This window comes from Bos mutus, chromosome 23 (assembly GCF_027580195.1).
Source record: "Bos mutus isolate GX-2022 chromosome 23, NWIPB_WYAK_1.1, whole genome shotgun sequence".
Lineage (NCBI taxonomy): Eukaryota > Metazoa > Chordata > Mammalia > Artiodactyla > Bovidae > Bos > Bos mutus.
In genome coordinates this window covers 42265762-42513067 of record NC_091639.1, presented here as the reverse complement: position 1 = coordinate 42513067, position 247306 = coordinate 42265762, and the positions used below count along the sequence as shown (strand labels likewise).

Below are 247306 nucleotides of genomic sequence, written 5' to 3'. Positions count from 1 at the left end.
CTGGCTGCCTTTCTCTCCTACTTCAGGCATCCTGGGGGGAGACGCCCCCGGGATGTGAAGGCGACAGGAAGGTAGGCATCTCTCCCGGGGTTTCGAAGGAGAGAAACCGATGGGGAGGAGTCGAGGGAGTACCGAGTTGGGAGCCGAAGAAGAAGAATCTGGAATGAAGCCGGCTTGTTTTTGCTTCCAGGGGCTGCGTGCAGCGACCGCCCCCCCGCCCCCCCAGCCAGCCCGCCCGCCAGCCTGCTCCCCGCCCTCTTGCTTCGCCCTGGAGCTGCAGCGGCCGCCCGGTCCCTTCCCTCCTCGGGCCCCAGGCCCCACCGCCCCACCCTCGCCCTCTGCCTCTCCCGCTCCGCTCACCCGCCCTGCCCTCCTCCGCCCCCGAGCCGCTCAACTTCACAGGCCTGCCTTCTCTGTGATGACTCCATGTGAGTGCCGGGCAGAGCTGTCGCCCCAGGGACATCTTCCTTGCCCACAACAAAGAAAAAGTGACTCCCAGCCCTGATCCCACGCCTCTCTTCCCCAGTGTGGGTGGAAGAGGGTGCAGGAGGTGCCAGTTCTGTCCCTTCCACCCCCTGGGTTAGTGCCCCAAGTCCTTCGGCCTCTGCCAGTTTGACCCGCACCTGTGGGTGAGGCGGAGTGAGCACCAAGTATACAAAAGGAAGCTTGACTTTCGTTAAACGAGAAGATACAAAGGAAAGGAGGCGAATAACAGATTGTGGTGCAGATCCCTGACGGCTGCTTACAAACCATGCAACCTTGCTTCAGAAAGGGCCTTGTGAGGCGGGACCCGCATGTGTACAAGGCGGGACCCTCCTTGTCCAGTCTGATGTGCACGGGGTGTGTGTTGGGGGATGCAGAACCCCTGTGGTAGATTGCTCTGGTCCTTAGAGGATGAATGACAAGTGGTCCCTGCAGGAGGGGTCCCAGACGTGGTGCAGAGTGATTAAGAAGAGCTGGAAACTTCAGGGTGGTTAAGGAGAGCTTCACAGAGAAGGTGCCTCCAGGGAGGGGACCTGGGGGGAACGGAGGAGCGAGGGGAGCCTCTCTCTCCCCTCTTCTTCCTCTCATTTTATCGTTTCCAGGCTTCTTGGTCCCCAGACCATAGCAGATTATGTATCTACGTGCAGAAGCTGAGCCCCCGAGCCCAGGGCTGCAGGAGACCCCTGCCCAGCTGAGGCCTAACCCTGAGGCCTCTGTTGTTGCCTGGCTGCCGCCCAAACCCTGGCAAACTCCTCACAGGAACCCGGGGCTCCTCGGGACAAGGCAGGAGTCACTGAGGCCCTCGGCCACCCACTTGGCGGGGGGCGGGGCTCAGCCTGCCTGTACCACCTCTGTCCCTCTGCCCACCCCCACAAGCAGCTGCTCTCACCTTCACCCCCCTCCTGGGGGCCCAGGCAGAGGAGGAGGAGGCAGGACAGACACCCGGCCCCCCATCTGCTGTCACCCCCCAGCTAACCCTGCCCCACCACGAGGCCCTGTCCAGCCTGGCCTGCGGACCTCCTCTTCGCTTGCCCCAGCCCTCCCAGCACTGCCTGGCGCATGTGAGTGAGCGGCCCTTTCCCTGCCCCTCCCACAGGAGACAGGCCCTACCGCTCGCTCGGCCTCCACGGCTGTGGCTTCGCTCCAAATACCCTTCTGCCTTGGCGACCATCCACGCCCAGTGGGAGGGACAGAGGAGGGCCCTGGGGACAGACCCCCCCAACAGAGTGAGAGCGACTGCCTCCTCATGGGGGGCATGATGCAGCACGCTCCCCACTGCACCCCATTCTGGCCAGAGCCGCCACATCAGGCAACTGACTTGGAACTGCAGCGGCCCGGTCCACCTCACTTCTAGTTCACAATCTAATCCCCTGGGAAAAGTTTTTCTTAGGAAGGAATCTGTACTTTCAATCTCTTGTTCTCCATCTGAGAAGTTTAACCAGGCTGCCTGGGACCTGCTGTCATCTCGGATGGATTCGATTCCCTGTGATTTTTTTTGAAAGCATAACTTTATAGAGACAACTGAATCCCCAGAGATCTCCATGACAACACCCACCATCAAAATCCTTGTCGCCAAAAAAATCCCAACCAGCCCCATCACTCCCCTCAGAGGCTGCTGGGTGCTTCTTGCCCCCAGAGCTAAAGCTCCACCCAGCACCCCATCGGACGAGGCCATCTTCCTGTGCCCGCTCCTGGCCCCACAGGCCATGTCAGGGTTTTTTCTATGAGCTTCACCACACTTCTTGCTAAGAATAAAGCCCAGACAAAGGCTGCTCTTTCCAGCAGCACCGGGGGCTCAGGCACATATCCAGGGAGGCAGCAGGGAAATGGAGGAGATGGAGACCAGAGGAGGAAGGAGCCAAGGGAGGTTGGAGGACAAAGTGGGAGGTTCTGGATGTGGAAAAAGTAGAACAGGGCTGTGTAGAAGACAGGCAAGAGACCCCTGGCCAACGCAAGCACTTCCTGGCGTTTGTACTTCTTCCACAAGACTACTCGCTTACTGTCTTGTTCATGTGCTAGGAAACTGGTTTTGAACAAGAATCAGCAGGGAGTCCCAGGAGCATCCCTCAAGATGGGCACCCTTGGGCCCAGCCTAGCCCTGCGAAGGGCACCATCATCACTAACTTTTTTTTTTTTTTAAGATTTATTTATTTATGTTTGGCTGCGCTGGGTCTTCGTTGCTGCGCTTGGGTTTTCTCTAGTTGCGGCGATCTAGGGCTACTCCAGCGGCAGTGCACACTGAGCTGACTTCTCGTTTCCAGGCACAGGCTCTAGGCTCCAGGGCGTCAGTAGCTGTGGCTTCAGTAGTCGAGGCTCTAAAGCACTGGATCAGTAGTTGTGGCACATGGGCTTAGTTACTCCGAGGCATGTGGGATCTTCTTGGACCAGGGATTGAACCTGTGTCCCCTGAATTAGCAGGTGGACTCTTAACCACTCGACCACCCGGGAAGCTGTGTCATCACTGACCCTTGTAAAAGTTTCTGCTGGGGGAGTTACCCCTTGGGCAGCACCTTCAATAAATGTATTCTTACTGTTCATGTTCTAGGATAAGGTAGACCTTCATTCTTGTATTAACTTCCTCTTTACAAAGAATACTCTTTAGAACTTGGCAGATTTCTCCCAGTGATGTATCAGAGAAGCTGGTTATTGCCACACATAAGAAGGGATTACAGCTTCCTGGTGGTCTAGTGGCTAGGATTCTGCGCTTTCACCGCCATGGCCCGGGTTCGATTCCTGGTCAGGGAAAACTTTCTTGGAGAAGGAAATGGCAACCCACTCCAGTACTTTTGCCTGGAAAATCCCATGGACGGAGGAGCCTGGTATGCTACAGTCTATGGGGTCACAAAGAGTCAGACACGACTGAGCGACTTCACATCACTTCAAGAAGAGATTAAAAAACCTTAGCAGTGAAAGGATCACTTGAGAGGCTGCTGGTCAGTTTCACCATTTCAGGAATTATGTGTTGAGTCCACCACATGTCACAACCTGGGTACCACAGACAGGTGTGTGATGTGGCCCCTGCCTTCAAAGAATTTGATCTCAGGGGTTCATACTGTCTCAGTATTGAATCTAGGATCAAGTCCTATCGGGGGTAGCCATTATAATATCTCTCAAGTCTGTTCACTCTTCTCCATCCCTCCACCTCCCTGATCCATCCGCCACCTGGACAGTCTGGCTCTTCTTTGAATCACGGAGATCGCTGGAGAGGCTGGGAAAGGCCTTCAATAAACAAGCAGAGGGCTGTGTGAGACAGACCTTTCTGAAATGCAAATCTGATGGTTTGGGGCACCTTGCTGAAGCACAGTCAATGGTTTTCCACTGACCTTAGGTTAAAGACCCAAGTCGTTAACCTGGCCGCTAAGGCTCTGGGAGGTCTGCCCCGCTGGCCTCCGCTCAACCCGCCTTCACTCAGCGCTTCACTGCCGCGTCCTCCTTTCTCCCGCTGCCTGGACCCTCTGCCTGAAAGTCTCCTTCCATTTCTCTTCTAAGTTAGCTCCTGTTCATTCTTAAGTCTCCGCTCCTTTACCTTTACCATAACCTCAGGGAAGGTACCCAGACCCTCCTTTCGGGTTAAATTCCCCTCTTCAGAGCGCCCAAGCCGAGGCGCGCTCCTCCTCCAAGGCGCTGGGCGAGGTCGCAGGTCTACATTTTGGGGGGATTATTTGACTGGAGTCTGGCTCCCCTGGAACGTAAGCTCCCTGAGGGCAGGAGCCGTGACTGCGCCTGCTCCTTCTCAGCATTCCTGGGACCCGGAACTGGACACTGTGAATACTGAGTTGAAATGCCGGTTGGAAGGGTGCATGCACGCCTGAATCTGGGGCAGGGGCTTGCGTATTTCAGGATCTTAGAATGGACTGAGGCAGTGATTGTCCAGCAGCTGCAGCCCAGAAGTCTCATTTCCCCAACACCGTTCCTTCCTGCATGTTTCCTGGCATCATCCATCTCCACCCTAGGGTCCCCGTTCCAGCCTTCTCCACCTTGCCCGTGAGATCCCTTCCTCCTTTAACTTAAAAAAAAATAATAATAATAATTATTGGAATATGATTGCTTTAGCGTTGTGTTAGTTTCTGCTGTGCAACAAAGTGAATCAGCTGTGTTTGTGTGTGTGTATGCTTACTCAGTCGTAGCCGCTCTGCAATCCCATGGGCTGTATGTATACATATATCCACGCCCTCTTCAGCCTCTCTCCCACCCCACCACCGCTTTGACTTTCTAATGCTCCTTCCTGGTTTTGCCTGGTTGGCTTCAGTATAATGTGGCAACAGGAGAGGATTCAGAACCAGAAATCTGGATTCAATAACTGGGTAAAAGTATTAGTGATGTGACCTTCAGCTGACTTTTAAACCACTTTGAACCCTAGCTTTCTTATCTGTAAAATGGGAACATCAGAATCAAGCAAGATGGAGAAACTGGAAAATCTGAAAGCACCATCACCTAGAAATACTAGATTAAAAGTAAAAAAAAAAAAAAAATTAAATGTATGACTGAGTTCTCAAAGGGAAAGTAAAATCCTTGGTCCAAAAACAAAGAGGAAACTCAAAACCAGTGAGCTGCCTGTAGCTACAGTTCCAAGGAGGGGGCAGGGAAGGAACTGGTTCTGTTAACTAAGGGCTGTTCATCAGCCCCCCAGGGACAGATGAGATCTTGATCCTGAAGAGGTAGGCAAATTAGATAAAAGGCAGCCAAAGTTGACCCAAGAAGAAATAGAAAGCCTAACAGATCTATAAATCCTAATAAATTGAATGGGAAATTTTATGTATGCGTACACACACACACACACACACTACCCAAATGGTTTGTGTAAGTATTATTCTGCTAACTCTTGAAGGAACTGTGTATTTATTTACATAGACTGTCTTAGATAATGGAAAAAGAGGACCAACTGAACTTATAGGAGTGAAAATCCTATAAAATAAATAAAATATTGCTAAATAAAATATTAGCACACCGAGTCCAGCGGAGTTTATGCAAGTACATGTATATATGCATGTGTGTCTATGTGACTAAGCAGTGTTTATTCCAGGAGTACAAGGATGGTCTGCTTAAAAATCTGTTAATGATATTTACAATATTGACTTATTAAAAGGAAAAAATATGGTTATCTCAATAGGTACAGAGAATGCACAGGAAAATGTTTAATACTATTGATTTTAAAAACAAATCTAGCTAACTAGGAATAGAAAATAACTTCCAACATTAATACACAGATCCTAGTTTTTACTGTTCTTACTCAACTTGTGCTGGCGAGATGCGGGGTCTGAACTGACACAATAAAAAAAAAAAGAAAGCCATCACTGTACACAGATGATTGCCTATTTACAAAGAAAACTTATGAGAACCCTCAAACAAAAACTAGCACATGGCTTTCTGGAGGCAAGATTAATAGTCAAACACCAATATGCCTATACAACAGCAATAAACAGAAGATTGTGTTTTAAGAAAATATCATTAGTAATAGCAATAAAATTTATGATACTTAGGAATAAATATAACAAGATATGTGCATGATCTTTATGAACAAAATTATAAAACTCTTTTGGAGAACATGAAAATAAGACCCCCCAGAAAAGAAAAGTACACCATGCTCATGAAGAGGAAACTTCAATATAAAATTGATCATTTTCCTCAGGTCTGTAAATCTAGTACAGTTCTATTTGTACTAGATAGATATTTTATTTAACAAGCTGTTCTTAAAATTTTTGTAGAAGGGTAAATGGCCAAAAAAGAGTCAAAACAAGTTTGAAGTGGAAGAATACTTGAGTGTTTGCCTCACCGTATATCACAGCTTTAAAACTAGAGTGATTTTTGTTAATATATTTGTTTATTTATTTGACTGCACTGGGTCTTAGTTGTGGGATGCAGGAACTTTTAGTTGTGGGATGTGGGATCTATTTCCTGACCAGGAATTGAACCTGGTTCGATCCTGTGTTGGGTGCATAGTGTCTTAGCCCCTGGATCACTAGGGAAGTCCCATAACTCTGGTGTGATTTAAAGTAGTGTCGTCCTGGCATATGGACAAATTAGACCTTCAAAGATATGAGGACTTAGTACAGACAAAACTGACGTGTGGAAAAGGACGGACTATTTCTTAACTTGTCTGGGGTTAATTGTCTATCCCAATAAAAAACAAAATAGGTTCCTGCATTACAACACATCCAAAAATAAATATCAGATAACTTAACAATATGTGAAAAATAAAACTTGAAATTCTTTGAAGAAAATACAAGAGAATATATTGACAATATCAGCATAGGGCAGGATTTCTTAAATAAGACCAAAATGCAAAGATGGATACATAAGCTACTTTAAAAAATTTTTAAACTTCGATGAGACAAGAAACAGCATAACAAATAAAAAGACAAGCCACAGACTTAGAGACTATTTACAATCTATATGACCAGCGAAGGATGAGTATTCAGGATTTATAAAGAACTCTTGCAGGGAATTCCCTAACAGTCCAGCAGCAAGGAACCTCCACTTTATCTGCCATGGGCCTGGATTCGACCCCTGATTGGGGAACTAAGATCCTTGCAAGCCACACGATGTGGTAAAAAATAAAGCTGAAAGAATTCCTTCATACCAAGCAAAATCAATGAAAGGGGAATTAAAAAGAAAAAGAAAAAACCCTTGTCGATCAACAAGAAAAGAACAAGACAGGGAGAAATGAGCAAAAGCTGTGACTAGGCAGATCACCAAAGAGGAAGACCAGATGGCCAATAAACATCAAAAGACACTCAACATCCTTAACCCAAATTGTCTACTTCACTGTAGCAATAACATTAAAATAACTCTGATAACAACAATTGTTGACAAAAATGTGGGATAATAGGAACTCAGCCATTTTGGATCGAAGCGTGAACAACTATAACAGATTTGAAGGGAGATTTGGCAACACTTCAGGCTGTAAATACACATACCCTAAAACCCAGCGACCTGGCTTCTAGATGTATTCCTTAGGAAAACATTTCTCCATATGCACAAGGAAGCAAGGGCAAGAATGGGCATGGCAGTATCATTTGTTTGTCCAGAAAATGTGGAAACAATCTAATCTATCCTTAAGATAAAGGAATGCATAAATAAAGTACAGTTGATTCTTACAATGCACTGCTACACAACAGTTAAAATAAGTGAATTATAGCTATGTTTACCAATATTTGAGTAAAGGAAAGTTGCAAAAGTGGATGTTACAATTTATTTTAGAATAAGGTGGATGCTGTATGACATTTATGAGTTTAAAAATACACACACAGGGACTTCTCTGTTGGTCCAGCGGCTAAGACTCCATGCTTCCACTGTAGGGGCCCGGGTTCGATCCCTGGTTAGGGAACTAGGTCCCACATGCTGCAACCAAGCATTCGCATAGCACAGCTAAAGACCCCAAGTGCTGCAGCTAAGGCCCAGCACAGCCAAATAAACAACATATACCAACAATGATACATGTTTTAAAAAGCATATTTTTAATATTTTATTTATTTACTTATCGGTGAGTTCTAAACTTGATTTACTCAGGGGACATTTTTGAGCTCCCTTCCAGATTCAAAAAAAAAAAAATTTTTTTTACCATTTTAACTTTTTATTTTATTGGAGTATAGCTGTTTAACAATGTGATAGTTTCAGGTGGACAGTGAAGGGACACTGCATATACATGTATCCATTCTCCCCCAAACTTGCAACAAACATATTTGTTAAAGTACAAAATATGCATGGGAATAATTTCTAATGACTTCAGAATGATAATTACCACCCAGGAACAAGAGAAATGGGATGCATTTTGGCTGTAACTATAATGCTTTTAAAAATTATTTTGAAAGAATAAGATAGAGAGGAACAGAGGCAATGGGAAAATGAGGGTTTGCTTAATTGGGTTGCTGATTGAATTCTCCCCACCCTCCAGAAGTGTGTGCTTCGGAATCTAGCAGAGGCTCAACCTCAGCCTTTTACAGGCTTCAATTGTAGTCATCTTTTGTTTCCAGGATATAGAGCAAGAGATTGCAGAAGCATTTCCCTGGGGCCAGAAGAGTGTTAATTATGAGCAGATGTTCGGGGTTTCAGGGTGTGCTGTGCCAGAACTGAGGGCCAGATCCCAAGTGACAGAGGTGCCCAGGTTTGTCTCATAAATGCTGTATGTGATAGAGGAGGTCCTCTGAAGTCTGTGGACCAGGGCAGGACATCTGTGGTCCAGATCTGAGGATGACAGTTTGTGATCATATTCATATTCACTTCAAATTCACTTTCACATATTCACTTTTGAATATGCTAAGTTTCTGGGCCTTTGAGACATGCACGGAGGGATGTCAGGTAGGAAATCAGATCCACAAGTCTGGAGACCAGAGGAAAGACATACATTTGAGAGTGATCAGCTGATAGCAACTGAAACCAAGGATCAGTCGTGATGGATCCCCTGGAGGGAGAATGTAGCATGAGAAGAGGAGGGGTCCAGGGCACACGAAGGCTGGCCAGGATGGCCAGATAGAGCAGGATGAGGACACAAAGGTGCAAGGAGCAGCCAGGGGGAGAGGAGAATCACAGGAGAGCCCTCAGTCCTGAACACCAAGGGAAGACCAGACTGTGCTTCAATAAAGAAATGGCCCAAAGTGTTGAATACTGGTGAGAGGTCAAGTAGAAGACAACTGAAAAATGGATTTAATGACATGAGGTTCACAGAAAATGCACTTGCCTGACTTGGGAGGGCAGACACCAGCCAAAGTGTGTTAAGGAAAGAGTGGGCATGAGGCACTAGAGAGAGAATTCCCCCCCAGCTTTTCATTAAAAATTTTAAACATGTTCAGTTCAGTCGCTCAGTCGTGTCTGACTCTGCGACTCCATGGACTGCAGCACGCCAGGCCTCCCTGTCCATCACCAGCTCCCGGAGCTTGCTCAAACTCATGTCCGTTGAGTCGGTGATGGATACATGTATATGCAGTGTCCCTTCACTGTCCACCTGAAACTATCACATCGCACCATCTCATCCTCTGCTGTCCCCTTCTCCTGCCTTTAGTCTTTCCTGGCCTCAGAGTCTTTTCCAATTAAACATGTGGAAATGTTGAAACTATAGTACAATGATCAGTTGTGAATTCGCCACTGCACTTAATGTAACAACTGTTATCATTTATACATACATGTGTGTGCGTGCTCATTTGCTTTAGTCGTGTCCGACCCTTTGCAACCCTATGGACTGTAGCCCACCAGGCTCCTCTGTCCATGGGATTCTCCAGGCAAGAATACTGGAGTGGGTTGCCATGCCCTCCTCCAGGGGATCTTCCTGACCCAGGGGCTGAACCTGAGTCTCCGGTGTCTCCTTCAATGTAGGCAGATTCTTTACTGAATATTCTTTACAGAATATACTTAGAATATACTTAATATTCTTTACAGAATATACTTTAAAGAATATACTAAAAAAAAAAACCCAACCCAAATTTATTTTATATATGTCTTTTTCAAGTCAGGATCTGATCAAGGTATACACGCTATAAGTGTGAGGCTGAATGATGTACCAGGAACAGTCAGAGGAGGAGGAGATGAGGTGGAGGAGGGTTTGGCTTTGGGGGTTTTACTTTGGGAGGAAGAGGTTGAAGATTCAGGAGGGAGAGTGGGGTTAATCAGGAAGATGAGAGGCAGTCACAGGGAGAGACCGGCTTTGAGCAAGAGGAGGCCAATGCCTCTGCTCCTGGGATTCTCAAAGTGGGGTCCCCAGCCAGTAGCATTGAGCATCACCTGGAAACTAGTCACAAATGAAAATTCTAGCCCCACCCACCCAACACTGAATAGGAAACATGGTTTTTTTCCCTTCTTTTTTCTTTTCTAAATTATGAAAGTATGATAACACATTTACAGGAGACTTGGAAAATACAGAACAGAGTTACATATGGTTCCAATATATATTACAATTATTTTTTAGGTAGATAAATTAAGAATTTCTAGTTGGCGTTTCAATATTAAACTCTCAAAAATGAATAGAATGAATAGACAGAGAAGTAGAAGGATACAGTAGACCTGAAAAGCACTATGAACCAATTGAACATACTTAAGATGTATATGATTTTCACACAACAGCAGGATACATATTCTATTCAAGTTTCCATAGACTATAAAACAAGAGACACTGGAACATGTCCAGGGACATAAAATAAGGTACAAAATTTCGTGATCTAAAGATATTGAAATCATACAGTCTGTTCTCTTAACACTGTGGAATTACGTTAGAAATCAATATCAAAAGATATTTGAAAGTAACCCACATATTTTCAGTCCAAGAGAGATCTTTGACATAGCCATCAAAAGACTAAATAAAGTTAAAAGAAAAACACAGACGGTGACTACAGAGAAGAAATCATTTAAATGAAAAATGAATGTCAAAATGAGAAATTAATATCAAAGATACTTTAAACATCCTATATATTTGGAAATTAAATGTTTACTTTTAAGTGATGGATGTATCTAAGAAGCCGTAATGGGGAAAATTAGAAAATATTCATAACAGAATAAAAATGAGAACAGAATTTCACAGAATTTGCTGCATGCTGTTGAAGCTGCTCAGTGCAATTAATACAATGTGGAATCTTGACTAGGGCATGAAAACAAATTACGGACACCACTGTAAAATTTTGTGAAATTTGAGCAAAATCTGTACTGTACTTATGCTGTATCACACATTCATTTCCTGTTTGTTTGTTTTTTTTTAAATTTTAAACAACATCATTGTCGTTGTTCAGTTGCTCAGTCGTGTCTGACTCTTCGTGACCCCATGGACTGCAGCACGCCAGGTTTCCCTGTCCTTCACCATCTCCTGGAGTTTACTCAAATTCACGTCCATTGAATCAGTGATGCTATCTAACCATCACGGCTTCTGCCACCCTCCTCCTTTTGCCTTCAATCTTCCCCAGCATCAGGGTCTTTTCCAATGAGTTGGCTCTTTGCATCAGGTGGCCGAAGTATTGGAGCTTCTCAATTAATCCTTCGAATGAATATTCAGGGTTGATTTCCTTTAGGATTGACTAGTTTGATCTCCTTGCTGTCCAAGGGACTCTCGGGAGTCTTCTCCAGCACTACAATTCAAAAGCATCAATTCTTCAGTGCTCAGCCTTCTTTATGGTCCAACTCTCACATCTGTATATGACTACTGGAAAAACCACAGCTTTGACTATATGGACTTTTGTTGGCAAAGAAATGTCTCTGCCTTTTAATATGCTGTCCGGGTGTATCATAGCTTTTTTTCCAAGGAGCAAGCCTCCTTTAATTTCACAGTGGCATTCCCATCCACAGTGATTTTGGAGCCCAAGAAAATAAAATCTGTAACTGCTTCCACTTTTTCCACTTCTATTTGCCATGAAGTGATGGGGCCGGATGCCATGATCTTAGTTGTTCCCACATTGAGTTTTAAGTCAGCTTTTTCACTCTCCTCTTTCACTGTCATCTCTTGACTTTTTAGTTCCTCTTCACTTTCTGCCATTACAGTGGTATCATGAGGTTGTTAATATTTCTCTCCCAGCAATCTTGATTCTGGTTTGTGCTTCATCCAGCCGGGCATTTCACATGATGTACTCTGGATATAAGTTAAATAAACAGAGTGACGATATACAGCCTTGTCTTTTTCCTTTCCCAATTTTGAACTAGTCAGTTGTTCCATGTAAGGTTCTAATTATTGTTTCTTGAACTGCATACAGGTTTTTCAGGAGACATGTAAGGTGATCTGATATTCCCATCTCTTTAAGAATTTTCCATAGTTTGTTGTGATCCACACAGTCAAGGGTTTAGTGTAGTCAATAAAACAGAAGTAGATGTCTTTCTGGAATTCCCTTGCTTCCTCTCTGATCCAACAAATGTTGACAATTTGATCTCTGGTTCCTTTGCCTTTTCTCAAACCTGCTTGTAAGTTCTCTGTTCATATATTGCTAAAGCCTAGCTTGAAGAATTTTGAGCATAAACTTGCTCGTATGCAAAATGAGTGCAATTGTATGGTAGCTTGAACATTCTTTGGTATTGCCCTTCTTTGGAATTTGAGTGAAAACTGACCTTCTCCAGTCCTGTGGGCACTGCTGAGTTTTCCAAATTTGCTGACATATTTAGTGCAGCACTTAAACAGCATCATCCTTTAGGATTTTAAAAAGCTCAACTGGAATTCCATCACCTTCACTAGCTTTGTTTGTAGTGATGCTTCCTAAGGCCCACTTGACTTCACACTTCAGGATGACTGGCTATAGGTGAGTGATCACACCATCGTGATTATCTTGGTCATGAAGATATTTTTTGTACAGTTCTTCTGTGTATTCTTGCCACCTCTTCTTAATATCGTCTGCTTCTGTTAGGTCCTTACCATTTCTGTCCTTTATTGTGCCCATCTTTGCATGAAATGTTCCCTTGGTATATTTAATTTTTTTGAAGAGATCTCTAGTCTTTCCCATTCTATTGTTTTTCTCTATTTCTATGCATTGTTCATTTAAGAAAGCCTTCTTATCTCTCCTTGCTATTCTTTAGAACTCTGCATTCAAATGGGTATATCTTTCCTTTTCTCCTTTGCTTTTCACTTCTCTTCTTTTCACAGCTATTTGTAAGGCCGCCTCAGACAGCCATTTTGCTTTTTTGCATTTCTTTTCTTGGAGGTGGTCTTGCTCCCTGTCTCCTGTACAATGTCACAAACCTCCGTCCATAGTTCATTAGGCACTCTTGTCTATCATATCTAGGCCCTTAAATCTATTTCTCACTTCCACTGTATAATCATAAGGGATTTGATTTAGGTCATAGCTGAATGATCTAGTGGTTTTCCCCACTTTCTCCAATTTAAGTCTGAATTTGGCAATAAGGAGTTCATGATCTGAGCCACAGTCAGCTCCCAGTCTGGTTTTTGCTGACTGTATAGAGCTTCTCCATCTTTGGCTGCAAAGAATATAATCAATCTGATTTTGGTGTTGGCCATCTGGTGATGTCCATGTGTAGAATTTTCTCTTGTGTTGTTGGAAGAGGGTGTTTGCTATGACCAGTGTGTTCTCTTGGCAAAACTCTATTAGCCTTTGCCCTACCTCATTCTGTACTCCAAGGCCAAATTTGGCTGTTACTCCAGGTGTTTCTTGACTTCCTACCTTTGCATTCCAGTCCCCTATAACGAAAAAGACATCTTTTTTGGGTGTTAGTTCTAAAAGGTCTTGTAGGTCTTCATAGAACCGTCCAACTTCAGCTTCTTCAGCGTTACTGGTTGGGGCATAGGCTTGGATTACTGTGATATTGAATGGTTTGCCTTGGAAACGAACAGAGATCATTCTGTCATTTTTGAGATTGCATCCAAGTACTGCATTTCGGACTCTTTTGTTGACCATGATGGTTACTCCATTTCTTCTAATGGATTCCTGCCCACAGTAGTAGATATAATGATCATCTGAGTTAAATTCAACCATTCCAGTCCATTTTAGTTCGCTGATTCCTAGAATGTCGACATTCACACTTGCTATCCCCTGTTTGACCACTTCCAATTTGCCTTGATTCATGGACCTATCTTTCCAGGTTCCTATGCAATATTGCTCTTTACAGCATCGGATCTTGCTTCTATCACCAGTCACATCCACAACTGGGTGTTGTTTTTGCTTTGGCTCCATCCCTTCATTCTTTCTGGAGTTATTTCTCCACTGATCTCCAGTAGCATATTGGGCACCTACCGACCTGGGGAGTTCATCTTTCAGTATCCTATCTTTTTGCTTTTTCATACTGTTCATGGGGTTCTCAAGGCAAGAATACTGAAGTGGTTTGCCATTCCCGTCTCCAGTGGACCACATTCTGTCAGACTTCTCCACCATGACCCGCCCGTTTTGGGTGGCCCCACGGGCATGGCTTAGTTTCATTGAGTTAAACAAGGCTGTGGCCCATATTATTATAATGATAAAAGATGCTGATCAGTTTTCACAATCAATAGCCAGACCAAAAAAAAAAAAAAATGATAGTTATAACTATCAGGTTGTAACTTGTAACTATCAAGTTGATAGTTGTAACTAGTTGATATTTATAACTATCAAGTTAATGGGAACATGATTAACCTAACAATATAAAATAATTATGTACAGTTTGGGAGATTAAGTAACGTGTTAAGTAGAAGTGCATACATGCACATGTTTTCATCCAGTCTGTGTCTTTGGTTGGTGCATTTAATCCATTTACATTTAAGGTAGTTATTGATGTGTATGATTCTATTATCATTTTCCTAATTGTTTTGGGTTTATTTTTTTTGGTCTTTTTCTTCTCTTGTACTTCCTGCCTAGAGAAATTCCTTTAGCATTTGTTGGAAAGCTGGTTTGGTGATGTTGAATTCTCTGAACTTTTTCTTGTCTGTGAAGCTTTTGATTTCTCTGCCAAATCTGAACAAGAGTCTTGCTGGGTAGAGTATTCTTGGTTGTAGATTCTTCTTTTTCATCACTTTAAATATATCATGTCATTGACTTCTGGCTGGTAGAGTTTCTGTTGAGAAATCAGCTGATAACCTTAAAGGAGTTCCCGTGTATGTTATTTGTGATTTTCCCTTGTTGCTTTTAATATTTTACCTGAGTCTTTAATTTTTGTCAGTTTGATTCCTGTCTGTCCCAGTGTATTCCTCCTTGGGTTTATCCTGCCTGGGACTCTCTGCTTTCTGGACTTGGTTAACTATTTCCTTTCCCATGTTAGGGAAGTTTTCAGCTATTATCTCTTTAAATATTTTCTCAGGTCCTTTCTCTCTCTCTTCTCCTTCTGGGACCCCTACAGTGGGAATGTTGGTGCATTTCATGTTGTCTCAGTGGTCTCTTAAGCTGTTTTCATTTTTTTTTCATTCTCTTTTCTATATTCTGTTTTGCAGCAGTGATTTCTACCATTCTGTCTTCCAGGTCACTTATCCATTCTTCTGCTTTAGTTATTCTGTGACTGATTCCTTCTAGTGTATTGTTCATCTCTGTTTCTTTGCTCTTTAGTTCTTCTGGGGCTTTGAAAAGTGAAAGTGAAAGTTGCTCAGTGAGTATCTGACTCTTTGTGACCCCATGGACTATAAAGTCCCTGGAATTCTCCAGGCCAGAATACTGGAGTGGGTAGCCTTTCCCTTCTCCAGGGGATCTTCCCAATCCAGGGATCGAATCCAGGTCTCCCTCATTGCAGGAAGATTCTTTACCAGCTGAGCCACAAGGGAAGCCCAAGAATACTGGAGTGGTAGCCTATCCCTTCTCTAGCAGATCTTCCCCACCCAGGAATCGAACCAGGGTCTCTTGCATTGCAGGCAGATTCTTTATCAACTGAGCCATCAGGGAATCCCATTTCTGGGTCTTTGGTAAACGTTCATTGCATTTTCTCCATTCTTTTTCCAAGATCCTGAATCACCTTCACTATCATTATTCTGAATTCTTTTCCTGGAAGGTTGCTTATCTCCACTTCATTTAGTTATTTTTCTTGGATTTTATCTTACCCCTTCATAATCCTCTACCTTTTCATTTTGATTAACTTTCTGTGGTTGTGGTTTTCATTTTGGCTGCTGCAGGATTGTAATTCTTGCTTCTTCTGTCTGCCCTCTGGTGGAGGAGGCTAAGAGGCTTGTGTAAGCTTCCTGAGGGGAGGAACTGCAGTGGGAAAAACTGGATCTTGCTCTGGCAGGCAGCGCTGTGCTCAGTAAAACTTAAAAATTTTACTCAGTAAAATAAAATCTGATTTTCTGCTAATGGGTGGGGCTGTACTCACTCCCTCGTTATTTGCTGGGCCTGAGGTAACCCAGCCCTGGAGCCTACAGGCTCTACAGTAGGGCTAATGGTGGCCTCCAAGAGGGCTCATGCCAAAGGACACCCCCTAGGACTGCTACTGCCAGTGCCCCCGTCCCTGCAGCAGGCCACTTCTGGCCTACGTTCAACACAGGCAGGTAGGCCAGCTCCCGTCTCCTGTGGGGTCACTGCTCTTTTCCCCTGGGTCCTGGTGCACAGGAGACTGTGTCTGTGCCCTTCAAGAGCAGAGTCTCTGTTTCCTCCTGTGGAAGTCCTGCAGTTAAACCCCTCTGGCCTTCAAAGTCAGATTTCCTGGGGATTCCTAATCCCTTTGCTGGATCCCTAGGCTGGGAAGCCTGACATGGGGCTCAGAACCTTCACATCAGTGGGAGAAATTCTTTGGTATTATCGTTCTCCAGTTTGTGGGTCACCCGACCCAGCAGGTATGGGATTTGATTTCATCGTGATTGTGCCCCTCCTACCATCTCCTTGTGGCTTTGCCTCTATCTTTGGGTGTGGGGGTATCTTTTTAAGTGGGTTCCAGGGTCCTCCTGTTGATAGTTGTTCAACAGCTAGTTGCAATTCTGGTGCTCTCACAAGAGGTAATGAGTACACGTCCCTCTACTCCACCACCTTGAACCAATCTCAAAACATGTTTTTTTTTAATACTTATTAATTTTTTAAATATCTATATGAATGCATCTTTAAATCTGCAAACAGTCCATATCTATTAAAAATCCTCTGACTTTTAAAGGTCAGAAGCCCAGAATCTGCGTTTTAATGATATTTTCTAAAGGGATTGTTATCATTTTCTGTTGCCATAATTTTATTATTATCTTGGTGGTGGTGGGAGGGTGGTGGGCAGGTCGTGGGCGGGTGGTGGGCGGGTCGTGGGCGGGTCGTGGGAGGGTCGTGGGTGGGTCGTGGGAGGGTAGTGGGGTCGTGGGCACGTGGTGGGAGGATCGTGGGTGGGTCATGGGCGGGTCATGGGAGGATGGTGGGAGGGTGGTGGGCAGGTCGTGGGCGGGTGGTGGGAGGATCGTGGGCGGGTTGTGGGCGGGTGGTGGGAGGGTCGTGGGCGGGTCGTGGGAGGATGGTGGGAGGGTCGTGGGCGGGTTGTGGGAGGATGGTGGGAGGGCAGCACAGCTCTGTAGTATTAGCATCTGGCCGACCACCACTGGGATTCCCACCTGGCCCGGTGGAGGTGGTGTTTTTGGAAGAGGGAGGAGGGGATTTGAACCTGGGGGCCCATAAACACATCCCTTCGTGGCCTGTATCTGTTTCCCCATTCCTAGCAGCCCCTTCTCTGGAGCCGAGTTCATGGCTTGAGGGCTGAGGATGGTGGACACACCAAGAGGCGTGCCTCCTCCTGCTTCCGCTGATTCTCCTCCTCAGCCTTGATCACCTCCTGTCTCTTCATATCCTGGCCCTGCTCAAACCTGCTGGTCAGGTCCCTGGGCGGTTTGATGGCGTACTTCTTAGGGGGTGCCTTTTCCTCCTCCTTGACACTCTGTCACAAGACAAGAGAAAAATGATCGGCAGCCACTCACACTCTTGCTCCTGGAGTCTGCAGGCTCTCTGACCCCCAAACACAGAAAGAGCCTCAGCTTCAGACCTGTGACTGTGGGCATGTCCTCCCATTTCCCTAACCGCAGCATCTTCTGCAAAATTCAGTGAGAACCGTTTCCCCAGACTTGATCTGCCAAATGCAGACAGGCCAATGCCTGTATGAGTTGCCCATCTAGGCCGGAGCTCAGGAGGTGTGACTTCTGTTCTTCATACCCCATGGCCTAGACTAGCTACGATGTGGATCTGATTTAGAAAATGGGGCAAATTGTCGGGAATCAGATTTTCCGGATTTTACCACTGCAGGGCTTCACATGTTGACTTGAAGTGAGAGTTTCCTGGGCTCGGAAAAAGAACAAAGCCTGTGTGTGTGTGTGTGTGTGTGTGTGTGCGCGCGCGCGCGCGCGGGCATGTGTGCATGAGCGTGTGTACACAAATGTGTGCTAGGTGGCCAGAAAAATGTCCAGGAAAAGAAACCACAGAAGCTGCAGAATGGGGAGAATATCCTGGGTTTGCTTCTCCTGGGTTTGAATCTCCTGGGTTGCTTCCAGCCGCAACCCGTCAACAACCACGAGATTCTCCCCTCAACGCGAGATGAGGCCGTTTTCCAGAGCAGTGTCTCGAGAGAAACCCCACGTTCCCTCTTGAAATGCAAAAGGGTACTTGACACCCTTGATGCAACTCAGGAAGGTCCCCGAGATACCCGTCCCCACTAGAGATGAACCCCGAGTCTCACACCACAACTCAAGAAGAGCCCCGTTTTCCCCCTCCTCTAATCGAGATGAGGGTCGATTCCCCTGCTTTGTCGGGAAAGGAATCCCCACGTTGCCGTCGGCCCTCAGGAGGAGGCCAGTCTCCCCTTGAAACTCGAGCGCATTCCCAGGAGTCGTGCCTCAGTTCGAAAAGACCCCGATTTCCCCATCCACTCCAGATAAGCCTGATTCCCCTGCATGGACTTGACTGGAACCCAGAAGATAAACTCAAAACACGAAGGGAGGGGTGACAGCCCCATGGAACCTCGAGAAAAAGCCCCAGCACCCTGTGTCCACTCGACAGGAAGCCTGACACCTCTTTTACACATCGAGAGGGAAGCTGAATTCCATGTCTCCACACAAGACGAAGCCTGACTCCCCTGTTGAAACTCCATAGGAACCCCGAGATCCACGTCAGAACTGAAGAGGAACCCTGAGGCTCCGGCCTCAACTCGAGGTGAGGCCCTATGCCCCTGCACCGACTGCAGAGGAATCCCGAGAGGCCCCTCGCAACTCAAATGGAGACTTGACTATCCTGAGGCAATATGAGTGGGTTTGAGGTCCCCGTCGCAACTCGAGAGGAACCCCAAGTTTCCTGCCGTGACTGGAGAAACCCCAGGAGATTCTCCCCTCAACGCGAGATGAGGCCCCTTTCTGCTGCAGCGTCTCAAGAGAAATCCCACCTTTCGTCTTGAGCCTCGGAAGGGTACTTGACACCCTTTAGGCAACTCAAGAAGTTCCCCGACATACCCGTCTCCACTCGAGAGGAACACCGAGTTTCCCACCACAACTCAAGAAATAATAATATTATTATAAGTATAATTATAATAATAATTATTATATAATTATAATTATTATAAATAATAAAAATTATTGTTATTTATTATCTGCTTGCTAATCATTTTGTTCTGTTCATCGGACCAGGAATTCCATGTGTTCTCTCATTTTTTCATTTTCATTCATTCTCTCATATTTTCCAGCATTTGAAGTGGTGTCTCTTGAACCACGTCCTTGATTGGATGGCCATGTTCCTCCTCAGGGATCCTGAAATTCCCTCATGTAATGGTTAGCACTCTGGATTCCGAATCCAGGAAATATGTTTCAACATGCCCTCCAGGCAATTTTGATGCACCAGGTTGGAGCACCGTCACTTTTTTCTGAAGGAAGAGGGAAAGATGAGCACAGGTCCTTGTGAATTTGGTGACAGGTGGTCGAAGGAGTCCACCTCTAACGGCTTCAGCTTTCTCTGTGGTGTAAAAGCAAGATCACCACATGAATATGAGGTGAGAGACAGAGAGGCACCTCATAGGCTCCAGGTTCAGGGAGTTTAAAGTGGTCAGTGACCAGCCTGGTGTGGCTGGGTCACTAGGCAATGCCTCGTAGGGACCACGAATGAGGAGTGGTGACCATTTCCTGGCTGGAGACTTCCTCCATTTCTTGACTTGCAGAGTAAAATCTTGGAGAAAAGAGATCATTAGGCTCACCCAGGGTTGAGATTTTTGCCTGAGACGTATGAAGGATGAAAATATACTAGTGCGAGGGAGTTCAGGATACTGGCAAGAGAGTTGATGAAATGAAGAAGCACAGACGTGAAGCTGCATAAGGCAGGGCTGATGCAAGAAGGAATGCTCCGTTGACCTGGAGGTCCTAGGGGACTGAAAAATGGTCATGAGAGGAGCAGAGACGGATGGGAGGAAGGCTAGATGGGAGCTGAGTGATTCTGGAAGAGCTGCTTCAGATGACAAGGACCAGGGCGTGACAGTGTGAAGCGGTGGCTGAGCTGAAGTGGAGACGGTCCAGGTCATGAAGTCACCAACGTGCTGAGGAGCTAGGTGGGGAATGGGTCCTCTCCTTGGATGATGAGATGGAAAGAGGCAGTCTGCTGAGTGCCAGTGGCCCCCTGAGTGAGGCAGTGAGGCAGACAGTAGCCAAAAGGAAGGAAAACGGCAATTTAGCCCAACAGTTGGGCCTCAGAGGCCGTGAGTTATTTTATACTAGAAACTGGGGGTGGAGGATGAGGGTCTGGAGGCAGCCATCTGAGGGGGAAGAAAGGACCCTCATGTATGAGAAAACAAACATCTCTCATTTTAGAAGCCTGCAGAGGAGGTGGTACCCTCCAGGGAGAGTTCAATTTCAGTGGAAGTCAGGAAGTAAGGGAGCACTCCAAGGAGAAGTGAGGGGTAGGAGGAGGCTCCCAGCTTATTAGAGCGCGTGTCAGGGGGGCAGGGGGTGGGTCGGAGCCAAAAAGCACAGTCTTGTGGAAACAGTAATGCCGTAGAGTAGGTGGGCCAGGGAATGTACAGGCAGGCTGGATATCATCTCATTAGTCTCTGGGAAACTGTGAGAAGTGGTGGTTCAGGATGCGGAGCAGACCTCCTAATTCAAATCCCAGCCTTGCCGTGCAAGACTTTGGTCAAGGGCTCTGGACCCTCATTTTCACATCTGTAAAATGGGGATAACAATAGTTCTATCCTCACAGAGTTGCTGTGAGCCAACCTGTGATTCAATGACTTAGTGTGTTAAACACTGAGAACAGTGTCTGAACAGTTGCCTCAGATAACTTGGTCGTGCTCCCAAGCCTGGTGGAGCAGGCTCTTGGCTCTCCTGGCCCCTGCCCTGTGCTAGGTAGGATAGCGACCCTTGGATGGAAACAAGGAGTTCGATGAGCAGCTGCAAATGCAAAAATGACTTGAAGATCAAAGACATCCAAGAGGATTCCGGTAGAAAAAATGGACTCTCTGGGGCCAGCAGCCTGGGGACACTGCCCACACAGGGTCTGGATGGAAGGCTTGGTTCCTCAAGACCACAGAAGGTTTCACTGCTACATATCAGGCCAATTATGGCTTTTCTAACGATATCGTGTCTAGCTCTACTGCAAAAATACAAGACCTCAATGCTGGAGATGCAGAGGAACTTCCGCAAAAAAAAAAAACCTCAAACCCACTGATCCCCAAAAGAGGGGAGATAAAGAATCGAGATGGTTTCATGTTGATAAAGATAGAAATACAAATGTATGATATATCTGACTTGCCTCCAGACACTATAGTGTGTGAAGTTACACAGCTGACATCCAAATTTTGCATTATTTTGAGAGATCCTCAGAAGAATTTAAAGTCAAGTTTTGTGTTTGTTTTTTTTTTTGTTTGTTTTGTTTTTTACAAAGATAACCAAAGAAATCTTAAAGGAGACAGGCTATGCTGTTATTTGAAGAAGGGATCTTTGGATCTTGCATTAAAGCTCTTTGATGAAGATAAAATTAGAAGCTACAGGCAGGGACAGACTGGGAGCTTGGGGTTAGTAGACGCAAACTGGTATATATAGAATGTATAAACAACAAGGTCCTACTGTGTAGCACAGGAAACAACATTCAATATCCTGTGATAAACCACGATGGAAAAGAATATGAAAAAGAATGTGTATGTATGCGTGTAACTGAATACTTTGCTGCACACACCATGGTAAACCAACTATACTATCTCAATAAAAATCACAAAGTGGCAAAGTTTCAGCTGAAGCTATAAGTTACAAAGTGGCAAAGTTCCAGCTGGTGCTTCAAAAAAGAAGTACAAAATCTACAAGTAGAAACTGTCTCTGCAACAGAAGCAATTGGACTGGAGACCTGAAAGGCGATGGGCCAGCCGGAATGTACCAGGAGTGAGTTGTCATCATCAAAAATATATGTCATCCAATGGATCTGGAGGGTGTTCCACTGGCGCTGAAGGAGATCAGAGAACACCTCTGAATAGAGTGTACAAAGGTCGGACAAGGTAGGAAGCTCGTTTTCTTTAATAGGCACGCAGCTGGTATGGACTTCCTGTCCTTGAGGAATGCAGAGGAAGCTGGCTGTTATATTCAAACCCTTGATGGAAGGGGGTCAGATGGCCATCAAAGCACTACAGCAGGTGGGATTACAGACTATCAGGTTGAGGAGACCTCAGGAGAGAGGGGGAGTTGAGGGTAAAGGGAACTCTCCACAGACTGTGTGTGTTTATGTAACTGAAAGTGGTTCATTCCCCTGTGTGTGGTGATATACCAAGCCAGGCGGAGTGGGAGGGGGCTGCACCACGGGGAGGAATGTTTTGTTACCATCGTTGTATTATTGCTGGTGTGTGGTAACCATAAACGTTGATTTTAGTTTTATTTAAAAATTTTTTACAGACAACTGCCTTGGAAGAAATACTGAATTTCACCGTGATGTCGGTGGAAATAAAATACACTCTTCCCCATCCTCATTCACAGATTCTTCGGGATGCTGGCTAAGAGCCTTATCTTAGAGCCAGGAATAGAGAGGAAAGGAATCAGGTCAGGAGAGCATATTGCCTCCTGCCCACCAGCCTTCTAACCCTTGGTCCCTAAATCCTGGAACTGTCATGGCTTCGGTCCTTCCCAAATCCTGCCTGTTCAGCTTTCCTCTGAAAGGTCCTTCAATCATTTCTTCTTACTTCTTAGAGTTCGGGCTTCCCTGATAGCTCAGTTGGTAAAGAATCTGCCTGTGGGAGACCTGGGTTAGGATCCTTGGGTTAGGAAGATCTCCTGGAGAAGGGAACGGCTACCCACTCCAGTACTCTTGGGCTTCCCTGATAGCTCAGCTGGTAAAGAATCTGCCTGCAATGCAGGAGACCTGGGTTTGATCCCTGTGTTGGGAAGATCCCCTGGAGAAGGGAACAGTCACCCATTCCAGTATTCTGGCCTGGAGAATTCCATGGACTCTATAGTCCTTGGGGTCGCAAAGAGTCAGACACAACTGAGTGACTTTCACTCACACTTAGAGTTAATGTGGTATTTCTCTCCTGACAGCTGCTTCTTCAACTCCAGGACTGTCAGCCTGGAGTCATGGCACAAGAAGGAATTGGCTGTGTGTGTTGGGTTCATTACTTAGTGTAGCACAGAACACAGGAAGAACACTTCCGGGGGCAGGGGTGTGAATTCAGTGAGACGACACATCTGCTCTGTGATTTCAGGGACCTTGACTCACTGTTGGCTGAATCCACGGTAGCTATCAGAGAACACAGGGAGCAAGATGAATGGATAAAGAAGATACGGTACCTATGCTGCTGCTGCTGCTAAGTCACTTCTGTCACGTCCGACTCTGTGTGACCCCATAGACGGCAGCCCACCAGGCTCCCCCATCCCTGGGACTCTCCAGGCAAGAACACTGGAGTGGGTTGCCATTTCCTTCTCCAATGCATGAAAGGGAAAAGTGAAAGTGAAGTCGCTCAGTCGTGTCCGACCCTCAGCGACCCCATGGACTGCAGCCTTCCAGGCTCCTCCGTCCATGGGATTTTCCAGGCAGGAGTACTGGAGTGGGGTGCCATTGCCTTCTCAGCCATTAAAAGCAACAAAATTGAGTAATTCGTAAAGATGTGGATGGACCTAGAGACTGTCATACAGAATGAAGTAAGTCAGAAAGAGAAAAACAAATTGTGTGTATTAATGCAAAACTAAGATCAAGGCATCCAGTCCCATCACTTCATGGGAAATAGATGGGGAAACAGTGGAAACAGTGTCAGACTTTATTTTTCTGGGCTCCAAAATCACTGCAGATTGTGATTGCAGCCATGAAATTAAAAGACGCTTACTCCTTGAAAGGAAAGTTATGACCAATCTAGATAGCATATTCAAAAGCAGAGACATTACTTTGCCAACAAAGGTTCATCTAGTCAAGGCTATGGTTTTTCCTGTGGTCATGTATGGATGTGAGAGTTGGACTGTGAAGAAGGCTGAGCGCTGAAGAATTGATGCTTTTGAACTGTGGTGTTGGAGAAGACTCTTGAGAGTCCCTTGAACTGCAAGGAGATCCAACCAGTCCATTCTGAAGGAGATCAGCCCTGGGATTTCTTTGGAAGGAATGATGCTAAAGCTGAAACTCCAGTACTTTGGCCGCCTCATGAGTTGACTCATTGGAAAAGACCCTGATGCTGGGAGGGATCGGGGGCAGGAGGAGAAGGGGACGACAGAGGATGAGATGGCTGGATGGCATCACCGACTCAATGGACGTGAATTTGGGTGAACTCCGGGAGTTGGTGATGGACAAGGAGGCCTGGCGTGCTGTGATTCATGGGGTAGTAAAGAGTCGGACACGACTGAGCAACTGAACTGAACTGAACTGATGCCTTGGTTTAATGAATACTGTTTCCAAAACTCCCTGCAAACTGAAATGCAGCATGAATTGCTGTATCCATTTTCTCCAGGGTGGAGAGAGCTGATTTCAAAGTTGTCTCAATCTTGCTTTCTCCTTCTTTCCTTGGATCTTTACCCTAAATCTGTGTTGGAACCCAGGGAATTTGCCTGCTCCCCTCATGCCTGATTTCCTAATGTCAGAAAAACCACCTTTCTTAAATGCAAGGTGGGTGGGTCCATAACTTCGTTCCTTTTGTCCTCAGGGTACACGTCCATTCAGTAGCTCTGGAATTGATGCTGAGATGGCACTTTCGTTTTGTGCAGAGACAGAGTTGTTGAACACAGAATGTTTCCCAGAGAGTCCAGTTGAAAAAAAACTCAGGGACTTCCCCAGTGGTTCAATGGTTATGAATCCACCTCCCAATGCAGGGGACATGGGTTCGATCTCTGGTCTGGGAAGATTCCACATGCCGAGGGGCAACTAAGTCCATGAGCCACAACCACTGAGCCCGAGCCCTCCAGCCCTCGCTCAGCAACAAGGGAAGTCACTGCATCGAGAAGCCCACTCGAAGCAAGAGACCCAGTGCAGCCAAAAGTAAATCAGTAAACAACTCAGGACAAGCTGAGGACACAGAGGTGAGGACACAGAGGTGTAAAAATAGAAGGAAATGATATTTCTTTAAAGGACAGAGATCCTTTAATAGCACTGGGGGGCTGTTACAAGCCATAGGGACATCTCCAAGTCCTTCCTATAGACACTAGGTAAGGACAGGGACCAGTGTGCCAGATGCAGGTGTGAGTCTCACAGATGAGCAAAGGGAAGGAGGATATTGACACAGTCCTGTCCGAGGTGGTGATCCCTGATGCTTCTGGGTCTGTGAGTCCAGTGGGTCCGTTATTAGCAAAAGAGAAAAGTGAGGGAGTTTAAGGAGCGGTGGCTCTAGCCAGAAGTTATGCGTTTCAGCTTGGGGATCACAAGGACCCACCTACGCCACAGGGACTGCGTGTCTTTGGACTGAAAGAAAAGCCCCTCAGCTGTTTCAGCCTGGACGGCGGCGAGCGGGGGAGGCCTGACTGCCTTCCAGAGCAGGCGCGGCCTCCCAGACCGCCGACGGGCGGAGTGGCCGAGCTCCAGTCCCTGGTCGATGCTGCCCCCTGGAGGTCAACGTGGGGACTCCAAGAGGTCTCCCGCTCTCGGTCTTCATACCGTCCTGAGAAGGCATGGCTCAGAGGGCTGCTATAGATTCCAGGGTCTGTTCGACGTCCCCGGAAACTGTGTGCTTCAATATAACCATAATGCTTCCCGGCCCCAGTATGTAAGCCCTCTCAGATTCCAGCAATGCCCCTCGGGGAGGCCTGCAGAAAAACATGCTTCTCTGTCCAGCGTGTGTATTTGGGTTTGGGGAGGGACAGGACAAGGGAAATTCAGAATTTCGAAAACCAAGGTACCAGCATGCATGGCCCTTCTCCCGCTGGCGCCTTAGCTGGCCTTCGACGAAGACACCTGTGTCGGCAATCTCCCTCGCGGGCTATCCAGAGATGCCCCCGCACCCCGACCCCCTTCTCTGGGAAACTGCTCTGTCAAAGCAACCTACGTCTCCCTAGTCCCAAAGCCTGGGCCCTTCTCGTCCTCCTCGAGCTGGGGCAGGGGTCAGGTCAGCGTGAGGACATCTGGGTCCCTGTGGAGTGCTGGGGGCCGAGGAACAGGAAAGGAAGGTGGGGGACGGAAGGTTCCCGGGGTGCGGGTGCCCAGGAGCCAGCTCGCGGTGCCCCCGTCTGGAGCGCCACCGCCCAGCACCGGGTGGGCCTCAGGGAAGGTCTGCGGGGGAGTCAGAGCGGGCAAAGCCTCGAGGATGCCGAGAGGAGGCGAGGGTGGCGGGGACATGGGGTGCGGTCATTAAGGCCTCTTCCCTGAACCCTCGCCATCTCCCCGGGCTCCTCAGACCATCCGAGGCCGAAGCTCCGAGGTGCAGGTCCCGAGGTTGGTCAGCGTGCCGCTCTGAGAGCTGGGGTGGCACCCCGAAAAGAGGCGAGTGGGAGAGGCGGCTGGCACGTCTGCCCATTCGCCGCGCTCTCTGACCTTAATCCCAGGAAGCACGAAGCGCGGGGCTTGACCCCAGCCCCGGTGCTCGGAGCAGACGGGGCGCCGCTTTGCACCGATTCTCCCCGCCTCCGCGTGCGGGCTGGGCCAGCATCCAGAGGGCCCAAGCAGCCACTCGGGGGAATGAGTAGGTCGAGGGGTGCGGGGACGTCCCCGAGTTACCATTTCCCCCTGACGGCACTGGCCCCTCCCCCTTCGCATTTCCAGGCGCCCCCATGTCTCCTCGTGGCTCAGAAGGTAAAGCGTCTGTCTACAATGCGGGAGACCTGGGTTTGATCCCTGGGTCGGGAAGATCCCCTGGAGAAGGAAATGGCAACCCACTCCAGTACTATTGCCTGGAAAATCCCATGGACAGAGGAGCCTGGTAGGCTACAGTCCATGGGGTCGCAAAGAGTTGGACAGGACTGAGCGACTTCACTTTCACTTTCATGTCTCCTCTGTCTACAGTCTGAGTTCAAATGGGATCCTAAGGCGGCAGCAGCAGAAAGGGGCCGAGACACAGAGAGGGACGAGATGGCCACACTGCAGGCCTGGCCTGCTCAGGGCCCAGTGCAATGGGAACTGCAGCCCCCTAGCAAGGGCTGCGATGGTCACACCGGAGGAGCTAGGGAGCTGACCCTCAAGGAGAGAAGGCAATCCCGGCGTCAACCTGGGGTGGCCAGAGGGAAGGAGAGCTGGTGTCTGCCTTAGGGGAGCCGAGGCTGCTCTAGTGCCCCATGCGGCCAGCATCTGCCATTTTCACCAGGGTCACTTCCTCCGCCAGGTTGGTTACTCCAGAAACAGTTCTCGCCCTAAAACCAACGCAGCCACTTTGGCCTGAAGGAGCTGAAGGTTAGAGGTAACCGCGAGCCCCGAGTTTCTGGACACCCACCAGAAAGGGATGCAGGCCCAGGAGGCAGTCAGAGCGCAAAGGTGATCCTGGAGCAAAGACGGGGTTACTTGAAGGCCCCAGGAGGAAGGAGAAAAGAAATGGGAAAAGAGTGTTATATCATATTAAGTATTTATTGTTTTCTGCAGACTGACCTTGATGTAACTCTCAAGCCAGGAGGGGATTGATTAGTGTTCAGGCTGCTGAGATCTTAGGTCAAAAAGCTACAGAAAATAAATCACTGAGTAGAAGAAAAAAAAAAAAAAGCCAACCATTATGAGACAGTCTTCCCTTAACACACCAATTCCAAGAGTTGAGGCTTCACACCTCATGACATGCTGACAAGAGCTGAGTGAACCAGAAGGTTTTACTGGGAGAAGAAAAAAGCCTTGGGGGTGGGCAGTGGGAGTAAAGAGGGGAATGACAACACTGGAAAGATAACTGAGGTTATTTTGGAAGCCCAGGAGGTCCTGGGAAACTTGAAGACACGAGAGATTCCCAAAGCCAAGGGGATCCGGCTTATCCTGATGAAGCAAGGTCCCGGGAATGAAGGCAGAGTGAGGCATGTGAGAGCCTAGGAGGCAAGGGGGGAACTGGCAGGGAGTCCCAGGTGAAAAAGGGGATGGGATGGGGCACAGAAGTCCGTGGATAGGGCTGGCGGCCCCCAGGGCTCGGCGCATCAGAAGTTGGGCTTGTGCTTCTTGAGTTCCACCATGAGGTGGTGGATGTTGATGAGCTCGGCCCGGGCAGGGAGGGCTCGCAGCTGCGGCTGAGACAGCACTCGGTGGAAGCGATGATAGAGCTGGATCAGCTGGGTCAGAGCTCCCTGCTCAGAGAAAGTCACGGAGGGATGAGATGCAGGGTGATGCTAAGGATGACGATAGCCGTCAGCTTAGGGCTCAGCCAGAACTTTGGGCATGGCTGGTAGTTGAAGATCAAGCCAGAAGGGGACTGATTAGTGTTCAAGCTGCCGATTTCTTAGGTCAAGATTCCGAGCCCCGAGAAAAGAGGAGGGCAAACCAGTGATGGGGCGGGGTGGGAGTGGGGACCGGGAGTCGCAGGTTACCTGGATGATGCTGGTTCCATTTCTGAAGTTGGTGAAGCTCCGCATCACATCCTGACTCAGAGACTCCACCGACGATTTCCAGGAACTGCCGAAGCCACGAATCAGCTGAGTAACCCGGGCTGAGAGAAGGAGGAAAAAGATCACAGCTAAGTGATGTCTGATCCCGCTAGGTCCTCCCCAAGGTACAGCCGTCCTCACCCTGAAACCCCTCTTTTCTGGTGTTCTCCCGACCCCCTCTTTCATGCCTGACACCCTCCCCATGTAATCTGCATCCCTGAATTTTTCTTTTCCATTCACCTTTCCCCTCACCCCACCATATCCACCCCATCCTCAGACCTTCTTCCCCTCGAAGTCGTTCCGCTTGTCCACGCTCAATCAAAGCTTCAGCTTCCTTTACAAATGCCACCAGCCCCCCAAAGGGGGGCGATAGCAACTCTTCAATGAATTCCTGTAGGAACGCACACACATACAGAGTTGAGTTTCCTGGGATGGGCAGATTTTTCCCAGTTCTGGCATCATGACCAACTTGGTCCTTAGAATACTCCCATAACAACAGCGAACCTCTAGAAAAGTCATGTACTTTAAGACATGGTTGGTCTCACAAGAGGTAGGGGAAATCTCCTCCCTTCTCAAAACAAATAAATAAATAAACCACAAAACCTTTGTTTAGTTAAATTTTAAAAAATTGAGCTGGGAGCAGAGGGCCAGAACCAGAGAAGTGGGCCCTGAGCGCCTGGGAGAGGCGGGGCTTCAGAAAAGTAAACGGTCACAGCAGCTCTGCTATCAGGAAGCTGAGCTGATGCGGCCTTGAGCGGAGATGCTGAGCGTGGTCTCAGGAGAGCCTCTCAGAGGTGCCAGTGCAGACCCAGCTGGATGGCATCTTTCAGCTATTGCAAAAGCAGAGGCAAGTCTTCTCTGAAATCTCCCTGATCCCCATTTAGGCCCCGATGACTGCCCCTGATTGAGACCGAGAAAAGAGCCCAAAGATACCCAGTCACAGAAGCAAGCTAGCTACCACGAGTCAGAAGAGGCAACAAGCAGTGGACTCAGACCTCCGAAGACCGCCAGTGTTAAAACTGTCACATACAGAGCAGTTGTACATTCTGTATGAAATGTTCAAAGAAGTTAAAGACACAGACACAAACGTGACGTATTACCAAGATCAGAAACAGACAGACTTGAAACAAATGGGATTTTAAAGAAATGATTTAGAAAAAAACTTTTTTTTTTTTAATTTAAAAAATGTCAGCTGGCTAAACAGCAGATTGGATATACCTGGAAAAATGACTGAGCAAACTGGAATTTATAATTGAAGAAATGACTCAAAATGCAGACAGATAAGGAGATGGAAATTTTTGAGACATTGAGAGACATAGAAATCTAATGGTCTAAGCGGTGATCACCGATGGCCACTGGCCAAAAGAAAGCCAAGAAGACACTAATGCCCTGAGAGAAGTACACACCACCACCTCTCAAACAGCCTTGTAAAAAAGTCTAATTGGAATCCGCTCAAGCCTTTCCACTGAATCACAAAGAGGAACAGCTTAGGCATGCTATGCAAGGCAGTCAGCAAAATCCAGACTGTACGTCATTCTACGTGACAAATGACTCCATTTCTTCCACAAATAAATTGCATGGAGGAGATAGGGAAGAGATGGAAGGGAAATCTACAGATTAAAGAGAGACATACAGGGACTGCCCTGGTGGTCCAGTGGTTAAGACTCCACACTCCCAACGCAGGGGGCCCAGGTTCGATCCCTGGTTAGGGAACTAGATCCCACATGCCGCAACTAAGACCTGGCACAGCCAGATAAACTAAAAAAGAGAGAGAGGCATGTATGGACTGTATATGGATGCTGACTTGAACCACTGTTTATAAGTGGGGTACGTGAATACTAGCTACTTTGAGAGTGATTCTTTTTTTTTCCAGGCCACCTCAAGTGAAAGCCCCAAGTCCTATCTTTTTTTAAAAGTGTGATAAAGTATTGTGGTTTAAAAAAACATATCCTGACGCAGATGAAGTGATGATAGTGATGTACAGAATTTAATTCAAAATCACTGAGGGTTGGGGGACGGATGGGAGGATGAACAACGGGTTTTGATACAGATGAAACAACTGTCCTGTTATTGGCTGAAGATCTGTGATGGCCCCTGGGGGCTCACCATGCTATCCTCTATCTAGCACGTACATTTGAAATTTCCCTAAACACAAAGTTAAAATGAAAAGGCAAACAAACAAATAAAAAACAGTGCAAGGGAGGGACTTCCCTGGTGGTCCAGTGGTTAAGAATCTACCTTGCAATGCAGGGGACACAGGTTCGAACCCTGGATAGGGAACTAAGATCCCACATGCTGCAGAGGAAGCAACAACTGAGCCCTCTCACTCCAAAGCCCATGCGCCACACAATGAGAGTCTGTGCGCAGCAACAGAAGATTCTGTGCGAAGCAACTAGACCTGATGCAGCCAAATAAATAAAAAAAAAAATTTTTAATGGAAGGGTGGAATTTAAGTAGGAAAAAAAAAAAAGAAGAAGAAAGAAAAGAAAAACCCAACCCAAATAGTAAGATCTGGTAAGGTGAAAGCAGAACTTTTATTTCACTTAAAAATAAACTACTTATATTTAAAAATAAAATCCTTTGTGGAATCTAAAATATGGCACAAAAATGAATCTATCTACAAAACAGGAATAGACTCACACACATAGAGTACAGACTTGTGGTTGCCGAGGGAGAGGGAGCTGGAGGAGGGATGGATTAGGAGTTCACAAACTATTATATAGGATGGACACGCAACAAGGTCCTATCGCAGAGCACAGGGGGTTCCAGCCAATACCCTGGGACAAACCATAATGGAGAGGAATATTAAAAAGAATGTACACATATGTATAACTGAGTCACTTTTCTGTACATCAGAAATTAACACAACATTGGAAATCAACTATATATCAATAATGTGCTCAGTTGCTTAGTCGTGGCTGACTCTTTGAGACTCTGTGGACTGCAGCCCGCCATGGAATTTTCCAGGCAAGAATACTGGAGTGGGTTGCCATTTCCTTCTCCAGATATATCAGTAATAAATAAAAATAAAATCTTTTCCATTCTTCCCACAAAACATCCACCTATATCCACTGGAGGCTGTGAGATAACTAACATGAGATGAAGAAGACATTCCCAAGAACACATCTTTCCATAATTAAGGAATCTTTATTTGTGATGTGATTTGGGACAGAGATCATAACAAATTCAACCTGTTATAGTTGCCTAAATGCAATAAACCCACAACACTCTTAAACAGTAGGGGGCAAAGCAGGTGGATGCAGAGCTAAGCTCAACTAACAGAGATGACCTGTCCTAACACAGTCACCATGAATCACATGTAACAACTGGTCACTTGAAACAAGGCTGCTGCTGCTGCTGCTAAGTCGCTTCAGTCGTGTCTGACTGACTCTGTGCGACCCCATAGACAGTAGCCCACCAGGCTCCCCCGTCCCTGGGATTCTCCAGGCAAGAACACTGGAGTGGGTTGCCATTTCCTTCTCCAATGCATGAAAGTGAGAAGTGAAAGTGAAGTCGCTCAGTCGTGTCCGACTCTTATCGACCCCTCGGACTGCAGCCCACCAGGCTCCTCCATCCATGGGATTTTCCAGGCAAGAGTACTGGAGTGGGGTGCCATTGCCTTCTCCGTGAAACAAGGCTATTGAAACTGAAATGTGCTGTGAACATACACACCAGGCTAAGAGACTTCACATAGGAAAACTTTTCAGATGAATCATTACTCATCTATTTGTAGATAAATAATGTTGAAATGATAGTATCTTGGACACAGTGTTTTCAGTAAAACATATTAAATTTGTTTCACCTATTTCTTTTTTGTCTATAAAACTTAGACACTAGAAAACTTGAGGCACGTACTATATTTCCATGGGGCAGCAGTGGTCTAGACTTGGATGGACTTTCTTTAAGCTCTCTATCCAGCCAAAGAGAGTGGGTTTTTGTTTGATTGTTTGTTTTGACCTTGCAGCCCAGCTTGTGGGATCTGTTTTCCCACCAGGGATCGAACCTGTGGCCTCTGCAGTGGAGGCACAGAGTCCTAACTTCTGGACCTCCAGGACAGGACCTCCAGGAGAGAGTGTTCTGACCGCAGAGGAGTGACCAGAGGAAAGAGCACGCTGGGTTTCAGCTCGTAATCTCTCCCACACAGTACTGAGCAGCAGCCCACCCAAAGGCACAGGACCATCCCCACCCTGGCAGATCCCACAGGGCCTCAGGGCTCTCAGCAGAGTCCTCACTGAGCACATCTCTGGGGTCAGAGGGTCTAGAGAATTGCGATTCTGAAGGCAGAGCCAACATTCCCTCTGGTCACCTAACCGTGCAGGTGAGGACAGCAGGTTCTTTTCTCATCGAACTAAACGTTTATTTTATGAAACAGAGAAAACAGACTGGGAAAGTTTAACCTATAACTGACCAGATCCCAGGAAAGAAAGATAGGAGGAAAGCAACGTTTAAAAAAATACTGGCTGCGGGAGAAGGGGCAAGACAGGGAAAGGGGATGAAGAGGTACAAACTATTACGTACAAAATAAATAATACAGCACAGGGAATACAGAGAATATTTCACATTTAAAGGAATACAGGGACTTCCCTGGCTATCCAGTGGTGAGGATTCTGTGCTTTCACTGCAGAGGATGTGCGTTCAATCCCTGGTGGGGAAACTAAGATCCCACAAGCCGTGTGGTTCAGCCAAGAGAAAAGTAAAGTAAATAACATAAAGGCATTTAAAAAACAAAAGTAGGACAGAAAAAAACACTGGTCAATAATTAGCAGGGAAAACAGAAGGGGAGGGACGACTGAAGCATTAAAACATTTAAAATGTTTAAAAGTCCATGTATTACTTGAGATAGGTGTTAAATATTAAGTTTAGATGTTAAGCTAAATTAACATTAGCTTGTTAATTTAAAATTTAAAGGACAAATTCCAAAAGAATGGAGTACAAAATCCAAACAATCAGAGATGGACAAAAAGTTGTAAGAAAAACAAAGGCAAGAAGGAAAAAAGACACAAGACAAAGAGAAAACTAAAGATGGATGAAAACAGTAGAAATGTCACATTAATCACAATAAACATAAATGAAAAAAAAGACAAATTAAAGGGCAGAGATAATTCAATTGGATTTTTTAAATTCCAGCTATTTCTATTTTTAAAAGACTTAAAATGTGAAAATATGAAAAGGAAAGTAAAAAGAAAGTAAAGGAAAAAAGCGGAAATTTTTTAAAAAGTGGAAATAAATTAAAAAGCAAATATTAACTAAAATAAAGCTGGAAGAGCTATGTTAACATAAAATAGAATAGGCTTTAAGAGAAAACTGTTAGGGCTAACATGGGTCATGATACAGTGACAAATGCTTCAAGTCACAAGGAAGATCATATGATTCTAAACTTTTGAGAATTTAGATAAAATAAGTTGAAACTATATAAAACAAGATCTGACAAAACTGCAGTGAAAAAGTGATAAACTTATGAATTTCAAAACATCTCTCTCAACTACTGACCAAAAAAAAAATCAGTAAAGATATAGGTGATGTAAATAACAATTAAAGAGCTTGATTTCCACACCTGACAATCAAAGAACACACAACCTTCTCAAACATACGTGGATCGTTTTCAAAAGTTGATCATGTCCTATGCTATGCTATGCTATGCTAAGTCACTTCAGTCGTATCCGACTCTGTGCAACCCCATAGACAGCAGCCCACCAGGCTCCCCCGTCCCTGGGATTCTCCAGGCAAGAACACTGGAGTGGGTTGCCATTTCCTTCTCCAATGCATGAAAGGGAAAAGTGAAAGTGAAGTCGCTCAGTCGTGTCCGACTCTTAGCGACCCCATGGATTGCAGCCTAACAGGCTCCTCCGTCCATGGGATTTTCCAGGCAGGAGTACTGGAGTGGGGTGCCATTGCCTTCTCCGTGATCATGTCCTAGGCTGAAGCAAATCTAAAAAGATTTCAAATTTCAGATTTTCAATACCAAAAGGCCACATTCTCCATTCACAATGCAACTGTTAAACATTAATAACAAAAAGACTTTTGGAAATGTTAAAGCACTTCTAAAAAACCTCATGGATTAAAGAATAATTGAAATATAAAAGTTCTTTGAACTGAATAAGAAAAATGCTACACTTTCAAACCCACAGAAGTCAATACAAGCAGTATTTAGAGGGAATTTCATAGTTTTAAATCTTCCCTAGATGTTTGCGCTGGCAAGTTCTAAGATATTTTATAGGAAGAGATCATTTCAAACCCAAAATCTTTAAGAATAAAAAGAATGAGGAAATCCTTCCTTCCCACCTGCCTCTACAAATCCAGTATGACTTTGGTGCCAAAACCACATAAGGGCAGGACAAGAAAGGAATAGCACAAGCCTATCTCATTTCTGCACAGAGAAGCAAAAACTCTATATGCATCAGACCAAATCCAGAATGGCTTAACATTCCAAAATCTACAAATGTAGGATACCACATGATAGACTTTTTTAAAAAATGAAGTATAGTTGATTTACAATGTTGTGAGTACATGTGTATTGAATGAATATACATGTATACATATATATGTATTTTACAGATTCTTATCTTTTATAGATTATTATGAGGTATTAAATATATTTCTCTGCAGTATACAGTAGATCCTTGTTGTTTATCTATTTCATATATAGTTCTGTGTATCCGTTAATCCCAAAGTCCTAATTTTTTAAAATTAAATATATGATTACCTCAACAATTGCAGAAAAAGCACACATCCCTGATTAAAAATTCAATACCCATTCATGATTTAAAAACAATAATAACTCCTGGAATACTAGGGATTGAAAGGAATTTTCTTTACCTGATAAAGGATATCTATTTCAAAAAAAAAAAAAAACCCTACAATAACAGTACTCTTAAAGGGGAAATGATGAAAGCATTTGTTTTAAAGTGAGGAAGGGACTTCCGTGGTGGTCCAGTGGCTAAGGGGGACCTGGGTTCCATCCTTGGTCAAAGAACTAGACCCCACATGCCACAACTAAGAAGAAAAAAATAATCCCGCATGCCACAACTAAGACACGGCACAGCCAAATAAATAAATAAATATTCTTTTAAAGTTAAGAAAAGGTAAGCGTTCTCACTATCACCCCTCTATTCAACCATTCAACTTTAAACAAGGTACTAGCCCCTGTAGTAAGAGAATAAAGACATAGGAATAAAATAGGAAGAACTGAAACTGTCACAATTCAGAGATGACGAATGCCTACATAGGAACACACATCTCCAGAAGTATTATTAGAAATAACTTAGGAAGTGGCTGGCTATATAATCCATATACAAAAATCAATAGCACTTCATATACCAGTTCAAACAAGTAAATTTCCTCTTGAAAAGATAGTATTTAACAGTCTATTTAAAGGACAAATTCTAAAAGAATAAAGTCCAAACAATTAGGAAAAAAAAAATGAGATCATTATTTCTAGTAATTTCAAGTATTATTCTTGGTAATTACTCCTAAATAAACAGTAGATCCCTAGTTCCGGAAGATCCCACGTATCTCGGGACGACTAAGCCGGAGAGCCGTAACTACTGAGCGCACCCGCCCTGGAGCCCGTGCTCCGCAACAAGAGAGAAGCCCCGTTTGCCACAACTAGACAAAGCCCGCGCACAGCAACAAAGACCAACACAGCCAACAATTAATAGAAGTAACTAAACTAATTGACTTTAAAAAGAATGAGCTACAGCCTCATGTCATAACAGGACAATACTAGAAAAATTATGCGTCAAATAATCCTGCAATCCTGTTACTACGGCACTCAGAACCAAAACTGAATAGTTACTGTTTCGGCATACAATTTTTTTTCTTTCCTTTTTGGTTGTGTGCTGCACAGCATGTAGGATCTTAGCTTCCCATATCCCCTGCAGTAGAAGCCAAGAGTCCCAACTACGGGACTGCCAGGGAATTCCCTATAGCTCTATTATTGCCCATAGCCAGGGCATGATAAACACAACATTTAGGTCAATAAGCGCCTCTATGTGAGAGACAGAGAGAGGGGCCGAGGAAGAACTCAGACTTTGATGTTAGTTATTGCCAAGGTGTGTGATAGCTTTGTGGATGTCTGTATCATTAAAAAAAAAGAAAAAACAGAAATAACAACAGCATGTTGTGAATCAAGAGTTGTATCACAATTTCAATTCTGCGTACCTGGAGCCCGCTGCCACTGTAAGCGTGCATGCGCACACACACACACAGACCTAAACAGCACACACGTGACTTCCCTGGTGGTCTAGTGGTTAAGAATCCGCCCTCCAATGCAGGGGACGTGGGTTCAACCCCTGGCTGGGGTACTAAGGCTATACATGCAATGGGGCAACTAAGCCCTCGAGCCGCAAGTACCGAGCCCTGTGCTCTAGGGCCCGTGTGCGGCAGCAAGAGAAGCCGGAGCGCCGCGACAGAGAGCCAGTGCAGCCAAAGTCACCAGCAAAACACAGCACAGGACTGTCCCTGCCCTCACCCCACACCCCTACCTGTGTCCGCGCGTTGAGCAGCTGCTGGAAACTTTCAACCTCTTTGCTGTCATCCGCCGCCCGCTCCTGAGGAAAGACAGAGGGGAGTCTCAAGTTTGGGGAGAAGCTGCCCTTCATGCTGGCATATCCCCATCCTTCCACATTCACCATATGGAGCCGGACACCACGTCAGACTCCAAGAAGAAAACGCTTGACAAGGCCAACGTGATCTCTGCACTCGTGGAGGAAAGGGGGCAGAGCGGGCGCCCGGGGTCTCGGGGGAGGGTGACGGGGCAGGGGCCTCCGGTACCATCAGCACACCCAGGAAAGGGGGCAGAGCGGGCGCCCGGGGTCTCGGGGGTGACGGGCAGGGGCCTCGGTACCATCAGCACACCCAGGAAGGGGCAGAGCGGGCGCCCGGGTCTCGGGGGTGACGGGCAGGGGCCTCGGTACCATCAGCACACCCAGGAAAGGGGGGCAGAGCGGCGCCCGGGTCTCGGGGGTGACGGGGCAGGGGCCTCGGTACCATCAGCACGCCCAGGAAAGGGGGCAGAGCGGGCGCCCGGGGTCTCGGGGGAGGGTGACAGGGCAGGGGCAGTACCATCAGTACCACCAGGAAAGGGGGCAGCGGGCGCCCGGGTCCGGGGTGACAGGGCAGGGGCCTCGGTACCATCAGGCCAGGAAAGGGGGCAGAGCGGGCGCCCGGGGTCTCGGGGTGACAGGGCAGGGGCCTCGGTACCATCAGCACACCCAGGAAAGGGGGCAGAGCGGGCACCCGGGGTCTCGGGGGTGACAGGGCAGGGGCCTCGGTACCATCAGCACGCCCAGGAAAGGGGGCAGAGCGGGCGCCGGGGTCGGGGGGTGACAGGGCAGGGGCCTCGGTACCATCAGCACGCCCAGGAAAGGGGGGCAGAGCAGGGCCCGGGGTCTCGGGGGTGACAGGGCAGGGGCCTCGGTACCATCAGCACACCCAGGAAAGGGGGCAGAGCGGGCACCCGGGGTCTCGGGGGAGGGTGACAGGGCAGGGGCCTCCGGTACCATCAGCACGCCCAGGAAAGGGGGCAGAGCGGGCGCCCGGGGTCTCGGGGGGGGTGACAGGGCAGGGGCCTCGGTACCATCAGCACACCCAGGAAAGGGGGCAGAGCGGGCGCCTGGGGTCTCGGGGGGGGTGACGGGGCAGGGGCCTCGGTACCATCAGCACGCCCAGGAAAGGGGGCAGAGCGGGAACCTGGGGTCTCGGGGGGGGGTGACGGGGCAGGGGCCTCGGTACCATCAGCACGCCCAGGAAAGGGGGCAGAGCGGGCACCCGGGGTCTCGGGGGGGTGACAGGGCAGGGGCCTCGGTACCATCAGCACACCCAGGAAAGGGGGCAGAGCGGGCACCCGGGGTCTCGGGGGGGTGACAGGGCAGGGGCCTCGGTACCATCAGCACACCCAGCATCATGTCATAGTTGTTGATCAGAAACACAAGCTGCTCCTTCCTCGAGGAGAACTCAGCTGCCACCCGGAGGACAAAATTCTCCACCTCCACCTGAAAAAAAGACCGAAAGGAGGGAGTGACAGGAGCAGGCAAGGCTCCCCACTTCAGCCCCAGGGGCAGGGGACCCCTCCCGCACCCCGCACCTGGAGCTGGCCCAGCAGCTGCATGGTCCGTTCGTTGGGAATCGTCTGATTGATGCTGACAAGAGCCGAGGAGAATTCTGCGTATCGGCGCGTGATCTGGAGTAAGAAGGAGGGACAAAAACTCACGCCAATCCCCCCGGCTCAACCGACAAAACCCCTGACTCTCTCGAAGCTGGCCAACCAGCCTCTGGGCGATCCCCACCTCCAGGCCCTCCCACACAGTGCCCAGCCCACACTCCCAGGGTGCCCCCACACAGCGTGGCTACATGTCCAGTCAGGCCCAGAGACACAGCCCCGAGGCCGAGTGACCACACAGTGGGACTGCCAGCCCTGCCTTTCAGCAGACCCCGCCACCCCTGCCCATGCTCACATAGTGAGGCCGAGTGTCCAGCCCTCCGAGGCGCTGAGGGTCAGTGCTGCGGACACTTTGGACGTTCATCTCCAGGATCAGTTCAAACCGTGGCCACAACAAGGCAAGCACCTGTTCCCAGTACCTGTGGGCTTGATCAGAATCAGAGATCTGGCAAGGAATGTCACGGGTGGGGTGGGGAGGCTGAAACCTGATCGAGGGGTGACCATCAGTGGAGGCAGGAGTGGGTGTGAGAGGTGAGTGTGGAGGCATCAATACTGCCTCCAGGCAGACAAATGGGACCAGTGACCTGTCCAGGGCAGGAACGTCCCTCTTGGCTGTGATGTTGCGGAACCGGAGGACGATGTGGATGCAGAGGAAAACAGCGATGGCATCGTAACAGTCAACGAGGTAAGACTCCAGGTGTTTCTGTGGTTGAGGATTTAGAAACAGGCAGAGGACTGGAAGTGTCTCTTCCTGTCATTCCCAGTGACCATGGACGGATGCAGTGCTCCTTGGGGGACATGACACTTGCGGGTACAGGGAGAGATCTAAATGGAAAATGCACCTCCTTTCCTGTCCACCAGCCACTCACGTGGTCCTGTGGCCTTGCTCACCTAATCTATGATCACAAGCCCATCACAGCAGAATTCAGGGCCGGGAACCAAGGTCTAGGAGCCTCTAAGTGTTGGGTGCTATCGCCTGGGTGTGAATCAGAAGGAGGGGCGCCTCAGGGACCCCCAAGCTTTGATGGATTTGTGGGGAGTCACACACAGTGAGAATGAGGCGCATGCATTCTAAAATGAGAGGATCCTGCCTTCAGTGCCCCAGGGCCGTGGCCTCACTGCAGTGCTGATGAGGACTGGGGACAGGGTTGAGGAGCCCAGGAGCCAGCGAGCTCACCTGGGTCATGCTGAGGGTGCGGCCCATGACAGCATGGAACAGGTCATGGGCAGCCGGGCCGGACACCATGAAGAACTCGCAGATGAAGAGGTATTCACGGCAGGAGTTGTCGAGGAGGGCGTAGTGCTGGCTGCGGAAGAGGGCCTCGAAAGGATACTAGGATGGGTGGGAGAGGCAGGAAGAGACACAGACGGGTGGACCCCAGTCCTGGCTCTCTGTGGACATGGCTGGAACATCAGCTCAACTGGGTACCAGTAGCTCAGAAGACCCTCCCCATCTAACCCTCGTTCAGGCTGCAAAAGGGCTTCCTGAACAGGTACTGAAGGGCAGGGGCGGGGTGGGGGGAGGGCTACACGAAAAGAGCCCACCCCCACCTGCTGTTGCTGCTCCTGCATTTACCGCCACACCTGCCTAATGACCTATCACCCTCTGTAACACCCTGAGTCAATGGTCCAACCCTCCTCTCATTGCAGAGTGCAGGGGCAACTGGAGATTGGGACTCCCCCGGGCCCTGCAGCCGGGAAGCTCTGCCCTGAGCTCTGTGCTCAGAGCCCCACCCCGAGGCTGAGGCTGGCTCTCCCTCCTACCCTCTGTTCCCCGCGCTGGGCAGTGTGGGGCACAAGGATGGGGGCTTCCAGTTCAGCGGGGGAGATGACAGAGCCCCGGGTCCCCAGGGTGAAGATGGTGTTCCTGCTGCGGAGGGATGGCTTTGAGAAGAATCGTGAAAGGCCAGAGTCAAGGGAAACAGATCACAACTGTGATGGAAGATCAAAGACCCAGGACCTCCAGGGGCCCCCAGCAGTCAGACATGGCCTCGGGGTCCCTCCTCCCCAGTCTTGGGGCCCCACTTCACCTGACATCTGTGAATGGGCTCCAGGGAGCCTCTACGCTCCCTGACATCATACACAAAACTCAGTGTAAGGGTGATCTGTGCATTTTTCTGGGGAGGGAGGTCCCCGCCTTGATCTCATTTGCAAAGTTTTGGTCCCACAGAAAAAGGTAAGCAGCAGGGCCTTGGAGGCTGGAGCCAGAGGCCCTTCCCTCTCCAGGCCCAGCTGAGTGCCCCTCAGCTCCAAGATATCTTTCTTGGCTGTATCTTCCACGCCCATTAGGTCATCCTTCTCAGCGACTTCCTCATACTAGAGAAGAGAGGATAGAGAACTGGAACATTGCTTCCCAATGTACAAGAAAAAAAGACGTCTCTTTACACAGTCACTCCTCTCAACTCAGGCGCCCAGAACACCTCTCCTTCCACGGGCTTACCTGCACCTTCATGAGCCGCCCCAGGTAGGAGCGGTAGTAAGACAGGTATATCTTGCTCAGCGTCTCCACGTACTCGTCCCTGATTTCCTTCGCAGTGGCGCGTTCGTTGCCCAGCAGGAACTGATAGAAGAACCTGGAGGAGCCAGGAACCAGTCAGTCTCCCAGCCAGCCCCTCAGGGACACCCGCCCACTCTCTGGGTGGCGACCTGTATTTCAGCAAGGCTGTCTGTGGGATCTGATAGTTGGTCATTGGCTTTCTGAAAGAATAAATCTTCTGAAGGATGAACTCTCGGATCTTCGTCACAGCCTAGATGTGGGGGACCAAACACAAGGCATGAAGCTGTAGCCTTCTCACTGCCTGGGAAGCACCGAGGGAAGGAATGAGCGTTGACTGTTGGACGAGCAAGAGTAGAGAACACCTCTTTGATATCTGTTAAGACTTTCAGAGGAACCCAGAGATGTGAGGATGAGCCCTGCCACATAAAGGCAAGGAGAAGTTCTTGGGGGTGGGCTACAGCGAGCTTTGCCAGGGCAATCCAGGGTAGAGGTCTAAGGGAGGCTGGTTCGAGTTGTATGTCCACCCCCACTTCCCACCTTGACTCGGAGGCGGTCGAGCACGCCCCGGACATCTGCACAGGCCGCTGTGCCCCTAGCCTCCTGTTCTCGGACTGCAGCTGCCTTAGCATCCAGCTCCTGCAGCTGCTCCAAGAACCGGGGCTCTGTGACTGGTGCCTCCAAAATTGCCCTGGGGAGCAGGGAGGGGTGGGATGGGTGAGGAGGGAGACCCAGACACCTCGAGACTCTAAACCATACCCCTGGCATCCAGCGTGTGTCTCCTCTCCCTTTGTACACTGCATTATAGTGTCAGAACACGTGCACAAAGTATTCTGTTCCTGGACACACATACCTCCATCACCCACATCAACCTTAAACCCTTTCTCGATGCCCAACCCCAGATGATTCCTATTCCTTAAAGCCTGAGTCAGGGTAAAAAAGAGCTGTCAACTGCTCATCATTTTCTGGAAAGTGTGTGATAACCTGAAGCCAGGAGACCCACGTGGTTAAGTAGGGTAGGTCACGCCCGCCCATCTACTTTCTATGACATTGTTGTCCTTTGTTATTCAGTCACTCAGCCGTGTCCAACTCTTTGCAACCCCATGGACTGCACCATGCCAGGCCTCCCTGTCCCTCACTATCTCCTGGAGTTTGCCCAAGCTCATATCCATTGAATCTGTGACACCATCCAACCATCTCATCCTCTGTCTTCTGCCTTCAACCTTTCCCAGCAGCAGGATCTTTTCCAATGAGTTAGCTATGACATTAGGACCGTTCAAACTAGTGACTCACGTGACCAGAGCAGAGGGCACCACGAGACCATCAACAAGCTCCCCGAGTTTCCCCCGGACAGCCTGCCGGTTCCGCAGTCGAATGTTCATGGCTCCAGACTGTTCCTGCAGTGTCCGGATCTCAGAGCTGATGGAGCTGAGATCACTCTGAAAAGCTCCCAACATCTGCTCCATGCGCTGGGAGAAGGCAGAAGCGCTGCTGATTAGCCATAGGATTGGTAGGGGACAAGTTTCTAGGTAAAGTCTCTAGTACCTATCCAACTATGAGAGTAGTGGGTGATGAGGAAAAAGGTACAACAAAGGCAAATAACAACGTTAGTCACGGCAGCAACAACAAAAGCGGCTGCTGAGATCATCCTGAAAGTGACTCTAACTGTCCCTGCCTGAGGCAGATGGCCTAAAGAATCATCCTGAAGACCATGACCATGATCTGCGCTCTGGGATATGAGGGGTCCCAGGGCATGGTTACTAACCTCAAGGACAGCATCGCAGGCTGTGATCTGATTGTGCAAAGATGCTATGTTCTCACTCTCTTGGATATCTGACTCACAACAAGTCAAGGGGCCTCACTGTGGACATGGCGATTCTCAGACCTCCGCAGGACCTCTCCAATTTCTCCCTGAGGTGACAGAAACCTCAGAGAGAAGACGGTGGCCCCGGGTGGGCTGTCAGCACCATACCCCTACAAAATGCCCGTTTTAATAACAGCACCCCTCTCCTCTGCTGGAGGATACAATCCCGAATGGACTTCTGCTCAATCTGCTGTAGCTCCAGCTCAACCTGCTTTGAATAGTGACGAAGATCCACACCCTGGGAGAACAGAAATGTGAGAGGGTCAGGAGGAAGTCAGTGAAGGGACACTGGAACAGAGTCAGCAAAGGACTAGAGAAAAAGACCAGGGTGATAGTAGGAGCGCAAAAGACTTTTTTCTTTCCTTTAAGGGGAGGGTTCAGGAAGGGGCAGATTAGTATAGTGGAAAGCCTCACCGTTTTAAGAGCTTCCTTTACTAACTCATCCTCCAGATTTGCCTGAATGTGAACTGCAAATAGAAGTTCATCATAAGGGTTCAGCTAATTCTACAGCTCTGTCTCCACACTGAACATCCACACACCAGTCCCAGCCTTAGTACTTGCAGAGCCCAGCCTCTCAGGTTACAGGACCACATACCCCCCACCCTCTGCCATCACTTACCATCCACTTCATCCAGGATGAATTCATCAGAGGTGATGTCCAACTCTCCAATCTGCAATGGCTCCCGAAGACCTGGACCACTCCCCTGGAGAGGAACAGGTTAATGGGAAAGAGAGAAGTGGAACAAAATATAATGGAGTAGTCACCAATCCTTGAAGCGGAGAAGAGGGACTTTCACTGGGGAATCACAGGTAAATACTGAGTTCACAAAATGTCAAAAGTTCCATATTGTCTCAGTCTACTAATCGGGGCTGATGGATAGGAACGGGACAAGGAGACAGGCAAACCACGAAGCGTGAAGGTAACCAAATCAGAAAAATTAGAAGATGCAGAAGGCAGAACAGAACTTGCAGGTGAATTTAGGATCTCTAGACTGCTGCTAAGAGTCAGACATGACTGAGCCATTTCACTTTCACTTTTCCTTTCATGCATTGGAGAAGGAAACGGCAACCCACTCCAGTGTTCTTGCCTGGAGAATCCCAGGGATGGGGGAGCCTGGTGGGCTGCCGTCTATGGGGTCGCACAGAGTCGGACACGACTGAAGCGACTTAGCAGCAGCAGCAGCAGCAGCAGACTGCTGCTACCTTAAATGTTCTATCACCATCCCTCGGGGGCGCGCCAACCTATTTAAAACTACCAGCTAATACATAGTGTTTACCTACCTGCCAGGTGCCATCTTACATATATTCATTCACCCAGTCCTAACCCACAACATAGATAGTAGGTCTTAGTTTTTTCACCTTATAGGTGTGGAAGTAAGGGCATAGAGAGGCAAGTTAAACTTGCCCGAAGACACACAGAGTATACGTGGCAGAGCCTGAATTAAAGCCCAAGCAATCTGGTTCCAGAAGCCATGTTCCTAGACTTGCTTCTCTATTCTGCCCAAACATCTGGAAGTTAACTGAAATTGTGGCCCCAGAGCCAAAGTCTCGGCCATGCTGACCCCAGCTCAGGTTCAGGTCGGATCCCACGGAGGCGTATGGAGAACCAAGCCGGGTAGCATCATTGGCAGCTGCGAGTTCCACCCTTGTGCCTACACCCAGCCCAGGCTTTCCTGACGTGAGGAGACTGGACAAGACTCTGAAGGAGAAACAGCCCTGCTTCTCACCAGCGGGCCCTCCTCCTCCTCCATATCTGAGGCCCCGGCCCGCAACACCAGCTCACGAGCAGCTGCCGCCATGGTCGCAGCGGCGGCCATTCCGCGCAGCCTCACTTCCGGCAGCTGTCAGTCAGGCGAATCTGTTCCCCGGAATGGAACTACAGGTCCTGGAGTGTCTTGCACGGCGCGAAATCGCTCCCAGATATTTGTTTGCCTCCAGTCTCCCTCTTTCAGCTGTAACCGCTTCACCCAAGTGAAAACAAGTGGAATTCTTAAGCACAATCTCAATCCGGAACCTTTGTTGCTCGCACACACAAGACCTGTACGAACAGTAAAGAAAACCCGGACCGGAAGTCATGCCGCCCGATTCAGAGTCTTGCATAGTTTCCGGAAGCTCCTTGCTCAGATAGCTCCGCCCGTTCCGCCTGGTAGCAATATAAGGCTGTTACGTCACTTCCGTTTTCTCTTCCACTGGAGGCCTACACGCCGCCGCTAGGGCCGCCAGCCATGGTAAGAGTACAATCCTTGCGGGGATCTAGCGACATCGGGACCGGGGCAGGGAAGGTCTTGCTGTCAGAGGGTTGAAAATGTCCTGTCTTGGGGGCCTCCAACTTTCTGGGTGGAGCCTCGGATACCGCTTCTGGAAAAGGACAACTAAAGACATCCAGTCTGGGGACTGGGGCCGGAGGAACTCCCACCCCGGGCACTAGAACGGTTTGGGCGTGAGGGGGGACCTCAGTCTCCGCCACTCAGAGTGTACTTGGGGCACGGGTAGGAGACACACTTCTTCCCCGAGGTTGCGTTTTCCCAAGCCTGAACACTTCATGTTCCTGCTGTCTGCAGGATTCAGGAGTTTGTTGTGTCGTGAAGACCTGACGGGGGTTTCCTGCTCCCTGTGTGACAAGCTTAGCGTTCGTGTTTGAGGTTACGGTTTGATAGTAGTTCACTCTAATTTCTCCCTCAATCTCTATCAGTCTCTAGTAATCCCTGAGAAGTTCCAGCACATCTTGCGAGTACTCAACACCAACATCGATGGGCGGCGGAAAATTGCCTTTGCCATCACTGCAATTAAGGTAAAGTAGGGTAAGGACTGATGGCTTCCTTGGTGGCTCAGACGGTAAAGAATCTGCCTGCAATACGGGAGACCAGGGTTTGATCCTTGGGGTTGGGAAGATCCCCTGGAGAATCTCCTCCAGTATTCTTGCCAGTTCCACGGACAGAGGAGCCTGGTGGGGCAACAGTCCATGGAGTCTTAAAGAATCAGACACGACTGAGCGACTCACACACACGCAGGGTAAGGACTAGAGACTATAGATGAAACTTGAGTTGTTAACACCTGAGCTGAAAGTGAGGCAAAGTGAGGGGAGTCCCAACCAGATGGTCTTGTCTGCTAGGTAAAAAGGACGATTAAGAGAGCAATTAGTTCTCTTAACCGCTCGCCCCCTTTGTCCCAAAAGGTAAGTGAGAAAAGCCAGAGAGTCCTCTCAGGTCAAACCAAGAGATTTCACCTAGGGAATGGGGAAGTTGGATAATTGTACCATTTGAAGGGTAAATAGAAATGCCAAGAGATTCCAAGTATGAAGAAACCTATAGTTATTATGTCAGTGAATGCAAGCTTGGATATCTCCCTTAACCTAATGAACTCCCAGCCTTCCAGATGGGGATGTTATCCTTAAAAAGATTTTTTAATTGTGGAAATGACTGAATGTTTTCTGCCAGTATGTTTACACTTCTTGGAGCCAAGGTTGCTTAGAATCCCCAGAAGACACTATGATAAGTATTTTATAGATTGTTTAAAACGGCAAATCAGCATCAGCTTTTCTTGGTGAGATTTGTCACGTTTACTTTTTCACTCTAATTCAAGGAGCACGGCTTTCATTCTTAAATAGTACGTTTCATCTTCTGTGAAACTAGTAAGTCAGTGAAAAATACAGTGTTCAGTGCAGGCTCACCTCATTTTGTGGAGCTTTGCAGATACTGTGTTTTTTTGTGGTAGCTCTTAAGACAGTTCTTCAACATTTGCACACATGGTGTGTCTGTCACATTTTGATGAAATACTTTAAAAGTTTTCAGTGGTGTATTTGTTATGCTTATCTGTGATCAGTGACCTTTGTTACTATTGCAAAAAGATTTAGACTTGCTTAAAGTTCACATGATGGTTAGTACTTCATAGTAATAAAGTGTCTTGATTAAGGTATGTATAGGCAGTTGCTCACTTAATAGATTATGTAACTACATGTGCTGAGAAACCAAAATACCATGTAGCTCTCTTTATTTCAGTGTTGTTGGGTGTGGTCTGGAACTGAACCTGCTGTATCTCTGAGGTTGCTTCTGTTTTTAAAGATTGCTAGAATGCTTAGGTCAGATAGTGAAAATAAAAGATGAGCGTGGTTGATAGGATGCTTCTATTAAATCCTTTCTCCCTGCTGCTTTGAAATTAACTAGTTTGGTATTTGTTACCTTAAGTATATGTGATGACCTTAAAACAGATTTTGTAAGCAGTTTCCAGTACTTAATGAGTATGTTGATAAGACTCTCTTAGGGAATCTCATGCCCTGCTTACCACTGGGAAAGATTATTCTAGAGATACACAGGTACTTGGGGTTTTGCTAACTGTGTTTCAGCTTTTGCTGGCTCTTCTCTGGTGAGACAGCCAAAGCTTAGAGGTACCTGGTCTTTTGTTAATGATTTGGAATGTGGGGTTGAGTAATACTTATAAATTGGAAGGGAGTTGCTGGGGCTGGAGGCTAAGTAAGAGGAGGGATTCCTCAGAAAATTAAAGGAGCAAAGTTAATTGGGAAAGGTGAGGTATCAAAGGTGACATAAGCAGAAAAGGGTATTTACTAAGTGGTAACACACCTGCAAGATTTTTTTATGCCACAATCCCTTCTTTTCTTTCCATTTGTGCACTTCTGCTATGAATAGTCCTTAAGGTTGGACTGCCCTTCCTCTAAATCAGGATGATACCTGGTCATCTGGATTGTTTGGAAACATGGTTGGAACTAGTCACAATGACTGGATGATACCCATTGGTTCTCATAATTGGCAAGCCAGTATCTGAACAGGGCTTTCAAAAAGCTTGACAGCAACTTAAAAAAAAGAAAAGCTGTTTATCAAAAATCATAAACGCTAAAAAGTAGGAGAGAGAGAATTATTGGCCCCCTATTGAGGCATCCAAGGGACTCCTGAAAATCCCTTGGACAGCAGGGAGATCAAACCAGTCAATCTTAAGGGAGGTCAACCCTGAATATTCACTGGAAGGACTGATGTTGACGCTCTAGTATTTTGGTCATCTGATGCTGGGAAAGATTGAGGACAGAAGAAGAGGGCATCAGAGGTGAGATGGCTGGACAGCATCACCGATGCAGTGAACATGAAGTTGGGCAAATTCTGGGAGGTGGTAGGGGGCAGGGAGGCCTGGTGTGCTACCGCCCACAGGGTAGCAAAGAGTTGGACACTACTGGGTGACTGAACAACGGTCGATGTATCATCTAGTTAAAAATTAGAATCTTGTTTTATCTTTACCTTTCTCTACCCACTTGTATTTTAAAGCAAGTCTCAGACATACCACCTGTAAATATTTAAATTTGAGAGACACTTAGATCTTAGTCTCCTCTCAATCAATTTGGTAATTTGACCTCCAGGTCACTTTCTTACAGAGAGGAAATCCAGTTTCCTGGGACCTTTGTGACACAGATTTGTTGACTTAAAACAACCGAAACTTAATCTCTCAGTTCCGTGCCAAACATCCTTGGTTTCCTTGTCTTGGCAGCTGCATCACTCTAGTGTCTCACCTTATCACATGGCCTTCTTGCCTGTCTGTGTCCTCTCCTTTTATAAGAATACCAGTCATTGGATTTAACTATTTCTAACCAAAGCCATGTTTTGAGGCTCCCGATGAACAGAAAGTTGGTGGAACACTACTCAACCCAGCACACGGTCGTTCACTTTGCAAATCTGTTTGGCTCGTGAGCTCAGGTGGCAAGGAGCACCAGTGTTGGTGGTGACAGGATGCCACTGGTCTCAGTGTTTATTTTGATCACAGGGATTTAGTGACCTGCCCAAAGGATCATGGCCTATGGCCCTTTGACATCACGAGCAACTGACAATGCTGTCCCTCAACCGTTAATTCAGAGAACCTTGATCTTGTTGCTTTGGTGCTCCATTGACTGAGAAGCATCAATTTCGTCTCCACTGTGTAGAAATCAGAAGGTGCCACTCGGGTGCTACAGCTTTCAGGGGATATCAAAACCTTTTTTTCCCTTTAATGATTAGGCTTTGTATCTGGAAGAGTATGTTATTTTGGACCCTACTTTTGTGTGCTTTTTGAATCATGAGCAACCCAAAAGGTCAGACTCACACAACTCTAAAACCTCTCCTCAGGGTGTGGGGCGAAGATATGCTCATGTGGTGTTGAGGAAAGCAGACATCGACCTCACCAAGAGGGCCGGGGAGCTCACCGAGGATGAGGTGAGGACAGGGATCGGGGCTGGGGCTGGGCCTGGGCCTGCCTGGAGATGGGGGCTGTCTGGACCTGACCCTTGTCCTGCCTGCCAGGTGGAACGTGTGATCACCATTATGCAGAATCCACGCCAATACAAGATCCCAGACTGGTTCTTAAACAGACAGAAGGACGTGAAGGACGGGAAATACAGCCAGGTGTGTGTGGAGAGGGGAGAGCAGAAAGAAAAGCAGGCTGTCCAGTTGGGACTGGACCTAGGAGACCAGGGCGGAGAACAGCCATCCCTCACTGTCCCCCGTCTGTGCAGGTCCTGGCCAACGGTCTAGACAACAAACTCCGTGAAGACCTGGAGCGCCTGAAGAAGATTCGGGCCCACAGGGGGCTGCGCCACTTCTGGGGGTGAGTGGGGGCCCGTTTGTCTGTCCTTAGACTCCCAGGGGACTCTCATGCCCCGTCTTTTCCCAGATTTGCTTGATATGGTGAGTAACCTTTGTCTTTTCTCCCTGCAGACTCCGTGTCCGAGGCCAGCACACCAAGACCACAGGCCGCCGTGGTCGCACTGTGGGTGTGTCCAAGAAGAAATAATGTGTGGGCTTTGTGTTAATAAATAGTTTATACAGTTAACGGCTTCCGTCTTGTGGTTCTTTGCGTTTTTCTGGAGACTCTGATAGGGAATATGCTTTCACACCGGGCCCTGTTGGTCATTTTTCACACTCGATTGATGTCCCCACTCAGCTGCCCAGACATTGTCTTGGTCTTTGTGTCCTCGCTGCGCTCGGCTTCTCTTTAGTTGTGAGCATGGCTGCTCATTGCAGAGCACAGGCTCCGCGGCACGGTAGTGTGTAGGCACCGAAGTGGTGGTCCCTGGGCTCAGTTGCCCTAGGGCATGCGGCATTCCGGGACCTGGGGTGGGGTCTGTGTCCCCTGCGTTGACAGGTATATTCTAGAGAGCTCCCAACACTCTTGGTCTTGATTAAAGCTATGCTGTTGCCACACCCCCTTACCAGAAGCAACCTTTTACCTATTGGTGCCACTCTCCAGGTGGGTAGAGGGAGGAGCTGCACATTCACCCTCGAGGGGGCGCTCTCGGACATTCCAAGGCCCGGCTTCCCCTTGCTGGCTGGCGGGGTGTTGGGGCTTGCGCAGGTAGCTGAGCCTAGCCAGCGGTCGGTTAGGTGAGTATCTGCGTATTGACCGCCGTACGTCTCCGAAGGCTGGAGATGCTGGTGTTGGTGACCTGGAAACGTTGAGCCCCGCCGCGCGGGGGTGGGTGTGGGGAGGCGCCGGCCGCACGGCGTCCGGCCGATGTGGCCGAGGCCCGCGGATCCAAACCCGCTTCCCGTTTTGGGCAAAGACCCCCCTTGCGCACCCCCCGCTCCCTCCAGTCTGTGTTCCGCCAAGCGCGCAGCCGCGGAGCTTCCGGCGGGGGCTGCGCACGCCACGCCTTCCGGCGGGGAGGGGCGGCGAGCGGAGACGGCCGGCCATGGAGCCGGGCCTTGTCGGCCGCGCCGACCAGGTAACGTCCCCGCGGGCCCCGCCGCGAGGGCAGCTTAGGGCGTCGGCACCGGCCGCCGCCCCGTCCCGGGGGTGGCTCGCTGCAGGCCGCTGTCTGAGAGCCGCGCTCCGCGGCCTCTAACCACGCCCGGTCTCTCCCCCCAGGTGCCCTCTGGCCGCGCCGCACCATGCGCCCCGGCTTGTCCCGGCGCCTGCTCCTGGCCGCCCTGCTGCTCCTGCTCGTCTGGACCCTCTTTGGGCCCTCCGGCCTCGGGGAGGAGCTGTTGAGCCTCTCCCTGGCCTCCTTGCTCCCCGGCCCGGCCTCGCCCGGGCCGCCCCTGGCCCTGCCCCGCCTCCTGATCCCCAACGAGGCGGCGTGCGGCGCGCCCGGCCCCCCTCCCTTCCTCCTGATCCTGGTCTGCACCGCCCCGGACAACCTGAACCAGAGAAACGCCATCCGGGCCTCCTGGGGCCGCCTGCGCGAGGTCCGCGGGCTCAGGGTGCAGACTGTTTTCCTGCTGGGAGAGCCCGGCTGGGGGTCGCGCGGGAGCGACCTGGTGTGGGAGTCGGCGGCCCACGGGGACATCATGCAGGCAGCCTTCCAGGACTCCTACCGCAACCTCACCCTCAAGACCCTCAGCGGGCTGAGCTGGGCCGACAGACACTGCCCCACGGCCCGCTACATCCTCAAGACCGACGATGATGTGTTCGTCAACGTCCCCGAACTGGTGTCGGAGCTGGTCAGGCGGGGAGGCCGCTGGGAGCAATGGGAGACGGGCGTGGGGCCCCCGAGAAAGGCGAAGGCTGGAGATGAGAAGTGGGACGGAAGCCCCACCTTGGGGAGCCAGCCAGTGCCTCTCTTGTACTTGGGTCGCGTGCATTGGCGGGTGCAGCCCTCTCGGTCACCGGGAGGCAAGCACCAGGTATCGGAGGAGCAGTGGCCTCCCTCCTGGGGCCCCTTTCCCCCCTACGCCTCAGGCACGGGCTATGTGCTATCAGCTTCTGCTGTGCAGCTTATCCTGAAGGTGGCCAGCCGGGCACCCCTTCTGCCCCTGGAGGATGTTTTTGTGGGGTTAAGTGCCCGCCGAGGAGGCCTTGCCCCAACCCACTGTGTCAAGCTGGCTGGTGCCACCCACTACCCCCTGGATCGGTGCTGCTATGGGAAATTCCTTCTGACATCGCACAAGTTGGACCCCTGGGAGATGCAGGAAGCCTGGAAGCTAGTGGGTGGCTCTGATGGGGAAAGAACTGTACCTTTCTGCTCCTGGCTCCAGGGGCTCCTGGGCATCCTGCGATGCCGGTTAATAGCTTGGCTTCACAGCTGAGAGGGCCTGAGCGCCCAGGAGAGGGGTGTGGAATGGAGGGTCCAGCCAGCACCCCCCCCCCCACTTTCTTTCTCCCAGGCCCAAAGCAGGAGCGCTAGTTGGCTGCAGCTGAGCAAGCTGCTCCACACAGGTGCTCGGGCTGTCACTGAAGACTGAGGGTCACAGGAGGGACCTAGGGGGCTGCCTGGCCTGCCAGCCCCAGAGATGGTCTTCAGGAAGAACCACACACGCTGGCTTGTTCTCTCCAGCCATGGCAGGGGAGGGGCATAGGCCCCTCAATAAACTTGTCTTTTTTCTTCTTTGAGTGTGTGGTCCAGGACTCTCAGAACACAATCCTGGGAAACCCAGAGGCTACCAGAGCCTGCTGGTGGGGAAGGCCATCTCCAGGGACTTGGAGCACACCTCTCCCTGGAGGAAGGCCTTAGGGAGCTGGAGGAGGCCACAGCGCCCACAAGATGGGTGGGGCCAGAGGGGAGACACAGCCCCTCACGTCCAAGAGTAGCCCCAGGGTGCACGCAGGCAGGGGACAGGTTCACGGGATGATTGAGACACGGTATCCAAAAGTCCACGTTCCTTTTTAATACCGACCACCCCCCACCCCAGGAACCAGCTGTCCTCCCCAGGAGGAAGGGGGCTCCCTGCTCCCTCCTCATTCCAGGGACGGGTAATTCCCCACAGGTGGGCGTGGGGAGAGAATGTTTCTCCTGGGTCCGGGAGCCTGACTCAGCGCACGAATCTGTCCAGGGCCGACGGCCGGGCCCCCGTGGACTTGGCCTTCTCTTGCTTCTGCAGTTGCTGCTCCAGGCTCTGGCGGATTTTGTCCTGGGTAGGGAGAGACAGGTGAGAAGTGGCAGGTGGATGAGGCCAGCGGGGCCAGCAGGAGGGCGTTCCCCTTGGGATGCCCAGCCCGCCCCCGGTGCCCGCTCACCCTGTGCTCCTGGTCCATGACCTTCCTCTTCCTCTTTACCAGACTCGCGGTCGAGCTGCGACCTTTCTGCTTTGGCTTTGGCTGGAAGGGAGTCCTGGCATCGGGATCGTAGCCCTGAGGAAGGGGAGGGAGGTGAAAGCTGCAGCAGCCTCTGAGGCAGGGAGCTGTGCTTCTGAGGATGCAGTGGGGATGGGACGTGGTGGGAAGGGGCACCCAGGCCCTCGGAGCCCCGCTCCGTACCAGCCTCTCTGCCCGTTCCTTCTTTGCCTGCTCCAAAGAGATGACATCGACCTCTGCCAGGGCTCGTGGATCCAGACAGATGAGCTCGGCGGGCACCTGGATGCAACACAGAGGGACGGACGGGTAAGGATCCACAGGAAGGTGACACCAAAGAGGGACAGAAAGCAGAGGCACTGCTGAAATCCTTTCTTCCTAAGACCCCCCGCCCCAGCCCGCGGGGGCGCAGGCGCATCCTCACCTTCTCTAGCAGCGCCTTCACCTCCCACTCCTGCCGCTGCTTCCGGCTCCTGTATGGGTTACTCTCCAGGCCGTCAAAGTTGGGTTCGGCAGCCCCTGGAGGGAGAGGGGGCACGTGGAACTATAACAGGAACCTGCTCCAGCCTGACAGGAGCCCCCTGCTGTCTCAGGGTCCGGCCCACAAAAGCCTCCATTTCGAGGTCATCGCTTGGAGCCCCAGCCCTGCCTGCTCACCAGGGACCAGCATGCTGGTGATGCCCCCGCTGTGCCCCACTCCCAGCACATCCTCATAGGGGCAGAACTGAAGGCCGTGCACGTGGCCCGAGAGCCGGTGCGTGAGGTAGGGCTGCTCCAGGGAAGGAGGGCTGGCCTTGCCCTGTCCTGCCCAAATGTTGACCACATCGCCCATTCCCGCTGCCAGCAGTCCCCGCTGGGAGAACGCCAGGTGCCCTGCTCCTTGGGGCAGGGTCCGAGCGCTCAGAGGCTGGAACGTCCCTCGCAGGTCGAAGACCTTCAGCTGGTGGTCCAGGCCAGAGGTGGCCATGTGCCTGGGAGTGAGAGAGGGAAGTTAATCACAGCATGAAGCATCAGGTCTGCTGGGAGAGAAGATGACTGATAAGGACGGAACCACTACCACCACCCACCTCTTTTCATTTCCCTTTTACAGAGAGGAAACTGAAGTATTGGGGTGAGTGGTGGAGCTAGAATTCAAGTCAGAGCTGTGTCTTTACTGTCTTTTCTCACCACATGTGAATGAAAGGGAGGATGCATGTGACAATCTACACTCAGGTGTGAGGTCACATCACACAGACAGGCAGCCCAGCAGTCAGCAGAGGGAAAGGCTGATGGCAATGGTCAGGGAGGGCTTTGTGGGACTTGAGCCATTCTAGGTAATAATCAAGAAAGCACAAGAGGATTGCTTCTCAGCCTTTTGGCTAAGATCAAGTGAGGAAAGCACAAGAGGGCTTCCCTGGTGGCTCAGTGCTGGAGAATCTCCCTGCCGATGCAGGAGACAAGGGTTCAGTCCCTGATTTGAGAAGATCCCACATGCCGCGGAGCAGCTGGGCCTGTGCTCTAGAACCTGGGAGTTGAGCCCACATGCCCCAATTACTGAGACCCTCGTGCCCTGAAGCCCATGGTCCGCAAGAGAAACCACCGAATGAGAAGCCTGCTCACCGCAACTAGAGAAAAGCCCACGCAGCAGTGAAGACCCAGCACGGGCAAGGATAAAAATAGAAAGCACAAGGAGCAATTTAAAGATTGTAGCTGAAAACTGAAAAGGTTTAAATGAAACTCACTTTAAAAAAGCGTAAGAAACAGAGACACACAGCAGGTTTAAATAAATGAACATCAGACTGTGGACACAGGAAGATGGAAATGAGTTTGTTTTCCCGGCTGGTGGAATATGGCCAGGCGGGGACAAACTGCAGAGGCTCCTGAAGGTCAGATGGGAGACCGACAGTCCCCAAAGTGGCTCTCTGGCAGTGACAGGCCAAAAGGTGGAGGCTGCATGGACCCGAGAAAACCTTAGAAAGCAAGGAAGTGATGCGCTAGAAGGCCCCTTTCGCTAGAAGGAGGAAGGGCAAGGTTGGTGACCAGATCCTCTGGAGAAAGGGACTTGCCTGGTGGCCCAGTGGTTAAGAATCAGCTTTGTAATGCAGAGGACACAGATTCGATCCTTGGTCTGGGAACTAAGATCCCACATGCCATGGAGCAACCAAGCCTGCTCAGTACAACTAGAAAGGTCCTATGTGATACAGCTAAGACCCTATATAGTTAAATTAAAAAAGAATTGTCAAAAGTCCTCTTAAGGATGTGTGTACCGCATAAGACATTTACTTTCAGAGACTGGAGTTTCTATGGATATTCAAGTTGCTCAGAGATGCTGAAGGGTGGCCAGCCAGGTCAGGGCATGTCTGTTTGGCAGACGCTGAAGACTCACATTTTAACCTTGACTGTGAGCCCAGGAAGAAAACACTAAGGCGCTCCTCTGAGCAGAGACTTGGCCTGTGATGGGACTGATGCAAGACCCAGCTGGATACCTGTCCTGACAAGACAGACAGGGCCCAGCTCCACCCGAGGGAGAGGTCATGAGCACAAACCAGGACTTGCTGAGGGCTCCTGGGACACAGGTCACAGCCTTCACTGGGCCAACAACTCAAGGGCACCCGCTGGCTCCTGCCCCCCACACCCACCTCTGGAAGCCTCTGTGCAGACACCCACCTGGTAGCCAGATGGGCATCCAGACCATGCCACCATCCTACTGAACTTGCAAGAAACAGATCAACTCTGAGGGTCCAGTCCAATCCTAATGCAAGCTTCCAGGAAGCCTGCTGAGGATGACAGCCCGCGGCATCTCTGGAGCCCCTGTGGCCGGTCTGAGGCAGCCCTGAGGAGGACCAGAGCTACACGAGTGGGCCCAAAGTCAAGAACCAGAGCTGTTTGGCATTGGGCTGTTGGCCAAACCTCTGTGAACAACTGACGGAGCCTTGAGCAGAAGCAGCTGACCTAGGCAGCCCAGGGAAGGCCAAGTCCAGCTTGGGTCCAGGGGCCCATAGAAGGCAGAAGGCCCTGGAAGAGGCCCCCACTCTCCTAGATCCAGACTGGCACAGACCTGGAGTAAAGGGGAAGAACCAAACCACCAATCCACAAAGACACAACCAGAGGGCCCCGGGGGCCTGAGCAGTCAGCAGGCTTTCCACAGCCACTGGGCTTCTGCATTCTGACTTCCTGAGCGGTGGTATACGAGGAAGAAAGCCATGTGGGAAGACGTATTCCGATAGGACACCCTAAAAGAAGGAAGAACCAGAGGCTGGAACTCTGAGGTGGCAAGGACTGGAAGCAGCAGACCCTGGAGGGGAAAAGCAGCAAGGGCTTCACAGGTCGTGAGCAGTAACGGGGCGATGCAGCCAAAGCCACCAGCAGGGCCTGGGCTCCCGAGGAGCGCTCAGCCAACAGTGATTCTGCGTCTGCCATGACTGATGGCTGAAGAACACGAAGCTATGGGGACAGCTAGCAAGAAGTCGTGTTCTGGGTGAGGGCAATGTGGCAGAAAGGGAGCAGGCCGGGAGAAGCTGTGGGCGGGGGTGCAGCATCCAGCGACGGACACGGTAACGGTGGGGAGATGGGAGACGACTGAGCAGAGCCTGAGGGTTTCGCCCGGCCCACCAACTCCTCAGCTGTGGTTGTAAATAAAGTGTAACTGGAACACCCCATCAGGGCAGATTCATCCTTCTACCCCCAGAACCCAGCCTACAGCTGGCACCCAATGAATGCCTGATGGATCAAAGAATTTGAGAAAAACACGTGGGAACTTGTGGGAAAGTCTGCAAGATCCAGACATACATACAATACAAACCAGACAAAACAGCTATGGAAACGCAAATAGTCTCTCAGGAAGGGTGGAAATTCAAAGCAGACTGGCCACCCAAAGCCCCCACAGCACCAGCCAGACCTAAAGAGAACAGTCGTCTTTACGACGATGATGAAACAGCGCTCCCCACCTACCAGGCACCGTGTGCGCCTCTGAATACCTTGACTGGTGTTCACATCTACAACAGCTTCCTAACTGAAGGCCAAGCTTGGCAAACTACGGCCCATGAGTCAACAAAACCAGCCCACCACTTTCTGTAGAGCCTACAAGCTCTACAGAATGGTTTTCACATTTTTAAGTGGTTGGGAAAAACATCAGAAGAAATATATTTCAAGACGTGAAAATTATTTGAAAACTCCAGTGTCAGTGTTCATAAATAAAGTCATGCTGGGACACAGCAATAGAGAGTTCCAGAAAAACATCTCCTTCTGCTTTATTGACTATGCCAAAGCCTTTGAATGTGTGGACCACAACAAACTCTGGAAAATTCTTCAAGAGATGGGAATACCAGACCACCTGACCTGCCTCTTGAGAAATGTGTATCAGGTCAGGAAGCAACAGTTAGAACTGGACATGGAACAACAGACTGGTTCCAAAGAGGAAAAGGAGTTCATCAAGGCTATATATTGTCACCCTGCTTATTTAACTTACGTGCAGAGTACATCATAAGAAATGCTAGGCTGGATGAAGCACAAGCCGGAATCAAGATTGCCAGGAGAAATATCAATAACCTCAGATATGCAGCTATCACCACCCTTATGGCAGAAAGCAAAGAAGAACTAAAGAGCCTCTTGATGAGAGTGAAAAAGTTGGCTTAAAGCTCAACATTCAGAAAACGAAGATCATGCATCTGGTCCCATCATTTCATGGCAAATAGATGGGGAAACAGTGAGAGACTATTTTCCTGGGCTCCAAAATCACTGCAGATGGTGATTGCAGCCATGAAATTAAAAGACACTTGCTCCTTGGAAGAAAAGTTATGACTAACCTAGACAGCATATTGAAAAGCAGAGACATGACTTTGCCAACAAAGGTCCATCTAGTCAAGGCTATGGTTTTTCCAGTGGTCATGTATGGATGTGAGAGTTGGACTATAAAGAAAGCTGAGTGCTGAAGAATTGATGCTTTTGAAATCTGGTGTTGGAGAAGACCCTTGAGAGTCCCTTGGACTGCAAGGAGATCACACCAGTCCATCCTAAAGGAAATCAGTCCTGAGTATTCACTGGAAGGACTGATGCTGAAGCTGAAATGCCAATACTTTGGCCACCTGCTGCGAAGAAGTGACTCATTGGAAAAGACCCTGATGCTGAGAAAGATTGAAGGCAGGAGGAGAAGGGGACGACAGAGGATGAGATGGTTGGATGACATCACCGACTCAATGGACATGAGTTTTGAGTAAACTCCGGGAGTTGGTGATGGACAGGGAGGCCTGGCCTGCTGCAATCCATGGGGTCGCAAAGAGTCAGACACGAGTGAGCAAATGAACTGAACTGGGACACAGCTACACTCATTTGGTTACTTGTTCTGTGGCTGCTTTTTGTGCTAAGGTAGCACAGTATTGTGGTCAAGCAGACACCACATCTTATCTCTCTGCACTGCTGCCCAGAACACTATAATCTCAGTGACACACATCACTTCAGAGCATTTCAAGCACCATCCGTCTTATCATCTATCTGTGTGAAAAGATGTCTGCAAAGATAAAATACTCAAAAGTCAAAGTGTTAGTCACTCAGTTGTATCTGACTCTTTGTGACCTCATGGACTGCAGCCTATTGGGCTCCTCTGTCCATGGAATTCGCCAAGCGAGAATACTAGAGTGGGTAACTATTCTGTTCTCCAAGCGATCTTCCTGACCAAGGGATCAAACCCGGGTCTCCTGCATTGCAGGCAGATTCTTTACCGTCAGAGCCACCAGGGAAGCCCAAAATACCCAAAACCTCTTCACAAATTGGCAGCTGTAGATCAACATTTGCAGTTGAGTTGGATGATTTGGAACACTAACTTTGAACCTCAACTAAACTAAGTGCTATGCTCAAAAACAGGAATTCATGGATTTCCCTGGCAGTACAGGGGTGAGGACTCTATAATTCCAATGCAAGGGGGGGCAGGTTCCATCCCTGGTTGGAAAACTGAAGATCCTGCATGCCACATGGCATGGCAGAAAAACAAACAAAAACAGGAGTCCAATTATTTCCAAGAGTAGACCTATATTACACAAATATTGCATTCAATTCTTTTTCTCATTAATAATTTGGCATCCATTGTTTCTTCTCTTGTTATTTAAGAACCTACATAAAGCACTCAGTTGTGCTCCGTTACCAACAAAGCCTAAAATATTTACTATCGGGCCCCTTAAAGTCTTCTGGCCCTTGAGCAAGATACTCATATCCCCAGTCTCAGGGTGAAGACCATGTACACCGAGGTCACCTAACATGCCTGCCAACATGGTTGGTAAGGGGTAACACCAGGATTTAAGGCCAGCTTGGGTGCAGAGTCTGTGCTCCCAAAGGCGCACTACCTTTGAGGACTTTCTCTCAAGCTGAGACACCACCCCACCGCCCCCGCCCCCAGCCCCAGCACCTCAGGCCCAAACAACTGACTTACATGCCTGTAGAATCTACTGCCACAGCCCGGACTCCACCTCGGTGACAGAGAATCTTTACCAGTGGCTCCTTCATGGCTGGGCTCCATAAAGACACAGTCCCTGTGCACCAGAGAAGAGCAGAAGTTACTAATAGGGTGCTGAGGCAATTAAACCTGCAAAAGAGGGGGATTCGGGGCCAAGAGGTAAGAAAAGAGGGGAACAGAGGGGCAACCTGAAGGGACTCGTTAAGTACAAATACAGACGAAAAGCTGGGGCATTCCCTGATGATCCAGGGGGTGGGACTCAGCTTTCACTGCTGTGGGCCAAGGTTCAATCCCTGGTCAGGGAACCAAGATCATACAAGCCACATGACATGGCCAAAAAGAAAAGCAAGACAGGATGGTGAGGGTTAAAGTTCTGCCAGGCACCAACCATTACTGTGTCCGAGATGGATGACGGCATTGTAAGGGTTCTGAGTCATGACGCTGAGCCGTCCAGCCCGAGCATTCAGAGCTGCCACGATCTTTCCCACTGACACGTCCAGGTAGGTCAGAAACCCTGTCTCTGACTGTGAGAGAGAGAGGGAAGGAGACCGGATTGCCCTCTGTCCTCCCCCTACTGGGGCCCCAGGGGAGGGACGGTCTTCTCAGGGCTGCCATCTGGTCCCTGCACTCTGCAGTCACTCACAGCTGTGGCCAGGAGGAAGTGGAAAGGCAGGAACTCAAGTCGGGTGACCCGGTCACAGCGGCGGACGCAATGGAGCTCTATGCCCTGGTTGTCGTAAATGTGAAGCCAGCGGTTCTGGGCAACAGCGAGCAGTGCCTCAGAATGCAGAAACCTGAGAGGGGCGGAGGAGCGGAGCAATGTGAAAGGGAGTCACCAGCTGTCGATTGATCAGTGACGGGCTGTCTCATCCCCACCGGCCGCTGACCAAGGCCACTGACCGGATGTCCCGCACTGCCTCCATGACGTTGATCTCACACATAAGCTTCTTTGTTACCCAGTCGAGGGCAGCCACATGACCCCGGCGTCCTCCAAAAGCCAGGTGTCTGTTGAAGGTGGAGGACAGGCAGGGTGTCAGTTCAAGGCGTGTGTGTAGGGCAGGCGCCCGGACTCAAGGGTCTGTCCCACGCCAGCTCCTCCTCTCCAGGTGAGAGGAGAGATGTTACCACACACGCTTATCACACATGCAAGCAAATAACAAGACCCTCCCCACGTCAACAACCCAGATGTACACTGCTATGGCTGAGATGGACTAGGCTAAAGTCAATGGAATTCAACCTTACCTCCCAGTTCTAGAGTAATTTAGCCTGTAGGGTCCAAACTGCCTCAAGTTCAAGTCAAAATGCTGGAGAAGGGAATAGTGAAAAAAAGAAAAAAGAGAGTTGGTTCCTTTCAGGAATTTTCTAGTCCCCACTCCCGTCTTATTCTGCACCATCAGTCGACCCGCTGGGCCCTTTGCCATTCTCAGGCTCACTTTGGCTGCACTTGCAATGTCCACAGCCTCCACGATGTCAGCCTGGCGAATCTTCGCCGTGTCCTCCCCATCCTCTCCTTCCAGAAACCTGCAAGTGAGTGTGAGCGTTGCATTAAAGCTTCCTAATAAGAAGTGGGTGTCCCAGCATCACAATCAGAAATGAGAGCCCCATAAAGCAGGGGTTGGGGAGGCCCACATCAGGGTCCACTCACCCAGGTTCTTCAGTAAGCAGAAGCTCAGATCGAGCAGCTCTGACACTTGTTTCCTCTTCTTGGGCTTCAGCCACACAAGTCGGCTTCGCGTCTTGGTCTTCGGATGTGGTAGCTACAACATCGGTGGTGCGGATGGAGTGAGAGAAGGACAAAGGGATGTGGGGGTCACAGGAGAGCCCCGCCTCCATTCAACTCACCCAGACACTCCCTCCTGCAACCGCTCCCCACTCTCCGACTAGTCCTCACCTCCTTGGATTTGTCAATGCGACAGTACTTCTGAACCACCTCCACACTGACGGGGGCGGGACCTGCAAATGGGTCCTGGGCCTGCGGCAGGGAGGAGGCAATTGAGAAACAGGCTCGAGCTGACCCCAACCCCCCGACCCTGAAAGCACAAGACGACTTGCCTCGGCACCCCGGGAGGTCCCAGGCTCACCCCAGATAAGCTCCGCTGAGGCCTCGGACTCTTCAGTTCTCGGGGCTTCTTCGACATCCGAAACTTCTTTGAGGTGTCATTTTTCTTTGGCTTCTGGGGGCGGAGCTCTCGATTCCTCTTCCGCTTACGAGGGGGACCTGGAGAAGCTCCGGCAGCTGTCCCAGTGGTCTCTTGCTCCCAGTATCGCCGTGGTTTCTACCAGCAGAGCAGGATCCCTCGTATTCCGCGGCCCTTCGCCCCGCCCCTCGAACCCCGCAACTAAAAACTTCCCTTCCACCCCAAGGAGATCCCTACCTTCTTCTTGGTCTGCAGTCTGTCCTTCTTGGGTGGGACATTACTGCCCGGCTCGGGGACTGTCTCCATCTAGCCCACTAGAACCACGATCCACGTGCAAACTCCTCTCCACAGTTCCACAGTCGGATGGAAAACTCCCGGAAGTCCTCCGAGACTCATCCAATCAGCGCCGTTCCAGGTCGAAGCCTCCCAGGCGCCATCTTTAATGAGGGCGCGCTCCCCACTGAGGGGCGGGACCAAGGACCCCAGTGAGGCAACTTATGCCCAAGTGATGAAAGACGGGCACTCCGAGGTCAAGACCCAAGCAACCGTGCAGTTTCTTTTCCCATCTAGGTTTCTCCATCTTGCCTTAAATCCTTCCGCGTCTGGTCTTTTTAGCAGAACACCACACATTGACCATGTTAGAACTACATTTCCCGGCGTGCGTCAGATGACAGCTTCCGGTGCCGTCTTTCCCCAGCATTCTCTATTTACTTCCGGGTTCATCAATACTGAAGTGAGAGCTTGAGTCGGGGAGCGGTTCGGTTGAAGAGTTCGGGGTTCTGCCACTCCCTGAGGCCGGGGGTGAGTCGATATCCCGGACGAGGAGAGACTGCAGTGGGTGCCCCGAGGGGCTGCCTCTCAAGAGGGCTGTCACCTCCGCAGGCCAGAAAGGGGAGCCCGGGTACCTTCCAGAGCGAGACCCAGCGCCCCTCTCCTGCTACCCGCAGGCTTTCGTCCCCGCCATGGCTGAGCTAATCCAGAAGAAGCTGCAGGGAGAAGTGGAGAAATATCAACAGCTGCAGAAGGGTAAGGGAGCAGGGTAGGGGTGACCTCGCGGCAATTCCCTCACAACCCAAGTCTACACCCGAATAATGCATTCTGTCCCACCCCCGGCCCCAGCCTGCGGCTCCTTCCCCTTCTCTGTATTCTTCCCATTCCCTGTCCCGCCTGCCCATCCTTGGCTGCTTCCTCAGCTGTACGTTCTCACCAGGATTGTGGTGATCGGGTGGCACATGAGATGTCTCTAAACAAACCTTTTCATCCGCCAGACTTGAGTAAATCCATGTCAGGGAGGCAGAAACTAGAGGCACAACTAACAGAAAATAATATCGTGAAGGAGGTGAGAGACTGAGATTTGTGGGGCGGGGAGGGACCTGTTCTGGAAGTGATTCTGATCATGTTTTTCCCACTCCTCCATCAGGAACTGGCCTTGCTGGATGGATCCAACGTGGTGTTTAAACTTCTGGGGCCCGTGTTGGTCAAACAGGAGCTTGGGGAAGCTCGGGCCACAGTGGGGAAAAGGCTGGACTACATCACAGCTGAGATGTGAGTCTTCCTTCCACCCCACTGTGATGTACCTGATCCGTTGGGATAAAGGTGTTGAGAAACCTTTGTAGAGTCATTCTCCAGAGTAGCCCCCATTTGAGCAGGTCTTTCAACTCCATCCCTTTTCTTCATACTCCCCTTAGAGCTCAAGTTTCTGACCAATCTCCTTGTCTTCAGCACCCTCAAGAGTAAGTCTCACTAACTTCTCCTTATTTGCTTTTTTGCCTTTCCTCAGTAAGCGATATGAATCCCAGCTCCGAGACCTAGAGCAGCAGTCAGAACAACAGAGGGAGACCCTTGCTCAGCTGCAGCAGGAGTTTCAGCGGGCGCAGGCGGCAAAGGCAGGAGCTCCTGGGAAAGCCTGACCCTGTCCTGGGGGGTGGGGGAGGGGAAGGAATGAGGCAGCTCTAGGGTCTATACTGTAGCTAATAAAATGTGAAAATACCTGGCGTGTTCTGACCAGCCACTTCTGTTGTATTGTCTCCATCCTTTCCTCTGGTCCCTTCCCCCTCACCCCTACATTGCCTGCATTACTCTCTCAGATCCAAATTCTTGCACTGGAATTTCTGTGTGGCAGAGTAACCCTTCTTTCTTGAGACTAAAATCCGAAATGTCTCAAACCTAATTCTTGCCTGTATATGCAAGCCTTAACTCTCTCTTCTCTTGATTGGAAGCAACCAAGAAAAGGGCATTGACAGTGAGACAATTTGGGGAAAAGTTAAATTGAAAAACTCACAATTCTCTAACCTGCAACCCCAGAATGGAACATGGTAATCCTCTTTTGATGATTTCTTGTCATCTTCAAAATAGCCCTGGCATCTTAGTTCTTTTTAGTCTCTTTTCTTCCTAGACTTTGTTTAAATGTAGCTTAAATGGATTTCAGACCCCAGCACATAATGCATTGTGATATTCTAAGACCTCCAAGTTTGTACGTTGTCCATGAAGGGGTTCTTTCACTTTTTTGTCCTAAAATTGTCTTAGGAATTCAGAGCCAAGCGTGTTTTTCACACTGATCGCTTTAATTGGATACTTGACTTGGGTGTGTAACAACTGAGGAGAAAATGTAAGAGCCAATAAAGGGACCGGGGTGGAGAGGTTGCTGGAGAGGAATAAACCATTCTGAGGAAACTGTTCCCACCAAGCCCCTGCATCCAGCTTTCATGGATAGATTCGGTTGGGCCCCTTTCCCATGGGGTCTGCCTTCAGCCAGCTCCGCACCCCCAGCAGCTAGTGCACAGACTGAGGACAGGAGTCAATCAGGTAGTGTCTGGTTTATTAGTGTTGTCACAGCGACAGGAACCTCCAGAGTAGGAAGAGGAGGCTCCTGCGAGAAACTTTCTCTTGCCATTCCCTTCCCCTGGGACTCAGAGCCTCTAGGCTTTTCCTCTCCTCCTCCTTCCAGGCCTTTCCTTGGCCCTTGGCATGCTAGGATGTGGCCAGGAATCAAAAACAGATCTTTTCCCCAGCACTAGCTGTGTGCTGCATTCATGGCACGTGAGAAGCTATACACAGGTATCCAGCTTAGGCACCAAGATTACCAGTTTCACAGGGCTGAGTCTTGGCTGTCTGGTAAACCAGTGGTGTTTCACTGCCCCAGGGTGGCTGGCCACCCTTCTGGATATTTTCCCTATGTGGCAACTGCCACCACTCAGGATGGCTCCCCACGTTTGGAATGGCCACCATGAATTCTATGAACCAACAAGGCTTCCTCCTCAGAAGAGTGCCCGGGCAATCTTTCTCCCTGTGGCCTTGATCCTGGGAAAGGAACCCCCTCCTCCCTCGCTTGGGGGAGTTCCCGAGGCAGAAGGGCCACTGGTGAGGCCCACTGTAGCACTGGAGGGCCGCCGCCGCCGCTGCCGCAGGAGGAAATCGTGTGAGGCTCCGTCCATAGCGTAGAAGACGTTAGCTGAGGCGGGGATGGTCAGCTCTGAAGGTTCAGAAAAAGGTGTCAAGCACAGTCATTCCCGCACAACCCCTGGGTGTGGCAGCATTCCCACCAGCGGGCGCCACTCTCCTCCCGAGTCTGCCTTCCCTCCCAGCCCCTGACCTCGCTCCCCTGGGAGCAGCTGCACTAGCTCGTACTCCGAAGCTACCGCAGAATCACGATTATTTTTCTTAAGGACACGACTGATGACACTTGGAGCCTTGTCCTGACTTGTCACCTGGCAGGACAGCAGACCAAAAGAGCAGTTAATTGCAATGATGACCTTGGCCTTGCATCATTCCAACCCTAGCCAGTGAGCCCACCCAGAGAAAGCTGCTGCTGCTGCTCAGTTGCCAAGTCGTGTCCAACTCTTTGCGACCCCGTGGACTGTACCCTGTTAGGCTCCTCTGTCCATGGGATTCTCCAGGCAAGAATACTGGACGGGGTTGCCATGGCCTTCACAGAGAAGGCTGCCCTTGTCCACACTTTAGAGTTACCAGGGAAACCCAACATGGCGGCCCCCTGTACCCCACGGGCCAGCCCACATGGCTGCCGGGCTGTTCCCTCCGGGGAAACCACCGTTGGTTCTGAGAATCTCAGAGGACACCCGAAGTTCAAGTGCAGCAGCTAATACAAAGTAACTTTGAAAATAAAACATGGCTGCTAAAACCAAAGGTCAATTAAAACTAAAATCATCCTCCCCTTTGGCTGTTGACACCTAAGACATCATCTCCACCCCCAACCTCCTGACCCACAGCTCTCACCAAGATGCTCTTATAGACACTGCCGTCTTCCCCCAGCTCCATCTGGACTCGGATGATTCGGCAATCAGAGGTCCCTGGCCCAGGCGCCCCTCCCCCACATCCAGGCCCCTTGGAGGCCCCTTCTGCACCCCCACTGAGCGGGGAACCACAGGAGGCTGAGCGGCGGTGACCTCGAGAAGGCCGAGGGGAGGAAGCTGGGGGAGAGAGGTGGCTGGGGTCAGCTGGACTCTGCAGGGCTGGGGTGCTTTCCAGGGCGGAGTCCAGAGATGAGACAGACGGCCACTTCATGTGCTGGGGACCAACCAGACAGAACTGGCATGAAGGCAGGAAAGCCAAGGGAGAAAGACGCACAAAGTCAGGGTCTGTGCAGAGACCAGAGGCTCAGGAGTGGAGCTCACCTGGGCCAGCCGGGTCAGCAGTGGGGCGGGGGTTCCAGGCACCTCCTCTGCTCCCACACTGGGCCGATCCCAGGAGACGAGGGGGGTGGGACCCCCAACAGAACCCAGCACCCTGGAATGGCAGGAGATTGGGAGGATCAGAAGAAGAAGGACAAGTCCCCAAGAGACTGCCCTCCAACCACTGACTCCCTCACTCTGTCCACTGCGAGATGACCAGTGTTGGCCGAAGCACCCGCGGGGCAGGTGGGTCACTGCTCCCAGGCGTCTCCACCTCACACGACACGCGATGGCTGGGGAGGGGGCAATGGGCAGAAGTCAGGACATGACACACTGACCCCCACATTCAGCCTGTGCCCTGGAGTCCCAACCGCACCCAGCCAGTCACCTCTGCGCCTCTGTCAGTGGCCGGAGCCCCTGTAGCCACCGCTGGATATCGGGGTCAGGTCGGAGGTCATAGCCACGACATTCGTTCTGGAGCCGCCGCAGCTCAGAAAGGACAGCAAACTCCTAGGAAGGAGCCCACAGACTGCAGGAGGCCCAATCCAGGGAGCTCTGACTTCGCCCTCCTCTCCCTTTCCTGGGATGGGGCTACAGATGGCTGGCATATGGCCAAGCACTCTCCTCACCTTCCTCCGCTTGTCAAAATTGATGTATCCATTCTGCAAGGAGAAGGGGGTGGGGTGAGGGTCCCAACCCTGCCACAGAGAGCATATCCCCTCTCCCCACACTGGCCTCTGTGACTCCTCTGGCCCCCCGCTTCTCCCCCTCTTACCCATCACACCCTCAGCCCACTACCTTGCCCTTTACATTGAACATCACAGGTAGAAACTGTGGCCAATTTACAGAGAAGAAAACTAGAGATCAGAAAAGGAACTTGCCCAAGATCCCAGCTTTGGTTTATTTATCAAACGTTGTGTACGTATGCTTGCACCTCAGGCGTGCTCTGAGCACTCGCCAACATTAATTCATCCAACCCTCATAAGAAAGGCTTGATGTAGATGCTGTCACTAGTCTCCCACTTACAGCTCACTGAGGCACAAGAAGGTTAAGCACATTTGCCAAAATAACAGAGTCCTGGCCCTTACTGCTTCTGCCTTGCAGCCCCCTCTGGAAAAAGGTGGCCTGTCAGACCCTGAGGTCTCTTCATTCCATCACCATAATACACACACACACACACACACACTACTGACCTCCAGCTCATCCTTAGAGGCTGCGTCCAACATTACGAGGTCTTTTAAGAAGGTGCCAAGGTATGGGACCACACCCTGAGGTCAGAAGTCAGAGGGTCAGTCACCCCTGCCACTAATCCCAGGGATCCCCCTCCCTCTGCACTTTCCTAACCCATTGCCCCAGAACAAGTTTAATTCTCCTCCCCCTGCTGTGCCCCCTTCCCAACCCTAGCGCTTCCACCCCCAGTGGTCACTCACCCCACCCCGGGAGGCAGACCTCGGGGACTTCTTGGAATTTGGCTCCAGAGAGGGCTGCAGCTTCACCTCCTGACGGTGACAGAACAAGGTGACATGGGGGATGGGGGTGGGGGGAGATGGCAGGAATGCCAGGGAATGGGGCCTCACCTGCAGGAGGAGCTCCCGGCTCTGGGAATAGTTATCCTCCTCAGAGAAAATCTGGCAGAGGCTGGAGAAGACTCTGAGGCTGTCCCTGGGGGGTGGGGGGCAGCGGCCTTGAGGAGGGGCCTAGCTCAGCTCCCGACTCCGAGCCCTGACTCCCCTCCAGGGCCCTGTCCTCCCCACCTGGTTGCTTCCCCCCAGGCTGCCCGAAGCCTGTGGATGGGGCTGGATTGCAGGGCTGATACCACAGCATACACTGAAGAGAAATTTCGGAGCAGACGGCACTCCTGTAGGGTCACAGACAGAGATCACAGCTTTCGGACGGACCTCTTTCCACACCTTGATCCCCAACAGGGCCAAGTCTCTCTCGTACCTCTGCCACGCGGATCCACTTCTCCAAGAGCCGGGCCCTCTGGGGAGGACGAAGTGGCCGTACGGTCACATCTCCAAGCCCTTCTCCAGTTGAGGTAGCCCCCAGGACAGAGCTGACCACTGCCCCTGCCACCTTGTTGAACTGTGTGACAGTCGCCCGGACAGATGGGCAGAGGTGAGAATGTCCTGGCCGGTCTCTGTGACCCCACAGGCCCCCCAGGCACTGAGAGGGGACCAGATTGAGAAACAGCTCCTGCAGGGCAGAGGTAAGAGGTTAAAGTTCATAGTCAAGTGAGGTCAACCTTCCAATGTCAGGGGTGTGAGGATCTCATGTGGCCAAGGAACCAGAGGGGCATAGGGTTTGAAGGGCAACAATCAAGGGGAAATGGGGAAAGGTCAAAACTGGGTGGACAGAGGAGGCTGGGAGCTGGACCAGGAAGGACTGGAAGCCAGGTAAGGATGTGGAGTTAGGGACAGGTTAGTAAGGGGGCAGGGGTCATGGGGTCAGAGGTCAGGGTCTCACCGCATCTAGCAGGGTCAGCTGTTCGGCCAAGTGGTCAGCGAGGTACACCAGGACATCCGTGGGGTCAGCAGGGGGATCGCCGGGGAGGGCCAAGGGCTTAGGAAGTTCGGGGGTCTGGGGGTCCACCAGGGACCGGAGGTTGCGGATGAGGTCAGCGCCGCCCCCCACAATACCCTCCCCTGCTGCATACCCTGTCCGAAGAAAGAAGCTCTCAAGCCGGTCAAGCTGACCCTTGACCTCAGAGCCAAAATCCTCAGGGTGAGAGGCCAGCCAGGTTGACAGTACAGAGATGGCTACCCTGGGAGAAGGGGAATTCACCGGGGATTAGGTGTCAGGCGGCTGCTTGGCCGGAGAAAACTGTGAAGTCAGACTCAGGGGTCACTTACCCTTTTGTCCTCTCTAGCTCATCAGCAGGATGAGATTCAAGAGCTTCCAGCCTGGGGAAGGGAAGAGATTCTATGTGTCCATGTTTTCCAAAACCCTAGCGGTTTTGACTATTTGGGTGGGATGTCTGGCTTTAGAAAGTCAAGACATGTCAATGACCCTTGGTCCTTTAGTAGCCTGACCTGTCAACCATAAGCCCTAGCAGGGCAGGCGTGGAGGTGAAGGCCCGGTGAGTGGCCAAGAAGGCTGCTGTGAAGGTCATGTCAGCCCCTGATGTACGGGCGTCCAGCAGGTGTCTGACCAGGGCCTCCAGGGTGCCAGCTCGGAGTTTCCGGGAGGAACGCAGAGGAGGCCTTGGGGCCTGGGGGAGACAGAGCACCAGCCACTGACCCTTTTTTCAACTCTCCCTCGCTAGATCTCTGGGAGAAATCCCAGACCTAGGAGATGATTCAGCCTCATTGTATTAGGATTCAGAGAGAGCAAATGACTCGAACTAAGTCACACAGCTGAGTCCAGTCTCCAAACCTCCAACCTAGTATTCTGGCCAGAAAGTCAGTGGGAGGCAGGGGAACTGGGAGGTGGTAGGTCAGAGGTGAGACATCAAAGTTATAATCTCACCAAGGAATCAAGAGGCTGATACTGGCGACTTGTGACTGTAAAGGTAGCACCATCCTCCTCCTCCTCCCAGACAGACACAGGGGCCTGGAGGAGCAAGAAGGGGAGGTCAGATGGTTCCACACCCCACCCCACTGCCCAAGCCTCACCCCCAAGCCCTGCTCCTCCCTCTGTGCCCCTCACCTGTTGCGGAGGGGGACAGTACCAGCGAGTACGAGGGGTTGGGGGCTGGTGACCCCAGGTCTTCCCCACTGGGGCCCAGACAGCCCCCCCCAAGCCGCCTCAGGGCCCGGTGGAGTCTAAAGGGTTGCAGTGGGGAGTTGGATGGAATGCAGGAACCCTGAGCCTGGTGACCGCTGCAGCCCCTTCCCCCCAGAGCTGAACCCTTGAACAGCCAAGAATCCAGGTGCAAAGGTAGGAGGAGGGGGAAGCAAGAGAGGCAGAAAGCCTGAGGCAGCGATCTAGAGAAGCTGAAACCTCAGTCACAGGCACAACCGCATGCTCCGCCCTCCCCCGCAGGAACTAGCCAAGCCCAAAGAGTAAGTCCCCTTAGCCCCCTTTCTCCGGGTCCCTCCTCAGCTCTGGAGACCCCCCTCAGGGCGGCGGCGCCGCCGATCCCAATACAGGAAGGAGAAGGGGAAGTGGGGATGGTGTGTGTGTGTGTGTGTGTGTGTGTGTGTGTGTGGGGGGCGGTGGTTTAGACTCACAGAGTCATGTGACCCCGGCCGCTCCCCCAACCGATCCCGAAAAACCAGCCCTGCTAGTCACCCAGTCAGTCCTCACCCAGACTCTGGATAAGAGTGTCCAAAACCTCGGGGCCCCAAATCCAACTTTCGGCCCTTCTTAAGGCCCGAATCCTACTCCTGCCACTAGCCCCGGAGAGAAGCAGGTGACCACCAGCCACTCGGCCCGGGACCGCCCTCAACGGTCCGAGAGCCTCGGCTCCCCACCTCCGCCCAGCCCCAGGCGGCGGAGCGGAGCGGGGAGGGGTCACGAAATAGAAGGGTTCCCTCCCCAATCCCGAAGTCGGAGGAGCGGGTTACTGTGGAAACAAACCCCTCCCCGCCAAACAGACACCCGGAGGGAGACAGGGACCTAGACTCCACGCCCGGAGGGACGGGCCACTCGGGCACGGGCGGAGAGGGCTAGGGACCCGCAGGCCAGCCAGCCACACGCGCCGTGCGCGAACGGGGCAGGCTCCTGAGTGTCTGTGCCGCACAGAACCTCGGAAACGCCGGGGCTCCCCGCTGGGGGACACGGGCCGACTCCAGCGAGAGGCGCAGCAAGGGCTGAGGCAGGAAGAGACGCAGGGACACAGACTCGCAGCGGGGAGAGTCTCCGGGACACATGCCGCCCGCGCCTCACCTCGTCGTCGTCGTCGTCGTCTTCCTCCTCCTGCCCCCCGCCCCCGCCCCGGCCACTGGGGCCCCCACCCTCTTCGGGGTCTCGACTCCGGAAGCTGCTCAGCACGACTCCCCCAGGGGGGCTCGTGTCCCACAGCAGCCGCAGGGGCCGCGGGAGCATGGCCGGCTGAAGGAGTCAGCGGGGTCGGGCCATGGGGGCGCCTGAGGAGAGACAGGAGCGGGGAGGCGGGGGTCAGGGGTGCGCGGGGCCCCAGAAGGTGGGCTCCAGGTAGTCGCCGGGAAGCCCCGCGGGGAGGTGGGGCGGGGGGCAACGCTGCAGGGGCACACAGGGCCTGGCGTTGTGTGGACCGGGGGTCAGGAGCACGGGCTCGGGCGGGGTTACGGGGGGCTCCGGCTCTGACCTGCTCAGGACGGGTGGGGGCAGCGCGGCTCCCGAGTTGCCGTTCCCGTCGGTCTCCGGCCCCGGATCACGTCCCCGGACCGAGCCCGTCCCCGGCTTTTCCGCACCCCCTTGTACGCCCCCCCCAACCCCCCGCCCCGCCAGACTCCCGGGCCCTCCCGCCCTTTCCGCTCCCCCCCGACGTCCTCCCGCCCCGAGAGCAGGAGCCAAAAGGGAAGGAAGTGAGGACAGGAGCCACGGCCGCGGACTTAGAGGAGCGCCGGACGCTTGGGGGCTGGGACCCAGGAGCCCGGGTCTCCAGCCCGACTGTGCTCGGGGAGCCTGGAGCCCACGTTGCTCTGCGCTGAGTGGGGACAGGGATTCCCGTTTCCAGCCCCCGGGGAAGGGCGAGAGCCGAATCTAACATCCCGCTCCTCGCACACCGCGAGGCTAAAAGTCCCGCGGGGAGCGTCTCAGGGGGAACGGGCCCAGTTTCTCCGGGCCACCGGGGCTCCACTCCGCCCCAACCCACGCGTGTAGCGGGCCAAAATCCGCTCCGGGTTTTCGGGGGAGCCCGGGGCTCCTCTCTTGCTCGGGAGTGGGCGGGGCAGGAAGCCGCCACTTCCGGTCCCAGAGAGGGCGCCGGGGGTTGTTTCCGGCGCCGAGGCCGGCCCCTCCGCTGCCCTGGTCCCCCGCGAGTGCCCGCGGCATGAGGGCACGCTGTCGGCCGTGGGTGGCGCCCGGCTTCAGTCCCTTCCAAAGGGGCGTCGGGTGCCGCCAAGGCGTTAGAGGCAGGCCGTGGGAAGGAACCATGGGGGAGTGGAAGTGTCACAGCGCCTGGAAAGAGGGTCCCTGAGGTAGAACTGAGAGGTTCCTTTTGAAAAACACTGCAACGAGTTTATTGCCACACGATTAGACCCGCACCCTGCGTCCGTCGGGCCGACCGACCTGGCCCTCGAAGGGGACCCCCCTCAGCCGAGCCGCTGCTTCCTTCTTCCAGTAGTTTATTTGATTCAACACATTTTTTTAATCTTTCGGACGAAAAAAAGGCCAACTTCTTAAATTGAGCGCCCTCCAGCGGGCCCTGTGCAGGCGCGGGAGACACCGCAGGGAAAGGACAGGGTCGTCCCAGCCTTCGAGGAGCCAACAGTCCGGGCAGGGAGGCAGGCTTTTAACAACGACTCGCACAATCACTTAAATACAACCGTGGTGAACCGCACCAGAGGGACACGCGGCGGTCTGAGGGGGCGAGGCTGACCTGGTCCGTAGCCCAGGCAGAGACAACAACGCTCTGGGACCCAGAGGGAGTGGGAGGCCATGGAGAAAAGGATCAGCTTTAGGTGTAATGAGCATCGGGAGGAGGGCGGGAGAGCGCTGAGCGGAGCAGTGGCTGGAGGGCAGGGATGCACTGAGTCAGGGCCGGAAAGAATGGATTTGGCTTCTAGAGCACCGGTTCCTGTCCCAGATGTCCCTGAGACTATTTCAAGGGCTACGTGAGGTTTAGACTATTTTCATAGCAATCCTAAACTGTTACTTGCCTTTTCACTCTCGGTCACTAAAGAACCTACACTGGCGTTTTCCTGAAGCTACATGACATGTACTGACATCGTCCCCACAGCTAATGGAACGTGTGCTTGTGTCTTCCTGTGTATTAAATTGTTCTCAGTTTTGAGAACAGTACAGTAAATATCTGTGGCTTATAATCTACATAAGTGAAAGCTTTATAGAGTCCTTAATAATTTTTAAGAGATCCTGAGACCAAAAATTTTGAGAACCGCTGCTCTAGAGTCCTAAGGAGGTGAATGCCTTGTGTCTTTTCAGGAAGCATTCCAGTGGCTCAGTGGAGAGAGACTGGAGGGAGCAGGAACAGAGGGCATACAATTTGGGGAGTTATTACAGTAGCTTAGACCGGAGAGGATGGTGGCTTCCCCAGGATGGTGCTGAGTTGGTTTCACTCTGTTTTCTGGAAGAGAAATAAAAAGGTGAGGGATTCAGGGTATTAGAAAGCAGGGTTAAATGCTCATGGTCAGTCCAGAGACAGTGAACGTCATGGGCACAGAGGTGGCAGCAGAAAGAGGCTAACGCTTTCTGTGTATTTTAAGCCTGGCAGATGCAGCACCAAGTGCTTCTGCTCCTGCATCTTTCAAAGGAGATGCCATATCTCCTTAAATCCTTCCAGCAGCCCTCTGAGGCTCTGCTGACCGGTACAGTAGCCACCATTCACTCGTGTCTGTTGAGCATTTGAAATGTGGCTAGTCCATACTGAGGTTTAAAATAAACCACTGTTTTTGAAGACTCAGGATGGAGAAAACACTATAATTTCTTATACTGATGACATGTTGCCATGCCAACATTTTGGATATATTAGATATATTTTACCTTTTTAATGCAGTCCCTAGACTATGCATTTAAATTTACATATGTGCCTTGTGTTATATTTCTATAGGATATCACTGCCTAAGTCATTTTCCCCCCCTTACACCCAAGGAAACAGGTGCAGCCTGTTTGAGGTGGCGGGATTTAATGCAGGTCTGTGTGAATTCCAAGGCTGGATTCTGCCCACCAGGCCAGCAGCCGCCCTCTTGGGTGAGGAGTTGGGGAAAGGGGATAAAATGAGAAGGGAAAAATAAAGGAAAGTGGAGTGTTGTTACCTTTTCCATTGAATTCTGTGTGGTCAGGTAGGCAGCTGTGGAGAGAGATTGAGAAGAGATGGGATGGGGGAGCAGTAGGGCAAAGGGATGAGTGTCAGACTTCTTTGGGAGGAGGCAGATAATGTCTTGCCTCTCAAGGGTCCCAGTTTGGGTGGGGCTCACACTCACCGGCCCAGCCCAGTGCCTTGAGGAGCCCAAGGAGGAGAAAGGCAGACAGGAAGAGACCAATGCCGTCCTCCAGAGAGGGCCCAGAGAGACCTGGCAGGCAGAAGGGGCAAGAGAGTGAGTCTGAAATTCCCAGGCACACCCCCCAGCGCCACCCCATTTCTCCGTCCTCCAGACTCTTACCAGCCACCTGCAGGGTGACCTCAGCGCTGCGCCCCAGGGCGGACAGGCTGGGGTGGTGGACTCGGCAGGCATAGCGGGCCCCATGCTGCTCACTGGTGACCGGGGGCAGCTGCAGGTGTGCGGAGAGGCTCAAAGAGCCATCTGAGTGATGTCTCAGGGCCGAGAGCCACCTCTGGCCCTCAGCCTTCTGAAGGCGACCCTCTGGGCCACCCCGAAGCTCCCATTCCACCTCCAGCCCATGGGAGGGGTAGAAGTGGGACACGAGGCAGAGCAGCTCTGGGGGTGCCTCCCCAGGAGCAGCCCATACAAGAGGCGCTGGTGTCAGGGCCACCTTGGGGGGTTCTGGGGAGAGAGGAAGAAAGGAGCATGGGGAATTGATCTACACAGCCCTGCCTCAGAGGCCCTCTGTGTGCCCTCTGGCTCCCCATACTGAGAGGGTTTAGGGGTTTCCTCCCAGGTTGGGGAGCCCACCATCTCCCCATTGGTGTTTCGCAGGAATCTTCATGCCGTGTCCCCAGCCTCAAGGACCCCTTCTTCAGATTTGGGAACCTCCATCCCAAAGCCCTTTAGATCCCTAGGAATCCTTTACCCATTGCCCCTCTGACTCCCAGGGACCCCAGTATATCTCCCCGTATTCACCCAGCACCCTTTTCTCCACTATCCTCCCATCATGGAGTCCCTACAATCCTAGTGACCATCGTCTACCCATAAGAATCGCCATATCCTCACTCACTCAGTACAGCAAGCTCCAGGGTGATCTGCCCTTGCAGGTATGGCAGGTGAACAGTAGCCAGATAGGTACCCTCCTGGGAGGGCCGAACTGCAGGCAGCCAGAAGGTCCCATTTCCGGTCCATGGCCCCCAGGGCTCATCGTCATCCCAAGCAGCAAATGCCACTGCCCCCTCTCGGGCAGCTGGCACCTGCCCATTCAGTCCAGGAGTCACAGCTAGCAGCAGGTGCCCCTTACCCAGGTGCTGGCGTCGCCACTCCAGCCCAAAGGGAGGGGGACCTGGGGTCAGAGAAGGAGCCTTGGGGGTGAGGGGCACGTAGGCAAAGCTCAAGTCCAGCAAGGCATCTTGTCCCATTGGGATGCGAGGGGTAGGGGTGTGAGTGAAGACAGTTAGGACAGCTGGGGACGGTGGGGAGAGAAGGGTCGGGAGGGGAAGAGAAAGAGAAAAAATAGAGAATTGGGTTATGGGGAGGAGTTAACTCTTACCCACCCCTCCAAGGACACTTCCTTGGACACTCACCATCTCCCAGCCCTCCCTGCAAACCCCCTTTGTCCTGGGACTGTGGGACCCACTGTAACTCAGAGTGAGCAGAGGGGTCTTGAGGTGAATAAGGGCGGCCTTTAAAGGCTGCTCGGAACACACAGCCCATTCTGCACCAGCCCTGGGGACAGAGGGATCTGAGGGTCCTTTTGACACAGCCTGAACCAGCCCACCAGTCTCCACACCCACACTTGAAGAGCCAGGCCTTTCTTGGTTTGCTGGTGAAGACAGTGATGACTCATGACTGTCAATCCCCTGGTGCTACACAGAGTATTTACTGACCCTGGAAGGTTCTGGCTCTAGACTAAAGCTGAACACAGACCTCTGGGCTCTGCTTAGGCAAGTATAGGCTGGTTAAATGCCTGGAGCCTGATTGCCCTGATCAGTCCCAACTCAGCAGCTGTTATATAGCCTTGGGCCGTTAGTTTACTCTTCAGTGTCCCGTTCTCCTAAATAAGGATGATGATGATGCTAGCACTCATCCCAAGGAGTTGGAGCAGTGAAGGTTCAGTCAATTCATATCTGCTACTGATCTGGACAACAAAGACACCTATATATTAAAGCTGCTTAGAATAGTGCCTGGAACACAGTACATCTACAAAAGTGTTTGCTGTGATTACAGCCAGTCATCTGCCAGACAAACATAACATGTCCCAGCTGAACAGCATCTCTAGAACATCCCCTGGCCCAGCTCCAGTGCCGGTCTTCCCTGCCTTAAATGATCACCACCAGCCCCTAGGCACTAAAGGAAAACATTTGCAATCCCTAAGATTCCTTCTAATTCATTCATTTGACTAATATTGATTGAGCACCTAGGATGTTCAAAGTTGATGAGAGTGGTGAACAGGACAGGCAGCCCCCTGCCCTCCAACTGTGCAGTCTGATAAGAAAGACAGATTGCCAAACATAACACGCTATGTGCCATCCCCACCAGGCCCTAATTCTGTCTCCCAGATAGATGTTACATTTGTTTCCGACTCAAGTGCTCATCCAGAGAAGGCAATGGCAACCCACTCCAGTGTTTTTGCCTAGAGAATCCCAGGGACGGGGGAGCCTGGTGGGCTGCCGTCTGTGGGGTCACACAGAGTCAGACACGACTGAAGCGACTTAGCAGCAGCAGCAAGTGCTGCTACTGCTACATTTGGGCAGTTACAGCAGCCTCCTCTCAGATCTCGCTCTCCTTCATTTCATCCTCACACTATAACCAAATAACATGGCTGCAAGTCTGACCCAGGCACTTGCCTGTTTAAAAATCCCAGTTACCTAGGAACCTAGCAACTAAAAGCAGAGGCTGGCGCTAGAGGGCCCAGGTTCAATCCCTAGCCTTGCTTCTTACAAGTTGTGTGTCCCTGGACAAGTTACCTAACTGCTCTGTCTCATATTTCTTCATCTGTGACATGGGTATAACATCAGTACTTAGTTCTTACGGTTGTTCAGAGGAATAAATAAGATTATGCCTATAAAGTGCTTAGAACAGGAGCTGGTGTATAGAAAATGCTTAGCTGTTACTACTTTCATTACTGTCATCATCATGGTGAAGGATTTGCAGGGTATCTTGGAAAAATGACTTTATCTCTATTTTCCCATTAGTCCAATGACTGATCCTTGCCTACCTTTTGTAGGAATCATGTAAAATAACAGGCTTTTGGAAAAATGGCACCCACATACCTACACATACACACAAAACTTCTGATGATTCACTATCACTTATAAACCCCAGCTTTCAAGGAACTGGGTAATCTAGCCTTTCCGGACTTCTCTTGCACCCGAAGAACCAGCCACGGAGAAGCCCTTTCTATGACCAGTAGAAAATCTGTTGTCATTGGGCTTTTCTTAGCTTTGTTCAACTGCCAGAAATGTCTGGGTCTTCCAAGTGGAAGTAATTTTTTTTTCCTCTTGTGATTATTTTTGTTTTTTGGCTGTGCCATTTGGCTTGCAGAATCTTAGTTCTACAACCAGAGATGGAACCAGAGCCCTTGGCAGTGAAAGCGTAGCAGAGTTCTAACCACTAGACCACCAGGGAATTCCCTACTTTTATGTAACTTTTAATCCTAGCTTCTAAGGCCCACAAAGTTAAACTTCTCTGAACCTCACAGGACTATTTTTGTTCAAGAGAGTAAAAAAAGTAAGCAATTTCATTTAGTTTATTTAAATCCAGAAACACACTTTTGAATTGTATGAATCAATCTGTAGAATTAATAAGCAAATCTTAACCTAAGAGTGCTCTTTAATATGGGTAATTGAAGCAATTTTAGACCTACATTCCACAACCTGGACTCTGTAAAAATACACATGTAAACATAACAGGGCCAGAACCTGTTGGTAAGGAAATTTCTACTGTTTCACAGTTTGTATTATATAGGTCTATGCTTTTCTGTTAAAAGTGAATGATAACAACTATTATAGGGTATTACTGAAAAAAATTAAACCCAAATCTAATCAAACCTCTAGCTCTATCAATGTATAGGAAACATGGAGGGAAAAGGAACACAGAAAATGACAGGATGAGCAAACAACTGGTCAAATATAGAATAAGGGAACATCTACAGAACAAATGACAAGCCAATAGCATTTAAAGGGATAGGGCAATTACAATAAGACAGACTCAAGAGATAAAACTGCTATGGACTGGATGTTTGCGGCTCTGCCTTCCCCAACCCCCAATTCATACGTTGAAGCCCTAACCTGCAATGTGACTGGAGACAGGGAGTTGGACGAGGTGATACAAGTCAATGAGGTCATAGGTAAGCCCTAATCTGATGGAGCTGGTGCCCTTATAAGAAGAGGAAGAAATGGCAAAGCTCTCTCCCTCTTCCCTCCCTGAGAGGACACAGCCAGAAGGCAGCTGTCTGTGAGCACAAGGGGAGAGTTCTCAGCAGACATCAGCCATGTTAGCACACTGATCTTGAACTTCTAGCCTCCAGAACTGTGAGAAAATAAATTCCTATTGTTTAAGCCCCCCAGTCTACGATATTTTGTGATGGTAGCCCAAGCAGATTCAACAACCAAAGAGAAAATATAGACATCTTTTTGATCCTGATTCAAACAAATCAAATGTAAAATAGCATCACTGAGACAATTGGGAAAAATTTAGTATGGGCCAGAAATTAAATCATATTAAGGAATTATTATTTGTTTTGTTAGGTATAATGCTATTGTGTGTAGGGGGGATGTTAAAGTCCTTAGGTAATAGAGATGTTTACTGAAGTACTTATGAGTAAAATAATATGATGAGACATACTTAAAAACACTTCCAAAAAAGAATAGAAGATTGGAGGAAGATAGGTATAACAATTTGGTAGGGCTTCTCTGGGGATCCAGTGGTTAAGAATCCTCTTTACAATGCAGGGAGCACAGGTTCAATCCCTGGTCCAGGAAAATCCCACATGCCCTGGAGTAACTAAAGCCATGCGCCATAACTACTATTGAGTCTGCACTGTAGAGCCTGTGCTCCGCGACAAGAGAAATGGCCACAATGAGAAGCCCTCACACTGCAGCTGAAGAAAGCCCACGCACAGCAACGAAGACCCAGCACAGCCAAAACTAATAGATAAGATGTTATTCCCATTAAAAAATTCGGTAAATGTAATAACTGTACAACTAGGTATACAGTGTATGGCGGGTTCATTTTCCTCTCCTAGTGTATCACTGAAACTTTCTATAATAATTTTAAAAGAATGATGAGAAATACTATACACACAAAGTATATTAAGAAAGTATATTTGTCAACAAACATTTTAGAGTATTTAACAACTTACTTGGTAAGAAATAAAGTATAAATAAATCCATACTAGCAAAACTATTGATCTGTGACCCTGGAAAGAGTCTATTTTTAATTTTACATTAAAAAAAAAAAAAAACCTTTCATTTTCTTAAATCCCTAATCAAGCAAGAATGTTTGAAAAGGAAGACTGAGCACAGCAACTAGTTTTCACCCCCGGTGGTGGGTGAGCTGCAATAACGTTCTCACCTGGCCATGCCCTTGGCTCCCTATCCACACTTCTTTTAGGGCTCAAGTCACTTTCTACTCTAAAACTATCCCATGGCAAATCTGATGAGAACGTTTCTGAGAGTAGACTCTACATCTAATCACCTCTGTGACCCTTAAAAGTGTTCAAGGCCACCCCAGAGATTCTGATTTAATTTACCTGGAGTGAAATTTTTAAGGATTCTTATTTGTAGACCGAACTGAGAACTACAGGGCCCTAATTTATTCTTGGTGATAATAAACATTTATTAAGTCAGTGAATAAATTAACAAAGTGTCTCCCTTGATTGTCACAACAACAGGAAGGCAGATGGGAAATACCATCCACATTTTACAGCTAGAAAAGCAGATTCAGAGAAAAAGGGACATTCTTACCCTACCTCGTGAAACCAACAGCCTTGGAAATATTCCTGTCCACTAGAGACAACTGCCGTCCCCACAAGGAACAGTTTGCCTCTGTCCCTGCCCTGGGCAATGTCTGGGGACAAAGAATGGAGGTGGAAGCAGAGGTGAGGATTGTGTAGTGGGTGCTGAGTCCCATGGGTGATTCTTGAATATCAGGGAGAAGGTACTGGGGAAGGCAGGGTGTAGGGCTCAGTAGGGGTTGACTGGCAGGTCAGGCTGTATGCTTTCCATAAAATCACACAATGTTTAAGAATTGCCAAGGACTCTGTTCCCATCACCCTCCAGAGAAGAGCTCCAAGAAACCCAAATCCAGGTTGCATCTTCCCCACTTTTGCTTTATCCACCCACTCCCAAGACCAAGACCCGAAAACTGCCCAACCCCTGGGCCTCGAACCGGGTTACACAATGCGGCAAGTGGTCCGTCCTTGCAGCCGGAACCACCAGATCCCCCGCCGCTTCCCTTCCATGCACTCAAGCCCACCATTCAGTGACCACAGAGTCAACGCATCATCACGAGCCATAAGAGGAGGCTGTCAGGGGAGATTAACGCGTTTAAGCGCAAGAGCCTGTGCTTTGCTGATTGTTGCAGCGCCGGATGTGGGAACGGGTGGGGCGTGAAGGCAGTTTTTTTTTTTTTTTTTAAACAGGGTGAACAGCAAAGGTGGGAGCGCCTAGCAAGATCTCAGAGGAAAGGAGCAAAAGTTCCTGCTTCTGAGACCCTCCCAAGCCCCTCGCCTAGCGAGTTGCTTAAGGTCTGCTGCTGCTGCTAAGTCGCTTCAGTCGTGTCCGACTCTCTGCGACACCATAGACGGCAGCCCACCAGGCTCCTCTGTTCACAGGATTCTCTAGGCAAGAATACTGGAGTGGGTTGCCATTTCTTTCTCCATTCTTGAGGTCAGGTGTCCGGAACCCCCCGCCTCTCCAAAACCCCGCCCCAAACCGCATTTTATTTTAGATTAGGTTGAGACTAGATGAAGCGGTAAAGACATTTTAACTTTAACTGAACTGCCTTGATTTACAAATAAAGAAACGGAGACCCGACTGGGGAAGTGACTCGCTCAAGTCCGCAGAGCGAATTAACGACTGATCTGGACTCTTACAATCTACCCAGTAATCTCCCATTCCCCTCTGTAGCTACCTGTTGCCATGGTGATGAGAGCAGGCTCCGGCTGAGGCTCCGACTGTGGTCGAAGGAGGCTGGAGAGGCTGAGGAACGGGCTAGACATGCTGACCATGAGCCAAGTCCCGTCCAGGGCCCGCGGACAACTCTGCTCCGGGGTCAAGCCGCTGAGCCATTTGGCCGAGGCTGGGAGCGGGACGTAGAGGCTCATCTCGCAGCGTGGCGCTGGGGCGTCCCGGGGATACTGCCTGAAGGCGGCCTGAAGGGCGCCCGCGGGGTCTGTGAACGCAGAGAGAAGAGCTGCAGGCGTAGAGTCTCCGCCAGGAAAGAAGAGGGGAGGGCAGCGTCCAGGGACTTACAAAGGTGCAGACTAGCCGGTCGTGAGAGACTGACAGGGCGGATCGTTTCACTTTACAGCTGGGGGAAGCTGAGGCCCGAGGTCACTGAGACCCAAAGGGCTGGGGGGGCGGGGGGGGGGTGTTCGGAGGAGGCAACAGAGTTGGAAGCGAGTCCGGGATGACTCACCGTGAATTTTGAGGTAGCGCTCTGGCGCGAGGTCCGGTCGAAGAGGTGGGCTCTCCGCGCCCTGGCGCAGCAGCAGGGCAGCGGGTTTCTTGGCCAACTTGCCCCCGCCCGCATCCTCCACGAACCAGCACTCAATCACCGCGGGTCTGGCCGAGACAGCGGTCGCCAAGCCTGGGGAGAGGCGCGCGAGTGAAGGCACGGCCCCAACTTCAGGTGACCCGACCTCCCCCATCCCCGGACGTGGCGGGGCTCACCTCCCACCGTTCCCTGTGCCGGGAGTCACGGGGGTCGCTCACCCAAAGCCACAGCGAGGAGCAGGGACAGGCGCTTCATGGCGTTCGGATTTCTCAGCTCGGAAGCAGCCTCTTCCTCCTTTCACTTTCACTTTCCTCCAAAGGCCAGCAGGTGGGGCGGAGGAAATCCCCTCTCAGGCTAAGGGAAAGTTCGTGGGAGGCAGGTTCTCTCCCCGCCTTCCCCCTTCCCCTGCGCCGGGCAGGGGTTCCGGAACATCCTCTCCAGTTGGGGAGTTCCGGTCTGGGGACCTCAGCCCCGCCCAGGCCTCCTGGATCACCCAGCGCTGCAGAGTCCGGGAGTCTTCCCACACCCGAGGCGCTCCCGCTTGTCCCCCCCAACCCCAAATCCACTTCCCTGAGAACCATTACTCCACCTTTCCCCACCTGTGCCCGGTCCCAAGCAGACACATCGGGGTTGTCGGGAAGCCAAATGAAATGACCAATAAATATTTTAATCACTGTTTAGAAAAAATAAGATTTAAAATAAAAACCTGTACTCCTACGACTTAGTCCCTCGTCTCCATCCCCCGCTCTCCCCAGTGAGAATTGAGTTGGGGACCCCCAAAGTGGGGGAGGAGAGATTAGGGTAGAAATAAAGGGCACATCCTTTTGGGGGGCAGGCTATATTCTAGGACAAGGGTGGGGCTCTAAGGCCTGGTCCCTACAACTACACAAACACAGACTTCAGGTACAGACTACAACCACCTGACCCTTGACCCAGTGACTCCTGGATGCTCAACAAGCCCCCTCACCCCACCCCCACCCCCACCCCACATGCGCCCTACTCGGGAGCTGGGGCTTCTGTGCACCCATCTGCAGGGAAGGAAGGGCTGAGTTACAGGGATACTTTGGGGAGGAGGGGCTGAGGAGTGGAATAGGGTAGCCCATGATGCGACGCGGTTCCCCTTCCAGGATATATATACACAAGTCCATAGAGACAGGAAGACAGTGTGTTGGGAGATCACGTAGGGTCCACAGTGCCCCAGATTCGTGACCCCTAATCTCTCTTCCCGGAAAGCTACCCCGGTGGGCCGCCCCTTCAGTTTGCTCCGCCGCCCCCACTGAAGCCCATTTCCACCTTGTGGACACTGAGCGGGGACCAGACGCATCGGCTGGACGGGGGCGTGGCCCCACTCGCCTCATCGCCGCTGCCCCCGCCGCCGCCGGGGGACTCTCTCTTGGGCTGCAAGGCCGGTCCGCTGGGCCCGCCCCCGGGGCCCGGTCCACCCCCGCCCCCGCCGCCTAAGTGGTGCCTGCGCTCACAGTGTCCCCGGTGGCGCATGAAGCTGTCTCGCCACATGAACTTCTTGGCGCAGACACTGCACTCGTAGGGCTTGAGACCCGTGTGCGTCTTCATGTGCTCCGTCAGGTGATGCTTCATCTTGAACTTTTTGTTGCACACGGGGCAGTCAAAGGGCCGCAGGTTGAGGTGCATGTTCACATGACGATCTCGCATGCTCTTGTGGGAGAAGGCTTTCCCGCAGTGGCACAGAAAGATCTTATTTCCATCCCCACTGCCTGTCCCTCCAGGGGTCCCGCCAGTACCACCTGGCCCGCCCAGGGCCCCTGCCGGTGTGCCCCCCAGGGTCACCGCCCCGTGTTCAGCTTGGTTCCCTGGTGGCTGTGAGGAGGAGGAGGAGGATGAAGAGGATGGGAAGACTAGGATCTGGTTGCCCTGCATGTCCAGTGGGAGCAGGGGCCTTGGAGGGTGGGCTGGAGCATAGGATGAAGGGGTTGGTCCCCCTGAATCATCAAGCCCTGCCCCAGGACCCCCACCTTCATAGGGACCAAAGTCATTAGAGGACTCACAGAAATTAACCTGCTCCTCTCCCTTGTCCGGAGGCTCAGACAGGGTCCGGACATCACTTATGCTAAGGGTAGCCTCAGGTCCTCCCCCTGCTGGAACCCCGGAGCCACCCCCCAGCTCTTCATCTTCGTCATCCTCACAGGTCAACACCAAGTCTTCCTCCTCCTCCTCCTCTTCCAGGTCTGGGTCTTGCGGAGCCAGGGGTGCTGATGCTGGGCAGTTTCCACCCCGCTTCACATATACCCAGTGTTTCTGTGGCACAATGCTGGGGGGTGTATAGGTGGGCCGGCGGAGCCCAGCCCCAGGGACCACCGCACCCCTCCCATCCCCACCGTCATCACACAGCTCATCTGCCTCCAGCAGCAGCTTGCCAGAGGTAGCACCCCCACTGCCAACCACAGGGGCAGGGAATACAGGGCCACCCGTGCGGCGCTCCCCACTGCCCACTGCAGAAGCTGCAAAGGCCTCCTGGGAGGAAGATGAGAAATCAGTGGACTCCCGGGGGCTGAAGTAGTTGCTGCTGCTGGGGGATTGATTCTCACTGGCCCGGCTGGAGGCATGGGAGCGCACGGAGCTCACAGTGGCAGGGGCCACCGTGCCCCCACCCCCTGAAGGGACCCCAGCACCAGGGACAGTGACCGACGTGGCTGCAGCAGTGGTGACGGTGGTGGCGCTGGCTGAGGCCCGGCCCTCTCGGAGGAGTTCAGTGCACTTATCCACGATGTGCCACATTTGGAGCACAGACCCCACTGTGAGGAAGTTAACAATGTCAGCAGCAGCCATGCTGAGGCGGCCAGTGTAAGCTGAAGCCAAGACAGTCTCAAAGGCTCCTGGGTCCATGACGCTGGGCAGCGAGATGGAAGTCATGCCCTTGAGTAGGACCTGGTCGTGGAAGTAAGGGGAAGAAGCAGCCAGGACAGCACGATGAGCCCGGAACTCCCGTCCCTGCACCCGGATGGACACATCACAGAGCTGGCCCTGCAGCCGCTGCTGATTGAGAGACTCCAGGAGGGCACTGGTCACCTCTGGGAAGGACACATGTACCACCGCCGCTGCAGGCAAGGGCAGTGGTGGCGGGGCCAGTGATAGAGGCAGGGGGAGTGCTGCCCCGCTGGGAGACAGAGGAGATGGCTCCATGGTGTGGAGGGAAGGGGTACCCCCCCAGCCACAGGAACAAGGGAAGGAGGAGGGCGGCCGGGGGGGTCTCTGGAAAGAAAAAGAGAGACGAATGATAACATCTCATAGTGACACAGCCCTTTACAGTTTAAAAACACATTCACATTTATTATCTGGGTAACCCCCTACAAGGACACTATAAGGTAGGCACTCCTCTCAACCCCATTTGACAGATAAGGAAACTGAGGCTCAGAAAGATTAAGAGATTATCCAAGGTCACACCATTAAGTGGCAGCACCCACAAACGCAGGAGTCCTAACTCCAAATCCAGTGCTTTCTTTGGAGGTTAGAGAAATAAGGTACTCCTGGGGACTGGGGTGCCTCCCCTCAGAAATTCCCATTTGCCTGAGAGCCCAACTTAATAAAATTTACCTTACTGGGGTTTTGTACACTTTTCTTGGGTGGGGGGACAGTTCGGTTCTGGCATCGAAAACCATTTCCCTTTAGGCCATGCCCCTGGCTAGCCACGCCCCTTGCCCCCAGTTATCCCTAATCGCCCAGCTCAAGACCCGCCCCGTGGCCTTTTGGCTCCGCCCCTGAGTACCCCCGCCCACATAGGACCCCGCCCCCCTCTGCTCCGCCCCAAGCGGTACTTCGACCTCCTCTCCCACCCGGAAGGCGCCCCCCAACCCCGCGCGTCCCCGCTTACCGGGCCGCGCGCCCCCGGGCCCCCCCCACCCCTCACTCGGCGGCCAGAGCCACAGCCTGGGCCCCTCCCGCCGCCATCTTGCGCCGACTCCCTCCGCCCTCCGCCTCCGCTCCGCCTCCCGCCCCTCAGGCTTTAAAGGCACAGGCAGGCACCCCCGCCCGAGCCGCTGGGCAATACTCGGCCGACTCGGCCACTTCTCCTTTAAAAAACGGCTGCTTCATTCCACCTTAAAGGTACCACGTCTCGTACGCCGCTAAGGACTCCGGACTCGGGTCAGCCGAAGCTCTCATTTCCCTTTAATTTAGTAAGCCTGCCTCTTCCTATTGGCGATGGGTCTAGGCCTTCGCTGCTTGGGCTCCGCCCCTGAGCTGTGGCCATTAGCGCGTTTACGATGTCTAACCGCCCCGGTCGCCCAGATTCTGACAGTCCTCCTGAAGCTCCGCCCCCCACCTCTGGTCTTGGATTGGCTAGATAACCTTGAGTCGGCCGCTGATTGGCTTTTTTACTGCTGCCGCTAGAAGTGGGAAAGAAAAGCACATTCAGGAGGCTGAAGCACATTTTAGTGCCTTGCAGAGGGCAAGGAGCCCTGAGGATGAGAAAAACTCCAACAGAGGCGTGAAGGCAGCTGGACAGGGCAGATCCAGGGCTGTCCCGGGGGAACGGCTAACCCTGAGCCAGAGCACAGCTGGTGCCAATCACCAGCTGGTGAGGGCGGGACAAGGAAAAGACAGGGATACAATAAGAAAAGAACTTTATTGTTTATTAATGTTTCTATGTAAAACTTAAGCTTTGTTGTTGTTGTTGTTTTTAAAAAGAAACCACCAACAGGCAATTAGCTCAGTCCATCCCTTCCTCAGTCATGTGCTTCCTACCATCCTCCAAATACGATCCCAAACATTTTGGGGTCAGGGAGGAGGGGGAGGCAGTTAATCAGAGTCTGAGAGCACGATGATCTCCTCGGGATCACACTGTGTCGCCACACTCATCTACAGGGGAATGAGAGACAAAGAGTCAGAAAGGTCTGGAACACAGTGAAGCCAGGGAAGGACTTTATCAGAGATCAAAACTTAGGGTGGGAAAAAAGAGAGAGGGAGGAGGTAATGGGTATAACATTCAGAGAACCCCAAATGAATGATGAAAGAGAATGAAGTTAGGAAACACAGCCACCCCCTCTTACCTTATAAGTACCAGGCCTGGAGGGTTGTGACTGGGGAGTGTGGGACAACCGGGTTGGAAGTGGGCTACAGAGGGAGCTGGTCACCAAGCCATGGCTAGGAGAGTCCACCCTTGTTGAGGAATCAGCAACTGGAGCCATAGAAGCCAAGGGGGAAGGCGGGCTGGGCAGGGTATGTGTCTTCTGCCCGTTCTTCTGTACTGCCCTTTGCATTTCCACATGGCTAGAGACAGAAACATACATGGGAGGAGGGTTGTGTGTGGAGCCTGAGGCTGGAGGGGGAGCGTGCAGTTTTTCCCCAGACTCCTTTCTACAATATTTCTCTCAGAAAGCCCCTTCAGTCCCTCCATGGCTTCCCTCTTTCTCCTTGTTGCTGTTACCTCTTTCCTAATGGCCCAGCTTCTGTTTGCTTCTCTTTCCGAGATTTCTTGCGGGGGGGACTGGAATCCCCCCAAGTGTGAGGAGAGACGCCTCCATTGAAGGAAGTGGAGGTGACCATGGCGGCCCCATTCTCCAACACAGTGGTGAGGAGGTCCTCTGATTTCTTGGAAGAGGAAACGTCCCTCTCCTCAGGGGAAGGGGTCGTATCCAGGGGCAAGGCTTCAATCTCTAGCTCAAAGAGCTGAGACATAGGGCTCTCTTCCTCCAGGGGCAGCTCCTCGAGGTGCTCTTCCCTGCTTTCAGCAACTACACTGGAGGGGGCCGGGGGCTCTTCTGCCAGTGAAGATGGTGACTCTGTGAGTCTTTTGTTTTGCTGCTCCTCTGAAGACCCATTTTTCCCTTTATGAGGTTCCAGGTTCTTTTCAGTGGAGATCGGTAGTGGGGACACGGGGCTCTTATCTCCATCCTTCTCTGGAAAAAAAAAAAAAGAAAAAAGAGCAGATTGGTAGCAAAAGAACTGGGGGAAAGAGTAAGAGAAAGAAGGAAAGGATCTCAAAGAGGGGGCTCGTGCCCAACAGAGTAGAGAGAATTGACACAAGAGAAGACTGTTTCCTTGACATACCTGCTTTCTCCTCCTCCTCTTCATCGTCCCCCTGACCTTCCTTCATCTGTTCCAGATCCTCCTCTTCTTCGGAATCTGTGGCCTCATCTTCTTCCTCCTCATCTTCCTCGTCTTCCTCCTCGTCTTCCTCCTCGTCTTCCTCCTCTTCCTCTTCCTCCTCCTCTTCACTTTCCTCATCTTCTTCATCATCCATCTCAGCCTTGGAAGTGGTAGGACACTCCTGGGATGCCATCCCACTAGGGCCCTGCAGAGAACAAAGGAGTTTCCTGAAGGAATCTGTTGCCCCATTCTCAAAGGAATGCTTCTTGAATTCCTTCTGCACATGCCACGATCAGTTACCCCAGACTCCCTCCTGGCCAGTGCAGGGGAAGGACAAGGTCTCTCCTTTCATACCTCACCAGAATCCAACGAGGATTTGGGGGTATCTTCAGAGTGGGAAGAGGTGGCCTGGGGGAGCCGGGCTCTTCTCTTCTGTCTCTCACTCTCCTCATTCCTGTCTTGCATCATCGCATACTTGGAGATGACCTCATCCAGCCGGCTCATAGCCAAGCTTCGGTTCTCCCGCAGGCGCCGGGCCAGGACAGGATCTGACAGTGCGGGATCAATGCCTGTGTGGGAAGATATAAAGTCAGTGTAGTCACCCAGAACTCTAGAAGTAGGGACTAAAGAGATGCCCCCTCCACCACACACACCTGACAAATGAGGGTTACCAAGGAGTATCTCACTAATGCCTACCTGGCCTATAGTCATCTGTGAGGTGACAGCCAAAGTTGTAGATGAGATCCAGGTGGCGACGCTCCTGTAACCTGATGCCCACATCTCGGAAGGCATCCTGAGCCATGAGCTGGAGCTGCTGTCGGGGGAGGCCAAGGCTGTGCCGAGCAGCTGCCTTCTCTACGGCGCGCAGTACATCTCCATAGTCAGGGAAGGTATCAGGCCCTGGCTTGTTGATGAGCCGCTCAATGCGCCTATTGACCTCTGGGTAGCGGGTACCACGGTAGGGGATGCGCTGCTCTATGACCCGGCCTGTCAGTGAAGAGCAGTCTTTCAGCTCACACAGCCGTCCAAAGAGACGGATCAGCTTACGCTTCAACCTTGCTTCCTGCAGGTAAGTGGAGTCTGGGTCATCCATTTCTGAGAGATCCAACTCCTTTTCTTGAAGCCGCCGGATCTCTGCCACATACAGTGCCAGCAGCTGCTCCAAGCGCTGGATCTGCCGCCGGGAACCATGGGTCCTTGGGGCCTCAGAGGCAGTGGTCTCAGCATTTGGGTCCGAGGAGGGGTCTGTGGGAGGGTTATTCCCAGAGGGCTCACTAGAGGTGGTGGCAGCAGGGGCCAGGTTCAGCTTCTTCTTGGCTGAGTGGGCCTTGAGAACCGTGCAGAGCTCATTAATGTAGACATAGAGCTTAGCTGGCCGGTTCTGGGCCCGAGAGAGGACCCGAGAGAGGATGTTGCAGAACTCCGCCGAGGCCAAAAACAGAGGGTGGGCCCGCTGCTGCCGGTTATAGAGGAACGGGACCACCTCAGGGTGATCCGCCGTCTGCGTCTTACACAGTGCAAGGAACTGGAAGGTTCACGGGGGAAAAGGGAGGGGAAAAAGATAAAGGATAGGGTTGAGAGAAAGGTGAGGTGGGGTTAGTGGGGGAGAAAGGACAGGAGAGCCAATCAGCCATCCCCCTCCCTGGGGCACGACAGTCTTCTCCCCTAAAGCTCACCTCTTCAAACAGCTTCTCATTCTCCAACTTGTAGCATTTCTTGCCGCCAGAACTACTGCTTCCTCCAGCCCCATGGGGCTGAGAGGAGCCAGGGGCTTCTGCCTTGGGTGAGGCCGGATTAGGGGGTGGGTGGGAGGGCCTGGCTGAGCAGCTGCTTCATCTTCTTCATCATCATCCAGCACGATGATGCTGTTAGCGGTGGCCATAGAGGATCAAATCCCCCGGAGGGAGGAAGTGTTGGGGATTTCGTAATTCCTGCTGGAAGGGGATGGGGCCTCAGACAGAGCCCCTCCAGCATCGCCCCATCCCTTCAGCTCACACGTTTTCCAGTCTTCTTGGGTTTCAAAAGCACCCAGCCATGCCCAACAGTGTCCTTATTGCCTAGCTTCAGCAAGCAGTAGTACCATATGTTTTTCTGGCCCTTTACTGTGGGAGTTCCAAACCTTCTGAAAACCTGAAGTCCCACCCCCAGCTCTACCCCCCACGCCTATATCCGGTCTTTCAGTATCGTTTTCCCACTATTTCTCAGAGTTGGCAAGTTGAGTCTTCCTCTCAACCCCTGGACGACCTCTCACGCTGCACTCCAGGTTCCCTTGACATCCTCTCGAACAGACACCACAACCCCGCTGGCACCACCGTCTTCCCTGTTCGCTCTCTCTCACACATATCAAATCTAAACCCTCACCCCATTCTGAAAGATAACCCCAACTCGGAGACCCTCTGAGAAGGAGGTTCCCTCCCAAAAATCCATTCCCTTTTCTACTTAAATTATCTCTATATTCCACCCTCTGGTGGGTCTCCTCAAACCGAAGCGCTAGGTTGAAGATATTTCACCTCAAGTCCCCTCCTTCTCACCCCACCCTAATTTTCCCCATTCTCTTTTAGTGACCTGTAACCGATCGTGAGCTCCACGCTGGGCTCTCCCGATTCCTCTCAGATTTCAGCCCTGAATCCAGTCCTTCCCCTAAATGAGCTTCCCGCCAAGTCCCCCTCCCCCAGTTCAGCCCCTGGCCGCCCCACTCCCCTTCAGGGATAGGAAGGAAGATCCCACAGCCTGCCCCTCAGACTCAGCGCCCGGGACTCCCCAGTACCTCTCCCTCGACATTCCTGCCCCCGCCTTCGCTCCCCACACCGTCCGGCCCCCACCTCAGAAACGGTCTCTCGAGGCGACCCTCTCCGCTGATCTCAGAACCTCGCATGGTTCCCTCCGTCTTCCTTCCCCCTCCCACCGCAGGCCCTACTCCATACCGGAAGCCGCGGAGTTTCCGCCCACACGCGCTGGGCGCGGCCATATTGTCGCACGGAATCCAGTGCCCCCGTCAGGCAGGAAGGAAGGTAGGGCCGCCCCTCCTAGAGCCTCCAGTGCCGCCCACAGAGTCTGCGGCTCCTTTCACCCTGGCCTGCAGGGGGCGGATTCGTCGCCTCCGGGCGTCTTAAATACCCGAGGGCCGCCATTTTGCCGTACGGCTCTGGCTGCGCCGGGACCGGGGCCCGCCGTCTGTGGAGCTCTTTTCACCCGGTGCTTCCGCGACTCCGCCAATCAGAAACTTCCCGCATCCCGGCCCAACCACCGCTAGTCGCGTGCGGGGAGGACTGATCCACCTTTCTACGTTGGGGAGGGGGGGAGGAAATAACGGAACAGCGCGGGGTGAGGAATTGGGCCCTCCAAGGCTGAACAGGGATGCATGGAAAGGAGGAGTCTCTTAAAAGGGAAATAAAACCTTTTCTATCCGCTGGGCTTTGACAAGCCTTGTGGCGCTACTTTCCTACCTGCCAGGTCCCAGTTTCCGCGGCTCAATCGACTGTACCTGTCATTCCTTTCTATGGTCTGCGCGCTCCCTTGCAGCTGCCCAGAAGCTACTTCTACATCCAGGTGCCTACATCTCCCAATCATGAAGTCATAACACATGCATACAAACGAGCACAACACGCTATACAAATGTGTTGTTATTATTATTGCGATTGTTGGCGTGCTTTCCAAGTTCCACCACAGAACTAATGACCAACCAAGTAGGTGGGACCTAGTTGGTTCTCCGTCGTTTTCTGGAGGGGGTTCCCGAGGCGCAGGCGCTGAAGACAAGGAGGCTGTGCTTTGTCCAGGAGCTCTAGGGCCTGAGGACAGGCGATGTGGGGAGGGGGCTCTGAGCAGAATCTGTAAGAGCTGTGAGAAGAAACGAGGCTCGAGGCTCGTAAAATACCTTGAGTCTCGTCTCCTCCTCTTCCTCTGGGATAGCTGATGAAGGAAGAGAGAAGAAACCAACATTGGCGCCCGCCTCGCCCACACCCTCACCCTAAACCAACTTTAGGGAAACTGGAGGGGCTCGAAGAGGCAAAGCTGGGCCCAAAGGTGAACTTCTGAGGAAACCGGAAAGGTTAACATGGTTCCAATCGCTGAGTTTCCCACATCCTTGAGAATTCCACAGAGGGGGAGCATCTTGCCACTTTCTAGGACCACAGTCGCTTACATCCCCAATCCCTCGGAGTTACAGAACCTCAAACCCTCACTCCCATTAAAGAATCCCACACCACTTTTCTCCAGTCGTCTAAGCCTGTAGTCTTCAAATTGGGGGACATGAAGACTCGCCTAAGGGTACTCGGATTTGGGACATATAAAGGATTAATTTCCAGATTCTCAGTTTTCCCAAAATTTGTTTTCCTGAATAAATGCTTGCACTAGAGCTTCTCCTTCTTTTTCTCTTTTACAATAGACTTTCTCCCCCTCTATTTAAAAAGGAAAAAAAAAAAAAGGTATAGTTCTTAACCATGAAATCTAAGGATAACTTTACCTTGTTTTACCTTGGTTGTTTTTTGTTTGTTTGTTTTGGGACACACGCCCTGAATCTTGCAGGGATCTTAGTTCCCCAACCAGGGATGGAACTGGCCCCCAGCGACAGCAATGAAAGCACCAAGTCCTAACTGATGGACCATCAGGGATTTCATTACCTTGTCTTAAATAAAGAGACATGTAACAATATTGTAATATAATTATCCTCTAATTAAAAAAAAAGACATGTAGCCTATTTCTTTCAAGGCACCATAAACACCATCCTGTCTATCTCATTTTAAATGTACTTTTAATATTAAGTTCATCACTTCATGGGAAATAGATGGGAAACAGTGGAAACAGTATCAGACTTTATTTTTGGGGGCTCCAAAATCACTGCAGATGGTGACTGCAGCCATGAAATTAAAAGACACTTGCTCCTTGGAAGGAAAGTTATGATCAACCTAGATAGCATATTCAAAAGCAGAGACATTACTTTGCCAACAAAGGTCCGTCTAGTCAAGGCTACGGTTTTTCCTGTGGTCATGTATGGATGTGAGAGTTGGACTGTGAAGAAGGCTGAGCGCTAAAGAATTGATGCTTTTGAACTGTGGTGTTGGAGAAGACTCTGGAGAGTCCCTTGAACTGCAAGGAGATCCAACCAGTCCATTCTGAAGGAGATCAGCCCTGGGATTTCTTTGGAAGGAATGATGCTAAAGCTGAAACTCCAGTACTTTTGGCCACCTCATGCGAAAGAGTTGACTCATTGGAAAAGACTCTGATGCTTGGAGGGACTGGGGGCAGGAGGAGAAGGGGACGACAGAGGATGAGATGGCTGGATGGCATCACTGACTCGACGGATCTGAGTCTGAGTGAACTCCGGGAGTTGGTGATGGACAGGGAGGCCTGGCGTGCTGTGATTCATGGGGTCGCAAAGAGTCAGACACGACTGAGCGACTGAACTGAACTGAATATTAAGTTATGAAAATGTGTACAATCTTTATGCTATTTTATCACTTCTGCTCTCATAATAATTGTAATGATAACCCAGAAGAAATATTTCTAAAAACCTAGAGTTTTATGGTCACAAGAAAGAAAAATATTTTTCATCTCAATTATAATATATATATATAAGAAAGTGTGATAGGGGACTTCCCTGGTCATCCAGTGGTTAAGACTCTATGCTTCCATTGCAGGGGGCTGGCCTTAGATCCCTGGTAGAGGAATTAACATTCCCCCATAGGTGCAACCAAAGAAAAAAAATATTTTAAAATGTGATAAACTGGTCAATAAAAGACTTTCAAGTATAAAAGCATAAAATTGTGGGGAAGTCGAATGGTAATAGGAGTTTTAGGAGAATAGAGAATGATGGATTAAGAAAAGGAAAGAGTCCCAATTATATTTTTTAATGAGGGCTAGTGGATACCGTCACTCTGATATTTCAATTCCCCTGGACACACAAAAGATTGATTTATTTTAAAATATTTTGTATATCCCAGGAATTACATCGTTGAAACAATGTTAACTTATGATGATAAAGTTTAGATGCTTACTTAGAAGTGCTTGAGAAGAACAAACTTTTTCAAAATTATTTCCTTAAGTATAGGTGCAGAAATTTTAAGACAGTTGCTCTCAGCTATCCAACTGTCCCTCCAAAGCCCCCAACAGTGCCATTCCCCTCCACCCTGTCTCCCCTCTCACCTCTGTGGCAGGGCAAGTGGAGGTTTAGGAAAGATGGTCACAATTCCAGCTCCTCCTCCTTCTCAGGCGTTCTCAGGAGCCAGTCCTCAAACTTTGCCCAAGGTAGCAGCCATAGCAGCTTACAAACAGCCTCCAGCATCAGCAGTGTCGCGATGAGGACCAGGAAGATAAAGAAGGCTTTGTCCATGGCCCGCCGCAGGGGACCCCTGGGAGGAGTGGGATGTCGGGCAAATGCCAGGAACACATCCTCCTCATCCACATCGCCCTCCTCCTCGGCCATTCTAACCCACAGTCTGACCGCTGGCTTGAGCGAGGAGGCTGGGATGGAAGCCCTTAGTCAGCCTTGCCAGGATTAAGGGGAACGATGTCGGCAAGTCCTGCACCTGCCCAGCTTGACCCTAATTCCCCCAACCAAGAGGAAAAAAGGAGAGGAAGGCCTCTGAGTCTTTGAACGATCAATATAATGTGAATAATCTGGAATAAATAGTTCCTAAACTCTGTCCAGTTTTTGGGCTTCCCAGATGGTTCAGTGATAAAAGAATCCGCCTGCCAATGCAGGAGACACCGGTTGGATCCATGGGTCCGGAGGATCCCCTGGAGGAGGAAATGGCAACCCACTCCAGTATTCTTGCCTGGAGCCAGAACAGAGGAGGCTGCCTATAATCCAGAGTTGCAAAGAGTCAGACACCACTGAGCCACTGAGGACGCACACACCCACGTCCAGCTTTTTAACTTGTGTTTCGGAAACTGAAGTCCCAACAGAAACATGCCAGCTGCAGCTGCCCAAGTCATTCTAGGTCTCTAAGATTAAGGTTCAAGGCATTGGGCCTCTACAGCCCAGGACCTAGTAGCTACTGTGAGCCGGGGTCACTCAAGCACTTCAACACTGCGTGGGGTTGGGGGGATGGGGAGGAACGATCTAACCTAGGCGCGGTTGGGCGGCAGTGCGGGGCGCCGGCGGGGGCGGGGGGCCGCTGTGGGGAGGGGGGGGGTCGTGTGTGCGGGCCGCAGGGGCCGGACAGGGGGCAGCAGCAGCTGAGGCGGCTCCAGTCTGCGTAGGCGTAGTTTTTCTCCAGGTTCGGGGTCGCTGAGCTTGCTGCGCCGAAACCCGGCATGCTCTCTTTGTGACTTCCAGTAGGATTATAACTGGACTGCGGGTGCCCAATCGGAGGTTTATAAAAAGAGAAAGACCGTGGATGGCCAGCGGAGCGACGGTTAACGATAGGGACTTAACTATTGAGGCAATAATAAGGAAGGGTGAGCTGTGCTTGAGGGGCCCTGGTCTGAGAATTGCTGGTGGGAAATGTCAACGAGGACATTGGGACTAGGATTGAAGGCCTTTTCTTAACTCTCTTCCCCAGGCACTGGCCTGAAGCTTCGTGAGGGAAATCAAAGTCTATATGGAGACCTGCCCATAAATTGTGGTTGGTGGGTGGAGTGCAGAGGGAGGAAACAGCCCAAGAGGTAATAGACCTCCAGTGGGTTCTTGCCTGGAGAATCCCAGGGACAGCGGAGCCTGGTGGGCTGCCGTCTATGGGGTCGCACAGAGTCCGACACGACTGAAACAACTTAGCAGCAGCAGCAGCAGGGCCCCTTAGCTAAACTCCACTTTGACCTTGATAAAAGAAAACATTGTTTTGTTGGGAAGACCTTGTTTACCCCAAAGTAGTACAACGGATGTCACAGTTTTGCTTAGAATCAACTCATATTATCGTTTGCTGCCACCACAGGAAACCACATTACCAGTCGAAAGAAAGAAAGAAACTAGATGGGAATCTGAACTAATTATTTATATTTTTAAATCAGTCACAGCTTTATTTTTTAAAAAATTTTATTTATGGCTGTTCTGGCTCTTTGTGGCTGTGTGGGCATTTTTTCCTAGTTGGGGCAAGCGGGGGCGACTCTCTAGTCGCCTATGCATGGACTTGTTATCGCAGTGGCCTCTCGTCTTGCCGAGCGAGTACTGTAGGTGCGCACAGGCTTCAGTAGTTGTAGCACTTGAGCTCAGTAGTTGCTGCTCCCTCAGCTCTAGAGCACAGGCTCAGTAGTTGTGGAAGTGGGCTTAATTGCTCCTCAACATGTGGGATGTTTTCCCCATTGGGGATTGACCCCAGAACCTGTCCCCTGCGTTGGCGGTCGGATTCTTTACCACTGAGCCACCAGGGAAACCCCATACTAATCGTTTATGAGTTGTGTTAATTAAACAAGGAGAACTTTAGACTGAGGTGACTCTGATGCCCTGGTGGTCTACTTAAGCCAAAATCTAAACCTACAAATGCCTCAAGAGAAGCTAGAGGAGGGACTTCCCCGGAGTGGTTAAGAATCTGCACTTTCCACTGCAGGTCCCACCGAGGTGGGTGAACTAAGGTCCCCAACGCTGGATGCGCAGGCCCAAACCCGCTCCCCCCACTCGCCAAAAAAAAGAAACACTGGAAGATAGTCACACACAGCCAAATCGACTAAGCTATAGCCAATCAAATAATTTCCTTTCTTTGCTTCCACGTTTTCTCCATTAAAGTCTTTCCTCTGGGTCAGGTCTGAGGATGTTCAAACTACCCGTGCAGTTGTGCTCCTTTCACATGCTAGCAAGGTAATGCTGAAAATCCTTCAAGCTAGGCTGAACCTACTTCAAGCCGGTACAAGAACCATGTACTTCCAGATATACACGCTGGATTTAGAAAAGGTGGAGGAACCAGACATCAAATTGCCAACATCCATTGGATCACAGGAAAAGCAAGAGGATTCTAGAAAAACATCTACTTCTGCTTCATTGATTACACTAAAGCTTTTGGCTGTGGGTTACAACAAACTGTGGAAAGTCTTCAAGAGACGGGAATACCAGACCACCTTACCTGCTTCCTGAGAAACCTGTATGCAGGTCAAGAAGCAACAGATAGAACCAGACATGGAAAAGCAATTCAGTTCAGTTGCTCAGTCGTGTCTGACTCTGTGACCCCATGGACAGCAGCATGCCATGCTTCCCTGTCCATCACCAACTCCTGGAGCTTCCTCAAATTCATGTCCATCCAGCCATCCAGCCATCAGTATTGGAGTCAGTGATGCCATCCAGCCATCTCATCCTCTATCATCCCTTTCTCCTCCTGCCTTCAATCTTTCCCAGCATCAGGGTCTTTTCCAATGAGTCAGTTCTTTGCATCAGGTGGCCAAAGTATTGGGAGCTTCAGCTTCAGCATCAGTCCTTCCAATGAATATTTAGGACTGTTTTCTTTTAGGATTGACTGGTTGGATCTCGTTGCAGTCCAAGGAATTCTCAAGAGTCTTCTCCAACACCACAGTTTGAAAGCATGAGTTCTTCTGTGCTTAGCTTTCTTTACGGTCCAACTCTCACATCCATACATGACCACTGGAAAAACCGTATCTTTGACTAGACAGACTTTTGTTGGCAAATTAATGTCTCTCTTTTTAATATGCTGTCTAGGTTTGTCACGGGCTTCCCTGATAGCTCAGTTGATAAAAAATCTGCCTGCAGTGTGCGAGACCTGGGTTCGATCCCTGGGTTGGGAAGATCCCCTGGAGAAGGGAAAGGCTACCCACTCCAGTATTCTGGCCTGGAGAATTCCATGGACTGTATAGTCCATGGGATCGCAAAGAGTCGGACACAACTGAGCAATTTTCACTTCATTTCACTAGGCTTGTCATAGCTTTTCTTCCAAGGAGCAAGCAAGTGTCTTTTACTTTCATGGCTTCAGTCACCATCTGCAGTGATTTTGGAGCCCAGAAAAATAAAGTTCTTCATTGTTTCCATTGTTTCCCCATCTATTTGCCATCAAGTGATGGGACCAGATGCCATGATCTTTGTTTTCTGAATACTGAGTTTTAAGCCAGCCTTTTCACTCTCCTCTTTCACTTTCATCAAGAAGCTCTTTAATTCCTCTTCGATTTCTGCCATAAGGGTGGTGTCATCTGCATATTTGAGGTTATTGATATTTCTCCTTGCAATCTTGATTCCAACTTGTGCTTCATACAGCTCGGCATTTGGCATGATGTACTCTACATATAAGTTAAATAAACATGGTGACAATATATAGCCTTGTCTGAATCCTTTCTCAATTGGGAACCAGTTTGTTGTTCCATGTTCGGTTCTAACTGTTGCGTCTTGACCTGCATACAGATGTCTCAGGAGGCAGGTAAGGTAGTATGGTATTCCCATCTCTTGAAGAACTTTCCACAGTTTGTTGTGAGCCACACAGTCAAAAGCTTTAATGTATTCAATGAAGTAGAAGTAGATGTTTTTCTGGAATCCTCTTGCTTTTCCTGTGATCCAATGGATGTTGGCAATTTGATCTCTGGTTCTTCTGTCTTTTCTAAATCCAGCTTGATCATCTGGAATTTCTTGGTTCACGTGCTGTTGAAGCCTCGCTTGGAGAATTTTGAGCATTGCTTTGCTAGCATGTGAGATGAGTGCAAGGCACATTCTCAAAGAATGTTTGAACATTCTTTGGCCTTGCCTTTCTTTGGGATTGGGATGAAAACTGACCTTTTCCAGTCCAGGGGCCACTGCTGAGTTTTCCACATTTATCGGCATATGGAGTGCAGCATTTTCACAGCATCATCTTTTAAGATTTGAAATAGCTCAACTGGAATGCCATCACCTCCACTAGCTTTGTTCCTAGTGATGCTTCCTAAGCCCCACTTGACTTCGCATTCCAGGATGTCTGGTTCTAGGTGAGTGATCACACTGTTGTGGTTATCTGGGTCATTAAGACTTTTGTATAGTTCTGTGTGTTCTTGTCACCTTTTCTTAATATCTTCTGCTTCTGTTAGGTCCATATCATTTCTGTCCTTTGTTGTGCCCATCTTTGTATGAAATGTTCCCTTGGTATCTCTAATTTTCTTGAAGAGATCTCTGGTGTTTTCCATTCTGTTGTTTTCCTCTATTTCTTTGCATTGATCACTGAGGAAGTCTTTCTTATCTCTCCTTGCTATTCTTTGGAACTCTGCATTCAGATGGATGTATCTTTCCTTTTCTCCATTGCCTTTTGTTTCTCTTTTCTTTTCAGCTATTTGTAAGCCTTTTTTGGACTTTTTGGATTTTGCTTTTTCACATTTCTTTTTCTTGGGGATGGTCTTGGTCACTGCCTCCTGTACAGTGTTACAAACCTCTGTCCATAGTTCTTCAGGCACTTTATCAGATCTAATCCCTTGAATCTATTTGTCACATTCACTGTGCAATCATAAGGGATTTGATTTAGGTCATACCTGAATGGTCTAGTGGTTTTCCCTGCTGCTGTTGCTGCTGCTAAGTCGCTTCAGTTGTGTCCAACTCTGTGTAACTCCATAGTCGGAAGTCCACCAGGCTCCCCTGTCCCTGGGATTCTCCAGGCAAGAACACTGGAGTGGGTTCCCATTTCCTTCTCCAAAGCATGAAAGTGAAAAGTGAAAGTGAAGTCGCTCAGTTGTTTCTGACTCCTAGCAACCCCATGGACTGCAGCCTACCAGGATCCTCAGTCCATGGGATTTTCCAGGCAATAGTACTGGAGTGGCTTGCCATTGCCTTCTCCTAGTGGTTTTCCAACTTTCTTCAATTTAAGTCTGAATTTTGCAATCAGGAGTCCATGATCTGAGCCACAGTCAGCTCCCAGACTTGTTTTTGCTGACTGTATAGAGCTTCTCCATCTTTGGCCGCAGAGAACATAATCAATCTGATTTCGGTATTGACCATCTGGTGACCTCCATATGTAGTCTTCTCTTGTGTTGTTGGAAGAGGGTGTTTGCTATAATCAGTGTGTTCTCTTGGCAAAGCTCTGTTATCCTTTGCCCTGCTTCATTTTGTACTCCAAGGCCAAACTTGCTTGTTACTCCAGGTATCTCTTGACTTCCTGCTGTTGCATTCCAGTCCCCTATGATGAAAAGGACATCTCTTTTGTGCGTTAGTTCTAGACAGTCAGGTGGGTCATCATAGAACCATTCAACTTTAGCTTCTTCGCCATTACTGGTCAGGGAATAGATTTGGCTTACTGTGATATTGAATGGTTTGCTTTGGTAATGAACAGAGATCATTCTGTCATTTTTGAGATTGCACCCAAGTACTGCATTTCAGACTCTTTTGTTGACTATAAGGGCTACTCCATATTTTTGAAGGGATTCTTGCCCACAGTAGTAAATATAATGGTCATCTGAATTAAATTCACCCATTCCGGTCCATTTTAGTTCACTGATTCCTAAAATGTAAATGTTGACTCTTGCCATCTCCTGTTTCACCACTTCCAATTTACCTTGCTTCATGGACCTAACACCCCAGGTTGTTCTTTACAGCATCGGACTTTACTTCCATTACCAGTCACATCCACAACTGGGTGTTGTTTCACTTTGGCTCTGTCTCTTCATTTTTCTGGAGTTATTTCTCCACTCTTCTCCAGTAGCATATTGGGCACCTACCAACCTGGGTAGTTCATATTTCAGTGTTATATCTTTTTGCCTTTTCATAGTGTTCACAGACTGATTGAAAATTGAGAAAGGAGTCAGACAAGGCTGTATATTGTCATGCTGCTTATTTAACTTCTGTGCAGAGTACATCATGTGTAATGCTGGGCGGAATCACAAGCTAGAATCAAGATTGCCGGGATAAATATCAACAAACTCAAATATGCAGATGATACCACGCTGATGGCAGAAAGCAAAGAGGAACTAAAGACCTTCTTGATCAAGGTGAAAGAGGAGAGTGAAAAAGCTAGTTTAAAACTCAACATGAAAAAAACTAAGATCATGGCATCTGATCCCATCACTTGATGGCAAATAGATGGGGAAAAAATGGAAACAGTGGCAGATTTTATTTTCTTGGGCTCCAAAATCACTGCAGACAGTGGCCGCAGTCATGAAATTAAAAGACACTTGCTCCTTGGAAAAAGAGCTATGACAAACCTAGACAGCATATTAAAAAGCAGAGACAACACTTTGCTGAAAAAGGTTCGTCTAGTCAAAGCTACGTTTTTTTCAATAGTTCTGTATGGATTTGAGAGTTGGACCATAAAGAAAGCTGAGCGCTGAAGAATAGATGCTTTCGAACTGTGGTGCTGGAGAAGACTTTTGAGAGTTCCTTGAACAGCAAGGAGATCTAACCAGTCCCTGAATATTCATTGAAAGAACTGATGCTGAAGCTGAAGCTCCAGTATTTTAGCCACCTGATGCAAAGAGCCGACTTATTGGGAAAGACCCTGATGCTGGAAAGATTGAGGGCAGGAGAAGGGGGCAACAGAAGATGAAATGATTGGATGGTATCACCAACTCAATGGACATGAGTTTGAGCAAACTCTGGGAGATAGGGAAGTATAGAGGAAGCCTGGTGTGCTGCAGTCCATGAGGTCGAAAAGAGCTGGACACAACTTAGTGACTGAACAACAATACCAACAGGTCTGAAGAGTGTTCATAACCACTTCTGGTTTGATGCAGTACCATTCCATGCATTTTGGCTCAAATAAACTTAAAAATTTTAACATGCTTCAGTTTAACATTAACAGTTATGTGAGCAGGATCTTGGACAAGTCACCTGATGTCATGAAGGACAAATGAAATAAGATTTTCTTTTGGGTAAATCATGAAATGCTGTGTAAATATAATGTATTAATTTCTGATACCCTCACTATGTCTCAGATAAGTTTGCAATAATGCCACCCAAACACCTTCATCATCTCCTTATAGTTCCTTCCCCATGGTAAGTTCAAAACTAGGATCTTGTGTAATACATAAACCCAGCACTTTATTGAATTAAAAAATTTTTGGAAGCAATTTAGAACTTACAGAAAACATTTAATAACAGTACCAGGGACTCTGGTGTCCTTTCCCCCCAATTCCCCATTTGTCAACATTTGGCTCTGTTTGCTTATTTCTCTCAACCCCAATGTAACTGTCTGTTATGAGCTGAATTGTGTTTCTCCAAAATTCAAATATTGAAACTTTAACTCCCAGTACCTCCAAATATGATCTTATTTGGAAATAGGGTTGTTGTAGATGTAATTGGTTAAATTAAATTGAAATCATACTACAGTAAGTGGACCCTTAATTCAATATGACTGATGTTCTTATAAAGGGAAATTTAGACACAGACCTGCATATCATGAGAATATCATATGAACATGAAGGCAGAGATAGTGTTTCTGTTACTGCGAGTCAAGGAATGCCAAAGATTGCCAACAAACCGTGAAAAGTTATGGGAGAGGCATGGTATAGACTTTTCTGTCATAGCCCTGAGAGAACCAATCCTGTTGACACTTAGTTTTCTGACTTCTAGCCTTCAGAATTGTAAGATGATCAATTTCTGCTGTTTAAGCACCCTGTTTGCAGTACTTTGTTGTGGCAGCCCTAGGAAAGTTATATACCATCCTATTCAGGAAATCAATACGAGTATCCAATTCATAGGTACAATTCAGGTTTTATCAGCTGTCCCATTAATGGCTCTGTCTTTTCTGGTCTAGAATCACATATCGCATTTGGTTGTCACATACCTGCAGTCTCCTTCAGCGTGAGCAGTCAGTTCTGTTCAGTTCAGTCGCTCAGTCGTGTCCGACTCTGCGACCCGATGAACCACAGCACACCAGGCCTCCCTGTCCATCACCAACTCCTGGAGTCCACCCAAACCCATGTCCATTGAGTTGGTGATGTCATCCAACCATCTCATCCTCTGTCGTCCCCTTCTCCTCCTGCCCTCAATCTTTCTCAGCATCAGGGTCTTTTCAAAAGAGTCAGCTCTTCGCATCAGGTGGCCAAAGTATTGGAGTTTCAGCTTCAACATCAGTCCTTCCAATGAACATCCAGGACCGATCTCCTTTAGGATGGACTGGTTGGATCTCCTTGCAGTCCAAGGGACTCTCAGGAGTCTTCTCCAACACCACAGTTCAAAAGCATCAATTCTTCGGTGCTCAGCTTTCTTCACAGTCCAACTCACATCCATACATGACCACTGGAAAAACCATAGCCTTGACTAGATGGACCTTTGTTGGCAAAGTAATATCTCTGCTTTTGAATATGCTGTCTAGGTTGGTCACAATTTTCCTTCCAAGGAGTAAGCGTCTTTTAATTTCATGGGTGTAGTCACCATCTGCAGTGATTTTGGAACCCCCAAAAATAAAGGCAGCCGCTGTTTGCCATGAAGTGATGGGACCAGATGCCATGATCTTCGTTTTCTGAATGTTGAGCTTTAAGCCAACTTTTACACTCTCCTCTTTCACTTTCATCAAGAGGCTTTTGAGTTCCTCTTCACTTTCTGCCATAAGGGTGGTGTCATTTGCATATCTGAGGTTATTGATATTTCTCGCAGCAATCTTGATTCCAGCTTGTGCTTCTTCCAGCCCAGTGTTTCTCATGATGTACTCCGCATATGTTAAATAAGCAGGGTGATAATATACGGCCTTGACGTACTCCTTTCCCTATTTGGAACCAGTCTGTTGTTCCATGTCCAGTTCTAACTGTTGCTTCCTGACCTGCATACAGATTTCTCAAGAGGCAGGTCAGGTGCTCTGGTATTCCCATCTCTTTCAGAATTTTCCACAGTACTTGTGAGCAGTACTTCTGTATTTCTCTGGTCTTCCATGAATCACTTTTAAAGAGTACAAGCTTTTCATTTCTGTAAGATGTCTCTTACAGAGACAAACCTCAGTGCATGTAAGGGGAAGAGAGAAATAATGTGCTCCTCTCCTTGCATCACATCAGAAGTTACAGGAGATGAAACCATCTCACTCTTGATGCTGCCAAACCAGTCTGGCAAGTTTCTCTACCATAAAGCCATGACTGTCCCTTTGTAATTCCTAAGTATCTGGCACTTCATCTAGTCTCCATCTTTCTGCTTTATCATCGTTTACTAATGACTCTCATCAGAATAAGCATGATGATGTTTATTAAATGGTAATTTTTTTTATTCCATCATTTTTTCTTCAGTTTTCAGTAAGCAGTCTACTATGAAGAGAAATTTCTTTCTCCTTTCTTTATTTATATCATATGAACTCATGGATTCCTATTTTATTCAATGAATTGTAATCCATTATTATCATATGTATTTATATTATCTGGGCCCATACATTTCTATTTTGTTTCATTAATTGTAACCAGTTACTATTCTCATCATTAATTTCATGCACAAGTTATCCCAAATTTGGGCATCTCCAGGTTCCAAGATTCATGCTCACCAGCCCCTATCACTCCCACAGGAGAGAATGGGAAGCCCATGGGCCTGCTGGTGCAAGTGAAGTTCACAGGCATCTGAGCTGCTCCAGCAGCAGTGCCCCATGGGTTCCTAGCTGGTGCAGGGAGAGAGAAGCGGGAAGCATTTCCCTGATAGTGGCTTGGACCCCTCTACTTGTCATCAGGCACCACTGAGGAGCTCCTGTGCAAGCTGGGCAAGTAGTGAGACATCCTGGTGCTGATAGGGGTGAAGATGAAGAATGTGAAGGGCAGCATCCTCACCTTGTCTCAAGAGCTCGGCGAGAAGGATCACCTGCTGGCCATTGGCTGTGTGTGTGCGCTCAGTCATGTCCGACTCTTTGTGACCCTTTGGACTGTAACTTGCCAGGCTCCTCTGTCTATGGGATTTTTCAGGCAAGAATATTGGAGCAGATTGCCTTTTCCTACTCTAGGGGATCTTCCTGACCCAGAGACTGAACCCAAATCTCCTGCGTCTCTTGCACTGCAAGTGGATTCTTTACTACTGAGCCATCGTGGAAGTCTTGCTGCCCACGGCTGTCATTTGCAAAACGTGACAGAATGTGAACAAGTTCCCTTTTGGCCTTTGCGACTCCCAGACCCCTGTCGGCTTGGAAGAGACCTCGGGCCACTGCTGTTGAACTCCCTTATACCTCTGGGGCACTGTTTGACAGTACTGAGGCTTAGGCAGTTGAACTCTTTTGCTGGTGACTTGGCACCCTCTCTTGTTGCCTCCTGAAGCCAGGTCCTGAAGTCTGGGACCTCAGACTCTGCACTGGTAACACCAGCAATTATGACTTTATCTACCTTTCCCCACTTTCACCCCACACCCCAAGTTTATATTGCACATTCTGGAAAAGCAGAAGCTTCAGAACTGCTTAACTTGAAACTTATCCCCTACGGATGCAGACAGGATGCCCACGACTAGAGATCTGGGAAGACAACACTTTGAGTTTGGCCAGCAATCAGAGACAGCTCTTCTGAGTGTGGTGATCAGAGATCCAAGTAACGTAAGTTCTCCTACTTTTTGTGCCTCCCCCACCACCTCGCCCCCACCCCGAAGCAGTTTCTTGGGAAACTGGCAGATCTCTGCTTCTTCCTCCTAGGACGTCCCTCTCAGAAGGCCATTTATAGGGGGATCTTGGTGATTTGTTGATGAGGATCCAGCTTGCCAGGGACTTAGGTGTATCCTGTTATGTTTGCTACAGATTCTATTTTCTGTACAGTTAGTTAGATTAAAGTTCTCACTGTGTGTGTTTGGCAAAATGAATTAAACAGAAAGTAAGGTTAAAAAAAAAATTATCCTAATTTGGCAAATGGGAAAGTCCTTCAAGCTAGCTTCTGTGTCCTTCTGCAATATGCTCAATATTATTTGATCGTTTCCTTACTTTCTTTTTTCTTAAATTTTATTATTTTTTTAACCCCAAAAACATTTTGTATTGAGATACAGCCAATCAACAATGTTGTGATAGTTTCAGGTGAACAGTGAAGGGACTCAGCCATACACATACATATATCCATTCTCCCCCAAACCCCTCTCCCATCCAGGCTGGCCCATAACATTGAGCAGAGTTCCATGTGCTATACAATAGGTCTTTGTTGGTTACCCATTTTAAAGGTAGCAGTGTATACCTGACTTTCCCAAAGTCCCAACTATCCCTTTTCCCCCGGCAACCGTGTTTGTTTTCTAAGTCTGTGATTCTCTTTCTGCTTTGTAAATAAGTGCATTTCTGTTATTTCCTTTTAGATTCCACATATAAGGGATGTCATATATTTCTCCTTCTCTCTCTGATTTACTTCACTCAGTATGACGCTCTCTAGGTCCATCCATGTTGCTGGTCTTATCTCACTCTTTTTAATGGCTGAGTAATATTCCACTGTATATATATACACCACATCTTCTTTGTCCATTCCTCTGTCAATGGACACTGGGGTTGCTTCCATGTCTTGGCTATTGTAAACAGTGCTGCAATGAATGTTAGGGTGCATGGATCTTTTGGGGCCATGTTTTTCTCTGGATATATGCCCAGGAGTGAGGTTGTAGGTAGCTCTATTTCTAGTTTTTTAAGGAAACTCCATACTCCATTTTTAGTTTTTTAAGTTCTCCATAGTGGTTATACCAATTTACATTCCCATCAGCAGTGCAGGAGAGTTCCCTTCTCTCCACACCCTCTCTAGCATTTGTTGGTTTTGGATTTTTTAATGATAGCCGTTCTGACCAGCGTGTGGTGATACCTCACTGTAGTTTTGACTTGCATTTCTCTCATAACTAGTGATGCTGAACATCTTTTCATGTACCTAATTACCATCTGTATATCCTCTTTGGAGAAATGTCTATTCAGGCCTTCTGCCCATATTTTTAGTGGGTTGTTTGTTTTGATGTTAGTAAGTGTTATAAGTTGTTTGTAAATTTTGGAGACTAATTCCTTATTGGTCACATTTACAAATATTTTCTCCCAATCTGTGGATTGTCTTTATTGTTTCCACTTTGCTCTACAAAAGCTTTTACATTTCAGTAGGCCCCATTTGTTTAGTTTTGCTTTTATTTCCATTATTCTGAGAGATGGATCAAAAAAGATGTTGCTGTGATTTATGTCAGAGAGTGTTCTGCCTATGTTTTCCTCTAGGAGTTTTATAGTGTCTGGTCTCACATTTAGGTCTTTAATCCATTTTGAGGTTATTTTTGCATATAGAGTTAAGGGATGATCTAATTTCATTTTTTAAAATTTATTTATCTATTTGACTGCACCAGATTTTAGTAGCGGCATATGATTTCTTAGTTGGGGCACGTGGAACCTAGTTCTCTGACCAGGGATTGGACCCAGGCCCCCTGCAGTGGGAGTGAGGAGTCTTAGCCACTGGACCACCAGGAAGTCCGTTTCATTTTTTCACACGTGGTTGTCTAGTTTTCCCAGCACCATTTGTTGAAGAGGCTGTCTTTCCAACATTGTGTTGTCTTGCTTCCTTTGTCACAGATTAATTGACTATAAGGGCATGGGCTTATTTCTCAGTTTTCTATCCTGTTCCATTGGTCTATATTTCTTTTTGTGCCAATACCATACTGTTTTGATGACTTTAGCTTTGTAGTATAGTCTGAAATCAGGGTGCCTGATTGCTCCAGGTCCTTTTTTCTTTTTCAAGATTGCTTTGCTATTCAGGGTCTTTTGTTTCTCTATAAAATTTTTGAGATTTTTTTGTTCTAGTTCTGTGAAAAATGCCATTGGTAATTTGATAGGGATTGTATTGAATCTGTAGGTTGCCTTGGGTAGTATAGTCGTTTTGACAAAATTGATTCTTCCACTCCATGAACATGGTATATTTTCCCATATGTTTATGTCTTCTTGGATTTCTTTCATCAGCATCTTATGGTTTTTGTAGTACAGGTCTTTTGTCTCCTTAGGTAGGTTTATACCTAGGTATTTTATTCTTTAGATGCTGTAGTAAATAGAATTGCTTCTTGAATTTCTCTTTTTTGATCTTTCATTGTTAGTGTATAGAAATGCAGCAGACTTCTGTGTATTAATTTTGTAAACTGCAACCTTACCAGATTCATTGATGAGTTCTAGTAGTTTTCTGGTAGCATCTTCAGGATCTTTTATGTACAGTATCATGTACATAAACAGTGACAGTTTAACTTCTTTTCCAATTTGGACTCTTTTTACTTCTTTTTCTTCTCTGATTGCTGCATTTAGGACTTCCAAAACTATGTTGACTAAAAGTGGTGAGAGTGGACATCCTTGTCTTGTTCCTGATGTTAGGGTTCCTGGAATGCTTTCAGCTTTTCACCACTGAGTATGATGCTATCTGTAGGTTTGTCATATATGGCCTTTATTATGTTGAGAGGTATGTAGCCTCTATGCTCACTTTCTGGAGAGTTTTTATCATAAATGGGTGCTGAATTTTGTCAAAAGATTTTCTGCATCTTTTGAGAGGATCATATGGTTTTTATTCTTCAATTTGTTGATATGGTGTATCACATTGATTTATTTGCAGATGTTAAAAAATCCTTGCATTCCTGGGATGAATCCCACTTGATCATGGTATATGGTCTTTTTAATGTATTGCTGGATATGGATTGCTAGTATTTTGTTGAGGATTATTGTATCTATGTTCGTCAGTGATATTGGCCTGTAAGTTTCTTTTTTTGTGTGGTATCTTTGTCTGATTTTGGTATTAGGGTGATGGTAGCCTTGTAAAATGAGTTGGGAAGTTTTCCTTCCTCTGTGACTTTTTGGAATAGATTCAGAAGGATAGGTGTTAACTCTTTTCTAAATATTTGACAAAATTCAGCTGTGAAGCCGTTGGGTCCTGGACTTTTGTTTGTTGGGAGGTTTTTAATCATTTTTTCAATTTCAGTGCTTGTGATTGGTCTGTTCATATTTACCATGTCTTCCTGGTTCAGTCTAGGGAGACTGTACCTTTCTAAGAATTTGTCCATTTCTTCTAGGTTGTCCATTTTCCTGGCATACAGCTGTTCACAGTTGTCTCTTATGATCCTTGGTATTTCTTTGGAGTCAGTTGTAGCTTCTCCTTTTTCATTTCTAATTTTACTGATTTGAGTCCTCTCTCTTTTTTTCTTGATGAGTCTGGCTAAAGGTTTATCAATTTTGCTTATCATCTCAAATAACCAGCTTTCAGTTTCATTGATCTTTGTGATTGTTTTCTTTGTCTCTATTTCATTCATTTCTGCTCTGATCGTTATGATTTTCTTCCTCATACCAACTTTAGATTGGGCTTGTTCTTCTTTTTCTAGTTGTTTTAGGTATAAGGTTAGGTTGTTTATTTGAAATTTTTCTAGTTTCTTGAGGTAAGATTATACTGCTATAAAATTCCGTCTTAGAGCAGTTTCTGCTGCTTGCCTAAGTTTTGGACCGTTATGCTTTCAGTTTCATGTGTCTCTAGGTATTTTTTTAATTTATTCTTTGATTTCTTCAGTGATCCAGTGGTTGTGTAGTAGCATATTGTTTAGCCATCACGCGTTTGTGTTTCTTAGAGTTTTTTTCTCATAGTTTATTTCTAATCTCACAGTGTTGTGATCAGAAAAGATGCTTGGTATGATTTCAGTTTCTTAAATTTACCAAGGCTCACCTTGTGGCCAAGTATATGGTCAATCCTGGAGAATGTTCTGTGTGCACTTGAGAAAAAGAGGTACTCTGCTGCTTTGGGATGGAATGCTCTATAAATATCAATTAAGTCCAACTGGTCCAAAGTGTCATTTACGGCCTGATTTTCTGTCTGGATGATCTCTCCATTGATGAATGTGGGGTATTAAAGTACTAAATATTTAAAGTATTTTTAAAGTATTTAAAATATTTTAAAGTATTTAAAACAAATACTTTAAAATATTTTAAAGTATTAAAGTCCCCCACTTTGTGTTACTGTCAATTTTTCCCTTTATGTTTGTTAATATTTGCCTTACATATTGAGGTGCTCCTATGTTGGATGCATATATATTATAATTGTTATAACTTCTTCTTGGATTGAACACTTGATCATTATATAGTCTACTTCTTTGTCTCTTATAGCAGTCTTTGTTTTAAAGTCTATTTTTCTGATATGAGTATTGCTACCCCAGCTTTCTTATGATTTCCATTTGCATGAAATACCATCTCCCATCCCCTTACTTTCAGCCTGTAAGTGTCTGAGGTGGGTATCTTGTAGACAACATATATATGGGACTTGTTTTTGTATCCACCCAGCCAGTCTATGTCTTTTGGTTGGTGCATTTAATCCATTTATACTTAATTATCAATATGTATGATTCTATTACCATTTTGTTCATTGTTTTTTTTTTTTTTTTTTATATCTTTTCCTTCTGTTGTGTTTCTTGCCTTGAAAAGTTCCTTTAGCATTTATTGTAAAACTGGTTTGCTGCTGCTAAGTCACTTCAGTCGTATCCAACTCTGTGCGACCCCATAGACGGCAGCCCACCAGGCTCTGCCGTCCCTGGGATTCTCCAGGCAAGAACACTGGAGTGGGTTGCCATTTCCTTCTCCAAAACTGGTTTAGTGGTGCTGAATTCTCTTAACTATTTGTGAAGAAAGCTTTTGATTTCTCTATCAAATCTGAATGAGAGTCTTGCTGGGTATTCTTGGTTGTAGGTTCTTCCCTTTCGTCACTTGGAATATGTCATGCCATTCTCTTCTGGCTTGTAGAGTTTCTGTTGAGAAATTGGCTGATAACCTTATAGGATTTCCCTTGTATGTTATTTGTTTTTTTCCCCTTGTTTCTTTTAATAATGTATCTTTGTCTTTAATTTTTGTCAGTTTGATTTTTGTGTGTCTCGGTGTGTTCCTCCTTGGGTTTATTCTGCCTGGGACTCACTGTGCTTCCTGGACTTCATTGACTATTTTCTTTCCCATGTTGGGGAAGTTTTCAGCTAATTATCTCTTTAAATATTTTCTCAGGTCCTTTCTCTCTCCTCCTTCTGGGACCCCTATAATGTGAATATTAGGCCATTTAATGTTGTCCCAGAGGGCTCTTAGGCTGTCTTCACTTCTTTTCATTCTTTTTTCTATATTCTGTTTTGCAGCAATGATTTCCACCATTCTGTCTTGCAGGTCACTAATCAGTTCTTCTGCCTCAGTTATTCTGCTATTGATTCCTTCTAATGTATTGTTCATCTCTTTTTGTTTGTTCTTTAGTTCTTCTGGGTCTTTGGTAAACATTTCTTGCATCTTCTCCATTCTTTTCCCAAGATCTGGGTTATCTTCATTATCATTCTTCTGAATTCTTCTATAGGAGGTTGCCTATCTCCACTACATTTAGTTGTTTTTCTGGGGATTTATCTTGTTCTTTCATCTGGAACATATTCCTATTTCTTTTCATTTTGGTTAGTTTTCTGTGATTGTGGTCTTAGTTCTGGAGGCTGCTGGTTTGTAGTTCTTATTTTTTCTGTCTGCCCTCTAGTGGATAAGGATAAGAGGCTTGCATCAAGCTTCTTGATGGGAAGGACTGGTTGTGGGAAAAAATGGATCTTGCTCTGGTGGACAGGGCCTTGCTCAGTAAAACTTTATCCAATTGTCTGCTGATGGCTGGGGCTGCACACCCTCCCTGTTGGTTGTTTGGCCTGAGGTGGCCCAGTCTTGGAGTCTACAGGCTCTATGGTAGGGCTATTGGAAAAGACCTCCAAGGGGACTTACACTGAGATGCATCTCCCAGTGATGCCAAGCAGAGCCCTGTGGGACTCCAGGGCACAGAGGCCTTTTTGTTCCCCATTCCTTGTAGGCAGGACTCTGGCCTGCCTGAACTGGAACTCTGGCCAGAACTCTGGCCTGGAACTCATGACCTCTGAGTTCCAAAGGGCAGAACAGTTGCTAATCAAAGGGGAAGAAGAAACAAAACCACTTGAGGCAAAGGTTCATCAGGATTAAGAGATGGACCACCTAGGACCCTCAGTTCAGTTCAGTTCAGTTCGGTTGCTCAGTTGTGTCCGACTCTTTGCGACCCCATGAATCGCAGCACGCTAGGCCTCCCTGTCCATCACCAACACTCGGAGTTCACTCAGACTCACGTCCATAGAGTCAGTGATGCCATCCAGCCATCTCATCCTCTGTCGTCCCCTTCTCCTCCTGCCCCCAATCCCTCCCAGCATCAGACTCTTTTCCAATGAGTCAACTCTTCATATGAGGTGGCCAAAGTACTGGAGTTTCAGCTTTAGCATCACTCCTTCCAAAGAAATCCTAGGGCTGATCTCCTTCAGAATGGACTGGTTGGATCTCCTTGCAGTCCAAGGGACGCTCAAGAGTCTTCTCCAACACCACAGTTCAAAAGCATCAATTCTTTGGTGCTCAGCTTTCTTCACAGTCCAACTCTCACATCCATACATGACCACTGGAAAAACCATAGCTTTGACTAAATGGACCTTTGTTGGCAAAGTAATGTCTCTGCTTTTGAATATGCTATCTAGGTTGGTCATAACTTTGCTTCCATGGAGTAAATGTCTTTTAATTTCATGGCTGCAGTCACCATCTGCAGTGATTTTGGAGCCCCCCAAAATAAAGTCTGACACTGTTTTCACTGTTTCCCCATCTATTTGCCATGAAGTGATGGGACCAGATGCCATGATCTTCATTTTCTGAATGTTGAGCTTTAAGCCAACATTTTCACTCTCCTCTTTCACTTTCATCAAGAGGCTTTTTAATTCCTCTTCACTTTCTGCCATAAGGGTGGTGTCACCTGCATATCTGAGGTTATTGATATTTCTTGCAGCAATTTTGATTCCAGCTTGTGCTTCTTCCAGCCCAGCGTTTCTCATGATGTACTCTGCATATAAGTTAAATAAGCAGAGTGACAATATACAGCCTTGATGTAGTGATATAGCCTTTTCCTATTTGGAACCAGTCTATTTCCTATTTGTTCCATGTCCAGTTCTAACTGTTGCTTCCTGACCTGCATATAGGTTTCTCAAGAGGCAGGTCAGGTGCTCTTGTATTCCCATCTCTTTCAGAATTGTTCACAGTTTATTGTGATCCACACAGTCAAAGGCTTTGGCATAGTCAATAAAGCAGAAATAGATGTTTTTCTGGAACTCTCTCGCTTTTTGCATGATCCAGTGGATGTTGGCAATTTGATCTCTGGTTCCTCTGCCTTTTCTAAAACCAGCTTGAACATCTGGAAGTTCACAGTTCACGTATTGCTGAAGCCTGGCTTGGAGAATTTTGAACATTACTTTACTAGCGTGTGAGATGAGTGCAATTGTGTGGTAGTTTGAGCATTCTTTGGCATTGCCTTTGGGATTAGAATGAAAACTGACCTTTTCCAGTCCTGTGGCCACTGCTGAGTTTTCCAAATTTGCTGGCATATTGAGTGCAGCACTTTCACAGCAGCATCTTTCAGGATTTGGAATAGCTCAACTGGAATTCCATCACCTCCACTAGCTTTGTTCGTAGTGATGCTTTCTAAGGCCCACTTGACTTCACATTCCAGGATGTCTGGCTCTAGGTCAGTGATCACACCATCGTGATTATCTGGGTCATGAAGATCTTTTTTGTACAGTTCTTCTGTGTATTCTTGCCACCTCTTCTTAATATCTTCTGCTTCTGTTAGGTCCATACCATTTCTGTCCTTTATTGAGCCCATCTTTGCATGAAATGTTCCCTTTTTCCTCTGTTTTTTTTTGCATTGATCGCTGAGGAAGGCCTTCTTATCTCTTCTTGCTATTCTTTGGAACTCTGCATTCAGATGTTTATATCTTTCCTTTTCTCCTTTGCTTTTCGCTTCTCTTCTTTAGACCCTGCACACACCCTAATCTTGTCAGCAACCCCACCTTTGGAAACTGCAGAAAAAAGAAGAATACAAGACTGTTACTGCCTTGATCCTTATCACATACTCCTGCCTGACTATATAACCTTCGTCTGTCTAAAATATGGGAGACCCAGGTTCGAGCCCTGGGTTGGGAAGATCCCCTGGAGAAGGAAATGTCAATCCACTCCAGTACTATTGCCTGGAAAATCCCATGGACGGAGGAGCCTGGTAGGCTATAGTCCATGGGGTCGCAGAGTTGGACACGACTGAGCGACTTCACTTTCACTTTACTCACCAGGGAAGGGAAACCCGTTCTTGAGACACTAGCTTACTGTGTTCACCCTTTGCCTGGCAAAGTAATAGACCTGCTCTTTCTTTCTCCTCCATAACTCTGTCTGCATTTGTTTGGCCTTGGTCCACAAAGAACCAAGATTTTGGCAACACCAAGACTGCTGCTGCCAGTGCCCCTCCCACTATGGCAGGCCACTGCTGACCCAGTCCTCTGCAGGAGATCCTCACACACTCACAGGTAAGTCTGGCTCAGTCTTCTGCGGGGGTCACTGTTCCTTTCCCCTTGGCCCTGGTGCACACAGGTTTTGCTTGTGCCCTCCAAGAGTGGAGTCTGTTTCTCCTAGTCCTGTGGAGCTCCTATAATCAAGTCCCACTGGCCTTCAAAGTCAGATTCCCTTGGGATTCCCAATACCTTGGCTGGATCCCCCATCTGGGGAGCCTGATGTGGGGTCTAGAACCTTCACAACAGTGTGAGAATTTCTTTGGTTTTATTGTTCTCCGGTTTGTGGGTCACCCACTCAGTGGGTATAGTGTTATAGCCACGCGTTCCGGGAAACAAACTCACTCAGAAGGACAATGCAGATAGTGGAGTGCAGTTTACTACACCGGCGCACCCAAAGCAGAGTCTCCTCTTAGCCAAGGACCCCGACCAGCATTTGTGAAAATCTTTTATACCCCATGTGTACGTGTCCAAACCCACCACCCCGAATTCCTTGAGACTTACATAAACAAAGAAAGGGTAAATACAATCACAATAACCCCATCATTCATGTGTTATGTGTTCAAACAGTTAATCATCAATAAGCCCACGGTTACATTCCAAACAGTTAATGATCAATAAGCCCTCGGTTACATTCCAACCAGTTAGTAATTGATAAGCCTGTGGTTACATTCCAATCAGTTCAGTTCAGTTGCTCAGTCATGTCTGACTCTGTGATCCCATGAATTGCAGCACGCCAGGCCTCCCTGTCCATCACAAACTCCCGGAGTTCACTCACTCACGTCCATTGAGTCAGTGATGCCATCCAGCCATCTCATCCTCTGTCGTCCCCTTCTCCTCCTGCCCCCAGTCCCTCCCAGCATCAGAGTCTTTTCCAATGAGTCAACTCTTCGCATGAGGTGGCCAAAGTACTGGAGTTTCAGCTTTAGCATCATTCCTTCCAAAGAAATCCCAGGGCTGATCTCCTTCAGAATGGACTGGTTGGATCTCCTTGCAGTCCAAGGGACTCTCAAGAGACTTCTCCAACACCACAGTTCAAAAGCATCAATTCTTTGGTGCTCAGCTTTCTTCACAGTCCAACTCTCACATCCATACATGACCACAGGAAAAACCATAGCCTTGACTAGACAGAACTTTGTTGGCAAAGTATTGTCTCTGCTTTTGAATATGCTATCTAGGTTGGTCATAACTTTCCTTCCAAGGAGTAAGCGTCTTTTAATTTCATGGCTGCAGTCATCATCTGCAGTGATTTTGGAGCCCAAAAAAATAAAGTCTGACACTGTTTCCACTGTTTCCCCATCTATTTCCCATGAAGAGATGGGACAAGACGCCATGATCTTCGTTTTCTGAATGTTGAGCTTTAAGCCAACTTCTTCACTCTCCACTTTCACTTTCTACATTCCAATAGATGCAGAAAAAATTTATGACCTGTCCGGAGGCAGGGGTGATTAGAGTATGTTTTCTCTTAGTCGATGAGTAACCTGGATGTGATCTTCAAGATTCCCCTGTCTGGAGAGGGTCTTACCCTTCTGTTGTAGTTTCCATAGGCACTAAGCACAGAGTTCAGAGTCTGTTGGAGAGGTGGCTGAGCATGATCAGCACGAACAGGCCTCAGATGGGGTCCAGGCCCTGTGAATTCCTTCTTCAATAGGATTTTATTTTATTGTGATTGTGCCACTCCTACCATTTCGTTGTGGCTTCTTCTTTGTCCTTGGATATGGAGTATCTTTTTTGGGTAGCTTCCAGTGTCTTCCTGTTGATGGTTGTTCAAAAGCTAGTTGTGATTTTGGTGCTCTGGCAGAAAAAGACGAGTGCACATCCTTCTACTCTGTCATCTTGGACCAGTCTCTTTCCTTACTTTCTGGAACAAAAGGCAATCTAGGCTCAATTTGTTCTTTTCCTGACTTAGCCCAACAATCAACCATTTCTTCAAGTGGCTCTGGCTTCTTTTAACAAAAGATAGTATTTGAAAGGGGCTTCCCAGGTAGCTCAGATGGTAAAGAATCCATCTGCAATGCAGGAGACCCCAGTTTGATTACTGGTTTGGAAAGATTCCCCTGGAGAAGGGATAGGCTACCCACTCCAGTATTCTTGGGTTTCCCTGGTGGTTCAGTCAGTAAAAAAATCTGCCTGCAACATGAGAGACCTGGGTTTGATTCTTGGGTTGGGAAGATCCCCTGGAGGAGGGCATGGCGACTCACTCCAATATTCTTGCCTGGAGAATTCCCATGGACAGAGGAGCCTGTGGGCTATAGTTGATGAAGTCACAAAGAATTGGACATGACTGAGTGACTAAGCACAGCACAGCGCAGTATTTGGAAACCAGGATCTAGGTGCCAGATGTTCTCGTTGCTACTATGATGCCATTGTTTCTAGGCCTTCTCAGCAGATAAAACTAAGAAATACATGAATTTACTATGTATGTACACACACACGCACACATGCACGCATACACTACTCCAATTACTTTTGCCACCTAACATACCACCACCAAAATTGATACAGAATACTGTATGAGAAAGGACATGGTGAGGGTGGCTTGTCTTTGCTCAGTGATGTCTTAGTCCTTATCTGAGGACACTTACAGGCTGAGGGTGACTTAAATGATAAGAGCTGGGATCATCTGAAACAACTTTCTTTTACACATCTGGCAGTTGATGCTGGCTGTCAGCTGGTTCTCTGCTACGGCTGTTGGCTAGAACACCTACATGTGTCCTCTCCAAGCAGCCTGTGTTTCTTCATGGCATGGAAACCTTGAGATAAAATTCTTACATGGCACTCATGGCTCCAAAGGCATGTTGCAGTGAATAAGGCAGAAGTTATATCATCTTTTATAAGCTAGCCTCAGAAATGATACAGCATGACTTCTGTTTCATTCTATTGGTTACAAGACACTTACAAACCTGTTTAGATTCATGGAGGGGAGGTATGGACCTCACAAACCCACCTCTTTTTTAATTAATTAATTAATTAGGCTGCATGGGGTCCTACTTGCAGCATGCAAGATCATTAGTCACAGCATGTAGGATCTAGTCCCCTGACCAGGGATCCAACCCAGGCTCCCTCCGTTGGGAGCGTGAAGTCAGCCACTGGACCACCAAGGGAATTCCCAATCCACTTCTTTTTTAGAAAAATTTATTGAAATATATCTGATTTACTACATTGTGTTAATTTCTGCTGTAGAACAGAGTGATTCAGTTATACATACATATATTCTCTTTCATATTCTTTTCCATTATAGTTTGTCACAGAATATTGAATATAGCTCCCAGTGCTATACAGTAAGACCGTGTTGTTTATCCATCTTATATATAATAGTTTGCATGTGCTAATTCCAAACTCCCATTCTTCCCTCCTCCAGTCCCCCAATCTTTAGCAACCACAAGTCTGTTCTGTATGTCTGTGAGTCTATAAACCCATCTCTTAATGAAAGAAATGGAGAGAATTAAAGACAAAATAGTAGATGAGGAAGAGAACAAGAGTACAACCAATCCTTTCAAATAATTTTACCATAAAGGGAAGGAAAGAAATGTTGCATAGTGTAGAAAGAGATGCAGGCTCAAGGGGAAGGATTTTTAAAATAAGAATATCTCAGTATTTTCACATACTGATAGGAATGAGAAAGTACAGAGGGACAGGGACCAGAGAGTGCAGTGGTAGGAGTGATGCCCTTGGCTGAGAAGGACTGAGATTCAGTGCACAAGTGGAGAGAGTGGCCTTAGATAGACACTTAAACTTGTGGTGCCTGGAAGGAGACAGAGTCTAAGAGCAAAAATGCAGGAGAAGGTGGGAAGTGGAGAAAGAAGTTCTTTTCTGTTGCCCCTTTTTTTCCACGAACTAGGAAGTAATGTCATCAGTTGGGCACAAGTGAGTTGATGTGAAGAGAGAAAAGAAGGTGCCCCAGAGCTAGAGTAAAAATGGAGGCTTATATATAATAAGTCTAAATTTTTAAAGTTAATCAGCAAACTAATAAACTGTTAGATATGTTCTTTACTCTTACCTTTGATAAGTCTACCTTCATAACAACAAAATAAGACAATACAACTGAGACAATATCAAAATGACCTCATTTAATTACTATCACATGTACCTAGGTATTCTTTTGGTGGACCAGATAAGGCTGGACAAGTAACCAAATAAAGATGTGCTTTATTAGAGAAAGGATAGTCTCATCAATCAATGGTGTTGGGAAAACTGGACAACCACATGCAAATAAAAAAAAAAGAGAGAGAGAGAGACTAGACTACTACCTCATACCATTCACAAAGAATCAACTCAAAATGTCAAAATGGATTAAAGACTTGAATGTAAGACCTGAAATCATAAAACTCTTAGACAAAAACTATACGGTATTCTCTTTCACGTGGATTGGAGCATTATCTTTCTGGATATGTCACCGCAGGCAAGGGAAACAAAAGCAAAAATAAATCAAACTGTATCAAACTAAAAAGCTTTTGCATAGCAAAGGAAACCATCAACAGAAATGAAAAGACAACCTACGAAATGGGAGAAGATATATAAAAATTGTATATCTGATAAGGGCTTGATATTCAAAGTATATAAAGAACTCATACAACTCAACATTGAAAAAACACAACTCAATTTTTTTTTTTTTAATGGGCAGAGGTGCTGAATAGACGTTTTTCCAAAGAAGACACTCAGATGGCCAACAGGCACATGAAAAAGATGTTCAGCATCACTAATTATTAGGAAAATACAAATCAGAATCACAAGATATCACCGTGCCTGTCAGAATGGCTATTATCAGAAAGGCAAGAAATAACAAATGTTGATGAGGATGCAGAGAAAAGGGAATCTGTGTATACTTTTGGGGGAATGTAAATTGGTACAGCCATTATTGAGAACAGTATGGAGATTCCTCAAAAAATTAAGACTAGAATTACCATATAATCCAGCTATTCTGCTTTTGGGTATTTATCCCGCAAATATGAAAACACCAACTTAAGAGATATATGCATCTCACATGTTTATCACAGTATCATTTACAATAGCCAAGCTGTGGAAATAGCCTCCGTGCCCATTGGTGGATGAAAGGATAACTAAGATGTGGCACATGCATGTTCAGTGGAATACCGCCAGCCATACAAAGATGAAATCTTGCAATCGGAGACAATACGGATCTTAAGGATATTACACTAAGTGAAATAAGTCAGATGGAGAAGGACAAATAAACTGTATGATTTTTGCTCATATGGGGAATATAAAGAACAAACAAAAAACCGAAATAAATGAACAAGCCAGACTAAATAAAAAGAAACACATAAATACAGAGAACAAAGCAGGGGCAGAGAGGAATAGATGGGAGGAAGGTGAGGTGGGGGAAGGGTAGCGACTCCAAGGTGATAGATGGAAACGAAACTTCTGGTGATGAGCCCACTGTAGGGTATACAGAAATAGGAACGTAATGTTGTTCGCATGAAACGTGGCCAATATTGATTCAATTTTAAAAAGACATGTATTATTTACAAACTAGTAAATACATATTTCAAGCTGTTTATATTTTCTTCATTTTTGCAAAGTCACTATTTATAGTGTTCACTGAGATTTTCACATAGCCTATGTTCTAGTAATGGTAATGGGCTAAAGAATTTAAAAGGTAAATGCAACTAATTTCAAACTTTGTGAAATATATTGAATATATTTTCATAAACACATAAAATGAAGTTAAAGTAAAATTTAAATTATTTTCATGCTTTCAAATGTTATTTTTCTAATATTTGAATTGTCTACTAAAATTAAAGCGTAGGGGCTTCCCTGCTAGTCCTGTGGTTAAGAATCCACCGGCCAATGCTGGGGACACGGGTTTGATCCGTGATCTGGGAAGATCCCACAGGCTGTGGAGCAACTAATCCGGCGCAACTACTGAGCCCTCACACCACATCTACTGAAGCTCACGTGCCTACAACCTGTGCCCCGCAACAAGAGAAGCCATTGTGATGAGAAGCCCGAGCGCCGAAGTGAAGAGGAGCCATTGTGCGCCACAGCTAGAGAAAGCCTACTCACAGCAACGAAGACCCGGCACCGCCAAAAACAAATAAATAGATAGATAAATAAGACATCTGTGGTGATTAATTTAAAAAATTAAAGTGTTAATTGCAAATTATACTGAATAAACAAAAATTGCTTATAGAACGCTGACATGAAAATTTAACTTTCTGAAATTTTAATTAAATGTTATGAAATATTTTTTATAAAATTAAAACAACGTGTAATTCAAGTGTTAGATGTCTGTTTAGTTGCCAGTGTAGTTTCATGTGCCATGTTTGTTATGTGTATATATATATACAACCTGAATAGTAATATTAATTATTTAGTACAAGGAAAATATCCCTCAGCCACCATGTACAACTGTAGCCCTCTGAGAAAGGATACATCATAATGTAAGAAAGGATTGCATTCCTCCTGACTGAGAGAGAAGGTTTGACAAGTTAGTTAATTTGTCTTTCCTCTTACTTAATCCCTATCATTGCTAAATTTTTCTTGCATCCCAAACAAGTATCCATCTGTAGGGTCACAATCCATGAATCTTCACAGCATTTGGTCACTATCACCTTTTGCTTCAATGACAGAGGACAAGAGGTCTGAAAACACATTCCTTGTGACTTGAATAGTGTTAATTATAAAGGCAGATGTTTAGACTTGGTCATGCTGTGTGTAGTAGGCAACCTTCTTAAGTGGCCCCGAGTGGTCTCTACCTTCTGACAGCCATGCCCATATGTAACCCCTTTCCCTTGAGTGTGGGCTGAATCTAGTGACTTGCTCGTAATGAATAGAATATGGCAGAGTGATGGGGTGTCAATTCTGAGGTTAAACGTCAAGATTTTTGTCTTGTAGGCACTCTTTCCACAGCTGGTTTTGATGAAGCAAATTGTTATTTTGGAGAGGCCCACATGGCAAGACGCTGAGGGTGGCCTCTGGGCAGTAGTCAACAAGAAACTGATAACTTCAGTCCAGCAACCTTTAAGGAACTGAATCCTGCCAACAACTTGGGGAAAGGCTTAGAAGCAGGTCTTTTCCCAACTGAGCCTTCAGATGAGATCACCGGCAACACTTTGATTGCAACTTTGTGAGACACTGAAGCAGAGGATCCAGCTAAGCTTCTCGCAGGTTTCTGACCCACAGACATCATGAAATAATGTGTGCTGTTTTGAGCCGCTAGTTTTGGGGGTACTTTTTTATATAGCTAATACACTGCGCCAGAATTGTGTCAGTCCTTAGTAACACAGATACCTTATGTCCCTTCAAAAGTTTTTGTGTGTATTGACATGTCGTGTCCTCTTAAATATAGGGCTCAGTCTTCAATTTTTTTGTTTGCATGTTCCCTAAAAGCCTTTTACTTCATATCTAATTTCTTTCCTTGTAAATTTAAATAACTACAAACAATGTAAAATATTTAATATCACAAATATTGACATTTAAAAATAAAACTTTATAATACTCTTTTAAATGTGATCAATAGAACCTAAATGCCATAACTTTTTTTTTTTTGGCTGTGCAGTGCTCCATGCTGGATCTTAGTTTTTTAGCCAGGAACCAAACCTGTGTGCCCTGCAGGGGAAGCTCTGAGTCTTAACCACTGGACTGCCAAGGGTGTCCCAATGCCATAGCTTTTTGATATTCAACATCATCCTTTAAAAATCATGAATAGACTCTTTTTCAACAATTGGACATTGTACATTATTTACTTCTTCCTTGAACTCATATTTCATTCATTTCCACTACATAATTTTATCTTAATGTATATCTGAAAGCCTTGTATTGATCTTTATTTCTCTGTAACAAAATATACTTTCAAAAAGTTAGTTCTTTTTAATTTCTTTTAATCATAATACTCTAAATGTTTAAACTTTTGGATTGAACTATTAGCAACAAAGCAAATTGATTGAAATCACATGTATTACACAGATGTATTATACAGCTTGATAGATTTATTAAATATAAATATAAAATGTTATTCACAATGCATCTTTTAAAGGGTTTTTAGCTAGTTCTGTAATAGGGAAGAACAGATGTGACTCCATACTAGATCTGTTCCTTTTAACTTTAGTGCTCTGTTGCCTAGGCTCAGTCATGCTGGCTCTGCACCTTTTGTAAAAGAATGTTGCCTATAGCTTCCAGTATACAGGATACCCCTACCCTGACCTGACCAGGATAACTATTCTAGTATCAGTTTTGTTTGAGGTTTGGAGGAACATCATGACCTGACTGTGACCTGATCTACGTGGACAGCTGTAGAACAAGGCATTCCACACCAAGAAGTTTGCAACAACTAACCACACCCCTTCCTCATCTTCCCTTTCAAAGGGCTTTGCTGGGCCTTCCCTGGCAGTCCAGTGATTGAAATTCCCCACTGCACGGGGCACGGATTGGATCCCTCGCCAGTGAACTAAGATCCTACATGCCAAGTTCAGTTCAGTTCAGTCGCTCAGTCGTGTCCGACTCTTTGCAACCCCATGAACCGCAGCACGCCAAGGCCCCCCTGTCCATCACCAACTCTCGGGGTTTACCCAAACTCATGTCCATTGAGTCGGTGATACCATCCAACCATCTTCGTTCTCTGTCATCCCCTTCTCTTCCTGCCCTTAGTCTTTCCCAGCATCAGGGTCTTTTCAAAAGAGTCACCTCTTGCATCAGGTGGCCAAAGTATTGGAGTTTCAGCTTCAACATCAGTCCTTCCAATGAACACCCAGGACTGATCTCCTTTAGGATGGACTGGTTGGATCTCCTTGCAGTCCAGGGGACTCTCAAGAGTGTTCTCCAACACCACAGTTCAAAAGCATCAATTCTTCTGCACTCAGCGTTCTTTATAGTCCAACTCTCACATTCATACATGACTACTAAAAAAACCATAGCCTTGCCAAGAGGGGCAGCCAAAAAGAAAAAAACAAAGCTCTGCTTGAAAGCCTGGGGAGTTCTGGTTTGCCAGGCCCTGCAATAAACCTTAGGGCTTCCCAGGTGGTAAAGAATCTGCCTGCTAATGCAGGAGACACAGGAGACCCAGATTTGATCCTTGGGTTGGGAAGGTCCCTTGAAGTAGGAAATGGCAACCCACTCCAGTATTCTTGCCTGGAAGATTCCATGGACAGAGGAGCCCGCCTGGCTACAGTCCATGAAGTTGCAAAGAGACGGGACACTACTAAGCACGCACATACAGGCGGTAAACTTCTCTCTGCTCCAGACTCTTAACTTTTCAGTATTGTTTGACTGCACTGTGCCTCAGGCACACAGAGTGGCTTTAGGTAACAGTTCATGTATCCCTGAATCATAAATCACATTGATGGAATGAGTCAGCTTTCAGTAACATTCTCTATTTTTTTTTCCATAAAAATAAAAGCTGAGAGTTCTTGTTCACATAAATAAGAAAATGGGAATTGCAATGTAAATTTATCATAGCAATGACACTCACTTCTCATTTATTTATTTGGCTGTGCCAGCTCTTATTTGCAGCATGTGGGATCATCAATCATTGTTGCGACATGCAGGATCTTTAGTTGCAGCTTGGGCATTCGAACTCTTATTTGTGGCATGTGGGAATCTAGATTCCTGACCAGGGATTGAACTTGGGCACTCTGCCTTGAGAACTTGGAGGCTTAGCAACAGGGACAACCAGGGAAGACCCAACACTCACTTCTTTGAACTCCTTCTGAACTATATGTGAAAAATCACATCATAAGCCATCATAAATGTATTGCAAAATACATTAAAATTTAATGTATCAAACTAAAAACTCAATTAGATTCTCTTTTAATTTTGTTGAAAACAAAGAATTGAAAACAACCTCACTTGCTAAAGGATTCATTACTCAATCATTAGAGTCGTTTACTTTCCAAAACAATATTTCAAATTATACTTTTGTTTAGCAACCCAGATGTTTTTACATTTCTCCACCTTGGGAGAATGGCAAATGGGAAATGGTAAAAAAGGAGGAGAGAAAATATGCACAAAAGTTCTGAGGTAAATTAGTTTTAGGAGAAGGATATACAAAAATAGAGAACGTGAACATGAATACCTTCATAACCGGTCATGTCCTCATGTCCCTTGTGAGGACTTTGGGTATTCCTTGGAGTCTGCACACTTCAAGGTGAAGACCACTGGATTAGGGACATGTAGCATGGTTGTCAGCCAGTATGAAGTCTACTTAAGACTTAACATAAATTCAAAGTGAGAAATTCAAAGCCAGCATGGTTGTGTAGTTTTCTTTCCCTTGAGATATGCTCAGGCACGTGAAAGCAATGGCAGAGAGGCAGAGTTAGGACCTTTTGCCAGGAGTGCTGGGAAAGGATGAAGGGATAAAGGAGTCAAGGTTGTATGCAAAAATAACTTCAGGATTATTGGTGCAATCCAGACAGGAAGGCTAGTGCTAAAATTTCCAGTTCTTAAGGAGGAGCTTTCCAAAGGTAGCAAAGTGAGAAGAGAAGAGGGCTCAAGACCAAGCTTTGGACAGCTGCAACATTTAATGTCAGGATGAGAAAGGCAGTGGAGATCAAGTGATTACAGAGGTGGATATCAGTAAGTGTTAGGTCTTGGAGGCCAAGGAAAGTGTCCCAAGAAAGTGGAAGTGTACCAGTCACCGGCTGCTGGGGAAATTAGTAACAGGAGGTCTGGAAAGTCCACTGTATTTCAGTTCAGTTCAGTTCAATTCAGGTGCTCAGTAGTGTCTGACTCTGTGATCCCATGAATTGCAGCACACCAGCCTCCCTGTCCATCTCCCGGAGTTCACCCAAACTCACGTCCATCAAGTTGATGATGCCATCCAGCCATCTCATCCTCTGTCGTCCCCTTCTCCTCCTGCCCCCAATCCCTCCCAGAATCAGACTCTTTTCCAATGAGTCAACTCTTTACATGCAGTGGTCAAAGTATTGGACTTTCAGCTTTAGCATCAGTCCTTCCAAAGAACATGCAGGACTGATCTCCTTTAGAATGGACTGGTTGGATCTCCTTGCAGTCCAAGGGACTCTCAACAGACTTCTCCAACACCACAGTTCAAAAGCATCAATTCTTCGGTGCTCAGCTTTCTTCACAGTCCAACTTTCACATCCATACATGACCACTGGAAAAACCATAGCCTTGACTAGACGGATCTTTGTTGGCAAAGTAATGTCTCTGCTTTTCAATATGCTATCTAGGTTGGTCATAACTTTGCTTCCAAAGAGTAAGCATCTTTTAATTTCACGGCTGCAATCACCATCTGCAGTAATTTTGGAGCCCCAAAATTAAAGTCTGACACTGTTTCCACTGTTTCCCCATCTATTTCCCATGAAGTGATGGGACCAGATGCCATGATCTTCGTTTTCTGAATGTTGAGCTTTAAGCCAACTTTTTCACTCTCCTCTTTCACTTTCATCAAGAGGCTTTTGAGTTCCTCTTCACTTTCTGCCATAAGGGTGGTGTCATCTGCATATCTGAAGTTATTGATATTTCTCCCAGCAATCTTGATTCCAGCTTGTGCTTCTTCCAGCCCAGTGTTTCTCATGATGTACTCCGCATATAAGTTAAATAAGCAGGGTGATAATATACGGCCTTGACGTACTCCTTTTCCTATTTGGAACCAGTCTGTTGTTCCATGTCCAGTTCTAACTGTTGCTTCCTGACCTGCATATAGGTTTCTCAAGAGGCAGGTCAGGGCTTAGCAACATTCAAAGTTTTACATGGCAAAACCAGCATCATTAACTTGAAACCAAGCGTGCAACTTGGTCACAGATTGATGATGATATCAGTTTGCATCCATCCTGGGATTATAAGTGGGAACCCTAAACGGCAATCTTTGAAGGCTCACCCATGGAGGGGGACACGCTGCCTGGGACCCTTTCCCAATTGGGACTCCAGATGTGCTGTGACACAGGACTGTTTAAATCTGGATGTTGGTCAGAACTCAATTTGGTTATATAGTCTCTGCTCTTTCTAGTTCTCTTTTCTTTTAATGTTAGTATGTTGAAAGTAAGTTAGATAATTCTCTAATAAATATCTGTATTATTTATCTGTATAAAATGAGTGGCTTATTTTGTTAACAAATCCTTTGAGCCCAAGATGAAAGTGCAAACTTTCTGCAAAACAGGGCCAAACCACAGAAATCTGGCCTTGGGGACCTCAAACCCAATGGAGAGCAGAGGAGGCTCCATACTGAATACAGAGACTTTTATTGATGGGAGGCCTATATCCCAAGCAGTGAACCCGCAGCCTCCTTTCCCCAGCTGGGTCCCAGAAGACCGGCAATCCACTTTCAATCACCCAGGAGTCTGACGCTTGGAGGCAACTGCCTCCCTCAAGGAAAAATACCCACAGATACAGACGTTTGAATGTGATTCAAATAAAAATCTTTTAAAAGTTTTTACTGAATATGTTACTATATTGTTTCTGTTTTACGTTTTGGTTTTTTGGCCACAACGCAGGTAGAATCTTAGCACCTCGGATCCCCCCTCCACCCTGCATCAGAAGGTAGTCTTTACTGGACAGCCAAGGAAGCCCCTGATTCAAAACTTTTAAAGTCTGGGTTGTCTCTCAATAACTCACAGTAAGGCTACTAGTTCCCACCTGGATACCACAGTGGCCCACCAGCTTGCGGGTGGCTTGCTTTTAAGCAGGAGTTTTCAGGTCAAGATCACTAGACATTTAAGGGAGATTTTCGACAGGAACAAAAAAATTAAAATAAAAAGCAACAAGGAGGAGAGCCGGCGGAGCTGGTGGGAGCGCGCCTGTTGCAAGATGGCGGCGGCCACGCGGTCCCCGCCGGTCGCGGGGCCGCTACCGGCAGCGGCTGCGCTGCCTCCGGTCAGACGGATCTCCATCTCACCGACGGTCCCTGGCTCAAGCGGGCCCAGCAACGATCCGGCCTTTCTGGTCAAGCCGTGGACCCTCCTGAGCGACCCCTGACAGACACGTGGAGCTGTGTCCACGTGCTCGACCAGGCTGGCTGGCTGCCTGAGTCCCCGAGCAAGGCGCGGCCAGCCTCGTGCGGCTGCTCGACCCCTGTGGCTTCCGGAAGGTGGTCCTCATCGAGACCGGCAGCCGGGTCAGGCCAGAGTCGATGACCCCGAGTGCCAGCACCGCGCTTCCTGCGCGGCCAGGAGTAGCTTCTGGAGAACAATCAGGAGGGAAGTGACCGTGCGTCCACCGAGGAGTGAGGACATAAAGCTTCGCCAGGACAGTATCACCAGGCTGCTGACCGCCTTTCCGTGGATGAAGGGGAAGCAGGAGAGCACGGACCCCAACCCGCCCCGCATGAGGCAGAGGACGAGGCCCCGTGGCGGGACGTGGCGGCCTGCAGCAGAAGCAAGCCAGGCTGCAGAAGGCGGTCGACAGGCTCGTCCACGTTCTCATCCAGTTGGCGCGTCCAGCCGGATCCTGCAGGTGATGAGAACGATCCCGGTGATGCTGAAGACGGCGGCTCGGCACATCCCAAGCCCCAGAATGGCTGGCAACACTTCCTGGAGCAGGTCCACTACAGCCCCTATGAGGCTCCCGCCTGGCCTACAGCGGCCCCAGCCTCTCCTCCCCAGATGCTGTTGCCAGCTCTCGACCCATCATCTGTGACATCACTGAGCTGCCCCCAGCAGCCCCTTGGCAAAGAGAGTCCCCTGTCCAGCAGGCCCTTGGTTGAAATCAAGAAGGAGCCCTCCCCATCCCCCAGGCCACCTCAGAGCCCCTGGGCCAAGGATTCCAGTCCTCTGTGATGGGGACTCCCTTGTCTCCAGTTCAGTTCAGTCACTCATTCGTGTCCAACTGCAGCATGCCAGGCCTCCCTGTCCATCACCACCTCCCAGAGCCTACTCAAACTCATGTCCATCGCCTCCCTGATGCTATCCAACCATCTCATCCTCTGTCGTCCCCTTCTCTTCCCACCTTCAATCATTCCCTGCATCAGGGTCTTTTCCAATGAGTCTGTTCTTCGCATCAGGTGGCCAAAGTATTGGAGTTTCAGCTTCAGCACCAGGCCTTCCAATGAATATTCAGGATGATTTCCTTTAGGATGGATTGGTTGAATCTCCCTGCGGTCCAAGGAACTCTCAAGAGTCTTCTCCAACACCACAGTTTGAAAGCATCAAATCTTCGGTGCTCAGCTTTCTTTATAGTCCAACTCTCACATCCATACACGACTACTGGAAAAGCCATAGGTTTGACTAGACAGACCTTTGTTGGTAATGTCTCTGCTTTTTAATGTGCTGTCCAGGTTGGTCACATTCTTCCAAGGAGCAAGCGTCTTTTAATTTCACAGCTGAAATTGGTCACATTCTTCCAAGGAGCAAGCGTCTTTCAATTTCACGGCTGAGTCACCAGCTGCAGTGATTTTGGACACCATTCTGTGGGAGAATCTGAGCCTGCCGCCCAGGCCACATCAACCACACCCTTTACAGATGGGGGGTTGGGGGGAGCGCCCTCCCCACAGTCCCTGCCCCTCCCAGCCCCGCCCCCGTCCCCCATCAGGTGCCTCAGCCTAAACAACCTGGACAGTTTGGCTCCCTCCCCGCAGAGGCCTGGGGGCGCCCGTCTCTTCCCCAGCCCCTCCTGCTATCTGCATTACCGAGTCCAGTCAGGGACCGAGCTCAAGGACCACTTGGATCCACAGACTCCAACCTGGATGACCTGAAGACCAGGCAGACTAGGCACGGCTTCCACGTGGACACCAGCACCCTCCTGGATCTGTTCTGCCCCTCGGTGACAGTGCCCGACAGGAGCCTGCCTGACCCGGGCAGCAGCCTGGCCCGCAAGCCCCCAGGCCTCTGGAGCCAGAGAACAGTAGCCCTGACTCCGGGAAGCAGCTCCTGCAGGCCCCAGGCTCTGTGACGGCCAGCAACCTTCCAGTGCACTTCGAAATAAAGGAGGGCTCCTGCTTCTCCCAGGGGGAAGACCACGGAGGGGATCCCACCATCTCCCTGCTAACTGGGAGGAGGGCCGGCCTGTGCCCTTCCCCACCCCTCCCAATGCAGGGCTGGTCTCAGGAGCCTGGTAACTGGTCTGCCATGGCCCCCAGTCAGCACCAAGGGCCACTCCTGTGTGCCATCTCTTGCTTGGCACTTCACAGCCACACTCGGACTGACCACTTCAGGTAGAACTGTATTTTGGACTTTTTGCATGAGAGATACCCCCCCGCCACACACACACCTTTTGCCTTTCTCCTTCCATTGAGATGTTGTCTTTACTCACTCAGTCGTGTCCAACTCTTTGTGACCTCATGGACTGTAGCCCACCAGGCTCCTCTGTCCTTGGGATTTCCCAGGCAAGAATACTGGAGTGGGTTGCCATATCCTTCTCCAGGGGATCTTCCCAACCCAGGGATCAAACTTGGGTCTCCCACACTGTGGACAGATTCTTTACCACCTGAGCCACCAGAGATATACAGATACGTGTGTGGATGGACACACGAGACAGGCAGAGATCTATGAAAGTCTGGGCTCTGTCTGTGGCTGGGAAAAAAAACAACACGGAGGAAACAGAGAAGAGGGAAACGCCTCATAAATTATAATAAACTTCCTCATAGATAAGCTAGAGTATCTATGAAAGAAAAACAGGATGCTGTAAAAAAAAAAATTAGCAAGAAGGTACAGTAAGATGATCAATAGTTTATATGAGAAATAAAACCTTAAGTCCAATTTTAAGATCTAGATTTTATTACTTCTTATGATGGAAAGAAGCTACTGGCATTTAAAAAACAATTGTCATTATCCTTAGCTCAAGCAACCAACAAAAGTATGTACCTTCTTTTTTGTAAAAAAAACAATAGTCATTATCCTTAGCTCAACCAGCCAACAAAGGTATGTACCTTCTTTTTTGTCTTGAAAATGACTGAAATCTCTAAAGAAAGAAATGTACCTTTCTCCAAGAAATTCTTTCTCTGAGAAATTCTTGTGAGTACCTAGTTAACTGGAGAAATTGAATCTCGCCCTAAGTATTGAGGAGGCTCTTTAAGGCATATGCAGTTAAAAATTAAAAGCTGTCTTGTTAAACCTTAAGCACGGCCTTCTAGGGGGAAGGTGACTTCTCTGTGTCTCTGAGATATAAATGTCCCACACGGTCTTACTAGGTTGCTCTATTGTGTGTGTGTTTGTTTATATTAGGCCTAGAAGAGGTCTTATCCTGTTCTTACTTGGTGGCCAAATGATGGATCCTTTTAAAATTAGAGAAACTAATAAATTATTAAATATAGAGCTTTCTCATTGTAAACAACTGTTGTGTTGGTACCTATAAAACACCAGGGTTTCCTTGGTGGCTCAGATGGTAAAGAATCTGCCTGCAATACAGGAGACCTGGATTAAATCCCTGGGTCGGGAAGATCCCCTGGAGAAGGGAATGGCAACCAACTCCAGTATTCTTGCCTGGAGAATCCCATGGACAGAGGAGCCTGGGGGGCTACAGTCCATGGAGTATAGCAAAGAGTTGGACACGACTGAGCAACTACACTGAGAAATTATTATCTGTTTTAATTATTTAGGAATTGTATTGATTTGACACTGCAAATATTTACAAAAGAACTCTTCCTATTGAATACAGAGCATATGTGCAAAATCCCAAAGGAGGAAAGGCACATCCCCTGTTTTGTTTTGTTTTGTTTTGTTTTGTTTTTTTCTGTTCTGTACCAGTTCACCTCTCAGGAGCCAAAATCTTTTACTGGTTTCTTTTGCATCTTCCCAGATGAAAGTGAAAGTGAAAGTGAAAGTTGCTCAGTCCTGTCTGACTCTTTACAACCCCATGGGATTCTCCAGGCCAGAATACTGGAGTGGGTAGCCTTTCCCTTCTCCAGGGGATCTTTCCTACCCAGGAATCAAACTGGGGTCTCCTCCATTGCAGGCAGATTCTTTACCAACTGAGCTGTCAGGGAAGCCCTCTTTCTGAATACAGGCAATTTATTGGAAACAGTAACAAACTTTATTTTTCTGGGCTCCAAAATTATTGGAGATGGTAACTGCAGCCATAAAATTAAGAGACACTTGCTCCTTGGAAGAAAAGCTATGACCAACCCAGACAGCATATTAAAAAGCAGAGACATTACTTTGCCAAGAATGGTTTGTCTAGTCAAACCTATGGTTTTTCCAGTAGTCATGCATGGATGTGACAGTTAGACCATAAAGAAGGCCGAGCACTGAAGACTTGATCTTTTCAAACTGTGGTGTTGGAGAAGACTCCTGAGAGTCCCTTGGACTGCAAGAAGATCAAGCCAGTCCATCCTAAAGGAAATCAGTCCTGGATATTCATTGAAAGAACTGATGCTGAAGCTGAAGCTCCAATACTTTGGCCACCTGATGTGACGAGCTGATTCATTGGAAAAGACCCTGATGCTGGGAATGATTGAAGGTGGGAGGAGAAGGGGACGACAGAGGACGAGATGGTTGGATGGCATCACCAACTTGATGGACATGAGTTTGAGCAAGCTCTGGAAGTTGGTGATGGACAGGGAAGCCTGGTGTGCTGCAGGTGTGCAGTCCATGGGATCGCAAAGAGTTGGACACGACTGAGCAACTGAACTGAACTGAACTGACTGTGAAGCTAATTATGTTTCGGCATCAGAGTCCCTTCCTGGGCTTCCCTGGTGGTTCAGTGGTAAAGAATCCACCTGCAATGCAGGAGACCGGGGTTCTCCAGTCTCCAGGAGACTGGAGAAGGGAATGGCAACCCACTCCAGTATTCTTGCCTGGAGAATTCCAAGGACAGAGGAGCCTGGCGGGTTTCAGTCCACGGGGCTGCAGAGAGTTGCACACATCTGAGCGACTAACACACCAGGGTCTCTTGCTTGCTTGGGCCCTTCCTGGGCATTGTACCTAATTTTATATTTGTACTTTTGGCATTCTTTTTCTTAGAAAGGGCCACCAGAATTGTACAATTTCAGAGCCCCCAGACCTGGGTCTGTCAGCTTCCTGGGTCTGTCTGCCTTCTCATACAACTGTGGATTTACATATATTCTGTATAAATACATAAATACTAGTATATCATGCTCAGTGTTCTTTGCCTTCGTTTTTTACATTTCGTATCTTGAAATCAATATTTACAGAGTTGTCTCATTTTTAACCATTGTGCTACATTCTATTGTAGGGATAAGGGTCCTTTTATTTAACAGTTCATCTATTGAGACATAATTGAGTTATTTCTAGTATTTTACCAACACACACGGTGCTGCAATGAAGGTCCTTGTGTGTAATTCATGGTCAGGGTGACTGTACCTGCAGATATCTGGGGTAGTTCTTGCTTGTAATAGCACTCCCTTTGAGTGTCAAAAAGTCCAGCGTAGATGTATATTCTTTGAAGCAGAATTGCTTGGTCAAAGAATATGTGAGTGAAGTCATTCAGCCATGTCCGACTCTTTGCGACCCCATGGACTGTAGCCTATCAGGCTCCTTGGTCCATGGAATTCTCCAGGCAAGAATACTGAAGTGGGTTGCCATTTCCTTCTCCAGGGGATCTTCCCGACCCAGGGATTGAACCCAGGTCTCCTGCATTGTAGGCAGACGCTTTACCATCTGAGCTACCAGGATATTTAATTTCATATTAAATAACGGATATTTTAAGATTGCCATCTATAGAGGTTGCATTGTACCCTTCCATCAACAATAGGTGGACAGGAAATTCCAGTAGTTAAGAGGGCCAGTAAAGACTCTTTGCTTTCATTGCCGGCTGGAATGGACAAGGAAAAAAAACCAACAATGTGTGGACAGTATGAATGGTACTAATTTCCTTCCCTGGCTCCTGCCAACTGAGCTTGTTATCAAGCTTCTTTACCTGTGTCTATCCGATGGCAAAAAAGTGTGTCATTGTTATTTTAATTTACATTTTAAAAGTTAGGAGTAGAGACTTCCCTTGTGGTTCCTACAAGGGTGGTTAAGAGTCCACCTGCCAGTGCAGGGGATGTGGGTTCTATCCCTAGTCCGGGAAGATCCCATGTGCCCCGGGGCAACTAAGCCCGTGTGTCACAACCGCTAAAGCTTGTGCACACCCAGAACCCATCGTCTGCAGCAAGAGAAGCCGCTGCGACGGGAAGCCTGCATACCACAACAAAGAGTAGCCCTGCTCGCTGCAGCCAGAGACAGCCCGGGCGCAGCAACAAGACCTAGTGCAGCCGAAATAAATTAAATAGATCAACGGTTATTTTTAAAGTTAGGAGTGAAATTAACTATTTTAATTTCAATCAAATTAAAAACCATTTGAATTTCCTTTCCCATAAATAATCTATATCCTTTGCCCGTTTTTCTGTTGGTTGTCAATATTTTTCTTATTGATTTGAAAGAGATGTTTATGTTTTGGGGAGTGCTGCCTGTAATTTAGAAATAACTTTGGGAAAGTGAAGGCTAGAGGTCACAGTGTACAGATAAAGGTTATTTTAAGCCCGTGCTTCTCAAACTGGTTTACACACACACCAGGAAATGCTTCTCAGTGTGACAGGGAACAGAGTAGATGATGTTTAATAGCATCAGCTCTGGAGCCAGACTGCCTAGGTTCATATTCTAGCTCTACATCTTGCTAAGTAACTTTGGACTCATCTTTTAAGTTTCATGGACTCAATTAGCTATTCATAAAGTAGATAATAATCTCTACTTCACAAGATGGGAGTCAAAGAGCCTATGCCAAGAAAAGTTGGCTTGGAAAACCAAAATAAACAATAATTCTCATCCTGTTATTTGGATTTTTTTAAGAAAAGAATCATAAGGAGCTTTCCTAGTGGTCCAGTGGTTAAGAATCCGCCTTGCAATGCAGGGGACTCTGCTTTGATCCCTGGTCCTGGAAGATTCCACTTGCTGTGGAGGAACTGAGCCCGTGTGCCGAAGTACTGGGCCCACCCTCTGGAGCCTGCATGCTGTAACTGCTGAGCCCACATGTCACAGCTAATGAAGCCCGTGCACCCCAACAAGAGAGGCCGTTGCAATGCACTGCACTGCATGCATTGCCCACGCACTGCAGCTAAAGAGCAGCCCCCACTTGCCACAATTAGAGAAAGCCCAAGTGCAGCGACGAAGACTCAGCACAGCCATAAATAAATAAAGTTTAAAAAGAAAGACTCAAAAGGACACACACACACAAATTAAAGCAAGATAAGAGTATGCCATGCAAATTTTTAACTAGAATCCACCTGGCACAGATAACTTCTTAACAGACTGTATCAGTTAGCTAATTGCTGTTTTCAAAAAAAAAAAAACAAAAAACCCCAAGCCTCAAATGGAGTCACTTATGCTAAGTCCTGGACCTCCCTGGTTGCTCAGCTGGTGAAGAATCCGCCTGCAAGGCAGGAGACCCTGGTTCGTTTCCTGGGTTGGGAAGATCCCCTGGAGAAGGGATAGGCTACCCACTCCAGTATTCATAGGCTTCCCTGGTGGCTCAGACAGTAAAGAATTCGCCTGCAATGCAGGAGACCTGGGTTTGATCCCTGGGTGGGGAAGATCCCCTGGAGGAGGGCATGGTGACCCACTCCAGTATTCTTGCCTGGAGAATTCCCATGGACAGAGGATCCTGGCGGGCTACAGTCCATGGGGTTGCAAAGAGTCGGACACGACTAAGTCGGACACGACTTAGCACAGTGAATGCTAAGTCCCACCAAGACTTAGTATTGGGATGGCTAAAAACTTTGTTCAGATTTTTCCATGAGATGATATAGCAGTTTCAGCTTCTCCCTAGAGTGGACTTTTAAACCAATTACTCTGAAATTACCTGAGCAACCCTTGTGAAGCAATCAGCTTGATAAGACCCACTGCCTTCCCATAAGGCAAGGGGATCATCCCTGGAAAATTCACTTTTAACTTCCTTGTCTCACCCTCCTTCTGCCTCCTTCTGCCTGTAAAATCTTTCCATCTTGTGCATCTCCTCAGAGCACACTTCTCTTTGTTTTGTTTGTTTGTTTGGGGTGGGCATGCTGTGGGACTTGTGGGATCTTAGTTTCCCGACCAGGGGTCAAACCGGGGCCCATGGCAGTGAAAGTGCAGGGTCTTACTCCAGGGAATCTTCCTGACCCAGGGATCAAACTCAGGACTCTCGTGTTTCCTGCATTTTTTTGGCAGGCAGATTCTTTACCACTAGCACCACCAGGGAAGCCCCCTTAACCCCTGGACCACCAGGGAATTCCCTGAGCACACTCCTCTTTGTTAGACAGGGTGCTGTCCATTTCATGAATCATTGAATAACGCCAATTAGATCTTCAAATTTTCTCAGTCCACTTTGTTTTATTTAACACTGTGTATCTAACTACCCCAAAATTTAGTGTTTTGAAACAACCATACAGTTAGGTCACCCTTCTGTGAGTCAGCAGTATGAGCTGGGCTCCTGTATGAAATTCTTGTAATCTCAGCGAAGCTCACTCCTGGACAGCTCTGCTTCTGAAGGTTGCCTGGGCGTGGATGCACTGATAAGAGGTGCCGGGGCCACAGGGCCAGTGATCCAGAAGACTAGCCTGAGTGTGTTTTAGGATTGACAGCAGAAGTGTACAGAGCTTTCTGAGGCCTTGGCTCAGAGCTGGCATAAGGTTGCTTCCACCTCGTTTTATTGACCAAAGCGAGTTATAAGGCCAATCCAGATTGCAGGAGTGTGGCAAGAAAGCTCCACCTTTTGATGGAGTAGCTGCCAAGAGCATGTTGCAAAGGGCCCAGAAAATAGGAAGTGAGGAGAATTGCAGCCAATTCAACACCTATGTAAATTCAAAGCTTGGGATATAGAGTGTAGGTAGGAGGTAGCTAGCAATCACGGGGCTATACAAACCCACAAACATCCCACAGAGCAAAAGTCAATCCAAACATCTGCCACAGCCAGAGGAAACCAAAACCACTGCTGGTCTGAGCTGGTTATTAAGTAAAGCATTTCCTCCCCTTTCCTCCCTGCCTCTGGCTTTGATGGGTACGGTGGGATGCTGAGTGAGGCTGGAAAGAAACACACAAAGACGCCAGCTGCGCTGTCTTTGTTCCTCAGCACAATTTTCCAAGTCAAGCTTATCTGGGAGAGAGAGCAGTGAGCAGTTCTGAAGAGACATCTCAGTTCCCTGCCCAGGAATTGGGTTATTCTTGCTGTTGTTCAGTCGCTAAGTCATGTCTGACTCTTTGCAACCTCATGGACTACAGCACACTAGGCTCCTCTGTCCTCCACTATCTCTTGAAGTTTGCTCAAATTCATGTCCATTGAGTCAGTGATGCTATCCAACCATCTCATCCTCTGCTGCCCCCTTCTCCTTTTGCCTTCAATCTTTCCCAGCATCAGGGTCAATGAGACAGCTCTTCACATCAGGCAGCCAAAGTACTGGAGCTTCAGCTTCAGCATCCGTCCTTCCAATGAATATTCAGTGTTGATTTCCTTTAGGATGGACTGGTTGGATCTCCTTACAGTCCAAGGGACTCTCAAGAGTCTTCTCCAGCACCACAGTTCAAAAGCATCAATTCTTCAGTGGGTTGCCATTTCTTCCTCCAGAGGATCTTCCTGACCCAGGGATCAAACCAGTGTCTCTTATGTCTCCTGCATTGGCAGGCAAATTCTTTACCTATGAGCCAGCTGGGAAGCCCGGGTAGCCTGGATGAAAACCAAGAATCCTAGCCACTGGACCACCAGGGCTTGAGGATAGGAGCAAAGTCATCCTGGCTTCCTCCTTAGGCTCCCCCACCCCACCCCTACCCCTGCCTCCTTTTGAAAGTAAGAATGTTTCAAGGAGGCAAAAACTGTGAAAACAGGGAAAAGTTTATTATTAGAAACTAAGTTTATTATTAGAGAGACAGCATAATAACATGTGGGAAAGCACAGAGAGAAACTGTTTGTTTATTTAAGACAGAAGCAAGGCAGAAATACACACCCAGAGAGGAGTGGAGGTGTCCTGAATGAGGAGCACAGCAAAGAGGTAATTTAAATCTCTTATGCAGGGCAGTCTTTCCAGGTCTTTGCGAGCATGCGTTGCACGGCTGCTCAGTCATGTCTGACTCTTGGCGACTCTATGGACTGTAGCCCACCAGGCTCCTCTGTCCATGGCATTTTCCAGGCAAGAGTACTGGAGAGGGTTGCTATGCCCTCCTCCAGGGGATCTTCCCCACCCCGGGATTGAACCCCCGTCTCTTTTGTCTCCTGCATCTGCAGGCAAATTCTTTACCACTGAGCCCCTGGGAAGCTGTGGTCTTTGTTCATGTGTGGCCAATTTTACATGTTTCTGTTTTCACAACTGACTGGTCCTTGGACCCTCCGCAAGAGGGGCGTGCAATTTTCCGCTAAGATGGATTCTACCACAGCGGCATGTGGGTGCATGTCCACACCTATTATGGAGTTGGGCCCCCCCTTTTTGACTCGCAAGAAGCCTTCCTGTCCGTGTGCAGACAGGGTTTTCCTTGACCTCAAGGGAGGGCACCTAATCTCGTTACTTCTGCAGAGCTCAGCTTCTGCCACTAGCTTTGTCCTCGGAGTGTCTGGGTGAGAACAAAGCTTGAATTTTACTCTACTTGACAAACACCAGCTGTCCAGCCCAGGGGTCCACGTATCGCCTGTCTCAAAGCCAGTGATAGCTGGCCTAGAGATGAAATGTAATTTAAGATGAAGTGTAAAGGGCTTTTTATAGAGATAGTGGGTAGATATGTTCTGTGGCCTTCCTGAGTTGTTCAGAGGCAGAGAAAGGAGTAGCTCCACAGGGCAGGTTCTCGGGAACAGTGGTGGCAAAGGATAAAGCTGTTATCTGATTACAACCTCTAAGCCCACAGACTCAGTGTACTGCTGTAGAAATAATAAGCATAGATTTTAGTAAATGATATAAAGGAAATAAAGAGCATGAGAGAATTATTGCTTCAGAGGGCGGGGAGGCATTGGGTTTCGTGACAGCGTGGCCTGGAAAAGGCTCCCTGAGGTGACTTGAAGTTGGAGAACGAACTATCTCAGTGATTCAGGCAGAGGGACCGACTCGTGTCAAGTCCCAGGATAGGGAGGACCTTGGCACATTCTCAGACAATGACTTGCTTTTTCTAACTCCAATTTTATCGGATAAAAAGCATTTTCTTACTGCAATCCAGAACACACATGCATCCAAAGCAAAAATTTCATGAAATTCTCCTTCTACATAAAATACTAAAACGCACTCTTGTATTTTCTTTTACTTCAGGTTCACTGAGATATGATTTACATACAGTAAAATCACCCTTGTTATGTGTACAGTTCCAGGTATCTTGATAAATGTGTACAATCACAGAACCACCACGACCAACACGTGGCACATCTCCAGACCCCTCAGAACTGCCTCCCGCTCCTTTGCACTCAGTCCCCTCCCCTAACGTGAAGCCAGGGGCCAGCACTGATTTGATTTCTGCTCCTACAGATTTTTAAACATAGTTTTTCTTGATGTGTCTATTTATAGGTTTATATGATTTTAATGGTCTTTTCAAATAAATTGCTTTTGGTATCACTGATTTTTCTCATTTGTTGTTTCTGTTCTCAGTTTTATTGATTTCCTCTCCAATCTTCCTTATTTCCTACTTGTTCAGTTCACTTTGAATTTAATTTGCTCTCTTTTTTTTTTTTTTGGCCTCTTAAGGGACATAGATTAATAATTTGAAACTTTTCTTATTTTCTAGTTTAATATTTAAATTTCCATTTAGGCACCACTTTGGCTATACCCCACACATTTTGATATATTGTGTTTCTATTTTTATTCAATTCAAAATATTTTCTACTTTCCCTTGTGACTTCCTCTTTGACACATGGGTTAATATTTAGAAGTGTGTTGTTTAACTTACAAATATTTGAAAGATTTTCCAGATATTGTTCTAATTTAATTCAGTTGTGGTCAGAGAACATACTTTTTATGATTTTAGTTGTTTAAAATTTGTTGAGGCTGTTTTATGGCCCAGACTATGATTGATCTTGCTGAACCCTTCATGTGCTCTTGGAAAGAATGTTGTTTTTCTGTTTGGTGGAAAGTTCTATAAATGTCAATTAGGTCAAGTTTGTTTAGGGTGTTCAGGTCTTTTTATCTTTGCTGAGTTTTGGTCTACTTGTTTCATTGATTCCTGAGACAGGAGTGTTGAAACCTCCAGCTATAATTGTGGGTTTGTCTATTTTGATTTTCAGTTCTGTAAGTTTTACTATTCATATTCTGGAGCTGTGTTCAATGCATGAATATTTAGGACTGTTATGTTCTTCATGAGTTGATTTCTCTTTATCCCAGGTAACATTCCTTACTGTGAACTCTATTTGTCACATATTAATGTAGCCCCTATGCTTTCTTTTGATTAGAGTTTCATAGTGTATCTTTTTGCATCCTTAACCTAAATATAGCTTTGTATTTGATGTGTTTCTTGTACAAAACATATAATTTTGGTCTTGTTTTTATTTGTGTAACATAGTTAAAAGTAAATTAGGTAACTCATAAAGTAACAGAAAATATTCACAATACATCTTGACAACAATAGACCAATATAAAAATAGGTGTAAAAATAAAAAACAAGTTGTATATTTATGACTTGTACACTTTGGGTAGGCATGTTATACTTCAATAAAAAATTTCAGGGACATCCCTGGCGGTCCAGTGGTTAAGACTCCATGGTTCCACTGCAAAGGGTGCAGGTTTGATCCCTGGTCAGGGAACCAGAATCCAACATGCTGGGTGGCACAGCCAAAAATAAATAATTTTTAAAAAATTTCAGTGAAGAAACTGAAAAACAATGTCATATAATTTTATGAGACTTTTTAAAAAAATCAGTAGACTGCTGATCCCTACTGGTACCTCATTTTCGGTTTAGAAGTCCCAATCTTATTTCGCTTAGCTGTTTATTTTGGTATTAATTTCATACTTTTATATTTTTAATCAACATTGTCATTTTTAATCAATTATTCATGTACTTAGTCTAAGATTCAAATGGTTAGGATTCAAACGCTTACTCCCACCCATCTATCCACTTCTCCAGTGCAACATAGCTCATTTTAAAAAACTATTTATTGAATTATAATTGACATACAATATATTATATTGGTTTCAGGCATAGAACATAGTGATTTGATATTTTTTATATTACGAAATGATTACCATAAGTCTAATTACCACTTGTCATCACACAGAGTTAGTACTATATAGTTCATTTTACTTAAATGGATATTCATCATTAACATATTATGAGTGCACAAGTGTTCAGTTCAGTTCAGTTCAGTCGCTCAGTCGTGTCCAACTCTTTGCGAACCCCATGAATTGCAGCACGCCAGGCCTCCCTGTCCACCACCAACTCCCGGAGTTCACTCAGACTCACGTCCATCGAGTCAGTGATGCCATCCAGCCATCTCATCCTCTGTCGTCCCCTTCTCCTCCTGCCCCCAATCCCTCCCAGCATCAGACTCTTTTCCAATGAGTCAACTCTTCGTATGAGGTGGCCAAAGTACTGGAGTTTCAACTTTAGCATCATTCCTTCCAAAGAAATCCCAGGGCTGATCTCCTTCAGAATGGACTGGTTGGATCTCCTTGCAGTCCAAGGGACTCTCAAGAGTCTTCTCCAACACCACAGTTCAAAAGCATCAATTCTTCGGCGCTCAGCCTTCTTCACAGTCCAACTCTCACATCCATACATGACCACAGGAAAAACCATAGCTTTGACTAAATGGACCTTTGTTGGCAAAGTAATGTCTCAGCTTTTGAACATGCTATCTAGGTTGGACATAACTTTCCTTCCAAGGAGTAAACGTCTTTTAATTTCATGGCTGCAGTCACCATCTGCAGTGATTTTGGAGCCCCCAAAAATAAAGTCTGACACTGTTTCCCCATTTATTTCCCATGAAGTGAAAGAGATGGGAATACCAGACCACCTGACCTGCCTCTTGAGAAATCTGTGTGCAGGTCAGGAAACAACAGTTAGAACTGGACATGGAACAACAGACTGGTTCCAAATAGGAAAAGGAGTACGTCAAGGCTGTATATTGTCACCCTGCTTATTTAACTTCTATGCAGTGTACATCATGAGAAACGCTGGACTGGAAGAAACACAAGCTGGAATCAAGATTGCCGGGAGAAATATCAATAACCTCAGATATGTAGATGACACCACCCTTATGGCAGAAAGTAAAGAGGAACTCAGAAGCCTCTTGATGAAAGTGAAAGTGGAGAGTGAAAAAGTTGGCTTAAAGCTCAACATTCAGAAAACGAAGATCATGGCATCCGGTTACTCACTAAATAAACTCTCCTTCCCCTCGACCTAAGAATTGCCTTTGTGTGTATTGTTTCTATATTCTTACCATTAATTCAACTTCCAAATATCTCCTAGTATGTACTTCTCTTCCATTTGTTCAAACACATCAAGTCATCTATCACATTTTCTGAGTGAAATTTCCTCTTGAAGCCTCTGACCGTCTCCTATGGGAACTGGCTGCCCTCCAGGCCTGCTGAACAGCTGTGGTCTTTGGAGTCTCCGTTCACTGTCTTTCTGGGAATCCTCTTCGTCTTCTCTTGTGTTCCATCTCCTGCTTCACGCATATCAAGAATTCTTTTTTGTTTGTCTCCTAGTTGTGGTAGAGCACATCCTGTAAGTTTCCAGAGCAGAGATACGTGAGAAGCAAATGCTTTGAGACTTTGTACATCTGGAAGTGTACTTATCCTCCTCATGAACCAATTAATAGTTTGGTTTGGTATTGAATCTTAGATAGGAAAAAATTTCCTAGAAAATTTGGAGGCGTTGTTCCGCTGTGTTTTTTATTTCAATGGATGGAATTCTTGCTCTTGATGCTTTGTGTAAAACCTGTTTTAGGGAACTTGCCTGGCGGTCCAGTGGTTGAGACCTTGTGTTCCCACTGCAGATGCAGGTTTGATCCCTGGTAGGGATGGCACCCCACTCCAGTACTCTTGCCTGGAAAATCCCTTGGACAGAGGAGCCTGGTGGGCTGCAGTCCATGGGGTCCCTAAGAGTCAGACACGGCTGAGCGACTTCACTTTCACTTTTCACTTTCATGCATTGGAGAAGGAAATGGCAACCCACTCCAGTGTTCTTGCCTGAGACTCCCAGGGACAGGGGAGCCTGGTGGGCTGCCGTCTATGGGGTTGCACAGAGTCGGACACGACTGAAGCGACTTAGCAGCAGCAGGGAAACTAGAGAAGGCAATGGCACCCCACTCCAGTACTCTTGCCTGGAAAATCCCATGGACAGGGGAGCCTGGTAGGCTGCCGTCTACGGGGTCACACAGAGTTGGACATGACTGAAGCAACTTAGCAGCAGCAGCAGGGAAACTAGAATCCCGCATGCTGAGTGGCGCAGCCAAAAAAAAACAAAAAACAAAACTGTTTTAGCCTCTCTAGAAGTTGATAAGGTCTCTTTTTTCACAGTGGTGAATTCAAAATGATCTAGCTCTGCATGCATGCTAAGTAGCTTCAGTCATGTCCAGCTGTTTGCAACCTCATGGACTGTAGCCCACCAGGCTCCCCTGTCCCTGGGATTCTCCAGGCAAGAATACTGGAGTGGGTCGCTATCCCCTCCTTCAAGGGATCTTCCCAACCCAGGGATTGCACCCACTTTTCTTATGTCTTCTGCATTGGCAACAGGTACTTCACCACTAGCACCACCTGGGAAGCCCAATATAACTCTAGAACTAATTTTGTTTAATGTACTGGGCCTCGTCTTTCTAGAAACTCATCCACCAGTTCTGGAAATTTTCTTAAATTATTTCTTTGGTTATATCCTTCCAAATGTTTTCTTTTCTTTTTAAAAAATTATTTACTTTTATCAGCTCTAGAACTGAGTCACTGGAAAAGACCCTGATGCTGGGAAAGATTAAAGGCAGAAGGAGAAGGGGACGACAGAGGATGAGATGGTTGGATGGCATCACCAACTCGATGGACATGAGTTTGAGCAAGCTCTGGGAGTTGGTGATGGACAGGGAAGCTCGGTGTGCAGCAGTCCATGGGGCTCGCAAAGAGCCGGACACGACTGAGTGACTGGACTGAACTGAAGGTCTTCATTGCTGCACGAGAGCTTTCTTTAGCTGCGGTGAGCAAGGGCTGCTCTCTAGTTGAGATGTGCAGGCTTCTCATTGTGGTCGAGTCTCTTGTTGAGGAGCATGGGCTCTAGAGTGTGCGGGTTTTAGTAGTTGGGGACACACGGGCCTTGTTGCCTGGTGACATGTGAGATCTTCCTGGACCGGGGACCAAATCCATGTCCCCTCCATTGGCAGGCAGATTCTCAACCACTGGATCACCTGGGAAGCCACAGCTGTTTTCTTTATTTTCTCTTTATATAACTCCCAGAAGCAGATACTGGACTTCTTGGACTGATTTCCTAAATATTTTAAGTCCTTTCTCCCACTCCTCATTTTTCATACTGTTTTTCTTTTCTCTACTTTCTGAGAGACTTCAGCAACTCCAAGTCTCTGTGTTTTTCATTTCTACTATCATATATTTTATTTTCAAGAGCTCTGCTGTGTTCTTTGAGTATTATTTTTTATAGTATTCTGTGATTGTTTCATAAATTTATAATTTCTTGACTCTCTTGAAGAAATTCATAATAGATACTTTGGCAAGTTTTCTTCCCCCTTTTTAGTCTCTGTTTCCTCTGAGGTAGGGGCTTCCCAGGTGGCTCAGTGTTAAAGAATCTGCCCACCAATGCAGGTGACACAGGAGACATGGTTCCACCCCTGGGTCAGGAAGATGCCTTGGAGGAGGAAATGGCAACCCACTCCAGAATTCTTGCCTGGAAAATCCCATGGACAGAGGAACCTGGCAGTCTACAGTCCATAGGGCCACAAAGAGGTGGACATGCCAGAGCAAGTGAGCATGAACGCGCGCCTCTGAGGCAGTCTCTTATTCTTGTTTTGACTAATCTCTGTATTTCAAGTTAGAGATTTTTCTTGAAACTTCCGATGATCCTTGGCTATCTGCCTATATTTAAGAATGGGACACTAAAACCTGATTAGGCAATCTCTTCTCTTTGAGTGGGGCTTTTCAAATTTAACATGAATGTCTTGGTTTCAGTTCTCCCAAAAGAGACCCTAAAACCAAGTATTCAAGTGGAAGTACTCACTGGAAGCATAGAGGAGTAGAAAAGTGAGACAGGGAAGAGAAAACAGCTGTAAGGCTAACTGTAACTGAGGCTTAATGCTATGGAAAACCTTTGGGAAAATGAAAAACACACATCTTGGAACTCTCCTATAGAGCAGAAAAGGAAGTTGGGACAGCTATAAAAAACAGAGAATCTATGACTTTTCATTGACCGACGCCTTGCCAGGAAGGAAGAGGAGTCTTTCTTCTTCCTGGTAGACTGCTATTGTCAGAGAAGGCGATGGCACCCCACTCCAGTACTCTTGCCTGGAAAATCCCATGGACGGAGGAGCCTGGCGGGCTGCAGTCCATGGGGTCGCTAGGAGTCGGACACGACTGAGCGACTTCACTTTCACTTTTCACTCTCATGCATATTGGAGAAGGAAATGGCAACCCACTCCAGTGTTCTTGCCTGGAGAATCCCAGGGAAGGGGGAGCCTGGCGGGCCGCCGGATATGAGGTTGCACAGAGTCGGACACGACTGAAGCGACTTAGCAGCAGCAGCAGCATTGTTGCAGCATGTGAGAGCTCCCCCTGCTGGTCTCCTGACTATTGAGGTTTCTACTCCAGTACTCTTGCCTGGAAAATCCCATGGATGGGGGAGCCTGGTAGGCTACAGTCCATGGAGTCACAAAGAGCGACTTCACTTTCACTTTCTATTTATTAAATTTTTTTTTTTTTTTTTTTTTTTTACCATTTCTCCCTTTTGATCAAGGTCATTCTCTGAAAGCACTGCTGATCAAGGAACAGATTTTCTAACTTCAACAGCTTTTTGTCCCTCAATATCAGAAAGTACCTTTCCTGGGTGTAGTGTCTTAGGTGAGAGGGAAAATGCACAGATTGAAAGCTTATCAAGATCACATTCAAGCAATGAGGAGGGTCAGGAGAGAGAAATGTACCTTTTATCACAAGTCCATATGTTATCAAGATCGTAGACACTGGAAATCTTCTGAGGTATTACGTCATCAAAAAGGTTTGGTGAAAAGTTTTCAACAGGCCTCGTCCAGATATTTTGGGAAAACCGTTTCGTTGGATCTCATCTGCGTTAGTTCAGGTCGCCAAGTGACGGGCAGGCCCGGTCAGGGCTCAGTACTTTCTTTACGTATTCCAGGTAAATCCAAAGGCCTATTCCTCAGAGTCTTGCAGGACAAAGTTTGGTTAGAAAAACCTGATAAAAGCCTTTCCAGCAACGTTGAAGAGCCTTCCTCTGAAGGCTGTCTTTTTCAAGAGAGAAAATCTCCAGATTGCAAGGTGTGATGCATAAGGTTTTCCTCTTTTGAAAACAAACTGTGGAAAGATTGCTCTACCAAAGCACAGTTATTTTTAATAGAAGCAGTTAGGCCTTTGCAATCCTGGAATGCCTCTCCTTTGATCAGTTGTGGGTCAAAAGAAGCAGAAGCCAAGTGCATTGGGCATCCTGAAACTGTCTCAAAGGGTGAGCACTTATGAGTTCCGAAAGTGGTGGATCTGAGGCTTGGAAGGACCAGTGACGATGCTTTGGAGGGTCTTTCCAAGGTATTTGGAGGGACTCTACAAATTTTGCCAGTTGAATCTTAATGATGCCATTAACGCATCTGACTAAACCAGAGAATTGAGGGTGGTAACCACAGTGAAATTGCTGTAGAACTGGCCAAAGTGCAGGCGAGTTGTTGAAGTATCTGGCCAATAAAGTGGGTTCCTTGATCACTAATGAAGTTTGAGAGGAGGCCCTAAGTAGGGATAATCTTTTCCAAAAAGACTTCAGCCACAAAAGAGGCAGTAGCCCATCTGCAAGGCAAGGCCTTGGTCCAACATGAAAACATACAGACCATGACCGAAACATATATCCAGAAGATGGAGGAAATTGTATGAAATCCATTTGCCAGAATTTGAACGGTCCATTAGGCAGTTCAAATGTAGGAATAGTTGAATAGACTTCTCTGGGTTATACTTCTGACAAATGGGGTAAGTGAGGTGGGCACTTTCTGTGGTGTTGTTAACGCTTCATCACCAATATTGAGTCATGAATGCTATCATTTTGTCAGTAAATCAATGGGTTAATCCATGTATTGTAGTGAGGAGTGGGAATTTCAGAATCAAATCAACAATTTTTGAATTCCAAATCTTGTTTTTCCTTATCTGAGGCCAGTTGGTTGGACTTCTCTAGCCAGTGTTTCTAAGTTATCATTTGGGAGAAATACCCCTTTGGCTTGTGACACAAGTTTAGTAGCTGGTAGTCCCTTTAAGGGCGGTATTTCTTGTGGAAATATCAGTAAGGTGATTTCCCTTAACTTCCAAAGGGTCAAGTTCAGAATACCCTAGAATCTCACCAATAGCTAAAGCAGCAGGTAAAAGTACTGGACCTAATAATTTCTGAACATAGAAGCCATTTAAAAATTTATTTCCTCTGAAGTAAGGAAGCCACATTGCTTCCACAGCATTCTAAAATCATGAACTACTCTGAAAACATATCAACTATCCATATAAATATTGTCCTTGTGTGAAGAACAAGCCCATGTAAAACTATATAATTCAGCCTGTTGGCCATAGGTAAACATGCTGCCTCAACATCAAAAGGAACTGTGAGAGCAGCCCAGCATAATATTTATGGTTGTCACCTTTTGAACAAAAACCATCAGTAAACCATAAGAAATTAGTGTTACCCAGAGGAATTTCAAGATCACCAAGAGGAATCAGGAGGTGATCCATCAGCATTAAGCAATCACGAGGGATTCTGTCGGTGACAGGGTTAAGATGACTATACCAAAAACGGGTTACATGAGATGAGGTAGCAGAAGGACTTCATAGGAGGTGAGGTGTCTGGCCGAGAAAAGTTCAGTGTAATGAGAATTCAGGAGGGTTTCTATTGCATGAGGTTAAAGGAGATTCATAATCATTTTCTCAGTGGCTTTGACTAAAAGGGCATTGACCATAATGGCTCTAGGGCAAGGTGGTCAGTTGCTGGCTGTAATACCCTCTGGGTCAACAGTGGTCCCCCTGTTTTGGGGTGAATACTCCAAGGGCATTCCTTAGTTTTCATATACAAAAAGGAGAAAGAGAATCCGATAATTGGGATGCCTAATGGCGTGTGGGTTCATCAGACTCCCTTTTAAAGTCTTAAATCTATGTCCTCCAGTTGTTTCCATAAAATTGGGTTGGGGTCATTATTGTTGAGTAAAACTTACAGAGGTTTGGCCATAAGAGAAATTTAAATCCAATTTTGACAATAACCAGCTATCCAGAGAAAAACAGTAGGCACTTAGTTTTGGGTTTGGGGAAACTTAGGAGACCATGAAGTCTATTTGGATCTAGCTGTAGTCCTGGTTCTAAGAGCAGACGCCCAGATATTGAATCCAGATTTGGGCAAACTGCACTTTTTCTTTGGTAACTTTCTATTCTTTTAGGGCTGAGTGCTTTAGCAAACTGGATGCTGTCTTCCTGTGAGGAGCCTTGAGAAAGAGCGCAAAGAAACAAATCATCCATGTATGCAACAAAGTAGAAGCTTTAGGGAACTTTATGTCACCCAGATCAGCCTTCAAGATTTATGATAAATAGAAGGACTCTCAGTAAAACCCCGAGGCACTACTGTTCAAGTGAATTATTTTTCTTCCCAAGTGAAGGGAGAAAGGCATTGGCTAGTTCATCAACCAGAATTCTAAAGAATGCATTGCATAAATCAATTATAGTAGAGACTTTACTTCCAGTGGGAATGGATGTTAGTATGATATGAGGACCAGAAAACAAAACTTCCTTGAGTGGCTTTGAGAACTGTGGGCAGAGATGCAGAATGGAAGAGGAAGAACACAGTAGGTACTTCATGGTGGCCACAGCTGATGTTTATGGACACGAATGAGGCCTCTTGTGGGCTCATCCGGAGATGTCAGGGGAAGACTGGTCTGCAGGACTGGCTGATGCGGGTGGAGGCCTGCGACATCAGTGACCCCCAGTGGACGCCTCCCAGCATTCACGACCTCACGATGGCCCCTCTCCTCGATTTCACAGAGCACAGTGCTGGCCTGTGCTGGTCCTGCCACCTGATTTAATAGAGCACCGTGGCCTTGGCTGTGTGCCAGTTCTGAGCCTAAGCCTTAAGAAACCCAGCAGTTACTATTTTTCCTCTTCTGGGAACGTTGCTATTTATTTATTTGGCTGCGTCAGGAGTCAGTTGCAGCACATGGGATCTAGTTTTCTGAGCAAGCTTCAAACCTGGGCCCCCTGCATTGGGAGCACAGAGTCTTAGCCATTGAAACATCAGGGAAGTCCCTGTTCTGGGAGCTTTGGGTCTCCAGGTAAAAAGCGACTGTTGGAGCGACTGCATGATGAGGTCACAACAAGGCGCTGAGGACTGAGGCCTCAGAGGTGTGACCACAGGCGGGCGGTTCCAGTCACCCCCGGCCACTGAAGCCCTCGAGCTGAGACACTGAGCGCAGGAGGGAGATGCCCTGATGGACCTTCCAGCCCCGTGGACACCACAGGGATGGCAGGGGACCTGTGACCCGCCAGAACTCCTGACCCACTGAATTGTGAGAAGCAATCAAATGGTCACTGTTTTAAGGCATCATGTTTTGGGACAGTTTGGTATCTATCAACAGAAAACCAAAACTGAACCAAAAGAGGAACTTTGAGTTCTTGATGTTTGAGAGACTTCCTCTCCAGACCAGTAAGGTCTGACAGCATTGAGACTGCACTTGAAAAGAGCGAAACCTACAAGGCAGTTAAAATCATGTGCTGGTCTGGAGGAAACATACATGTTAGAGTTTTTAAAAATCTGTAATAAGGACTGTTTTCTTTACTGATATGCTTCGAAAACCTAAGTTTGAAGAGAAGAATAGGAAATGCTCCCCAAAGTACCTCCAGGCTGGGTGACTTTTGGACCCATCCTAGTATGAGCTCCTTCTAACAAACGGCAAGGGAGCTGGGGCCTCATTTTTTTTTTCCAGGAGCTGAAATCTGATCCCTTTAGTTTACAACCAGATTAAATAAACTCACTTTTATGCTTGTTTGAAAAATAAAGTTTTGGACTTCTCTGGTGGTCCAGTGGTTGAGAATGTGCCTGCCAATGCAGGGGACACAGGTTCCATCCCTGGTCCAGGAGGATTCCACATGCCACAAGGCAACGAAGCCCGTGGGTCAAAACTACTGAGCCCGAGCTCTAGAACCCACGTGCCTCAGCTGCCGAAGCCTGTGCACCCTGGAGCTCACGCTCTGCAACGAGAAGCCCGAGCCCCACAACAAAAGAGTAGCCCACACGCAGCAACGAGGACCCAGCACGGCCATAAAAAATAAATGAAAGTAAAATTTAAAAGAAGTTCTGCAAGGAAGAAATTACTCATCTCTATGGAGTTCTCCCCATGTGGTGTCAGCCCATTCTCTGAAGAGGCACCCTAATGTAGGGAAAGAATGGTGAGGTCTGTCGTCACAGAGGATAGGGTTTGAATCCCCACTTCCTTCCCCACCTCAAAGCTGTGATACTCTGGAGAAGTTATTCAACATCTTTCAGGCTGAGCACAGGCTCCCTCATCATTAAAAAGTAAGACTAGTAATATCTACTGAAACCAAGCAGGACCCTGGAGGGCCTTCCTGGGGATATACCACCCCCTACCTCTCCCTGTGTCCCTTGCCTCTTGGGGCTGATGCACTGGGACGACCCAGAGGGATGGTATGGGGAGGGAGGAGGAGGAGGGAGGAGGGTTCAGGATGGGGAACATGTGTATACCTGTGGCGGATTCATTTTGATATATGGCAAAACCAATACAATATTGTAAAGTTAAAATAAAATATAATAAAATATTAAAAAATAAATAAATGGGGAAAAAAAAAAAAAGGCTTAACCTCCTAGTTCAGTTCAGTGCAGTTCAGTCGCTCAGTTGTGTTTGACTCTTTGCGACCCCATGAACCACAGCACACCAGGCCTCATTGTTCATCCTGCTGCTGCTGCTGCTAAGTCGCTTCAGTTGTGTCCAACTCTGTGCGACCCATAGACGGCAACCCACCAGGCTCCCCCATCCCTGGGATTCTCCAGGCAAGAACACTGGAGTGGGTTGCCATTTCCTTCTCCAATGCATGAAAATGAAAAGTGAAAGTGAAAGTGAAGTCGTGTCCTAGACCTTCCCCAAATCTCAGACAGCAGATTTCATCAGAGAAATTAAAAAAAAAAAAAAGCAGAAACAAAGGAAAGCAGTAGAGCAAGACAAGGTAATAAAAACTTTATCCATAATACAACAGCAAGGACATTTAGTTCCTCTTCAGGAGCTATAAATCCTATCCTGAGCCATACTCTTGAGTTGTTTTGCAGATACTAAAGCCCCACCAGGCAGAAGTTAACTGTTCACTGACCACCAGCGCATAGATCCCAGAACAGTTGGAACCAGAAGGTTGATGTTTGAGATTCTTGAAAGTTGACCCTGTTACCTTACCACTGACCAGTCAGAGGACTGTACACAAGCTGATCATGCACCCCACAACCCTCTTCCTCCCCTTGCCTTTAAAAGCCCTTCCTTGAAAGCCAAGGGAAAGTCTGGTTTTTTTGAGCATGAGCTGTCCATACTCCTTGCTTGGAGTCTTGCAACAAATGCTGTCCTTTCCTTCATCACAACCCCGAGTTGGTAGATTGACTTTGCTGTGCTTTGGGCAAATGGACCTAAGTTTGGTTTGGTAACTGTACCTTGAAGGATTGATTCAAGGAAAAAATGAGGTAAGGTACATGAAAGTACATAAAACATTTCCAGGCATATGGCTGAGACTCAAAAATGTCTTGGCTGCATTTTGCTGCATTCAGAGGTCACTGAAGCCCAGGTGATGGCTCAAAGAAGATGAAGGAGAAAACAGCAGGATGCACAGCTTGTGGGAGCTGGGTTGGGTCACCACCACTGTTCTCTTTTCCAAGCCTCTTGCCATTGACTTAAATCCCGGAGACGGAAGATTTTAAATACATGACCCTATTGTCATATTTTCTGTTATGTGTATCCCTACTCCCATCACAAAAACAAAGGTCCTGCCTTTAGTATCTCAGGAAAGGAAATAGAGTAGAATGCAGATTATCATTTATTTAGTTTTTGACTTTGGGGTTTAAAAGCCAAAGTCTCAAAAAAAAAAAAGTTTTAGAAGAATAATTAGAGAATTCATTTTTCTCAGTGTTGCCCCACACATGATACACACTCACATACATACACACATATTGATACACGTGTACGTGCAGAAAATCAAAGGATTATATAAAAATTCACTAGACTCTGCAGATGGGAAGTCAGATGGAAACGGGGAGCTGGGATGAGGACTGTGTGAAGAAACCATTCATGTGCTCTTCTCTTTGCCCTCAGCAACTAAGTGGCCTCCTCCTTCTTTGGTTGTGGCATTATCCTGCTTGTGAGAAGATTAAGATTGTTTCAGAAAGAACAGAAAGAGGAGAAAAGAGCTAATGTGTTGAAATTCAAAATAGGATTTTGCAGCAAGACAATAGACTTGCAATTGCACGCACAGAGAAATCATTTTCTGTATTCATTTAGCTCCTATTTAACATAATCAAGATCGAGCTCTAGGTCCAAGTTTCTACAAAAGGGAGAGGTAATTTAATCTCTCGTTTCTGATTTCGTCACCTGTTCACGATGACAATCATAACATCTACCTCAAAGGATGGCTTCCAAAAGGGGCTCCTGTCTTCTGAAGTGGCAACCAGAGCCAGGAAATCAAGGGTATGATATGAAAGGAATGCAAGAGAAGCCACCCCTTCTAGTCTTGGGGATTGAAGAAGAAAGCCAGGAGGTGACAGTGAGATAGACATCAAAGAGGCTGACCGTGGGAGTGGGGAAATGGCTTCAAAACAGCCAGAAAATAGAAGAAGTCATTGAAGTCGGTACAAACTGGTGTCCAGTGTAGATACATGGGCAAATCAAGGTGAACCAGGAGGGAGACAGAGAGTAGTTTGCACTTTTAGTTTTTTCCTAGGTGGGTATTGAGTTGAGAGCCATGGGCCTGCCATGGGCGTGGAGTGCAAGCAAGATGGTGAATGGGTGACAGAGGTGTAACATTCAGACAGCTTGGGTCGGGGGCTAGGTGGGGGATATAGTAGATATTCAGGGAGTCCACTGGGTTCTCCAGAGCCACAGAGAGGTTGCAATAGCCAGGGAGTATGAGTGAGATCAGATCCAGCCATAAGAGTTGTTGTTCAGTTGCTAAGTTGTATCGGACTCTATGCCATCAAATGGACTGCAGCACACCAGGCTTCCCTGTCCTTCACTATCTCCTGAAGCTTGCTCAAACTCATGTCTGTTGAGTTGGTGATGCCATCCAACCCTCTCATCCTCTGCTTCTCCCTTCTCTTCTTGCCCTCAATCTTTCCCAGCATCAGGGTCTTTTCTAATGAGTCGGTTCTTCACATCAGGTGGCCAAAATATTGGAGCTTCAGTTTAAGCATCAGTCCTTCCAATGAATATTCAGAGTTGATTTTAGGATTGACTGATTTGATCTCCTTGCAGTCTAAGGGACTCTCAAGAGTCTTCTCTAACACCACAGTTCAAAAGCATCAGTTCTTTGGCGCTTAGCCTTCATGGTCCAACTCTCACATCTGTACATTACTACTGAAAAACCATAACTTTGACTAGACAGACCTTTGTTGGTAAAATGATGTCTCTGCTTTTTAATATGCTGTCCAGATTTGTCATAGCTTTCCTTCCAAGGAGCAAACATCTTTTAATTTCAAGGCTGCAGTCACTGTCCACAGTGATTTTGGAGCCCAGGAAAATAAAGTCTGTCACGGTTTCCATTTTTTCCATCTATTTGCCATGAAGTGATGGGACTGGATGTGATGATTTTAGTTTTTTGAATGTTGAGTATTAAGCCAGCTTTTTCACTCTCCTCTTTCACCTTCATCAAGAGGCTCTTTAGTTCCTCTTCAATTTCTGCCGTTAGGGTGGTGTCATCTGCATATCTGAGGTTATTGATATTTCTCCTGGCAATCTTGATTCCAACTTGTGCTTCATCCAGCCCGGCATTTCACATGATGTACTCTGCACAAAAGTTAAATAAGCAGGGTGACAATATACAGCCTTGTCTTACTCCTTTCCCAATTTTGAACAAGTCCATTGTTTCATGTCCGGTTCTAACTGTTGCTTTTTTACCTGCATACAGGTTTCTCAGGAGGTAGAAAAGGTGGTCTGGTATTTCCATCTCTTGAAGAACTTTTCAGTTTGTTGTGATCCACACAGTCAAAGGCGTTGGTGTAGTCAGTAAAGCAGAAGTACATGTTTTTCTGGAACTCTCTAGCTTTTTCTGTGATCCAACGGATGTTGGCAATTTGATCTCTGGTTCCTCTGCCTTTTCTAAATCCAGCTTGAACATCTGGAAGTTCTCAGTTCATGTACTGGTGAAGTCTAGCTTGAAGGATTTTGAGCATTACCTTGATAGCATGTACCTTGATAGCATATGAAATGCGCAATCGTGCGGTAGTTTGAACATTCTTTGACATTGCCCCTCTTGGGGATTGAAATGGAAACTGACCTTTTCCAGTCCTGTGGCCACTGCTGAGTTTTCCAAATTTGCTGGCATATTGAGTGCAGCGCTTTAGCAGCATTATCTTTTAGGATTTGAAATAGCTCAACTGCAATTCCATCACCTCCACTAGCTTTGTTCATAGTGATGCTTCCTAAGGCCCACTTGACTTCACACTCCAGGATGTCTGGCTTAGGTGAGTGACCACACCTTCATGGTAATCTGCCTGCTTATCTTTGTGTACCTTTTGGAATACTTGTGAATATATTACTATTCCAAAAATTAAATGAATAATCAAAAGCATATTATAATAGACACCATATATAGGCATATAACCAAGAAAGAATTACAGTCTAGAATGTATGAAGAACAACAAACCAGTATGAAAAAGACAGTCAACCAAAGAGAACAATGAAGACAGGATGAAGACAATTTCTCAAAGAAGAAAGAGAAAATGGAATTTAAAGTAACAGTGAGGGGAAGAACCCCAGTGTACATGGGTGGTCCTCTTGGCAGCTGGGGCTCTGAGCTTTGGATGCTCTAGCTGTGCTGGCAAGCCGAGGCCCTCGGCAAAGGTTTGGGCTGGCTTCTCTAAAGGGGAGCTGAGGCGACTACTGCAGACTAAAGGTAGGTTCCATGAAAATGCAAAATAAAATGGAAGCTGCATTACTGAACTTCCAGAGGGATATTAAGAATTCAGCTATCAAGTGTAACTGAAAGATCCATTTGAACCACAGCAGTGTCTCCTTGTGAAAAAAGTCAATGATAACTTCATCGAGAAAAAGCCCTTCAAGAGCAATACCTTGGACTTTAAGATGAACCAACTTCATTGCCTCTAGAGCAGCTGCTTTCTCCACGAAAGCAAAGATTTAATATTCAAAGACTGTGTTCATCTGCCCACTACCTTTTTCCCCCCACTGCGCTTTGAAGAAATACAATTTTAACATTTTGTTTGTGTTATATGTCTAACCTAGAAATATAATGAATAAACTATTGAAAAATAAAATAACAGGAAAGAATTCCCTGGCAGTCCAGTGATTAGACTCTGCACCCTCACTGCAGGGAGCATGGGTTCGATCCCTGGTCTGGGAAATAAGATCCCATAAGTCACATAGCACAGCCAAAATATACTCCCACCCACCGCCCACAAAAACAACGACAGTGATATAACATTTCCCATCCATCATATTGGCAAAGATAAGCCTGGTAATATCAAGCCTTTCTGAGGTTATGGGGCAATAGGGACCCTCTTACATTGTATGAGAGTGTAACCTGGAAAAACCACTGTGGAAATCATTTGGCAATATCTAGTAGAGTTGACGGGGTCGCTGAGGGTCGGACACGACTGAGCGACTTCACTTTGACTTTTCACTTTTCACTTTCATGCATTGGAGAAGGAAATGGCAACCCACTCCAGTGTTCTTGCCTGGAGAATCCCAGGGACGGGGGAGCCTGGGAGGCTGCTGTCTATGGGGTCACACAGAATCGGACACGACTGAAGTGACTTAGCCTAGCCTAGCCTAGTAGAGTTGACAGTATAACTCCACTTATAAACTTATATCCAAATTCTCCCATATTTGCATAAGAAGGCATAGAAAAGTATGTTCATTGCAGCATTTTCTTATATAGAAATAAGTTGGGGTCAGCTCTCCCTCGAACCAGCCTCGTCTTCTAACAGTGTCTGTCAACTCTAATAAACTTTATTTCCCTCTCATTCTGTCTCATGTCTGGATATTCTTTCCAACCCGAACACGGACTATGACATAATTGTCCCAAAATAACTAGTCAGATATCTCAATGTAAATGTAAAAAAAAAAAAAGGAAGAAGTTGGAAATAACATCCGTAAATGAAAGAAGGGAAAAATGATTCATGGTCTATTTATGTAATTGCAGGTTACAGAGCTGTGCTGTCCAATATGGTGACCACTAGCCACATGTGTCTTTTTTAATATCATTTTTATTTATTCAGTCCTTTTGGCTGTGCTGGTCTTCGCTGCTGTGCGGGAGCTTTCTCGAGTTGCCGCGAGCAAGGGCTACTCTTTGTTTCCGTGTTTCGATTTCTCATTTCAGTGAATTCTCTTGTTTCAGAGCACAGGCTCTCGGGCACTTGTGCTTCGGGGTTGTGGTGCATGGGCTTAGTGCTTTCAGCTCTCAGGCTGCGAGCGTGGGCTCAGTAGCTGTGGTGAGGGCCTTAGTTGCTCCGCAGCATGTGGGAGCTTCCCAGACCAGGGATCAAACCCATGAGCCCCACACTGCAGGGTGGGTTCAACCAGTGGACCACCAGGGAAGCCCCAAATGTGCCTATTTAAATTTAAATTTATTAAAATTAATTCTAGGGGAAAAATTAATTCTAGAGGAAAATTTTTAAAATAAAATTAATTTTAGGGGAATTCCCTAGCCATCCAGTGGTTAGAACTCCATGCTTCCAGTGCAGGGGACACAGGTTAGTTCCTGGTCAGGGAACTAAGACCCCACACGCTGCAAGGCGTTGCCCCCTACCCCCCAAAATTAATTAATTCTATGTTTTAAATTTTAAATTAAGTTCCTCTATCAAATTTAGCCCCATTTCAAATGTTCAGTAGCCACATGTGGCTGTTGGGTACTATAGTATTGGACAGTGCAGATAGAGAACATTCCAAAACTGCAGAAAGTTCCACTGGACAGCACTGCTATAGAGCAGATAAAAGGAGCTATCTCATTTTCAAAGTGTTTCAAAATATAGAAGTCTCAAAAATATAAGTTTGATTGGAGAAACCAAGCAAGTTGCCGAAGAACACCTAGAGTATCGTCCCGTTTAAATAGTTTGGAAGAGATTGATTGCACTGCCTTTAGAGACAGGAAGCACGTGGTGAGGGATGAAGTGGCTGAAAGACTTCACAGATGCTCTTTTGCATCTTTTCAGTTTCGAAACAGGCTATTGTGTTCAAATACCATAAAGTTAATTCTCCTGGCCTCAATCAATTCAAGTAAAAGACCCAATGCAGATGAAGTTTGTTTGGACTTCACAAAATCATACTTCTTGGTTATCTATTGAAACCTGCCTACCAGATTATCTTTTTTAAAAAGTAACCTTGTGTTTCCTCTCTATGGTATTTTACAGATTCTGCAGAATGCAAAATTTGACTGTTTGTACTGAAACTTCTACAGCAAGATCTTGCTCACTTCTCTGATTTTGTTTCATGTGGGAACGAAAGTCTTTTGAGGGAACTGAGCTCCTGTAAGCTGTGTAGCATGGCAGAAAAAGAGAAAGCCTTTAAGTGTGAGCAAAAAGTTCTGAGATAACTTATAAAGGAAAAGGCAACAGAGAAACATAGTGTGAACTTGAAACTAAACTGCAATTCGTTGTCTAATAAGTCCAGTTTGAACCGATTAAAATTTCCAATGTTTTCACAGATATGTAGACACAGTACGAAAACATTCATGGGCATGATAATCATTGTATTGAAGCTAGAGGTTCCCTCTGCGGGAAGAGGAAGGGGATCAGGAAGGCATATGCAGGGTATTCCACCGAGTCTTTAACGTTTCACTCATTAAAAAATAGAGCGGATGAATAGTGCTGAAGAAGGTGGTGGTAATTCTGTGAGGTTCATTATGACTATGCTCTGCAGTTTTGTACTTATTTCATCACTTTGAAAAAGAAGGAAAGAGAAGGGAGAACACTGTTGGAAGCTTTAAATATGAAGACCGAGATGTGAGAGAGAATGTGACGTTTGAGTGAGGAATTAAAAAAAGCTTCTGGGAATTCCCGGTGGTCCAGCGGGTAGGACTCAGTGCTACCATTGCAAAGGGCCCAGGTTCAATCCATGGCTGGGGAACTAAGATCCTGCATGGATCTGGAGTGGCCAAAAAATCTACGTGGTGGGATTCTACAGTGAGGGTGGGTTTGCCCTGGAGAAGTCTGTCCAGGTGGGCATTATGAGCCGGTGCACTGGACGAGTTAAGCCATGTTGAAAGCAAAAAATACGCAGGGTCTTTTTAAAGAAAATGTAAGATCAGATATATGGATTTTTCTTTGAAGAATGGAAGTCATTTTTAACCAGAAAAGGGTTCACTAACTAGATTTGGAAACCTTTGGAAAGCTAAGTACAGTTCTCAAAGTGAATGCATCTTGACTTTGCACGTAAATTGCTCTCAATATTCTGGCATCAAAGGGAAGAAAATAGGAATTCTCTTAGGGCCAGTAAATTTGTGAAGAGCTTTTATTATGTGATTAGTTGTTCCAAATTCTTACAACACATTGTTTAGACAAATTACAATTTTCACTGTGAAATTTAATGATGGTTCAAAATTCATAACAGTTGAGATAAATAGGGCATCTGTGAGCTTACGAAACTTTTCCCAAAGGGGCAGTTTATTCAACAATAAAAATACCAATTTGTGATTATGGTATTAAAAGATTTATCCCATAACATGTTAAATCAAGTGGATTCTTAAAGTTCCCTCCCCATACTCAAACACAGAACAATGCTGTTGCTTTGACTTTCTTTTTCAAAAATTTGTATTTATTTATTTTTGGCTGTGCTGAGTGTTTGCTGCTGCGTGTGGGCTTTCTCTAGTTGTGGCCTGCAGGCTTCTCATTGGGTGGCTTCTCTTGTTGCAGAGCATGTAGAATCTTCCCTAACCAGGAATACAACCCATGTCCCCTGCACTGGCAGGCAGATTCTTAACCACTGGACCACCAGAGATATCCTGACTTTTTCATGTCATTATTGAGGAGTTTGCACTTCATTTTATTTTTAAATTGATTTTTATTGTCGTTTTGGTTTTGTTCTGCCATACTGTGCAGCATATGGGATCTTAGTTCCCTGATGAAGGATGGAACCCTTGCCCCCTGCTTTGGGAGTTTGTAGCCTTAACCACTGGGCCACCGGGGAAGTCCTGGTATTTGCACTTTTGAAAGATCACACTGGCTGCCAAGTGAAAAGTCAGCAGGAAAAAGGAGAGGATGGGAGAGGCAGCTGGATGCGGTTGTAGTCATCCCGGTGAGAGGTGAGAGGTCGAAGGTGAGGAAGGATGAGCAGCAGGTAGAATCTGCAGGACAGGGAGGTGGAAGAGATGGGAGGCAGGCAGCAGTGGTGGGGAGAGGGTGGTTGGAGGGAGAATGTTAGATTTCTGGCAAGGCTGATGGAGGTGGGAGACAGGGGCAAAATGAGTAGCAGGTGCTGGGGAGGTGGTTAAGCTGCGGTTGGACATATCAAGGCAGGGTCATGCCTAAGGTGTGAGGGCAAAATCTATAAACAAATTGACTTCTAAAACTGCTATGAAATACATGGCTTCCCAGGTGGCTCAGTGGTAAAGACTCTCCCCCGGCCCTGCCCCCAGCCCAGCAAATGCAGGAGATGCAAGAGACTCAGGTTCGATCCCTGCGTGGGGAAAATCCCCTGGAGGAGAAATGGCAACCCACTCCAGTATTCTTGCCTGGAAAATCCCATGCACAGAGTAGCCTGGAGGGCTGCAGTCCATGGGGTCGCAAAGAGTCAACATGACTGAGAGATTGAGCGTACATCCACAAAATACCTAAGCCCAAGTGAAGCATAGTGACATACTGATGAGAATTTATATTAATGGGTAAAAAAAATGTACTTATGTATTTTTTTTAACTGTCCAACCTGTACAGGTGAAGATTTCTCTTGTGGTTTCCAGGCATCATCTCTTCCCATTCCGTCCAGGAATCGTTGTTTCTTGGTTTGCATTGTCCAATGTGCTCTTCCTAGATAAGTTTTTTGCCCACCCTACACAGCATGTGGGATCTTAGTTCCCGGACCAAGGATCAAAACCCCCTTCATCCCTGCCTTGGAAGCACTGAGTCTTAACCACTGGATCACCAGGGAAACCGAGGCTCCTGGATAATTTTATACTTCCCACCACTGCAAGGAAATACAGTCATGGCTCTTTGGGATGTGTTTGATTTGGAACAACATAGATCTCTTTTCTTTCAGATCCCCTGTACTGAAAGCTGGTACATCGTTACTCAGGGTGCAGTGTCATGTTTGAATCCTGGCTTCTGATGACTCTCTGAAGAGTGATACAGAGCTTCACAGATGACAACCACAAATGAAGCCTTACTCAGAATATACAGGAAAAGTAAAGGGTCATTTGTTTTCTGGTCATGTTACGTTGATCACTTGAAATTTGATAATGTGCACATACATCAACCCATGTTTCAGTCATATATTCTCTTGGGCTGTCTAGGACATAATCACTGCCTTCTTGGAATGTGATCTTTTTTTTTCCCAAGGCTATGGCACCCTTGCTTTTTACACACAGTCACCAGCAGGAGGCAGCGAGAATACGAGGTCTGTCCATCCTTTGAGTAACTTCCCTGTAGCTTATATGCTCAAGAATCTGCTTGCATTGCACCATACCTGGGTTAGCTCCCTCCGTTGGGAAGATCCTCTGGAGAAGTGAATGGCAACCCACTACAATATTCTTGCCTGGGGAATCCCATGAACAGAGGAGCCTGGTGGGCTACAGCCCGTGTGCTCTTGGTCGGACACGACTGAGCGACTAAGCACAAGTCCATCCTTTGAGCTGCGTGTGTGACTAGAGGCTAACCTGGGAGGCGGCCACATCAGCTGAAGAGAAGGGCTGGCTGGCCTGCAGAGCTGAGGTCTTGAAAGTCTGAGGAGGAGGCAGGCAGAGCCACCCCAGGGGACAACCTGGCATAAAACGCAGACCGTAAGGCAGGTGGGTGACTTTCCTCGGTGCCAGTAGGGCCCATGGAGCAATGCCAACAGCCAGGGACATGCAGGGTGAAGGCCTCCTGCCACCCTTTCCAGCCTCATCTCCCCAGACTGTTCTCTGCTCCAGCCCTTTTCAGTCCCAGGCACTTGAAGAGCCTGGCTGTGGCCTTCCCTGCCTGGAGTGATGCAGTAACTCATACTGCTGTACATGCTGTGCTAAGGAGCTCACATTCATCTTTTAGTTTTATCATTGCCTCTCTGTCTGCTCATCTGTCTGTAACAGTAAGTCCGCGACATACGAACCTTCAAGTTGTGAACTTTCAAAGACACCGACGTGTCCCTGTATGCCAGCTGTTGTACTGTACTACCCATGCCTTTTAAGGTACTGTACTTTAAGATTAAAAATGCTTGATTCTTTATGCATATTTGTTTTTATGTATTATTTGTGTGAAAAGTATCATAAACCTATTACAGCAGAGTGCTACATAGCAGACTGTCTTAGTTGGGTACCTAGGCTAACTTTGTCGGACTTAACAAACAAATTGGACTTATCAACGTGCCCTTGGAACAGAGCTCGTTTGTATGTAGGGGACTTACTGTGCTTCTCACTGGGGAAGAACTTCAGAAAAGGCAGGGACCTTGTCTGTCCCATTCACTGCTGTATTCTCAGCACCCAGCAGTGTGGCATGCTGCAGGAGCCCCGGGCTCCATGCTACTGGCCATGATAAGCTTTTTTTACACTGAATCTGCATCTTGCAAAAAAAAAAAAAAAAAAATGAAGCAATGAACTGATTTTTCTTTTGTATTATAATTCAGTTTTTTTAGGAGCATTAGACCCAACAAAGGAAGATGGCTCCCTGCTGCTAAGCTGCTAAGTCACCTCAGTTGTGTCCGACTCTGTGCGACCCCATAGACGGCAGCCCACTAGGCTCCTCTGTCCCTGGGATTCTCCAGGCAAGAATACTGGGGTGGGTTGCCATTTCCTTCTCCAATGCATGAAAGTGAAAAGTGAAAGTGAAGTCCCTCAGTCGTGCACGACTCTTAGCAACCCCATGGACTGCAGCCTACCAGGCTCCTCTGTCCATGGGATTTTCCAGGCAAGAGTACTGGAGTGGGTTGCCACTGCCTTCTCCCTGCACATACTTTAAAGGGCATGTTTTCCCTAGACTTTCAACTTTTGGGAAGGTCCTGGTGCGGGGAGCTGCCCGTGAGAATGGGGTCCTCTGTCCGAAGGACACTAGCTCTGGGAGCTGCCTCAGTCCTTGAGGGTTTGCTTGCAAACAAAACTCTCTGTCCCGCCACCCCAGAGATTAGGCGCTTATTTACTGCAGACACCTGGAGTTCTGTGCAAACTTCTCACGCACAGAGAAATGTTATCTGGTGTAAGAAATAATAACAGGGTGCCATTCCCATACTCTCAAGATTTCTTGTGACTGTTTGTAAGATGTATAGGTCAACCAAGAAAAAATGTCAACTGTCTTGTCTTTCTCACGATTTTCTGTATAAATATAAGATGCTGAATAAAGTTGGTGTCAGACTGCGTCCCTTCGTGGAGACGTGTCTGAACCTCTCGACCCCATCTTTGTTGTAGTCTCTTGCTTTAGTTTCTTTTCTCAGTCCCGCCGTGCACGTTCTCGGGACCTGATCGAACTTTGCCGGCTGGCACCGGCATCCTGGGAGGCCGGTCCACAAAGATGGAGGATGTGGTGGTGGTGAATGAGGCCTCCTTGGCAACTGGGTCTGCAGACCAGAGGCGGTTGTCTTCCTCTCCAGAATATATCACAAGGCCCACTGTTCTCCTTAACTATCTGTAGGGGGAGACGGCTTCCCCATCATAGGACTAGTATCTACCTATGACTTGGTTATCTGGGAGAGACAAAAATCTGGGGGCGGGAGGAAGTGGGGTCAACCACCTCTGGCTGAGTCCTTTCAGACCCAAAAAGCTTCCTCTCTGGCTCATACAGCTAGACCTGCCTTGGGGACCTCAGCCCCTGATCTGTACCCACATCTCCTCTCCTGCAAAATGGAAGCTGCTTTTCCCCTTTACTCTTACTTATCTTGCTGCTCCCACCTGAGATGAGGACTTCCCCTGGAAATCTTTACCTCCTCACTTCTGAGCAAGGTGATCTGATTCCAGCACCTGTCTTTCTTCTACCATATGGTAGGTAACATTTTATTGTCTGTGTCTCCCTCACTCCCAAACTGGAAGCTCTGGGAGGAAAGAAATGATATTTATTTCCTTCATCAGTGTTGCCCAAGAGCCTAGCACAATGTATGACAAAGTGGGCACTTAAGAAATGATGAACTGGGGACTTCCTGGTGGTCCAGTGCCTCAGATTCCGTGCTCCCAATGCAGGGGACCAGGGTTTAATCCCTGATCAGGAAACTAGACACCACATGCTGCAACTAAAGATCCCACCAGTGACCAGTGAAAGTCACTCAGTTGTGTCCGACTCTTTGTGACCCCATGGGCTATACAATCCATAGAATTCTCCAAACCAGAATACTAGAGTGGGTAGCCATTCCCTTCTCCAGGGAATCTTCCCAACCCAGGGATCGAACCCAGGTCTCCTGCGATATAATTGCAGGCGGATTCTTAACCAGCTGAGCCACAAGGGAAGCCCATGTTGCAACAAAGACTGAAGATCTCAAGTGCTGCAGTGAAGATCTAGTGCAGCCAAACAAGCATAGAAAGAAATATTAAAAAAAAAAAAAAAAGAAATGATGAACTGTACTTGAAAACTGAGTGGCCCTCTTATAGCAATTTTGAGAAATAAAATTCATCCTTTTAAAATGTATAATTCATTGGTTTCTAGTATTAATATATTCACAGAGCTGGTCAACCATCACCATTATATGATTTTGGAACAACTTTCATCATCACAAAAAGAAACCCATTAGCCAACCACCATTCCTCCTCCCTGGGTCTCTGGAGCCAGTGATCTACTTTCTGTCTCTATGGATTTTCCTCTTGTGGACATTTCATATAAATGGAATCATTCAATATGCAGCCTTTTGTGTCTGCTCCTGCTCCTTTCATTCTGCATGTTTTCACGGTTCATCCACGTTGTAGCATGTATGAGTACTTTATTTCTTTTTATGGCTGAAGGACAGCCCATTTTATAGATATACTACATTTTATCTGAAGAGTCTTCAGCATTGTTTGGTTTGCTTCTCTGTTTTGTTCTTATCTTTGGGATTTCAACTAGGCAACAACACATACGGAAAAAAGGCTGCAAGGCAGTACACAGTGGCTTCCGTGGCTAGAAGAATGATTTCTTTTCCTCTAAATTTTCTTTTCTTTCCTTTTTTAAGTATCAGATCAGATCAGATCAGTCGCTCAGTATAGTTGATTTAAAATGTTTTGTTAGTTACTGTTGTCGAGCAAAGTGATTCAGTTATTACATATATATTGTTTTTTTGTGTATTATTTTCCATTATGGCTTATCATAGCTTATTGAATATGGTTCCCTATACAGTAGGACCTTGTTGTTTATCTACTTTATATATAATAGAGTGGATATGTTGTTTATCTACTTGAGATAGAGTGGATATGTTGCTCCCAAATTCCTAACTTATTCTCCCCACCTTTCGCCTTTGGTAACCATAAGGTAACTTCACTGCACACCTTGCCATCTGCAAAGAGGTCTGCAAAGCATTGGGCAGGTGGAAAGAAATCCCTCGGAGGAGCAAGGAAAAGAAGCAGGGGGAGGAGGGGATGTGGAGTTCAGGAATGTGATTTCCAAAACAAGAAATCCTCCTCAGCTTGCAAGAAGGATCTCTGAGGAGGGGGAAAGGACCACCAAGGGCTGTCCCACTCAGCCTGCTCCTGCGGTACTCAGATGCGACAGGCTCTAGCAGCACCAGGCATCACAGGCTTCATCATCCCCCTTAGCCCAACACCAAGGCCTTGGAGAGAACTGACATCTTTATAATATCAAGTCTTTCTCTGTAAGTACACTGTGTATCTTTTCATTAATTTAGAACATCTTCCAATAGGTTTTACCATTTTCTCCACAAAGGGTTTGCATTCCTATTGTTAAATTTATTCCTAAGTTCTTTGTATTTTTGTTCCTATTGCAAATGGTATATTTTTAATTAAAATTTTTATTGCAGTATAACATAAAATGCAAAGTCAAGTGCAGAGCTTGACTTTTATATATGTATATAGTCATGTAACCAAACAGTGTGTTTTAAAAGTTACACTTTATAACTGATGGTTGCTGATGAGAAATGCAAAAATTTTATGTATATATTTTTTCTGTATTTTTTTTGAATTAGAAATCTTACTAAACTCACTTGCCAATTCTACATGAAATTTCTTTTGGGGTTGTTACACACAAAAAATTTCATCTGTAAATACTGATGTTCTTGTTCCTTTCCAATCCCTATATATTTGCTGTCACTGTTCATTGGACTAGCTAAAACTTTCATTATTATATTGACTAGCATTATTGAGAGCAGTTTTATTTGCCTTTTTTCTCATCTTAAAAGGAAGGCTTTCAATATTTTATTATTATCGTGATGTGTGCTGTTGGATTTTTGAAGATTTTTATCAAGTTATGGTCTTTTCTTCAATATCAATGGATGTTGAATATTTTGAGCAGTCTTTCTCCATCAATTAAGATAAGTAAACTTTTTCCTCTTTAATGTCCATATCTCTCCCACTCTAACATTTTGTTTTTTAACTTTGATAAATGCCTTTTGATACAAATATCTTCCCAGTTTTCCCTTCTCAGTCCTCTTTCAGTTCAGTTCAGTCGCTCAGTCATGTCCAACTCTTTGCAACCCCATGGACCACAGCACGACAGGCCTCCCTGTCCATCACCAACTCCCAGAGTCCACCCAAACTCATGTCCATTGAGTCGGTGATGCCATCCAACAATCTCATCCTCTGTCGTCCCCTTCTCCTCCCACCTTCAATCTTTCCCAGCATCAGAGTCTTTTCCAATGAGTCAGCTTTTTGCATCAGGTGGCCAAAGTATTGAAGTTTCAGCTTCAACATCAGTCCTTCCAATGAACTGAGGACTGATTTCCTTCAGGACTGACTGGTTTGATCTCCTTGCAGTCCAAGGGACTCTCAAGAGTCTTCTCCAACACCACAGTTCAAAAGCATCAATTCTTCAGCACTCAGCTTTCTTTATAGTCCAACTCTTACAACCATACATGACTACTAGAAAAACCATAGCTTTGACTAGACGGACATTTGTTGGCAAAGTAATGTCTCTGCTTTTTAATATGCTGTCTAGTTTGGTCATAGCTTTTCTTCCAAGGATCAAGTGTCTTTTAATTTCATGGCTGCAGCCACCATCTGCAGTGATTTTGGAGACCCCCCCAAAATAAAGTCTCTCACTGTTTCCCCATCTATTTGCCATGAAGTGACAGGAGTGGATGCCATGATCTTTATTTTCTGAATGTTGAGCTTTAAGCCAATTTTTCACTCTCCTCTTTCACTTTCATCAAGAGGCTCTTTAGTTCTTCTTCACTTTCTGCCATAAGGGTGGTGTTACCTGCATATCTGAGGTTATTGATATTCCTCCTGGCAATCTTGATTCCAACTTGTGCCTCATCCAGCCCAGCGTTTTGCATGATGTACGCTGCATATAAGTTAAGTAAGCAGGGTGACAATATACAGCCTCGACGAACTCTTTTTCCTATTTGGAACCAGTCTGTTGTTCCATGTCCAGTTCTAACTGTTGCTTCCTGACCTGCATACAGATTTCTCAAGAGGCAGGTCAGGTAGTCTGGTATTCCCATCTCTTTCAGAATTTTCCAATTTGTTGTAATCCACACAGTCAAAGGCTTTGTCATAGTCAATAAAGCAGAAATAGATGTTGTTTCTGGAACTCTCTTGCTTTTTCAATGATATAGCGGATGTTGGCAATTTGATCTCTGGTTCCTCTGCCTTTTCTAAAACCAGCTTGAACATCTGGAAGTTCACGGTTCACGTGTTGCTGAAGCCTGGCTTGGAGAATTTTGAGCATTACTTTACTAGCATGTGAGATGAGTGCAACTGTGTGGTAGTTTGAGCATTCTTTGGCATTGCCTTTCTTTGGGATTGGAATGAAAACTGACCTTTTCCAGTCCTGTGGCCACTGCTGAGTTTTCCAAATTTGCTGGCATGTTGAGTGCAGCACTTTCACAGTATCATCTTTTAGGATTTGGAATAGCTCAACTGGAATTCCATCACCTCCACTAGCTTTGTTCATAGTGATGCTTCCTAAGGCCCACTTGACTTCACATTTCAGGATGTCTGGCTCCAGGTGAGTGATTACACCATTGTGATTATCTGGGTCATGAAGATCTTTTTTGTACAGTTCTTCTGTGTATTGCCAACTCTTCTTAATATCTTCTGCTTCTGTTAGGTCCATACCATTTCTGTCCTTTATTATGCCCATCTTTGCATGAAATGTTCCCTTGGTATCTCTAATTTTCTTGAAGAGATCTCTAGTCTTTCCCGTTCTATTGTTTTCCTCTATTTCTTTGCACTGATCACTGTGGAAGGCTTTCTTATCTCTCCTTGCTATTCTTTGGAACTCTGCATTCAGATGGGTATATCTTTCCTTTTCTCCTTTGTTTTTCACTTCTCTTATTTTCACAGCTATTTGTAAGGGCTCCTCAAACAGCCACTTTACTTTTTTGCATTTGCTTTTCTTGGGGATGGTCTTGATCCCTGTATCCTGTACAATGTCACGAATCTCAGTCCATAGTTCATCAGGCATCCTATCCTCTTTACCTATCCACTGTTGGTTTTTTCTGGTTTCCTTCATCACTGCTCACTCTTCAGGCTCCTTCTCCTTGTAGGTTTCCTAGGATTTCAAAGGTTGGGGGATGTTGACAGGGTTTTTGAGGCACTGTGTTTCCACACAGTCTGCTCCCCTCCACAAGCACAAGTTTGAATTCCAGTCAAAGCACTGAATTAGAAGATAGGTGGCTTGAATTCCAGTTTGGTGTGTCTCCAATTGCCTTTTCATACTGTTTATGGGATTCTCAAGGCAAGAACAGTTAGAGCTGGACATGGAACAACAGACTGGTTCCAAATTGAGAAAGGAGTACGTCAAGGCTGTATATTGTCACCCTGTTTATTTAACTCATATGCAGAGTACATCAAGCAAAACTCTGGGCTGGATGAAGCACAAGCTGGAATCAAGATTGCCAGGAGAAATATCAATAACCTCAGATATGCAGGTGACACCACCCTTATGGCAGAAAGTGAAGAAGAACTAAAGAGCCTCTTGATGAAAGTGAAAGAGGAGAGTGAAAAACCTGGCTTAAAACTTAACATTTGGACAACTAAAATCATGGCATCTGGTCCCATTACTTCATGGGAAATAGATGGGGAAACAATGGAAACAGTGAGAGACTTTATTTTTTTGGGCTCCAAAATCACTGCAGATGCTGACTGCAGCCATGAAATTAAAAGACACTTGATCCTTGGAAGAAAAGCTATGACCAACCTAGACAGCATATTAAAAAGCAGAGACATTACTTTGCCAACAAAGGTCCATCTAGTCAAAAGCTATGGTTTTTCCAGTAGTCATGTATGGATATAAGAGTTGGACTCTAAAGAAAGCTGAGTGCTAAAGAATTGCTTTTGAACTGTGGTGTTGGAGAAGACTCTTGAGAGTCCCTTGGACTGCAAGGAGATCCAACCAGTCCATCCTAAAGGAAATTAGTCCTGAATATTCATTGGGAGGAGTGATGCTGAAGTGGAAACTCCAATACTTTGGTCACCTGATGCGAAGAACTGACTCACTGGAAAAGACTGGTGCTGGGAAAGATTGAAGGTGGGAGGAGAAGGGGACGACAGAGGATAAGATGGTTGGATGGCATCACCCACTCGATGGACATGAGTTGGGGTAAGCTCTGGGAGTTGGTGATGGACAGGGAAGCCTGGCTGTTGCAGTCCATGGGGTCGCAAAGAGTCAGACACAACAAGGGGAATGAACTGAACTGTGTCTCCAATTATGCATGAGACAAAACCCTTAAGAATCCGCTTTCAGTCTAATAAATAAAATCCCTGCCCTGCCTACCCCCAGGATTGGTTGGTGACTAGGGGGTGGTAGAAACACTCTACAAATTATTCACAGGTCAGGGGTTGTTGCTGTTACTAAGAATATTAGAAGTATTGTGAGATAACCGATATACCTTGCATTTTGAAGCTAGTGGAATCTAGATTCAATCACACTTCCAATCAGCAGTGTGGTTCCTTACTTGTGCACTTGTTAACTTAACCTTTCTGAACCTGTCTCCTTTTTCTGGTTTGCGGATAAGAAATGGAAAGCACTTGACACATATTACTGCTACTGCTAAGTCACTTCAGTCGTGTCCGACTCTGTGCAACCCCATAGACGGCAGCCCACCAGGCTCCCCCGTCCATGGGATTCTCCAGGCAAGAACACTGGAGTGGGTTGCCATTTCCTTCTCCAATGCATGTAAGTGAAAAGTGAAAGTGAAGTCGCTCAGCCGTGTCCGACCCTCAGCGACGCCAGGGACTGCAGCCTACCAGGCTCCTCGGTCCATGGGATTTTCCAGGCAGGAGTACTGGAGTGGGTCGCCATTGCCTTCTCCTGACACATATTAAGAGCCCAGTAAATGGAGCCATTTATCTGAAAAGCATTAAAATATTCCATAAACGGAAGCAGTAAATCCTCCGTGCGTTCTAGCCTCGGAAACACTCAAGTCAGTTCTCCAGCACCAGTAACAGCGCCCAGGTACACAGAGGAGGTAAGGCGTAAAGGGTGACCGCAGAGAAAAATCCCCTTCCTCTGTACCTCGAATCCCCACCGTCGAGCTTCCATGCAGCGGCCAGCAGTACTCAAGGTCCTGAAATGTGGTGAGAAACGCCAAAGAGACCGGGGAAATAAGCAGAATCATTCACTCTGACAACAGCAAGCGGGATCCAGCTTCGGGGATCAGTTCTCAGCGGCGCGGGGACGTCGTGCAACAGCCGCAACCCCACTGGTCCAGTTTTTGGCTCGCGAACGCGTTGCCTACTGCCGCCGCCGTTAGGAGGCGCTAGTCCGGTCCCGCGCCCCGCACAGGTACTTCTGCGCAGGCGCGCCTCCTCGGAGCCGGCGTCCCCGCCCCCACACGAGTTACGCTCGGGCGGCGCGTTCCCGGCCATTTCTGACGCTGCGAGCGGCGGCCGGGAGCCGAGCCGAAGCGCCGCGCGCCTCCCGCTGAAGGAGGGGTGGGGTGAGGGAAGAAGAAGGGTGCCGGAAGTGGGGCTCAGTCTCCTGCCGCGGCGGGAGGGGGGAGAAGGAGGGAGGCGGTGGCGGCCAGGCGGGGTGTGGCCTCGGGAGGCGGCGGGCGCTGCGATTGGCCGTGGGTTGTGGCGACGGCGACGATTGGCCCCAGCGGGCCGAGCGAGGTGAGCCCGGGTGGCGGCCGTTGAAATTCAAAAGTGGCGGGTGTGGCAGCGCAGGGGCCCGCAACGCAGGGACCCGGAGCGCGCGTACCCTGTGTCGCGAGCGCGCGAGAGAACGCGGGTCCCCAGAGCCCCGGCTCGGTGTCCTCTTCACCGCGCTTGCCCGGCGTGCGTGGCCCCGAGCCGGACATGGAGCCGCAGGTGAGTGGCGGGCGGCGCGGGGACGACAGCCGGCTGCCGCACCCCTCAGCGCTGACCGGCCGGAGGCCTCGGTCCGGCCGGCGGGGCCCAGATCCGCTCCGTGGGAGGGATGCGGAGTGGAGAGCGGAGAAGGCAGGCAGCGGCCCCGGAGGGCAGGGGCACGTCGGCCTGCCTTCTTGCAGCTTCAGGGAGCCCCCGCACCCTTCCTCACTTTCATGTATCCAGGATTTCCCGTTTCGAATCCTCAGGCTTGTCTGAACACGTTCCCTCCCGTTCATTCAGTGTGAGTTCCGAGATGGCCCTGGGGAAACGGTGACTGAAGCCGAATCCTTGCTAATGCCTTTTCGTGTCCCTTCTCTCCTTTTTGCAGCCGCTTGGGGGCATCGGAAGGGAAGAGGGATGGAGTACTACTCTGAACTGAGGACTTTGCATTATCTCTCCTTCCCCAGGTTTTGCAGAGATCTCTGCTCAGTGGGACTGGTTAACTTAATGTCTTCTCTCATCAGTACCCTGTGGCACCCCAGGACCTCCTGCAGCCTCTTCCCTCCTGCGGAGAGAAGTGTGTTTGTGACAGAGTGGATTGACGTCGTGTGCCAGAAAAGGGCTCCTGCCAGAATCCTCTGTTTACTAGTGTTTGGCATTCAGATTTACCCAAAGTCAAGTTGCTACAAAGAGATAGTTTTTGTATCCTGCCAGCCAGACAGTGGAGCAGTGTGTTGTGACAATGAAAAAGAATAGAAGCCGTCTCATATTTATTCATCACATATTTACCAGGCACCTAACGATGTGCTTGGGAGGCAGCAGAGATCCCTGTCGTCATGGAGCTGCCATTCTTTGGGGAGACAGACAATATATGATAAGTAAATCGTCTAATGCTGTTAAGGTTTTAAGGGCTATCCAGAAAAGGAAAAGTTTGAGCAGATTAGGAGGGGAAGAGGGGAAGCTAGCTGGCAAGTCTTAGTAAGCTGGGTGGTCTTAGTAAGCTCCCAATGCAGAAGGTGAGAGGTGAATCAAGACTTGGAGGAAGTGAGGGAAACAGGCAAGGGGTTATTAAGATCATTCCAGGCAGAGGGAATCCCCTAGAGCAAAGTCCCTAGAGTTGTATAGCAAAGCCGGATTGAAATGAGCAAGAGGGAATGTTATGGTAAGGGAAGTCAGATAACAGACTTCTTGCACAGGCCACTGTGAAGACTTTGGTTTTTTTCTCTGAGTGAGGTGGTGAATCACTGGATGGTTTTAAGCAAAGAGAGACAAGATCTGTCTTACATTTTAAGAGGACCATTCTAGCAGCTGCATTGAGATTAGCCTGTAAAGGAGCAAGGATAGAAACAAGGAGAGCTGTTAGGAATGGGGCAGGTTTTCTCAGCTTTCAACATTATTGACATTTTATTGGGGGTTGAGGGCTGTCCTATTCATTGGCTGATTAGCAGCATTCCTGGCTTCTACCCATTAGGTGACAGTTGCAACCCCCACCTAACCATGCCAGTCAAAGTGTCTCCAGACACTGTCACACATCTCCTGGGGATGAAGTCATCCCTAGCTGAGAACCAGTGGAGTGTGATAATCCAGGTGAGAGATGATGGCGATTTGAGTCATGGGAGTGGCAGGGGAAGTGGTAACAAGTGGTCCGATTCTGGATCTATTTGGATGATAGAGTTGGCCACATTTGCTGATATTGGACTTTGTGGTATATAAGAGAATGAGAGGACTTTAGATGTATTTGCTTGAGCAGCTGAAAGAGGGAGTTATATAACAGATGGAGGAAGCTGCAAGGTTGAAAGGATTAGATGTCAGGCGGTCAGAGTTTGGCGTGTTTACTAGGATTCCAAGTGGTGACATTGAGAAGGCAGTATGACTTCAGAGTCAGTCTGGGCTGAAGGTGTAAAGTCAAAGTAAGTTTGGGAGGTGGCAGCATATGAGTATGCAAAGCCATAGGAGTGGCCTAGAACATAGAGATTAGAAAGACCACTGTTAAAATTTGGGGAGATGAAGAGGATCTACCAGAGAGGTAGGAAAACCAGGAGAGGATGGTCTCCCAGGAGCTAAGTGAACTTAGTAAGAGGGACTGATCAACACAGGGTGACTTGTGGCCTTGAGAGCAGTTTTGGTGGAATGGTGGGATTGAAATCCTGATAGGGTTTAGGAGAGAAAAACTCTTTTTGGTCGGAAGCAGTAACAGCATGTGTTGTATACTGACCGGAAGGATCCGGGAGAAAGGGGAAGTGATGGTGCAGAGAAGGAAGGATTGACTGGGTGCTCTTCTTGAGTGGATGAGGGGTGGGAGCAGATGTGCACATGGATAAGTTAGCAGTAGGGTGCCCATCTCCGAACCTGGGAAGTGGTATAGGAGGGGTCAATGAAAATCTGCTTTTATGTTATGGAACGTGATGTTATGGAAGGAGCTTATGTGGAAAGTTGGGAGTTGTCCTGTCCAGCTTTATAGATGGGAGAAAATTAAATACTGTGCTCTTTGGAGTTGTCCTGAGTAAACAAACCTTTGAACACATTTTCTGAACCCACACAAATTCCCAGGAGATAGGTCTTTCGGTGATCCACTATATTAGCATAGGGAGAACAATGGGCACGGCTGATTAAGAAATTGAATGTTTGACTTTGAAATACTGAAAAGAAAAATTTAATTTTCATGTTACATTTAATTAAAAATTAAAATCAGTATTCTTTGTGCAAAATTCTGCAAGTGGCAGGAAAAAAAGAATGCAACCTCTTTTTTTTTTTTTTTTTTTATTTGTATATGAGCCAGTAGTTTGAATCTCTGCTGGTAGATGGGCTTCCCTCGTAGCTCAGTTGGTAAGAATCCACCTGCATTGCAGGAGACCCTGATTCGATTCTGGGTCAGGAAGATCCGCTGGAGAAGGGATAGGCTACCCACTCCAGTATTCTTGGGCTTCTGTTGTGGCTCCGCTGGTAAAGAATCCGCCTGCGATGCAGGAGACCTGGGTTAGATCCCTGGGTTGGGAAGATCCCCTGGAGAAGGGAAAGGCTACCCACTCAAGTATTCTGGCCTAGAGAATTCCACGGACTATATACTCCATGGGGTCACAGAGAATTGGACACGACTGAGCCACTTTCACTTTCACTGCTGGTGGCTATCTAATTTCATTCCTTTAAAACTGTATTGAGTCCTACCGTACAGCAGACATTGTGCTAGACACTCTGGTTCTGTAGCTGTAAACAGAGCAGACATATTCTTGTGATGCTCACAGTCTAATGTAAGGAAAGATAATAAACCAATAAACTTCAAACAAAAACAAAAAAACAGGATATTAGATTGTTTCAGAGTTTTCTCTGTGAGCATCCCTGAACCTCTTTGTATCACAAGTAGTTCAGCCTCACTTCCCTGAAGTTCAACTTAGCATTTCTTAAAAATTAGCCTTCATGTACTCTCAGATCTCTTCGTGTTACTTCTCACAACTGCATGTGAATCAACAATATTTAAAAACGAGAAGTTTTACTGAAAAACAAACACAGCTTTTCCTCCTGTGATCTTGGGAAGCAGGGCAGGCTTCTTAGAGTCAGCCAGACTTGGTCTCCTTCATTGCCTGCCCTCTGCTCCCCGGCCCCATGCTACCTCTGCTTAGCCCTCAGACTCTTAGAATATCCCCTCTCTACTGAGTTCTGGGGAAGTAAGCTCTAATGCCCTCAGGCATCTTTGTATCTAATGAATTAACTTTTCTCTTGAGCTGTTAGAATGGTGAGAGCTGTTTACATTCTTGGGAGAATTGAGAAGACAGTTCATTTTTTTTTTTTTTCAACATAAATACATTTATTTATTTCTTGAAAGTGAAAGTGAAGTTACTTAGTCGTGTCCGACTCTTTGCAACCCCTTGGACTGTAGCCCACCAGGTTCCTCTGTCCATGGGATTTCCAGGCAAGAATACTGGAGTGGGGACAGTTCATTTTCTGTAGAGCTTTCTCTTGTACTCCAGTTTGGAAAGACTGCCCTGGAAAGTAAGCTATGGGCAGGCAGGGACTTTACATTCGTTACTCTTGCCCCAGGGCCTACAACAGCATCTGGTCCAGAGCATCGTTCAACAAACCTAGTAGGACAGACCCATGATGAATGGATGGATGAGGGAATGATGCCATCCCTCTGCTGTGATAACCCTCATCTTCTATTTCCATTCATTCTTTGCACTGGACACGGTTTGCTTTAAAAAAAAAAAAAAAAAAACTTTAAAAATATGCCTTAGTTTATCTTTTTTTGTATAATTGTGTTTATTTATTTATTTTTGGCCATGCTGGGTCTTTGTTGCTGCTCGGGTTTTTTCTCGAGTGGTGTGTGGGGGCCACTCTCTAGTTGCTGTGTGGGCTCTCATTGTGGTGGCTTCTCTTGTGGTGCTCGGGCTCTAGAGCGCAGGCTCAATAGCTGCCAGACCAGGGATGGAACCTGTGTCCTGCACACTGGCAGGCGGGCTCTTCACTACTGAGCCACCAGGGAAGCCCTTAAACCTTTTTAATGTTTTTATTCTTTGGCTGCACTGTGCAGTATGCAGCATCATAGTTCCCTGACCAGGGATCGAACCTGAGCCCCCTGCAGTGGCAGCACGGAATCTTAACCACTGGACCACCAGGGAAGTCCACAGTTCACTTTTTCAGTACAAATTGAATCATACTGTTCTGACTAAAAATGTCAGAGTCCTCTTGCTTTCAGTAGACCCCAGACTCCATGCTGGCATCCCAGCTGCTGCAGTCTTTCCCTCCTGCCTCTACCCTCCTCTCCCCACTTTCTCTGCACATCCCTGTGTTCAGCTGAAAAGAATAATCTGTCGTTCTTTGCACATCCCTCTCCTTGCTTTCTGCCTGGAATGCTCCTCCTTGGCCCAAGCCCATCAAGCCAACTCTTTCTCATCCTCAAGGCTTAGCCTAAAAATACTTTGTAGGATTGTGTCTAACGCTCTCTCCCCATCTAAACTGGATGCCCACTCCCTCCTTTGGGGTCCTTTTCTGATAGCACTTAGTAAGATTTAATCATCTCTTTATGTTTTACTTGCCTACCTTCCTGTGGCCATCCTGAGGACAGGGACCACTGTTACTCCAGAATCCAGATCATTTCCTGGCATGTAATAGGCATTTTAATATCAATAACCTCAGATATGCAGATGACACTACCCTTATGGCAGAAAGTGAAGAGGAACTAAAAATTGATGAAAGTGAGAGTGAAAAAGTTGGCTTAAAGCTCAACATTCAGAAAACAAAGATCATGGCATCTGGTCCCATCACTTCATGGGAAATAGATGGGGAAACAGTGTCAGACTTTAATTTTGGGGGCTCCAAAATCACTGCAGATGGTGACTGCAGCCATGAAATTAAAAGACACTTACTCCTTGGAAGAAAAGTTAGGACCAACCTAGATAGCATATTGAAAAGCAGAGACATTGCCAACAAAGGTCCATCTAGTCAAGGCTGTGGTTTTTCCAGTGGTCATGTATGGATTTGAGAGTTGGACTGTGAAGAAGGCTGAGTGCCGAAGAATTGATGCTTTTGAACTGTGGTGTTGGAGAAGACTCTTGAGAGTCCCTTGGACTTCAAGGAGATCCAACCAGTCCATTCTAAAGGAGATCACCCCTGGGTGTTCTTTGAAAGGAATGATGCTAAAGCTGAAACTCCAGTACTTTGGCCACCTCATGCGAAGAGTTGACTCATTGGAAAAGACTCTGATGCTGGGAGGGATTGGGGGCAGGAGGAGAAGGGGACGGCAGAGGATGAGATGGCTGGATGGCATCACTGACTCAATGGATATGAGTCTGGGTGAACTCCGGGAGTTGGTGATACACAGGGAGGCCTGGCATGCTGTGATTCATGGGGTCTCAGAGTCCGACATGACTGAGCGACTGAACTGAACTGAATAGGTATTTTGTAAATATTGAATGAATGAAGGAAACTGAAGGGCAGAGAGAAACTGGCCTTGGAATTAATAGTTATCCATAGTGAAAATCAGAAATTGATCTATCCGTGGTGCTTTCCTGAGGGGATAGGAGAAGGGTGACCACGTGTCCCAGTTTGCATAGGAGTGACCTGGTTTTAGCATTGAGAGTCCTGTGTCCCAAGAAACCCCTCAGTCCTTGGCGAACCAGGATGGTTGGTCTCCCAAGGCAGGAGTAAGCAGAGGTTGGGCACGATCCCCAGACCCTGAGCTGGGCTGCTCAGAGGAGAGGCTCTTCCTTTCCCTTACCCCCACTGCATCCCTGTCCTTGGTACTCTCCAAACTGGTCATGCTGCTACTTTCTTATCTTCCCCTTGCCAGTCAGCCTACTTCCACCTCATTATTATTATTTATAACAACCTCTTTTGTATATTTTTTCACATGCCTTATCAGAAACTGTATCTGACTCTGCATGCATGCAGGGCCCAAACCTAAACTCCTTAATGTGGCATCAGTGCCCTATGAGACGGTGTGGTCCAGTGGTTAAACACACAGCCTCCAGAACCAGACTGTCTGGCTTCTAACCCCAGCTCTGCCTTTTATTCATCAATGACCTTAGACCAGCTCTTTTACTTCCCAGAGCCTTCCTTCCCTCATCTGCAAGATGGGGCTAATAATAGCATCTCCTGGGTGGGCTGCTGTGAGGTTTAAGTCAGTTGATACAGATAAAACGTTTGAAACTGTTCCTAATAAATGTTACCTACTCCTCCCACCCAGCCTCAGCCTGGTCTATTTTCTAAGTCACTCCCTTGTTTATGATTCTCAGCTCTCACTAAAGAGTTTATCGGTTTCTCAGCCATGCCATGTGCAGGCCGAGTTTTTGCCTTCCAAAAGGAGGGTTCCTTCACTGCTTGTTTAGGTCCTCCCCTTAAAGTTAGCTGAAGTCCAGCATGTGTCTGTCCGTCCTGTCCCTTAGGGACTGTGTCATGTCCCACCTCCCTCCGTGGTTTTTGGCTGGCACTTCATCTGAGAGCCCCAGGGTGTGGCCCCAGGGGTACTGACTTAATGCGTGTTGGAGATGATGTTGACAGTCAGGCTCAGGGGCCATAAAGGGGAACTCTGGGACATTGGGCCTCGGGGTGTGGTCTGAAGGGCCTCTCTCTTCCCAGCAGAGGTCCCCGTTGTTGGAAGTGAAGGGGAACGTAGAGCTGAAGAGACCCCTGGCCAAGGCTGCTTCCCGGCTGCCTCTCTCGGGACGCAGGCTGAAGAGGGGGCCTGACCAGATGGAGGAGGCCTTGGAGCCGGAGAAGGTGAGCTGGGTTTGGAGATCCATGGATGTGTGTGTGAAACCATCACGGATGGAGCTGTGGACCCCACCCAACCCTTGTCTTTCCCCAGAAAAGAACACGAGGCCTGGGCACCAGAGTGACCACGACCCACCCCAGAGCAGCAGCCCTCAGCTCCGCGCCACAGACACAAGGCCAGACCGCAGGTGGGCTACAGGGCTGGAGAGAGAGCCGGTCCACAGCTCTCTTGAGCTCACGTCTGTCTTTGTCTTTTCTTTCAGTCGTAGCTGATTTTGAATAGGTAACACGCTTCACGGGTTTCAAAGTCCCAAAGGCACAGGAGTTCTTATGCAGTGAGAGCCTCCCTCCTGCCTCTGTTCCCCAGCCAGCCAGCCCCCTCCCTGGGGGCAGCTGCGAATCCTGCCAGGGGTGCTCCGTGGGTCTGCAAGCAGATATGGGCATGCTCCCCAGTGTGTTTTACACACATTCTAACATACTTCACACGTCGTTCACCACCCCCCGCCCTGCTCTTTTCGCTTGTCTTGGTCCAGCTTGTTTCTTGGCATGTTGGTCCTAGGAAGGATATCTTTAGGAGTTGGTCAGATTTAGAGGAAGAGGAAGGTTATCTTATTTATAATCTTCTTAAAAAGCAACTCCTCTGTCTTTGGACGCACTCCCATCCTTGCGAGTCATGACTCTGCTTTTCCTCTCCCCTGTCTCCCAACAGTGCCCAAAGCTCCCAGGAAGCCAGCACCCCGATGTTCCACGGCTGTTGCCCCAGGTAATAATAGTGTGTGAGAGCCAGGGCTGAGAAGGGGTTGGGGGTGAAGGGAGGTGGGTAGAGGTGGAGGGACTCTGGTGTTATCACCCCTGATGCCACCTTCCTGGTTCTCTAGTGCTAAAGACTCAGAAGCCAGGTCCTGTTGTTCCCGTCCAGAAGCCTGGAAGTAGGTAACAAATAAGATCTTGGGTGAGAGGCTGGGCTGGGGAGAGGAGGTGGTGAGTGCCCAGAAAAGTCCTTTTGGTCCTTTCCCTGCCTGAAGGAGGAGCCGGAGCCTCAGGTGTGGAGCCCTAAGGCGAGGAGGGAGGAGGGAGACAGAACTGGGGCTGCCCTGACGTTTGTCTTCTCTGTGTCCATCTTAGCGACAGCCGCACCTCCCATGGTGGGAGGGAAGAAACCCAAACGTCCGGCCTGGGACTTAAAGGGGCAGTTATGTGACCTCAATGCAGAGCTGAAATGCTACCGTGAGAGGAAGCAGGTGCTGGACCAGGAGAACCAACAGCTGCGGGACCAGCTCCAGGAGGCCCAGCAACAGGCCTTGGCCCTGGGGGCAGAGCGTAAGACCCTGGAAGAGGAGTTGACCAGGGTGCGGGCCCAGGCTGAGCAGGGCCAGCGGGAGCTGGGGAACCTGAGTGCCCGTGTCCTGGAGCTGGAAGAGCGGCTGGGCACGCAGGAGGGCTTAGTGCAAGAGCTCCAGAAGGAACAGCTGAGATTGCAGGAGGAACGCAGGGGACTGGCTGCCCGGCTGGGAGAGCAGGAGGTGAGGGCTGGCTTCTCGTCTAACGCCACCCTTCTCTCTAGGTGGCCCAGAAGTCGCTTGGGGCTTTGAAGTCCTGAGCGCCTCTGTCCGGCAGCACCGTCCCCCACCCTGCTCACTGCTCGCCCCCGCTCTGCGCACTTCTGACTGTCTTGCTTCCTGCCCCACTTTATCCCATTCTGTTTCCATAACCCACCCCTCTCCCATCTGCGTCTCCTCTACTTTTCCACCTCTTTTCTTTCTGTCCGTCTTCACTGATAAAGGTCCCCATGCATTCTCTCTCCTGCTTGTCATCCATTTGGCTCCTTGGTGAGCACCAGCTAAGAATGAGTTACTTGCAGTCTGTCAAATGACTCGATTCTCAATTCAGGGCGTTTGGCGTGTACACATCCCTCTTTGTGGAATATTCTCTCTGCACCCCATCCTTTCTTGGTTTACTCCCACGCTTTGGGGTGTCAGCCTAGATATCCTCGTCCTTGTGCCCTTTCTGGTGCTCCATGTACTCCTTATTCTAATACTACGATTTACATTCACTTATCTCTTCTTTATCAGACTCTGAAGTCCTTGGGGTCAGGGGCCAGCCTACCTCTCACCCCCAGTCCTATCATGAAACTTCTTACTCTTGGTTGCCGCGTCTCACCATGCATGTCTGTTCTGTTCTGGACAGCGGAGGCTGCAGACCTCAGAAGCTTCTCTGTCGGACAGCCAGGAAGAGGTGGCATCTCTGCGCCAGGAGGCTGCAGCCCGGGAGGCCGTACTGGCTGAGCGGGAAGACCGTCTCCACGGGCTCGAGATGGAGCGCAGGCGGTTACACAACCAGCTGCAGGAACTCAAAGGCAACATCCGTGTGTTCTGCCGCGTCCGCCCCGTCCTTCCAGGGGAGTCCACCCCATCCCCTGGCTTCCTCCAGTTTCCCTCTGGCCCCTGTGGACCCTCTGACCCTCCAACCCGCCTCAGCCTCTCGCGGTCTGACGAGCGGCGTGGGACCCTGAGTGGGGCGCCAGCTGGCCCTACCCGCCATGAGTTCTCCTTTGACCGGGTGTTCCCACCAGGGAGTGGACAGGATGAAGTGTTTGAGGAGATTTCCATGCTTGTCCAGTCGGCCCTGGATGGCTATCCAGTGTGCATCTTTGCTTATGGCCAGACAGGCAGTGGCAAGACCTTCACCATGGAGGGTGGGCCTGGGGGAGACCCCCAGATGGAGGGGCTGATCCCTCGTGCCCTGCGACACCTCTTTTCTGTGGCCCAGGAGCTAAGTGGCCAGGGCTGGACCTACAGCTTTGTGGCAAGTTACGTAGAGATCTACAACGAGACTGTCCGAGACCTGCTGGCCACTGGGACCCGGAAGGGCCAGGGGGGTGAGTGTGAGATTCGCCGGGCAGGGCCAGGCAGCGAGGAGCTCACTGTCACCAACGCGCGCTATGTTCCGGTCTCCTGTGAGAGGGAGGTAAGCGCTGAGGGCCACTAGGCCTGGACATGGGGTTGGAGGGCTGGGGCGCAGGCAGAGCGACACAGGACGCAGGTGGGGGAGCGGGCCAGGATGAGGAAGGGCGAGTGGCGACGGTAGATCGGATGTTTGGCTTTGGCTGGCGGGCTGTGAGGTGCATCCACCTTCATGGAACCAAGGCGTGGAGAGCAGTGGCGTGCCTCATACGCAGGTGACCCTGGGCCCCGCACGGTGAGCTCGGTCTCATCTCCGCCCACGCTGCTTGTTCGGTTCACGACACCCTTACTGGCCTCTGGACTTTTCCTCAGCCTGCTCATCACACCCTTGAATCAGGGCTTTGTACCTCCTCTCCATTGCCTGACATGTGGTCTTACGTTCCTTTCCCAGCAGGGTTAGATTGCTCCCTCACCACCTTAAAGATTTTAAGGTGTTGAGGCCATCCCTGACCATCTTTTTTTTTTTTAACTTTTGGCTGCACTGCATGACTTATGGGATCTCAGTTCCCCAACCAGGGATTGAACCTGTGCCCTGGCAGTGAAAGCTCCGAGTCCTAACCACCAGACGGTCAGGAAATTACTGCTGGTTATCCTTTCTAAAATTGAAACCCTCACCATCGCACACTGCTTTTCTATTTTTAATTCCTTGATACTCTCAGATACACTGTGTATTTTAATTATTTAGTCTTTCACTGGCTAGAAAAAAAGCACCAAGAAGGCAGGTGCTGGGTCTTGCTTATTGCCATATCTGACCTGTGGGTTCCCAAGTGGTTCAGTGGGTAAAGAATCTGCCTGCAGTGCAGAAGATATAGGATACGGGGGTTTGATGCTTGGGCTGGGAAGATCCCATGGAGGAGGGCATGGCAACCCACTCCAGTGTTCTTGCCTGGAGAATCCCATGGACAGAGGAGCCTGGCAGGCTACAGTCCACAGGTTGCAAAGGGTCGGACTAGACTGAAGCGACCATGCATGCCTGACCTGGCTACGTGCTCACCACTGCCTGACTGCACCTCTTGCTGCCCCAGGTGGAAGCCCTGCTCCATCTAGCCCGCCAGAACCGCGCTGTGGCCCGCACAGCCCAGAATGAGCGCTCGTCGCGTAGTCACAGCGTGTTCCAGCTGCAGATCTCTGGGGAGCACGCTAGCCGAGGCCTGCAGTGTGCGGCCCCCCTCAGCCTGGTGGACTTGGCTGGGAGTGAGCGGCTAGACCCCGGCTTAGCACTCGGCCCTGGGGAGCGGGAACGCCTTCGGGAAACACAGGCCATTAACAGCAGCCTGTCCACGCTGGGGCTGGTCATCATGGCCTTGAGCAACAAGGTAGGAATGGGGGTGGGGGCAGGTGGGCCCTGGGAAGCAGCTGAGGCTGGCTGTCCCCAGCCCTGTCCTAATTGCCTGTCCCTCTATCCTGTAGGAGTCCCATGTGCCTTACCGGAACAGCAAGCTCACCTACCTGCTGCAGAACTCTCTGGGTGGCAGTGCCAAGATGTGAGCAGAAGGGGTGGGCTGGGAGCCACTGTGTCAGGGTCAGGGTGGGGGCAGCGACGTAGTGGAGACCTGGACACTGATTCTGGGGTTTGCCCCCCCTCTCCTCTGTCCACAGGCTCATGTTTGTGAACATTTCTCCCCTAGAAGAGAACGTCTCCGAGTCCCTCAACTCCCTACGCTTCGCCTCCAAGGTGCGGTCACTAGCAGCCCCGTCCCCGTCAGGCTTCCTGCTGACTGTAGACTTCTGCACCCTGGTCCTTGGGGCCAGTGGCACGTGCATCCTGAAAGGATGTACATTTGCCAGGCATTTAACTATTGACTTCTGGGGGGGGTGTGAATTAAGTTTTTAAAACTAGGTGGTTGAAAGGTCAAACCTACGTAGAAAGCTGTATACAAGTGAGCTTTAGCCTCTGCCCCGCCCACCGCGTTCTCCCTCTCCTAGTAGTTGTTCTCATCCTTTATCCTTTTACTTCTCTTCTCAGTGTTTCTTTTTGCAAGTACAAGCAATATGCATGGGATTCCCTCTTTCTTACAGAAGACATCTCTTCCCCTCTCTCTCATGTATTATATGTTGTCCTGCCTTTTTTTTTGTTTTTGATTAACAAGACAACCTTAAGGACAGGGCGGTGGCCAGGGAGAGTGGGGGAAAAGAAGAAAATCAGACAGCCCCAGGATGATTCCCCACCAGCACACAGAGATCATCCCATTATTTTTACATTTCTAGGACTCCACTGTGTGGATGCACCAAAGTTTATCCACCAGTTCCCTCTACTGGACACTTGGATTCTTTCCACCCTTTTGCTAGTACAAACAAGCCTATGTTGACTAACCTTATACATATCATTCTATATTTGCTTGGTTACATCTAACTATCCAGAGAGAGATTGTTTGAAATGGGATTCCTGGATCAAAGACATACAGGTTTTTCAGGCTATTCCAAATACACAGCGTGAATTCAGGCTCCAGTCCCCACAAGGGTCAGCTGTGTTCAGGCTATGAATTCTCTAAGAAATTTAAGCTCCCTCCACAAGAGTTAAGTCAGGAAGTTTCTTTACAGACTGCCTTGGAGAGTAATGGAGTCCTCTGATAATTCATTTTCTTGAGGATATAGCCTTGAGATACTTTCTGGCTTTGCTCAGGGCCTCAGATTGCAGATGTTCTTCTGCACTCTTGCTGCCGTGGAAGTAATCGACCACCTTAGTGCCTTGCCGTGGTCTTCTGCTTTAATCAGGATTTCCCTTGCTACCTTACAAGTTCAGTTAAAGTTCTACCAACATCATTAATACCCAAAAACATGAACTCTTTGATATCCTCTAATACCCAGTTTATATTAAATTTTCCCTGATTGTCTCAAATGCCTTTTATACATTAAGATTTGTTCCATTCAGGATCAAAGCAAGGACCACCCTTTTTAGTTGAAATGGTCTTTTGAGTTTCTTTTAATCTGTAATGGTCTCACCCCCACATTTATTTGTTGAAGTGGGGTGATTTGTCCTATAGAACATATCATATTCTATATTTTGGCTGGTTGCTTCCTCTTTCCTCCACAATTTTTGTTTTCTTGTAATTAGGTTTGGAGGCTTGATTTGAATCAGATTCAAATTTCTTAGCAAGAAAATGGCATGATACATTTTATTGCATCGTATCAGGAAGCACCTAGTATTGAGTTGTTCCATTTTTTCCCCCTCCTGCTAGTTGTTTCACCTTTAATGATATAAAAATTGATCATTGCACTTGGGTATTGTCAGCCCAATCTATCCATTTAGAAACTCCCTTCAACTTTCTCCCCTAATGATTTTATCAGCGATGCTATCTAGATCTATTGTTTGTTGTTGTTTAGTCACTAAGTCATGTCCAACTCTGTAGTCCACCTGGCTCCTCTGTCCATGGGATTTTCCAGACAAGAATATTGAAGTGGGTTGCCATGTCCTTCTCAGGGGATCTTCCCGATTCAGTGATTGATCTCACCTCTCCTGCATTGGCAGGCAGTTCTTTGCCACTGAGCCACCATGGGAGCCCTAGATCTATTATTCAGTTCAGTCGCTCAGTCGTGTCCGACTCTTTTCGACCCCGTGAATTGCAGCACGCCAGGCCTCCCTGTCCATCACCAACTCCCGGAGTTCACTCAAACTCACGTCCATCATTAGGGAGTTTTAAAATGGTGATTTTCTAATTTTCTCAGCTGTTCTACATTTATTAATCACAATTCTTGAGAACTCTCCCTTGTCATCTATTTGGTTATTCTGAAATTCAGTCCATATAGGTAAGATGGGATAAATGCTATATTCTTCATCAATTTCCAAGTTGGTATCCTGGCAACTTCCAAAGGTGACCAGTGAGTTTTTATCCAGGAGGTAACATCTTATCTGTACTTTTGATATATACCCTTTGAAATCATTCTTTCTGATGCCAAATTGCCCGCCTTTGGCCAGTGGAAGCTCCAACTTGGCTCCTGTGCCCTTTAGACAAGTTCCCAGTAGTCCTCTCTCCTTGTACATTTTTATCTTGTACATTTCCTGCCATAGACTGAAGATCATTAATTTTCTAAGGAACTTTGGTTCCTATGTTTATGTTGACGTGTTATCTAGCTTATTGAGCACTAGTCATGGGAGGGCTTTAGGGGTGTCTAGAAGGAGAAGTGCCTCTCTCTGCTCCTGTGAGGGGCTTCTGTCCCTTCTCTGGCCTTTCCTCCTCTTCCAGATCTAGTGTGCCCAGTGGGCGCGGGAGAACTGGGACCAGCCTGAACCTGCTTTCAGAGCCCTTATTTCAGGACTCTAAGGGCAGCCCTAACACTGAGGGTTCAGAGGTGGTTTTGGGGAAACTGTTCTTTTGGTTGCTCTGAAAATTTTTTATCCTGTTTGTCTAAATCCCCTGCCCGCAGGTGAACCAGTGTGTTATTGGCACTGCCCAGGCCAACAAGAAATGAAGATGGATCTAGATTGTGTGTGTGTATGTGTGAGACACACGGCGGGGTGGGAGTGGGTGGGTGTGCTTTATTGGGAGTGGACGCTGATACCTGGGCCTATCAAATAAAGAAGAGAATTTTTTTGTTGTTTTTAAATAAAGGTTTTATTAGCGGTTGTCCAATAAGGGGGATATTTGTCATATCCATGAAGATGGGAGCTGTGGCTCTTCCATTCTGCCAGACGTCTGTTTCACGGGGACAGGGCTTCAGCTTTTCTAACGGGTCACTCCAGAGTCAGGGTAGCCCCCTGCCCCTCTCCCGTCCCTATCCACTTTCTGGGGGGTGTGCGCACCAGGTCTTCAGTCACTAGTTCCGCTTCCTCCGCCACAGGCCACCCTCGCCCGGGGCAGGAACTCGGTGAGTGCGGGAAGGTGGGAGCCCGAGTCCGGGGTGGGGCCGCCGCGCCCGCCCACAAGCTGCGGGCTCTCTCCTCCCGCTCTTTCTCTTCCTTCCCTTTCGAACCGCCGGGGCTAGCTCCGCCCGCCGCCATTGGCTGGCTCTCGGCGGCGTCACCGCCTCGGTCCGAGCTCTCCTAGTCGGTGCACCCGCCTTGGCCGCGCGGGGCGGGGCGCATGGGCTAACTCCCTCGCGCCAACCGCCGAGGGCCGCCGCCCCGTCAGAGGAGGGCTGGGTCTTCCCAGGTGCCGCGCGCGCGGGAGGGGTCGCGCGTGCGCAGAGGCGCGGCGACAGTGGGCGGGGGTTGGGGCAACTAGCTCCGGGGAGGGCGGGGCCGGGGCAAAGGCGGGAGGGGGCGGGGCCCGCGGGGCGGGGGCCATGGGACGGGTGAATGGAGGGCGGGGTCGTGAACTAGAGCGCGGGGCGGGGCCCGGAGTGACCCTGCGGGGCCCGGGGCAGTTAACGGATGTGGCGCGGGGCGGCGGCCCGGCCGGCGGCCTAGCGGGGGATTCCCTCCTGCCCCGAGGGCAGGCCTCCCTCCGGAGGAAGGGGCTGCGGGGATTCCCTCTCCCGCCGGGTCCGAGAGCCCGCCCGCCCCATCCGCGGAGACGCTCCCCCTCGCTCCGCGCCCTCCAGGCCCGCTGGCCGTGAGGGAGGTGGGGTGAGGAGGTGCCCGCCCCCCCCGGCTCCTCCTTCCCCCCGGCCCTCCCCTCCCTCCCCCCTCCCCCCGAGCCGGTTTGTCCCTCCCCTCCCCTCCCCTCCTTCCCCCCGCCGCCTCCTCCTGCCGCTGCCGCTGCTTTGGCTGCTGCGTCATACGCCCCAGAGCCGCCGGGACGGAGGGGCTGGGCCTGGGGACCCCCCGGTCTCTGCCTGCACGCCCCCCCGACGCCCAGCCGTGCCCTCCCCGCGCGGGGGTTTCACCTCAGTCTCCCACGTTTGCCTCTGCCCGGCTCCCAGCGGCCCCAGCTGTCACTGGTAAGGAGGCGGCGGGAGGCGCCCGTGGGGGGGCAGGGAGCCGGGGGTCGGCGCGCAGGGCGCGGGCGGGAGAGCCGCGCCGCCCAGGCGGCGGGTCGGGCTGGGCCGACTCAAGTCCCCTCTCGGACTCGCGGTCCTGGGGAGAAGAGACCCGGACTGGGACACGCCCCCCTCCCGGGGCACTCAGGGAAGTTATCTAACCCGGGGGCAGGGAGCCCCGAATTTGAGGGTGACCTGACATAACCTAGCACCAAGATGATTGTTCTGAATGAGACACGGGGGCCCAGGAGGCAACCTTTTCCACTCGAAAACATCTCCAGAAAAAGCTCCCGAAACACATCTCTGGGAAACAGCACCCCAATTGTAATCCCTCTGTAAACAGCGGTAGAAGGTGACAGCAGAAACTGAGTGGCAATCTTTGCCTCTGCAACCATCGTTTCTGCTAAAATCTCAAGGCCGGGATACAACGTCCCAGGAGCTCTGGCAGCTGGGAAACTAGAGAACTAGGTTGGTGGGGTGGGGGGACGGTGGGGAGAAAAGAACCAGTGGTGACTGTTGGGAGAGCTGGAGTCAGGAAGGCCGGAAGGGGTGCCCAGGGGTTTCCTACCCAGGTGTCTCAGGGAAATGGAGGTTGGGCACACCTGCTCAAGTCTTTGACAGAAAAACAGGCAAAGAAAATGGGGGCTGGTTTCTCAATATTCGTAACTTTCTCCTACCGTCTCACCTCTAACTAGGCCCCCCCCAGGATGCAATGGCACAGCCCCCCCGGCTGAGCCGCTCTGGTGCCCCCCCACTTTGGGACCCAGCTTCCCCTGCTCCCACCTCAGGCCCCCGGCCTCGACTTTGGGAGGGTCAAGATGTGCTGGCCAGATGGACAGATGGGCTGCTATACTTGGGGACCATCAAAAAGGTAAGACCTCTGACCTGTCACATTTTCTCATTCCCCTTATCTAGTCTGATTTCTGTTCCATCTTCTGTGCTCACCCATTCCAGGTGGACAGTGCTCGGGAGGTGTGTCTGGTTCAGTTTGAAGATGATTCCCAGTTTCTGGTTCTATGGAAAGACATTAGCCCTGGTGAGAAGCCTGAGATTGGATCCAGTGGAAAACAAGCCTGGCATGGGGGACAGAAAGGGGCTGGAGGCCAGGCCCTCTGACACTCTGTTCTCTCACAGCGGCGCTCCCTGGGGAGGAACTCCTCTGCTGTGTATGTCGCTCTGAGACTGTGGTCCCTGGGAACCGGCTGGTCAGCTGTGAGAAGTGTCGCCATGGTGGGTGAGAGGGCAGGACACCTGAATGGCCTAGCTTGCCCTAGGTCTGCCAGGGTGCCTCTGACCCTTCCCTCCAGCACTGGTCCTGATACTGTCTGTCCTGGTCTGAGTCCCCAAGCTACTGCTCTGGCCAGTCTCCACAAGCCTGTAACCTCACTCCCTTCCAGCACAGGGAGAGGCGGCCTTGGGATAGGATGTATGAGCTCTGCGGGCAGAGGGTGTGAATGAGCAAAAGTCTCTCAGTTGTGTCTGACTCTTTGTGACCTCATGAACCGTACAGTCCATGGAATTCTCCAGGCCAGGATACTAGAATGGGTACTCTTTCCCTTTTCCAGGGAATCTTCCCCACCCAGGGATCAAACCCAGGTTCCCCACATTGCAGGCGGAATCTTTACTAGCTGAGCCACAAGGGAAGCCCACGAATACTGGAGTGGGTAGCCTATCCCTTCTCCAGGGGAACTTCCTGACCCAGGAATCGAACCGGGGTCTCCTGCATTGCAGGTGTTCTTTACCAACTGAGCTATCAAGGAAGCCCCAAATGCAGGCAGAGGGTAGTTCCAGTACGGCTTTTTCTAACCATTTGACCTTGGGCAAGTCCCTAAACTTCTAAGAATCACAGCTGCCTCACCTGCTTTTAAAATAAAGGTAATACGCCCACCCAGCAGGACCATGGTCAAGAACAAAATGAGATGGGGTAAGACTTTTGTCCCAATACGTAGCGCACACAGGTATGCAATGCAATAAGTGGTCTACTGTCAATATTCTCATTATTTAGCTTATCACCAGGACTGCCACGTTCCAAGGGCCCCAGCCCCTGGAGAGGGAGAGGGCGCATCCTGGGTCTGCCGCCAGTGCGTTTTTGCCATCGCCACCAAGGTAAGGGCCCCTTCCTGTGGGACCTCCCACCCCCAGCCTCTCCTGAACCCTTCCTTCCCCCACCTCTGAGGCCACCTGTCTGTTCCACCTGCAGAGGGGGGGTGCGCTGAAGAAGGGCCCCTATGCCCGGGCCATGCTGGGCATGAAGCTCTCCCTGCCGTATGGACTGAAGGGGTTGGACTGGGACGCTGGGCATCTGAGCAACCGGCAGCAGAGCTACTGTTACTGTGGTGGCCCTGGGGAGTGAGTAGTGAGGGGCGGGGGTTAGGGAACAAGTGATGGGGGTGGGAACAAAGGAGAATTGGCAGGGTGGCGGGAGTGCTGAAGGGGCGGGAGAGTGGTGAGCAGGGTTTGGGGCAGTTAAGGAGGGCGTGTCTGGGGGTCACTGGTCCCGTTTCCCTTCAGGTGGAACCTGAAGATGCTGCAGTGCCGGAGCTGCCTGCAGTGGTTCCATGAGGCCTGCACCCAGTGTCTGAGCAAGCCCCTCCTTTACGGGGACAGGTGAGCCTGGGCAGACCCTCCAGGAGCTCTGCCCCCCATCCCAGACCAGGTGTCTTCCTGACCTCTGAAGCCTTGCTTACCGGTTAGCTCCATCCTTGCTCGGAACACCCCTCCCTCCCCCGTGGGCAGGTGTAGTTTCCTGTAAAAGGTGTATTCTCTTCCTCTTGTCTATGTCCAGGTTCTATGAGTTTGAGTGCTGTGTGTGTCGGGGGGGCCCTGAGAAGGTCCGGAGGCTACAGCTTCGCTGGTGAGCTGGATATGGGGCACGACCTCAGCATCACTCCTCTTTCCGTACCCCTAGTTTTTCACTTTACAGGCCCCAGCCCCCTACCTGGGGGACACCCCTGCCTGCCCCCTGTCTTGTAATGCTTCCACCACCTTGACAAGTCAGTGTTTCTCCAGGGTGGATGTGGCACATCTTGTCTTGTACCATCTCAGTGTTTGCTGTAAGAAAAAATACTTTGATTTTGACCGTGAGATCCTCCCCTTCACCTCTGAGAATTGGGACAGTTTGCTCCTTGGAGAGGTAAGGGGTGGTGAACCTCTGGGGGTCAGGGTGGGCCAGGGAGATGTGGAAAAATGGGGGAGGGAATCACTGCTCTCCTGACCCCATTTCCTATCCCCTCCCCTAGCTCTCAGAAACCCCCAAGGGAGAACGGTCTTCCAAGCTCCTCTCCGCTCTCAACAGCCACAAGGACCGGTGAGTCGGAGGGAGGCTCAGGAGGAGATGGAGATGTGGAGACGCAGCCTGAGAGGGAGGGGCTGCAGCCCACCTGGAAGATGCCCTCTGAGGACTGACAGCACAGGAGGGTCCCTTTTCTCCAGCACTGACCCTGTATCATTTCTCTCCTCATCCCAGTTTCATTTCAGGGAGGGAGATTAAGAAGAGGAAATGCTTGTTTGGTCTCCATGCTCGGATCCCTCCCCCTGTGGAGCCCCCTCCTGGAGACGGAGCCCCCACCAGGTCACTGGTCCAGGGGGCATGGGGAAGTTCTCAGGGTGCATGTATGGAGACAGGGAGGTCTCTGGGGTGTCCGGGAGGGGGCTGGGGGGATAAGGAGGCCTCTTACAGCTTCCCTTCAGGGCAGGGCCCTGGGGGAGGGGTCTCACGTCCCCTGGGGAAGCGCCGGAGGCCGGAGCCAGAGCCCCTGAGGAGGAGGCAGAAGGGGAAAATGGAGGAGCTGGGGCCACCCTCAGCAGTGCGCAACCAGCCCGAGCCCCAGGAGCAGAGGGAGCGGGCTCGTCTGCAAAGGGCACTGCAGGTACAGGGGCAGGGGCACCCGTGGGCAGATGGTGGTGTGGGAAGGAATCAAGGATGATCTCTCAGTCCTTTGCTCCTTCTAGGCCTCAGTGTCTCCACCACCCTCCAGCCCTAACCAGAGTTACCAGGGCAGCAGCGGCTACAACTTCCGGCCCACAGATGCCCGCTGCCTGCCCAGGTCAGTGCGCCTCCTCCCTCCAACCAGACACACTCCCTTGGAACCTCTCTTCCAGTTGCCTACAAGCTTCTGGATTTCCTCACCCAATATTCTTTTCCCTCTCCCCTTTGGCTGCCCACTTCTTTACCTAGAGACTTCGAGAACCAGTGTCTGCTCCCCAGTATTCTAGAGCCGGGTTCCCTGAGGATAGTGTTTGCGCTCTGCCCTTCCCAGGGGGAGAGGGTCCTATTCCCCTGCTTTGGGTCCTGACTTTCTTCCTTCCCAACCCAGCAGTCCCATCCGGATGTTCGCTTCCTTCCACCCCTCTGCCAGCACCGCAGGGACCTCTGGGGATGGTGAACCCCCAGACAGGTGAGATTTTACTCCTTTACCTGTGATACTTCTGTACTCTTAACTTCCTTGGTCTCTTAAACATTTTTGTTGTTGTTCCTCTGATCCCCACACGGCCTCCGTTTCTGGTCAGTCTTTATCTCCATCTGGACTGACAGTTGCTTTCTTTACCTAGGTCACCCCTGGAACTTCACATTGGTTTCCCCACAGACCTCCCTAAAAGTGCCCCCCACTCGATGACTGCCTCATCTTCCTCAGTCCCAGCCCCCTCCCCAGGTGTTCCCAGACGCTCAGCACCCCCTTCTCCCCTGTGCCGTAGTTTGTCTCCTGGGGCTGGGGGTGGAGTCCGAGGTGGGGTCGGCTACCTGTCCCGTGGGGATCCTGTCCGGGTCCTTGCTCGGAGAGTGCGGCCTGATGGCTCTGTGCAGTACCTGGTTGAGTGGGGAGGTGGGGGCATCTTCTGAACAGCCTGCCTCTGCCCAACTGCCCATTGACACACACCGGCACTTTCATACCCTGACCTCTGACCTCACCTACAGCTGGGATGTACCTGGGGCACTAGGAGGGGTATGTCCCCCTACTGTCCAGGCTGGAATCCAGGTTGGGGGTTGGGGAAGAGGCTCACTCTCCTCTACTCCCTTCACGGTTCCTGACCCTTCCCCCCAACCATTCCCTCATTTCCTTTGATGTTATTTTGTTACAGCTTTTTAAATATTTTTTAAAATTATTTAACCCCTGGGGACGGAGACTGAGGAGGGGAGGAGAACAGATCCTGGGCTCTGTATCATTGAAATAAAGATAAATAAACAAACTAAGCAGCCCTGAGTCATTCCAAAAAACGAGAAGAAAGGGACTAGAAGCACTTCTGATCTTCCCAACCAAATTCACTTTTTGACAAAGAAAAAAGAAAATGGAAGAGAGAACTAAAAATGGGATTTATTAAGAGTCCAGTCATCACAAGGTAGGAGTGTTGATATTTATGAGGGAAACCATGGCAAGAACAAAGGTTCATCACAGCGGGGCTGTACTGGAGTCAGGAACCGACTCTGTAACCTGGCGCACCCACTGCAGGTACGGGAAGTTCCCCTGCTCCACAGGCAATGCAATCACCTCAGCCACTTCATAAGGGTGCACAGACCTGTGGAAACGATAGGGGATCAAAGACTTACCCAAAGGAGTCCATCCCCTCAGACTGCCCAGGAAAGCTCACCCCACAGTTTACACCCTCACCTCTACCCACGTCAGAGTTCTCACCGAACAAAATCCGTCAGAGCTGGAACCAAGGAACTTTGGGTTTTGATCATCTGAGGGGTGAAGATAAACATGGCTGAATCAGGGGGTGAACTTGATTCCAGGATCTGGGATGAGGGATAAGGGGTCAAAGTAAATGGTCAGGGAATTAAGTTTTTGTCAGGTAGGAAACATTTCTCACCATCAGCACTTCACTGTCCTCTTCAATCTTTCCTTTCCACTCATAGCTGAAAAGGTCAGGGAGAGAGTGTTGTGGGAGCAAAGATTTCCCTCAAGGTAAAAGACTACCAGTCAGCCCTTTGAGTTAGGTTAACCCTCCAACCCCTAATTGACTCACATGGATGTAATCTGAGGGACAAGGTTGACGCAGGCTGCTAGGCGCTTCTCCACCACAGCCCTGAAGGTGAAGAGAGAGCACCGTTTAAAGGCCCCATGACCCGATTTTTGCACTGGCAAAAATTCCCAGAGACAGGCGGGAAGCAGCGGGAGGCGCTCCCCCAACTCTCCCTTCATAAGCACCTTTCCTCGCTTCACACTGAAGTCCCCACCTGGCGATCTCCTTGGCGACCTTCTCGTTGGGGCAGGTGACAAAGGCCGCAGAGACCGAGCCGGGGACATAGGCGGAGCCCGAGGCCGACGAGGGCTGGGCCGGGGGACTTCCTGAAGCCATGGACAGCAGGGCTCGGGGTAGCAACAGAAGGCGAGAGGCTGCAGGCAGCAGTGTCGGCATCCAAAACAGCGACAGGAGCAGAGCGGCCTAAGGGCAGGGGGTGGATTCGGGGTCGTATAAACACCCCAGCAAAACTGCACCCCGGAACACTTCGCTTGCATAAACACTCAGGCCCTCCCTCTTCTGCATCCCGAAGGAAAATATTCCTGAAACCAAGAGAAGCTTGGAAAATTTAAGGCAAAATACTCAGTTTTCACTCTCTCCTCGGAGGCCAACATCTGGGTTTTGGGGTACGGGTCATGGGCAAAGCTTCGAGGACCGGAAGGGGCGGGGCCGGTCACTCACCCCTCCGCCGAGCAGGAATGTGGGAGCCCGCCCCCGCCTCATGCAGCCTATGCTGGGAGGAGGGTTGAATATCAGAGACCACACGTTACGCGGAGAAAGAACCCCAAAGCCAGGAAGAGCGGCCTCTTCTTACCTGGGCAGCAGCCACGTGATAAGAAAACAGCGCAGACCACGTGACAGTAGAAGCCGGACAACCCTAACCTCCAAAGCCAGCCAATCCTTGCTCCCACGTGGCCCGGTTTGTCCCGCCTCCGGGGGCGGGAGTGGCGAAGAAGGATCCAACCAATCAACACCTGGATCTGCAGACGTGCACGGAAATGGAGCGCCCATTTCCGTGTAAACCGGAAACGGCCAATTGCAGGCTGAGGCGAGCCGCAGCGGCGTTCCACTGTCACGTGAGGGGGCGGGTCGCCTCAGGCAGCGGTACCTCAATGAACTACGCGAAGAGACCAATCGCGGGGCAGCCCCGCAGGCCACATGATGAGAGCCCTAGCGCTGGGAAAGGGGGGCTGGAGACCCCGCAGAATCTATGCGTCAGGTTGTGGAGTCGGGGCTCATCCTTAAACCCCGGAATGTGCCTAGTAACAGCCCTGTTCCTGAGGCCTTAAGGAATGCCAGGGTCTTAGGAGATTGAACCTCAGGGCCGGGGTGGGGGTGAAGAGAGCGCCCCCTGCCATTTTGGTTAGGACTGACAGATTCTTGAGTTGGGGAATGCACAAGTATAATCTGAGAAACCATCTGTCTCTGGTTATAGGAGGAAGTGATTAGGCAGGCAGGGCATGGCAAGACCACGGCTAGGTGGAAAGATGCATTTTAAAAGAACGGAGTAGGACCCTGTAAGTGGGATAGACAGTGATTAAAATGGGGCGCCTCAGCCTTAACTGAAGCCCCAAAACTGCAGGCAGACTTGTGAATCGATAGAGGGGGTGGGGGACAGGAGGGTTGCAGGTTGGGGGTATGAAGAAGACACCAGGAAGTAGTGATGGTCCTTTTATCCCTTACCCCTTCCTATTTCACTCTCTGGGTCTGGTCTACCTCTCAGCCTTGGGTCTCCTTCCCTTAACCCATCCCCCTAGGAGCCAGGACCTGCCCTACATAACCTCCCTGGGGCCCAAGCACATCCTGTGACCCAAAAATGGAGGGGCCAATGAGAGGAGAAATAGGTGAGAGGAGGCAGGGAGAAAAAGGCTCTGCCACTTTCCCTACCTAGTATTCCCCCTCCTTCCTGGGTCTGGGGTCTCTGGTCTGCTGGATGGGTATAACTGGGCATTTCCCAGGCTGAGTTCTCTCATACCTACCACTCTGGGTTGGAGGTCTCCCTGAGATCTCTGTCTCTGGAGTTTGTCTCTGAGGGATCTCTATGGGGTCTTTTAGTATCCGTATCTTTTATGGGACTGAATGTCCTTGTTTTTTGTTTGCGGGGGGAGGTTTCTGGGTCTGCAATCACCCTCTCTCTGAAGTATTAAAATTTCTTTTTTATGTGTTTGGGGTCTCTGAGTTCATCTCTGGGCTAGCAGAGTGTCTCTTTTGCCCCCCACCCCGCCAACCAAGGTCTGGAGTTTCTGTGTCTTTGAGTTATCAGCCTCTGAGTCTGCAGTTTCTTTTCTCTGAGATCTAAGTCTGGGGTCTCTGATATCTCTCAGTGGGTCTGAGTTCTCAAAGACCTAATTTCAGGTCTGGATTCTTTCTGAATCTGGTCTCATCTTTTCCTTTGAGTCTAGGTCTTAGATCTCAGTCCCTGAAATCACTGTTTAAGTCTGGTGTCTTAAGATTTCTGTAGCTATGAAGAAGCTTTTTGAGACTGAATGCTCAGATTTTGACCTTTGACCCATCTGGGGGGGTGGTCTGGGGTCTGTTTTCTGAGATTGGGGCCTCTTTTCCTCTAGGCTTAGGGTTTGTGCCTCAGATTATCCCCTGCGCCACCCCCCCACCCCCAGGTGGCAAGGTATCTTTGTGGGTCTGGAGCCTCCCCATATCAGGGTCTGGGGTCTGCATCTTTAGAACCGTTCTCTTTCTGTCGGGAGAGTTTTTGAGTCGGGGTCTCTCCCTCCTTGGCTCTCACTGAGTAGGGGTGGGGGCTGCAGGGACTCTCTCTCCTCCTCCTCCTGCTCTCCTCTCGCTCGCTCCCCCCCCCTCTCTCTCTCTCTCTCTCTCCCGGCTGCCGCTGCTGCCGTTGGCTCCTCTTCTCCTCCTCCTCCTCTCTCTCCACCTCTCTGCCTCTCTCCGCTCCTCTCTCCTCCTCTCTCCTCCTCCTCCTCCACCTCCTCCTCCTTCTCCCCCTCTCTCTCCCCCTCTTTCTCTCTTCTCTTTCTCCCCCGGCCCCCCCGCCCCCTCCCCCCCAGGCCTGATGAGCAGGTCTCGCGCCTCCATCCATCGGGGGAGCATCCCCGCGATGTCCTATGCCCCCTTCAGAGGTACGGTGGTGAGGGGAGGGGGAGGACCAGTTGGGGGGGAGAAGGGGGGAGGGGCGGGGGGGGGGCTGGGCAGAACTGGGGCCAGGGAGGGGAGCAGCTGAAATGGAAGGAGAGAGGAGGACTCGGAAGGCAGGGATGGGAGCAATGGGGAAGGAGGGATTGGAGGATAGGGGTAAATAGGGACCGGAGGGGCCAAGAAACAGGCCTTGAAGGGGGCTGAGGGGGAAACGATGAAGGGAAAAGAGATCGCCAGAGAAGGTGGGAAGATAGAAGGGTAGGGTTGGGGGAAGAGCTGCAGAAATAATTTGGAGGTGGGAGCTGAGAGATGAGGAAAATATCAAGGAAATAGAATGACAGAGTCTTAGGAGAGGGACTAGGAGGGGAAAATGAAGAAAATTAAAACATAGGGGTGAAAATAGCAGCCAAGAAGATGAGGGCTAGGATCTGGTGGGGTCTCAGAGTATGGTAGGGGGTAGAAAAAGACAGGAGATGGAGGGAGAAGAGAGGGGGCCAGATGGAGAGAGAGGGAGGCAGTAGGGGGGGTGGCGGGGAATGGAGGGTCCAGATGGAGGGAAGAGAGGAGAGAGAATGGGGAATGGGTTTGGGGGAGGAGAGACCAGGGCAGGGGGAGGGCCAAATTAGGTATGTGTTTATTGGTGGGGAGGGGGGCAATACAAGTAAAACTGAGTGCTGGTAGTAGGGGCAGATTAAGACCCGGCCCCAGACTCAGGCCCTCATTAAGGCCCTTGAGCATTGAAACATAATCCCTGGGGGCTTATCCACTTCCTTCACTTCACCACTTTCACCCCTCCCCCACCTCCAGTCCTTATTTCCATTCCCCCTCCCTCTGGTGTCCACCACCTATATCTTTCCCCACATATGGTGTCCGTTCCTTATATGAGTCCCCCTTCTGTCCTTCCCCTGTATCAGTCCCTGCTCTGGTGCCCCTTCTCTCTCTCCCTCTCTTCCGCCTGGTAGTCCTTTATATCTCTACCACCTCTCCACCCCCTCCTTCTTGGCCCCCTCGTCTTAATGTCCCTATTATGTCCCCCTCACTTCCTTTGGGCCCTTCTGGTGTATTCCCTTGTCCCTAAAGATTTACCATCATCTCTGACTCTTACTCCCTTAGATCCATTCTTGTTATTTCTTCTCCACCCCATCCCTTCTTCCCCACCCCATTCCCTATCTTATCACAAGTCTGTGCCTACTTACTTTCCCCTAAGACCCCATCTCTTATCACCCATTCCTCTTCTCTCGTCTCCTCTCCTTCCTGGGCTGTTGGAGATTTGGGGAGCAAAGACACCAGTTTTGACAGTTGGAACAGGACCTACAAGAGATCCCCATCTGAGCCCCATGGAAGTGTTCATCCTAGCAAACCTTTCCCCTTTCTTAACTGCGTCCTTCTGTCTCTTGCATCTGCCTCCCAGAATCATCCTGCGTCCAGGCAGTGTTTGTGTATGTGTGTATTCCAGAGTTGCTCCTAAGTGAAGTTCCCCGTGTCCTTCCCCACTCCCAGGAGGAGGGTGTCCCCTGAAGTCTAACTGTCCTCCCTGTGGCTGCTGTCTGACCCAGTCCCTCCTATAATGATGATGTGAATCAACAGATGTCCCCTCTGGGAGTCCTCGGGGTCTGACTGCAGTGGGCATGTTTCCTGCAGTATCTGCAGTCTCAGAGTCTCAGAGTTTTGGTGATCTCTTTATCTAAAGGGTATGTCTCTGAGGTGGCACTGACAGAGTTTCAAGAGGATTGGGGTTTTTACATACCTGTGTTCAGGGAGTTCACCTCTGTCTCTGACCTGCAGATTGGGTAAATTTGAACCATGTTTACAGACAGGGGCTAGATTTTTTAACACTCTGCTACTCATAGCTTTTAGTTGGAATGAAGTTCACTGGCCAGTTCTTTTCCTGCAATATTCCCATGATTAATTATCCTGGAAAGGTAAGGGGATTTGATCTTTTTGCCTCTAAACTCTCTGTCACCCTCATTCCTTAAGCTTCTTTTCTATCACGCTGATGTCATCAATTTGATCTCTCTGACTTCTAGAGGGCCTGCCCACTATGCCGCTGTGATGGTGTGTAGCACTGGGGTTTAAAGGAGAGGCACTTTGCACACACAGGGGTGTGGAAGAACAGCAGAATCAGGGGAGGGGCGACCCTTAGTCTACTACTTGTGGAAGTTTTGTCCCCATCCCCAGCCTCTATGTCACAGGCCTGGGTCTTTCATTCTTCCCTCCCCTCTTCCTTCCTCAGGCTTCTCACGGTGCCTTGGGGAGGTTCCTACTTGAGGAGTTGGCTTCCATCCTGTCCATGGAGACTGGGGAGGTGGGATAGGGGACAGTATTGAATCTTTGACCTCTGGGCATGGAGTAGGGGAAGAGATCAACTCAGTATTCATGCAAACAAGGGCATATTTCCTGCCTCCTCAGTCCCCAACCCTTCCACAGCCAGATACCAACAAGACCCATCCTTCCTCTCCCACCAGCAGAAGCAGCTCTTTCCCTGAAGGATAAAGCAGAGTTGGGCTGGGGAGGAGGGAGTGAAGGAAAGCAGAGAGGCAGGAGAGGAGGCCCTCTCAGGATTCTGACCCTGGGAATAAGTCAGTTCCTCACTCCCTTTCTTTTCTAGACATTTAGCTTTTAGTCTCATGACCCAAATGTTCCTACATCCCCATCCTTCTTCCCACAGCTCTGTAGGCTTCCTTACTCTCTTGCAGATGGGTGGGGCCACCTTCCAAATCCTTGTCTCCTGCAGCTATCTGGTTGCCCTTCCTCTTCCCAGACACTTGCCACCGACCTTCTTGTATTTTTCTTCCGCCAGTTTTGCTGGACCCTCAGCCTTTTGAGTTTTCAGAAGTGGGTGGAGAGCTCCTCCCCCTTTCTCTGCCTCCAAACTCATACTCTGTCAGGATATCATTCCCCTCTGAACCACTCCTCTGTATTTTCTTCTGCCAAGTCTACTGAGCCCCTCAGCTCCCACCGCCCCAGCCAGAGAAGCTTATCTTCTGTTCCTCTATAGTTTTCAGGGGCCTCACCCCCTTCTATGATCTCCTTAAGGTGGGTGGGGGCCCCTTGTTCCCCTTTATGGACTCTTCTGTCCCCTGAACGCATAGAGCTTCCCTTACGGTTTCTGTGTATCTCTGCCCCCTAGATGTACGGGGACCCCCTATGCACCGAACCCAATACGTTCACTCCCCGTATGATCGTCCTGGTTGGAACCCTCGGTTCTGCATCATCTCGGGGAACCAGCTTCTCATGCTGGATGAGGACGAGGTGAGCAGGGTGGGAAGGCTGGGAAGAGACCTCTGGGTCGCATGGGAAAATGTGAGAGAAGGATGGGAGAATCCTCATTTGCAAAGGGACGTGAGACACAGAGATGGCAAAGGGAAAGATACTGGCAAGTGGTGGGAGGAGGGTGGCCTTGAGACTTGGTTGAGACGTCAGAAGGGGCAGGGGTTCTTTCCCTTGGCCAGGGGGGTCTTTGAGGGCCATGTGCAGTGATGGGGAGGAGCTATGGTTCTAAAGATTTGGGGGTGCCTTCTGTTTTCACCCTGCTCCTATTGTGGGATAGGTTAGGCTAAGAAATGGAAACAAAAGGGCTTGGAGGAGGGTGAAGACACGGATCACTTTGGAGGGAACAGCTCCCTCTCCTCTCTCCATACTGAGCAAGCCTCATCACTGACCACTCCCCATCCTTTCCCTGGCATGGGGCAGAGTCCATGGACTCAGAGTGGGGTCTCTGAGGGAACTGGGAAGGGGCTGCAGGGTACAAGGAGAGATGATGGAGAGCAGTAGGTCTGGGCCTCGATGGTGGTGAAGACAGGGAAGCCTGAGATCAGGGTTTAGAGAGATGCTGAGAGGGCTTTCGCCAGGGACACGGGGAAGGAATATGAGGGAAGAGATACCTGGGGGGTGAGGGGAACTGGGAATATGGGAAGTTGTCTAAAGGAGTCAGAGTGGGATAGAGGCAAGGACCAGCCAAATTGGAAGATGTGAAATGAACAGAGCATCCTTGGAGGTGGCAGCCATGCAGTATGATTAGAGATCCAGGGGAGTGTGGGTTCTGGTTTTGGAGTCAGGTCAGCAGTAGAGCATCCATCGGAGGAAACAGAAGATGTGACTCTGAAGAATGGATCCCCAGAGGTGTGATTCAGGCGGTGGGGGTGACTTAGGTAAGCTTTAGAGAGTGATAGGATAACCTGCAAGACCAGAGAGGTGGTGAGAGATATGTCCCAAAAGCTGTCGGGAAGGGTGTAGTGAGGCAGGGTTAGAACTGGAGTTGAGGTTAACCAGAGTTTCGAGGAATCTGGGGGGCAAGTGAGTGTGGAGAGAGGCCTGGGTAGAGAGCTTCCCAGGCACAGAGTCAAGTTGAAGCCTCATCCAGGGAGGACATGGTGACTCAAGGGAAGGGTGCTTTGGGGAGTCCAAGTGTTAGGCACTGGGGGCCAATTTGAATGGTCACTAGTCGTGGCCAAGCGTTTGGGGTCTGTAGGATGAATGGGGGAAACTGGAGACTGTGAGAATGAAGAGGTTGGACAGTGGGTGGGAGAATGAAGGAATGAGAGAGATGGGGACAGACAGGTCCAGAGGACTGGTGGCTAGAAACTGAGGTAGGAAGGGTGTGGAGGGGGGCCTGGAATGGCAGTGTGCAGGGCCACAGGGAACTGGAATTGGCTGGGTTGTGGAGCCCAGGCTGGGACTAGTGGGGTGGGTGGTTCTTGAAGGGGTGGAGATTGGTGGGGTGGAGAGGGGAAGGTTAGGAAGGAGGTGGCCAGGGAGACTTGGGGATGAGGCTTAGGGAGAGGTAATGGCTAAAGCGAGGTGAGCTAGGCTGAAGGGGTGGCCATGGAAGGCGATGAAAGGTGGGGGGGAGGTGACCAGGCCCTCAAGGGGGTGGGGAGATTGGGTCCCATTCTGGCCGCAAGCCTGGCCGTGGGAGGGAGACAAGCTGTGGATCCTGATTATAAATGCAGCTTCTGCTACCCCCGTGACAGCCACCGAGGGAGGGAAGGGGGTGAGGGCGGTGGGAGGTTGGGAGGAGAACAGGGAGAATGGAGGAACTGAAGGTCAAGGGGAAAGTGGATTTGGGGAGCAGCAAAGACCAGAGTGGTTGCGGGGATTCCCTGGAGGGTGTTTCAAAAGACATGGTGGAAGAAAAGAGGAGGGTGGGACGGGAGGGGATAAGCAGACTCGGAGAGAGAAAGCAATGAGAAATCCACTCACCCCGAGACACCTAAAAAGAGTACGGAGGGGCGGGGGCAGGTGGTCAGACTGGTGGGAAGGGAGGCTCAGCCTCCTCTGGTGGGGAAGAGAAAGAAGAGGGACGGCCTGGGCCCGCGAGGTCTGACGCCCCCCCTCCACCGCATCCCCTAGATACACCCCCTTCTGATCCGGGACCGGAGGAGCGAGTCCAGTCGCAACAAACTGCTGAGACGCACGGTCTCCGTGCCGGTGGAGGGGCGGCCCCACGGCGAGCATGGTACGGCGGCCGAGCAGGCTCTCGTACCCCGAACAGGCGCGGGGAGGGGGCTGCGGGGGCCTGGGTGCAGGGGAGGGGGCGTCCGGGGCCGGGAGGGGGCGGAGACGAAGTCTCGCACCGTGTGGGAGCCCGAGCAGAGCCGGCGCCCTCGTCTGGGGTCTGAGCGGGACGCAGGCTGTGGGTGAGAGGCCTCAGCGGTCCTCGCTGTTTCGCTCTCTTTTTCCTCTCCAGCAGCGAAGTTTGACTGTTTCCCCGGTGCTTGTAAAAATAGTCTGCTTAGATCTTTCGCTTCCTGTCCGAGTGTGGCTGCCCCTGCCCCTCCCTGGCCTGGGTCTGGGATCTTGGAGAGAATGACCTAGTTCCCGCCCTGCCCCCAGACCTCTGCCCCACCCCCCACGCTCCTGATTCTTCTCCCAGACCTTCTGGCCTGGGGACCCTCCCTCTTGCCCCCTTTTCTTTTTCTCATCAGCTGTTTTTATTTTTCTGCAATTCTGTCACCCTCTTCTGCTTTCCTCCCTGATTTCTCTTATTTTCTCTGTCGCTCTTGGGTCGTCTGCCTCTCCCCTGTGTTCTCGGTGGAACTCCGTCAGACCCCCATCTCATCTCCTTTCTGTCTGTCTGTGGAGCTATGTGCTCCGTCTGTCTCTCCAACTCTCCCTCTCTCCATCTGTCTCTTCCCCTCCCTCCCTCTTTCTGCCCCCCCCATCCACCCCCCTCTTTAGTCATTTAAAAAAAGATTTTTGTCTTCCTGAGAAGTTCGCTTAAAAGGTTTCCATGGGAACAGTGAGGGGAGATGAAGGCAGAGAACAGAGATCTGCAGCCAAGGTGCAGAGAGACGCCCTCAGCCCCCAGAAACCCCCTTGTCACTGCCCCCTACCACTGTGTCCCCCTTCCAGGACCAAGGGTCCAGGTCCTTCATCCCCTCAATCCCTGGTGACCCCTTTATTCTACCAGCATCCCCCCTCCCCTCAGGGATCCAGGCTTCCAGTTTCTCTTCCGTAGAGCTAGTGGCCTGTCTCCATCCTTTGGCTCCCTTCAGCCCTCTCTGATAGGCTCAGGCCTTACTGCTCTTGGGGGCCAGTTCTGGGACCCTGGGTGGATCGCTGGCCAGGGGTGTGTGTCATTGTCATGGAAACTTGTGACCATGGGGGCGTGTGGGTAGCACATTTCTGTGAGGCAAAGCCAGGTGGTGCTGCTGGTGGTGGTGGAATGTGTATAGAGAATGTGTGTGATGTCTGTCACATCTGTGTGTGTGTGTGTGAAAGAGAGAGTCAGTCATGTCCATGCCTGGGAAAGGTTTGTGTCCATGTGTGCATACCTGTGTGTCCAGCCCAGAATGGTCACATGCTCATGGAGCATGTTTGTTATATATCTGGTGGTGGGCGTCTCTGCCCACATATTCCCCTTCTATCTTCTTACTGTCACTCCTCAGGGTCTGGGGTCTCTCGTGTGGGTCTCTTGTGTGTTAGGGAGGAGGGCACTCATGTATGTTTGGAACTGGGGATGGTGTGTGGAGGAGTTTGTGTTGGAAGTTCAGTAAGGGCTGGGAGGGGGTCCAGGGATATATATATTTGGGGGGAGTGTTTAGTGAAAGAGTTGCTGGCTGGTGAACGTTTGGGGTTCTCAGGGGGACGTGGAGTGTGTAAAGGGAGTGGAGAATGTGCAAGGAACCTAGAAGTTTTGGGACCCTGGGGGCCTGGGTCCGAGGTCTGTGTAGAGGCTGTGGACTCTCGAGCCCAGGAGAGGTCGCCGGACCTTCAAGGGGCATCGGCATTCAGGGCTCCTCCTCTCCTGGGTGGAGCCGCCGCCCCTCATTCCCTCCGTGGTTTCGATGGGGGGTCCAGCTCAGGAAGGGATGGTGGGAGGCCCGGTTGGTTTTGGGGGTCCCTTTGCCCCCCTCCCGCATCTCTCTCGCTCTGTCTCCGGGCGACGGGGCTCGTGACAGAGGCGGCCACGGCAGCAGCGGTCGCCTAGCAACGGCGGCGGGGCCCGGGCAACGGCGGCAGCGGCGGGAGCGGCGGCGGAGGGAGCCGTTCCCGCGGCCGTCACCGCGCGGCCGTCCCGGCCGTCCCGGGCCCCGCCGCCGCCCCCACCGCGCCGGGCGGCGCGAGCCGGGCCGCGCCGCCCCCTCTCCTGCCACACCCGCCCCTCCCCCGCCGGGGAGCCCCCCTCCCGACCCTCCGGGGGGCGGTGCGAGGTAAGGGCGGGCCGGGCGGACGAGGAGCGCGTGGGGGGGCGCCGCGCTCGAGGGGGCGCGCGTGTGCGTGGGCGCGGGGCGGGGGTGGGGAGGCCGCGGCGGCGGCGGCGGCGGCGGCGGCTGCTCCCTCCGCATGTTCTCGCTGCATCTGCCGAGTGGGGGGAGTTATGGTAACTGGCGGGGGGCAGCGGAGGCGGGGGGTCGGAAACTGGCCTCGTAGGACCAGTCTCCGGAGCGCGCGGGGGCGGCCGGTGTAGGGTGGTCTTGGAGCCCCTCGGTGGAGGCGGCAGCCCTGGTGTCCGCGTGTGTGTCGGTGTCCAGGCTTGTGTCTCCTGTGTGTTAGTGCCATGTGCACACGGGGCCCATTCCTCGCGTGCACATGTGCAGCCAGCCTTTTGCAACCTGTCCTGCCCTCGGCTTGCTTCCCACCTAAGGCTTTGCTGGCTGCCCCGGCTTGGGGGGCAGCACTTGGCCGTACTGGTCCCTGTCACCTCTGACCCTGAGAATGCATGTCCCTGGCTGGGGCTCGCCTTCTGTCAGTCTCCTGTGTGTGGGGATGTGTGGCTGCATGAGGAGGATTTCTGTGTCCCTGGTGGCAGGTGTGTGTCTTTGCATGTGTGTTCCATCATTGGCCTGGGGATCTGTGTCAGTCCCAGCATGGGTGTCCAGGGTGTGTCTGGATGTGGGTGGTATGCAAGTGGGGGGAGAGAGTAAGTGTGTGTGAGTGTATTCTTTGGAATCCTACCATGTATGAAACACCTTTGGGCTAGCAGGTGTGAGCCCCTGCTCCGTTAGGGAGTGAGGATAGGAAAGCTAGCTGAAAAGGGAAAGAGTGGGGTAAAGACGAAAAGCGGGGAGTTGGGGGAGAGGAGGACTGAGAGAGGCTTGGCGAGGAGAGGGAATGGCTGAAGACGATTTGGGCAGGTGGGACTTGGTGGTGTCAGGTTGAGAAGAGAGGAGAGAGAAGGTGGGGAACTGGCTGGAGCTGGTGGAGAAGGGGCCTGGGAGTGGGGGGGCAGCGCAGGGGCAAGAGAGTCAGGCCTTCCCATGAAGCGGTCGCTGAGAGGAGAGTGGCGGCTAGGCCTGGGGCTTGTGTGGGCCTGTAGGATCGGGCTTGGCTGGCTCAGGAGAGGCCATCCTAGAGGCCGGCTCCCAGTGAGGCCTGGCACAGCAGGACCTGCTAGTAGAGGTGTCCGTTCCTCTCCAGCTCTGTTCCTCCACCTGCTTTGGCAGCCTTCCTCCGGGGCTCCCCTTGAGAGCTGCCAGCGGGGTGTGACGGGGAAGAAAGGCCAAAGGGAAGGTTAGCAGTTTGGGCGATTGGAGGATATGGGGAGATTCTGTGGGTGATGGCAAGATTAGAGAGGTTGGAGAGGTGGGAATGCAAGCCCTTGCTGTGTGTGTGAGTGAGTGCAATTGTGTGTGTATACAGGGTGTGTACATGTGTGGGTGTGTGCACAATGCCTGTGTTACGGGTCTGTGTAGGTGGCTGTTATGCGTGTGCATGCGTGTATACATCGTGCAGGGATGGGACACGGAGGCCCAGGATCTCGGTGTGTGCTTTTCAGGTTTGCTCTCTGCGTGGACATGGGCCTGTGGCATGTGTTCTGAACATGTCACTGCATGCAGCACTAAGAACAGGATATCCTGTGTTTCTGGTTTTTTTTCATTGTGGCAGTGAGGGTCTTTGTAAGCATATGCGTATGTGGTCTCTGTGTACGTCTGACTTAAATGAGTTTGTGCCTCTTAGTACTTAGTTATATGTGTAAGATTATATTACTTCCACGAATCAAGCAAACCAATTAGCAAATCCATTCTCCTTCTGTTAATTCTTTAGTTCTAAAGCAGAATTTTAGTGGATTTGAAGTTAGACTTTCTGCCTTTATTACAGGATCTTTTATATGAACATAATGGCTGAACTGCATTATTTGGCATAGAATGAGGCGAGCAGACCTGAGAAAAGCAAAGACTTAGGAAGGAAATACCCTGAACCCTTAGATGCACTGTTGAGTGTGTAACAGAAGGGTAGTTAATACATTTGTTCCTTGATTTTTCTTTATTCTGGTAGCAACACAGGGACTCCTGTGTTGGAGTCAGGAAAGGGCTGGGGAAGAAGGGGTTGTCCTGAGATAGAATGGTTGTGGTTGTACTTTTCCTGTGAATGAAGGATGCTTGTGCTTTGTGGGTATGGGGGTACCTTGATGCAGTCAGAATCTTGGTTTACTTAAGCATGTGTCTTAGAGGTTAAAGTGGCCCTCTCTGTGTGGGGGCCCTGTGTGGGTCTCTGGGTTAAATGTCCTTTTCTGTAATGTGCTGCCTACATAACTGCCCCAGGTCCACACCAGCAGCTCTCGTGAGTGTCAGGGTCAAGTATGCACTCCCCTGCTGCAGTGCTCACATATGTCTAAGCATGTGTCCTGTGGGGTATGTGGGCCCCAGGGCCTCAGGATGTGGACCTGTGGCACCGCCACCTCACCATTCTCTGCATGTCTCATAAGCACCTAGATTCCTCTTTATTTTTCGTATTGTGGTTATCATGTATATATGTCCCCCTCCCGACATAGCTCAGTGTATGTTTCTGTGCTCTACACATGTGTTGCTGAGGGACTGACAAGGGTTTCCATGTCATGGGATCCACATTTTTGTGTGTAGATCTCCTAACACCTGGGTTTTAGAGGCATAGGGAAGCTGGGCAATTTGCAGGCGATTTGCAGTTCAGGAAGCTGACAGTGAAGCTATGGCTGTGGCCCTGGCCCTCCCTTGTTTTGGACGCTAGAGGGTTAACAGGCGGCTCTTCCGGTCCCCCCCACCAGCCTGTAGCTTCTTGTTGCTGTGGAGATGGTAGCCCCGCCCCTGATGCAGCACCTGCCCCCCCATTGGCTGCAGTGGTGACTGTGGGGCTGAGGGGGGAGCCCAGGCCTGGGCAGCCATTCTGGAGCTGGAGCCCGAGCTTGGCATCCCCCCACTTTCATTCTCCTCTAGCTCCTCAGCCCCTCTCAATTCCCTGGCAGCAGAGCCTCAGCTTCCCTCCTCCGAGCTGCCACCCCTCCAGACTCAGAGCCATCCGAGCTTCCTCCGCGTTCACCTCCCCTCCTCCTCTTCGCCCTGCCCTCACTTGGGAGTCTCCCGAGTGCCCACTGCCCATTCTCCCCGCTCCCCTGCGTTTTTCCCCTTCCCCTTCCCCCTTCCCTTCTGACTCCCTGCATCTGCAGTGCACGTGGAGCCAGCCCCTTCTCCCCTCCCCCCTGCCCTTTGCTGTCCCCAGGCTGCTTCCGCTTCCACTCCGCACAGGTCCCTTCCAGGACCTCCCCCTCCAGGCCAGGGAGGGGGTCATGGGAGGCAGTCCTGGCCCTCCAGACAGACAGGGCTTCCATGAGTGGGGTCGCGGGGGAAGATGTGCCCAGTTGAAAGAAGAGGAAAGCCTGCCTCTGGCCCATGACCTTTAACCCGACTTCCCCCCCAGCTGACCCCTTCCTGGGGGTGTGGGCACCAAGAACCTAGGTGCTGTGGCTCTTCGGTGTCCTTTATTCCTGGAGTTTAACTGATGCTCTCAGCCATGCCCCTTTGCTGACTGCCAGCCCCAACCCCAGTCATGGGCCTGAGGCCCCCCACCCCGTCCCCTTCTGGGGGCTCCGGCTCAGGTTCCTTGCCCCCTCCTTCCCGCCGCCAGCCTCTCAGCCGCCGCTGCTCTTCCTGCTGCTTCCCGGGGGGTAGGTGAGGCTGGAGCTGAGGGGCAGAGGGAGGGGGCTGATATGCTGGGGCCAGGGTGGACCCGGGGCTCCAGTGACCCCCTCCCACGTCCCTGCTGGCCCTCTCCTCCCCTCCAGAATACCACTTGGGTCGCTCGAGGAGGAAGAGTGTCCCAGGGGGGAAGCAGTACAGCATGGAGGCCGCCCCCGCCGCACCCTTCCGGCCCTCGGTGAGTGAAGGCCCTGCCAGATGTGGCTCAGCTGGTCCCCTCCCCGCCAGTCCCAGCTGGAGCCCCTGGACTGTGAGAAAGGGGGCAGGAGAGAGAATCTGTGCGTGTGTCCCCCCACCTCTTTGGTTCCCCCCTTCCTGGCTCTGCCCCCCCTGCTTCTCAGACCAGCCCTCCCACCTTCTCTAGGCTGGTGTGTGTGTGTGTGTTTGTGTGTGCACTCGCACCCGTGGGAGCAAAGGAAGACAAACTGGTAGCAGGGCTCCTGTGCCCTTTTTCTCACCCTGGAGACTTCCCTTTCCCCCCATCCCGCCTTCATCCAGGGGCTCTTTACCAGCTGAGCAGTGAGCAGGTGGAACTGACCCTACCCCAGCCCACCCCTATCCCCATTTCCCCCCACCCAGCAAGGCTTCCTGAGCCGGAGGCTAAAAAGCTCCATCAAACGCACGAAGTCACAACCCAAACTTGACCGGACCAGCAGCTTCCGCCAGATCCTGCCTCGCTTCCGAAGTGCTGACCATGACCGGTATGGGGTCTGAAGTGGGCTGGACCAGGGTGGGATGATTTGGATGCAGAGTAGGGGGCTCTGGAGTGCCCACTGCCCATTCTGTGGGGGCTATCAGAGTGCAGAGCTTGATGGCCTCAGATTGACTGAGAGGTGTTATGGGGCAGAAGCCAGAATGGAGGGGCAGCAGGAGGTGGGGAGTGGGGGCGGGGAACGGGAGCGGGCCGAAAGGGGATGAAGGTGAAGCCAAGGAGGGGCTCTCCTGGCTGGGGAAGGATGGTCTCCAGGCTGGGATGGACGGAGCTGCACAGAAGGACAGAGATGGAGTGACAGCCCGGGAGAGGACAGGGAAGGGGTGGTGGGCTGGGAGGGACTGGGGGATCTGGGTGGAGGGTCCCAGGGAAGGGGGGGCGGGGTGGGGCGGGGCGGCAGGTGCATGTGGAGCGTGTGGAGGAGGGCAGGCAGCACAGGTGTGCAGGTCCACAGCACGGGGAGTGGGGGGGGGGGGAGGCTGGAGGGTTCATCACGGACTGAGCCTGAGGAGGAAGGCCGCAGACAGGCCAGAGGGCACCGTCGCCAGGGCTGGGCTGGAAGGAAACGTCGTTTGCTCCTGGGCTCCTGGGGTCTGCTTCTTGGGGTCCCTCTTTGGAATCCCCCCTCACCCGGTTCCTCCCAGGGGAGAAACCTGTCCTTCCTTCCCCCCGTCTGGCCGCCCCTGAGGCAGGGCAGGTAGGGAGTTGGGCTAGGTGAGTCACACCTTCCCCTCCCCCTCCGTGTCCCCGGAGCTGGATTTGGAGCTGGATTTGGGGCCGGCAGGGGGTGAGGGCCTGGTATTCCTGGCCGCGGGGGCGGGGGGCCGGGGGAGCGTCGCGCTGACGGCAATGGAGCCCAAGATGACGGGGCTGCTATAAATAGCTCCACGGAGGCTCCCACACCCGAGCTCCCCCTCCCTTCCCCACTGCTCTCTACTCCTCAGCCCCTCGCTGGCTCCCAGAGCTTGGGTCCTGTGACTCCGGCCTCCACTCCCCTCAGCGCGTGGGCCTCTGCTCTCCTGAGGGGTGCTCCCAAGTTCCCCCCTGCTTGCCCTCTGTGCCCTCAGCCGCGCTGCAGGGCCCCTGCTCACCTCCTGCCGCCCTGTCTCCACTCTTCCCTTTCCCTCTTCGTCTTCTCCTTTCCCCATCTCTTCCTCCCTAGTCCTCGTTTCCAGACCCATGCTCCTGCTCTCAGTTTTCTGCCCACAGCCTTCTCGCGTTTCTTACTATTTTCCCTCATTCGTTCCCTCAGTTTTGCTAAAATGTGTTCTCTTACCTCATTCATTCTTGGATTTATTAAGTGGTTTTTAGGTCATACCTATGTGGCAGGCCCAGACCAACATCTTCGTACTTGTAATTGTTGACTCCCAAGAATCAAGACTCCCATAGCTGTGGGGTTTTTTAGGGGGGTGATCACCTAGAAGTCCCATCTAGAACTGTCCAAAGCCCACCTGTTTACTTTTTTCATTTCTGGCTTGAGATACTTCTGGGTGTCCCCAGTATTCAGAACCCCTTAGGTGGTGGACTGAGGGGAGGGGCTTTGTCTCACACCCCTTGTGTCCTTCCCTGTACGGGCTGGGTTTCTGTGTCTGTGGGAAGTGGGTGTAGGAGCGCTTTCCCCAGGTCTCTGTCCCTCCTAGAGCCTGCTTGGTGATGCAGCCGTCTGGGTTTGTAAGCAGGCTGGGCCCTGATCCCCCCTCCTGGACCCCCACCCTGCCAGGGCCCGGCTGATGCAGAGCTTTAAGGAGTCGCACTCTCACGAGTCCCTGCTGAGTCCTAGTAGCGCGGCCGAGGCCTTGGAGCTCAACTTGGATGAAGACTCCATTATCAAGCCAGTGCACAGCTCCATTCTGGGCCAGGAGTTCTGTTTTGAGGTACTGGCTGTGTGGGGCTGGGGCAGGCCCAAGGGTCAGGGTCCAGGAGGGAGAGGCAGAGAGGCCTGGAGAAGGTGGCAGAGGTGGGATGTCAGGCAAACAGAAGCCTCTGGGGCTGGGAGGAAGGTGGAATGGGCCGGGAGGAAGAGATGGTGGGGTGATCCCAGCCCTGGGAGTCCTCTCTCTTCTAGAGCCCCTCTGACCCTGCACCCCTCTTCAGGTAACAACATCATCAGGAACAAAATGCTTCGCCTGTCGTTCTGCCGCTGAAAGGGACAAATGGATCGAGAACCTGCAGCGGGCAGTGAAGCCCAACAAGGTACTGCGTGTCTGGGGCTCCAGATGGCATGGGCAGGGTGATGTCCAGGGGGCCGGGGTCCTTGGCGAGAGGGGAGGGGGGCAGGTGGAGGAGTAGAAGGAGACCCCCCGTTTCTTTTTGTTTTCTTCTGCCTTATGATGTTTCCTTTCCATAGAAATCATAGATAGAGAGCTGACAGGGCTCTGGAATTTCCTCCAGTGCATCTTCCCTGCAAGCAGGGATGTCCCCCTAATACCCTGACAGGTGGGCGCCCAGCCCCGCTTGCAGTGTTTCTGTAGCACACACAGATTGGTCACATAGCTGAATCTCGAAACCATGGTTTCTTCTCTGTACAACTGGTAGGAGTGGGGTTGAAGTAGAATATCTCTAAAGTTCCTCTGGCTCAAAAATTCTGTGAGTCTGTGTTCTTCCCAGGAGAAATGCTCCCAGTTCCGTCTGCTGTTCTCTGTGTCCCAGCTTCCAGTGAGCTCCTCTCTGGAGACCCTTGTTTGTCAATGTCCTCCTTAAAACCTAGACCCAAGATGCTGCAATCTTCCCTGCTGCAGAGTCCAGATACCAGGCTCTTTTCACACTGAAACCTCACTGGTCATTGTCAGCCTCCAGGCCCTTTTTGCATTAACTGTAGATTCTCACCTTTTGCATTTATGCCTTTTTTTTTTTCAATTAACTTCTGATTGTCTTTGAAAGACTCCTCAGTTCTCCTGTTCAAATCCCACCTTAATATTTTGGGTTTATTATTATAACTTAAAAAAAATCTTTTCCCAATACGAATTCTATCAACTGATGTATGAGCTCAGTCTATATCTATTTGCTCTGGCTGCTATAACAAACTCCCACTAACTAGGCTACTTCAAATAACAGAAATTTATTCTCTGGTAGTCAGGAGACCAGAAGTCAAAAATTAAGGTGTCGGCAAGGCCTTGCTCCTCTGGAAGCTCTAGGAAGAATCCTCCCCTTCCCCTTCATACTGTCTGGGGATTGCCAGCAGTCTCCAGCATCCCTTAACTTATAGCTCCATCTGCAAAATTTTTACTTCCATCTTCACTGGGTCTTCTCCTTTCCGTGTGTATCTGGTCTCAAAATTTCCCTCTCCACATAGACCCCAGTCATGGGATTTAGGATCCATCCTAATCCAGTATTGACCACATGTCAATGTGATTTTATCTGCAAGGACCATATTTCCAAAACAGGTCACATTCCCAGGTTCCGAGTAGACCGAATTTGAGGGAGACAAGGTCCAGTTCCATACACACCTTCTCAACTCTGTGATTGCTGGTCTCAGAGACTGGGTTTTTGACTGTCTCTCCTCTTTTGGTGTCTCTGGCTCTCTGGCCCTTCCCCTTCACCCACCCTACCCTGCCAGGACAACAGCCGCCGGGTAGACAACGTATTGAAGCTGTGGATCATAGAGGCCCGGGAGCTGCCTCCCAAGAGCGGTACTACTGTGAGCTCTGCCTGGATGACATGCTGTATGCACGCACCACCTCTAAGCCCCGCTCAGCCTCAGGGGACACCGTTTTCTGGGGTGAGCACTTCGAGTTCAACAACCTGCCAGCCGTCCGGGCCCTGCGGCTGCACCTATACCGTGACTCGGACAAAAAGCGCAAGAAGGACAAGGCAGGCTATGTCGGCCTGGTGACTGTGCCTGTGGCCACTCTGGCCGGGCGCCACTTCACAGAGCAGTGGTACCCTGTGACCCTGCCGACGGGCAGCGGGGGCTCTGGGGGTATGGGGGGCTCGGGTGGGGGAGGGGGCTCTGGGGGTGGCTCAGGGGGCAAGGGCAAAGGAGGTTGCCCAGCGGTGCGGCTGAAAGCGCGTTACCAGACGATGAGCATACTGCCCATGGAGCTGTATAAGGAGTTCGCTGAGTACGTCACCAACCATTATCGGATGCTATGTGCGGTATTGGAGCCCGCCCTGAACGTCAAGGGCAAGGAGGAGGTCGCCAGTGCTCTGGTTCACATCCTGCAGAGTACAGGCAAGGCCAAGGTGAGTGCTGGGCCCTCAGGACAAGGTGACCTGGGCATGGGCGCTCGCTTGTGGGGACAGTAAGGGGAGGGCATGTGTGTCTTCATGAGCTTGGGTTGAACAGAGGCTGACCCCTGGCTCTTCCTGGACTCCAGGACTTCCTTTCAGACATGGCCATGTCCGAGGTGGACCGGTTCATGGAACGAGAACACCTCATATTCCGCGAGAACACGCTCGCCACTAAAGCCATAGAAGAGTACATGAGACTGATTGGTCAGAAATACCTCAAGGATGCCATCGGTACGGCCCTCCTGCAGGCCTTCTCCCCAAACCTACAGACACCCGGTCCAGCCCCAAACACAGCTCCTCCAGACCCCAAGTCCACCTTGCCTCAGCTCGGTGCTTCCAGACCCAGAGTCCCCAGCCTCCAGCCTGATTCTGAGAATCCCCAAACCCCAGTTGTCTCTGCCCTTTGAAAGTGTGACTGACCCCCACTGTGCCTCCAACCCCGCAGGGGAATTCATCCGTGCTCTGTATGAATCTGAGGAGAACTGTGAGGTGGACCCCATCAAGTGCACGGCATCCAGTTTGGCTGAGCACCAGGCCAACCTGCGGATGTGCTGTGAGTTGGCCCTGTGCAAGGTGGTCAACTCCCATTGGTGAGACTGGGAACTCTGGGTTGGGGGGCCAGGGTTGGGGGAGTCGTGTGTTCATCTGTTCATCCATCTGTCCATCTTCAAAGAGACCCAAGAACCAGTTGTGGGCAGAGTGCTGTGCTCAGTGGTATAGAGCAGACAGAGAGCTGCGAGGCTTGGCCTCTGCCCTCAGAGGCCCTGCACCAGAGGGGGCGGGATATCAGAGATGCAGAAAGCCAAGGGGCAGTGTAGTATGTGTTAAGTTCCAAGAAGGGGACCCTCCATCCCGCCTCCACACATAAGGTCAGAGAAGGCAGAGCTTGGAGATGAGCAGAGACAGCTTCATGGGAGAGGTGCTCCTGGGATGGGCTTAGAAGATTGGGCCAGGTTCTGACCTATAGAACATGGTGGGTTGAGAAGCTGCCTCCGGAGAAGGCTGTGGAGCAGACCTATGCGTGAGGGCGAGAGGTCCTGGGGCAGCAGGCAGAAGTGGTTTAGTGGAGCGTGTGGCTCACTTCAGTGGGGAATGGAGGGCCACGTGGTGGGACGGGGTGAGGAAAGTTAGCGTGTGAAGGCCTCACTGCCCAGTAAGGGAGCCTGAGTTCTCAGTAGGTCAGGGGACGCCTGTGACGGTGTGCAATATCGTGACCGTGAAGGTTAGGCCTTCAGTAGAAATGGGCGCAGAGGCGGTTGGATAGGGAGATGAAGTCCAGGCTAGTTGGGGGCTGTTGTTATTGTGTCAGGCATGGAAATCAGATCCTGAGTCAGGATCTGGCAGGAAAAGTAGAAAGGGGCCGCTGTAAGGACCCTCTGCAGAGAGGATCACCGGGTGTCCTCAGCTAATTGGAAAGGAAGGGCTGTGTCTGTGGGGGTCCTGAGGCCGTGAGGCTGGTGGCTGGGCGACCAGTGGCCTAACTGACAGAACCAGGGAGTCAAGAGGGGGAACTCAGCGGAGGTTGGAGGTGTGGGAGCAACGCTCAGCTCTACTCTCCATGGTTCGAAGTTTAAGGTGTCAATGGGACATTGCAGAGGAGGGCCTGGGAGTGGGGGGGTTTGAACTCTGAGCTGTTCCAGGGATTGGGGCCATGCCTGGGGTGCCTCCATCCCCATTTCCCTGGAATCCAGAAGAGTTGGGGGGTCCGAGCTCCCTGTACCTCAAGTGACCCTCCATCTCTCTCCCATCTCTGTCTCTCCCGGTGTCTTCTTCTCTTCTCCTGCTCTCCTCGTCTCTCTGGCACACGCGCTGTCTCCCCGTGTGTCCCTGTCCCCCGCCTCCCCCTCCGGCCCGCTTTCCGCCGTCTGTCCCCGCCGCAGCCCTTTTCCTCCTCAGCCCCCATCCTCCCCCCACGCCCTCCCTCACGCCCTGTCACTCTCACCTCTGCCTCTGCACCCTCGCCTCCTAACACCCCCCTCAGCATGTTCCCTGGAAGCTGAGGGTCTCTGGGGCTCAGTCCCGGTCTCTCTCTCTCTCTCTCTTTCTCTCTGTCTCCCCGCCCCTCCCCGCCAGCGTGTTCCCGAGGGAGCTGAAGGAGGTGTTTGCGTCCTGGAGACTGCGCTGTGCAGAGCGGGGCCGAGAGGACATTGCGGACCGGCTGATCAGCGCCTCGCTCTTCCTGCGCTTCCTCTGCCCGGCCATCATGTCGCCCAGCCTCTTCGGGCTCATGCAGGAGTACCCAGATGAGCAAACTTCGAGAACCCTCACGCTCATCGCCAAGGTCATCCAGAACCTGGCCAACTTTTCCAAGTGAGGGAAGCCTCAGGCCGGGGGTCGGGTGGGGCTGGCAGGAAGGGTCTTCTGAGTCCCTAGAGTCAGGCGTGGGTTGGGGCCTTCTGGGTGTGACCTGTACCTTCTGGATACTTTGGCCAGGTTTACCTCAAAGGAGGACTTTCTGGGCTTCATGAACGAGTTTCTGGAGCTGGAGTGGGGTTCCATGCAGCAGTTCCTGTACGAGATCTCCAACCTGGACACGCTGACTAACAGCAGTAGCTTTGAGGGTTATATCGACCTGGGCCGAGAGCTCTCCACGCTGCACGCCCTGCTGTGGGAGGTGCTGCCCCAGCTCAGCAAGGTCAGCATGGGCCCCTTGGCGGATCCTTAGGTCTCCAGAGGCTCCTGTGGCCCAGAGACCATCCCCTGAGCAGATTCTGCTGCCTGTCTGATCCCGGACACGTCACAGCCACTTCCTGGGCTCAGACACCTTTCCCTTTCTGAACTCTGAGGCCCCCAGGTAACAGCCTCCCTCTTCCAGGAAGCCCTCCTGAAGCTGGGCCCGCTGCCCCGGCTCCTCAATGACATCAGCACGGCTCTGAGGAACCCCAACATCCAGAGGCAGCCGAGCCGGCAGAGCGAGCGGCCCCGGCCTCAGCCCATGGTGCTGCGGGGCCCTTCGGCCGAGATGCAGGGCTACATGATGCGGGACCTCAACAGGTGAGCCCCGGGAGCCCCCGGCTGTGCCCTAAGAGCCCACACGTCTGTCCTGGATACACTTCTGGGTCCGTGTGCCTCTGTCAAGGACTTGAAAGAAAGGAAAGAGAAGCGTTTTCTTAGAGAAAACCGTAAGGAGACAGGTCCAGTGGTTAGGTTGAGAGCCTGTTTAAGTCAGAGGAAGCAAGCAGCACAGAGCATCCCCTGCCGAAAGCATCCCTCCAGCTCCACGTGCTAGGAGCCTGGGGGCCTTCAGCCTTCCCGGGCCTGCCCTGGGTCGGGGCTCAGCCAGGACACTGGGACCAGCCACCTGGTGTCAGGACGTGCAGATGGCTCTGTCCTAGTCCCCTCCGGGACCCCGCAGACCCTGCTCGCTCTGGCCCTGCCTCGCAGGGCCTCCCCTGCGCCGCCGGGCACTGCCCGCCCTGCCCCTCCTCTCCATGACACCATTCCCATCCGCCACCCCGCCCACCTCCACGCGTCCGACCTCCACCCCCTCTCTCCTTCTCTGCCTGTGCTCGCCCCTCTTGCATCTTTCTCCAGCTCCATCGACCTTCAGTCCTTCATGGCTCGAGGCCTCAACAGGTGAGGGGCTCTGCGCTCCCCCGCCCTCTTCTCTCTGCTGTCTGCCGCCTGCTCCCAGCCTTCTCCATCCCTCATCTCCCCAGCGTCTGCCCAGACCCGGCCTCATCCCTCCTCCTGCTGCCCCATCTGCCCCTGCTGCCGGAGGCCCGTCCCACCCTGTTCCTCTCGCACCTCTGCCCCCCGCCCGCCGCCCTCTCTTCCTGCCCTGTGGCCCCCTCTTCACCCCAGGCCTTCACTGACCACAGAGGCTCACCTGCCGGTGGCCCGCTCTGACCTCCCACTCGTGTGCTCCCTTCCCTTCCCACAGCTCTATGGACATGGCTCGCCTCCCCTCCCCAACCAAGGAGAAGCCCCCGCCACCACCACCGCCTGGTGGGGGGAAAGACCTGTTCTATGTCAGTCGCCCACCCCTGGCCCGGTCCTCCCCCGCCTACTGCACGAGCAGCTCGGATATCACAGAGCCGGAGCAGAAGATGCTGAGTGTCAACAAGAGTGTCTCCATGCTGGACCTGCAGGGCGACGGGCCCGGCGGCCGCCTCAACAGCAGCAGCGTGTCCAACCTGGCAGCTGTTGGGGACCTGCTGCACTCGAGCCAGGCCTCCCTGACCGCGGCTTTGGGGCTGCGGCCTGCGCCTGCTGGCCGCCTCTCCCAGGGGAGCGGCTCGTCCATCACCGCGGCCGGCATGCGCCTCAGCCAGATGGGCGTCACCACAGACGGTGTCCCTGCCCAGCAACTGCGCATCCCCCTCTCCTTCCAGAATCCTCTCTTCCACATGGCCGCTGATGGGCCAGGCCCCCCAGGGGGCCACGCAGGGGTCGGCGGCCACGCCCCACCCTCCTCCCACCACCACCACCACCACCACCACCACCACCGAGGCGGAGAGCCCCCAGGGGACACCTTTGCCCCGTTCCACGGCTACAGCAAGAGCGAGGACCTCTCCTCAGGGGTCCCTAAGCCCCCTGCCGCTTCCATCCTTCACAGCCACAGCTACAGTGATGAGTTTGGACCCTCTGGCACTGACTTCACCCGTCGGCAGCTCTCACTCCAGGACAACCTGCAGCACATGCTGTCCCCTCCCCAGATCACCATTGGTCCCCAGAGGCCTGTCCCCTCAGGGCCTGCAGGCGGGAGCGGTGGTGGGGGCAGTGGTGGGGGCGGCGGGGGCCAGCCGCCCCCGTTGCAGAGGGGCAAGTCTCAGCAGTTGACAGTCAGCGCTGCCCAGAAACCTCGGCCGTCCAGTGGGAACCTGCTGCAGTCGCCAGAGCCGAGTTATGGCCCTGCCCGCCCACGGCAGCAGAGCCTCAGCAAGGAGGGCAGCATCGGGGGCGGCGGGGGCAGCGGTGGTGGTGGCGGCGGCGGGGGGCTCAAGCCCTCCATCACCAAGCAGGTAGGACGGGCGGGAGGGCTGGCGGGGCAGTGAGCGGGAGGGGAGGAGGAGGAGACGGGTCGAGGGGAGCACAACATTCTGTGGTCTGAAGTCACAGTTTTCTCACCTCCTTTCGTTCATTAAGCAAAGTGCACAGAGGGCCTGCTTTGCTCCACGTGCTGTTCTGGGCACTGTGTGCTTGTCAGTTAACAGACAGGCCTCCCTGCCCTCTTGGGGCTCCCAGGGCAGATGTGATGAGAACAGCATTCATGAGGGGATCAGTCGGGGGACTCCCATTTCCTTGGGCCGTGCTCCCTGCCTTTCAAAGCGCCCACCTCCTTCTGCCTTCCCTCTCCCCTGCCCCAGCATTCCCAGACGCCGTCCACGCTGAACCCCACGATGCCGGCCTCCGAGCGGACGGTGGCCTGGGTCTCCAACATGCCTCACCTGTCGGCTGACATTGAGAGTGCCCACATCGAGCGGGAAGAGTACAAACTCAAGGAGTATTCCAAGTCTATGGACGAGAGCCGACTGGACAGGGTACGGGGGGCCCTCCCCACCCTGAGCCCTGTCATTACCCACAGGGCAGGCTTCTAGTCCCTTCCAAGGGCAACACCTGGGGCCAAGTAGTTATGAGAAGAAAGGACAAAGACCCGATCCCTTCTGAGAAGCCCTCATTCTTTCAGGGGATGCAAGATACAATCAGTCCATTGAAAAGCCCTGTTCAGCTCTGTTTTGTGGGTTCCACACATGGTAGATTGTCGGGGGAAGCATGCTCTGTATTAGACCGCCTCTGTGTTCCTCCCCAGGGAGAGCATAAGCCCTGGGTTCTGTGACTTCTCAGGAGGGGAGTCACTGCAGCAGCAGTGGGAGCTGAGCCACTGGGCGAGGGCAGGGCAGTTACACCACGAGCCATGCACGGCTTCCCCCATCACTGTCCCACAGGCTCCGGTGACGGGTAGCCATCAGAGGTCTCGTGCAGGAAAGTGGCGCACGTGGGGAAGACTGTCCAGACTCTCAGCTGCCGGTGGCCCCAAGCAAAAGTTAGCCGAAGCTCTGGCCTTTACTCGCTTAGCAGAAAGCTGCTTGGGAGCCATTGCTTCAAGGACCCTGAAGAAGAGGGTGACTGCAGGGTTAGATTGTACATACAGGATACATGATTCCAACCTGGGGAGCAGAGAGGGTTTTGGGGAGAAGTAGTCTGAGCAAAGAAAAACGTTGGGATTGATGTAGATAGACTTGCGCTAAGAGAATATCTCTAGGCCTATTATAAACTATTTCCAGCACCATTTAACAAACCAAGGGCAAAGTGCCTTCTGCCTGTGTCCGTGAGTCTGTCTAGGCTTCGGTGTTGGTTTTCCTGTGTCCAGGTGCACGCGTGAGGGCATGTGTATACCTCTAGGATGGGGGAGTCCACGGTCTTGTTACGTCTTGACAGAGCCTCAGCCCCATGTGAGGACTTTCTTAAAAGTGTGTGTGTGAGAGAGAGGTAGGGGGGCAGATCAAGAGCCAGGGAACAGCTGGAGGAGACTGGTGAGGATCCCTCACCACACGGTGCTGTGCTTAGCAGGCAGGGTAGAGGCTGGGTGCACGGTCAGGCCCAGCCCCCCTCACAGTGCGGGGTCGTGTGCCCGGCGGGCAGGTGAAGGAGTATGAGGAGGAGATCCACTCGCTGAAGGAGCGGCTGCACATGTCCAACCGGAAGCTGGAGGAGTATGAGCGGAGATTGCTGTCCCAGGAAGAGCAGACCAGCAAAATCCTGATGCAGTATCAGGCCCGGCTGGAGCAGAGCGAGAAGAGGCTACGGCAGCAGCAGGTGGAGAAGGACTCCCAGATCAAGAGTATCATCGGCAGGTGAGGAGCGGCCCGGGGAGGGCTGGTAAGGAAAAGCCTGAGGCTGAAGAGGGTCAGCGAACCCCGCCTCCAGTCCCACCCACTCCCCCAGCTCAGGACACCTGGAGGAAAGCCCAGGGCCCTCCTAGGGATGCCACCTCCTCCACCATTTACCAGATCAAGAGAAATCTCATGCTTAGTGCATTAAATGTCCCTTTACTAAACGTTGCTCTCTCTCCTAGTAATGTCTGAAGCCCTTAGAAATGTACCTCTTACTGTCCAACCATCTCTGTGTGTCTGGACTGGCCTAGGCTGGGACTCCCCACTGGTTATTCTCAAGCCAGCCTATGATGCTCACCCCAAATCTAAGCAGAGGTCCCTTAGCCACAGTGGCCCCTGACCTTCCCATCCTGGAGAGGTGTTCCATCCTGGAGAGGTGTTCCATCCTGGAGTGAACGATGCTCGCTCTCCCTTGCGCTCTGCCAAGCCCTGAGCTCCAGAGGAAGTGTCTCAACAAGGGGTCAGTTAGCTTGAGAGCTGGGTAGGACCCCACACCCCACTCCAACCAGGGCCAGTTCCATTGCCATCTATTGTCAGTGTATTTTTCAGGAAGATTAATTAGAAAAGCTTGACTTGAAACTTTTTTGCAAACCACTACTGTGATATCCTTTATGAGAAATCACCTTGAGAACCTTCTTTGAAGGTAGAGAGAAGCTGGGAATGATGATTGTAGAGACCCTCTTGGGCCAAGGGTGTCCAGGGGCTGCTCTGGAGACAGTCTCGGTTCCGTGAGGTGGCGTAGGGGATGGAGGAGCCAGATCTTCAGCTGCAGTGTCTGCGGAAGGGCCTGCTCATGGATAGAGTGCTGAGTGCTGTGTGCCTGGTCGGGGGGGTACTCCCAGGGCACAGAGGTCCTCCTTAGCAGAGAGATGCAAGCATTCCCGAAAGCGGGTCGGAGGAATGGAGGGATTCTAAGTGCAGGGGAGAAAAGTGCCAAAGCTTCTCGAGAGAGTGGCAGGGCTCCCAGGGTCGGGATCTCCCTGGGCAGGCTCCCCGCCTGTGCCCGCCACTAACCCCACTGAAGCCCGTCCCTTCAGGCTGATGCTGGTGGAGGAGGAGCTGCGCCGGGACCACCCCACCATGGCTGAGCCGCTGCCCGAACCCAAGAAGAGGCTGCTCGACGCTCAGGTGGAAATTACAATGTCATTTATCTTCTCCGTGTCCCATCCCCATCCATCCCACTGTCCTTCGTGCGGTCACTGCGCCAGCCACCCCGGGCCCATTGCCGCCGTCTCTCCCGTCGTCCTCCGTTCATCCAGCGGCTGCTCCCGGCCGTCCCCGCGACCCCATCTTCATCCCGTCGTCTGTGCCTTCGTCACTCCCGGCAGTGTCAGCCCCACCCCGCCCTGTGCCTCCCCACCCTGCCTCCCCTACTCAGCCGCATTTCAGGACCTCCAGCCAGAACCTCAGCCTCTCTGCCCCCAGACCTGAGTCCTGGCCCCGGCCCCTTCTGGGCTGGCCCCCGAAAAAGTCAGGGGGCACAGTCTCCCCGCGCGCCTCTCAGGCCAGGGGGCCGGAAGCGGTGCTTCACCAGCGCAGAGCCCCAGGCGCTAGGGGTGCTTGTGTCCTGGGCTCCAGCCGGTGCCCTGGGCGTGCTCGTCACCACTGCTTCCTGGGCCCCTCAGTTCTCCTTGTCTTTGACAGCTCGCTAGGCCTCTTCCCAGCTTCTGGGATCTTGAAGCCCACCCCCCGGCCCCACACTCTGAGCCCTCCCCTCCTGCCTGTGTTTAAAGCCCAGCCCGCCTTCTTCGGCCCTGCACCCCCTCTGGTCCTCATACCTGCCCAACTGCCCCAGCTCCCCAGCTCCCGCCATCCACCCTCTCTCCCCGCAGCCAGCTTTTAGGACTTCCCTCCCGTCCTCTAACCCCTTGTTTCCCTCCCCCCAGTTCGGCTCACTTGCCCACCCGTGCTTCTCTCTCCTCTGCTCTGACCTCCAGGCTCCCCCCTAGAACCACCAAGGCTCCTGACCCCTTGACCCCACTCTCTCCCCCTGCAGCTCCTCATCAGGTAATTCTCCTGGTTCCGCTTTGACCACGGGCGGAGGACACAGGGGGAGGTGACTCCGGACCACTACAGGTTGGTCGTGAAGCCCACTCCCTCTGACTCTCCAGAGCCCCTCCCCGGTTCACGGCTGCTCCCCACACCTGAGGACCTCCCCAGATGCGACCCTCCGGACACCTGCACAGACCCATCTTCCCAGGCACTGCCCCAGAGCACTTCCCTGCCGCCTCCTAGAACTGTTCAGGGATCCCTGCCCCCTACCAAGCACTTTACCCTAGATGCCTGCACACCCCTAGATCACAGTGCCTCCCCACACCTCCCCCGACCCTGCCTCCTCCTCTAACCTCTCCAGTGTATGTCTGTCACCCCCCATTTCACCAAAGCGTTCTTGGGGGTTGGGACGTTGGGGTAGGGTTTGTTAAGGAGGGGTGGTGATGCTGGGTTGGGGGGGCGCTGGCTAAAGGGGCTGTGAGGCTGCAGCAGGTAGCCTGGGGTTTCCTCTTCCTTCTCCCTTCCTCTGGTTCTGTGGAGAGCCCTCCTTCCTTCCACGCCTCACCTGTTTCTCTTTTTCCTTCCCTACATCTGTGAGGTAGACAGCATCTGGGGCTCCTATTCGACCCTGATGGGTGGGAGTTAAGAGTGTGTAGTTAATGCAGGGAGACTTTGGGGGGCTTGGAAAGGGTGCCATTCGGATGTCAAGACAGTAAGGGTGAGTGGAGCAAGGAGAAGGATCAAGAAAGGAGACCCTGATAGATGTTAGGATGTGGACCTGCCCACGTGGTGTGGGAGTTGGCAGTGGCAGGAGATGTCTTCCTAGATAAAATCATGGGCTGGGAGCCGTGCTGATTTCAGGCAGAGATGCTAGGTTGGCTGCTGATGCCATCCACTCCCCCTCTCCTGCTCCGCAGTGGCCTTGCCGGACACAGAACCCTACCTGAAAAGCCAGTAAATGGGAACTGTCAACCAGCGACATCACTTCTGAGAGGCTTTATTTTCTGCAGGATGGATCTGCAGTGGGCAGTGGCTCCTCACTCTGTAATTTTAACTCTCTGCCTGCCCAGCCTCTCTGTCAAAGTAGTTAGTGAGCTGAAAACAGATGCTGCCAGGCACCAGGGGCCCTCACCATTTAAAGGACTCCTGTGGCGAATTCTTTTGTAAGATGAATAATGGCACCCTAATTTATCTCCTTTCTAAATTTGGGTCCCTGAGGGTGTAGGGGGCATGCAGACAAGCAGAGGGAAGGGAGTCTGAGATTTCCTTCCCCTGCTCTCCCGCCACACTCAGGATGCCCTACTGCACGTGACTTCCTCTCTCGCTGACTCCTGGAAAGTGTGGGAGATACTCCGTAGCTAAGAGGGCAGCTTTGCTTAAATCTTGGGTTTGGGTGACCTTCTGAGAGGTGAAGAAGACTAATCCGGGAGCTTCTGCCTGGAATGTTAACGTCTTTAGCGATTCGGTCAGACACAGCTCGGTTGCTAGGCTTCAGTGCTGTATATCCCAGGAAATAACTTGGACACTTTTTATAAACCCCCTTCAGGTTTTGGTCCCTCTGCAACTCAACCATTAACATAAAAATTAATTTTATGTCTGTATTTTTAAAAGCCAAATGAGCGACCTGAAGCATAGAATACATGGTGTTCTCCGCTCCCAGCAGAGGAACAGAAGCCAGAGCTGAGGGGAGGAGACAGGAGTTGGTCCAGGAAGGGTAGGAAGCGGTAGAATAGGACCAGGGGTGGGAGCCCGCTCACCCTGTACCTGGGAGCCCAGGGTGAGGGACGAAAGGAACGTGGGGGTGGAGAGGAACGGAGTCCTTCTGCTTCCTGGGGACGCAGAGCTTGGGGCATGCTGCGTCTCTGCAGGAGCTCCTGGTCCTTCCTTTCTGACATCAGCATGAGAGAGAGGCAGCCCTCCCACAGTATTTTTCCCTTCCCACATTACTTCCCTGAATCCTGTTCCTTCACCCCAGTACAGTTAAACCTCTCTAATTTAGAATGTTGTATTTGAGGAGATGGCCACTCTGAATAAGTGACAAAACTGAATGACAGTATCTGTTTAATGAAATGCATGTCTTCAGAATATATACAGTAAGTAGAACTCCATGAACGAGGCTTTTCCACTCGAGGCCCTCAGGGAGCATGTGTTAATGAATGGATAGGATTGAAAAGCCTATTTTCTGATATAGATTAAATATTCCCTCCCACAGACATGTTTCTACTATTAATTTGCTTAGCACACTCTTTCTTCACAGATAAAGGAAAACTCAAGCCCAGTTTTTGTTCAAATTATGAAAAAATTCCAGTCCATGGGGGTTTGGATTAATGAGGTTTTGCTGTACTGCCTTTCCTTGTTCCCTCTGCACTAAGTTCCCACCTCAGGTTGGTGGTGGCCTGGGAGGGGGCCCTGGGCAGTGGAAGGTGCCAGGGTTAGCTTGGGGGTGAGATAGGAAACTGACCTCTTTTGAAATGGGTTCCTGGTGTGACTCCTGGGGTTGAAGGCCCCAGTTAGGAGTCGGGGTGAGAGTCTCTTCTCCCTGATTCCAGATGATGTACCTTCTCCTGCAGGTGAGAACAAACGAGGAGGATGTGGGTGGGAGGGGTCTCCTTGGGGAAGGGGGTGGGACAGTTGGTGGAGGGGGCCGGCTCTGGGGGAGGCCACTGCTTGGGGGCTGGCAGCCAGGCCCCCGCGAAGCGTCTCAATAAGTCCGCGCTCTCCTCTTTGGTATCTTGCAGGAGAGGCAGCTTCCCCCCTTGGGTCCAACAAACCCGCGTGTGACGCTGGCCCCACCTTGGAACGGCCTGGCCCCCCCAGCCCCACCTCCCCCACCCCGGCTGCAGATCACTGAGAACGGCGAGTTCCGAAACACCGCAGACCACTAGCCCACCCAGCATCTCAGACCTCCTCCTCCCTCCCTGTGCACCCCACCCTGGAACGGCACCAACCACCAGGACTGGACGTCGCCGAGGGACAGCGGGATCGCCTCCTTGAACGCCTCCTTGCGGGGCACCAGTCCCCCACCCCCACTGCACCATTTCTGGGAGGGAGAGCGGGGACCCTCAGCTGCCCCCTTTTCCTTCCTGCTGGGGTGCTGTCCCCTGTGACCCCAAGGACCCTTGCCCCAGGACACAGACCCCTTCACTCCGGGGTGCTATCCCCATCCTCTGCCTCATCGTTCCCCTGAGCACTGGGGGACAGACCCTCACCCCCACCCTGGGGGTGCGGCACCTCCAAACTTTCAACTTCAGGGTGATTTTTTAGCAGTAACCAGAGCTGACAATCTAACTCCCCTCCACCGCCCCATTTTGGCCTCCCCTGTCCCCCTTGTTATGGGGAGGGGACCCCAGGTGAGGGGGTCCTATTACCCCTTGATTTCTCAGGAGCGTCTGGGGGGGCTCAGCACGCACAAACTCCTTCTCCTCCTACCACTCTCAAATACTCTCCCTCCCCACCCAGAACCCAGATGGGGTGGAGGGGCCACCGGGGCAGGGAGGGGGCGGCAAAGGGGGAATGGGACTTGTCTCCCTTTCTTCCCATACCTGATCTGCTCTTGGCTGGTCCCAGAGCGGGGTGAGGGGGCTCAGGCCCCCCCCTCCCCCAGTGTGTTGGGTGGGGTGGAACTAAGGTTCAGGGGAGGGATTAGGGTTTAGGAGGGGGGTGTATGTTGGGGAGGACAGACTAGCTGATCTGCCCTACCCTGACACACACAGCCCCCCTGCCCCCCACCCTTGGTCTCTACTCCCAGGGGGAGGGGGGAACTTACTCTAGGAAAAGCCATGTCTCTCTCCCCCAGGGAAGGGGGACCTGTGTTGGAGGAGGGGTGTTGGGGGCCCCCTTCCATGACTCTGTCCCCTGGGGGAGGTAGGACAGGGCTGGGCTTCCCTCTCATCCTCCCCCCCCCAATCTCCCTCCACATCTCTCCCTCCCGCCAGCTCCACAATTTTTCGGTGTTTCTCTGTACATAGCTCTCTGGCGGGATAGGGGAGGTAGGATGGATGGGGTTTGGGGTGGGTCGGTCATAGGAGGAGAGAAGGCCCTCCTTGGCACCCCCTCTTCCCTGACTGCTGTCCTCTACCCAGCCTTGCCCCCTCATCCCTTCTTGCGTTTGGTATTGAGACTTCTCGGACTCCACCCTTCTTTCTTTTGTATGGACAGTTCCCCTTCAGTCCCATCCCCCTACACACAGACACCCAGCCGGGGCCAAATTTATACTTATATAAAAGTTGTAAATATGTGAAATTTTATCCCTGTGCCCTTCCTTGCTTTCCCAACCTCAGACCCTACCCCTGGACCCCCTTTCCTCTTCTGTTCTTTGGCTGTTGTAATTATCTGGGATTTGTACTGTACATATCCGGGGTGTGTGTGTGTGGGCTGGGGGCAACCCCTCTGTACAGCGCTTCCTGGCCCCCTCCCCACCACGATTCTCTCTCCCCTCATAAGGGTAGGGAGATGTTCTTCCTACCTGTTTTATTTTGTTTTCTCGTTCTCCCTCCCCACCCCACCCCACCCCCAGCCTACTCTCTTCCCCCACCACTGCCCCTTTTCTTCCACTCCCAGCCCCATTTCCTTTTTTTCTGGAGTGTGTGGTGAAACAGAAAAATCATGTTTAATAAACGGAGATTGTTCTTTTATCGCGGTGCTGACTTTCCTAGTCTCGGACCTCCGGGAGGATCAGCATGGTGACAGGAACTGCTTTCTGAGAGGAAGCTGACAGCTTGGGAGAAATTCTGTATCCTTGTGTGCCGCCATAATCTTGGCCCTAGAATATCGCTCTCCCAGCCAGCACTGTAGAGTAGGGGTTTTGCACAGGCCAAATTTCCCCCATGTGTCTCACCGCTGCGCCACTTAACCCCAAGAATAAAGAGGTTAAGGAACAGCAGCAGTATCTGATAAAACACAAGTGTACATCTACATGTCCCTTAAAAATAATTACCTAGAAGTGAAGATTATTTCATTGTTGGTTAAAGTGCTCCCGTACGGAACGGAGGAAAGAACTTGGTGCCTCAGCCTTGTGGAGTCGGCCTCTGGGCCAGCACTTGCCGTCTCGGCTTTCCCTGAGGAAAGGATGGGAACTCCTACCTCGCGGGTGGCAGGTCGGGGGAGGGGGCGTGGGATAGAAGGAGATGCGAACAATACCTAGCCCATATGCTAGGTGCCTTCTTAATCTCAGCACCTATCGGGGGCAGGCGTTGCATTTAATCACTGGCATGGCTCATTGGTCGCGCCCTCGGTACCGGCTGCGCCTTCTCATCCCTTCTGTGGCCTGGGCCCGGTCTACTGCCTCCAGCCCGCACCGCCTTCTAGCCGGCGTGACCAATCGACGTGAGGCTTGTAGGCCGGCGCCTTCCTATTGGCTGCCTCCCTGGCCCCGCCCAACTCCCCGGGGCCCGCTTCCGGCGGGGAGGAGGTGGCTTCCGGCCGAGGCGGCGCGGTTGCTGCAGAGCCGCTCTGGACGCAGGACCGCGTGTGTATCCGTGGGGGCGTGGCGGCAGGAAGGGCCAAGCGGCTGGCTCTTGCGGTCCCCGGGTGCCTGCCAGGGAGTTGGACTCTGCGGGCACGTGAGTTGGGAAGCAGAACGGCGGGAAGAAGCCGACCGGGCCGGCGGGATCCGGCTCACGGCTGAAGGACCTCCTCCTCGCCACAGGCCCTGCAAGTTCAAGCCCCGGTTGGTGTTTTGTTGTGGTTTGTTTTAGTTTTCTCGGCGGGGGAGTGTGTGGGACTGTTCTGCCCGAACCCCCGGCGACCGAAAAGTTCCCACACGTTGGGGTGCAGCGGAGGCGGACGTTGCTTGGGGAGATACGATTTTCCTTATCCAGAGCTTCTGTGACCCCCTCTTTCCTCCACAGCCCTCGTCGCGCAGGGGCTCTCCCCCGCCCCCTCACCTCCTGTACCCGACCCTCTGGGGTCTTTTTCTTCCTCAGGAGGCCATGGATACCTCGACGCCTTTGCCTCCCGTAGCCCCCTCCCCAGCCTGCAACCCAGCCCCACGGACGATCCAGATCGAGTTCCCTCAGCACAGCTCTTTGCTGCTGGAGGCCCTGAACCGCCACAGGCTGGAGGGAAAGTTCTGTGACGTCTCTCTCCTGGTGCAGGGCCGCGAACTGAGGGCCCACAAAGCAGTGTTGGCCGCCGCTTCTCCTTACTTCCACGACAAACTACTTCTGGGGGATGCACCGCGTCTCACCCTACCCAACGTTATCGAAGCCGATGCCTTCGAGGGGCTGCTGCAGCTCATTTATTCGGGGCACCTCCGTCTGCCCCTGGATGCTCTCCCTGCGCACCTTCTTGTGGCCAGTGGCCTGCAGATGTGGCAAGTGGTAGATCAGTGCTCAGAGATCCTTAGAGAACTGGAAAACACCGGTGGTGGGATTTCATCCCGAGGAGCGACCCCTTTCCACACACTTCTTTCCACCACAGGAGGCTGGTGCATCCGCTCTTCCCCTTTCCAGACCCCGGCACAGTCTTCTCCTTCTACCCAGAGCCCGATTGGAGGGGAGGGGAGTGAACTGGGAGATGTGTTACAGCTTCAGGTTGAAGAGGAAGAGGAGGAAGATGAGGAGGACCAAGGGTCAGCAGCACCCTCTCAGACTCCTCAGCCTCAGAGAGGATCAGGGAGTTTTCCTCGCCCTCCTGTATCCCACCCCCTGCCCACATCCACTACTCCTTGCAGGCTTCCAGAGGGTGAGAGTGCCCCACCTGAGCTTCCTGCTCCTCATACTGCATTGCCCCCCAAAGTCTTCTACATCAAGCAGGAACCCTTTGAGTCCAAGGAGGAGATAGCAGGAGGCGGAAGTCAGTCTGTAGGAGCAAAGGAGGAGACCAAAGTGTTTCCAGCAGGGAACACTGAAGAGAATGGAGAACTAGGGTTCCTACTGCCCTCAGGAGCAGGGACAACATCTGGAGGAGGTGGTCCATCCTGGAAACCAGTGGATCTTCATGGGAATGAAATCCTATCAGGGGGTGGGGGACCTGGAGGAGCAGGGCAGGCTGTGCATGGGCCTGTGAAGCTAGGTGGCGCACCCCCTGCGGATGGAAAACGCTTTGGTTGTTTGTGTGGGAAGCGCTTTGCAGTGAAGCCAAAGCGTGACCGACACATCATGCTGACCTTCAGCCTTCGACCCTTTGGCTGTGGCATCTGCAACAAGCGTTTCAAGCTGAAGCACCATCTGACAGAGCATATGAAGACGCATGCTGGAGCCCTACATGCCTGTCCTCACTGTGGTCGCCGGTTCAGAGTCCATGCTTGTTTCCTTCGCCATAGGGACCTCTGCAAGGGTCAGGGCTGGGCCACTGCTCATTGGACTTACAAGTGATTGCTGAGGCCATATGCTAACTTTCAGGACAAGGGAGCCACTGCTGCTGATGAATACTTATTACCCCTCACTACCACAGTACCCTGATCCTGTATCTTGATGTTGGTGTTGGTGGTTTTTCTTGGCCATACCTCGTAGCATGCCACCAGGGATTGAACTGCACCCCAGCAGTGGACAGTGCAGAGTCCTAACCACAGGACTAGCAGCAACGTCCCATATCTTGTTAATTATTCCACAAGGATAGATATATTACGGATCTCTTCTTGGGTGTGGGCCTCAACCTGACATATTTGCAAGTTTTTGCTAACTGTCCTACGGGAACTGGTTTACAGGCTGTAGATATACTGATCAGTTGCCTGTAATAGATCTTTTCGTACAGGAAACTGGATTAAATTTCCAATTAGAAGGTATTTGATGAGAGAGGAGTTAGAGCAAGAAAAATTATGATAAATGTTTAATTCAGTCTCTATGAGAAGTTAAGGGAGCTGGTCTCCATCTAGAGATGTGTTTGATTCAGAGTTCTAGTAATCCAGAGACTAAGCTCTAAGCTTTACTTTTCTCTCATCATTGCTGAAATTTTACGAGTAAAGGTCGTCTTATATACTTTTTTTTTGTTATGATTTTCTGGAAACCCTTCAGTCTATAAATTACTTTCTCACCAGTAGGTACTTTTTCAACACCTTTATTTTGTATGTTGTAGTTGAGCACTTTAACAAATTGAGAATTCCATGAGTCACTTAGAACCCTCTTTAATAGAGGTATTCCCTCCACAGTCTGTGCCTCTTGTCTACCTTTGACCACCACTGATCACTCACATTGATCACAGGGACTGAAATGTGATCAGTGAACTCAGGAGATGGCCACTGACCTAATATACTCTCAGGGTAGTGCCACTGCTCTGAACAAGAGGCCGAGGTTAGAGGGACTCAGGGCTGAGGTGGCACATGCTGAAAACTAGAGAAATAACTGCACAGTGGGACCATACCTCCTCCTGTCCATCCTCACCCACATTACAGCCCCTTGGTCCACACATAGAAGGGTAGATGTTGGAATGGGGAGATTGTCGTAGTTCTCTTTATTTCTTCAAATAAACTTTGCCATGAAATCTAAGCTAACTGTGAACTGAATTGAGTCATTTATATGGGAGAGTATTCCTTATGCAGCTGGGTTATGTCAGTGGGAAGAATCAGATAGTTTCACACTGATGCAGAGAACACAATCCTGAACATTGGTGGGCCAGATTCTCAGTCCTCACCTGCCTTTTTTTTTTTTTTTTTGAGGTGTGGGGTGTTACGTACCTTCTAACTGATTCTTTGGTTTTTTGTTGTTGTTTCTTTAGGGATTTTTCACATGATTTTATAATGTTGCCTCCTGACTGCATATATTATGTGTATTGTTTGGTTTGTTCAACATGTAATGCAAAGCACTGTATTCAACCCTGACTTACACTCTTAGCCTTGAAGAGTTTGCAGCTACTACCAAAGCTAGACATAATGACAATGTGGTATAGTAAGTCCATGATGGGGGACAGTACAAGCTACTGTAGTGGCACAAAGGAAGCTGAGTAAAGAACCTATTATAGATCACCAGAGGTTTCACAAAGACCACATTGCCAGAGTGTGGCAGTGGGGATAGGTGGCCGAATTGATGTGGAAATGGTGAGCATGAGAACTGTAGAGCCAAGACTGACAGCCTTTGCCAAAGCAGATACCTCGGAAGTTATTAGGTATGGAGCCTAAAGGGGCTAAAACTATGACCGTGGCTGAGAAGGTGAGTTCTAGCTGGGATCTGTCAGTCTTTCTAGAACCATCCCCACTATAAGGACTGTGACCACACTGGGTACAGGGTCAGGGCTGGAGGCTGCCGCCCTTGGATCTACTGCCATGCCACCCACCTGTCATTCTTCGGCGCACATTCTGTGAGTGAGTGTATCTGTTGGCTAGGATCCTTGGATTGCAAGCAACAGACGCTGGCTCTGACTAGCCTTATCAAAACAGGAATCTGAAGGGTGGGGTGGCTCCTGGAACGGAAGGAAGGGCTAAAAGACCAGCCTTTGGAAGGATGAGACCTGGGTCAGCTCCAGGGCTTCAGGGAGCAGAAACTGGGGATTTCTTGAGGTCGTATGTTTTGGGAAGACCCAGTCAGTCTCATGTCTCGTGTCTCCCGTCTTATGATGAAATTTCCCAGGAGTGGACTCTGCCTCAGGGCCGCCCTCTGGCCAGAGCACGGTGACCATGCATTTCACTGAGGCAACAAGTCCTGGAATCCTCAAGGGTAAATTGAAGTTCTGGGACAGAAGAATGGGGAAGGGGGCCCATCCAAAAACAGAGGTCCACCCATACAGTCTCCACATGTTTCCCATCTCGGGATCTGTAAAGCTTCAGGTATACCTAGCACTTGATAGATGTCTAGACATACAGCAGAATTGCCTCCTCCCGCTCCTTATTCCCCCCAGCTCTTTATTACTTCCTATGAAGCCCATTAAAACTCCATGTTAGAAGTTTTTTTTTTATCAAGTTATTAGAATTATAGAGAAATCGAGTTCCATGATGAAAGGTTGTGGTTTAAACTCATGTAAACGTGCACTTCTCTGCCTCTGTCTTTTCCTTTTTATGGTGGAGGAAATGTCCCTTCTACTGTGCACAGCTAGGCCCCTTGCCAGAGCCTTTGCTCTCTTAATTATCCTCTCTATCCTGTATCTTCACTCTTCTGTCTCTAGTTTCTCATTAACAGTTAATATGTTCATGGTATTGTGAGAATTAATACATGTAAAATGCTTAAAACAGTGCCTTGTACTCAGTAAACTCAATAAATGTCAGCTCTTATTATAGAGTGAGAGCATCAGTTCCCCACACTCAGGGATCAGTTCTCTCAGGGAGCATTCACATCCATAAAGGGAAAATGTTTTCAACTAAAAGGGAAATGAGGCATACAGCACTCAGTAAGGATTAGATGTTATCATTTTAATTACTGCCTTTCTCATAAATGCTAGTTTTTCAGGGCTCTTCCCCTGTCTTCTAACTTGATACACTCCTGGATGATTTTATCCACTTTTCTGAGTTAAAGCATTTAAATACTGGTGACCCTTAGTTTTATATATCCAGTTTTCCTAACCCCCAAACCACTTAGATTCTTCCCTCTTTATTCCTTCAACAATAAGCGTCTACTGTATACCGGGCACTGATGAAGAAAGCAGAAAGTATCACAAGGACTTGGGCCTGGATTTTCGCTTTAAGAGACAGATGTTTAAACCATTGTGTACATACTTCATAGATGGAAAGAAAATACAACAGGCAATAAGATAGAGAGTAACAGGAAAGGAAGGTATACTGTACATATTTATCTAGTATCCAAAGCAAAAGAAAGACCCAGACTGTTGCTCTAATGGTCCAGGAGCGAGTGACAAGAAGAAAGACAGAACATGAAACCTGGTGCAAGGGGTCAGGGGACCTGTGGCCTCTATTGGACTGAGGTGCAGAGTCTACTCTGAGTCCAGCTTTTATTCATAACTGCAGACCTCAAGACATTCTCAGATCTTATCTTTCTCAACACACAGGCCATATCAATCACATACTCCTAAACATCATGGACTACGCTGACACAGTCCAGAACTCCGTGTGTTTACCCCAGGCCATTCCCTTCTGGGCTGGTCTCGGGAGCTGTTAGCAAGTGCATGGGCAGCATTCATGCCTGACACGGACTGGGTGTTCCAAGGTCCACGCTTTCATGATCCCAGTCATAACCCCTTCTGGGTCTGACCCTGGGGTTTGTAACAAGGCTGTAATTCTAAGAAAGACATGAAAAATAATCATCAATATAGTTTCTTAATACATGCTGTTTTTCCAGGTACTATTTCTGTGAAATTTCTGAAGGCTGTGAAGTACATTATTAGGAATTCCCACTACACCAGACGTGCAAAACAGGACAAGGAAAGTGGTTCCAGTTAAGTATTTAGCAGTTGTAAAGGCCAAGGAAGAGATAGGAGGTGTATTTGATGAGAGTGGGAACCTGGAGAGGAATGAGATGTTGTCTTAGTCCATTGTGGCATCTCTAACAGCACCACAGATGTGGTGACTTATAAACAAAAGAATTATTTCTCCCACTTCTGGAGGCTGGAGTCTAAGATCAAGTGCCAGAAGATTTGGTGTCATGAGGACCTGCTTCCTGACTCATATATCTTGCTGTATTTTTACACAGTGGAAACAGAAAGGGAGCTCTCTCTGAAGTCCCTTTTTTATAAGGGCACTAATCCCATTCATGAGGTCTTCACCTTCATGACCTAATCTCACCAATGCCCAGCCTTCTAATAACACCACTTTGGGGATAGGATTTTAACATGAATTTTGGGGAACATAAACATTCAGTTCATTGCAGATGTGATTGAAGAGGTGGACTGGACTATATGAAGCCTTGATTATGATAAGGAATTTGGATTTGATCTAAATGCATTGAGAAAGCAATAAGGGGTTTAGGGAAATAATAATCTTTTCACATTTTAAAGAGATTCCGGGGCTTCCCTGTTGGCTCAGATGGTAAAGAATCTGCCTGCAATGCAAGAGACTCGGGTTCGATCCCTGGGTCAGGAAGATCCCCTGGAGAAGGGACTGAGTACCCACTCCAGTATTCTTGCCTGGAGAATTCCGTGGACAGAGAAGCCTTGTGGGCTTCAGTCCATGGGGTTGCAGAGTTGGACATGAGTGAGTAACTTCACACTTTCACTGGACTTCCCTGGTGGTCCAGTGGTAAAGACCATCTGCCAATGCAGTGGCCGTGGCTTCTGCCCCTGGTCCAGGAAGATCCCACAGGCCTTGGGGTAGCTAAGCCTGTGTGCGGCTACTGAGCCTGCGCTTGAGAGCCCGTGCTCGGCAGCAAGAGAAGCCACGGTGATGAGAAGACCGTGCACCTCAGAGAAAGCCAGGACACAACAACGAAGACTCAATGAAGCCAAAAATAAATTTTATACAGAGGGCAAGAGCGGGAGCAGGGAGACCAATTAGACTATTTCATTAGTGCAGACAAGAAGTGAGTAAAAGCAGATATGGAGAGAAGGAGATGCATTAAAGTTACAATTTTTCGAGGCAGGACTGACACACAACATTTTAACAGCTTAATGTAGAGATTGTGGGAAAGTAAAATACCAAGATTTCTAGAGTTTTGGCTTGAATTAGAGGCCATTTAATGAGTGGGAGACAGGAATAGAACTTGGGAGAGATCACAAGCAGCTGGATGTATTGACAAGTGTTCTTCTAGACCAGGGGGTGGCAAACTTATTCTATAAGGGATCACATAGTAAATATCAGGCTTTACATGCCAAGAAGCAAAATCAAGGATATATAGGTACATAAATTAAGGAAAACAAATTTCCACAATTTCTTTGTATTATTAACAAAATTCAAAATAATAATTGAGTACAAATTTTTGTTGTACAAGTCAGCTGCTTAATTGGGGATCAAAGTTACTGTTTCCTAGGACTTTCCGGGGTGATCCGGTGGTTAAGACTGTGCTTCTAGTGCAGAGGACATGGATTCAACCCCTGGTTGGGGAACTAAGGTCCCATGTGCTGCATGGTGCAGCTAAAAAAAAAAATTAGAAGCAGTGTTTCCTATCATTATAATCAACTGCAAGCATTCATCTGTTAGTGCTGATCTATAGTGAGATTTTTTATATTTGATCTTTGAAAATGTCTTCACACAGGTAATACTGCCAGAACTGGTGTCAGTCTAAGAGCATGTGATTTTAATTGAGCATATTCATCACTTGAAAGGCATTTATAGACTTCTATCATTTATATTCTCTTGGTAACTTGCCTTTTATCATATCATTACATTGTCAATTCAGTTCAGTTTAGTCACTCAAGTCATGTCCAACTGTTCACAGCCCCGTGGACTGCAGCACGACAGGCTTCCCTGTCCATAACTAACTGCTGGAGCTTGCTCAAACTCATGTCCATTGAGTTGGTGATGCCATCCAACCATCTCTTCCTCTGTTGTCTCTTCTCCTGCCTTCAATCTTTCCCAGCATCAGGGTCTTTTCCAGTAAGTCAGTTCTTCTCATCAGGTCGCCAAAGTATTGGAGTTTCAGCTTCAGCATCAGTCCTTGCAATGAATAATCAGGACTGATTTCCTTTAGGATTGACTGGTTGGACCTCCTTGCAGTCCAAGAGACTCGAGTCTTTTCCAACAGCACAGTTCAAAAGCATCAGTTCTTCGGCGCTCAGCCTTCTTTATGGCCCAACTCTCACAGCTGTACATGACTACTGGAACAACCATCACTTTGACCATATGGACCTTTGTTGGCAAAGTAATGTCTGTTTTTTAGTATGCTATCTAGGTTTGTCATAGCTTTTCTTCCAAGAAGCAAGCGTCTTTTAATTTCACGGCTGCAGTCACTATCTGGAGTGATTTTGGGGCTCAAGAAAATAAAGTCTGTCACTGTTTCCATTGTTACCTCGTATATTTGCCATTAAGTGATGGAACTGGATGCCATGATCTTAGTTTTTTGAATGGTGAGTTTTAAGCCAGCTATTTCACTCTCCTCTTTCACTTTCATCAAGAGGCTCTTTAGTTCCTCTTTGCTTCCTGCCATAAGGGTCCTGTCATCTACATATCTGAGGTTATTGATATTTCTCCCAGCAATCTTGATTCCAGCTTGTACTTCATCCAGTCTGGCATTTCGTATGATGTACTCTGCATGTAAGTTAAATAAGCAAGGTTACAATATACAGCCTTGACATACTCCTTTCCCAATTTGGAACCAGTCTGTTGTTCCATGTCCAGTTCTAACTGTTGCTTCCTGACCTGCATACAGATTTCTTAGGAGACAGGTAAGGTGGTCTGATATTCCCATCTCTTTAAGAATTTTTCACTGTTTTCCACATTGTCAATTAAGCACATCCAGTTGAAGGATAGGTAGAGGCTCTCCAACTGCACAGTTAAATGAAATATAGGAATTTCCTTTGCACTTGCACTGAGGTCTGAAAACTATTGCTGGAACCACAGTTTGAGTTCAGAATATGTATCTGTTGCAAATTTGTGTGGGGATGGAGATCTTGCTTCTTGTTCTTGACTCTACCTGTAATTCAGACAACTTTAATGATTTTGCTGAGGTTTATTGATATGTTTCCATATAAGCTCTTTTTGCCTTTTAAGAAATGGTACCACATCTACAGCCTGTCCACTGATTGATGTGTGGATGATCAAAAAGTGGTATTTATATACAATGGAATGTTACTTGACCTTAAAAAAGGAAGAAAATTCTGACACATGCTCCAAAATAGGTGAACCTTGAAGACACTATGCTAAGTGAAATAAGCCAGGAACAAAACGAAAAATACTGTTATGATTCCACTTATATAAGGGACTTAGAGCAGTCAAGTTCATAGAGAAAGTATAATGGTGGTTGCTAGAGGCTGGGGAGAGCAGGAAAGGGGAATTATTGTTAAATGGGTACCTAGTTTCAGTTTGGATAGATGAGAAATGTTCTGCAGATTGATAGTGGTGATGGTTTCACAACAACATGAATTATTTAATGCCACTGTACACTTAAAAATGGCTTAAATTGTAAATTTTGTTAGGTATATTAGCCACAGTAAAAAGTAAATGAACCCTTAGTGAGCTAATGGATCTAGACATTGAGCATCAGTGGTGGCTAACACCATAAAAAAAGAAACAACCAGACAATAAAAATATGTTGCTTTTTTAAAAAATTTATTTTAGTTGGAGGCTAATTACTTTACAATATTGTAGTGGTTTTGCCATACATTGACGTGAATCTGCCACAGGTGTACATGTGTTCCCCATCCTGAATGCCCCTCCCGCTTCCCTCCCATCCCATCCCTCTGGGTCATCCCAGTGCACCAGCCCTGAGCACACTGTCTCATGCATCAAACCTGGACTGGCGATCTGTTTCATATATGATAATATACATGTTTCAATGGTATTCTCATATCCCGCCCTCGCCCTCTCCAACAGAGTCCAAGTTCAGTTCAGTCACTCAGTTGTGTCTGACTCTTTGCGACCCCATGAATCACAGCACGCCAGGCCTCCCTGTCCATCACCAACTCCCGGAGTTCACTCAAACTCACGTCCATTGAGTTGGTGATGCCATCCAGCCATCTCATCCTCTGTCATCCCCTTTTCCTCCTGCCCCCAATCCCTCCCAGCATCAGAGTCTTTTCTAATGAGTCAACTCTTCGCATGAGGTGGCCAAAGTGCCAGAGTTTCAGATTTAGCATCATTCCTTCCAAAGAACACCCAGGGCTAATCTCCTTTAGAATGGACTGGTTGGATCTCCTTGAAGTCCAAGGGACTCTCAAGAGTCTTTTCCAACACCACAGTTCAAAAGCATCAATTCTTCGGCGCTCAGCTTTCTTCACAGTCCAACTCTCACATCCATGCGTGACCACTGGAAAAACCATAGCCTTGACTAGATGGACCTTTGTTGGCAAAGTAATGTCTCTGCTTTTCAATATGCTATCTAGGTTGGTCATAACTTTTCTTCCATGGAGTAAGCGTCTTTTAATTTCATGGCTGCAGTCACCATCTGCAGTGATTTTGGAGTCCCCCAAAATAAAGTCTGACACTGTTTCCACTGTTTCCCCCTGTATTTCCCATGAAGTGAAGGGACCAGATGCCATGATCTTAGTTTTCTGAATGTTGAGCTTTAAGCCAACTTTTTCATTCTCCTCTTTCACTTTCAAAAGACTATTCTATACATCTGTGTCTCTTTTGCTGTCTCGCCTATAGGGTTATCGTTACCATCTTTCTAAATTCCATATGTCTGTGTAATATGTTGCTTTTGGAGAACACTGCCACCACCTATTAGTCTAACCGAAAGTATGGAACCTGAATGTGATCAAATCTCAAGATACAACTACCAATTCACAGATGATGCAGAAGGCAGGGAAACATGTTAAGCCATACCACAGTGATGCAGTCAGCAAAATTAAGACTATGAAATTGGGGATTAGACAACCATTATTCTTTAAAAATTGCAAGGGGAAAAAAGGGATGGAAGGAAACCTGCAGTTTAAAAGATTTTAAAAGACTAAGTAATCGTAATGTGTGGGCCTTGTTTGGATCATAGTTTTTTATTTTTAAGATTTAAAAAAATATATTATCACCTTTATGAGACAACTGATTAGACATTTGAAGATATCAGAAATTATTGTTAAAAATTTAGTTGTGATAATGGTATTGTGAGTTTAGAAAAATAGGGAGCCCTTTCTTTGGTTATTTACAGAAAAATGCGTGTATCCATAGATGTAGACTGAATAAAAATGCCAAATACACATATGCATTCTAGAGAATTGTATTAATTATAATTTTTGTATATATAGTCACTTTTTAAAAAGAGTGAGAAATTTGGAAATAGTTAATGCACATTAAGAGCATCTAATCAATCACCAACTTGATGACATGGGTTTGAACAAGCTCTGGGAGTTGGTGATGGGCAGGGAAGCCTGGAGTGCTGCAGTCTATGGTGTTGCAAAGAGTTGGACACGACTGAGTGACTGAACTGAACTGAGTCAAGAATCTTGTTTTACAAGCATATTCTGGTTGGTGTTCTGGTCAAAGTTAAAAAAACTTTCTACTTGACTCTTAAAATAATTCATTGCTCTCTTTATTGATTTAGAGTGATCTCCAGCATATATTGCGGAGTGCAAAAAGCAAAGTGCAGGACGATATATTAATACATAATATGCTATGTTTTGTATGAGAGACAGTAAACAGAGACATTATTTTGCCAACAAAGGTCCGTCTAGTCAAGGCTATGGTTTTGCCAGTGGTCATGTATGGATGTGAGAGTTGGACTGTGAAGAAAGCTGAGTGCCGAAGAATTGATGCTTTTGAACTGTGGTGTTGGAGAAGACTCTTGAGAGTATTCTCTCAAGAGAAGGAGATCCAACCAGTGCATTCTAAAGGAGATCAGTCCTGGGTGTTCATTGGAAGGACTGATGCTAAAGCTGAAACTCCAGTACTTTGGCTACCTCGTGCGAAGAGTTGACTCATTGGAAAAGACTCTGATGCTGGGAGGGATTGGGGGCAGGAGGAGAAGGGGATGACAGAGGATGAGATGGCTGGATGGCATCACCCGACTCAATGGACATGAATTTGAGTGAACTCTGGGAGATGATGATGGACAGGGAGGCCTGGTGTCCTGCGATTCATGGGGTCGCAAAGAGTCAGACATGACTGAACGACTGAACTGAACTGAACTGAAAGGTAGAGAGGAAATAAGAAAGGTATAATATTTGCTTACATTTGTAAAAATAAGCACTCCTAGGATAAATAAGAAAACAGTAAAAATGGGAAAAGAAGTTGAGGTAAGGACAGAAATGACCATATGTGCTTGAAGACTCCTGTAGGTGTGCTTTGGGGTTTTTTGCTTTTATTTTGCTGTATGGAGTTTTAGTTGTGGCATTCAGGATCGATCTTTTGTTTTTTCAGTTTTGGCATGCAGGATCTATTTCCCTGACCAGGGATCGAACCTGGACCCCTTGCTTTGGGAACATGGAGTCTTAACCACTGGACCACCAGGGAAGTGCCTGTGTGTTTTTGAATTATGTAATTTAATTACCTAATCAAAAAATAAAAATCTTAAAATTCTTTCAATTTGAGAACAAATGAACTGAACCATATCAACTTGGCAATATAATCACAAAGAGAGTTAGTTCTGAAGACTTTCCATCCTTAATGGGATGTACTCTTAAGGACAAAAAAATCCCTGACTAAAAGTTTAAACTTTTAAGCCCTTAAATGTGAAATTTTCTTAAGCTTTAAACTTGTCTCTGAAATTATGTTGTTTGAAGTATTACCAATACAGGAATTTAAAAAATAAAGTATTTTCCAATAAATAGGTCAAAAGACATGGTTATATTAAAAGTGGGAGCAATCGGTGTTTTTATTTGTTTGTTTTTGGCTATGATGGTCTCCATTGCTGTGTGAGGGTTTTCTCTAGTTGCTTCAAGCAGGGGCTATTCTTCCTTGCAGTGTGCAGGACTCTTACTGCTGCAGCTTCTTGTTGCAGAGCACAGGCTGTGGGCACACAGTAGTTGGGGAAGTTGGGCTTTGTTACCCTGCAGCGTGTGAAATCTTCAGGGATCGAACCCCTGTCACCTGCACTGGCACGTGCATTCTTAATCCCTGGACCACAGGGAAGCCCCTGAGGAGTCAATGCTTTTAGCATAAGAGAAAAGATATACAATTGTATAACCAAGGAAACCCACTGAAAATAATGTTTAAAACGAAAAATCAGGAGGAACTTATGAGTTTTCAAATATATATTTTCTGGTCTTGTCCACTGAAAGGGACTAGAAACAATGAGCAACCCTAGTGCCTACTAAAAGAAGGCATGGCTTCTTGAAGAAATTGCTGATTCCACATCTAGAAGTAGGCATTTTTCAAAGTGCACCTGAGACACCTTTTTGTGTTAGGAAGCAAGAAAACTTTAGAAGATAAAAGTTTGTCATGTCAAAAGAACCCAGAAGCCTACATGAAAATGTCCCCACTGAACAAAGTTATCACAATCTCAGTAACTAAAAGAATAATGATCAAATTGAACACATTGGTTGAATGAAATTCATTATTTTATGATGATACTCAAAATGAGAATAAATCAAGAACTCTTCACTCATCATTGCCATTTGGGGTAACTTTTAAAACATTTGCTTTGAAAATTGGTAATTAAAGGGAAAATTGTTGTTATTGTTTAGTCGCTAAGTCATGTCTGACTGTTTGCAACCCCATCACCAGGCTCCTCTGTCCATGGGATTTCCCAGGCAGGAATATTGGAGTGGGTTGCCATTTCCTTCTCTGGGGATCTTCCCAACCCAGGGATCAAACCTGTATCTTTTGGTTGGCAGGTGGATTCTCTACCTCTGAGACACGTGGGAAGTCCAAAGGGAGACTATTAAGCATTGTTTTGCTCTTCTAGTAAAAGTTTATTTTAGGAAAACCACATAGTCCCAGTTAATGAAGAAAACCTTCACGGAATTCTTGTAAACAGTGTGAAGGAAACAATCAGAAAAACATAATTTAACAAACTCCAATGAAATTGTTGATTCAGGTAAGGATTATCAACTGGTATTAAAACCAGATGATTGATTGTTGTAAACATTCATATAGAGCCACCGCAGAGATAACTTTCCAATCTCAAGAGGGAAAGCATTAATTGTAATCAGATGATCAATGTTAGCATCACTGGTGGCTGAGCATGTGTCTCTAATGGACTGCAATATTCACAACAATGTAATAACAATATGATTTTATTCTACTTAGTATCTCGTATTCTAGTTCAGGCATCCCTCAGAGATTTAATCCATTCCTAAAAACATGTTAGATAGTGAATTTTTAAGAAGGGGAGTCTGTACATCATTGTTCTAAATAGAAAAACATACATATTCCCAGCACATCTAGAAGCCCCAACCAATTTCTTTCAGTACTTGAAACACTCTAATACATATATGTATATAACAATCAACCAGGTTTTCTGCTTAAGATAAAGCCTTTAAAACACCAGCTCTCTAATTGTTCAACACTTAATTAACTCATTAATGACTTTGTGCAGTAACCTTTAGGGTACAAATCATGTTTTCCTTTTAACTGTAACAAATGTTTGCAGTAATGTAAATGAACAGTGAAATAATACGTTAAAGACACATGACCATGCTGCAAGGCAGGCGAGATCTTAGTTCCCTAACCAGGGATTGAATCCATGCACCCTGCCTTGGAAGTGCAGAGTCTTAACCACTGGACTTCCAGGGAAGTTCTGAAAACTGGATACCTTGATAATTACGGGTAACAACAACAACAACAAAAACAGAAAATGAAAATTACTCTCTAGGTCTTTTTAGGTTGGCTCTGGCTTGAGAAAACTTCAGTGTTTAACCAGGCCATTTACAACTCTTTCTTAGCTTTCACTTTCAGCATCTGAGACAGACGCCTTGTAAGTGACACCTGCCCTCTTCAAGATTTGCCTGCAACTTCCTACATGACTTCTAGGCTAAAAATTTGGATCTTTTATTATGGCCCAGCTGGGGAAACACTGACTCTACTTTGGAAGAAAGGAAATTATTCACCAGAAGAGTTGCAGAACTTGGCTAATATGTACCAGTAGGAATTGGGAGCATGTACCAAGGGAAGGGGATCTTAAGGGTGCTGAAACAAGATTGGAATATAAGACTGGATAAGGAAGCATATGTTAATAAAAAGACACTCTCTTCTGACTTAGGATTTAATATCCTGGCAAAGACACCTGGAACTGAACCTAGTACATCACTGAGAAAGCTCCTTGAAGGCTCAGGAAGGCAACACCCCATAGTGAGAGAGGAGGAGATGCTAGAACTTCCTTGGAAAAGTTAAAATGTAGACATGCTAGATTAAATTTGCTTTACTGTCAGAGAACATAGGACTTCCCTGGCAGTCCAGTGGTTAAGATTTTGGGCTTCCAGTGCCAGGGGAGGGTTTGATCCCTGGTCAGGGAACTTTGATCCTGCATGCCATGGAGCATGGTCAAAAATAACTAAACAAAAAAGCGCTGCTTTATCAACAATCAGAAATGGAAATTTAAAAAAAAAACTCCTCAGTTGACTGTGTTTCCTGGAGGCCAGAGGCAACTCCCCTCAATAAAGCAATAAGTCTGCTAGAGATGAGCACTGACATTGTTGAGATTATCAGTAGTAGCTGTTCTTTGAAAGCTAGGATTCATCTCAGAGGAGGCTGATGTGGAACTGGAGTCCCCAGTGTCAATAGAGAGATACAATTTTGAAAGAGTAGAGGCCCTGACTTAATTGTCAGGGGCAAGGCAGGCGTAATTACCATGATAGGCAGCAAAGCATAATGGAAACTAGAGGGAAGAGGCAGATAGAGGTCTGTGTCAACAGCTAATAGGTCAGGGTATTCCTGCTGCAAGGTAGATAGCCAGGTAGGACATTATGCAACCTACATAGCCAAAACAAAAAGATCAAGAGTGAATGAGCCAAAGGCTGATGTTTGCTACTGAAGAGAAGAATCATGATCCCTCACTCAACTGACAGATCAGAGCCAGTTCTCAGACCCAGAGAATTATCTTGAGGAAAAACTCTATGACAACATCCTAGAAGTTCCTCTAATCCTAATGGGACCTGTTCTAATTTATTAAAGGAACTGTACATAGGAAAAAGGAGGAACACAGGATCTTCTAAGAAATGTGGGTTTTAGAATCTGAACTGACAGTGGTATTAGGGTACCAAAGCAACATCATGGCACCCGTAGTAAGTGGTATAGGGAAGCTGAGCGATAAATGGAGTCCTGGCCTAAGTATTTCTCACAGTAAGTCTCATGGGTCTATGGAAAAATCCTCTGATGATATCAGTAATTCCCAAAAGCATAGTTAGAAAGGATCTATTTAGACTCTGGTAGAACCCTCCTAGGAGTTCCCTGATCTATGGAGTAAGAGCCATAATGGTAGGAAAAGACAAGTAAAAGCTCCCAAAACAGTATCGTCTACCCCTACCAAGCCAAGATCAATTAGAAGTAGTTTTGCATCCTATGTAGAATGGCAGACATTAATATCATCCTCAAATACTTCAAAGAATGTGGTGGTTATATGGTTATATTTCCTCTTATTTTTTTTCACTACTATGGTTCCTATTCACAGGAAGCACTGATGCTGAAGCTGAAATTCCAATACTTTGGCCACCTGATGCAAAGAAATGACTCATTGGAAAAGACCCTGATGCTGGGAAATAGTGAAGGCAGGAGGAGACGGGAACAACAGAGGATGAGATGGTTGGATGCCATCACTGACTCGATGGACATGAGTTTGAGCAAGCTCTGGGAGTTGGTGATGGACAGGGAAGCCTGGCATGCTGCAGTCTGGGGAGTCACAAAGAGTTGGACATGACTGAGCAACTGAATTGTAACTTTAATGGCTCCTGTAAAAACTAGATTGATTATGGTGGATGGTGGTGGACTGTTTGATAATCCAACATAGCCTCTGGCTCTTGGTATATTGCCTTTATTTGTAAGTATTTATTTACTTCTGACTCCACTGGGTCTGGCTGTGCGAGCTTGTCTCGTTGCAGAGAGCAGGGGCTACTCCCTAGTGGTGCACGGGCTCCTCACTGCAGCGATTTCCCTTGTTGCAGAGCACAGGCTCTAGGGGGGAAGGGCTTCAGTAGTTGCAGCATGTGGGCTCAATAGTTGTGGCTACTGGACGCTAGAGCACAGGCTCAACAGTTAAGGCACACAGGCTTAGTTGCTTTGAGGTGTGTGGGGGTCTTCCCAAATCAGGGATTGATCCTGTGTCCCCTGCACTGGCAGGCAGATTCTTCACCACTAAGCCACCAGGGAAGCCCTAGTATATGGCTTTTGACCTGATAATTATATTTTTTTCTATCTCTATCAGGAAGGAAGATCAGAAACAGTTTACATTCACACAGAATAGACTTCGGTATCCAGTCATGGTCCTTCCCAGGACTACTCCCTTGCACCCTCTCTTGCTCTCTCTGTCAAAATATAGGCTAACATGACCTTGATCATCTAGATATTCTCCAGAATATTATACTGATCCTTTAAATTGAAAACATCTTACACCAGGGAGTAAGAAGTACCCTGGATGCTGCCATAAGATACAAGTATACCAGAAGTGAAGAGATAAACTAAATACAGATTCAAGGGTATCTCATATTGGTGCACAATTATGAGTCCAATAATTCTGGACATGATAAACGTTATTGCTGATGTGGAGAAAGCTTTAGTGGTCTCAAAAGATCAAATCAGCTATAGTTTGATCAGCAAAGCCCTAACTCTCTTCAGTTCTGTGAAAGCTGAGAGAGGTGAGGAAGCTGAAGTTTGAAGCCAGCAGAGGTTGGTTCATGAGGTTTCAGAAAAGAAGCCATCCGCATGACATAAAAGTGCCAGGTGAAGCAGCAAGTGCTGATGTAGAAGCCGAAGGAAGATCTGCACAAGATCTAGCTAATTCATAGAAATGGCTGTGCTAAACAAATAGCCTTTTCAGTGCAGACGCATAGCCTTACACTGGAAGAAGAAATCCATCTAGGACTTTTATAGCTGGAGAGGAGAAGTCAGTGCCTGGCTTCAGAGTTTCAAAGGACAGGGTGACTCTTGTTAGGGGCTGGTGCAACTGGTAACTTTAATTTGAAGCCAGTGCTCATTTGCCCTTCTAAAAACCATAAGGCCCTTAAGTATTGTGCTAAATTTATTCTGCCTGTGCTCTATGAATGGAATAACAAAGCCTGGGTGACCGCACTTTTGTTTACAACATAGTAAAGACAAATACTATATGATATCACTTAAATGTGGAATCTGAAAAATAAAACTAATGACTATAGTAAAGACACAGACTCACAGATACAAAGACAAACTAGTGGTTACCAGTGACAAAGGGGAAGGGGGAAGGGTCAAGATGGGGATAGGGGACTAAGTGGTACAAAATACTATGTCTAAAATAACTAAGCTAAAAGGATATATTATACAACACAAGGAATATAGCCAACGGACCATAAAGAAAGCTGAGCACTGAAGAATTGATGCTTTTGAACTGTGGTGTTGGAGAAGATTCTTGAGAGTCCCTTGGACTGCAAGGAGATCCAACCAGTCAATCCTAAAGGAAATCAGTCCTGATATTCATTGGAAGGACTGATGATGAAGCTTCAATACTTTAGCCACCTGATGCAAAAAAATGACTCCTTGGAAAAGACCCTGATGCTGGGAAAGATTGAAGGCAGGAGGAGAAGGGGACGACAGAGGATGAGGTGGCTGGATGGCATCACTGACTTGACGGACATGAGTTTGAGCAAGCTCCAGGAGTTGGTGATGGACAGGAAAGCCTGGCGTGCTGCAGTCCATGGGGTTGCAGAGTCAGACACAACTGAGCAATTGAACTGAACTGAACTGAGGTTCAGTTCAGAAGAAGAAGAAGGAGAAGGCGATGGTACCCCACTCCAGTACTCTTGCCTGGAAAATCCAATGGACGGAGGAGCCTGGTTCAAGAAGAGTCGGACACGACTGAGCGACTTCACTTTCACTTTTCATTTTCCTGCATTGGAGAAGGAAATGGCAACCCACTCCAGTGTTCTTGCCTGGAGAATCCCAGGGACAGGGGAGCCTGGTGGGCTGCTGTCTATGGGGTCGCACAGAGTCAGACACGACTGAAGCGACTTAGCAGTAGCAGAACTGAGGTTTGTCGTAACTTTCCTTTGAAGGAGCAAGCGTCTTTCAATTTCATGGCTGCAGTCACTGTCTGCAGTGATTTTGGAGCCCAAGAAAATAAAATCTGTCATTGCTTCCACTTTTTCCCCTTCTATTTGCCATGACATGATGAGACCGACCAGATGCCATGATCTTAGTTTTTTGAATGTTGAGTTTCAAGCCACCTTTTTCACTCTCCTCTTTCACATTCATCAAGAGGCTCTTTAGTTCCTCTTCACTTTCTGCCATTAGAGTGGTATCATCTGCATATCTGTGATTGTTGATATTTCTCTCTGCAATCTTGATTCCAGCTGTGATTTGTCCAGCCTGGCATTTCACATGATATACTCTACATATAAGTTAAATGCAGCCTTGTCATATTCCTTTCCCAATTTGGAACCAGTCAGATGGTCCATGTCTGGTTTTAATTGTGGCTTCTTGACCCACATACAGGTTTCTCAGAAGACAGGTAAGGTGGTCTGGTATTCCCATCTCTTTAAGAGTTTTCCAGTTTGTTGTGATCCATATAGTCAAAGGCTTTAGCATAGTCAATGAAGCAGAAATAGATGTTTTTCTGGAACTCTCTTGCTTTTTCCTTGATCCAGTGAATGTTGGCAATTTGATCTCTGGTTGCTCTACCTCTTTGAAACTCAGTTTGCACACCTGGAAGTTCTCAGTTCATGTACTTCTGAAGCCTAGCTTGGAGGATTTTGAGTATAACCTTGCTGGCATGTGAAATGAGTGCACATGTACAGTAGTCTGAACATTCTTTGGCATCATCCTTCTTTGGGATTGGAATGAAAATTGACGTTTTCTAGTGCTGTGGCCACTGCTGACTTTTCCAAATTTGCTGACATATTGAGTGCAGCACTTTAACAGCATTAGGATTTTAAATAGCTCAGATGTAATTTCATCACCTCTGCTAGCTTTGTTCGTAGTCATGCTTCCTAAGGCCCACTTGACTTCACACTCTAGGATGTCCAGCTATAGTTGAGTGACCACTCCATCATGGTTATCCCAAATTTAAGACCTTTTTTGTACAGTTCTTCTGTGTATTCTTGCTACCTCTTCTTAATCTCTTCTGTTTCTCTTAGGTCCTTACCATTTCTGTCCTTTATCATGCCCATCCTTGCATGGATATTCCCTTTGTATCTCTAATTTTCTTGAATAGATCTCTAGTCTTTCCCATTCTATTGTTTTTCTCTGTTTCTTTGCATTGTTCCTTTAGGAAGGCCTTCTTATCTCTCTTTGCTATCTATTCTCTGGAACTCTGCCTTCTATTGGGTATATCTTTCTGTTTCTCCTTTGCCTTTTGTTTCTCTTCGTTCTTAACTATTTGTAAAGCCTCCTCAGACAACCACTTTGCCTTCTTACATTTCTTTTTATTTGGGGCGGTTTAGGTCACTGCCTCCTGTACAGTGTTATGAACCTCTCTCCATAGTTCTTTAGGCACTCTGTCTACCAGATCTAATCTCTTGAATCTATTCTGCACCTCTACTGTATAATCATAAGGTATTGGAGGTCATATCTGAATGGCCTAATGGTTTTCCCTCCTTTCTTCAATTTAAGCCTGAATTTTGCAATAAGGAGCTCATGATCTGAGCCACAGTCAGCTCCCGGTCTTGTTTTTGCTGACTGTATAGAGCTTCTCCATCTTTGGCTGCAAAGAACATAATCAACCTGATTCTGGTATTAACCTGGTGATGTCCATGTGTAGAGTCATCTCTTGGGTGGGTGGAAAGGTGTTTGCTATGCCTAGCGTGTTCTCTTGACAAAACCCTGTTAGCGGGACTTCCCTAGGGGTCCAGCGGCTAAGACTCCATGTTCCCAATTCAGGGGGCCTGGGTTTAATCCATGATCAGGAAACTAGATCCCACACAGCAACTAAGATCTAGTGCAGCCAGATAAATAAATTTTAAAAGAACAAAACTCTGTTAGCCTTTGTCCTGCTTCATTTTGTACTTCAAGGCCAAACTTGCCTATTATTCCAGGTATCTCTTGACTTCCTACTTTCGCATTCCAGTCCCCTATGATGAAAAGGATATCTTTAATATATAGCATATAGCTCTATATTTAAAAATCATTAAATACAACAATCCTTGGGGAATGGAAAATTATATTTATTGCAATTAGTTATATATCTGGATTTGTTACTATCTTATAATGAATATTTTATATTGTGATTTTCCTAAATTGCTACTTTCTGCTTTCCTGCTTGCATTTGAAATGATTGTATTTTCTTTTTCCTTTATTACTTCTCTAGTGATTTGGAAGTTATACTTCCTATTTCTTCTATTCTTTTAGTAAGTTCTTTTCTATTTTAATGTGCATACTTGATAGTCTAAAGGAGGTTATTTATGTACCTTTTTCCATAACAGTAAAGGGGCTTCTGATTGCTACTACACTGACCCTCTCCCTTCCATATGGTACATTAATATGTCCAGCATTCAGATATGGCTTATTTTTAGATCCTCCATATTGATGTTATTATTGTTGCTTTATGCAGTCAAACCTGTTTAAATGTAAAGTCCTTATTTGTAAGCTCTTCTCTCTCGCATTTCAGTGTTCTGTTTCCTTCATCCAGAAATATATCCCTTAGGAATCTTGCACTGAGACTGCGTAAGTGATAAACATTGAGTTTTTCTCAGAGTGACTTTATTTCACCCTCACCTAAAAAATTAATTTACCATGAAATCTAAGATACAAATGAACTTATTTACAAAACAGAATCACCAATATAGAAAACAAACTTATGGTTACTAAAGGCAAAAAGCAAGGGGAGGGA

At 49.0% G+C, this 247306-nt stretch overlaps 15 protein-coding genes and 1 pseudogene across 32 annotated transcripts; 8 read left to right on the top strand and 8 right to left on the bottom strand.

Annotated features, from left to right (window-relative positions):
• Positions 1-27711: 27711 nt before the first annotated feature.
• On the bottom strand, positions 27712-45252 carry VPS52 (VPS52 subunit of GARP complex). 4 transcript variants are annotated; one of them, XM_005891391.3, is made up of 20 exons: positions 44953-45247; positions 43845-43929; positions 43640-43692; positions 43388-43463; positions 43127-43194; positions 42655-42830; positions 41902-42052; positions 41514-41614; positions 41308-41440; positions 41126-41183; positions 40632-40765; positions 40045-40200; positions 39452-39570; positions 39163-39286; positions 38793-38888; positions 38593-38700; positions 37192-37257; positions 28988-29099; positions 28652-28770; positions 27713-28411 (listed from the first exon to the last, which is right to left on the bottom strand). In XM_005891391.3, the coding sequence occupies exons 1-20, from the start codon at positions 45040-45042 to the stop codon at positions 28265-28267; spliced, it is 2172 nt and encodes a 723-aa protein (XP_005891453.1). In that variant the 5' UTR covers positions 45043-45247; the 3' UTR covers positions 27713-28264. The 4 variants fall into 4 exon arrangements, with proteins under 4 accessions (XP_070216869.1, XP_005891453.1, XP_070216870.1 ...); XM_070360768.1 differs by having other exon boundaries at positions 27712-28411; positions 39163-39570; positions 44953-45249; XM_070360769.1 differs by lacking the exon at positions 44953-45247 and adding an exon at positions 44788-44856 and having other exon boundaries at positions 39163-39570; positions 43127-43198.
• RPS18 (ribosomal protein S18) lies at positions 45096-50034 on the top strand. The gene is made up of 7 exons (XM_005891392.2): positions 45096-45179; positions 45376-45453; positions 45918-46016; positions 49327-49413; positions 49501-49602; positions 49713-49804; positions 49915-50034. Exons 1-7 carry the CDS (start codon positions 45096-45098, stop codon positions 49988-49990), a joined length of 618 nt encoding a protein of 205 aa, XP_005891454.2. The 3' UTR covers positions 49991-50034.
• Positions 50035-50464: 430 nt separating this feature from the next.
• Positions 50465-52528, top strand: B3GALT4 (beta-1,3-galactosyltransferase 4). 2 transcript variants are annotated; one of them, XM_070360852.1, is made up of 2 exons: positions 50465-50580; positions 51065-52528. In XM_070360852.1, exon 2 carries the CDS (start codon positions 51088-51090, stop codon positions 52222-52224), a length of 1137 nt encoding a protein of 378 aa, XP_070216953.1. In that variant the 5' UTR covers positions 50465-50580; positions 51065-51087; the 3' UTR covers positions 52225-52528. The 2 variants fall into 2 exon arrangements, with proteins under 2 accessions (XP_070216953.1, XP_070216952.1); XM_070360851.1 differs by lacking the exon at positions 50465-50580 and adding an exon at positions 50774-50921.
• Positions 52529-52782: 254 nt separating this feature from the next.
• WDR46 (WD repeat domain 46) lies at positions 52783-62165 on the bottom strand. Its single transcript, XM_005891395.2, is given in 16 exon segments — positions 52783-53046; positions 53153-53266; positions 53393-53488; positions 53631-53725; positions 53864-54177; positions 59607-59706; positions 60019-60154; positions 60274-60424; positions 60531-60635; positions 60873-60934; positions 61064-61151; positions 61276-61351; positions 61354-61387; positions 61522-61602; positions 61712-61906; positions 62006-62165. Coding segments are annotated over 16 exon segments (1815 nt in total). The 5' UTR covers positions 62075-62165; the 3' UTR covers positions 52783-52947.
• A 281-nt stretch (positions 62166-62446) lies between these two features.
• PFDN6 (prefoldin subunit 6) lies at positions 62447-63759 on the top strand. 3 transcript variants are annotated; one of them, XM_070360853.1, is made up of 5 exons: positions 62447-62569; positions 62651-62794; positions 63037-63107; positions 63189-63313; positions 63549-63759. In XM_070360853.1, exons 2-5 carry the CDS (start codon positions 62731-62733, stop codon positions 63676-63678), a joined length of 390 nt encoding a protein of 129 aa, XP_070216954.1. In that variant the 5' UTR covers positions 62447-62569; positions 62651-62730; the 3' UTR covers positions 63679-63759. The 3 variants fall into 3 exon arrangements, with proteins under 3 accessions (XP_070216954.1, XP_014332372.1, XP_005891456.1); XM_014476886.2 differs by having other exon boundaries at positions 62453-62569; positions 62716-62794; XM_005891394.3 differs by lacking the exon at positions 62447-62569 and having other exon boundaries at positions 62576-62794.
• An 806-nt stretch (positions 63760-64565) lies between these two features.
• On the bottom strand, positions 64566-71786 carry RGL2 (ral guanine nucleotide dissociation stimulator like 2). Of its 4 annotated transcripts, XM_070360844.1 has the most exons (18): positions 71627-71786; positions 71227-71426; positions 69865-69948; positions 69429-69607; positions 69249-69299; positions 68863-69160; positions 68341-68592; positions 68151-68254; positions 67974-68058; positions 67827-67895; positions 67590-67664; positions 67026-67058; positions 66785-66906; positions 66594-66689; positions 66400-66511; positions 66002-66292; positions 65361-65475; positions 64566-65240 (listed from the first exon to the last, which is right to left on the bottom strand). In XM_070360844.1, exons 2-18 carry the CDS (start codon positions 71383-71385, stop codon positions 65026-65028), a joined length of 2340 nt encoding a protein of 779 aa, XP_070216945.1. In that variant the 5' UTR covers positions 71386-71426; positions 71627-71786; the 3' UTR covers positions 64566-65025. The 4 variants fall into 4 exon arrangements, with proteins under 4 accessions (XP_070216945.1, XP_070216946.1, XP_070216947.1 ...); XM_070360845.1 differs by lacking the exons at positions 69429-69607; positions 71627-71786 and having other exon boundaries at positions 71227-71364; XM_070360846.1 differs by lacking the exons at positions 69429-69607; positions 71227-71426; positions 71627-71786 and adding an exon at positions 70645-70906.
• Positions 71787-72591: 805 nt separating this feature from the next.
• On the bottom strand, positions 72592-82444 carry TAPBP (TAP binding protein). Its single transcript, XM_005891398.3, has 8 exons — positions 82208-82444; positions 81912-82082; positions 81405-81665; positions 75337-75732; positions 74604-74945; positions 74424-74513; positions 74256-74290; positions 72592-73567 (listed from the first exon to the last, which is right to left on the bottom strand). Exons 1-8 carry the CDS (start codon positions 82242-82244, stop codon positions 73556-73558), a joined length of 1344 nt encoding a protein of 447 aa, XP_005891460.1. The 5' UTR covers positions 82245-82444; the 3' UTR covers positions 72592-73555.
• A 191-nt stretch (positions 82445-82635) lies between these two features.
• On the bottom strand, positions 82636-85928 carry ZBTB22 (zinc finger and BTB domain containing 22). Of its 3 annotated transcripts, XM_070360850.1 has the most exons (3): positions 85837-85928; positions 83283-85217; positions 82636-82662 (listed from the first exon to the last, which is right to left on the bottom strand). In XM_070360850.1, exons 2-3 carry the CDS (start codon positions 85146-85148, stop codon positions 82660-82662), a joined length of 1869 nt encoding a protein of 622 aa, XP_070216951.1. In that variant the 5' UTR covers positions 85149-85217; positions 85837-85928; the 3' UTR covers positions 82636-82659. The 3 variants fall into 3 exon arrangements, with proteins under 3 accessions (XP_070216951.1, XP_070216949.1, XP_070216950.1); XM_070360848.1 differs by having other exon boundaries at positions 82636-85217; XM_070360849.1 differs by lacking the exon at positions 85837-85928 and adding an exon at positions 85560-85599 and having other exon boundaries at positions 82636-85217.
• Positions 85929-86570: 642 nt separating this feature from the next.
• DAXX (death domain associated protein) lies at positions 86571-90682 on the bottom strand. The gene is given in 8 exon segments (XM_014476891.2): positions 86571-86822; positions 87014-87233; positions 87391-87862; positions 88014-88257; positions 88407-88621; positions 88749-89577; positions 89729-89862; positions 89865-90682. Coding segments are annotated over 8 exon segments (2244 nt in total). The 5' UTR covers positions 89935-90682; the 3' UTR covers positions 86571-86762.
• Positions 90683-94230: 3548 nt separating this feature from the next.
• Positions 94231-95308, bottom strand: SMIM40 (small integral membrane protein 40). The gene is made up of 2 exons (XM_070360978.1): positions 95118-95308; positions 94231-94474 (listed from the first exon to the last, which is right to left on the bottom strand). The coding sequence occupies exons 1-2, from the start codon at positions 95306-95308 to the stop codon at positions 94231-94233; spliced, it is 435 nt and encodes a 144-aa protein (XP_070217079.1).
• Positions 95309-126825: 31517 nt separating this feature from the next.
• On the top strand, positions 126826-169383 carry LOC102270455 (heat shock factor protein 1 pseudogene; annotated as a pseudogene).
• Positions 169384-169588: 205 nt separating this feature from the next.
• Positions 169589-184437, top strand: KIFC1 (kinesin family member C1). Of its 2 annotated transcripts, none has more exons than XM_070361401.1 (11): positions 169589-169768; positions 176825-176962; positions 177051-177144; positions 177666-177719; positions 177835-177885; positions 178082-178479; positions 179144-179923; positions 180945-181235; positions 181330-181403; positions 181519-181594; positions 184285-184437. In XM_070361401.1, exons 1-11 carry the CDS (start codon positions 169757-169759, stop codon positions 184327-184329), a joined length of 2013 nt encoding a protein of 670 aa, XP_070217502.1. In that variant the 5' UTR covers positions 169589-169756; the 3' UTR covers positions 184330-184437. The 2 variants fall into 2 exon arrangements, with proteins under 2 accessions (XP_070217502.1, XP_070217501.1); XM_070361400.1 differs by having other exon boundaries at positions 176822-176962.
• A 777-nt stretch (positions 184438-185214) lies between these two features.
• On the top strand, positions 185215-190969 carry PHF1 (PHD finger protein 1). Of its 2 annotated transcripts, none has more exons than XM_070361403.1 (15): positions 185215-185739; positions 186474-186649; positions 186733-186814; positions 186913-187008; positions 187784-187884; positions 187979-188127; positions 188290-188385; positions 188564-188632; positions 188788-188911; positions 189018-189085; positions 189245-189349; positions 189458-189647; positions 189730-189824; positions 190098-190175; positions 190330-190969. In XM_070361403.1, exons 2-15 carry the CDS (start codon positions 186491-186493, stop codon positions 190616-190618), a joined length of 1701 nt encoding a protein of 566 aa, XP_070217504.1. In that variant the 5' UTR covers positions 185215-185739; positions 186474-186490; the 3' UTR covers positions 190619-190969. The 2 variants fall into 2 exon arrangements, with proteins under 2 accessions (XP_070217504.1, XP_070217503.1); XM_070361402.1 differs by having other exon boundaries at positions 185217-185740; positions 186476-186649; positions 190095-190175.
• A 98-nt stretch (positions 190970-191067) lies between these two features.
• On the bottom strand, positions 191068-192765 carry CUTA (cutA divalent cation tolerance homolog). Of its 4 annotated transcripts, XM_070361404.1 has the most exons (7): positions 192554-192646; positions 192421-192472; positions 191954-192162; positions 191743-191802; positions 191587-191632; positions 191409-191458; positions 191068-191292 (listed from the first exon to the last, which is right to left on the bottom strand). In XM_070361404.1, the coding sequence occupies exons 2-7, from the start codon at positions 192460-192462 to the stop codon at positions 191166-191168; spliced, it is 534 nt and encodes a 177-aa protein (XP_070217505.1). In that variant the 5' UTR covers positions 192463-192472; positions 192554-192646; the 3' UTR covers positions 191068-191165. The 4 variants fall into 4 exon arrangements, with proteins under 4 accessions (XP_070217505.1, XP_005891465.1, XP_070217507.1 ...); XM_005891403.3 differs by lacking the exon at positions 192421-192472 and having other exon boundaries at positions 192554-192677; XM_070361406.1 differs by lacking the exon at positions 192554-192646 and having other exon boundaries at positions 192322-192458.
• Positions 192766-194649: 1884 nt separating this feature from the next.
• SYNGAP1 (synaptic Ras GTPase activating protein 1) lies at positions 194650-224664 on the top strand. Its single transcript, XM_070360767.1, is given in 19 exon segments — positions 194650-194834; positions 197981-198102; positions 200203-200308; positions 206330-206421; positions 206823-206944; positions 208676-208829; positions 209050-209148; positions 210512-210578; positions 210581-211137; positions 211272-211416; positions 211631-211775; positions 213259-213495; positions 213619-213820; positions 214001-214179; positions 215069-216149; positions 216495-216668; positions 217771-217982; positions 219059-219149; positions 222752-224664. Coding segments are annotated over 19 exon segments (3999 nt in total). The 5' UTR covers positions 194650-194767; the 3' UTR covers positions 222899-224664.
• Positions 224665-225425: 761 nt separating this feature from the next.
• On the top strand, positions 225426-228444 carry ZBTB9 (zinc finger and BTB domain containing 9). 2 transcript variants are annotated; one of them, XM_070360855.1, is made up of 2 exons: positions 225426-225681; positions 225938-228444. In XM_070360855.1, exon 2 carries the CDS (start codon positions 225944-225946, stop codon positions 227327-227329), a length of 1386 nt encoding a protein of 461 aa, XP_070216956.1. In that variant the 5' UTR covers positions 225426-225681; positions 225938-225943; the 3' UTR covers positions 227330-228444. The 2 variants fall into 2 exon arrangements, with proteins under 2 accessions (XP_070216956.1, XP_070216957.1); XM_070360856.1 differs by having other exon boundaries at positions 225863-228444.
• Positions 228445-247306: the final 18862 nt, after the last annotated feature.

What these genes read in the sequence shown, in the direction of transcription:
- PHF1 (XM_070361402.1), top strand. Translation starts at nt 186,491, where the DNA reads ATGGCACAGCCCCCCCGGCTGAGCCGCTCTGGTGCCCCCCCACTTTGG. An exon ending in ACTTGGGGACCATCAAAAAG is followed by an intron (nt 186,650 to 186,732) that starts GTAAGACCTCTG and finishes CACCCATTCCAG; the next exon opens with GTGGACAGTGCTCGGGAGGT. An exon ending in ATGGAAAGACATTAGCCCTG is followed by an intron (nt 186,815 to 186,912) that starts GTGAGAAGCCTG and finishes GTTCTCTCACAG; the next exon opens with CGGCGCTCCCTGGGGAGGAA.
- ZBTB9 (XM_070360855.1), top strand. Translation starts at nt 225,944, where the DNA reads ATGGATACCTCGACGCCTTTGCCTCCCGTAGCCCCCTCCCCAGCCTGC.
- TAPBP (XM_005891398.3), bottom strand. Translation starts at nt 82,244, where the DNA reads ATGAAGCGCCTGTCCCTGCTCCTCGCTGTGGCTTTGG. An exon ending in TCTCATCACCATGGCAACAG is followed by an intron (nt 75,733 to 81,404) that starts GTAGCTACAGAG and finishes CACCGTCCCCAG; the next exon opens with CTGTCCTAACTGTCTTCACT. An exon ending in CAAGGCACTGGGCTGGGCCG is followed by an intron (nt 74,291 to 74,423) that starts GTGAGTGTGAGC and finishes CTCTCTCCACAG; the next exon opens with CTGCCTACCTGACCACACAG.
- RGL2 (XM_070360844.1), bottom strand. Translation starts at nt 71,385, where the DNA reads ATGCTCCCGCGGCCCCTGCGGCTGCTGTGGGACACGAGCCCCCCTGGG. An exon ending in CTAGGGCTTATGGTTGACAG is followed by an intron (nt 69,300 to 69,428) that starts GTCAGGCTACTA and finishes TCCCTTCCCCAG; the next exon opens with GCTGGAAGCTCTTGAATCTC. An exon ending in GAGCTAGAGAGGACAAAAGG is followed by an intron (nt 69,161 to 69,248) that starts GTAAGTGACCCC and finishes CCCTTCTCCCAG; the next exon opens with GGTAGCCATCTCTGTACTGT.
- SMIM40 (XM_070360978.1), bottom strand. Translation starts at nt 95,308, where the DNA reads ATGCCGGGTTTCGGCGCAGCAAGCTCAGCGACCCCGAACCTGGAGAAA. An exon ending in TGCCGCCCAACCGCGCCTAG is followed by an intron (nt 94,475 to 95,117) that starts GTTAGATCGTTC and finishes ACTGTGGGTTAG; the next exon opens with AATGGCCGAGGAGGAGGGCG.
- KIFC1 (XM_070361400.1), top strand. An exon ending in TCCCGTCCAGAAGCCTGGAA is followed by an intron (nt 177,886 to 178,081) that starts GTAGGTAACAAA and finishes TGTCCATCTTAG; the next exon opens with CGACAGCCGCACCTCCCATG. An exon ending in CGGTCTCCTGTGAGAGGGAG is followed by an intron (nt 179,924 to 180,944) that starts GTAAGCGCTGAG and finishes TTGCTGCCCCAG; the next exon opens with GTGGAAGCCCTGCTCCATCT.
- B3GALT4 (XM_070360852.1), top strand. Translation starts at nt 51,088, where the DNA reads ATGCGCCCCGGCTTGTCCCGGCGCCTGCTCCTGGCCGCCCTGCTGCTC.
- VPS52 (XM_070360768.1), bottom strand. Translation starts at nt 45,042, where the DNA reads ATGGCCGCCGCTGCGACCATGGCGGCAGCTGCTCGTGAGCTGGTGTTG. An exon ending in GTGCCCTCTGCTCTGGTCAC is followed by an intron (nt 42,053 to 42,654) that starts GTGAGTCACTAG and finishes CCTGCTCCCCAG; the next exon opens with GGCAATTTTGGAGGCACCAG. An exon ending in GCACCCTCAGCATGACCCAG is followed by an intron (nt 39,571 to 40,044) that starts GTGAGCTCGCTG and finishes CCTCAACCACAG; the next exon opens with AAACACCTGGAGTCTTACCT.
- PFDN6 (XM_070360853.1), top strand. Translation starts at nt 62,731, where the DNA reads ATGGCTGAGCTAATCCAGAAGAAGCTGCAGGGAGAAGTGGAGAAATAT. An exon ending in ATATCAACAGCTGCAGAAGG is followed by an intron (nt 62,795 to 63,036) that starts GTAAGGGAGCAG and finishes TTCATCCGCCAG; the next exon opens with ACTTGAGTAAATCCATGTCA. An exon ending in AAAATAATATCGTGAAGGAG is followed by an intron (nt 63,108 to 63,188) that starts GTGAGAGACTGA and finishes CTCCTCCATCAG; the next exon opens with GAACTGGCCTTGCTGGATGG.
- ZBTB22 (XM_070360848.1), bottom strand. Translation starts at nt 85,148, where the DNA reads ATGGAGCCATCTCCTCTGTCTCCCAGCGGGGCAGCACTCCCCCTGCCT.
- RPS18 (XM_005891392.2), top strand. Translation starts at nt 45,096, where the DNA reads ATGGAACTACAGGTCCTGGAGTGTCTTGCACGGCGCGAAATCGCTCCC. An exon ending in CCAGTCTCCCTCTTTCAGCT is followed by an intron (nt 45,180 to 45,375) that starts GTAACCGCTTCA and finishes TCCGCCTGGTAG; the next exon opens with CAATATAAGGCTGTTACGTC. An exon ending in GGGCTGCGCCACTTCTGGGG is followed by an intron (nt 49,805 to 49,914) that starts GTGAGTGGGGGC and finishes TTCTCCCTGCAG; the next exon opens with ACTCCGTGTCCGAGGCCAGC.
- CUTA (XM_070361404.1), bottom strand. Translation starts at nt 192,462, where the DNA reads ATGAGGCGGGGGCGGGCTCCCACATTCCTGCTCGGCGGAGGG. An exon ending in CATTCCTGCTCGGCGGAGGG is followed by an intron (nt 192,163 to 192,420) that starts GTGAGTGACCGG and finishes CCCTGCCCTTAG; the next exon opens with GCCGCTCTGCTCCTGTCGCT. An exon ending in GTCGCCAAGGAGATCGCCAG is followed by an intron (nt 191,803 to 191,953) that starts GTGGGGACTTCA and finishes CTTCACCTTCAG; the next exon opens with GGCTGTGGTGGAGAAGCGCC.